This window comes from Megalops cyprinoides, chromosome 10, assembly GCF_013368585.1.
Source record: "Megalops cyprinoides isolate fMegCyp1 chromosome 10, fMegCyp1.pri, whole genome shotgun sequence".
NCBI classification, from domain to species: Eukaryota; Metazoa; Chordata; class Actinopteri; order Elopiformes; family Megalopidae; genus Megalops; species Megalops cyprinoides.
In genome coordinates, this window is record NC_050592.1 from 16,249,631 (window position 1) to 16,537,988 (window position 288,358).

The 288,358-nt window shown below is 40.6% G+C and overlaps 11 protein-coding genes across 16 annotated transcripts in view; 5 read left to right on the forward strand and 6 right to left on the reverse strand.

Moving 5' to 3' along the window:
• Window positions 1-11,916: 11,916 nt before the first annotated feature.
• LOC118785002 (inactive phospholipase C-like protein 2) lies at window positions 11,917-69,806 on the reverse strand. Its single transcript, XM_036539525.1, has 6 exons — window positions 69,397-69,806; window positions 34,048-36,534; window positions 30,743-30,946; window positions 23,686-23,761; window positions 14,196-14,305; window positions 11,917-12,122 (listed from the first exon to the last, which is right to left on the reverse strand). Exons 1-6 carry the CDS (start codon window positions 69,646-69,648, stop codon window positions 11,922-11,924), a joined length of 3,330 nt encoding a protein of 1,109 aa, XP_036395418.1. The 5' UTR covers window positions 69,649-69,806; the 3' UTR covers window positions 11,917-11,921.
• An 8,872-nt stretch (window positions 69,807-78,678) lies between these two features.
• Window positions 78,679-81,468, reverse strand: LOC118785260 (cysteine-rich venom protein pseudecin). Its single transcript, XM_036539870.1, has 6 exons — window positions 81,361-81,468; window positions 80,671-80,761; window positions 80,250-80,392; window positions 79,745-79,833; window positions 79,460-79,542; window positions 78,679-79,213 (listed from the first exon to the last, which is right to left on the reverse strand). The coding sequence occupies exons 1-6, from the start codon at window positions 81,466-81,468 to the stop codon at window positions 79,071-79,073; spliced, it is 657 nt and encodes a 218-aa protein (XP_036395763.1). The 3' UTR covers window positions 78,679-79,070.
• Window positions 81,469-93,240: 11,772 nt separating this feature from the next.
• LOC118783954 (raftlin) lies at window positions 93,241-146,538 on the forward strand. Its single transcript, XM_036537894.1, has 10 exons — window positions 93,241-93,667; window positions 101,334-101,499; window positions 117,155-117,329; window positions 123,554-123,662; window positions 125,322-125,811; window positions 130,676-130,876; window positions 136,144-136,259; window positions 140,489-140,592; window positions 144,253-144,328; window positions 145,163-146,538. The coding sequence occupies exons 2-10, from the start codon at window positions 101,355-101,357 to the stop codon at window positions 145,898-145,900; spliced, it is 2,154 nt and encodes a 717-aa protein (XP_036393787.1). The 5' UTR covers window positions 93,241-93,667; window positions 101,334-101,354; the 3' UTR covers window positions 145,901-146,538.
• A 6,852-nt stretch (window positions 146,539-153,390) lies between these two features.
• LOC118785241 (vitelline membrane outer layer protein 1 homolog) lies at window positions 153,391-154,489 on the reverse strand. The gene is made up of 3 exons (XM_036539845.1): window positions 154,271-154,489; window positions 153,928-154,040; window positions 153,391-153,688 (listed from the first exon to the last, which is right to left on the reverse strand). The coding sequence occupies exons 1-3, from the start codon at window positions 154,487-154,489 to the stop codon at window positions 153,391-153,393; spliced, it is 630 nt and encodes a 209-aa protein (XP_036395738.1).
• A 2,862-nt stretch (window positions 154,490-157,351) lies between these two features.
• Window positions 157,352-160,148, forward strand: malsu1 (mitochondrial assembly of ribosomal large subunit 1). Its single transcript, XM_036539393.1, has 4 exons — window positions 157,352-157,724; window positions 158,087-158,262; window positions 159,019-159,100; window positions 159,311-160,148. Exons 1-4 carry the CDS (start codon window positions 157,403-157,405, stop codon window positions 159,463-159,465), a joined length of 735 nt encoding a protein of 244 aa, XP_036395286.1. The 5' UTR covers window positions 157,352-157,402; the 3' UTR covers window positions 159,466-160,148.
• A 3,280-nt stretch (window positions 160,149-163,428) lies between these two features.
• Window positions 163,429-188,043, reverse strand: LOC118784568 (insulin-like growth factor 2 mRNA-binding protein 3). Of its 3 annotated transcripts, XM_036538866.1 has the most exons (16): window positions 187,393-188,043; window positions 186,248-186,308; window positions 178,248-178,296; window positions 175,334-175,385; window positions 175,170-175,233; window positions 173,107-173,388; window positions 172,476-172,610; window positions 169,532-169,654; window positions 169,308-169,443; window positions 168,882-169,013; window positions 168,643-168,708; window positions 165,728-165,847; window positions 165,532-165,606; window positions 165,119-165,250; window positions 164,391-164,504; window positions 163,429-164,132 (listed from the first exon to the last, which is right to left on the reverse strand). In XM_036538866.1, the coding sequence occupies exons 1-16, from the start codon at window positions 187,565-187,567 to the stop codon at window positions 164,034-164,036; spliced, it is 1,815 nt and encodes a 604-aa protein (XP_036394759.1). In that variant the 5' UTR covers window positions 187,568-188,043; the 3' UTR covers window positions 163,429-164,033. The 3 variants fall into 3 exon arrangements, with proteins under 3 accessions (XP_036394759.1, XP_036394761.1, XP_036394760.1); XM_036538868.1 differs by lacking the exon at window positions 168,643-168,708 and having other exon boundaries at window positions 165,728-165,844; XM_036538867.1 differs by lacking the exon at window positions 168,643-168,708.
• A 7,702-nt stretch (window positions 188,044-195,745) lies between these two features.
• On the forward strand, window positions 195,746-209,593 carry LOC118784487 (serine/threonine-protein kinase 31-like). Its single transcript, XM_036538732.1, has 23 exons — window positions 195,746-195,822; window positions 196,177-196,219; window positions 196,302-196,354; window positions 196,654-196,752; window positions 196,947-197,018; window positions 197,697-197,855; window positions 198,553-198,872; window positions 199,332-199,497; window positions 200,001-200,126; window positions 200,470-200,585; window positions 201,063-201,219; window positions 201,325-201,453; window positions 201,819-201,998; window positions 202,373-202,489; window positions 202,635-202,754; window positions 203,543-203,674; window positions 204,108-204,209; window positions 204,832-204,912; window positions 205,214-205,339; window positions 205,743-205,868; window positions 206,401-206,487; window positions 206,576-206,725; window positions 209,306-209,593. Coding segments are annotated over exons 2-23 (2,907 nt in total). The 5' UTR covers window positions 195,746-195,822; window positions 196,177-196,218.
• Window positions 209,594-221,293: 11,700 nt separating this feature from the next.
• Window positions 221,294-224,842, forward strand: LOC118784547 (pro-neuropeptide Y-like). Its single transcript, XM_036538832.1, has 4 exons — window positions 221,294-221,356; window positions 223,468-223,659; window positions 224,212-224,286; window positions 224,693-224,842. The coding sequence occupies exons 2-4, from the start codon at window positions 223,478-223,480 to the stop codon at window positions 224,715-224,717; spliced, it is 282 nt and encodes a 93-aa protein (XP_036394725.1). The 5' UTR covers window positions 221,294-221,356; window positions 223,468-223,477; the 3' UTR covers window positions 224,718-224,842.
• Window positions 224,843-227,412: 2,570 nt separating this feature from the next.
• On the forward strand, window positions 227,413-255,314 carry mpp6a (membrane protein, palmitoylated 6a (MAGUK p55 subfamily member 6)). Of its 3 annotated transcripts, XM_036539355.1 has the most exons (13): window positions 227,413-227,488; window positions 236,566-236,672; window positions 245,250-245,368; window positions 246,978-247,130; window positions 248,510-248,665; window positions 249,195-249,422; window positions 251,458-251,589; window positions 252,233-252,329; window positions 252,612-252,680; window positions 252,826-252,987; window positions 253,131-253,333; window positions 253,772-253,900; window positions 254,093-255,314. In XM_036539355.1, exons 3-13 carry the CDS (start codon window positions 245,252-245,254, stop codon window positions 254,267-254,269), a joined length of 1,623 nt encoding a protein of 540 aa, XP_036395248.1. In that variant the 5' UTR covers window positions 227,413-227,488; window positions 236,566-236,672; window positions 245,250-245,251; the 3' UTR covers window positions 254,270-255,314. The 3 variants fall into 3 exon arrangements, with proteins under 3 accessions (XP_036395248.1, XP_036395247.1, XP_036395249.1); XM_036539354.1 differs by lacking the exons at window positions 227,413-227,488; window positions 236,566-236,672 and adding an exon at window positions 239,325-239,375; XM_036539356.1 differs by lacking the exons at window positions 227,413-227,488; window positions 236,566-236,672; window positions 245,250-245,368; window positions 246,978-247,130 and adding an exon at window positions 247,878-247,951.
• A 1,068-nt stretch (window positions 255,315-256,382) lies between these two features.
• Window positions 256,383-264,518, reverse strand: gsdmeb (gasdermin Eb). The gene is made up of 10 exons (XM_036539541.1): window positions 264,412-264,518; window positions 262,378-262,588; window positions 261,394-261,586; window positions 260,495-260,669; window positions 259,639-259,759; window positions 259,279-259,419; window positions 258,976-259,103; window positions 258,609-258,813; window positions 257,891-257,964; window positions 256,383-256,897 (listed from the first exon to the last, which is right to left on the reverse strand). Exons 2-10 carry the CDS (start codon window positions 262,586-262,588, stop codon window positions 256,628-256,630), a joined length of 1,518 nt encoding a protein of 505 aa, XP_036395434.1. The 5' UTR covers window positions 264,412-264,518; the 3' UTR covers window positions 256,383-256,627.
• A 1,913-nt stretch (window positions 264,519-266,431) lies between these two features.
• The window catches only part of osbpl3b (oxysterol binding protein-like 3b), a 48,928-nt gene continuing 27,001 nt past the window's right edge, over window positions 266,432-288,358 (reverse strand). Inside the window, exons 3-23 of one of the 2 annotated variants that reach the window (XM_036538459.1) lie at window positions 286,065-286,181; window positions 285,266-285,319; window positions 283,208-283,321; window positions 282,794-282,958; window positions 281,606-281,729; window positions 281,408-281,511; window positions 280,567-280,659; window positions 279,941-280,100; window positions 278,517-278,647; window positions 277,222-277,329; window positions 275,514-275,651; window positions 274,800-274,893; window positions 274,163-274,407; window positions 272,319-272,456; window positions 271,615-271,678; window positions 271,323-271,401; window positions 270,668-270,812; window positions 269,553-269,697; window positions 269,148-269,274; window positions 267,744-267,866; window positions 266,432-267,543 (exon numbers count right to left, since the gene is read on the reverse strand). In XM_036538459.1, the coding sequence (XP_036394352.1) occupies window positions 267,447-267,543; window positions 267,744-267,866; window positions 269,148-269,274; window positions 269,553-269,697; window positions 270,668-270,812; window positions 271,323-271,401; window positions 271,615-271,678; window positions 272,319-272,456; window positions 274,163-274,407; window positions 274,800-274,893; window positions 275,514-275,651; window positions 277,222-277,329; window positions 278,517-278,647; window positions 279,941-280,100; window positions 280,567-280,659; window positions 281,408-281,511; window positions 281,606-281,729; window positions 282,794-282,958; window positions 283,208-283,321; window positions 285,266-285,319; window positions 286,065-286,181 (2,565 nt within the window). In that variant the 3' untranslated portion in view covers window positions 266,432-267,446. The remainder of the gene's footprint in view (window positions 267,544-267,743; window positions 267,867-269,147; window positions 269,275-269,552; window positions 269,698-270,667; window positions 270,813-271,322; window positions 271,402-271,614; window positions 271,679-272,318; window positions 272,457-274,162; window positions 274,408-274,799; window positions 274,894-275,513; window positions 275,652-277,221; window positions 277,330-278,516; window positions 278,648-279,940; window positions 280,101-280,566; window positions 280,660-281,407; window positions 281,512-281,605; window positions 281,730-282,793; window positions 282,959-283,207; window positions 283,322-285,265; window positions 285,320-286,064; window positions 286,182-288,358) is intronic. The other variant, XM_036538460.1, reaches the window with a different exon arrangement.

A 288,358-nucleotide genomic window follows, 5' to 3' on the forward strand; every position in this document is an offset into this window, starting at 1 on the left:
AGTATGTATGCATGTCCAATCTGTTTATTGGTCCTCTGGTACAATTAGGTCTAGTTCATGTAAATCAGTGGCAATGTTCACTCCTCTGTTGTGAAGATTGTCTGATGTGCATTATGCTTTTGAAGTATGAAGCTGAGTAGTGTAAATGTGTTTGCTTTTTATGTACTTAGCATTAACCAAAGTATGTTGAATCCCTCCCTGTATTTATCCCCTTCTGTAATTAACATGGAAAATTGTCATTTTGTTTGCACAAGGACTTTAGTGTAAGTTATGTGGAGTTACTGTAATTACTACACTGGGTGTGAATTGGCCGTCAGAGTCTAACCAGTCTAAATCGGGTCCATCTCCAAGGCTATTTCAGCAGACATGCAGATCATATGATCGATATAGCTCTAAGTGCAATAACCCATAGTAACGTGGAGTGAAATGGTTCCTCGATTGCCACCCTCCGTATGATCCGTCCCGAAGCAGCAGCTGAAATAGAGAGCAGATTAGATGTGACAGAGGCTCCCTGAACCAGGCGGAAGTGTCAAGACGCATCTCCGTCACCCTCACAGCGACAGGCGCTGAGTCACACAACACACTCTCTAGGCTCGTCTGTGTGTGTGTGTGTGCACGCGCGCGTGTGTGTGTGGGTGTTTGTGAGTGTGTGAGACGGTGTGCATACTTATGTATTTTTAAATGTGCATGCATGCATGAGAGTGTGTCTGTAGGTATCCATGTTTGTGCGTGCATGTGTATATGTGAATGCATGTGTACAGGCATGTGCGTTGGTATGTTTCATGCATTGACTCAAACAAGTTACACTAATTGCAACCCTGAACCAGGCCAAGGTGTCTAGAAAAAAACTGTCATGCCATAGGGAGTCATACATCAGTGCATGTCAGCTGTGCTCCCTGTATATAATGGTTCCAAAGGGTCAAAGTGTAAATTGACACATTGGTTCCAAATCATAATATGAAGTCCATTTGAATAAACTTGCTACTCTGTAGTAAGATATGGGCGCACAGGTAGCGTGGTAGCTAGTACTGAATAGTAATGAAGAACATAGTAATGAAGTTACCATGATGCCAAAAATTCTTGACAAATAAAACTCCTCTTGGGTGAGTGTATCTAGTTTCAAAAATTAACATTTCTCTATATCATTTCTATTGCTGATCTGTTCAACTTAGTTGTAGTTAGTTAAATAACTACATGTGTGAGTTTATTGCCAGGTGTTTTTCATACTGTTCTACAGGTATATACATTTGTTCTCTCAGTTTTCAGGATGCAAAGGGGGTTTGTCAAATCATTTTCAATTTTCAGACTGCAGGAATCTGCAGGACTTGCTAATGTAATGAGCAGCTTTGTCCTGTATACTTACAGTGTTATGAGCATTTTCTCTTCTTCTTTACAATTAAACGTGTCTTTACAAAGGAAGTGTTGCCTGTCCACTATTTTAATGTTTCTGCATAGCTTCTAGTTTGGTAAAGCAGAGAAACATACCTTATCTCTGTTATAATTAGCTGTTCAGTAAAAGCAATATGTTTATTTTCAACATAGATAGGTGTAGCTTATGAATTGTCATCAATTGCTAAATTTTAAAAGTGATGTTGATTATAGTTTTACATGTCATTCATAATGTATTTTCATTTACTCTTAGATTGTGGGTTATTGACTAGAAATACTGCACATTTGGTTCCTCGTCTTCTGGTAAACACCATTTAAACCACCCTGTAAACACGCCTGTCTTAATTCATTATTTTCTTCCTCACCATGATCAAGCTTCTCAATTTAATGAAGCAAATAGATATTTCTGCAGTGATTGTGTCTCTCCCTTGCAGTATTAAGAATATTAAATGGACACATCTGTTTTTAATTAGGAGCTGAAGTCACCTCGACGCCGTCTTCCATTTTAATGTACTTTGTGTGCTGATTTTATTACGCCTCCAGTAGACAAACAACACAGCATCACTCTGAAAGGAAAGGCAAACCGAGGAATCGATTAGCCAACTACGGGTGATTGGATGGAGTGCTGACACATTGTTTGGACAGGGCAGCTCCACACTTGTAATCCTTGTATTAGGGCCAACAGCATAGATATGTAAAAAGTATAATGTGTAGATCCCTTTAGTGAAAGTATATATTTTCCTCTATCCAGTTGGAGCATGAGAAAACAGCCGTGTCTGTTAGGAATGAGCATTGTGAAAGGTTACTCTGTGAACTACGGTGTCTGCCTTCAGAGTGGGACAGAGGGTAGGAACAGGGAATGCTGGTGGCTCTTTATTCCTGGGGCATTTGGGGAGCAGGCAGGTGTGAGAGTCCTAGAGGCAGACCTCAGAGCCACATCCCTGTAGACAGAGGCATAATGAGACCGCAGGACTTAACAGAACATAATGGAAGCAGAATGAAACTCACGGAGGCTTTGCTGAACTCCAGCTGCCATCTAGTGGAGCAGGGACGCACTGTGAGCACATCTGTCTTCCATGAGTTCATGTGATTGTGCATGAATCGCTATGTACTCTATGAAAAACAGTTATGATGTCCTGCCTTAGCTTTACCAACTTTAATGCTTATTTTAGGCAAAAGTGAATAAATATTTCAATATTAAACTGAGGGGTGAGCATACATCGACCAATAAAAATGAAGTGTCATAACCATAAGAACCCAGACTGTTATAGTCCAGTGGTGGCTTGAGCACACAGCACAGGAATTTGTATTTGTCATAAAGTCCACTCCCTGATTATACAATATTTCTTAGTTTGCTTTGCTATGCTAGTAAATGGTTCTATGTTCATATCCCAAAGGATTATTCATTTTTGAGCTTTATGACGATTGAGCTTTATCATCTTCTGCAGTCACCACTATATTGTCAAAGGCTCCACCGGTGTTGAGAGAGGCAGTGAGACACTATTATCTGTTGGTCAATTCAGCTGTTACATCAAAAGTTAAAGCAGAGTTTCATTGCACAGGCTGCCAAGGTTAGGTCAAGGTCAACAGTCAGTCAGAAAGGAAAGCATTGTTTAACTTTTTTAGCGAGGTGTACATATTTGCAGTTCTGTCCAGGCTGTCTATGTATTGTTTGTGAACAAAAAAATCAAAGAGTATCTGCATGAACAGAACATCTGCACAAAGGATAATGTTTCAGTGCAACACTGACAACAGTGTGGCATAGAGGGGTGCTGTGTGTGCATTGATGTGCCTTATAATTTTTAGGCATTTGAACAAGGTACATGACCTGAATCACAGTAAATATTCAGCAGTATAAATGGATGGTCAAGTGTAAGCTATAGAAATGGTCCTAGAAGTGGTTTTTATCTTGTTCAGGTTTATTTGAAGACAGTACAATGCTCTTACTGAAAGCAAATGTTGTCATCTTAGTCCATTCATTTGGTCCCCAGGACATTTTTTCCTATCCCTTTTACTAGGAAAGTGATTTCCTTGAATATTATTTTGTATTTCCTGTTGTCTTTGCAATGTGGGTGTCAAAGCAGCACCCCTCACAGTGATGAAGTTCCCAGCAGCCTGCTTTACTCCATGAGGAAGCCGATCGCCCTCGCCATCTATGCTATCTCTTGTAGCATCACAGCTTTGACAGTGCAGGTAAGCGCCCCCTTGCTACTGTACATACTGAGGTACTGCATACATCTGAGAGAGCATCTGTTTAGCTGAGCAGAAGTGTGGACGCTGTGTCTGTGTGTTTATTGTCAGAGTTACAGGACAAATGTAGCACAAGCTGCTATAGAATCAGAGTACAAAGGGGAAATAATTACCAGGATTAATGCAGTTCCAAGGCAGTCAATTCAAACGTAATTTATACTTTTGTGAGATAGTAGTACCAAAGCAGTGACATTGATGTTCCTGGCGAATACAAAATAATAATCCAAAATACTGCTTGAACAGAGGTATCCACAACACATATGTAAATTGGATCTATGTATCTTCTCTACTGTTACATGAGGTGAGCAGAATCAAAATCAGAATGCAAACCTGAATGTATTTAACTTTTATCTGTAACTTTATCCTCCTGTCTGTCAATTGTAGTTCCTGGAGGATAAGGCGTGTTTCATTTTCTTGCCCAGACTGTGACTGACATCCAAGGTAGCCGCTGCCATGGCAACCACAGTGTCAGTGTTTTCAATGATCCAGCTGGCTGACTGTAATCACCATCACGTCTCACTGCCACTTGTAGTATTTCCAAAGTACCGCTAGAGGTCAGCAAAGTACATCATACCATACTGCATGCCATTAATCATGTCTTTACCAAATGCACTTGACATGATCATGTTTCCTGTGGGTGTACGTGTGAGAAAAAGGGGCTTGCTAAGTAGCCTAGTTTAACATCATAATTTCTTTGTCAAAACATTGAATTTCAGATTCCTTTTGATTCTGTTTGGCCACCAGGCTTGAGCAAACTTTTGAGTATTGCTTTAGATAAACTAGACCAATCCCACAAGTCTATAGTCAGACTTTTAAAATATTTATTCTTTATTAGTCCGCATTGTAAACAACAGTTTTGATATTACATTATTAGATAATATTTCAAAGTATGTTGCTAACCCCTAAATTTATGTGTTACATCAGTCATTTTGCGTTGCTCCATGTCTGAATTTTGATCCTGATAATGATCGTTTTGAAGCCCTGTGACCTTTAATCTCTTTAACACTGGAGTCTATACCAGTGAATCATGGCTTTGAACACTGTACCCTGCAACAAGGCACTGTACCTTATTGGCTCCAGTAAAATCTAGCTATAAATGGGTTACTGAACATGTAAGATGTCAACTTTACAGAGTTGTCCCCGATAATGGTGTCTGTCGTATCTTAGCACTGTAGTGACCTCTTTTCTTGACAGTTCATACTGTGCTACTTTGTAAACCTCTGACAGTTTCCCCATCTCCCTCCCTCTGTCATTGGGCCCCGTTTTTTTTTTTCTGCTTCGCCCTCTTTTCCAGCATGGCCTCCAGCGAGTAATTTACCTCTTTCATAGGGAGTCATACCCAAGTCCCTGTAATGAGCTGGAGTCACTGCCCAGGCCCTCACTCAGTCCCCCCACAGAAAACAGGAAACACCATGCTGTCAATCAAATGGTGGAGAGAGAAGAAAAGCACTATAATTACCGTAACAGTGAAATTTTTATAGTTTATGATCAGTGAAGATAGAAAGCATATAGCGCTCATAATTCTGTGTGAGCATCCCTGTTTGCCGTGTATGTATTAACTGTCTCTGCTCCAGTGCAAACTATCCTTTCATTTGTTTGTCCGTCTAACAGGGGGCAGAGGGGGCAGCATTCGTCTTATATCCCAATATCTACATAGTATTTATGACTTTTTGTGCACCCCCCTGTGGATTACAGTTGCACCCCTCCTCATTTTCTCCTGGCACTGAGTCTTCCTTTCCTCGGCCGTGTTTACTGCACAAAACTCTCACTGTCATTGGCTACATTTCTGGTAGGCATGCTAGAGTTGACGCTCCAGTCAAAATAGAGGAGCAGCCCAACAAGCACAATGGAAACAGGTGTAGCTTAAATAAGGGAGCATTGACTTTGCAAATTTTTACTGACTAAGAGAGTCAAAAGAGTTAGCGTGGCAAATGCATGGCCCATTTGTGTACCTTTATGCAGAGTAAGCGTAATGGAAACATAGCCATTGTCCTGCTCCTATGGGCATCTGGAATGGGGTTTGCATGAGCACAAAGCGCAGCCCACGGCACAGTCAGCAAAACTGGGTAGTCCCTGTTTACTGAAAATGTAAATGTATTTTTCAGGTTCGCATCAGTTTCACTATTGCCTCAGTATAATGTAGACCAAATTCATTGTGATGCATTGCCAAAGAAGAAAAACATTCACTGACTACAGCAAGCAATCTGTTTTAATTTTTTTAAAATATTGTGCTGCAACTATTAACAGCTGAAGCAGATGGAAGAACAGATATTACCAATGCACTGAATATCCTGTTCAGTATTATCTAGTATTCAACAGAACCTCTGTCATCAGGTTTGTTTGCCTACTGGAGCTGCTACCAGTGTCACACCTGCCATACCAGGTCAGCATGATGTATTGTGTTTGGGAGTTCATTTATGCTGTGTGATCTGGCACCTGCATTTATGCGTAAAGAACATAACAGGAGATGTCATACCACTGTTCTCCAGCAGCTCTGCTTAGGCATCCCTAAATGGGGGCATGCTGTGGAATCTGCCCTATCAAAACACAGACAGGCCTCTTTGCTATGCCACCCAAATTGATGCTGTATTAAGTGTTTAACCCCACTGCCCGTTGCTATGGAAATGCTGTGATGGGCAGGTGATTAGAATGCAGTTCTGCTCATTAACACCTCCCCAGAGTCTGAACCCTCAGACAAACCTTTGTTAATAAAACCACCCCTCTAATCTCGACAAATGTAGTCCAAGGTCTTCCCTAGTGTTTTCATTTTTTAATCCATTCAGTTGTGTGGATTACTATACACTACCACTGTCATCCAGGAAATGAAACCAAAGGACAAGTGGAATATTTCATCTTCATTTGAGCAATAACATTTTCTGTCAGAAGGCCCCCAGAGACAAATCATTTTTATTGCACGGACTGAAAGGTCAGGTCCAGTTTTATAGGGAAGAAAGTCAAACATATACAGAGACTGAATGAGAACAACGTGGGCAGAGACCAAACAAACGTAGGTTTACATATAACTTAACATCCACCGTGTGTGGGATCAGAGACTCTAATGCCCTTTTACATTTCAGAGCCGTCACTGCCAGGCTAAGGGTAATAGCACAGGCTGTAAACAGCTTTGGCAGAGCGCAGCAGTACTTAGAGCTCTATTGGTATTTTTTGATGCAGTATACCAGGACAATTATAAAGTAGATCCACCAAAATAATAAAAATAATAATTAACCATTGTTAGTAGTGGTAACTTCACATTTGTTTATTTGTATAGATGACAAGAAATCAAGGATGTCTGTCTTGAGGAAATTCAGATATACTGGTGTTACCTCTTTGTCATAAACTGGACTCGAACAGGTAAAAAAAAAAAAAAATCACCCGCATAATCTGGCCTGGAATATATTTGTTTTAGTGGACTATTGAGCAGCATTGCAACGTTACGGCTGCGTAGAGTTTTGGAATGAAACTGAGTTACAGAATGAAAGTGCAGAGGAGGGTGAACTTCCTCTGTGTAGGAACATGTATCCTCTTTTGTCTGTTGCATGTAGCACATATTGAAGTTTCTCTGACAGTGTGTGTGTCAGCATGGGCAGTTCTCTAAGGACATCATGAAGACCACGCAGCTGTGCAGAATACTCAGCCTGAGGGTCGTATGCTTGTGCCCAATTAGACCAGAGATGGTGACTGGAGGAGAGAAAGGGGGCAGAGCAGCTGACCACTGCTCTGTCTGTAGCTTCAGTCTTCAGCTCTGAGCACTAGGTGGCCAGGATATAGCTGACTGGCATTCGGCTTCTTGAATCTTTGAAGAGGTTAAGAGCACTTCACGATACTGTGGATAATTTCACCACATGTTGCTACTTCATAGAGTTTATTCCACCAGCACTTACTGCTGTCACATTTCACTGTTTCTTTGCTGTTCAGTGTCAGCCTTTTCCCAAAGCATAAGCCTTTTTGTTCAAAATGTAAGTTCTGAATAAAAACATAAGCTTATTCCGCTAGCACTCTACTGCTGTCACATTCAGTTTCTTCACTGTTCAATGTCAGCCTCTTGCCAAAACATGAGCCTTTACCGTGCGATAGATTTAAGATGTTAACTGCTCCACTGCTGAGCTGTAAACAATAACAGGTGAATATAAACACATGGCAAAACTCCTATCACTGCTATAGCCTGACTGGTGCTCATTCTACATTAAACATGCCATTCCTCTTCTATGCCCTTGAGAAAAAGCAGGCTTTTTTTGCACAGTTTTATAGCAATGGCCTGAAGACGGCTGTAACATCCCTCGTGCTTACGAGCTACAGGGACTTTTAAGTTTAATGGAGAGAAAAGAACAGCCAGCTTCGCACTGACAATTTAAGCGCTATGGATCTGTGTTTAGACAGTCTCTTCTTCCCAGCGGTTTCTCCAGCCTCCGGCCTAATGTCCTGCTCATGATCCCAGGCAGCAACCTGGACCAAAACATGCCGGCCTAATTTTTCAGACAAAAGATCCCATCAAGCAAGAGAGCCTCTCAGGGAAGTGCAGTTTAGAGACTGACAGAGCATGAAATATTCAGTAGAAAAAACCTAGAGAGAGCTCTGTCCCTATTCCATAACTGTATTCAGGCATTTTTCTGTGGGAGATGTGAATATGGGGCAACACTCAAGGTGTGGGAGTGTATTAATGCAGTGGGGCAGTTGATTGAGCCCACTAGAGGAAATTGTTGGTATAGCCCCATCTCCCTGCAGCATTCTCCCACTGCCTGTCACTGTTACAGGATGGAATTTGTTTACTGAATGAATGTTTGCTGAATAAGTAGGGAAAGTATATTTGAAGTTTGTACGTGAGGATCAGGAAATTCAGATAACTGCAGTGAAGTGATGTGAACAGAGAACAGGGATCAGTAAGTTTCCTGTGTCAGGCATTTTAAATAAATGACTTGAATGCCAGAAAAAAAAAAAGCATTTTAACAGCTTTTTCTATGGGCGGCTCTCACCTGTATTATCCCCTATTCTGAGACATAATTATGACATGTTTAACTTGAAACACAGTCAGAGTATCTCCAGCCGATAGGATTTTACCTCAGAAGGAAGTACCAACACCTATCAGACATGATCAAACATACAGGGAGTTTCAATAATAAAGTGTTTATCTAAGTGATGCCTGTTGACATTTAGGAAAAGTATTTTAGTGAAAGGGGCAGATGACAGAGTGTAGCTGATTTCTGAGTTGTTGTGGTCACCAAAGAGTTGGTTAGTAACAGGTAAGGCAGGGAACAGGTGTGCACTACACAGACAGTCAGATCCCACTGGAACTTTATACTGTAACATAGATTCTCTGTGATTTTGCTGGAGCCAGTGGGTAATAAAAGATAATGTCTTTACTTCGCTCCATGTCTTTAAAGCCATGCCATCACATCATTGAGATGCTCTGCTTCCTGTCAGGAGTGCTTGTGTCCAATGGAAATAGTGGACTCGTAAAACATCTGGGCTCTGCCTTAATCACATTTGCCTCAATATACTGTGCCCTTAAGCCATCCCACCAATCTTGTGAGGTTTCCTTTGTTTTCCTATGCCTCAAATCCATGATAGAATGCACCACTACCTTTGAATTTCCTACTTTTCTTTCATTTTTCAATTGTCTTGACTGAAAGGACTGAAAATAGTCCTTTAATACTTAATAATCCTTTAATATTTCCATGTGCAATTTCTTTTGTTCTTCTGTGGTCAGTATGTGTATATGGAACCCAGTCCATAGTGTCATGTTTAATGTTTCAGTGACTGCATGGATGTGTTTCCAAACAAGTGTATCCAGAGAAACAGATGATATTCACAGTCAGAAAGGTTCTCAGCTTCAAATCCCAGGCTGAGAAAAGCCCCGTGTTGAATAATGGCCCCATTACCTTGATACTATTGCAGTGATGGACTTTTACTGTATGAGCAAGCTGGCCTAAATGGAGATGATGAACACCAATCAGCACCAGAGACAGCTTTTGAGGGCAGTGAGAGATGCAATGGGAAAACCCATATGGCTCTGCTCTCATCTAAAAAAAAAAAAAACAATCAAAATCCATTAAATGAAGTTTAATACAGAAACTCAATGCATGATGGGTAATAGTATTTAAAACAGACTTTTACAATCAGCATAATGTCCTGTCTGTCCTGTGTGTTTGTTGATCCGAGGCCCTGAGTGGGTATTTATTTTCCAGGGATGTTTCCGGAAGCCTTTGACCTGCTCCGGATGATCTCATGATCTCTGTTGTGGCGCTTTTATTACAGTCAGCGCTGCCGGAGAGAAGAGCTGCACTGGATTGTCTGAGTGTGGAGGCGGAAACATGTTGACAGGCAAAACCATGAGCGAGAAGAATGGTGGGAAAGGACAGGGAACATGCTGGAAAGCCAAAGAGAGAGAGAGAGAGAGAGAGAGAGAGAGAGAGAGAGGGAAACGGAGGTGTCTGACGAGCATTATCCAGACTTCCCCCAGGCTTTTATATGCTTGTCGGTGAGCTGTAATCTAATCAATCCTGATAATCTGGCTCCTTTGCAAAAAGCCAGTTAGGAAAGCCTCCTCTTCTTCTGCAGATGACTCGTATCTCCACACTGCTATGCGTATTCACTCAATAATAACAAATTCTGTCCATTCCCGCTGCTGACACACTGAATCATCTTGTCAGATTTGCTCACGAAAGAACAGACTTTCAGTCAAATAGTTTCAACTATATTCATATTATGTCTGGCCACTGGCAGTCATATCAGCCCGAGAGTGTGTGTCATATATATCCTGTTGCCATCATGTAATGTATAGTGTACTAGGGAATTAAATACTGTACTCACTCCAAGCTGTCAAATCTTCTGAGTCACAGGATCAGGGACACTGATAGGGTCAATGGTTCTAGTGCGTTTGTTTAAATATAAACCAGATAGATACAGTTTTGGTATAGGGTGGTATCAGTAAATGAGTTATAGTTAAGGAAAAAGGATGTCTTTCTTCTTCTTCTTCTTCCTTAACTACTATATGATCTACGATTTCTGTATTAAAAATGGTTTTGTCACTGTGCTGTGTTCAAAGAAGCAGAGGATGCGTGATAAACAAGAAAGACCTTTTTTGACAGCATACAGTATGCAGATTTATTTGTTAGTTTATTCTGGAAACAGGATTACAACAAAACTGGGATTTGACGTGATACTGGTGTCACATATTCAGTTGGTATAAATGGTAAACTTCGGTTAGAAATACACACCCACTGGCACTGCACTGAGTTTATAAAGGACGACATTTGTCATGTGGGTTGAGTAAACACACTTTGTGGGTGAAGGAGTCGAAGTTGAAGTAGACACGTCAGAGGAGAGACTAGCTCTGCGCTGCAAACTGGTCCAGAAAAAAAAAATGGATCTGTGGCAAATATGAGCCTGAGGCAACGTGAGAAAACGGCAGGTCGGGCTGTAGAACTCCGAGAAGAATCTTGTCTCCTCCCACCACTGTCTAACTGACAGGTACAGTACATAGTGGCACCACCATGTTTAACTGTATCCATGAACATACAACTAGGCTGTTACCTGGAATGCTTCAGAAGCTATTATTACTCAATAATTTATCAACACACATGGAATAGTCACTACCTCAAATTTGTACAAATCACTCTGCACCCATTTCACACTCCTCTGCCTATGTCATTTTTCCAAAGTAGCTGCTGGTCTTCGCTCATAATTCTCTGCACTCATTGGACCTTCCAGTTGGGTCTGTGCTCCATCTCATCCGTCCATATGATGAAACCCCCAGCAGGGACCCAAGAGTCTGGGGGTCACTGCACAGGCCAAATGCTGTCACGCCTTGCAGCCATCTTAGGTCTGCAAACACACATTAAATAAATCTTTAAGACGAAGTGGTTTGGTTCACTTATCTCAAAAATAAGTAGCCGTATCCATAAAAGGAGAAATCGCAATTATACACTAAGTAAAAATGCAGTAACGGATCTCTGTATATACACATACACATTGGCAGACAGAACATAAATCAGGTTCGCTGCTGTTGGCATCTCTGCCCCTGCTCGCTCTAACAGCTCGCTGCTACATTCACATCAGCCTGTAAATTGTGCTTTGGAAATGGGCAAGAAGAACTGAAAACTGTCTCTTAAGTTCTTTATCTGTTTTTAAGTGCACCATTTCCAAATGCCACTGCCTTTTTTGGCTGTCCAGTGATAATTCTGCTCCTCCCTTCCCTTGCCTGCAGAGAGCCTCTGGGGGTGTTGGGTGAGTTTTAGGATTGACATCGGGGTTTTTTTTTTTTGGGGGGGGGGGGGGGGGGTCTACTGCTCCCTCTCTTGTTTCTCCTCCTCTGCTCCTGCCTTCTCTGGGATGGCCTCCAAGCTACGGCGGGGCTTGCTCTCGGCTCCGCCAGTGGCCCCTGCCCCACCCTTGCACAGGTTACAGGTGAGAGCGGCGTAATGGATCTGCTTAAGGTTCTCCAGAACCTCGTTCTTGGCATGTTTCAGCAGGTCAGCTTGGCCCTGTAAGGAAACATGATACGCATTTGTGGTGGTCAGAACGCTGGGCCTGAGGACTGCACCTTCCAGGACCTAATTTTATGAACTAATTATTAAAAAGCCATCATAGTTGTGTATGAGCTGCTGCTCCTATTTGAAACACTGAGTGTTTACCTGTAGCCTGGAATAGTCTTACTAGGGAGATCAGACCAACTGGTTTAGAGATGAGTGTAATGTCATTTGCTGCTACTGATTATTGATACAGGCTACCAGACAGCAGGTCCTGTGTGTGAGGCTTAGTTGTTACTTCCATACATCTGCACAACCTCAGTATTTTCCTTTAGTATTTCAGTAGAACATAATATTCATTTGCAATACATTGTTACTGCATCAAAACCTGATGAGACAGCAACAACAAAAACATACCACATTGGGGCTACAGTGTTTCACAAGCACTGCTGTGCCCTTTTGCGCAAACAAAAGTAAGTAATGTGCATTGTACTAAATTAAGATGTGTACATCTAACATGCCAAGGTTCAGATGACTGCCCAAGAGCTCAGAGACAAGAAGGTGCATCTCTCACATCAGACACACTTCTGCTCTGAGATACAGACCATCTGCACAGACTCATCAGTGGAAACACTGCATAAGTGTGGTGTGTTTTAGTGTTCAGAAATGGAAGGGCGATGGCACAAATCAGTGCTATACTGTCAGATCATCCTCTCTCAAGCAACAAAACACACATGCACAAATGGATGGGGGACCTACCTTCCACAATCCAAAAGAAAAAATTAGCCTCAAAACATCCTACATTCAGGCATGGATGAGAATGGACAGCTGATGATATGTTTAGAGAGCAAAATTGAATACCACTAAAAGGAACACTGCTTTGACATAATTTTACATTACAAGGCAATCTTGGAGAAGCACATATTTATTGATTCACCCTGGACTTCCTTACATAGTGAGACGCTACAGGTCACATTTGTGCAAGGATTGTCAGAGTTTTCACAGTTGGCCGATCAATAGGGCCATTAATATCATTTATGAGGAGAGGGAACCTTTCACTGTGAAAGAAGAAAATGAACCAAAATAAGCCTGAATAAGTAATAGTCCCTGAGCTGGTTCACTGAATCTCTCAGAAATGAGAAAATGAACTGTAAAACTATTAAACCTAATGTGTACCATGTTACGCAATTGGCCCACTGAATGGAGATCCACTTAGCTGGTTATCCCTACAGCACAACTCATAAATATGTGTATTTTAATAATCTCAGCATTTTAGTCAAACGCTCCCCGGGATAAATTAAATTAACAGAGGACCGAATATGAATCATAGCGTTAACATCGCTCCTGTAGTCATAATTAACATATGAAAATATCATGAATGAGTATGTGGATCTGAAGGTCAAAAGTTATTGATTACATATACTGAACCATACACAAAGATGCAGAATATTTATCAGAGCCAGTGACCAGGAACATTGTTCAATTCAGCTATGATACATCTTGGATTCTAGGCAAAGCATCAGTGAGTTACCGAATGAAAATAACTGAAAACCTATTTACAGTTATACCTACATATATTTGGTATATTTTAAAAATATGTGAACATATATGTATATGCCAAATGAATAAACATATGAACAAATGTACATATGAAAAATGTTTCTAACAAACTACACCAAAAGCTGGTGTTTAGTTGGACTTACTCCAAAATGTCCTAAACTCATTTTCTATGATAGGTTACTAGAACGTGATCAACTTTTCATCATTTTATCAGATAACATGATATTCAAATCAATGAAAGTTACACGCATGCAATCTCTTCCCTTTAACCACACACAATTCCCACTTTGTTGGGTGATGGAGAATGCGTCATGTTGCAGTTTTCCTTGATTACTGCAGCCAAATGTGTAATAAGACTTGAGGAATGTTTTAATTTTACTTGACCATTGCTGGGAATTGCAGGGAAAATGACCATAACTAGATACCATGGTCTCATCCATGACATTTACGGAACCACACATAGAACTATAACTGAGTAGTGTACGGCTCTGATTTGTAGAACAGCGCCCCCTGGTGACAGATCCTCACCTTCAGGATGGTGATGTTCCAGGTAAAGCTCTCCACAGCCTTGTGTTGCTTCCTGCCCTTCAGTCCTTCTTTCACGGCCATGTCATGAAGGTTCTCATGGAACTCCATCGCTGGGTGAGAACAAAGACAATTTCATACTCATTACCAATCAACACCTTTATTTATACTTTTATACTCATATTTCATTGCATAACATTATCGGCTTAGCAGAAGCACTTATCATGGATTACTTACAACACTTTCACTTTTGTTTATAATATTATCCATTAATACAGACAGATCGTAACAAAAGCAATTTAGAGATAAAAAACTACAAATGTAGTTGGCTTACCACTATACCACGGTAACCAGCAACCGTTGTGATGGCATACCAGTTACTGTGTGATTTCACAACTTGCTGAACTACATATTTAGCCTTTCATTACAGCAGCTGAGAAGTTCATTGCTAATTGGTTGAACTGTAATGTTTCCCCCAGTCTGAACTCTGATGCCCTCCAGTGCACCAACGTCTGCTTTAATAAACCTTCCTCACAATTGCTTACACTCATATGACCTCATTTTGCACTAACAATTACCCATGTTTTTCTGTATTGTACTGTTTGTATTGTGTCAGGTCTACTTTTCCCCCAAAAGACAGCACCAAATCAAGCAGATGCTCACCCTCCCTTTATGATCACTGTGCAGCCATTTTACCCGACTTCTGTGCACATACTGTATGCATCTGTCCCTGTGTCTGTGACAGAGTGTGCAAAAAGGATCTTCCTTTTAGGTTTGAGCCATAAGGTTGTGAGAAAGGCCTGTAAGTGGGACTGACAGTGTGAGGAAACAGGTGTCTGAGCATGGTAGGGAAACAGAGTCAGAGTCTCTCTCACAAGGCGAATCGCGTGGGCACGGTGAACGACCACGGGATTCTGCCACTGTGGATTAGTGTCACCCGGGTAGATAAGAGAGAGGATTTGTCTACCAAGGAGTTCTCTGCCTTTTCCCCGAGTCTTATTCTGTGGTATTCAGGAACATTCTTGCACATTGAGAGGTAAGGCTTGAACTAAGAATCTGGCATCCCTATGAGAGGTCTGTGTCAATTATTTTTTTTCCATTTTCAAGATATGGTAATTTAAGCATTCAAAGTACAGCTCCTATAATGTACAACTTCCTACCACAGGAGGAATAATGCTATAAGACAATGACTGGGAGATACAAAACAAATGGCCTGTACCACACAGTGATGTACGACCTTCTGAAGAGACTGAGACAGTTTATGTAGATTGTGAATTCCAAGTTGATTTCACAAGCCAGCATCTTCACAAATGTGGCTATGCATTTCAGATGGCTGTACATAATCAAAACTATTTCTCCTAATTACATCAGATTTTGTTTTAATTAGTTTTTAATCAATTTAATTAAAGGTTCTTTTTATTTTCTCTCTTAACCAAATTTGTAGTAGCTCCTTTTAAATCACTGTAAAAAAGAGGAAAATTCATACTGTTATCATCAAGGATCAAGCTCAATTGGCATAACTGTCCACAAGCTGTTGTGAGAATCATACACAACTATCTCAGTTTTAGCAAAAAGATGGAATGTACAGTATAGGAAATGAGTAACAGCACCAGTGTCGCACCACAGTTATTGCAGTGTTGTTAGTAACACGTTAGCACTGCAGTCCTGGACAGGTGTGCTGCACGTGGTTCTGCCTCCCCTCCTCTCTCAAGGTCTGCTTCACTCCCATTATCCCCGTCTCCATGGAAACAGTACATCCGGATGAACTTTAGGCCTGCCTGTGAATATGCTGCGAGATGTGAGCTGTCTCTTCTATTGTCTCTGAAGACATACATCAGATATTACTACTGTAGCATGTTAGTGAAAAGAATGTAGCTAGGAATGACTTGGGTGGGAGAGTATAAATGATTAAAAAAAAATGCGTCAAGGACACAGCATTGAATGGGTCTGTCTGTTCCATTTCCTTTGCATCTGTGTCTTCCTGTAATGTGCCTTCAAGCTGAAACATGTCTTTGCTTTGCAATTTTCTCTGCTCACAATCCACACATCTCAAACATGCAATTTTTTTTGCTGTAACCACCAAGAAATTAACCAAAGTCAATATTTAACGTGTGACTTCTATTTTATGTTATTGCAGTCCACCGCACTTTCTTCATCAGATTTCACTGAGAACTGTGACAGAACCCAGGCCGTGGAGTACCCAGACTCCTGAAGACGGAAAATATACACAAACATGCACACCTAGGCCTGACTCCTGCTTCATGTCTGGGGTTGCTTAGCAACACGGGGGTTGAGCAAGGTTGCATTCCATCATTCAGTGTGAATGGCCGAACACTCCCACTTCCAAACTCATTCACATGCAGTGACAGAGACAGTATGCATCTAATGGGACCAAGTCTAGTCATGAAAAAAATCCATAATGCCAAGCTACTTGCAGAAATGCCATTTACCTACTGAAATGCATAAATACGCAGGCAGAAAGGGGGCATTGAACTGAGAATTTTTACTTGCTATAACCATCTCAATTCTTCATTTCCTGAAAACTTCAACCGGTTCTTTGGCCAAAGCTGGCAATTCTCCGAAATAGTCATCATAATGAACCAGGCCCACAGACATGAAACAGTAATATATGCAGGATTAAAACAAAACCCCAAACTGCTGAGCAAAAAAATCAGCAGAAACAGTGCAGTGAGATTCCCCTCTTAACTGCTCTCCGTCACTGTCAGAGCAGAGCAAAAGGACACAATTAAGCCGGGAATACAAGGATGGTGAAAGACAAAAGGCAGTGTTTTCAACAAATGATCCTCTTTAAATGGGACAGGAAATTGAAAAACAGTGCTTGAGTGCAAACAGATGAGAACTGGCACATTCTCCCGGAGGCCAGGGATGAAGGCTGGCTATAGTGCTGCACCCACCCTCCATATGCTCATCAGAGGACATGCACAGACTGATCGCATTTTATCCACTGGTATTGTTGACTTGCGTGCAGCACCGCTGGGTTTATGTGAATTTGTGCTAAACATACAGCCCTGCTCTCAGCTCCCACAATGCAACAGCTCCGAATGTCGGGTGGCCCACAAGTATCTTGACGACTGAAACATCTCACTGATGTGATATTTATATTTCACCACTTTCTGACACAAATTCGGATGTGCCTCGTGGAAACAAATTTAATCTAAACAAAATGAATTTCTTAATAGAAGTCCCCAGTTTAATTCGATTCAGGTGAGTCATTCAAGCATAAATAATTTTTAACACTTTTCTGCAATGAAGAAATTTAGTTGCTCCTCTTAACCTGTGGGGTATCATTCTAATGCCGAATTTTGTTTTACAACACCCAGGGGTAAAGTGACTCATAAGTAAACCTGAAGACAGTGTTGTCTGCTCTGTGGAGAGGGAAAACTGCCTGAATGGCCTCTTTGTCTGCAATGTCCTCTGTGTGATTGTCATCAGTTCCTTAGAAGAATCTTTACTACATCCAAGAGGGCACATGCTCAACACCTTAGTCATGGTGTCAGAGCTCTTCATGGCAGGGGTTCCAAACTTCATAATGAACAGGATTACAAAGTATCAGCGTCAACATGCTAACTCCCCCTCTGTAGGTCTGAGATACATTTCTTCACTGTGACTGCACTCCCGATTTCAAGCTGTGTCTGTTTGAGTTTTCCAGCGGGCTCCCCGGGAGACCTCCTCCTGAACCCCAAGGGCTGATGGAGAGTGAGTACTGACCCACTTTCCTCGTCGCTAACACCCCCGACACCGACACCGGGTGCCATCATCACCGCAGGACCCTGTGATGAAGCGCTCGGCGGGAAGCCGGCCTGTAGTTCGGTGAATGCAGCGGTCTCATTAAGTTTAGAATTTGCTTTGTGATATTTTCAGCAAACCACGCACTTACGCCCACACCATCAAATATGTGACGACCGTGGGGTAATGTGATCATGCATTGTTAAATTTCCATTAACCTGCTTTTCTGTTTGTACCATACTGTAAATCTTTTAAGGTTTTAAAATACCAGCGTATTTCATGTCAGAGAGTGGATGAGCACATCCTTCTAAAAATAAATAAATAAGAGCTGGAGTGAGTGCTGTGGGGCCTGCCTGCAGATAAGGTTTGCCGATAGCTACATGGAAGTGGACCGCTCTTGACAGGGAGAAAAATTACAGTAAATCTCATGTCTATACTGGTATGATCCCAGCACATTTCTGCATAAATCCAATAATGTTGAAAGTAAAAACAACTGAGCTGGGCCAGGGAGAGGAGAATATAAGTATGACAGCAGCAGTAGTGTTAGTGAACTGTACTTCTAAAGAGAAGGTTGCGAGTTTGAATACCAAACGAGGCCCTCCTGAGCAAGGTTCTTAAAGATGTAATATAACTCCATAAAGAAATAAAATCTGATCCCGTCATATGAAGTTTACATTACATTTAGCTGCTTAGCAGACACTATCCAGAACCACTTACATAGTTACATTTTTTTATGTTTTCCATGTTACACACTATTCATTTATACACCTGGGGAAATTCTGGATTAAGTACCTTGCCCAAGGGTACAAGAGCAGTACCCCAAAGAGAAATCAAATTGGCAATCTTGTTTGGGTTACGAGCCCTGCTCCTTATCACTACCCCTTTTTTCACGTCCTCCTTCAAAGACAAATGTGTGAGCTAATGTAGTAGAGTATGATAGAGGCCTCAGTTGGTCCTGTTGGAGAGAGTAAGTATAAATGTGGTGAACCAATGCACCACGGAGGCCAATTAAGTGGAAAATACAGAGAGAGAAATCTAAGTATGTGGCTTAGGTGGTTGAGGATGTTACAAAAATGTAAGAAATTAATGAAAAGAACACATATCGCTTTCGTAATTTGTTGTTCCATTAATGTTATGGACAATGTACTGTACAAGTACATTGTAGTGGTTAGACTGAAGCTGACCTTAAGTCATTTATGATAAGGGCCTCTACTGAGTAACTTAAACCTGCCTTATACAAACAAGCCCTGTGGAAAGATCAGTATTTAAAGGGAAACCACTTTCACCAATTTTGCTGTGTTTCCCCCGTCCTCAATACTGCCTATTGTTCTTGTCTTTCCCATAGATTCATGTTTCAGCATAAGAACTAAAGCATTTTCACAAAAAGTCCAAAGGAAATATCCTCCTTTTGTGGTGGTGAGGAAAGGTCATTCTGTAGAGTAGGCCTACATTTTAATTTTCTTAAATGGTGGTTAACATGTTTCACTGGCAGACAGAGCCGATAGCTGGGAAGGAAATTGCTTCACAGAGGTTTTCACTGGCAATATACAGCTTTTTCCCAACAGAAAAGCATTTGGTCTGCCAGGACAAAAGGCTATGAATATATGATGCATCACCCATTTGGAAAGCAATAAAACCAAAGCTTTATTATGGCAGGGTATTTTTTCTCATTTAAAGCTTTATGACTTAAAGAGTTATGGGAAAATGGAGAAAGTAAATGTGACAGATGAAAGACATGCGTTCCAATATGATGATAGGACCACTTTGTTGTCTATGTGTTGCTGATTTATTTATTCATTTATTTAGATAGACAGCACCTGCCAATACCTTCTAATTATAGTGTTTTACTATTCATTTTTGTATGTCAACAGTGTTGATTCCACAGAGCATTTTCACAGCAAGGTTGAATATTTTCCACAGAACAAGGCACACAAAACTGTAAGAGAGAATAAGAATGACGTCTGTAGCACTGGCACTGTACACCACAAAGGCTTGACTATGATAACTATAGCAAACTCTAAACTGCACTGAATATAAAGGCATAGGACACAGGACATACAGGATGACATGCACATTCCACAACCAAGTATGGTCAGTAACTGAGTCATTTAAGCTTCTGCTACTTTTTTATTCTTCTTATATATCACCACCAGCAGAACAGGCACTGAAATAAAAAATAATCTATTTTTTCCATTATTTACACAACATTCTTCATGATTATCAGTGACCAGTGAAATCATGTTGCTTAAATAATTGAAAAAAAGTTGCACTGATGTAGATTTGGAAATTATAGGACAAACCGCAGTGTAGTTCAATTAAATTCCGGCCCTTTACCTGGTTTGTCAATTGCCGGTCGCCACATCACACAGTGCACAGCAGTGTTAAATGCTCTCTCATGTACAACAGAGATTAAGCAGAACAATGGATCAGTGGCGCTGGATCCGGTTCAGACTGGAATGGACCAGCATCACATTTCAGGCTGGTGTGAGGGTTGCAGCACTGTCTTTTGTCTGCCAAGGTCAAGGATAATTACTGCAAGCTTTAGAGCCTTTTTTATTTAAAAAAGACAGAAACATAACCAAAACCACTTACTGTGATGTAAGTTATATTAAAGATCATGTGACTCTTCAATTTCTGAATAACTTTTTCTACTGTTCATATTTGTGTCAAGATCAAATAGAGCTTTTCTCTGCATATTCAGTATTAGAAAGTGTTTCCATCATCAATCTTTCACCTGAACCCAGCAGAGAACCGATGCACAGCCTACCTCCAAGGCAGATGGAGTTCACACTTTAGTAAGGTCCAGCAGAGGCAAAACCAGTAACATGCACTAAGCAATGCTATTCTAAAAAAGAAGTGATGTTATGTGAGGAAACCAATTCCCTAGCTCTTGCATAAAAATCCAAATGCACAAAACTTGCCTCTTTTGCTTTCTTGTTCCTAACTCCAATCTCTATTCTTTTACATTTCAGTCTTTCTTTTCTGTGAGCAACCTGCCAATCATCTCTGCCTTAGACATCCTATTCATGCCTAACATCCAATAACAAAGAAAAGAGAAAACCACCAACTCTAAAATCATATATTATGGTAAAAAGAAAAAAGAGAAAAGCACACTGAAAAAATCCAACAACATGACTAAACAGTTACTATAATAGTACATTTAATATGATATGTGTGCATTGGATTTTTTAAAGGGACTTATAAAGTGGACTACAGCAGCTATTTCATACTAAACTCTATAAACAGGACATAAGGCCACAGGTGGAAATTCAGGGGAGACTTGGCATTTGAACCAAGACTCATACTGAGACTATGAGTTGTTTTTTGTTTAGTTTAGTTAAGTTTGGTTTGATTTTGTTTTTCACAAAGAGCTATCACAGCATAGAATAGCTCACCAGGACTTGTAGTGGAAAGAGAGACCACAAAGAGTTTTCTAAACATATGTATTAAACTGCATCCAATATCATGTGGAGTTACAAATGTATTAAACACATTATCCCAGATTCCATCCAATATCCATCTATAAAACATATTTACCTAGATTCCATCCATTATCTATCTAGTGGAATGAGGCTATTTTCTTAGGGTTTGTGTGTAATGGTGGTGAGCTTTGTTAAGACAAATTTAATTCTCTTCCATCCCAGGATTCTCATAAAAAAGGGAGATGAGGTTTCCTGGTCGAGGGAAGAAAGACAGTGACAGAGTTTATGAGTTTCCCTAGGCTCCGTGGGCCAAAATCCCATCTCCTGGGACCAGTGGGAAATCCTAGGCAGTGTGTTTCATTGAAGAATTTCCAATCGCTGTTCCCCTGCCATTGACAGCACTTGCATGAAGAGAGAATTTATTAACACTGCTGCTGACCGAGTTAAGTCAACACATTCCGGGGGACGACGGGTCGAGCCTCACAGAAGCTTTTCCAAGGAAGTAAATAAATAAAAGGGAAATAAAGTTAAACTGCCAAAGAAACATCGCATGATCATGATCCAAGGCTGGGAGAATTCTGCAAAGAAAAACATTAGCTCTTATCTTTATAAGAGCAGGAATCATCAACTTTTGTGTAGTGTAGACTCAAAGGTAAAGTAGAACAGTGAAATCCAAAAAAAAACCAGAGGTGATGCATTATTTGTGCACAATAACTTATCTTATGTTTTGTGTATGCATTACGTTGAATTGATGAATTCGCTGAATTCTTCCCAATAGTGGAACTCGTTTATCTTCATGCACAGATTTGAATGGGAATTATACCAATTGAGTTTGAAGACTTCAGTTCCTCTAATGGAAATGCAGCCATTTAAGAGATTTAGAACGGTGGCCCAGGTTTGAGGCTGAATTTTATAATTCCGTCCCCTCAAGCAAGACAAGGAAGCTGAGCTTTCAATAAATATCCAGCTGTGAGAAGGGATGACATGTGAAATATAGGCTCTGCAAAGCACCATGGAGAAGGGTACCAGCCAAATAATGAAATCATTAGATAAAGCAATGGAATAATCTATACTACTGTATCTCTACACTACTGAGAATAATGCTGAAATAAGCCTGGTGTTAGATCATGTGAAAATGTGTCAGTAACTTTTCTTTTTCTTTTTGTCCCATGCGTAACACTCAGAAACGTTGTTTAAAACTTTGATCATTTCTCCCCATGGGCTTCACAGCACAGTCCGAGCACCACACTTCTGAAAGATTTATCAGAAGGCACAGGCCTTCTTTTGTGAAACCCTCAAGACGCTCTCTGACACTTGTTTCATGTCTGTTTGATGGGCTTATCTATCAATTACACTTTGACTTTTATATGTAATTGGGACAAAATGCCAATATATGTGTAAACAAAAACCAAGGAAGGTGTTTAATTGGACAATTCAAGAACACATCAAGTTGATAACCTTATAAATGCTTGGTGCATCAAACTGCAACACCTTTCCCTGGGTTTTCATTCACACTGAACCACCCCTCTTGCCATTTCAGAGCCTGTACCTTAATTTGCATTAATGTCACAACACTTCTGACATGCAAGTCAAAACTGTATGACAGGGGATCCTCACAATTAGTGATTTTAGAATGACCCTTTTCACGTACTGTAAGTCTTCACTATTGTATGTAACTTTTCAGTGTCAGTACAGTGCCCAAAATGTTCTCTTATGTAGGGATCTAGCTTGTATTCCCCCGGAATGGATAATCACCTTATGGCTATCCAGGCTAAATACCTCAGGTTAATTAAGTAATCAGACAGATGTACCAAATATAAATTATAAAATATAAATTTAAACTGATATTAACCAAGCACCTAAGTATGAACCTTCAGTCATGATTAAACAAACCTGACATGCACATAGCAACTGTATCTCCTTTCTCTTTATAACTGTAAATAAAAAGGGAACCTTTGACAGCTTTGATGTTTTCGCTCTATTAATTAAAAGCAATAGTCCACAGCTGTTTGCAAGCTACATAAAGGGGCTTGACCAATATTTCACAGTGGGTAACACAAGTAAAATGAGCTTTACTCGCATTTCCATTTCAATCATATAACACCCTGCACGTTGACATTTTTATCCCCCTTTTCCCTTGGTTGTTTCCCTTTTTTCAGTCATTCATGTTTTCTTTGCTGCTCGCCTGAGTAGCATGAGTAATTGCATATGAATGAAAATGTGGAACTGATCAGTATTCCCACACAGACAGCACTTCAGAAAGCACTCCCACTCATTCTTTCCTTCTCTTTCTTGCTCCGCTTTCTCCTCTGTCTCCCCCTCACCTGCTTTCTGGGTCTGAAGCAACCTCTCGTAGACACCATCAGAGTTCTCAATCAGAGCTTTACTTGTCTGCATCATCTGCAAAAAGGGGGGAAAGAAAACATGTATTTTCAGCATGGTGCACTGCACACAAATTATTTCATTAAAAAAATAAACATTACAGCAACCATTTTTGACAGGTTCTAAAAACATTCTCTTTCAGCAGCCAGAATACCACATTCATATTGTATTTGCTCTGCCTGCTTGGAGCCAATTTGCCAAAGGTAAAAAGCACCTGGCTGTGCACTCAAGTGAAAGGGGCCAAGCCCCTGACAGACCTCTGCTCCAGTGATTAACGGTGATTGATGGTTCTAATGTCTGTGGCTAACATTCACAAGCACAGCACCCTTATCTGACTAGGCTGCGTCCACAAGTTTCTTGGTGCGGCAACCAAAAATAGTGCAAATTCCAATGAATTTCCTTTGTATCGAACAGGAAACTTCATGCAAATCTAGATTCTGAGGAAGACGATGCAACACTAACAGTTCAAAAATAGATGTTTCTATCATCCATATGTCAATTCACCAGACCCTTACTAGTAAGAAAAATGCTTTAACAGAACGAATACACAGAGATGTGTAAGGACACAACAAAGCCAGAGTAGAACTCACCAGAGGAGTCCATTTTTTACTTACAAGTGCACTATGCACTTACTGACACTTCCAGAGAGATGAAGTACTTCAGTGAAGTGGAGCACATGATGAAATCAAAGCACCCCTGTTTTACAGGTAGCTGAGAGGTTCTTCTCCGTCCCCATCTGCCCTTGCTTGCTGACAACCCCACTCGAACACCCACAGGAAACCACTTGTGTGCTTCCTGTTAGCAAACATGCACTTCCTGTTCATTACAACACATTCCAACAGTGAGAGGCTGCCTGTGTCCTTTCTGAGTCCCTTAGCAGTAAAAGCATGTAAAAGTGCTCATGGCATGTAATTAGGACTCTTGCTCATTTCCTTGTAATAACATGAAATGGCAATTACAGGTCAAATCCCATACACATTCCGAGGTTTAAAAATCTGTTCAGGAGACTCAGCTTGAGCAGAGACACAGCTGCAGAGCTATCTCTGCGTGCCTGTGACCTTGATATATTTCCCAGGCTGAGAAGTGATTGGCTGACGATCAGAAACAGGAAAAAAAAGACTCCCTAAGCATGTGCATCACATAGTCCATTACCTGATTGTATGTTACGTAACAATCTAGAAATCTGACGCAAATGCATTGTATAAATTAAAACGCAAACCTGCTACTGCACATTGGGGGTAAACAATAGAGACAGATTTCAAACTAGGGATAACTGACAAAGTAAACACAAATAAAATTGATATTAAATATTTAATGCATTGTACATATTAGGCAGTGGTCAGACTCAGGGGTTAACATCATTTGAGAGGTTGCCATACAATCTATGACAGGAACTCCCAGCGGAAACATGAGGCTACGTCCTGCTGCTGCAGGTTTGTGGTCCCTCAGCCAACCTCTTATCAGCACTGAGATGCAAGGATCGACCTTCAGGGCCATCTTCCTCATTCAAGACCTCTCCCTGACCTCTGCATTTTCAGACAGTAAAACTCTCAGGGGGGCTCTTATCACTTCTCCAAAGGCCTTGAAAATCCTTTTACACTTTTCATCCCGGAAACATCAGCCCAAATATGTGCATCTGTGGCCAAAGGGGTGATGAGTCCCACACACATATAAAGACAGGCACATCATATTTACTCTGTCCAGTCCCATGACACCCGGCAGAGGACTGGATATATATATATATATATATATACCTACATGTATATGTGAGGGTGTGTATGTGCACAGTGTAATTAAGACTGCAGCATGGAACAATGAGATGTAACCAAAAAGAACTCTCACTCAAGAAGAATACAGATTACAGATACATTTCCTTAACTACTTGGTTCTAAACCTCCTTTTGTCTCCTATGTGATCCAAGTGGCTAGGGGATGATTCATTATCTAAAAACAAACAGGCCTGTGTAACGTTACCGAAAGAGAAATGATGCTGATGTTCAATTAGAGCTGACCAAACTAGTCTTTATGTACGGCACATTATCTTAATTGGCTCGTACATTCCCCTGGTGCCTTTCCAGTTCATTGCAAAGTCAAGGGATAAAGGCAAACTGCCCTTCTCTTGTGCCAGGGAGGAAAGAATTGGTTTTTTTTTTTGAGACAGCTGTTTGGGTCACCCACAGTGTGCCAGCATTCACATCAAGCAGACTCTGCCAATGTGTCAATGAGATTCACCAGCAAGAGTGTGCTGGTGCTTTCACCAGTCACCGCACTCCCAAAGCATACGGCAAACACTGAGGCCTGGACTAGTCTGGAATGGCCTATCTGCATCTCACAAAATACAGACCAATCACAACTGTATAACATTTTAATAAATAAAAATCAAGCAGTGATCCAGTTTGTGTTTCTCTCTTCTCATTTCCCCCTAGTGCCCCCTTGCGGCCTTACCCCCATGTAGGCATCTAATTACCACATAGGAGGAAGAGAAAATATACCACACCTGTAGTTCCCCAAATAAGCATATGCAATCCAGTTCACCTGTGACTGTCTGCTCCAGATCGCTGCTAAGGCTTCAGCTAAGAAGCAAAGGGTTATTCTATAAGGAAAAGAGTAGTTTATGCTATACTGACATCACCGTGAGCTATTTATAATTTGTGAAGGTCTTAGCCTTTTCAACAGAGTGAGATGAAAATATAGTTCTGTATGGCTGTAACCTTCACATGCATACTTCGTTTATGGGTTAATGGATTATAACAGTATTTACAGCAGAGGTATGCTGCTGTTTTGAGTTTAAATGAGGAATAAAGGAGGGTTTACAAAAGTAAACCAACAGAAAGGCATAATGCTGCCACTAAGCATGAGAGAGGGGGTGTTAGCATGTTGGAAACAGCATACATTCTGCATATTTAACCTTTTATTTCTTCACTGTATAACTCCTTGAATCATAACTGCATAGTGATGAAAGTGTTAGTTTTGTGGTCACGCTGCTGCAAGAACAGCACACTAGTGCAGTTTAATTGTTTATTCGTTCCTTCAGCAGAGTTCATAGGGGAAAATTTTCATCTGAAAACATTAAGCTTAGTTTTGGTTGACAGTTTGTGTTTAGCCTGATGTTTACGCAAAGTACCTTCCTCAAAGGTACACAGCAGTGTCCGACCCAGGACTCAAACTTGAAACATTTACGCTACGAGTCCGGTTCCCTTACCTACACTGACAATCTCACAGAACATGAAAGAGAGCAGGCTCAGTGAAGTGTGTCCATCTCTCCTACGGGACAGGGTGAATCCTCCCAGAGCATCACGCGCTCCAGCTCTCCTTCAGAGGACTCATGCGAGTTGGGAGGTGGGGTTGAGGGAGGGGCTGTGGGTGACAGCCCACAGCTGCAACAACAATGTACACTACTATTACTTCACTGATGAGCAGGGAAATTACAGTCTTCTTGGCAGATAAACTATGACTAAATGCAGATGTATTTATAGTGTACACAAAAGTGTAAGGTGTATTGTCCATGTATAGTGGCAGCTCAGCTCAACTGTCCTTCCCTGCCCACTTAGCAACTACTATGTAGTAACCCCCAGTATGCATTGCGCCTGTTCTGTTAAGCTCAGTGACCTCTTTGCTAACATATTAATATAGAGATCCACGGCACTGGCAGTGTTCTAGAAAACACATCATACACTCCACTAGCACTGAATGGGGTTCAATAGTAATTGATTCAATGGGGTTCAGTGTTTCAAATTCATTATTTATTTGTTCGTTTTTCATTCTTGTTTTCATAAAAGGGCCTTTCATGCTGAGTATAAAACCACCAAAAATATGACAGGGATGTGTCAGGGTATAGACACCTCATTATGCTTATTTATTAGTTATTGTTCAATAATCCTGAAACTGAACACAGATTTGTTTGCTCTTTATATGTCTTCCTGTACATACAGCAACTTAAGCTTCTCTGCTTAGATGTGAGAATTCAAATGAGAATCACAATCATTCATCTGGGTGTAGATGGGTCACTCTTCTTGCATTCTGTATTGTAATGTGCAACAAATTTCTTCAGCTGTGCATTATTTAAACACCAAAAAGTCTCTGGCAGCCTTCTTGCCAGTATCTCCCTGTCCATCTGTTTTGTCTTTTTCTCTCTTCCCTTAAAGCTCAGAAACAGTCCTTACCCCCTCCAAGCTCAGAACACATGCTCTCCTTGATTCCTTCATTAACAGTAATGAGAGGGACGAGAACGCTTCCAAAGCATGCTTAACGCCGTGTTTATATCTTTTTAATGACTTTATTGAACTTTTTCCCAACTCAACAGTCTGCTGACCTTCACCGCAGCAGCCAAGGGATGAAATTACTGCCATCCTCTTTCCCTGTCTCCTTGCTGCTCTCCAAACCCTCCCCGCTGCCAAGGCCGGCATGCCGGGGGTCCATCCTTCGAGTGTAACCTCTGTGATTTACAGCGTTTGGCACAGAGGCCGCTGTTTAAGTGGAGGAGAACAGGGGGTCACTGGACTAGACAGGCCTGGTCTCCACTCCTCATCAGGAGCATATTTCTGTGACTGCGGCAGTCACCCACTTGTGTTGTCAAAAGCATTCCCAGCTCAAGGACAAACAACACTGCCTGCCAGAACCCCTGAAATACAATGGCATGGCAATCCAGTCCGTATTTTTCCCCACCAAAAGCGTCACTGTCTAAGTGGATCTCATGAAGAGGAAGCCACATTCAAAATTAATCTGGGAACGCAGACATTATACATATTTCATGATCTACAGTTTTGAAAATATTGCCGCTAAAGTTAAAATTACAATACTAACACAGCATTAAATACAATACAATTCAATATCAAACAACATTTTATGATTGGTAAGCTCTACATAATTGACTTCCAGCTTCTTCTTGCACAATCCCCTGGCATAGACATATGCTACCCTGGTCCTGGAGTGCTGGACATGCAACAGATGTTTGTCCCGTTGGCAACCTGAATGGAATCAGATCATTTGTTGGGATAAATTAAGGCAGAGTTTTGTCAACATTTCAGTGTTCTGAGAGACCTAGAAAAGCTACGGAAAAGACTGTGGCACTCAAGGAAAAGGGTAGCATGCCCTTGCTCTATAGGATTAGAGTTGTGTCCCTATTGTCAAATCAGAATGCATTCATTGGTCAGGCCAAGGTGTCTGTTCCAAACCTCCCACAAAGTCTGTCAATGCTGAGGGAATATAATTTTAGAGTCTGGTGACAGAGAGTTTCTAAATTCATTTAAAATTAATGAGATTCAAAGCTATGCAAATTGAATGCAGCTTCAGGGGTGTTGCCCTCTGTGTTCAGTTTAACAACCACAAGTGCAAACCAATTTGCCAGTGGAATGTATTCCTCAATGAAAACTGGGTCTTTCTTTAATGCTAAAAAAGCATCCATGCCCAGTTAAACCAAACATGGTTTATTGCTTTGGAATAAAGAATTTAGATGCATATTTTTTCTTGCTTCAGTTGTTTTCCCCACAATCTAATTAACCTTATTCCTAATATGTCTTATTCTTTCTTTGCAGTGAATACAGCGTATGCACGAGAAGTCATTCTTAATGGGCTGCAGTGAGGACTCTTAGACAAAGCCCTCATCCCCTGAGCAGTGGCATATAGTTATATTCTAACCCAACTGGCTGTTTCCATCTTGTATATTTTGTATAAAGTTAACTATTTACGTTCCCCATCCGTATCATTCACCAGTACTGTATTTGGGTTTTTGACTATTTGATACGGATAACATTAATAATTATATGAATTTCAATTTGATCTCATGCCCTCGTGTCAAGGAGACAGTAATTCTCCACTGACCAACTAAAGTTCAACAGCACAAATATCTACTCACCTGGCAACTATCACTCATAAGCCATGCTCGTTTCAGGCAACTGCATCTGAAATTATGGCTCTTGCACGTTCACTTGCCTAACTGAACTACAAGTGCAATGAAGACATGCATGTTCCCTGTTTTTAAGCAGCAAAATGTACAGATAACATTCGACAGCCAACTTCTATGCCACTAAAAGGTCATAATAAAATAAATTTCTTCATATATTAGTCAGTTATATACAAGGTCAGTACCAATAATACAATAGAGATTCATTTCAGATCCATAAATAACATAATAATTGTGGATCATGACACTGTCTATAAATGTCAAGGATGACTCTTTGTCAGCTTCTCAAATCACCACAAGACTGAAAGTGTTCCAGCTGCATGAGGTCACACATGGTTTGTATTGGGTACACAATGTAATGCTTATATAATATGGTTATGTAACTTTAATCCATTGTCTGAAATTACTGTCCCACTACTTAACAAACTCACATTACGTTCCAATTGATAAACAGTGTTGAGGACCAGTGTTGAAGTATGCAGTACGCGTCACCATATTCTTATGAAAACAAACAGTTGTCCCACATTGGCATTCTTGCAATCTGTAATAGCCCTCATTAGCAGTCTGTATAGTGCTGCTTGGTATGCAAATTAAAAGCTTGCATTTTACCACAGATCATGCAACAATGTGAGAATGTACTGGTTGCTGCGTGTTGTAAGAGCACAGTAGGATTTGAAATCACAAGTCATTTTGTGAGTTTACCCTCATGACAAATGGAGTCACAAAGAGTTTTGCACCCTAGACAGTGGATGCTTAGAAAGGGCCTTCTAGTACACACTGCTTAGCTGACAGTGCAGAGTACTTTGTATGTAATGCCAGGGATGCAGGTTTGAAACCCAGGTGGCACACTGTGGCTGTACCCTTGATTCAAGTACATAATCTGAAGTGCTTCATTAAACATCCGGCTGTTCAAACAGATAGGTAAAAATGTAAGACACTTAAGCTGACGATAATTATTTGCTAAATAAATACACTTACATAATGTGCCTTTATTGTGGCTTCCGAATGCTGTTATTGTAATTCTCTTAAATTAAACACTGTGACCACATGTATAAAGAGCGCGGTGTTAGCAGAGAGGCTATCATCCAGTGAGCTCACCACATCATAGGTCGTGACAACCTTCTTCAGCACCTCAGGCAGCACACCCTGAGGCTGCATGGTGGGGTACTGGTCCTTCAGGTTGAACATCACGAGGGGGGTGTTGTCAGGCCCAGTCAGGCGGGAGGAGAGGGCCAGAATGCACTGCATGAGGTTCGCCACCGCTGAAAGACCACACAGTTCCTTAAATGGCACTATGGCATTCTGCAGAGGGGACAGGGGGCAACGAGGGTAAAGGAAAAGAGAACGACATGAGGCACTGCTCTAGCAAATGAGATTTTCAAGAGCATAATTTGAATGTATGTGTTGCAAGGATACATTTTTTTTTGGATTTATAGAGACTTGCCGGGGTTCATATTTTCCCACCAGTTTTAACAGATAAAACCAGAATTTATTTTCAGCGCATATCTTTAATCAATAACAGCAGCATTTAATCAGGTCCGTTCCGAAAATGGACGACAAACACTGAACTATGCAATTTTTCTTGATGCAAAAAAGAAACTACAGAGCAACCACCAATAATAAGAAATTAGAGGAGCGCACAATCATTTTACACATGCATATCTAATCAAACAAACATCAACCACCTTCAACACTGGGTTGTCCCGCAGTGCCCGCAGTACCACAACAGACATGGTTCGCATAGACTCAGCTTCACTTTGATTGTGAAATGCCAACATCTTCTTGACAAAATAAAAGGTTGCACACAGCAGTATTCCAGCACAGCCTTTCTTTTCTGATGCTTTGTTTTAATGCATGTCTGTTTTGGTAGCTACTGTATGCCAGCAAAACAAGCACAAAAATGTCAGTGTCATTGAGTGGCTGTCTAATTCATGTTAGTTCCGTACACTCCTTATGATACACAGACAAAAGAAAGACAGAGAGAAAGGCAGAACTTCAAAATGTTTCATGGGTCAGTAGAGCTAGGCTGTATTATCAATGACAGTTTTTTATTAAATCAATCTGGATAAATGACATTGAAGTTCCCATGGGGGTCAGGACAGCAGAATCACTGGTTGTCTTCTGACGGAGACTGAAGACCCACCTCTTCAGACTGAATCTTGGTTCCACCTCAATCTCAACCCCCTACCACATTATGTGCAATACCGCGAAGTGTTTTAGATTCTGTGATCTAGTGACTGATGTTTGGCAGTGTACTTGGCTTCCCTTGTCTAGTCAGGTTGCACAAGTTAACTTGTGGTAGGGCCTGAAAAGTGTTATGCTCACAGTCACTGGTCTGGTAGTGACACTGTTGCTCATTCAACTTGAATGGTGCTGGAAATCGGTCTGGATAAGACCGTCTGCTAGATTAATGTAATGTAATGTAATGTCACTCCATGGACAATTCCCAGTACGTATCTAATCCTGGCACGTGTATTCACAAATGACAGGCAATACCATGTAAACAGAATTACATAACACAACCAACACAAATATATTTTCAAATAATTGTCCATTAAACTATGTTTGTGATATAACGAAAGAATGTCCCTGTAAGTTGCTAAACATGGAAATCCATTGGTTTAATGTAGGTCTGTCTTGGTCTTCAGAATAAAGTAGCAAACAGATACACTATGTAGACCTACATTACACTCCATAGCTCAAATATTCATAACGAGAGTATTATATATACTCTACACAGCAGCTACTGTGCATGTAGTATTGCACTGTGCATCATGCCACAAAAGCATGCTTGTTACCATTTTGCAATTTTTTCCATTTGGAGTGAGCACTGTCATAACAATACACCAGACACAAATATTAATGTTTCAATAGGTAATTGTCAGACAACCAGGCTATTTTCACAAAACACAGATTTGAAATATCTGAAATATGGACTATTTTGAAATAAAAAGGTTCTAATGTCTGAGTACAACACCTGCTCCCCGATGAATTTCAAACAGACAGATTCACCAGGCAAACTGGGTTCTGGAACACCACCGGCAAAATTAATCAGCATGCATGACCTCAATGAGTAATTTAAAAATGTAGAATCTGTCAAAAAGGCAGCTTGGATGTTAATAGCCTAATCAGTTTGTGGTTTAAAATTAATGCTTATTCTTTTCCAGCATCCAACTCCATCAGCCACATGCAGTATGATAAGGTTAACTTTGATTTTAAGAGCAAAGTTTAAGAAAAAAGAAGGAAGATTGAAAGATCAATGTTGGACAGAAATATGGAGAGAAACTGTCAAGTTCATAAACAATGCATAGAAGAAAAAAAATGACAAGTTTCCAAAATGAGTTTCTGGGCTGGTGGTGTGTTACCATGGAAAAAAACTTGATGTGTTCAACTCCACACAAACAAAAGACATAAAGTGGGTCATTGAAGACCTTGAATATATTGCCATACCACACTTAAGAGAGATAAAACCAGGGTGATCACTTTGTGGAAGAGAATGAGGCAATTACACCAGTAGAGAATTGTCACCAAAAAAAATATTCCTGCCAATCATTTACGATGGGGTTTCCTGAGACACATCATTGTGAAATCAGGGGCCACCTCTATCACTGTTCAATAATTCGAGAGGCAGGTTATTATGACTGCATTTTTCTGCTGAATGAATGACACTTCGGTCTGCTTTTCCGGTGTCATAAAACTTATCCTCCATCCCTCAGGCAGCATAATCTGCTTTTAGGCTTATTACTGCCATAAGCCAAAAGACACATCAAACCTTACAATAGAACATGTTTTCCATTTAGAATATTAAAAGAGGTATGACGATAAGCTTCTACCTGCATGTAAAAATATACACATTGTCTGGATGGTTGGATTCTCAGTGCTCAACTACTGATCCTAAGACTCTGTCAGAAAGCTTTGAAGTCATCAGGAATTTGCCTATAATCTTACACAACACTACCAAACAGTTTTGGGATTAAAGAACATCCCTAACCTTGATATATCTTTGAAAACCAACTCAAAGTTTTGACCACATTTGTATCTTTTAGTCATCCCCAGATAAAACATGTACTTTCCCAAAAACAGAAAATGAGGAATGAGAGGAATGAACAGGTTCTTTTTGAAATGGAAATTAATTAAAGGCAGCAGGTGCATACCGCAAGGCTTTCTGATGATGTGCCTGTCGATGGTTGCCAATAGCAGTGCATAGCAACAGAAAGCTTGAAGTGTGTGTATGTAGGAAAAGGTCTCTGAACTTTTGTTCTGATGGTCAGACGTTAAATTTTAAAGGGAATCTGCAGTCCGTCAAACAAATGCAAAACACTAAAACAACAGATGCATGAAAACAAACAAAGGTGTGTTATTTAGGAATTTGGAAAAAGGACAGCTGGCATACACATCTTTACCTGCATGTTCTCTCGAAGATCCGTCGCTTCCCTCAGTGGCTGCACAGCAGCCTTGAAAACCTCGTCCACAGCCTTGATGAGCAGCACCCGCATGGTCGCGTACTCCCGGCTCCGCTTGCCTTTGCGCACAGAGAGCCCGCGCTTGTGGGGCTTGCCCCCTCCCCGTCGGTTGGTTATGGCGACATGGGCAAACAGCCAGGCGTGAGGCAGGACCTCCCCTGTCAGTGACTGTAGCGGAATGTGCCGGTAGCCGGGCTGGAGGCACTCAAAGGGGATAGTGTATTGCCCGATAAACTCATCCCCAATGTAGTCATCATCCAGCACAACAAAGCGCACCATGGCCAGTTCTGGCAGGTTGATCTGAAACTCAAAGCTCTCATCGAAAATGGGGTTGTCTCCATTCTGATTGACAGTTTTAGTTCTTTGCTCAGCACAATCGGCTGGAATGCCGTGAATCTCCACGTAGACGTATGGGTCGACAACATCACCCTTGGCACTTGAACCCTTGGGCTTGGGGAAGTTCTGTCCGCTGATGATCTTAATGTGCAATAGCTGCGGGGATACACCTGGGACGGTGTCTTTGGTGTTGGCACTGAAATATGAAACTTCTTCCCTCATGATAGCCGGACGCAGAACATAACCACAGTTCCCATTCTGACGAAACCAACCGATGTTGAGGTCCATCATTAGGCCTGGGGTCTGGAAATTCATAGCCACAATCTGGCAGCCACACTTCCAAAAGTCCTGAGGGTTCATGTTGCTAGAGTCGATTCGCATGGGGCTCGGGTAAACCCGGGCCAGAAACTTCTTATTAAAGTTGACAAAGTCACCTGGGTACTCCGTGGCACACCGGCTGGCAAACACCTCATTGAAGGAACAGAACTCCCAGTACTTCTGGCTTTGAAATGCTGCCTGGAAGTCCTTGAATCCAATGGATTTACACAGTGTCACTAGATCAGAGAGATCCTTAGACAGTTGAAACCTTTTGGGCGGGGCAGTATTTGGCGGCTCCCCAGGTTCACTGTTCATCCTCTGAGACATCTCGGCCCCCTCATCCTCGTCCGTCACATCACCTTCTGCACCTGTGCAGCTGGGACTCAGCTTCTTACCCTTCAGCAGGATCTTTCCCTTCAGCTCAGAAGGGGAGGGGAGGTAGCTCTCGTCCATTTTGGGGGGATCAGTGTGAAGTTTATCCCCCAGGATCTTTTTCAGGTGTTGGAACATGACCGTCTGCTGCTTTAACGAACAGTGGTTTTCCAAACAAAGGATGAGTGGAAACTCGGATGCAACAAAAGCAAATTTGTTGATAATGTCAATGACACTGCGGAAGACGATCTGTGATGTCATTGTGTGACCTGTGTAGATGACTGGCTCATTGTCTGGCCCATCCCACACATCCAGCTCCACGCTCCTGCAGCCCATCTTGAGAGCACGGATATACCCTGTGATGTCAGATGGTCCCCGGAACTGATCCTCAATCAGGTAAGTGTTGTGGGAGGCATTTATATAATAGTGGGACAAGGGCTGGTTCATGTCCTGACATACTGCCTTCTGTTCAGGGTCAAATATGTGGCACTCAGGTGACATGAGATAATTAGTGAATCCATCAAGGGAGAGCCAGCCCTTGAGCTGTCCTTCTTTGGAAGGCTCATATTTCCGGATGACCTCTAGACTGGTTTCTTCACTTACCTGGGCCATGCCTTGCTCTGCCTCCAGGAACATCATGAGGTCCTTGGTGTCCAAAAACTCCTTGTTGCTGGAGAACTGGACCAACAGGAAGTAAATTTCTGGTCTGGTGCAAAGATCATGAAAAACTTCAATAAATTCCTCTTTAGTTACTTCACTACCTGCCTTACCTTTACTTTTGTGAAATTCTTTGAATTTTAGCTCTATTTTTACATTTTTTAGACCAGGATTTAAGTCTTTAATTAGCTGCACAGCAGTGCACAAACTTAGCTTGCTGTTGCCTTTGGCTTCAGCCACAGCGAAGAGCTCTGACAGCCAGGAAGTCCGAAGGTTGTCCTGGCTGCTCTGAATCATGTTCAGAGTGTGTTTCCCATATGATATCAGGTATCTGAGCCCTGTTACCCAAATGTTTGCCACATCTGCAGAGTTTGTTACCAAATCCAGGGACTCATAGTTGTCCCCATATATAATCGAGAATGCGCAATCCTCTGATATTTGATCATAAATTCCATTTGTTCGGAAAATGTCAGTATTCTTTCCCGTCCGCACCTCCTTAATCGACTTGACGTCGATCTTCGCTTTGTCAGACTCCTTCTTAGAGGGCTCCCACCGCAGTGACTGCATGTCGGCATCCAGCAGGAAGTAGCGGTGGTAGATGCGAGAGTTGGAGCGGACCTTCCGCAGCTCTGAGCCCTCCACCATGGTGTTGATGCAGTCACTAGCACTGCTGATTTTCTTCTCTGTGGGCATGCTGCTGAAGGAGACTGTCTTCTTCCTTTCTCTGCGCTGCCTCGACCCATCCTAAAGGAAAAAAGGAGAGGAAGAACCAAAATAAGAACTTGAGCCAATCAACTGCTATGTTTTGGCTATCATTGCAATTATTAGTGTTACACATTATGTGCATCTGATATGTGATGTATTACTGTGTTCTCACATTTACAGTAGTATTAAATATAAATTACAGTATGTCTCATCCCTTATTAATTAATTTAATTTTGTCTAATTTAATTTAATTTATTAATTAATTTAATTAATTTAATTTTGTCTGGCTGCACCTGATTGTTCCAAAAACTGAAATTGCACATTTCTTTTCCTTTCCTTAAATCAGACATGCATAGCGTTCCATACTACAGTATGTGATCATCACATTTGTGATTTTTTTTACCTCAATTTCAATGAAGAAGCAAAATCTGAAGTGGTGGTTGAAGTAATCACAAAGTCAAGAGCAGCTGTCTTTGGAGGCTAATAAGTTTATTTCCTCTATCAATTACTATAAGGTGCTAAAAGTCTGTTTAGAAGGGGGGTGAGATTTAGATGTATAATCACAATGTGATTACACATTCTAAAGAATAAAAACGTCCATGAAATAATAACCATACAGTGAGGAGGGGCATTCAATCAGGACAAACTATGTACCTGCATTGGGCCATTTCAGCTTTAACTTTAAGTGAGTCTCTTGACAGATCTCCCCTGTGCATAAAAGACTCATAATTACTTCAAAAAAGGTGAACATGAACTCATGGAGTGGACAGAATTGAGAGGATGAAAGGGCTGATCTCTAAAAGAAAGTAATTTTTACCTTTTGTAAGCTTCCCTCTGAAGACAATTGAAATATGATTGATTACATACTGATCTAATTAATCAGATTAATTCAAGTGACAAAACAGCAAAAGGTAATCTGATGAGAGCCTTTGCAACAAACTCTGAATACAAATTAAAAATAAGCTTCTTACCATAAAAGAAAAGAAATTGTACAGACGCACAGCAGAGAGCTTGGAGCACAACGATCAAAAAATGACAAAATATAAAGCAAGACTTTAAGCCTCACAAATTGAAACTCTACAGATCAAGCTATGTTGCTGCTGCTGGGGAATCTGCACAGATTGCCCAAGGCAGAAATTGAGGTTTCCTTTCCGTTTTTTGTGACTCTGAGCCCAAAAAGAATGGAAATCAAACTAAATTGTCTCAATTAGGAAAACAATTAAGCTGTTTCCATGAAGTGGCTGCAGTTGAGCACTTGACTTGAGTGTGGGTGGGGGTGGGGAGTAGGGCCCTGGGCAATGTCACCCTCAGATCAATGACAGGAAGCACGCATAGGAAGTGCAATAATTAGTGCTGGGCAGTGTGGAGTGGAGGTAAAGCCGTAGGACTTGGAATCAGAGGGCTGCAGATTTTAGGGGGGTGACCCACTTCTACATCATATATATATTAAAAAATCTCATGCATTTATCCATTTCAACCATGTTTGATACATTCTGAAGTGCTTTTTCATGATTTACAAATCAGTGAAGTTAGCTGAACATCTGACATAAGTCCCACAATACACTACAAATTATATTTTATGACAAAAATAAAAATGCTCTCAGTGAACATGAAAAAGGAAATATAAGTGCGTGCGCGCACTAATATGACAGTGATACTGTACTGAGTCTGCGTCCTGTGTTTTGTGAAATTTAACCTCCCTTTTCAGTCTGCAGTTTACCAAAGCCACAGAAGCAAGGCAAATTTTGGAAAGTAACTCAGTCAAGCTAAACATTGGGTAAAACTGAGTGAATGTAACTCGCCACAGAAACATTTGTTTTACCCGCAATATTCAATGAGACCCACTGTTCATAGTATGCTCTCTTGAATGGAAGCAAGACAATACACTGATAATGACATGAAAAAAACAAGATTCAATGTGTATAATGTTTTTCACGTTGCCATTCAATATTTCAATGTTCTCATGTTGTCATATTCTACAAGAGGGGACATGATGTACAAAAACAATCATGAACACCACCTTTCTTAACTTGTTAGAAATTATTAAAACTAGATGAGCATCTACATTAAAATTGCTAAATCTGGAACTAGGAGCATCTTACAATCTCAAATATTCTCACAATAAAAATAATGGGAATCTTATAGTTTCCCAAATAACCTAGAGACAAACAACCACGCCATTCCAGATTTTCTGTAAGATCATCCACCATAGAATTAGGGGTGCAATGAATAATCGACGTAGTTGACTAAAATCGATGACCAAATGAATTACCAACAAATTTAATTGTCGATTAGTTGGTGATGTCATCACGTGTTTTTCGTGCTGACTCGGAATGCTCAGACATGTAGCCTAAGCCACGTTGCTTTACTTGAGTGAACAATAGAGATGGCAACACCTTCATGACCAAAGACCTCAAGTGTGGCAGCATTTCACTCTTAACCCTTTTGCATGTAACTTATTTTTATGCTATGTAGCGTGTGTGTTGCATTACATGGTTCGTTATGTTTTCATTAGCGTTATTAAGCTTCTCATAGCTTTCAGTTAGCATTTTCATATGTTAAATCGCTGTTTCCTCAAAGCTAAACTTAGCTAAAATTTTTCCAATCTAGTTTTGTAATCGCACCGGTTTTAGCATACACACTAAATCACACCGGTGTGACTGTACGCGCGAAAGGGTTTACTCTTCCAAGAAGGCTGTGAACTGCAACATTTGCAAACCTGACCTTGCCTGGCATGGGAGCACATCAGTTATGCTCGAGCATCTGAAGAAGTGGCACGTTGGCTCTCTGGATGATGAAGACTCGTCTCGTAAGTGTGCAAGTTTAGAGAATATCGGAGAATTTGATACTTTCTAAATTGTGAAAGATTTCTACAACTCGTGTCTGTGCTTGCGTCCCCAATGTGGGTTGCGTTTGAATTAATTCGAACGAGTTATGGGTTTGTTGGATCTCGTAATGCTGCCATGGATGGCTTTCTTCAAAGGAAGCAGACTTGTACTCCCTAGCAAGCAACTGCCCTCACTGAGTTAGTCGTAGTAACCATTCGTTAAAAGACGGATTTTTGAATGAAGTTCTCATCTTTATTGTCTTTGTTGTTAGCATTTGCCTAAAACAACCTCAAGCTAAATTTAAAAGCCGATAGATAAATAAGAGCCATTAAGTAACTTTGCGATTCATAATCCAAATAGTCGATTATTTGTTTCAATAATCGATAGATTATTCAACTATCAAAATAGTCATTAGGCGCAGCACTACATAGAATATTCATGGCATGGGGCTATTACTCAAGTCAGAGTCAGAATATACACAGTGTTATATCACCTCATACAGATATGCATATGAAACCAAAGTTTTTAATTCTTGCCAATTAGCAGTGTTAACACTAGGCTTATCTTATTCCAGCTCTGATCTCAATGAGTGAATGATAATACCTTCTTTCTGATTTGCATTGTAAACAAAGTGTGTAGACATAGCATCACCACATTTACAAGGACTTGCGTTTGCAAACCATCTACAGAAAATACGTTTTTCTACAGGAAAAAGCCAATATAAGCATCCCACATTCCACAGGCAAGTTCAGAGACAAAACATTGACACTGGCAAAATCTACAGAGACTAAATAACAACAAACGTTGTTACGTATACTCTGCCTATTAAAATGTTCAAGAGGATAATATCGATAATATCTGACAATACACATGCCAAACACAAGTCATAAGCAAATATTTTAAAAAAGCTCTAATTAATAATAATTAAGATCTAATGTTAATTATTGTCATGTAGTAAGACATTAAATGGAAGGGTGGTGCATTATTCGATTATTCCAATTCCATATTTGCAAGTTTAATAATATAGTTTTTTGTGCAGATGGGCTATAATAACTTAATCTTATACATACGACTGAAGCACAGAGACTTGAGACTTGAGACGGGGGGTGGAACTGATGGAAGGGTCTGATAAGCAAGCTGTGTGAAACACTCAAATGCTCCTTTAACCAGTGTCGCTCTTGCCTCTGGTTTTTCACTCCCCTTTTCACTCCCAAAAACAGAAAATTATTCGCAGGAACTGTATGCGAACACCAACTCAGCAACTGATTGCTGTGCTTGAATAAAGCTGTCTGTCACAGCGCAGTATGGCTAAACCCTTGTGAAACAGCCCTCCGGTACGTGGGCCTATTGCTACACATGTCTGCTCATCTCTGCAGGCCACGTTTGTGACATTTATTGTACATCCCTGTTCCTTCAATCTTGCACCTGATTATACTCATCATTTTCACTCCAGCAGGGGGGTATCACCCTTGACACAAACTCCATGTCTGCTTCTATCACCACAAAGCCAATCACCTTCAATCCCCTGCCAGACAACCAATTACCTGCTACTCTCAGACCTGCCATGTGACACAGGCCTGTGTGTCCTGCATTGAAAATATTAAGTGTTGAGAAATTCTATGTATTTTTGGTCCACTATAGGCAAAGACCATGCAAAATTCCATTTTAACTGAATCTGACTCGTCTGTAAGAGTTTTGGAGACCATATTACCTTATTTGGTTATTTGTTAACAATAAAAGTCCAGCTCATTATCTCAGAGATAATATATACTGTAGCAAATATTATGACAATGTACTTCAATAACATCTTGACATTTAAAAATGTTGCAGTTTTGTTAGCTAACCATGGAAAAACCAACTATGGAAAAAAGGAAGAAAAGAGAAATTAGGCTTTATTGCTCAAAGGCATTTGTATTGCCTTGTCTCAACTGGTGAAAGTTCCTGTTAGCCTGGACTACATCATGACTCACTATATAAATAAAAAAAAGAATAGCTCAGAGGTAACTTCTGCTTTCTTTGAGCAGGTCAAAATTACATGCCTCCCCATATCTACCCTGTGCAGGTTCCCTGTAAAAACAAGTGGAACTGAACCCCTTGAAAATGATAATACCAAATAACCAATGACCCATCAGTTCAGACAAGGTAATTAATTTGATTTAAGTGAACTAAATAGTCTCTAATGGGAGGGATGAGAGGACCTTCTGACTGTCAGTTCATATAGATTTTAGCTTGTGAAGCCTGGAAAGCATTTGACATATTTTTATATTATATTAAATAATTGCATTTCATCAAAAGGGTTTTCGTTCAATAATGTCAAACAAGTATATGATCCCCAGTACCTGACCTTGATTATGGCGAAACTCTTCTGTGTTGCTGGCACACATGCAAAATTATAGTTATGTCTTCTTGAATGGTAACTTCTTAGAGCATACACTTTATGCAGTCAATGTGAAAAGAGCAGGCTAAAAATTTGTTGTTTTAATTGCAACAGTGTTACTGCATTATGTGGAAATGTGGAACGTGGTTTACACAGATGTGGAAACATGAACGGAGCAGTTAGCTTCTGCAAGCCCTGAGAGAGCAAACAGGGCTGTGGTCAAAACATGGAACATCATAGCTAATCTTGCCTGTCCACAACTTTCAAAAACAGGAAAAAAATAGTCAAGGAAACTCTTTCCTTTTCACAAAGCACTAACGGCGCCAGAGTAAAAAAACCCAGTCTTTTGTGCGGGCTCTCAGAATAAAAAGGAGTTCCTGTAGGAAATAGCAAGGACAATAGGCCACACTAAAGCCTGCATGGCTCCATGGGACCAGAGCACCTTGGCCTTGGATTCATCCTCTGCTATTACGTATAAAAGAACTCAAAAATGCACAGGCAACCACACATCCAGTAGAGAAGGATGACAGGAAATGGCCAACCATGTTTTCTTAACATTAATGGCTACCACTCTGAACAGCTGGAATTTCTGTGGATTATATCACACCACATCAATTTCAATCTTTTGAACAAGATCTTTGACCACAACACTGAGCTTACTTCAGCCAAATCCATTTCCTGTCATCATTGCCACAGATCTGCACATGAGGAAGTCGAGCCTTCCTTTGTTTACAGAAAAACGGTTGTTAAGCTTAAATATCCCAGCGCTCTCCCACATAACAGTCTAGACAGACAGGGCAAAACAGTTTAGAGGTGGGACATGTGGAAATGTTAAAAAAAAAAAACTTCAGAGAGAAAAAAAACAACTAATAAATGATTGACTACTCTGTGAGAAAGCAGGAGGTTCTGTTTTACTACTCTGCTCAACCTGAAGTTGTTCCTGCTTGATGTTGTAATTGTTCCCAAGAAAAAATAAAGCAATTTATCATTGCAGACAACAAAGCATCTGTGCTATCATACAAATTAGCCACACATACTTGTGCAATTCAGTTCTAAGATTTTCATAATGGCTATATAATTAACAGACACTACATACTAGCATTTCATTTAGGCAATCACAACAGAATTTTAGATATTTCTGTAAAGTAAAGATCTATGTATAGAAATATGTAATAGATGATAATACAATTGCATTTAAGAGCATAAAACTGCTTGATTACATTATAATATTTGACTATCCACAGTATGCGTTTTGAAAATGGCCTTATCCAGGATGAATTTCCAAAAGCGACATCCTACACTGCATACTCTGTAAAAAAAGAATCATAGGGCTGGGTGCATATTTTTTTGGAACAATGCAAAAATGTTTAAAGAGCCTTCCTTATCTTTTTGCGAAGATTCATTAAATGGTCGTGTAGAATTTCCTTGCAAAGCACATTTTTCCAAAAAAGACTGTTCTAAAAAGCCAATATTTTGTGCACCATATGTTCCACATATACGATTTGGCCAAAGCTAATGTATGTTATATAATGGTGTAGTTTATACAGTCAGGTAAGTGGACCGCAAACTGTCTTCTCACTACAGATGGCATGTTGCACAGCTAGCTATGTGACATATCAAAAAATATTGTCTTTTGATTTTATGGGCCAGTTTCCATTCAACCACACTCCGGGGCACCTGTAAGTGTCATTGTTTGTAAGGCTTTCTCGTATGGCAAGTTGTAGGTGAGGTTGAGCTGAAAGCAGTTAGCTGCAGGTGTAGTTGGCTACCTTGAGGTGGCCGAGGCACAGTTACACTACATGGTTATGGAACCAACGAAGAAGGAAGAGTCCTGGCACAAGGAAAAGTACATAGTCCATCTCTTGCAAAAAATTATTAAGCACACCTCAAACATGTCCAGCCAGACAGAGATCATTTTCTATCTGGTAGAAGGAGACAGAAATTTAGTTTTAATTTAATTCACATATGTGTCTTTTTGCATGCTTACTAGATGGCTAGGAAGCTAGCTGCAAGTGAGTTAAAACTGCTAAACACAGGAAAATAAAACCTCTATACAATGTTATAGACTAAATGATGGACAAATATGAAAATCTGTAATGAAGCTGAAGGTGGCAAACTGGGAAAAGGCATATTTTTCCTGTTCACTATGTATGTTTCTCACTTTTCAAGATAACATATGGTATGAGACAGAGAATACAAAGCAAAATTAGAGCAGTGTATGTGCTGCTGAGGTCCCATTTGAATATCTATTAATGTACTCTAAGGGGATTAATATCAATGTATGCAAGATGAATAATTTACTATTCTGCACATGGAGGTTAAAGCCAAAATTCATATATGTGGGCAAATAAATGATTTATACAAACCCTTAAAAAATAACAGCCATGAGATAAAGTACTTCCTACTATAAGTGATACAAGGCTGGAATATTGAGGGTGCACTTCAAAAGGGCTTATGAGTAACACCATCTTGTTTAAATGTCACTTGGGTTTATAAACTTTCAGATATCCACAATACCTCTTGTGACCTAGGGGCTCTGTGCATGTGCATGTGCATATGGCCTTAACGTCCCCACTTAAGAGGAAAGAAAATTATGGCATGCTGCCAGAGAAAAAAAAAATCCAAAAAGAATGACATACCAAAGCCTGTAATAGGAAAACTTGCATCATTTAAAAGGCACCTACTATAAGGTGGTTCCAAGAAAGAACACAATGCACTGTTTACCTGAACCAAGCATTTATAAATCGCCTTAATAAGGGACACTGACATGGTATAGTTGCATGTCCAACTAAACTAAACTGGGGTTTATTCTCAAGTACAAAATATGTCTGCTATTAAGTTATGAATGAAGACCCATTATCCTTGAATTAAAACACGTCACCTTCTAACTCAATCATATCCAGCTAGATCATAAAAATATGTATAAATAATAAATAATAATACAGTTACATATCACAATTTAGGTCATGTGCTTTTGGAGACAGGATGCATTGCCTATACCGCCACCCACACCCAACCCTTCCCACCAGTCCCTTTTCTCTTAAAGGGATCGGCTTAATCTTCGCCTCCTGCTCATTCTTTTATTTTCTCTTTCCTGAAAGTTCATCCCCTGCATTAAATGCCAACCACGTGGGTCTATGTGTAGAACACTTTGGTTTGCCGCAAAATTCTCAGCATTAAATCATTAAGTCAGGAATGACTTAATGAAAACAAGACAGCTGTAGGGAGCTGAAAGCTACCACTGAGTTTTACTGAATATATGGGTTAATGCACGATCATTTGCTTTCATTCAGTCCAAACTCATTCTAATCTCTAGCTGATATACTTTTTCTCAGCCTACGAAATAAAGTGAGGTGACATGAGGAGACATTAGGTTAGCACAATGTCTATACAATATTCCAATTTACATGTGCTTTTGTGTGTTGTTATTTATTAAATTACTTAACATCCCCTAACATCGCACCTTGACCAGAAATATCCATGTTTGATTGAATTGTTTTAATATTTGAAAAAAATAACCTTTGTGAGGCTTTTATGGTGAAGCAGTGAAATAACTTTGAAGTTCTCTTTTTGTAAATTCATCTTAATTTAGAACATTGACATGTCTTCTTTGCCATGAGCTGCCCTAAAGCCAAACCATGAATGTACTATATATAGTTCAGTTTGGAAAATACAAATGTTCAAGTTTTTGGTGCATTGCTTACAATTTGCAATGGACATACACAGGCAAAACCCGTGAGCTTGATTTAGCTGGTAATATTTATATTATATTATTGGCATTTAGCGAATGCTCTTATCCATAGGTTAATTTTTTTACATGTCACCAATTATACAGGGGGATATTTACTGAGGCCATTCTGGGTTAAGTACCTTGACCAAACGTACAACAGCAGTACTCCAGCAAGGAATGAAACCGGCAACCTTTCAGTTATGAGTCCTGCTCCTTACCACTTATGCTAAGGCCCAAGCAAACTGTTTCTGCAAATATTCAGCATGGCTACAGGCTGGATTTTAAATAGGGAAATACAGGATGAAGATTTTTTAAACAACATGTTAGTCTGTGAAGTTTGTTTATATGTACTGTGCATAGTGAATGCAAGTGGAGTCAATAAAAGCAAATATTAATAAAGCACATCTGAGCAAAGTAAATATTGAGTGCAATATCTTAAACTATTTTGTTTGATTTTTTTCAGAACCTAATCCACAATCCTTTGATATCCTGTCCAGTACTCTAACCGGTACAAAACACCACAAGCCGTGACACACAATACCCAACACTGAGATACTCCGCTGCTCCTGTATGGATAAAACCTTGCTCTTGAGCTGTTCGATTGTATGAGCTCATGCCCGTCAAGCCAGGGAAAACCTCAAATGACAGCTGCGCGTGTACCCCAAGCAGCTGCGCGAGCTGTGAAAATATTTGACCTTGATCAGGTTGTTCATCTCCTCGCTCTTCCCCCTCTCAGGGTGTTCCTGCAGCATCCCTCCCATACGCAGCCCAGGACCTGAGCACTATAAATCACACTGACAGGAGCGGAATCACCCATTCCTCATAGCGCCTCTCCTGTGTCACACAATGTCTAAAAGGGCCTCTCTTGCATTAAAGACCAGCAGAATATACTGCTGCCAGACCTCAGGTCCACTCACAGTCAAAAGAGAGCGATCTCAGCACCCTGTTGCAGACGGACAGCTCAACAGATTACCAACCCATTAAGTTAAATACTGCAAAAACAGAAGTACTGTTGAGTCCGTGGCTCAAAGCTAAGGACAAAGCACACTGCAGTTAGATTGAATCTGGGCATGAATCCAGCAACATACCCCTAGAGGCAGTGGTACTACTAATCTGCAAGTCACTCAAATCAACAAACAGGATGTATTCAGTCATCAAATATGTGTCTCTAAATGGATTACAGACAATAATATGTTAGTCCTGTATTGAATAACCCCAACAGTGGGAAAAACTCCGGCATTATTTAGCACAAATGTGCTTGTTTAGCACCGCGTTCCCCAACCTTGTTCCCAGGGTAAAACTGAGCTGTTTTTCGGAACTACTGAGCGCTTAATTAATTGGGTTCGATTGAGCCGTTTACAACATCCAGATTCGGGTTTTACCTCACTTGACAGGTATTGGCTGTTGATCCCTTGTGAAAGAGAAGGCTTGTCCAATAGGTGTCTATGCTAACAGGGAGGTATTAAATCCTCTTGTTTCTGTTCTTTGTGTAAACTATACAAATTAGTAACCAAACACCATTACTTAGCTGATCACATAACTGTTTCAGAGTCTAATTCAGCTGTATTGAAACAGCTTCTGCAAATGTAAGGTCACTTAATAAGCGCTGTTTACATGCATTGTTTTAATTTCTATAAATATGCAGTCCCAAACACTCATTTCTTTCACTCAGGATTTACGTGAGATTAACGGTCAAAATATGTTAAATACAGATCAGTACTGAACTAAGCAAAATTAAACTGCTAATTAAAAGCCCCTTCCATGCCCCCACCGTGCCTGCCAAAAATAAATAAATAAACTGTCACAAACCTCACAGTGCATCGTAGGAAGACAGTGGCTAAGCAGACAAGGTCACAAACATCACTTCATTTGATGTAGTATGAATTTACAGCTGGAGATGTTCTTGAACAGTTCTGGTCAAGCACCAGTGTCTAAACAGACTGTCTAACTGGCTAGCCTACATGGAAGATTCTAGTTCCTTACATCACTCTGCACCGCACCCTGTAAACGCAAGGGCACAATGACCTACCCATGCTGTTAGAACAGATAAACGCCAGTCTGACCTTCTGTTGAAGCCTACAAATCACGAGAAAGCGGAAAGACCAGCCCTTTGTCCCCCATGAGTGACCACTGATTGTGATGGGGAAATGTTGCTCTGTGGTTATTCGACACCAAGAGAAGGGTTTCACTGGCTGGATGATTTCTCCATCCCCCTCCGAGGGCTACAGTCATTATTCATCTAGTCCTCTGGCCGACGGAGAACAGAGAGAAGAAACGGTGCACTTCAGCCTGAGGTGGTGAAACAGCCAGCCACAAAACTACAGACAGACTTATGATGATCGCCATTACAAACAGTCAGGTTGACAGAGCAGTGGGCTGCAAGTTGAACACAGCAAATAGTTTGAACGCACATATTAAAGGATATGCATTCATCCAATTAGCACTGACCCCAAAGATCCATTCAGTGACCTCTGTAGCATCAAACTTCTGCTCTAGTGTGTCTATTAGGATCCTAACTGTTGCACAAATACATTCCTAACATAGCCAAAACGTTCAGTGAATCAGAGAAGAAAATGTTAATCCATACAAAATAAACAACACCTGCCAGTAACTCCAGCCTTGGTGACCTAGGAGAAGATCAAAGGAAGCTCATGCTACTTCTGTTATATCTCCAGGACAGAACTGTCATTTGCTCCTCTTATTTTTTAGAATTTCAAGATGATTGACAAGAAATAAACAGACGAATGAAGGATCTGATCTTCCCTCAAGCACTCTGGCAACTGCTTCAGTGCAGTGTGAAGAGACACACTGGAGACAACACACAAATATAACGCAATATGTGTGTTATACCCTTCAGTCCATAGGAGCCTAACAAAAAACAAACACAAGGTATTTTCTGTCAAAATATATACATATTTCCAAAAATATTCTTTCTGAAGAATCTTTTCCTGAAGCCAGATCCTGTATCCTGTCATGCCCGTCATGGATATATGGACCATGCTGAGGCCTGGCCCACACCCAGCCAACATCCCATGCACTGAACTGAGTGATTTACTGAAATACTCACGTCATCACCCTGGAGCATTCTATGTTATCTGGGTGTGCAGGAGACTGATACATTACCAGGTATAAACTCACACCTCACTTTCCACCCGTAACAGAAACAAACCAGTCTCTCACCCAGCTCCACATACATTACTCCAAAGTAGAATATGCTTCTTGAACAATTTATTAACACACCAGACAATTGATAACCATAATAATCTTACGTCACCAAGCAAAATAAGGAGTCTTTCAAAGAAATTGCTAAAGCCTTTGCTAAATCCCAAATGCATGACTGGGGATAATCCTCATTATCTGGAGAAAACTGCCGTGTGTCTGAGGGCGAGACATGGCCTTGGTTCTTGTCCTTAGTTGACACCTTTGGGGATGTTCTGGGGGGGGCGCAATCCCTCTCCCCTTTTGTGGTGCTTCTTGATAGGAGGACCTCTTTACCTCTTCAGGCAAGGGAGGGGTGTTGTACATCTGAACAGGGCTCTATCATTTCCCAAACAAACTGTTCTTCATCACTCTTCTTAATGCCACATCTGTTTTGACAGCCCAATTTTGAATGGATATGGGCATGAACATATTTTTTTTCTGCTGCTGCTGCCAATGATTAGATAAAGGTGTAACGACCATGAAGAGAAAAAGCTCAGTCAGCCAGTGATTTTTGTTCATGTCAAATCTGAAACCTGTTTCTGAGAGTTGCTAGATAATTAATGCAGTATTTCTTCTCAAACTAAAGTATAGTGAAACATCAATTTCCATGCATGTGGTCAGGGCATGAGATCACAGTATGTTGCAAACACACAGGTCATAAGGAGACCTATACTACTACTACTACTAACACTGACATTTTGCCATCTCCTTAAAACAGAGAAATTATGAGCTATTTGGATGGCTTTCCAATGTTCTGGTTAACCATAAGCAAATGGACCACCTCCTCTCTGACATTCCTCTATCTGTATCTTGTATTAACTTTGTCATAATATGAAACTGACAGGATGGAAGGAAAACAACAATACATTCAATGAAACAAGGGATCATGAGAACATTCTTACATCTTTGACAGTGATGGAGCTCGTTTGTGTAGCGTACTCTTCAGCCTCTTCTTCGTCTCATCTACAGATTGAGATACTCAAGTTTCAGTATAGAATTTTACAGGCCTAATAACTAATAATCCCACATAAGACTACATAAAGAGGGGGGAAAATGCTATTGACCATTGTCATGATTAGAAATCACAACAAGCCAGGTGCATGGTTAAAAATTGGAAAATAAATTTGAGCATGAAAGCATTCAGTTGTGTTTTTCCCCTGATGAGACTGAAAACGGCAGAAATAGCCACAGCAGGGTGCAGCAGTGTCTTTAGGCTGTCTTACCCCATTGTGTAGTGAGAGGTTTTAAATTGTTGTGGAGCATCACAGGATAAATTGATCATCAACTCCTTCTATTTTGGGCCTGCTGACTGATCCAAATCCAGCCCTTGTTGCGCTGGGTTACAGCAGACCATCTAGTTTAAAACCCCTCCTATTTTCCATTACATCATTTAGGCCTATTTGTTTAGCAGATGCACCAACCCTCATCTCTGCTTATAAGTTTATCACTGATATGGTCTCTGACCCATTTCTGCAGCTGGATTTTTACTGAAATAATAAAGGTAAAGTGCTCTGGTGTACAGCAGCTGTGTCCTTCCCCAGGATTCAAACCCGTGACACTCAGCACTCTAGCTACTACTCCTAACTGCTGCTGTGCTTATGCTTAATGTGATTAACATAAAAAGCTGTCTTGGCTACTGCTGAAGATAAAGGTTTCCTGATTACCCATGTGTTCATCAGAAATTGAAAGTCTTCACTGACATTACAGGAATCCAGCAGCAACCATAATGTGTAGCAAAAATTCTAACTGCAGCAGATGGCAGCAAATAGGTGGGGGAAACATTTTTCTTTACAGCATTCACTGACTTTACACAGATATACTGCACATGTTTCCAGGAAGGGACAAAAAGAAGGCACACATCTTACAGGCAGAATTCAAACTAAAATGAATTAATATGATATTAAAAGAGAGCGCTATTACATGATCACAATGGTTGCCTCACACTTATGAACTCGTACTGTTTGTTGAATACAACGAAAATGGATTGTGTATATTACATATAAAGCCTAGGTAGCATGTGGTCTCATTCAGGAATTTATTCTCACAATAGATAGAAGATCATCAGTTCTATTGCCTACACTATTACATTGACTAAACTATTACATACTTTTATAATTTAAGCACTAACAGAACTCATCTGAATGCAACTATCATTTTCATTTATTCACACTGGGTCTTACACAGATACTAAGTAGTTAGCTTACTAGTTAGCTACAAATACATTAAAAAGACACAGGAAGAACAAACCACTGATAATCTACAAACTACGTAATGTAGGAAGATATGACACACAAGGTGTGTGGTATCTCACAAGGTGTTTTCCTGTGTGGGTTCTCCTGAAATGTATATGGGGGTTTTGGGGAGGGGGTTGTGCCTAAAATCCATAATGAGTTCTTGTGTTTTAGATGTGTTGAGCTGGAGTTTGTTATCAAGGCACCAGGTGACTGCTTGGGCTACCTGCTTACAGTATCGGTCGTTGTTGTTGTTGGTTATAAGTCCAATTATAGTTGTGTCTGCATATTTTAGAATGGTGACTGAGCTGTGGTGGGATATCAAGTGGTTTGTAAAGGGAAAAGAGCCAGGGAAAGAGGACACAACCCTGGGGGTGCCTGTGCTGAGGGTCAGAGGTCAAGATAAAAGGCTATTCATCTTAACCCTCTGTTGTCTTCTCCACAGGAAGCTCCAAAGCCAGTAGCATACGCAGGGGTCAGTGTTCATGTCCAACAGTTTATGGAAGATTGACCGGGTTTATTGTATTGAAAGCCAAGCTAAAGTCGATGAATAGGATGCGGGCGTAGGTGCTGGGTGACTCTAGGTGTTGTAGTGTGTGGTAGAGGGCTAAATTAACAGCATCCTCAACAGACCTGTTGGGCCGATAAGCAAACTGGTAAGTACTGGTGTTGGATTTCAGATAGGAGAGGATGATGTGCGCAAATGACTTCATGACCACAGATGTAACTGCAATTGGTCTGAAATTGCTGAGGCAGGAGATCTTGGTTGATTTTGGCACAGGGATTATGGTTGAGTCCTTGAAGCACTGTGGAACTGTACACTGGCGGAGGGAGGTGTTGAAAATGTTAGTAAACATTGGGGCCAGTTGAGCTGCACAGTGGTTGAGTGCAGCTGGACTGATCCTGTCCAGGCCTGCTGCTTTCCTCTTGCTCATTTTCCTGAACGTGGCCCTCACCTCCTCCTCCTGAATGTACAATAGAGGGGGTGGAGGGGGGATGGGGGGAGAGTAAGGTGGAACTGGAGACTGTTCAAACCTCCCGTAGACCTATTTGAGTTTGTCTAGGAGGTCAGTATGGACATCAGGTGCTGGGGAGGGACTTTCTTTGTAAACCGCAGCTCTTTCAGTTCAGTTCATTACTAGAGTTGAGATTGGCAGCACTGGGAACAAGACACAACCGTGACAGCACCCAGGGGTATCAGCTGCCTCTTTCCATTGCTTGACGAACGATGAAAGTCAGTCCAGAGTCAGCCAAGTGTTGTGTTGTCAACACCACAGGCAAGTCACGCCAGTCTTGTGCAGTTTATCTGTTTTTTACTCATTTGTAACACCTGGAACAGCAGCTGTACTTGCAGTCTTCATGTCTGTCTAACCATTTTCAAATCAGATGCCTGAGAATAAAAGTGAAACATAAAGCAAAAGACCTCCTGGCCGTTTAACTTCAAAGTCTAATCTAGGAAATGCATCCACCAACACTGACTTCAAACTGTGTCTTAGGAAATCCCAATCATCTCCCCCTTGGATTCTCCCTTAACATGTAATCTAGACATGACACCCTCTAATACAAAGAACCACTGCATCTGTAAAACATGCACAGCATAAGGTATACCAAGCACCAGTGTAAAACACTGCACAAGGACAAAACAGTATAATGACTTTTACTTCTGTTTTGCATTACAAAGAGGTGTAATGTGCAAAAGTCTTCAGTTTAACCACTTGCAACATTACTGTACTTGCTCCAACATTGCCAAACCTTGATGAGGAAAGAGAGCTCTCAGGTTGGCACTGGTCAATCCCCCAAAAATACATACAACAATGCAGAGCGTATGTCTAATCACCTCTAGACCCCCGTTAAGAACCCAGCGATGAGCGAAAACTCTGTCGGGTACAGCTGCTGCAGCACTGCGCACACCACAACATCTGCTGTTCTGTCTGTTTACAGAAAGCTCAACCTCTCACTTTCACCCTCTCACTTACACGCCCTCTTAACCTCTCTCTTTCTCAGTTTAATGAATGTCAGGGCTGTTGTGCATACAGGTACATCTGCAGATCATTATGGATCATAATGTATGTATTTTACAATTCCATTTGCCACAGCATATGTACAGCATATGCTGTAAGCAAGGCTCATGCCTGTGCAGCACAATTAACCAGAAAATGGGTACTAGCAAGACACTACAACACCTGCACAGTAACTGACATGGTCAGCAAGTTACTATTATACCAACATGACTGCAGACAGCCACAAATAGGAGTGTGAGGTGCAGAGCTGTCAATACAAAAGAATCGGCAAAATTCGTATTTCTGTCAGAATCGAAACATTTTTGCACATCATCTTTTGTAACGTTTGATTGCAAATAAGTTTGCATTGTCCTTACAAAATGTACTGACACCAGCAACCATAGACATCATTGGCACGATTTAGTATCAGCACCAAGAATGCTGCCAAAAATGGCAAACACAAGGCTTGCAAACATTTTTGGAGTGAAAGTGCTTGATGCAACAGACAGAATTAAATAGTCACCAACGCTGGTCGATTCACCTCGCTCAAAGCAGCAGGGCGAATGCACACCACAGGGGTCCTTTTTGTCACGACACGGCATGCAACAGAACATCTGACAAAAGCCAAAGATCTTCCGATACACGCAACATGGCGCTTGATGCGTGTCCTGTCCTGAGCTCCCCTCTGCTTCACCAATGTCCACGTTCTAGGACACCCGATTTTCCATGGCATCCAAGAACAGCTTGGTTCTTTTGCAGGATGTCACAGAAGGATGCCTGAAAATAAGCATTCAGAGGTCATTTAAAGCCCATACATAAAAGTAAGCCTGATTTTAGTACAGATGCATTGCAGCTTAGCCCCTGGATAAAGGGCGATTTATGTATAATCTCCAGCTCTTTGCGTATAATAAAGTACAGCGTTGTGTACACTGTGTGACCCACCTGGTTTTTATCAGAATTCACCCTGGACTGAAACATAAATCCACACAAAAAAACACATAAGCAGTACAGTTTTTGAGCTATTTGGATTTTGCATTTAAGCAGAAGGAAATTTCCATTGGGAATTTGGAGGATATATTAAGATTTAACTTATTTTTCATATTGGATACCTTTGATTGTTTTTTTTTTCCAACTACCTGTTAAGCCAGTATTAGAATGTTGAAGCAGATGATGTCATTGAACTGAGAACCAAAAGATATTCATGAATCCTACAAACTCCTAGTCTAAGTGCAGACTTTTTTGATTTGCTTGCTGATGCATATGTGCCAGCTTTCCAGGTTCCCTAACAGCAGAGCAATGGTATCTTCTCGACAAATGCTGGCTCCACATTTGCTGCAGGTTCCTGTTTAGTAAAAATCACACAACATCTGATGTGGTGCCAGGCGATCTTGTGCGAGTTAAAATCCTGTTGTGAAATCACTACGGGATAACACACTTCACAATTTTGTCCACACGGAGCAAATGTTTACTTAGCACTGAGGGATCTTTTCAAAGAGACACATGTGCGCACCAGGTAGGACTAATCTTCAAGCACCTCTGACACACACCGGTGACCAATTCACACACCTCCTGGACATGCCCAAGACTGGTCTAGATTCCAGCCGTCAAACGTCATCTTTCATTCATCTGCCATTTTCTCCAATCCACAGTGGGCACATTTCATGGAGCTGCTTTTCCTGGTTCCACTCCATTACTTGTACCATGACTGATTCTGTAGCAAGTGAATAATAAACCAGTAAAGGAAATACAGAGTAGAACAGGCAAGAGAAACATCTCACAACAACCAGAAAGCCAGCCATATTCAAAGCCAAAAGGCTCAAAGGTCCTTTGTCTACTCTGTACAAACTGTTGTTTAACTGATGTTAATTACTGTAATGCACAGACATAAGCACATAGAAGCGCGGCAAAGACTTGCTTTCTTTTTCAAACTTCACCACATACTCGTAGGCCCAGATTATAGAACCAAATGCAATCTATAAGCCTATGAATGGCTTGTGATCACTTTCTATTTAATCTCCATTTTCTTTACCAGTTTGTTTCTCTGTGTATGGAACAGAAGGATGAATGTGGAAAGGAGTACCTGCAGTGGCAATTACCTCCAAGTACCTTTTCTGATTTTTATTGCTGTCTGTACACAGCTGTTAATTTCAAATGTTCCACAGCAATCCATAATGACATTCTGAGAACAGTTACACAACAGAGACACTCACAGCCTCCCAAGTGCCATCTTAACAATATAAAAAATATATAAAGATAAAAAGAACCTTGGGGTGGGTCACACAGAAGAAGTAAATCTAGTTTACAATACTCAGAAACAGATACATCTTAAAGGTAAAATAAGAGCATCCTTCAACTGGCACAACTGAGCTCTACAAATAGACACATAAAAGCATAGCTTGACCAACAACATTTTCAGTGACAACTGTATACAACTACTACATATTTTTCTTACATATTATTTGAAATAATGCCCAAACAACCTTCACTTTGACTGTAAAAATGCTTCCTTAAGCAGTGCAATATAAAGTGATTTTCAAAACACGCACATGCAATGTTGTGTACGTCATCTCACTCGATGCAACAGACTCAGGCATCAAACCAGGCATCCTTCAGGTGGTTATACTGGCTGTGCTGCCACAGTCTCAGAGGAACATGAGAAAGTGTAATGACAACTACAGGCCATTCAGCCCATATTAGTCTGTCACTATCCCTATCCTTCAGAGTGAATCTATTACTGTGTCAATTTGGTCTCTGACTCCCTTAAAAACCCCCGCTAGATATCATTTCTACCAGTGATGATTAAATGTGAAAACTTTTGTATTTTAAATATCTTAAATGTAGAACATCAAAAATGCAAACTGACGCTTCGACCTACATTTCAATTAGAACATATTTCAATTAGAAACAGTAAGTCAAAATAATAAAAAAGGATTCTGATAGACCTATGGCAAAGAGCACAACGCTGATATGCACATACGCGCTAAAATTGTCAGACACACACACACAAATCTAAAAGCACCCTGTAAAGCAGCCAAAAACAAATCACAATATGGATTGATTTTCTCCCTCTCAATCTTGGATGTGTCCTCCGGTCAGGAACAGACTGCGATGGAGTCATGACGGGAACACAATGACCTCTACATATCACCAGATGACCGGCAATCAATGTCAAAATTACAGACACTGTGACGGCTGTGTGCCTCTCCACATCTTTCATTTCGTTTCAGTATCAAGAAGAAGGCAGATCTAGTCTAAAATGGAAATTAATGATAAACTGACAGGTTTGGAACAGAACAGAACAGAATGGAACAGAACCAGTAAAAGCACACCTAACTCATCGTGTACCCAAGTTAAGGTTTATTGACTTGCAGCTAATATAGTAATGAAAAATCTGCTTTCTGTCATTGAAGCCTAATTATGTAACATGGAAGCAGATGGGTGACAGAATGATAGCATTTTTTATGATGTATCTGGGTGCTTTGGTCTTCGAGAGGTGCTTCAAGGGAGAGAGCAGGATGACACCGACGGCATCTGACTTCACTGGAGAGACGGATGAGGAGAGAGAGGGAGAGCGCTGGAACCACACACTTCTCAGCGTGGTGTTACCGTGTGCTCTTCTCCCAGAAGGTGCTGTTGTTGCTCCCTCCAGAAAACCCCTCCAGAACAATCCGTGACTCGGAAATCTTTAACACAATTTAACACACTGTAACTTGCACCTGGCACAACAGTGACACCTGGCCAGACAAATTACATGACCACCAACACTGACCTATAAGTCTACCACCGTGGATGAATTATTTAGGGGGACACCGAGAGAATGTCAAACTGGCAAAGCAGGCACTTCTGACATTTCATTTAAGCCTGTTTTCAGCATTTCACAGCTTGAGCTCCATTTCCTGACTGCGGAGTTACTTCAGAGAGAAAGTAAGAGGGTGTATTTAGCAATGACTATACCAATCTAAGGCCTTTCTCCCACCCCAGCTGCCTGTATTTGCCCCTGTGTTCCAGTCACACAAAGTGCAAAATTCCAGGGCTCATTTTGGGAGTGGTAAGGCCATGCAGGCACAGCAACAATAGCATCTTTCAGAGTTTCTGGAAGAGTCATCAATAATTCACCTCCGTCATGGCGGCCAAACCCTTTTCCTCGCTCACCCGCTGATGACAAAATCTGTCAGTCAGCAGGGGAGAGATATGAGGAGCCCTCGGCTGTAGTGCCCAGACTGAGTAATTCAGTCATATGTAACGCAGAGGCTTACCACTTTCACTGGAGCATTGCATGCATCTGCGGTGTTACACATTTGTGGTTTTGTTTTACACTGAACACTGCAGCACATACAGGAAGGGCACTGAGTAAAGCTCCTTGAGCAAAAAGGCTGAGGTCTGATACAAAAAAAAAAAAACCTACACTAGGTACTGTACAATGGCAATGGAGTGGCACAGTGCTTAGCAGGCTGGGCTTGCAGGTCTTATGCCCAGGTGTGGCACTGTCACTTCTTGCACTGAGCAAGATATTCACCTTGTGTTGCTTCGGTAAATATCTTGCATGGATAATATGTAAAAATGTAAGCCAGGTGTATGACCTACCCTGGGAAAAGGGTGTCTGCTAAGCAAATAAGCTGCGTAATTAGACTGGGGGAAAACCAAACAGTTGATTATTCAACTATTCAGCCGTGAAGACTTTAATTTATTGTTCAATCTGATATTCAATTGCTTGTTCATTTATAATATTGCCTGTCCTGCTAATTCACCCTGTAGCACAACAATACTGACCTTATTGCCATGGCTAATGGAGACAGCATGGGAGTGCTTCCAAAGTTAAAGGCATCCTTGGGGCTTCAGTGTCTCAGTGGGCAAGGGCCTTATCTCAAGTGAAGGCTGAGCCCAATGGCCTGGGTTCAGTCTCTGCAATCTCAGCCAACAAAGACCGCGAGCCCACATTGGTGGAACAAACTGGCCTCATTCCTTCAGAGCATCCCCACAAAAAAAACATGCAGAGTTGAAATATGAAATCCATAAAACCCTGAAATGAGAAATCTAAAATAAGTTTCATTAACTGATTAATTGATCACCAATGGACTTTAAAAATGAATGCATTATAAAACAATTAGTCATGTTATAGTATCCCAGTATTCAACAGACATGGAAACATTATATGAAGGACATTCATTCCTAACAGAGGCATTATTCAGAATTCAGCTTGGAGGGACCAACAAATCACTGTAACATCTAAAATAGATATTGTCCAAGAAAGAAAGACCACTGCTGTTCAGCTTCTGAATCATTTTGAATCTAACAGGCTTCATAGCCTTGTATTATGGCTCGCATTATGGTGATGTTAGGGCTGACATGGGGAACTTTAGTAAACCATGCAGCCCTCACAAACAGAAAGTCAGTATCAATGTTGTTTTTATGAACACTGTGTTTAAGAACACTGTTTGATCAATGAACAATGACAGTTTGTCAAACAGCTGATTCTAGGACTTACGGTATGAACTCCAGAACAGGGGAATGCTGGTTCAAATCAGTTTCCAGCACCCCCCAACAGCATACCACACCCACAACAACTCCAACACCTCACCTCTGTCACCTCCGTCTCCACCCGAGTGACTGGATGAACAAATATTAGTGAGAGTTCTGTCTGAAGTGCATTGTGTTGTCTGGACCGGAGCCTAGCTCGGTGAGTGATTTGAGACGGCAGTGAGCCCAGTACTGTGACAGAAGATCTTTAATCACTGACACTGTCGTTAACGATCGGCTGTTGGCTGATGCTGCTGTGGCCTGGCCGTGGACCAGCGGTTTTAGGCAATTAGGCCACATTTGAGCTGTAAGCACACAAGATAACCCGATAATGTAATAAGTGCTACCTGGCCTGCTGCACAGTGCATGGATATTCTCTGCCAGGTCTGCCACAAGCCTGAGCTGCCATCCATCTGCAGACTCGCAGGCAGGCATGCAAGTACACTGGCCATATCCAGCTAGAGGCACACATGTACGCTGGCTATATCTAAACACAGGCACGAATGTACACTGAATATATGTAGCCATCCACACGCATGTACTCTGGTTACATCAAGCATTCACACTGGTTATATGTAGCTACACAAAAGCATTTACACTAGCTACACCTAGCCACAGGCACATGTATACAGTGGCAAAACCTAGCTGCAGACATGCCCACAGGTCCATGCGCACCAGACATATCCTATCCTATCATGTCACAGACACAGATGCAGACTGGATTTATGCAGTCATACATATTCAATCACAGGCACATTGGATATATCTAGCTACAGGCATGCATGTACACTGGTAGTAACTTGCACACAAGCAATTACATCAGGCTGGAAGACTGGCAAGATCTATACAGAGCACTAAATCATCGATATTTGGTTAGAACAGTTGCTTCCCAATATTTTCTAATGTTGTCATTCCAACCAGCCAAACTCCTTACTGTTAAGTGCAATATATCTAGCTAGCTGGCAAGTTATGAAAATGCTTCATAAAAGAAAATTCTGCTTGTCCATTGTGTCCGTTTGCTAGCTAGCCATTTAACAGATATTTTTATCCAAAAATCTTTTGCCAGGATTTATGATCTAACACATTATTTACACACGGTAGGCTATTGTAATCAAAACATAACATTTTTGGTGCTACATTCACATTGATTGCTGGACAGGAATCATACAAGTGGCAACTCTTCCAAATCCCAAATGGCAAATCCTGATCACATTATTTTGATCATGGGCTCAATAGAGTAATTTCAACTACTCCCACTTGCTTGCAAAATCATCTTTCTAAAGCTGCACCGCTATGCTAGTTAATCAGAAATCAAGGAATCATTTGGCACACAATGCTTTTCGGAATATATTGTTCATGTTTGAATGGTGCATGGAATGAGAGGGTTTAATATATGTTCCCTTCATTGCCTAATATAAAAGTCAATTAAGCTGATTAATTTTTACTTTCAAAAGTTGATTACAAAGCCTTCTACTTCCTTTAATTTCTCATTCTCTAAACCTGGTTTTGGGTGAATTATATATTGCGCCATTATGGACAATGGTGAGATTAAAAGGTATTTTAATTTTTCTTCATATTGCTCATAAGGACATAATGAAAATGAGAGTTATGAAATAGGCTATTAATATAATTATATAATTTAAATACACTTAATTTGTATTAAAATATTTGTTTCATATATTTTCTGCAGTCATGTATGTACTGTAACTTCTCCCATGTTCTCACTCCCTCTCCCTGTGGGAGAATGTGCAGAGCCAGGAAGTCAAACAGTACACTTCTGTATCTAGATGGTCTCTCTTCCTTTCATTTGGGGGAATGGAGCTATTTTTGCATTACAAACTGTAAAACACTGAAAAACATGTTTACTTCCCTTACAGACTGTAAGTCCAATTCCACCTGTCCATCTAACCCTCACTCCTTTAGTCGCTGATTCCCCCTCATTGTCCCAGCCACTAACTGTAGGCCGCGTATAAGCAGGCCAAAGTTTCCACGTCGGCATACGTTTAGTTCCAATTCAAGAACATCGCTTCATTGTCATGACCACATCCTCTCACAACTGCATGAAAACAGGCCACTACCAGCAGAGCAGAGCAGAAAGTACAATAAAACAGACAACTCATGTCATGTATGCCATTTAACCTTTGACTCGGTTAGTTTCGACCAGGCTTACCCAAACACAGTTAACCCATACAATAGTTACAAGTGGAGAATGTAAATATTACAGGTCAACATTATGAATGCTGCAAAATCACAGAAAATTACAGTGTTGTATTACATATACACACACACACACACACACACACACCAATGAGCCAAAACATTATGACCACTCACAGATGAACCAAATAATGTTGATCATCTCCAAACAAGGGCACATGTCAAGCTCTGGGTAGATTAGATGGTAAGCGAGCAATCAGTTCTCGTAGTCAACGTGTTGGATGCAGGAGAAATGGGCAAGACCTGAGCAACTTTGACAAGGGCCAAATTGTTATGGCCAGACAACTGTGTCAGAGCATCTCCGAAATGGCAAGGCTTGTGGGGTGCTCCCAGTCAGCAGGAGGGAGAAACCACAAACCGGCGACAGGGTATTGGGCACCCAAGGCTCATCGATGCACGAGAGCAACGAAGGCTATTCCGTCTGGTCCAAACCGACAGAAGGTCTACTGTGGCACAAGTCACAGAAAACTTTAATGATGGTTACGGGAGGAATGTGTCACAACACACAGTGCATCGCAACCTGCTGCTTATGAGGCTGCGTTGCCGCAGACTGATCAGAGTGCCCATGATGACCCTTGTCCACCGTCGAAACCGCCTACAATGGGCACACGAGCATCGGTACTGGACCTTGGAGCACTGGAAGATGTTCGCCTGGTCCGATGAGTCCCATTTTCTTTTAGATCACGTGGATGGCCGTGTACATGTGCGCCGTTTACCTGGGGATCTGATGGCACCAAGATTCACTGTGGGAAGACGACAAGCCGGTGGAGGAAGTGTGATGCTCTGGACAATGTTCTACTGGGAAACCCTGGGTCTGGCCATTCATGTGGACGTCAATTTGACACGTGCCAAATACCTAAACATTGTTGCAGACCAGGTAGACCCCTTCATGGCAATGGTATTCCCTGATGGCAGTGGCCTCTTTCAGCAGGATAATGAGCCCTGCCACACTGCACACATTGTTCGGGAATGATTTGAGCACCATCATGAAGTGTTCAAGATGTTGCCCTGGCCTCCAAATTCTCCAGATCTCAATCCGATTGAGCATCTGTGGGATGTGCTGGACTGACAAGTCCGATCCACGGCGGCTCCACCTCGCAACTTACAGGACTTGAAGGATCTGCTGCTAATGTTTTGGTGCCAGATACCATAGGATACCTTCAGGGGTCTTGCAGAGTCCATGCCTTGGCGGGTCGGCGCTCTTTTGGTGGCACACGGAGGACCAACAGCATATTAGGCAGGTGGTCATAATGTTATATAAAATTGATGTGCAGGAGATGATGATTTTTTAACTTACTGTAAGGACAAGCCACTGAGGTTACAACAGAAGACAGCTTTAAGAAAGAAAAAAGGAGTTCTTTGTGTCTCTCCTCCCAGTCTTCACTATATATCCAACACTTTCAATGAAATTTGAAATTTTCAATGAAATTAATATTTAAAGATTTTTTATAAAACCTTTCATTATCTTTAAATATATGCCCAGTGTTTACAACATTGTTTTTGTGATTATGCTGCTGCATAATTTTTATATAAAACATAAAAATTGTTACTAATACAGGTGAAAATTAATAGATAGAAGACAAGCTAAGCTACTACTGACAGGAATTATGTGGCCTTACCAAAGCTGGAAGATTTGAAAAGCCTCCCACTCAGATGCTGCCCAGCAAAAAACCTCTCTCAACCAACACATCACTAATATTGATAACAGGCCATTTAATGTAGTATCTAATCAACAGCTCCAGTAGAAGTAACAGACCAAAACCAAAGAGGAGGAAAATACATATAGTTTTCCTGGCTAGAAACTACAATTTTCTAGGATTTCAGCATCACTGATACAAGGAAATAAATTGTGTCTGTCTATTCATTGATTCAGGCATGTCCCTAATGTTTTCATTGTCCTTCTCAAATACTCAACTTAGCAAATCCTATGAAAAAGTCTGCACAGAACCCTGTTTACAGTCAGAGGGAAAGTGGTCGTACAGGGAATCAAGTGATCTGAAGGACACAGGGAAGCTAACAATCTATCAAACAAGACATCAGAGCCTGATAAATGCCTGCGACGTTAATGGGATAAGCTTTTGACTCAAGCTCGAACTGACCTTTAAATAGCCACTACACTCCACAAAGCTAAGCATGAAAATGCAGAAAAATTACACCTTCAGATTCAGAACCATAGGTAATGGCCCAGGGAGTGGTTACTGCTGGCTCTGCCTATGGGCCATATATGGAGTTCATAGTCTTCTTTCCTTATACCTGACAATCAGTTCTAATACCTGGTGGTAGGGATTCAACACTTCCATTAGCATAAATTTTCACCCGTCACAATGATGAAAATGTTGAAAAATTTCTGTCATTTTGAAATTACATGTCATCGTTTTCATAAGTCAGGGAATCATCACTTCATTGGTATCAAATAAAGTGTCACCAGAAAGACAGCATGAAGCAGATATAATGTTTTGAATTCCACCAGAAGATAGCATGCACTCAATTAGTTCAATTCTTTAACGTAAAAAATTTATTTTAACATCAATTACTGAATGTTAATGGCACATTTAAAAAGAAATTTCAACTGATAACAGTCACCTTAAATGTTCTCTGCAATGCAACAGTATTGTATTGAATCCATCACCAGCGCTCTGACATAGTATCACACAAGGCTGCTGTAAACTGATAAAGTCATTGTCCTCCATACCTCGGCACAGTTTTAATAATAACTCATCAGTCCATGTTGCAGAGTGTTCGTAGAAGGCTAATGATAGGCACTGTTAACTGGAAATACATGATCTTTGGTTTTGGACCGACTTCGAAGCATTCCTGGTAGTGCTGTTCTTTGCCTGTAAATGGCTGCTATGACATAATAAGCAAAATGGTGAACTTGACCAGCGGACCATTATGAAACCTTTTACGGGGCAGAGCAATGCAAATAAGATTTTCTGTAACTCCTGTATGAATGTTTACTGGGGGGTTGTCCCAAAATGACAGACGGGATTAAAAAAATTTTTGTCAAAGCTTCCAAAATTCAATAAATGACAAGCAATTGTTGGTTAATGGAAACCTTGGGGATGTTACCATATAACCAGTTAACCAGATGACTTAAGAATTCAGGGGCTGGTTCAGATTTGAGGTATATGCCTACACACTGCTTTGAAAGTTGCGTGCCTCTGTTACCACTATGCACATTCAGACATGGGCTGCTAAGCTCCTATGTGGGCGATGCGTGTTTGGGGCGGAGTTTGGCCACAATGAGGTCATGCTGCTTGAAATGAGCAAGTGTGTCAGTATTCTGACTTGACGCTCATGTCTGTTTTCTCTCCAGAAGACTTACACACAGGAAAAGGTCAAATAAGTTGTGTTCTACAGTGGCAATTGTGTGTAACAACAGCCTTGTTGGCAATTACACTGAAAATAAACCCAGAAAACCCAGTTTCTATTTGACATATTGAATTTTACATTTGAATAAATTCACCCCATTTGACAACCCTGCACAATTAGTCTATCAATGAAATGTTAAACATTTATTTTCTTTAAACGTGGCATGATATTGTCTGTGATCTGGAACTTGGGAGGAACAGACTCCATGACGCATTCAGTAACGAGCGTTCAACTTAATCAGTGTGTTAAGTTTAAATTTCACTATACTACCGTGCTCACTGGTCATATGTGTACATACACATGTACATAAATACCTGTCAATCATGTCCCCTGTCATATGAAGTTCTTGTGCTGGAAGTCGCTCTGCACAACAGCATCTGCTACACAAATGTAATGTGTAAGAACAAATAGCAGTGTGCCCTGTTGATACTACACATTCCTGAGGTTAGTGAATTGTCAGTGAATAAAGACTGTAAATTGTGGCTGGGGCAATACTTTTCCCTCATTCTTTTGCCTCTGCTTTTAATCCCCACAACAAATTTTCTGGTTATTGCTTGGTTGACTGACTTCATGTCACTTGCCATATAAAACCACGTGTTGGAGAGCCATTATTTTGAACAGTCACATTTGGCCTACATTCATACAGCACAAAACCAAACCAAAGCAACACAAACAAATTACTGACCCATACTCACGCCAGTTTAAAACCAAGGAGAACAATCATAATGCAATTCTTATCTACTCACTAGACTGGAACTCCCCTTTCCTTCTCAACCTCTCTGCTCTACTTACAGAGTAGTCACCATCATCTGTACTTCCCCTGTCCTAACTGTCAATAAATATGCCTCCTTCCTCTGTAAAACTGTTGGCAATCAGTCTTCATCCTGTTATCCACTGAGCTACTCTCCATTTTGGTCTGCTTTCTTCAGCAAACCTTTTCTCTAATCTCCAACCTCTGACATATGCTCTCTCCATCAATCACAAATACCCACCACATGTTGTGGATTCTGTTCTGTTAACCTCCTCCGAGCTACAACCCTCATTATCCTCCCCACCATCTTCACCCCTCATTTACTCTCTTTGCTGGTTGCTTTCCCCACGCCACAAAAAATCCTACGTCATCTGTCTTGATTGAAACCACAAAGATTGCCTCGGTATGCCTCCCCAAAACACCTCTGGTGATGCTGTGTTTCACTGAAGTCTTTAAATAACTGCTTTATAGGCAAATAAGAAGGTCACATTTCAGTACATTACCCACAAACTGTAACAGTTATCTTTATAGCATACAAACAGAAACACTACTTTTTTACATCTGTAGGTACACCAACCATTTTTGGCACAAAAATGCACACCTAAAGCATACCATAATGACATCTTTGATTTTTGGGAAATGAAGCTTTAAGAAATTAAATGAAAATTTAGATACAGCTACTGATTTGTGCTACGCAGCAAGACTGGTGAGTGTACTTTTATGTTAAACAAGAAAATGTAATTTTTGGTGAATAACATGTCAAGAAATTAGTTTAATTGATTTTGTATTCCAAGATACATTTGTTAGTTTATACATTTCACTACATAATGTCAGCTTATGTCAACTTTCTGTCTTAGTTTATTTATTATATCTGTCATGCTTGCAGTGAGGAAGTTCACTGGCTAACTAATTAAATATGTATCTGCAAAGCAATAAATACTTCAGGATTTGGCTAATACCAGGACAGAAGGAGAAAAGACAAGCACTGCTCATATAAATGTGATCTATATAAAAATGGCCGACCAGCATTCATATTGGTCAAACTAATCATTGACAAAAAACCTGGGTCTTCACCCAAGCATGTACCTAGGTTTCTTACAATACTGAGGTTTTTGTGGTGTGTTAAATACCTTTCACATGGCAGCATTCATACCCTCTGGTATACAGTAAGTGTGAAGATCTGAACGTAATGTACAATGTGGTCTTATCCAGTCAGCCTGACTTCTAAATACAATGCTATCTAATGTCATAACTCCCTACTTTTGATTGAAATTACCACAACGATTTCAGAACTGCAGTGAATGGACAGACTGTTACCTGATTCACAGGAACCATGGTAACATTACTCAGTCTGTCCCATTTTGTAAAAAAAAACTCAAACTCATAGCATTGTAAAGTAAAAGCACACAGCTCTTGACAAGCAGTCACATCCTTCAGAATTACGCATGTTACAAAGCATTCCTGTGCCAGAGGGCATGGTGATGAAATAAATGCAGTGTTAGAAACCCAATGTCCAGATGCTTTAACCTCAAAGTAGTGGTTGACAAGTACAATTTTAATTATGTGATGGGTGTTACTATAGCACAATACTAAGGAGCAGGGCTTGTAACTGAAAGGTTGCTAGTTTGATTCCCCACTGGGGCACTGCTGCTGTACTCTTGGGCAAGAAACTTAACCCAGAAGTGCCTTAGTACATATCTAGCTGTATAAATATTTAACATGTAAAAATTGTAACCTATGTGAGACACTCTTGATAACAGCATCTGATAAGTGACAGTAATGTAATGTAAATTTTTAACAGTGTGAATTACATTTTAAAAAATCAAGACCTGCTTACATTGTTCGCTAATGAGCCAGCAGACAGCAACCTAGCTAGTTATCGAGTTATACATCAAGACAGTGACAAAAAACCAACTAGGTAAAGTAAGCTAAGAAAAAAAAACAAGTAAAATGAGAATGTTTTGTTATCTGAAAAATTAATACAAAATGGGAATTATTACCAGTTCCAAATGTCCAATGTCACTCCCGCTTCTCAATGGTATGAGGACAATTTAAAACATTTTTAGAAAACATAAAAGAAAAAGGCTATTCTAAAACCTTGACTATTTCACAGCTTCACAGTAATTTAAAATGTCTGGCATTCTTCTGCTGATAAAGACAGAGCTACAAAGCAGAAATTACTATCAATATTCTACAGTTCATCATCAAAAAAAAGTTGATGCCTAATCTCTGACCCCTGTTCATATGTTATTACATGAATGAATACAGCCTTGAGGATATTGCACACGTAATGTGGATTACACAAGCACAGTTTGTTTTCATGTTTCCAGTGCTATGTCCAGAAAGAATAGCAGAAATATCATGCTTTTAAACCTTGCCTGAGTATGCTTTCTACAGACCCCAGCACAAATTCTGCAATGACAGATACAGAACTGGCCACTACAACTGGCATTTCAAAACACCTTAGAGTAGCATCTTAGCATCTTAGAGTGGAATACAGAATGTACAGTGCAGGGACATATTTTAACAAGACTAATGCAAACAGGAATTTCTGCACTGATAACTTTGGGTTTAATTAACACAAAACACACCCAAAGCAATCAAATATATGAAGAAACTTTGACTCTGAATCATTATGAGTGATTACCTGTATGTTTTGAAATACAAAAAAATGTTTTGCTATTAATGTTGCCCTCAAGGTTTTTCAGACTGTGTGGATACATAAACAGCCAGTCAAAGGACACAGTGTGCAAATTTCCACACTTCCAAACAAACCTAAATTGAAAATGTAATAAACCTACACTGTACATGTTTTCATCTAAATAGTTTAAAAGAATGTAAATTAAGCATATTAAAAATTATTTTGCCTGAAATGTACTTTCCCTCATACAACTCCCTTAGAATGTTACTTCCTTCCCTACCTTTTCACTACAGGAAATACTTGTACGCCTGCCTTTATACAACTGGCCCAGAGAGCAATTGCTACCTGCTACAAACTACATATCTATCTTTTGATTGTTGAGAAACAAAAAGAAAACCTAAAGTGCTAAAATTGTGACTACTTGGAAACTCTGTGGTATAAGGTATGATGCTATTCTGTATCTCCAGGACAATAATGCCACTAGTTAATATGCACTATATTCTTGAGAGTTTTACCTCTTGTTTTATTATTATTGGTAGTGAAACTACTGCTGCACACAACCACTAGAGTGTTAACTGCAGTAAAGCACTAGCAAAACAGTCGATGGGTATTCTCTGCAGCTTCTCTGGCTCAGTGGCCCCTCTCCCTGCCCTGTAGTAACTGAAACACCTCTTTATTGGCAGATCAATATCCAGCACCCAGGGGAAGGCTCTTAATATGTGGCTCCTTCACACTTCATTTATGTGACTTTTTCAGAGAGCAGACTGAGTGCTACTCAATCATTCAAATAATTCACAGCAAGGGCCAGACATGTGTAGCGAGGACTTCATCTGACTAATGAAACAGCCTGTTATTTCTAAGATAAAACACAACACACATTTGACGTTGTCATTGACATGTGCATGTTTTAGTCTTCTGAAAGGGCTTGTCGTTAAAGGAAAATGAAAGACTAGAAAAGATCTTGTTTTAAGGTATAATGTAACCATACCAATCAATACAAGTCAAAATGCACCAGCACGAATCACACTGTATGTTTAATCTGTAATCTTATATTTACTTGCGCAGAACCAGACTACATGTGGCAGATCTCGGGTGATTTTCATATTGAAGAGGAAATTGTTATTCTGTACATCATAAGACACTGACACAATAAAAATAGTGAAACTGCAAAAACTGCAAATTGCAATTTTGAATCAAATATGTTCCTTGTGTATTCAAGTGCACCGATTTTATTTGAAGCAGTAAAAAAAACAATGTGTCTGACGGGCAAAATTAAGGTTCCCAGTTTCTTCGAAAGATGGTCCATCCAGAAAACACAGGAACAGCTGGTGAAAGGAAATCTGTCCAAGGCTGACTAATAGCTATGTTATTTTCTCTTCTGCAACATATTCATCCAGAACCGTTGGGTATTTAGGGTAGGGAAAAGCTTTTAAGTTTTCCTACACATTGTACCATACTTCAGCAACTGCAACATTTTACAGCCACAACATTCAACACAATTCTGAGTGTTTATGCCCTGCTGTTGTGTCAAAATTACACTACACAACTGTAATCAACTATTTTAGAAGGTCTCAGGGTAAGTAACTACTTGGATTAAGCTGTCAGACAAATCACTATGATACAATCAATGCATCTGTTTGATGCATGTAAGAACAAAACATTACTCTTATTCGGATTTACACATTAAGTAACTGTGCACCACAATCAAAGATTAGTAAACAAGCCAGACAACCAACAGAGGGTGTCGATTAATTTTCCATAATGCCTAAATATAAAAGAAATATTCCAGAATTTGGAAGCTGCTCTCCTTTAATCGATTAAAGGCTCCAGTAAAAGCTATTTCTAGTTAAGTTCCATGCACAAAAAAACTATTAATATAATCTACGCTCCGTTTGCCACAAAACCTGTGGCTTTCTGGCTACAGACAGCTAGTTTATCTGCAACATAATGCCAGGCGAGGATACTAACAAAACAAAACTGAAGCAGAAGGATGCAGCTAGCTATGGATTTACTTTGACATCTTAACTGAACGTTACCTTTATAATACTGGTCCTCCGAGGTATTCCCGATTTCGTATCCACTCCGACAGAGGTGCTGTTGGCCGTTTCCAACCCAGGGATGTCAGGATTTGTCGGGGACTCAGAGCCAACCATGGCTGGTACCCCACAGTCCCCGTTAGACACCGATTCTTTGCACTGCGTCTCTTCGTCTGTCTCATCCCCGGGCACGGCCAGTTTCTCTCCTGTAGTCGGTGAAGTCACTCCGCCGCTTTCTCCTAACTCCGCCATAAGAACGATAAACGCACAGATCTTGGTCGAACCGCCTTGTGTATATCGATTTTACTGGATTTGTTCTTCTTGGGATAATCACTGGAAGTGTCAATTTAGTGTCTTGCCAGACTAGAGCAGAATAACGTTAGCCAGATAGTAGGAGACAGACTTCGAATCAGGCTTCACACTAGCAGGCTACCTAGCCATACTATCTACCTATATAACAAGCTAGCTAGCTGGCTGCTTCCTAACAGTAAACTTTGAGACAGCTAGCCAGCTAGCCCCCATGCTAACGTTAATTCCATTTGATTGCATTTAATCTATCTAATCTATCGAAATTGATATTTACACTACTAGCAAGATAGCTGTCAAATTCAACTTCTCAACTTCTAAATTTGTGAGTATTACTGTGAGACTTTCTTTGACATCTAGCTGGCTAACAAACAATTAAGAAAAAACACAATCTAATTAAACTGATTCTTACAGAACAGACCAGGTTGAGCCAGTCTAGCTATTTTAGCTATCTAGTTAGTCAGCTAGCTAGCTAGCTAACATTGCACCTTTATCACATCAGTCACTTTTGAAAATTATGCAGTGCTTTCAGTGTTAGGTAGCAAGCTAGCTAGCTGTCAACCATCAATGTAGCCCAGTATCGTTAACCCAAAAGTCTACGGGAGAGCGCTGGTTTAGCTAACGTCTGCGAGCTAAGTTGATATCAGACCCCTGCTTGGTCTGTTCTGCTCAAAATCTGCAACGACAGTTGGCTAGCCACTTCAATAATGTGAGCTACCTGGCTGTCTAACGAAATAAAATATTGTAACTGTTAGCTAGCTAACAAGAAAATGTCATCTATCATGCTGGTAAAGTGCTGACAATCGGATGCCGATAACCTATGTTTGATTATTGGTGAATCAAACGGATGAAATAATCGCTTTGCTTGCAACAAAACGCCAAATGCAAACGGTAACACCTAACGATAGACAGCGAGGAAGAAAATGTTTTTACAGTGCGATGACTCGTCTAACGTTAGTTCACTGACTAGCTAGCTAGTCTCTGTAATTAGGTCGTTAATAACGTTATATATTTTGCGAACATAAATTTAATACATTTATAAGCAGTTGGCTAGCGAGCATATGAAGAGGCACGAATCATACTGTCTAGCCAAGTTATCTAGTTAAACCTAGCTAACGTTACTAATTAGCTAACCAGTTTCCACTATTGTGGATTTAATTATTATATATTAGCAATCGTTACATTAAAACCTCGTGGTTAGTATCTATTCAGAGAAGTCCATGTGCGATGCCCGTTTGGTCGACATTGCTCCTGCCTTTAATATTTCATACTGACACGATAACAGTTCAGAATACGAATTAAGGTTAGCTACACTACACTAGCTTCCTTAAACCGACCCTCGCCCGCCGTTTGCCCACCGCTGTCAACCAACCGAAACAAATTTGCCGTCAGTCAAATACCAGCACTAAACCATTTGATGATTGTCCATGAAACTCCGCCTTCGGAGGTCGTAGAACACTCCCTTTATTTATCATTACAGATTGCAAAACCCCACCTACAATAGTAAATGAAATGTGAGTAAAACACAACATTTAGCAAATGAATTGTTGAGATTACGACCTACACACACCCGCGCGGAGTCGTAGGTTTTCGAAGGTTTTCGTGGATGCACTTTCGATTTAGGTAGTGGTAGCTACCTACAGCGAAGATTTGACATGTCTGCAGAACGATTCAGACAGGTTGTGGCTGATGGTCTGAAAACAGTACTTGTACATCATCTAGCAAAATATATCAATAATATTTTAATTACTTGGGAGCATATGTAAGGTTACAACGTCACAATCTCGAAATATCTGTAGTTCTACTTGTAAAAAAACAAGCTTATTTCCGGAATTTACTGTTAATGTATTACCCACGATGTTAACTGTAGCCTAATAATTAACGGTATTTCTTTACTATAAAATCATTCAGCAGCATGTCTTTTTACTTTCAAGTCAAATATCAAGGTAGAAGCTAAAAAAATGTTTACTTGCTGAGAGTAACTGATTGACATTCCAGGTCCAGGATGCCTTTCCTCAAAGATCTGGATTGACTTCTTTCTTTCCGTTTAGTGCTGTAGACAGGTGATTAGAAGTATTAAAATGAAAAGAGTCTCGATTCCAATCTTTAGATCTTACTTTCATTACTCACAGTTATGAGCAAGAGTTCACATGAAGTGCACAGGCAGTGAAGGACAGGTGAGAGGCTGGAGAATTAGATTCACTCTGAGGGACAGAATTAATGATACTAGTGTTAGCAGAAGAAATATTAATGCACAGAGTTAGGATTCCACTGTAAGGGATTCCCTGAAAAGTCAAGATTGTTGGTTTAATAACTGTTGCCATGCCAGAAGGCTCTTGGGGACCATGACTCACGTATCTTCTGCATTTCTGTAAAATCAGGATTATGACATTAATAAAATATACCCAACTTTTTTGGGCAAATGTGTTTTGTGTTTTTAAATATAAATGTCCATAGATAATAATAATATGATATAACATTTGAGAATATCCAAATCCACATAAGCACAAGCAAATAAATTTTAATTAATGTGTGATGAAATGCTGTCAGCAGGTAAAGCATGTATTATACCTTCATTTGTTTCCCAGTGGCCTCATCCACATACTTTAAAATGCATTGACAGATACAAGTACAGATAACAGATCAAAGTGCAATTTGACTTCAGATACAAGCACTGTACAAGTATATAATCACAAGTGAAACAAACTGTTTAAACACTATTTACTAACTATATTATATTTATATAATTCATCCTTTTCAGTACAATTTACTAAATAATAGTAGTAATACACAAAAAAACATAAAATATAGAAAACATATAGGGTAAGTTGTAGGTATATACTGTAGGTGTGGTTTGGATGAGGGCACTGTTTACTCATACCAGAGCACAGAAAAAGATACAGGCTGTAGCCTGTATCTGGTAGAGGGAGAATGCATTGGAAGCCATTGGGGTAGGTGAGAATGGATTAGACTATTAAAGGCATAGAGTTATGGAAGGCCTGGTGGGGTTGGATAGCAGTGTCATGGAGACCTGCCTGGAAGGAGTTGGGATGATGGACGGGATGAATCAGCAGGAGAAAATCAGTGCGAGAGTGCTTTTCTCACATAACCATGGCAGCATACCCCTCAAGTACTATTCACTCTACTACTATTATTTAAAACCAGGTCTACAGGAGTGTGCCCCTGAGATCCAGAGTTTGACCCATTTACTAATGAGAATGGAAACTATCAGCACATATAAAAGTGGTGTTCCTGATAAAGTTCATCCAAACAATGTTATTCTTTGCTTTAGAAGGTACAAATTTTACACAGATGAACTCTGAGAAAGAACTCTGACTTTAATCATTACGTGAAGCCAGTTATAATTGCATCAATACAATCCCCTGACCGCACTAAATGTGAGGAATCCAGTCTAAACAGCTCTCAACATTCTGCCTTCCCAACATTTGTATCTTATTAATAAAATATTTACTGAACACTTACCTGAACTGAACATCTGCTCAGATGGTTACTAATAAAACCCATATATCCATTTCAGCATGTCAACATCTGGTCCTTTGTACACAAGTGTGTTTTTAATAATGTTTTACAATGCTTTCTCTGTGGACTTTATGTCTTATTCTCTGTTCTATAATACAGTATTTCTCAAAGTATGGGTCTCAACAGATGATTAAAAGAATGAATTAATAGATGCAAAGAAGCCATAAAAGATGTAAATACTTGCCTTACAGTTGAGCCTGAATGGATATTACTGTTTGAAGTATGATGATTGTTTACTGATGGTTGTTTATTGACTGATCTGGATTTCAAGATGTATTTTCCTAAAAACCAAATAACATGTTCATAAAGATTTGTTTTGGTCCTCAAGTTTGAAGGGAAAGTCTTAAAACCATTGGATTAAGGCGTGAACACATGCACACACATATGTGAGCACTCATACCAGTAGAGTACAACAGGCTAGCTCACTGTTTTAACAGGATTGTGATCTAACATTCCGTAACAAAGGCTTAGATATTACAAACAGCTTCGTGAAATCCCCACAAAGCCGACTGAGTCTCAGCTCTCAGCTTTCTGTCGGTACAAAGTGCTCCTTGCATGCGGACTCAGATAGAGTTAACAAGGTTTATGGCAGCCAAACACTGAAGGGGTACCTGTTGCCTCATACAAGGGAAATATGGGACAAAACGACACATTTTGTAAAACTGTAAATTCATTGTTCATAGTGCAAGAACAAGTACATGGTAGCCTTACAGTTTAAAGACAGGGACATGGGGTTCAAGCAGAAAACTGTAGTCTTCTGCAGTTCATGAATCATTAATTCCTTTTGAATGAATGATTTCAGTTAACAGTTGTGTACAATTCACCATCCCACCTCTATTAAGTCTTTTGATCCGCTCAGTATCAAAAACTCAAAAAAATTAAACGGTTGCTTTGAACCAAGCCATGTGTGCAAGTGAGTGGAATAGTGCATTTACATATTCATTTCACTGTTATTCCTGTGAGTCACATTGGAATCAGTTGTGTAGTCAAGTTCAGACACAAGTTTTTCAACCTCACATTAGTATAACCGTAGCTAAAGGGTTTTCACCAAGGAAGAATCACATGTGTGTGTCAGATGTGATTGTGTAATTGCTACAATTCAGCTATTTACCACTGTGGTATAAAATTACCAGTCTTCAGTGCTTCTATCTGCTCCACATGATGTTTCTTTAAAAATATACACATAGGTGGATAATCTGTTCTCTGTTCTATTAACATATGAATAGTTTCAATACAGCAATAGCTTCTAATACTAAGTTAGATTTTATTATTCAGAGAACATTCCAGCAAATCCCACAATTTCCTGTTAAGAAATAAAACTGCCTCTTTAAAATCCTTGCTGAATTGTGTTACATAGCTGTTAGTAGTATGTGAATCATGCATTCATGAAGGAATGTCAAATCTGAAGGACGTTACTGGTTAAATTTGTACTGTTTATTTCTCACAAAGACTATACTGGATATGCAGATGCACTGATCCTTCTCTGATTTAGACAGGCTGAGAGCAGAATAGTGCATCAGATGAGCCAGCCATATCAATTAATGATCATTGAATCAGCAAGGTCTTATTTGCTGGTGACAGACAAATTGTGGATATTTTACAGTTATAGATGAACAGATTCAGTTAAAGGTGCGAAAAATGGTGTGGCTAAATACAACTATTTGGAAAAGAAATAATATATCAAATCAGAAATTTTCAGTGGAGTTTAATTGTAGGTCAGCATGACTTTTAATGTCAGACAGTTTTTATGACTTTCTCTGTATCCTAATAAGCACTCTCACAACTGTGCAATAGGGACATCTGTTGGATAAAATACATAACTGCAGCTGTTATCCAGTACAGAATGTTCTTACAAACAGCCAGTTAAACTAGGATTGTAGCATTCCTGCTAATAATCTTATAACAATTTACTGATGAACAGAACTGACTGAGCCAAGCCAACCTGATTAGGAATCATGTTGCGTAATTCACAATTCACTTGATATCTTCAGTTTCTCAGGACTGAAAAAAGCCAATCTGTGTAACCTTGGGGCAGATTCATTTCTAATATCTGATATGGTGTTAACATTTTATGAAATTAATAATAAATTAAAATAACATGTCACTAGGATACACTGTAAAATGCCATGCAGTAATTCAAATAGCTCAGTATAGAGGGCTATGTATTTGTACTGTGTAAGAGACATAAAGCTGAACTATATTTATCTCACACTGACATGTCTGAACCCACTGTTCATGTGTTACTTCTGGCTGCAAACGTCATCACTGCTTCATTATCCAGACTGGCTTACAGTACTTGATTAATATGATACGTTATATTAAATACACATTACAACGAGGGCAATAATACAGGTACAGATAGAATTGAAGAAAATAGGCATCAAGATGAAAACTGCCTAAAATGATCTTTAACAGAAATATATTGTCATTGCAAACAATAATGATGCGCAATAGCAACTCCAATCATGCTACCATACTCATGTAGTGACTAACAATGATCTGTAAGAGTTATATTTCATATAACCGAATTCACTTAATGATGGTGTGAGCAGATGCAGGATGCTGTGAGTAGAACAACTCCAAATTCTGGGAACCAAGATGAAGCCAGAAGAGGTGTGTATTCTCCTGTGGTAATAATAGAGAGGCCAGAGGAAAAGAGGGAGTGGGGAACTGAAGTCAATACAAACTCCATTCAGCAGGCCAAAATGAAGTCATTTTATCAAATATCTGATATCAAACAATGTTCAGTTTTCATTGCATTCTAACATAAATGTGATGTGGCCACATTAGAAATTTAGGAATATATGAATATGATAAAAAAAGAAAATTACATTCAAACTAACTAAAGCCAGCAAATATAATACAGTATCATCTCACTGCTTATCCAGCTGGCTAGCTGGGTAATATCAAGTATGATATCACAGCTGCAACCTATCAGCGGAGCTGGTGGATTAGTTGCTCTTAAACCAGCTATGGATATGTTTTTATGTTTTCATGATTAGACAATTGTATTAATGAGGATGCAACTGGCAATACATGTACAACATCTGCAGCTGAACATTTAGAAGATTAATATCCATCTCATTTATGCTATGCACACCATCTTTATTTACACTGGAGTAGTGTGTGACCACTGTTTTCACCACTAATTAAACATAAACAAATGAGATCTCAAACTATCATCTGGAGGAAAAAAGCTGATCTAAGACAAGAGCAAAAGAAACACATAGCATTAAATCAGTCCTCACTAAAATAAATGCAGGAAAACATGAGAAAGGAAGAGAAGCACATTATTAAGAGACAATGAAAGATAGCATGAAACTTTGCGGCTGTGGTGTCATTTTGCAAATGTTCTTATCAAGAGCGACTTAAAAAGTGCATCTAATGAAATGGCATGAAAAGTTGTACAAAGAGGACACCACATATGAATAAGCATCAGTGCCAGATCCCAGTGCTGGGATCACAAATGTGGGCCTAAATCAACCTGTACTGTGTGTATACTATAGACACAACAGATGGACTATAACATTTTAGACACAATGCAAAAACATTCCCTGAAATAAACGTCTGTGTTTATAATTGTGCATAACCCTGTGTGATTATGTGTATTATAGATTGTAAGTAATCATTACATATAAGAAACCTACCATACAATGAGAGCTGACATGCAAATGTACCACACCATGTGTGCCGTGGCACCCTGACCATGCATATGTACTCATATTCTGCCCACATACACGCTCATACAAATAAATCCATAAATGCATGCATGTGCCTATTCTCCAATCCAGTACCCTTCACTGCTACACACATACACACATCCATCCATCAAACTGATCTGGTGAGGTGTGTGAGGACTGTGCTGTGCTGTGAGTATTATGCTGTAATCAAGAGAGAAAACCAGCAGGTTTACAGATGCCCATGACAGTGGCCTTTCATGCTAACAATAATTTATTTATAAGTGACACACCAGGGGAGGGTAGCCACTGTGCTCTGTCAGGGTGAATGGGATTACTCTGCTTGCCCTGTTGGTCATACCATGGACCTTTGAGTGCAGTGTCTGATCTCAGAATCCAAAGTCCCCTTCAGATCCCTGCAGTACAGGGAATCTGAGCTCTGGACCTATTTTCCTTTAGTCATCACTCCAGACCACTGACAGGAACAGCTGAAGACCACTACACTCCCTTAAAGCTCCACTTGGGCCAAAAGCTGTCACCTGGTGCATTTGACAATATATATGAAAAAAGACCTTGGATTACTGAGAAAAAAAAAAATCCTGAAATACAGTCACAGTGAGCGAAGTGAGAAAAGTCAGTGGGTGCATCTGTCTGAGTCATCAAGCAAATGTTTCTTGTATATTAAACATTTACATTTAAAATTAAATATTCAAATGATCCAAAAGAAGATTACACATGTATTAGTGTCAGCATGTTCAGTCCACTCTAGCATTCTAATTGTTCAGTGTTTTTTAGAGTACTTCAGAACATCTGGATTTCACTTATCAAGTCCCTTCTTGAGTGAGTCAGCCTACACACACTTTTGATGACTAAATGAATCAATTTGGCAAATGTCAGGTTTTGTATGCAGGATCTATGGAGCAATTTAGCATCTAAGGAAATTCTGTCAGCTGTTAATAGTCTAAATCGTACAAGACATGTAAAGGATCAACAAACTGAAATGCTGCAGTTTTATACCAATTAAAAGTTTAACATCAAAAATGTCCCCATATTTCCCCCATATCATGCCTTGTGTGGGGGGTTCATAATATACTGATTAATTGTCCTCCTTTATTAAAGGGGCAGCAGTGTGATGTAGTGGTGAGGAGCAGGGCTCATGGCCTTAGGTTTGACAATTTGATTCCCTGGCCAAGTTATGCTGTTGTAAACTTGGAAAAGGTCCTTAACCTGTATTATCTTACCGAATATCCAACTGCTTAAATAGATATTATGTAAAAATGTAAGCTATTGAAGCTGCAGTCAAAGTGTCTGCTACACAAATGTAATGTTGCTAATTTCTGCAGAAGAACAGCACTTCTCCCATGGCAGCGAGCAAGTAGCTGAAAACCGCAGAACATGCACATCTGATGATCTGGTGCTGGCCAGAAGAAAAGATTTTAGCAACCAGGTAACGGAAATTATGTTTGATGCCTTCTGACTTTGATGACTTCTGACTTCAATGGTTGGAGACAATGTTGAATTGTGATAGCTTTAAAGATGAGAAACCCCAGCTCAGTGTTTCATAATGACTCTGGACATTTCAAATGCTGACTGAACACTGAATATATGGAATTTCAGATGTAATGAAAGAACACAAGTCAAGCAGGACCTGTGCCTTTGTTTATCAAAAAATAAAATAACCCACACAGAGAGGGATTCACTTTATTTCAATTTGCTTAATATTATTCACTATTCTCACAGGAGTGTAAAACATACACAGAACAAGATGCACCTAATACAGAGGGAATGGCACCAATGTTATAGAAAAAACTGCCTGGTAGTAAGTAAGCTGACTGGCAAGAGTGGTACTGATTGACTTTACAGTGTCAAGGATAAATTCCAAGAAGATAAGACAAGTCCCACAACCTCCTCCATTCCCCTATACAGTAGATTTCGTTTTTAATGTCAGAAATCTTGGAATTTAGAAGGTGGCTTTAGCCATCTTACAGATGCTGCGAAAGGATGATTCTAGTTAGCAAATACCTGAAAGACCAAACACGAAATAATTTACCTGGGGTTTTCACACCACTATTTCATCAACTCAGGTAAAACCACAGATATAAACTTTATGTGTGGGAGTAATTCCATAGTGCTCTGCCATGTAGTTGTCGGTCACTTCTTTCCCACAGGGATGATTTTTCCATTGCACTGACAGAGCGCTGGGCACCAGGCACTAACATATGAGTTATCACAACCTGCCTCCGCCTTCAAGGAAGGGCAGTTGATGAACTTGTCAATGTATGGGCATGGGTTGGCTAATGGACAAGAAAAAAAAATCAATAAATAAAAAGCATTTATAAAAATGAACACTCAGTATTTGGTGTCACTCTCCATATCAGAGTTTAATTAATCTGGAATAAATACTGCTTGTTCTGTACATCAACCACAAATCAAGCCACTTTAATGATACAGTTAAAACTTGCTCAACATGCTAATGAGAATTAAGCTTGCTGCCTTGATTGCTTGATTGGTGAATTTGAAAGAAAGTATCTGACACTCACTACATAGCTTGTCCTCACAAGCATCTGGACAGGCTGAGCAGGAGGGGCCAGCTGTATATGGGGGTACTCCTTTGAAGTTCCCACTGTAAATAGTAAAGCACAGCTTTTAGCTTGGTATCAGTCAGAATATACCAGATGTGCATATGTAGTTAGGTAGCTGTATGACTGCAGCTCTATAATGTAGTCACAATGTCCTTTACTTTAAGATATCAAGTGATATCAGTGAAAGCACAGAGATCAGTGCTGCGTATCAGTGTAGACTGGGGGCAGGCAGGGTATACGTACGCTCTGTAGTAATGGCAGCCATAGAAATACAGTGAGTTGTTACAGGAGGCCACAGCACACCCCACCTCATAAGAGCTGTACCACACCACCTACAAAAAATGAAGCATACCTGTCAGTATCATCATTGCCTCATCAAGACCTGTCAATATCCCCCATAGCTGCTGAAAATAACTGAAACACATCAGCCACTATTACCTACTGCATACTTGAAACAAACCTGTTGGAATAATGTGAACCTCAAATATACCTGTCAGCATCATCTGTATCTGAAAAATACCTGTCAGTATTACCTGTATTTGAAACATGCCTATTATTTGACTATTAAACTATTATTTGAAGTTCAGCATGAGATCCATTATACACGTCAGATATTATCTAGCAGCAAACTTATGAGACAGTTCATCCACGATTAAACTAGTTGATTTTACCTCACATTTTCATGCAACGGTGTAGTTATCCTAAAAAGATAATACATAAGAATATATATTCAAATTAATGTTGTCACCTGGGTGTAGTGAAAAATTGTGCCACCATTTGCAGATCCATTGGGATACTGGTAATTTTTAACCTCGCTGTGCCAGGCCTGAATGACTTCACTCCAGGGGAGAGGTGTGGAGGACTTAAACAGGTTCTCTCCACATTCATATGCTGTTTATAGAAGAAAACCATGTCAAAAATATGGCAAAATTAATGTTCCTTCTGTCTAAGTCTGTAAAATTTAAAAAAGAAATTGAAAAATGGTGAGTTCTTAATTTATTACTTGTGAAGTGCTATTACTAAAACCGTAGTGTTTATCTAATCTTAGTACTGTGAACTATGTGAACAGAGTCAGTAATCTCCTGTGTCCTGTAACCTTTTTCTTTAGTGCATTCCCATGTATGTGGTGGGAATATGTGCAGAGATTAAGACCAGCGGACGAGCCATACTTCCAATCATGCGGGTACTGGGTGGACCGTGACTCATGGAACACCCATTGACCCATGCCTGGACACTCTTTGTTGCCTCTGTGCTCCAACTCTACCAATGGGAATATACAGGTGAGACCAGACAGGTATACATACATGTGAGGTATCCATACATGTGTTGGAACAAGACAAAACTGAAACACACCTGTCACTACCAGCTCTACTAATATACCTGTCAGCATTACCCATACCTGAAACACATGTATCTGTATCACATTTCCCCCGAAGCATACCTGGCGAATTTCACTTGTATCTGAAATGCACCTGTCAGAATATAATCTTCATCTGAAACACACCTATGCATATCACATGTATCGAAAACACAACTCTCATTATTACCTGTGCCTGAAATATATCACTTGTGAGAGTGGGATCAGACATATTTGTATCAAATGGATCAGGACCCAGAAGAGAAAAGGTAAGCGATCAACATGTGAGAATAATCGTGAATGAAATATAGATGAAAAATATTAGTTAGTTCTGTAATGGAAAAAGAGCTGGATTGCAGACCTTTAGGATGCATCAGCCCCATACATTTTTATCCTGCATACGAGTTACAGTGGAATGAAGATCAGCAGGTGCTGCTGTCTTCAAGGACTAGAGAAGCCAAAGGTAAAGTATAGGTAAAACCATAAACACAGGAAAATTTACCATCTTCAGCATGTTACTGGCAGTAGGCTCCACGTTTCTCCTGAAGGCATTGTGCACATTTAGAATTTCATCCTGAACAGTGAGATTGTCTGTGGAGATTCCTGTCATCACACATACACACATGAATGAACAAAGACATAAACATGTGCACACCCGTAGCCGCGCATTTATCCACAGGCACGTACACTCATGCACATATACGCAAACAAACACATACACGGAGATAGGGTGTTTCTTTAGTCTGGGGGGAGGAACACATTGGTAAATGCTGGTCAATATGAACAGCATAATCAAGTTATCAGAGACACTTACCTACCTGAGTACAGCAGGAGGGGGAAGAAAAGAAGGAAACAGTAATTAGCTCATTGATAATAAGTCACTAATATTAAATTGTTAATGAGTCACAATGTATTTATCTATTTTTGTGCTGTTTATCTTTTGTCTACAAATTAGCATGCCTTGTTTTATGCAAATATTGCCATATAAAAAGAAACTAGCACAAATCCAATCCATTTGTTCAGAAATAAAATGTTTTGTTAACTGAAAATTTGTATGACTCTGGGTTTCAAGATAACATTTTGAAGAGGTGTAAAATGGAAAACTCATTGATGCCTATATCCTATATCTTTATTATAAGTGCATTTTAGCATGAATTACAGCAGTTTGCATTGTGATACCCACCAGATCACCAGAGCTGAAGCACAGCTGTAGCAGAGTCAGAAAACATATAATGACCACACACATTGTGTTACAGGTCCTGTAGAAAGTTACACAGAAAGGCAAATTATAAATGTATCCTGGAATGCTTGGGCAACACTAGAGCCCTGTACTGAGGACCTGAGGTTTGTGACATTCAATTCTGAATGAGATGCTGTTGTTAACTCGCTTTAAGGACTTGGGGCCCTAATTAGACAAACTTACACTTAGCCACTAGGCATAAGCAGGAACAAAATAATTTGGGACAGGGAATGTAAAATATGATGATTTCATAAATTTTGGTATGCGTTATCCCAGTGTAAAGCTATTATTACTAAATGTGTTTGGTCACATTAAATGATTAGTGGTGGGTGAGGTAAGGGCTAGACATCATGTTGATCAATTCTCTGTCTATTCTTTTACTATTTTCCCCTTTTCTGTTTTCAGCATGGAGGAGGCACTGAATTTGCCAAGTTTGATTCACAGTGGAGGTGCTCATTCAGAGAGGTGCAGGCAGGGCACAAAGACTACGTTTACATGAATGCATGCAGTATTTTGGCCATTGGTCATTACTCTGGTTGTGGTAAACTGTTTACTGCCAATATTCCTCTGTGGTAAACATGGTAAACGGAGTGTCCCACGTAAGTCTGGTAAAGGAGTGTTTGTGGACTGGTGCCTGTCCATGGAAAATATGCTGGACGGTCACTCAGCACCCCCTTCTAAGCATGTATCTAACCTTATTTAGCAAACCTTAGCTAGGTGTATGGTAATTTTAATGGTTAATATATACAAATGTGACCTGAAGTTATGTTTAATAAGCAGGCTCACAGACAGTGGTGTCCTGGTTGTCATGGCAATGAAAGCTTGTTCTTTAGTCTATATGGGAGACAATCCTCAGTGAAATCAGAATACATGATGTTTAACAGGTAGATTACCAGTCCGGTATGCAGTGTAACCTACATTATTTGTGTTGTGTTACCACAATAGAAAAATTATTATATTTTTTTACCAGCGGATTTAGGATAAATCTGCCTCTTTTTTTGATATATTTAAACTGAATCTCAGTATTTTTACACTCCGTTTCAAACGTACACTCAGTTTTAAACAATATGTTAGGGTGTATATCTAATGTACATATATAATCTGAGATTTGAAAAACAAAAGATTTAAGATAAAATATTTAAAATTAAAAACATATTTTTCTCCTCAAATGTGGGTTTCAAAAATGAATATTTATCACAACATAAATATTTGTTGAAATATGAAATATTGTATTTCAAAGTAAATGTTTAATTAAATTGTAAATCTCAGTTTTAAACCTTCTGAAAGACAACAAAAGACACTTTTGAAAAAGAGTTTAGGACTTCATAAAAGAGAAAACACTGAAGTGTCACTATGAATATATCATCAATCATACATCAAATAGGGCCACTCAACTGCCATATGTACTGTATTAAACCACTTTAAATAATGATGGTTTGAGATTATCACACATGCTTCTTTGTCTTAACCAAACAAAGCTGAAGGAGAAGCTGGTGGGTAAGGGCGTGAGCTCCCAGTAAGCATACAGCATTGCTGAAAAGCAAGCCTCACTGTGTTAGCTGGTGATGTTCATGAAATATTCAGCTTTTAATTAACCATAATAGTAATGTCATTATTAGAACTGTATTTCCATTCAATATTTGGCATACGTAGTTATATAAAAAACAACTTGATACATTGGGGGGGGGGGGTTGTCATAAATGTGCCCAATTGCGCTCCCTTGTGCTGGCACAAAATTACGACCCTTTTTCTCAATAGCTTCTATAACAAACAAGTCAATAAAATGGTATAAAACAATAACATGATTGTCATGGTAAGGATAATACTGTGGTAATATTGCCTAGGCTACCAAATGTATATACTTTGCTTCATGTCCAACCACTAACATCTTCCTGATTGTCACAAAAACAAACTGTTCAAACATACATGCATTTAGTACTCATATTTTTTATGGCATTTATAATCAAGCTATATGCCTCCAAGCCTACACACCTATATAACATATAAAACCTCTTGCAGTTTACCAGCAAATGTTTTGTTCCAAACAAAGTTCTACAGCTAGCTAAACAACATTATCTGGCACTGTACAGCAATGAGGTACAAATTATGGTAATTACTATAATATGACCTACCTACCTTGCTGCTATGCCCTTTCTTGACAGTGGCATGAAACTTGTTCTGCTTAATGGTTTTATCTCGCTGAGTTTCCAGTGCTGTATGCTGAGAAACAAATAGGCATTCTGTTATCTTTCTGTTGGCACCTACTGAAAACATTACATAAATTAACCTTAACCATTAACCTTACCAAGGTGTTATTGACACTTGCTGAAGGACATCACATAAAAGATGCATAAATATGCATTTAAATATCTTAGATTCCATTTATAATTATTTCCTGATACAATAAACAAAATTAAAGCTTAACATTTACAAGCTAATAATGAAAGTCAGTATTAAAATATTTACTTGCTCACCTAAGCTGGAAAGCTGTTTTGAGCGCTCTTAAGTCCTGTGAACAGGAGCAAGGTTTTACCGTCCTTTTATAGACACAGTGGCAGGATCTATATTGTTCACTTGTAATTGTATGTTTATCAGAGGTAAATCTGTGGTGACATTTATAATATTTATACAATATTATTGTGGAACAAAAGCATGAATATAGAATTATTGACTATAGTTTATAATCACTATTAAGGGAGTGTAGTTTCTGTTGAATGCAAAACATACTTCAACACGGCACAGAATGAAGGAGGTCCCTTACAGTTTGTGTAAACAGCAGAACAATGAGAGATATCTTAGGGCACATATGGATATATTAAACACAAAAGTTCAAGTCAGTGCATTACACCACCCTTTCATCTATCCCCAGTGGGAAAAAAATCATTACTAAAAAGGATATGCAGAGATAATGCTGCAAAGATCAGTCTACATGAAACTTGCTTTATTTTGGAGGGATTAACTGACAACAGGACATTAAACCTTGTCCTTGTTCCTGGAAAGCCCTGTGAGTAACGCTCCAGTGAAAGAACATAAATACTTTTTCATTCTTTGTTTGATAGAATTGTTACATAAAATGAAGTGTATATCCAAAGACTGAAAGGAGGTCGTAAGATACCGTGGCAGACAGAAATGTAATCACTCTTAGGATTAACTCCGCAAAATATTGAGATGACATCTTTCCAAATCTTCCTAGCTGAGTCACATGTTTCAAACACACGCAGATATTGCCAATGTGATATTTACAGTAGGTTTTTCTGCTTTATCTAGCAGTGTTTACCTTTGTGTAAATGTAATTGTGACAACATTTTCAGTTCAAAGGTTGTTTTGTAGACTGTCAGCATGTGAAGAAAGTGCATTTTAATGTAAAGGCTACATATATGTGTATATGATAGATATAGATCTAAAGATATATATTTATATATTTATATTTAAATATATTTTTAAATATATATATATTAAATATATATGTTTAAATATATATTTCCAGAGAAGGTCAATGTTTTTGTGAGGGAACCATTTATGATTAAATGTAAGGAATGACATAAATATAAAATATTGAAATAAAGTATATTTACATTTGCATGCTTCTCCCAAGTAGTGTGTTTTCTTATTTGGAAACATTTGTCCTTCCTTAGCTTAATACTCAAATAATCAAAAGAATAATAGTTTTATGGATGTTTGGACTCAAGTAGAAGTTATGGCCAGCTTGTGTGAACAAAAGCAATCCTAAGAGTAAATAAAAACCTTTGGTATGTTGTGTTACATTTATAGCTTCAATGCTTCATACATCAGGTTTACATTAAAAGAGTCACATAAACAAATAAAACATAATTAACATGTTGGTAAGGTATTAAATAATTTCCCGCATGCTACCAATGCTACCAAACATGGATTTGATTTCAATTAAATATTGTTGTCCCAGAAAATATTTTTGTATTGAAAACAATGTTTTGTCTGTAGATAATATGGACATGTGCATAGCTTCTCAAATATGCTATGTGTTGAGTATTAGAGCCCTGTCTCCTCTATGGTGAATATATCCTGGACCTCTACAGACTTGCCCACCTTGGGTCAATATGGCTATAAACTCACAGCCAACAGAAAGTATTGCTAGCAGAAGTTCTAGATTTTATCATTGCTGAATTCAGGTTAATTTATTTATACTTACTGCCCATGTGTTTATTTTCCAATTCTCATTTTTATCCATAAATAATCATGTTTTTTATCATATGAACCCATGCTGAGTAATGACCTAATCAAATCCAGGCTGTACATGAAAGTAATAGGATTGTTGGAAGATTATGAAAATGAATGGGAATATGAAGTATCAGATCCATCTCACACAACAGCAAATGTATTACAGTTGCTGACTTTAATGTTGTATGCAAATAGCCAGCTGACTAGGTAGTGTGTTTTCTAGACAACTGCTTGGTGTATTTGCAAAACATTCACATTTCCCTATCGTATAATACATGAATGTATTTGAAATTTTGAAGAATTTAAGTATGAAAAAAATTACATGAAAAAATTACAGATAAACTGTGCATAAAAATATTGTAAACACTGTTAAAAACATTATCCACTAACAACAAATCAATACTGATAAAAGGCTTATTGGGCTGAATGAAACTCCCCTATTCTCCACCCTCCATCCAGGATATACATGAGGGTCATTTTGAATGCAGTGTATGCTGTGCACTCCCACTGTTAGTCATAGGGTCTGCCACAGTTACTTTTGTATTTTTGATATTGAAAAATGAACTGATGCTGGGCAAAGGAGCAGGGTGAGGTTTATAAGGCAGACTGTTCTCTATTCTATGAATCATATGTACTTTATTTATTTGGAATGGCATAGGTCCCTTAAAGTGAAATGGCGAGCCTTTTTAAAATCAGAAGATCTTCAGATCTGGACTGAAGCAGGGCCGTGATGTAGGAGAGGAAGTTCACATGAGTGCATGCTTGTGTGTGTGTGTGCATGACTCTGGGGTGTTGTCATGCCTGCCTGATGAGATTAATTCCTAGTTCAACAGCTTCCCTCAGTGTCCATACAGCTGCTTAGTACATAGCATATTGCCTTGATACGTGTTTTACGTGAGTTTTAATATAAGGTATTCCAAGGGATTCTCCCAGCCCACTGGTTTATCAGGGCCATTGTATAAGCTCGATTTTTAATTTTGTCCCCTACTCGTACTCCCTAAACCCCCCAGGACAGTCATGGAAGGAACTGGTCTTGTACTCAGACATTTACGGGTCAAACTCTTAGGCCAGGCACTGCTGTTGAGCCCTTAGGCAATTTGCTCTGATTTGTCTGAGTATCTCATAAAGGGCATAGTCTTTAAATGCCTTCTAGGGGTGCTTGACACTGCAAAAGTGCAGTCGACAAAAAGTAAGATATACAGCACATACAGCAGAGTATGTCCATGATGTCATAAACTACATCTAATTTAGACTATTGGAAATTCCCAAAAAACCAGGCTGGTCTGATTTTGTCAGAATGAAATTCACTCTGGCCTCTGGCTATTAACAATTCTGACAAAACTTTCACAGGCTGTCTCCTCTGAATGACTGGTTGGCCAGCTGGTGTGCATCTCACCAAATGCAATTCATAGAGAAGATGAATTTTTGCAGAGGCATGGCTCTGCAGATGAAGTGGACTCCTAGAGGGTTTCTTATGATTTATCTAATAAAATAGCCAACAATATAAAACAATGTCATTATACACCACCAGCAAGGCTGACGTCCTGGTGCACATTGCTCTCTGCAAGCCGCTATGATCCCCTGACCTGGTTTATCTTGGTGAATTCAGTTCATCATATTGCAACTGCCTCATACCTGCTCCTCTTGTGCTTTACTGATTTCATCAAATCAAGCAGTAGATGCAGACCGAGCCTTTATTGTGTGAAATTTGACATTCACAATGACAGAGAAAGCATTCCTTTTAGAAGTACTTTTCAATTGGTACATGATTCAATTTTTGTTGAAAATGTAACAGAAGCCAGTCCTTCTGGAGAACTACTAAGCTGCAAGTCTTTTACCTGCCAGTACATGATACTTAGGAAATACAAAAAAGCTACCTCTTTCTCAAGGTCATCTTACATTTCTAGCCTTACCAAAGTGAACAAAGACAATACTGAATTCCTCTTTGACAGCTGCTGTCTCACAATAAATCTCAGATCCATCCTTGGATCTACTCATTGTACTGAGCAAAGACATACTTTAGAATTAGTACTTTTGATTGATCAGTCTGAAATAACCACAAAACCATATCCTTTGTATGTTAGCTGGGATCATATGCCCAAAAAGATTGCAAAGGATCTGCTGCTTGCTCTGTACTAACTTATTGTAAAACGTCTTTCAGAATAGGTACAATACAGTTCTCCCCTAGAAGCCCAGCCATTCACTTCTAACCTTCCTTTTTTTCACAAATCATAGACTGGTGGTATAATTACACAAAATGCTGAAGAAAGGTTGAAAAGGTTATGAGCAGTATGTTTGTGTCCTCTGACTGGTGCAACAGTTAACCATTACATTATGATAAAAATCAGTAAAGTCTATTTAGTGTAGCAGGGGAAGCACGCTGGTAGATCAGAACATACCTATAAGACAGATTTCAAGTTTGTAGTGATCTGGGGTTTACTGTGTCTACAGTGAAATATGAAGTCCATCACCACAACACATTACTTTTGTTACTATGACAAAACTTATTGGCACTAGGTGGGTCTATGATAAAATCACATGGTTTGTCATAAATTTGAATGGATGTCCTTAACTAGAAAACTATCCACTATGTAGTTTGCATTGTTTTAAACATACAGTAGCTTTACTGCCGTATATTAGCTGCTGCTGATGTTCTATCATGTCTCCTTGGTGTATGCTGAATTATGATACTACCATAAAGCACAGCCATACAATCAGCCATTTCTTCCACCTGCCTCCAGGGTTAAAATTATACATTCACTTCAACAGCTACTTTATACATAGCAATATATAATGCTGTGATGTATATGCATGTGTTACAGTGTAGCTCCTTTATAGGTCACTTTGATATCTCTGATCTACAGAACAGGCAAAGTGAATTTGCTTTTATAGTTTACCTGTACACCAGCACAGTTTCAAGACATCTGCTACTAATACTAGCAGACTATGTGATTTCCTCTCTGCTGGAAAAGTGCAATTGTTCTGTTTCCACCCACCGCATTATATTTGCTTTATCTCCCACTGTTTCTTTACAGTGTGCTGACTTTGAGAAGTCCTCTCTGAAATAAAATTTGATTGATTGAAATATTTGTATCAATGTACAGAAGTATGACGTGTGAAAATGTAATTTTGTAAGTAGCCCAGGAGAATCTCATCTGATAAGCAATGGATAATGATAATTACCTACCACATAATTAAATAATAGTTTTAAAAATTCTTCAGGACTCAATGTGTACAAGATAAACACATTATGAACCCACTACACATACATGCTAAACATTTACACACTCAGTTCTCATTACATCTGTCACATTCATACATTACATCTATCACACTAAATGTCATAGCCCGTGATCGCTTACATAGAGTCTGAATGAATGGCTTGTAATGTACAGGTGTGTTGTACCAATGTGGCAGTCCTAACTTCCCCTTATGACAATATGCCTGTCCATACTGGTCAGACAAACAGAAGACACAATTAAGTAACAAAACAGAATCTCTCATTGTAATAATTACATTACTGTATATAGATATAGTATAACAAATATTTTAACTGCTGTAAGGTACTATTGATCTGTTGACTGCTGTATCCATTTAGTCTATTTTTCTTTGAGTACTGAACACTAGGGGGCAGTCATGTGTAACATTTACTCATTTGGCTGGTGCTGTTAACCAGGGCGACAATACATTACATGCATTTAGCAAACATTTTTATCCAGAGCAACTTCCAGCACAAATTATAATGTAAGGTACAGTAATTCATACAAAATGGCTACATGCAGTGCAGATCCAGCAAACATCAGTAACACATTAAAGTATACAGTGTATAACAGTAATACAATGACCATTATGCTATACCAAAAAGACTTACAGGGCTGCCCTGATTGAACACCTCAATAATCTAACAATAAAAGCTTAAAAACAGTGCTACTCTCAGAGCTATATAGAAAAGTCTTAAAACAATGTGCTGTAATCCACTATGAAATCACTGCATTAGTTCTAATGAAGTCTGGACAATGGAGATACAAGACGCAATTTGGAGGGGTCTTCAGTCTACTCTGAAAATGGGCAAAAGCTCTCTTTCACAGCTCTGTTTTGAGAAAATCATTCCACCATATTGGGGCCACAATAAGCATGAGACAAGACTGGGATGTGAAAATCCTGCAGGGGTGGAACTGCCAGGCATGCCGAGGCTGTGGAGCAAAGTGGTTTGGTCAGTATGTATGGGTGATTGCTGTTAGATACAGAGGAGCCAGGCACAAAGCCCCAGGGAACTCCACTTGAAAGGTTGTTAGAAGCTGATAGAGAGCCTCTCCAGTTCACCTGGTAAGAGCATTCAGATAACAATGTGTATAGAGGCAGGATGTATCCCAGCTGACTGCAGTGCCCAAGATACCTATCTCTGCCACATTTGGCCCCTGTTTTCCTAAATAAAAGTCAATGTTCTCACAAACACACACACACACGCACACACACACACACACACACAGACACACACACACACATACACTCAACTCCAAAAGTAAAATGCATAATACATTCTCACATTTATTGGATCTTGAAAGAGGAAACTGCCTGGATTATTATGAGCATAGGCAAATGTCCAGGTAACAACTCATTCAGATTGGTGGACTATGGACTGTGTTGTAATGAAAGCTAGAATATACTGGCACTGTATCTGACAAGTTACATTGACTGACCTTTGTGATTTACAAGCAATACTGTATTGTTGTGAAAGCACTATTTTAAGGGTGGTCTTCAGTAATCACTAGAAGAATGCAGTTATATGTTGAATTTTTCATATGTAAATTTCATTTGTGCCTCAAACATTTAAATTGTCTTTTCCTTGTGGTTTTATCTAATTTATAATAAGATGTTTCCAAAGGTAAAGGATTATGGATGAAGTAATATGACAGTAACAAATACTGTAGTCAAGAATAGGGACCCTGTGGCATTTGAGGTAACAATCACACAGCTGCATCTATATGGATCTTCAGAACTCCCCATCAGAGTAGACCTTGGGGGCCAGACAGACACACAAGGTGATAAAAGCAATTAGCAGCACAGAACAATTCATATGATTCATTATTGTATTTCTTTCATATTTTATGTTTACATTATCAAAGGGAATGTTTGTTTATAACAGAGCAATCCTTATAATTTAAATACACTGTATAATTAGTCATTTAATAATTTAGTCATTTTGGTTTCAATCAAAGGCTCCCACAAACTCGCAGTTGCGAGCAGTACAGTTCTGCAGCATTTCCTGCCATCTATTGGATGAGACATAAACTGAAGCCTGACTCAGTTTGGTCATTAAAGATCTGATTGTTTCCCTAATCACTGAGAGTAGGAATTTTCTGTGATAACATGGTCCGATACCCCTACAGTTAAATTGGCTAAACAAATCACTGTCTCTCCATCTCTAAAATGTGTGGTGAAAATTTTAGAACAAAAAATGTCTGCCTTGCACTAGCCAGATGCATGCTACTGTGCATATTTGGCTGGGGGTGTATCCCTGCTGTTCCTCCCCTCTACCACAGTAAATCACTTGCACAACCTTTAAAGTTACTGTATAAATGAATCATTGAATCATTTCCAACCACAGCTTTGGAAGTTCTGATTTTCTGCTGCTGTCTGCATCACTTCATGAGGAAGCAGTGAGATATGAGTAAGAAGCCACTTAAGGCTGAGCCATTAGCCATATATGATTATGGACAGAGAGGATATCAACATATATCACACTGGTCATGTAAGCTGGCCTGATTTGTTTACTGGTATCATGGAACTAACATTAACTTTTTTAAATCAGTGTTCTCAGATACCGTGGTCAAACATAGCATGAAAAGCTTGATTTACTAGCTTTTAATGTCTGCTTATGAGAGTCATGCATTAGCTTGCTCATGTAGGAGTAACATTTACAGAAAACCTTAACTCTGTCTTCACTATGCAAAAACATTTGAACGTATGCAGATCAGTCATTGGTCCTCTGCCTCACATGGCATGGTTTATGTAAATTCAAACATGTTTACATAAGCATTTTGACTTACTTCTTCATCCTTGTTTTCCAGGTGGTGATGGAAGTGTTGAAATAGCAGCTGCCTGTTTTACATACTGTAGTTACTGTAGCGGTGGTTAAATGAAGTAAGAAATGCATGATTGCATCTGCTGCCTTATTAACATGAAAAATGTAAAATCATGTTTTTAAGGCCACAGGGGAATTTAGTTTCCCATAAACATGTCTGTTTCTCCGCTTTTCTTGATTAAGGAGTGGCACTGGCTGTGAAAATCATGGTAGTCCCTACCTACTAATTTAAGAGGGTAACCTGCTTCCGTGTCAGGAGCCTGTCCCCAGATTAGTCTGCCCTCTCGCAGTTTGCTCTGAATAATGAAAACCCAGCTATAGGGGACCCCATCTGAAGCTTATAAAATATACATTTCACTACAGAGGAGTGCAGACAGACCTCTTCAGCCCCTAAATAGCCCCTCTCTCACACACACAGACAGACTTGCACACTCACAAAACAGGGGTGTCCCAGCCATGCCATGTCTCCTGTTATCCTACTTTTCCATTTCTGCCTTCTCTGCCTCCCTGGCCTTTCACTCTCTAAATCTCTTTCCCCCTGTCTCTGCCTCTCTCTCTGCCCCTCTCTCTCCCTCCTTCTTTTTTACCTCCCTTCTCCCTCCCCCCTCCCTCCCTCTCCAATGGTTTCCTCAGTCAGTCGAATGGAACCATAGCGGCTGCTGGAGGAGTCTTGAGTGAGTGAGGGGCTGAACTGAACTGTGACGAGGTCAGACTGGTCTTTTGTTTACAGACAGTCAGGGGAGAGGAGTGAGACAGAAAGCTGTGTGTGTAGAGCAGGAGAGGGAGAGAGAGCGAGAGCGAGTGAGAGAGAGAGAGCAAGAGAGCGAGAGCAAGAGCGAGAGAGAGAGAGGAGGTAGAGATGTCAGAGGATGTGGTTTTCCTGAGCTTGCAGAACATCGTTGAGGCATACTTTGAGCATGACTTAAACAAGAGGAGGCAAAGTGTATTCTCTGCTCGCTGTGCTCCTGTCGCTGGTCTGCTGGTGCCGCTCCTAAAGGGAGACACTCATCTCTTTAGTGGTTTAAGACTCACAAACACAGGACTGTTTCTGTTTTGTCTCCCCCCCCCCCAACCCACCCCCTTTTTGAACTGAAAAGCTCTCATTCTGTTTTGGATCTGTGTGACATCAGAGGGAAGCTGCAAAGGATTTGATCGGAGACTGGAGCTGAGTGCTGGCTCTAACTGACATGATTCCGTCTGCTTCTGGAGCTTGTCCAGCCATCCGCACCTGAGCCCTGGGGCAAACCTTTAGGATCTGGTCGCCAACAGCCTCTGAGCAGGTCATTGGTAAGCCTTGCTTTCTCCACTTGAACAAAATGCTTGTACTGAATTCATATTTGTTTCATGTGAGGTGAAAGAAAATGTTTGCTGTTTTGTGTAAGTAACAAGTCTTTTATGAACTTGTGCACTATTGCTTCACTGCCAATAGTGAGAAGATAATCTGTCTTGTGTATGATATTTTTAAAGGCAAATAATTTTGATGGATATAGCAATCAGTCAAGATAAGCCCTAAAGGGCATAGCAAGGAGTCTGAAGTTTGCTGGTTAACAATGCCTGACACAAAATCCACAATCTATACACTCCTTTACAAAAGTGTATTGATGCAGTTCAGTGATCCCGCCAAGTGTGTAACGCCTAGACGAGTAGCACAGCGTGGTACTAAGCAGAGGAAGAATGCAAAATAGAAAAAAAATCTCCACCTGGCGCCGTCGCACTAAACTCTGACAGCGTTTCAAACGAGATGTGCATGACATATTAAATCGTATCCGCCGCAGCCGGTGAGACAGAGAGGAGGAACCAGAGAGAGAGAGAGAGCCGCGAGTGAGACCACTGCTCGAGCGGGCTGCCGTTAATCAGTTCCAGCCGGCGAGCTACAAGCTTTAACTGTTTCTGTTCGACTCGTGGACAGCGAGCTCATGGACAGAAGCGCTAAGGAAGTGGTGCAGCAGATCTTTGACAGTACTTGTGTCTCCGACCGCTCAACGAGCAGAATGTGGCCTTGGCTACATGTGATATGCTCGGTAATTACAAACAATATATTATATACAAACACGATCGATATTTCCCCTGTGCTATGTGCCTTACGTTTGCATTAGTAAGGTTGCCTGCAATAAAGAAGGAGTAATATCTTTATTCAGAGTTAATCTGGAACTGGTTAAAGAAATATGATTTTAGTCACGTATTTGTACCAGTACATTTAAACCTGAACATATTCATCCCGAGGACTGTAGGACTGAACTATGATTAATTTACACTAGGTGCAAATCCTTGCAAAAACCTGGGATGTATTTATTTTTTATAATTTTAAGCAGTCTGAACCTTGTTGGTGCAAGACTTTGAAGCTTATCCAGCTCCTCCTCTTACACTAAATGGATCAAGTATCAATTAGTATTGATTTAAATAACTGCATAAAAACAATGGCTGACAAAACGCAAGTGTGTTGTGTAGAGTTGTTAAACCAAGTGGCCTGTTGTACCTAGAAGGATCATTCCAGACTTGTAGTGTGCTTGTGTGTGAACTAGTTAATGGTCAAAGACCACAATAAAAAAAAGTAACTTTGAGTGTTGCAAATGAAGTAAGTGTTTTGCAGCCATTTACATAGCTTTTTTTTTCACCAAAACTATGGCGGATGTACTTCAGATATTATCAAAGTTGTAAGTCTTGGTTGAACTTGCATTGCATTTTATTCAGGATTCCTGAAATGAATGGTAGTTTGACCAGATTACACTGTAAGGTATTCATTAGCTTTTTGTTATTTGAAATGGTCAATTACAAGATTTGTACAAAGATTATTTTCTTAGTTTTTACTGAGTTTTTTTTTTTTTTTTTTTTTGGCGATACCATGCAATTTCAACCGTAGACATTTGTATGCCTTAGAACAAGACTGAAAAATAAAATATCCTTGACTCCAAAGAAAATATTGATTTTGTTCCATTTCAGCAATTTTGCAGTGACTAAACCCACTATTTAAAAAAAAAAAACCCTTCCCTCTCAACTCAATTTCACGGAGGTAAATTTAGCATGTCTGTCTCCTTGTAATGGTCGATAAAGAAAATAAGTAGAAGTATTGATCTAGCCATGTTCTATGGGAATATGTCAATATTCTTCCCTGAAAAGCTATGGATCTTATCCTTCAGTGCACATTAATAAAAAATGTCTTGCTCAAAGCAAGTGTGTGGAAAACAGTAGTTCATATACACTGTAGGAATCTCTACATGCACTTTAATAAGGCCAAAATAGCAGAATTGAAACCAAATCTACAGCAGCTCTTAACCGTTACATTTTGTGAGTGATTCATGGCACGACTAGAATGTTCACATTTTACCTCTTCATAATTTTTCTACTTAGGCAACAACATTAACTTTCTCATTAAAATGCTTACGCCAGACATGTCATAATTCAAAATAACATTGTATGTGCCTTTTCTGTGAGGCCAGGATGGAAACGATTGGGCTGGAACAGCAGTGTAATAACGAACATGGTCACGCTGACTCTACAAGATGATTAGGTAGAGAGGGAGAGCAAGGCAGAGAGAAGGTGTGAGAAATGGGCGTCCTTTATTCTCCTAAGTATGGAGTGCTCCTCAAGAAGCCGGTTCCCATGGCAATGCCTGACTGCGTCTCTGTGTTCATTTCCCTGGCACGAGCTGCTCTTGGTCCTTGAGACGATAAAGGGAAGGGCTGTGGGTGCACGGCCGACGTGAGTCCATCCCGACGGCACTCTTCAAACAAGGGCAGCAGGGCTCACAGATGCACTGCAGACACATTGACATTCTCACCTTTTCAGAAGTTTTGTTTTGACGCTGTGTATTGGGCAGTCAGGCCTCACCCACCTGTTTCATTTCAGTGTTGTCATAAGCGTCGTGTAAGAATAATGCTTGCATTTTCTGTCATTTTTTTTTCTGCAAAACTAAAGTCTTTGGTTTTAACATACAACAACAAAGCTAGGCTTTTTGCCATACATAGAAAATTACATTCATTAAAGTTCCACACTGTAAATGAAGATGAAGCTAAAATTTTAAATATTTCAGCTTACTGCCTTCATCAGTGAATGGTATTTTTCTGAAGGCAGCCTTTATGTACTTAGCTAAAATGTCACCACGGGTGTACTAGTTAATTAGAAAGGAATTGGCAATCAGCACCTCTATTTTCAGTAAAGCTATTAATATGTCCCTAACCTGTGGTATTCAGTTTAAACGGACTGCCTTCTTATTTCAGCCAATAAGTAAAATACAGCCTGTAAGTATAAAAATCTATGTTAAGAGGACACACTTGTGTCCAAAGATTTTTTTAAGCACTGCAAAAAATAGCCCTTCAAAAATAAGAAATAAAATAATTAATACAAGGTGTTTTTTGCTAGTAATAAGTGAAAAAATCTGCCAATGGAACTAGTGGAAATACACTTGTTAAGATTTCTTGAAATAAGGTGTTATAGGTAAGCATTTTTAAGATAAGGGATCTTAAAATTAGGTGGAAAAAAAAATAATTTTGATCTATTTTTAACTGGTATTAGGAAGTGTTTTTGTGTCATGCAGTTTAAAAACCCTCTGACTTGTCAAAAAGGCTTGCTTAATTTGACATACCACTCAAAGTAAGATGTTTTCAAGACAGTTTCACCAAACAAGATATTCAAGATGCACCGTCTAAAAACAAGTCCTTGTTGCTGAAGGAAATTTTGCTTGTTTGGTGACTGTTTCTTATATTAAGTGTAAAGAGATATTTTAACTTGAAAAGAGACAAATATGCTTGGTGAGATTTGGATTTTTTGCAGTGAGATCATGATACCTCAGTTTTTAATTGCTAAGCTTAAATAAATCTGCTACCCAAATCCTTTGAGAACATATCAAATACCAGAGGGTCATAACAACACGATAAGTTCCTACTGATCAACAGATGCTTGATCAAAGAAAAAAATACATCCTGCCTGTGTTTCATTTACATGGACATTTCTACCCTCAAACAGAAGAGACTATGTTTCTTCTGTGGAGCCCCCCCCCCCCCCCACCCCCCGCCCATAGTCTATGTGTCTCCCAGACTTCCCACTCTTCCATCCCTGCTCCCCTCTTGCCTGATGCTGACTCTTCCTCTTAACCCCATCTGTGGCCCCACGCTCTTGTCCATCTCTGGTGCTCCTCCTCCTCCCCAATGATGCTGAACAGGAGGAAGTTGTGGAGCCAGGGAGAAAAGGAAGGAAGAAGGGAGTCCAAACATGAGATTCCCCTGCTCAGCCATCCAATTTTCCTGTTGAACTGACAGCAGGCCATAGGACAGCAGTACTTTAGCCTTGTCACTGTTGATAAGAGCCTCTGCCATTTAAATAAATAATATTGAAGCTGAGAGCAATTAAAATATATGTTGGGCAGTGTCCAAGGGTTTGTATTTCCACAGTTTTCCACTGTTAGTCTGGTGGTAATGAGCCAGCACTGTGTGAAAACAGGGAGAAATAAAATAAAGGCCCCTTTGAAGGTGATATTGTGCTATATTTTGTTATAAAAAACATCAAGGACCCAAATTTGTTTTGCAAAAATGTTGAATATCAGAGCTAGGATTGTTAAATGGCATGATTTTAAAAAGCTTTCTCATTAAGTAAGACAAATGTTCCCATCTTAATAGTATTACAAGATGTTTTTTAAGGCACAGAGCCAGTCTAACATTATTTAAGAGCTGTGACAATGGAATAATGGACATAATAACTAGCAAGCCACTTCAGGGACTCCATGACTATAACTCTCTGTGAAGACATCTTCCTGCCCACCATCTGATTAGTGACCACACTAGCTGTCTAACTCAACTCATAAGACCAAAGTCTGCAGTTGGCTGCTCCTAGTAGTCCTAGTGTCAGCAGTTAATTTCATGTCAAGCAGCTTAGCTGCAAAAGCAGATTATAAAAATGGTCAATCTGAAAAACCACCATGTTTGTCTTAAATAAAAAGTTTACGCCTAGTGGGTGCATTTAAGGGATTGGCTGGTGTACACAACCAAAGAGTAGGCTGGAGCATTCTAGTTGTATCATACCATCATAGTTTGACCTTTCCTCTGACACCAGTTCATATTATACAGTAAAATCCTCAATTTCTGGCACTTAGTCTCTGGTGCAATTTTATTTTACATGATGTTGTGAGACAGACGAACCTTGAAAGATGAAAGATCTCTGAACCAGGCCTTGCAGCCCAGATATATCTTTAGGTACTTTATGTTGATTTTCCAGTAAAATCACAGGTCTAGATGATGCTTCAGCACAATCAGCTCGAATTAAAAATGACGAAGTCAATGTCAGAGTTTTGTAAAATTGCGGGGTTATGTCCAGAGAGATGAATTTGAACCCTAATGGCTGAACATGTCGATTATCAGATTCTTCTTCAGTTGTAGTTCCCCTTCTTCTTTTCCTCCCTCCCTCCCTCCCCTGCCCCTCTCTCTCTATCTCTCTCTCTCTCTCTATCTCTGTCTCTCAAGTGGGAGGAGAGATGTAGGTGGTTGACCACGGCAGAGAGGACTAGAAAGACAGCAAAGAGAACTCTGGGAAAAAACAGTCACAGTGCAATCATAAACATCTCTCACTTCCTCAGTCTGATCTAAAAATACCCCTCACAACATCTCACTACCCTGCTGTCTCCACACACTATGCAAATAAGACCCCTCCACAGAGTTTTATTTTTTTTCTTTCCTTTTCCCCATCTTGCCTTTGTTCCAACTTCTTTCACCCCTGTAGATTACCCAGTAAACCTCCCTTTGGATTCACAGAGAGAAACCGTGTTTGAGTTCAGAGGAGTTTTACTTTTAAATGTTATTTTGTGCTGCTTCAATGACTGCCTCTGATATCTATGTAGGTTTTCATATGTTTTTGGGACTTTGAAGGCAAAGTACTTTTAGTGTTATACAGGATATGAGAGCAATTTTAATATGTACTCTTCAGGGGCAGTTTAAAGGAAATGGATGTTTATGAAAATGGTCTTTTGTTTTCTGTTTTGGGTCCAGCTTTCATTGCAATATATTTGCCCCTTGTTTCTGCGGCTGGAACTTTGTCCCCCATGTAAAGAAGTGCAGGATAGATGAAGGAGTAAACAGATAATGCTGTTTTCTCCATTTTTAATATCACATCAATGCTCACAAGTGCAATTTCATTAAGAAGTCGTTTGATTAATATTTTGTTCACAGGAGAGGAGATATGTCTCCATGGATACAATTTGTCATTATTTTCAGATATTAAAAAACGCAACCACTCCAAAAGAACACAATTATTTAATTGTGTATTACTGGAGATCCTGGTTCTCATGACAGCATTTGTAAATGCATGATGCTGATAACCCCCTCTCTTCCCGCCATTCCAAGTCACCTCATTAAAGTTGCCCCTCTTTGTGATGCATTGCCTCCATTCCTAATTACCCATTTCATGGCAGAATTTTGTGATTGATTTTCACCTTTTCATTCTTCCTCGGTCACCTCATTAATGGCAAATACGCTCTCATACTCTCCACAACGGCCTTCCAGATTGGTCAATTGCAGGGACTGGCACGATGTAATTAGATGAGAACATAATAAAGTGCGTTCTTCGTCAGACCCCCCCCCCAGTTTAATCACTGGCACACAATAGGATATTACCTGCTGCTGCCGATGCCCATCCAACGGCAAGCCACTGTCACAACTAATTTGGGTGAATACAGCCCCATGGCTCTTTAGGGGCCCCATCACTGGGGCACTCCATGGCTGTCGCTGCTAATTCCATCCCTGCAGGGACAGGCCTGGGCACCCATGAAATATAAAGCTCATTTGTTATTTATTTATTTTATTTTTTTTTTAGAGGCGCTTATCCAATATGTTCCTCTTTATTGGTTTTTCCCTGAAACTCCCTGAGGGAGGAGATATGGGATAGAAAACCACTTGTTCCGCCCCCTCTCTCATACTTGTCCAACGCAATGGTGACCAAGCCTGTAGGTGACACAGACAGCAGGAACTCTCTCCTCTCACTCTCTTCCCTCAGTGTCACCTTTCTCCACTCTTTCCTCTCTTCCTTCACTCTCTCCATTTTCTTCTCCTACTGGCTGCCCACCTTCTATCATGTAACTCATTCTCCTCTTACCTCACTGTCTCTTATTAAGCATTCGAGGATTCAAACTTTAATAGCATGACAGGAGTTATGTAGTGTTACCAAAGCATTTAAAAGATATATATATATATAACATATAGAACATATAACACTGACACGCTATCCCTCCCTTTGAGTTTTTAAGAAAAAAGCTGCAAAAATGGAAAACATTTTATTTATTCACCACGATCAATTACTATATGATTTTACTATATAATAATATATATTTTGAAATGTCATAAAATATTCAACTCTCAGTATGTATTAACAGCAGTTAATGCACAATGGTTGTTGACAATGAAAAATATTTATTTTTATGGAGGGTTTGTGGCATGCAGTTGCATACTGTGTGTCCAGCCCTGCTATTTTGCCCTTGTCTCTTGACAGGAGTTTTTGTGGTCTGGCAGCAGTCAGAATTGTGTCCCCTGACTGGAGAATTTGGGGAGGTATATGTCCCTTATCCAGCCATATTTAGAACAGGATAGCAGGAAATGTCCCCCTGTTTCAACTTCTCTTAACTCACAGGGGCTGTACAGCCTATTTTGTCTTGTTCGCCAGCTCTCTTCATGGCAGCCTGTTTCAACAACTGTGTTTTCAGCGGCTGTGGTCACAGGCTGCACTACGTTTAGGTCTGTGTTTGTCTGAGATCCTTCACTCTGATGAGATGCTGTGTGGAGTGTAATCCCTGTTCAGGACCCAAAACATTCCAATATATTGGTTTGATTTATTTTGTTGAGCCAATGACAGATGCATTTTGTTTTGTTATACTAGTCAATTCTTTTTCAATTTAGAGCTTGTTACTCCAGCCTATCACTCTGTACCCTTACTCTGTCCTTTCTCCCCCGACTTCCTCCTGTCACTCTCTCCTCAGGTGAGTACAAACAGAGCTGAGATGGGCTGTGGATTGCCGAAACTGAAACGCTCAGAGGACAATAGTCCTGGGAAAATCTACTCCACCCTAAAGCGGCCACAGGTGGAGACCAAGGTGGGAGTGGCCTACACCTACCGCTTCCTGGACTTTATTCTGGGGAAGGAAGGTGAGTCATCAACATCTCTAAATTATCTGTCAGTTCTTGCAATAACTGCTATTGCTATTAAATAGCTGGATGATGTTGGGTACTGCATTACTGGGCATAAACTGAAAGGATAGAAATAGCAGGAGGGGAGGAGACCTGTGCATTAAAAACTTGTGTGTAGGGAATTTGTAGAGGCATCCTGATAGATGTCATAGTCACATTTGATATATATTGGCATGTCAAAGACACCTCTGCTGTCCAAAGCCACTGGTTATTTTTTATGATGTATATTTTAAAAAAATCAGAGAAGACATAGATCTGTAGTTTTGGGCCAATAAAGGGTCCAAGGTTTGTTTTTTATTCAGTGGGTGGGCTGGTGCCTGTTTGAAGGCTGTGGGAACATATCAAGAGGTCCTGGAGGACTTCATCAAGGAGAAGATAAATCAGGAGAGATCAGGTGCACAAGGCTAAATTAGAAGAGGGGTGATGGGGTCCATTGGACAGGTGGGTAGCCTACAAGCTGTTAAGCACTGTAAGAGGTCAGTATAGGAAATAGCTGAAAATAGCTGCACAGGTAAGCAGGTAAGTTTTCAGTGGAACCAGTTGCAGTGTGCCTGGAGAATGTGTCAGATTTTGAGGGAATTGGTTGATGTCTGTTACTGTATTCTTGAAGTTGGATGTGGAGAGGTCAGCGAGGAGAAATAGGTATAGAATAGCTTCCAAGGTTTATTAAAAGCTGCCTGAATTTTTATTTGAGTGTTTTTATAAGAAAGCCTTAGCAGACAAGACTTTAGAGGAAAAATTAAGGATAACAAATTAAAGGAGGTTATATTAATGTTAACAATGCCTTTGTCAGTTCACATTGTGGGCACTGTCCAGTACTGGGTACTACATTGTAAGAAGTTTAAAAGGGATTACTACAGAGGACTACAGAGCTCTTTCAAGAAGAGTTCTGTCAGCAGAACAGGACATAGATGGAAATTACCTAAAGGGAAATTTCACACTAGGAAGCTTTTTTTTTTTGCAGAGTTATAAATGCATGGAACATCTTACTAGGATTCTTAGTGGAGGTAGAGGCCCTGAAAGTGTTCAAGAACAGGCTTGAGTGTTAGATCTGTAGACACTCTAGGCGGAATGTTAGCGAGTTGGTCTGAATGACCTGTTCTCGTCATTAAACATCTTATGTTCCTCCTGTCTGTCATTCACAGCTATTTGTTTGCTGCCATGATGTCTACTCAGATGACACATGAAAGCGTATTGTGTTGTGGGCAGATTTTTTATTGGCATCATATGGCAAGAGCAACAAGATCCCATCAAAAAAGCTACCGACATTAAGCAGCATTTTTGTTGGCATGTTACAGTATTAAAGACACCCAGGGTGAACACATTAAAAAATGCCTCAAGGGCATCATTACGAGTAATGCTTCTGTAATTTTGAAATCGTGAGATCGGAGCACTGAGCTTTGCCTCCATGTGACGCTTCCCTCCCTTCTGCCACACCTTCACCCTCCTCACAAAGGTGCTGAAGATGGGATTCGAGGTGTTTATGAGATGCAAAGGCTGGTGTTGTTGCTTTTTTTTTAACCCCTCAGAGTCAGTCTGTGATATGACATGTGCAGATGGGAATTCTGGGGAAGGCTGCCTCTAAATATAGAAACTGAGTTGTTTTTCACAAAGCAGATTGAGACCACCCCTTCAGTGGAGCTGTAGGATGTTTTTTTTTTTTTTATCCCAGCACGCTCTGTGACATTTCTGTCTTGTTGAGATTAATCCTGTGTGGAGCTTTCTCTGCACTCACCCCAGTCTTTATAGCCCTTTCTCGAGCCAGATCAATTATTCTGACTCTGTCCATGGGACTCTAATTTCTCAACCAGTAATTGCTATTGGTTGAACAGAAGTCCAAACTAGATTCTACAGAATTCTTAACAACATTTTCCCTACATCCTTATTGTCTAAAAATATGACATTTGAAGTAATATGTGTGAGTAAGGTGATTAAAAGTGCAAGTGAAAACTGTGCACTTAAGACAAAGTGCATCATGTGCTAGATTTTGTGGTAAAACTGTATTATAGAATGAATGGGACTGCACAACAACTCCAACTCCATGCGACACAGTAAACATTCACGGAAATGTAATCTCTGTCAATCATACGGGTAGGGTCAGTTAATTGTCAATTAATTTGATGGTCAATAAAAATTGCTTGAGGCAGGACTTTATCTTTTAAAGGGATCTAATGCATAAAACTAGGTCGCCTTTGACCCCATAAAATAAAACACTGTGTAGTCCTTAAGAGAAGATGTATGATCATTGAAAATTAATATTGTGCAATTTTTTGCATATCACACATTATGACCAGTTTTTTGATGGGAACCATTCATTAGATGAGTGTCATTAGAGGTGTGAAAATGCATGCCCAGCTGTACAGTAACTCATTTCACACTCTAAAATGAATCATGTGGCAATGAATTAATAGCAGTGGTGAGATCAATAGGCCACAATAAATGAAATGTGAACTGCGTACACAATACTGACTCTGTATGTGTAAAGGTATAAATGTGCTGTAGTAGTTAATGCACTGGGCTTGAAATGAAGATGCTGTCTTGCTACTGGGGCATGGCACTTGTTCCCTGGAAACCACTGCAAAGGTAAAGTGAAATTTACAAACAGGATGCATACATTAAAAATTCCAGACCTGGGTTAATCCAGGATTTACAAGTTTCAAAAATTTGCATGACTCTTTTGATAACTTGCACATTCCTCTTTATGTAACTAAAAGTAAAAAATATCTAAATCACAGCTAAAAAGGTGTCTACATGTTTCATATTAATGTCAATACTAATTACCAATATGTTTCTGCTTTAAAATCAACTATTTAATATCTGAGATATTAAAGCAGCATGAGAAATCTAACAGATTTTGAAAGAGTTCAAACAGTTGGCACCCAAAATGCAGGTGAACCAGTCACAGAAACAGCAAACTTATTTAATGTGTAAGGGTGTTGAATGGTTTATGGTAGGACTGCCATTCAGAAACCACTTGTAACCAAGGCCAATATGCAACAATGCATAACCTGCTGTAATGAGTACAAAACCTGGACTTCAGCGCAGCGGGAGATGGTCTGATAAGTCATATTTTTACTCTTTTTCTTACATTTGGACAGCTTTATGTTTGGAGCAAGTCAAAGGAAGTTATCAACCTAAATGTTAAAACCTTTGGGTCCGATTATTACTCTGAATGGTAGCATTACGGCCAAGGAATACAAAGCCATTTTCAGTGACCAGGTGCACTCATGCATTATTTCCTCAAGATGTTCTCATATTTCAAGACAATAATTCCCCCATGTACACTATTAAACAGATTCAAGTGTGGTTTCATGAACATCGGGAAGAATAGTCCAATATTCCACTAGAAACAGTTCAAAACTTGCATAACAGCATTCCAAGAAGCACTGAAGCTGCCCAACTTATATTCATAGGTGTTCAAATTATATGTAACTGCTCCCATATATGAGTTTATAGTTTAAAGGTTGGTCATTTGATCAGAGGGTTACAAATTTCCAATTTGTCACTGCTGTTTACCTATGAGCAAGGTGTTCACGCTGACCTGTATGGATAAATATACACACAGATTTTATTTATAATGTGTAAACTATAAGCAAGTATATGCATCATGGCCTGGACAAGGCTGTCTCACAAGTAAATAAATAAAAAAAATGTAAAAATAGGGAGAATGTCAAAACACGGAGTCCTGTGAGTCACCTTTTCTGTCAGAGAGAACTGAAGCCGATAAGTCCCACAGCTGAAGTCAGAACAACAGAACACATATGGTAGTTTCAGATTATTGTTGACCCAGACACATCATTTATATGTTAAATTCTTATCTCTTCAAAAACTCATGCATTTATATGTTGAAGAATGTTTATTGAAGTTGTATTGACTGCAGCGGTAAAATGTCATAGCTGTGTGCACTTTATTGCTGCTTCACGTGATAACACAATCCACTCTGATGATGGGTCACAACTGGGTGCACAGGACTCCTGAATGCAAAATATTTTGTGAATATATATTGAGGGCAGAGTTTATTCCAGTTTCTCATCAGGAGTGTTTCTCAATAGTGTTTTTTTTCTGATTTCACTAGGCACTCTAGCAAGCTTTACTCTTTTCACACTCTGAATGCATTGTTTTTGCTTATCATGTGCCATTCATTTGATTGTATTGTTTTACACGTTTCGGTGAATTTATAAGAATCTTATGAGCAATCTTATTCTTGAATCTTATGAGCAGAATATTTAAACACAGTATAGATTCTGTGCTAGAGTTTTTAATCATTATATGCAGTTGTACAGGTACTTTTTATGAATGTATGACTCTGCAGAGCACTATCTGATCCTATTAGCATGTCCCCCTTCATCAGTGTGAAACCAGGAAAGTCACCCTATTAATTAGTCTGTGGTAAAGGTGTCCTATTTTGACAAAAACTTGGAAATATGTTCTGTGTGTGTGTGTGTGTATGTTGGCAAGTGGTGTAAGATCACTAGCTACTTGAAGTATTTGTATCCAAAAAACTATTCTGTTGCAACAATAGAAAGTTGTGCCAACACTTTCCAATGATCTTGGTGAAGTGGGTATGATTTCATGGAAAAAACACCCATCTGGCAGCACTGTTGGGCTTTTTCATTCCCAATGCAGTACTTGAAAGAATGCAATGTAAACAAAGCAAGTTCATCTCATGGGTCTTAAAACTGAAATAAAACATCTACAGACCACGTTTTCATCAACAGGAAGCTCAGATCTCAGTGCAGTTCCTTCCTCTGCTCATATATCTGCTCCCATGTCAGAATATAGCCCCTCACAATGTGTTTGAGATTAAACCTGCTCATGCTACAGGAAACGCATCTTATGCTTGTCAGTCAGCGTTTCCTGTATCTGAGCCCTTTCAGTGTGTGGCCAGCTCAATTCATTCTGTAGTGACTGTGAAGTGTGAACTGTGTGTATTGCTCAGAAAATGTGGTTTTTGTTGTTACTGTTGTTTTTGGGGTGTTTTTTTTGCATTTTACAATAGCTGAAGCAAATAGTCCCTTCAGAATTTGAGCGGTGCAGCAGACCTGTGATGCGTTAGATCGTTTTCAGGCGGGCATCATTGCCTCTGATTCTGCATATCATTACTAGCTTCTGTATTACATCCCAACATCTGTCGATGCCCACCAGAGTAATGCACAATCTCCCTGGCCACTCCCATGATGCTTTGCTCTGTGTTATTGTCCTCCTGCTCTGATTCAATATGGCAGTATTGATTCTGCTCTAATGCAATCTGGAGATCTGTGGCAGAGGAGTAAACAACCTGAATTTAACAAAATAAAGCCAAGCTTCTTTGTCTTCCTTTCTTTCTTTCTCCCTCTTTCTTTCACAGACATATTGTTATTGAAGATATCACAAACAAAGGAAAGAATTTTTGGCTTTCACTGAAGAAGTACACTTTGGATTATCATGCTGCCCTTGTTTAAGTAATCCATGCTATTGCAGCCGGGTAGATAATGAACATACTGAAAAATGATGACCTCATCCTTGACCTCACTTCTTCCTGGCAATATTTTCTGCCTGGGTGTATCATTCTGTGTTATTTTCTTTTTCATAAATGATATTATCCTATTGTTGTTTAACCCTTGCATTAACTGTTAGTTAAAGGTAGTCCCAGGCTCTGTTACTTGTCTGAGAGCTTCAGGGAGCGACAGACCACTCCTGCAGTATCTGCAGGAACTCCCTAGACTCGGACAGCTCCCTGGGCCGCTCCATGCTGGGACACAGTTTGGGCTGGCCCTACAGGTGCAGCATGGCATAAAAAAAATGTTAGTTGCATTTTAAACTCTGAGTCACATTGAAATGATTGAGATTTAGCCATACTACAGCCTCACATTTTTATGCATAGAGAAATGTCAATTTATTAATCTTTTTTCAGGAATTAGTCTCACTAGATGATGGGACACATAAAACATTAATAAGTATTCCTTGCTGTTGAGTGTTTCAGACAGCCATAGAACTAGCTTTAGAAGGACTACTCAAAGATAGTATGTACATTAAAGTCAGTAGTAATTTTAAATTTGAATGAGGTATGTCAGGTTATATCCTACTCCGCTCTCCAGCTGTCAGACATTGCACAAGTCCTCTAGATCCTTAGTTACATGCCTTTCACACCAAGGGATGATTTTTTGCTGGGTTTTGAAAAAAGCTGTATCCCATTATTATCTATGGTGTCATCAATACTCTGTTGGTGCCACATGACTGTCACCCTCCTTTGCAATCACCCAGCTTGCCTTGACTTCTGCCCTGTCGCTTGGAGATAGGATGCTGTTGACAGACAAAGGCCAAATAACTCAAGGAAATCTTGTATTTATGTTTTTTTTAATTAGTCATTTTTTTAAAATAACATGCACACAATTGTAAAACATAACCAACATCATCTTTCAAGATTTGTGAATTTGAATTTAAAGCATACTTCTCCCAGTTTCCATGGAATCATCGTAAGACTCTATGTTGGTTGGTTTCCATGACAATTCCCACCTGTGGCTCTATGTCACCTCCACATACAGAGCACCCGCATGGTGTGAGGGGAGGTGTGAGGATTGTGTATAATGTGGCTGAATTCACTTCAATCAGGCATGGAATATTTATAGTTTACATGTGAGGAATGTGCACAGCATCAGGTGTGTTAATTCATTGCAAGTGTTGTGGATTATTCATTATTCATTAAGGCTTATTTCTGCCTTGCAACATTACCACAGTTGCCAAAGGGTCTAAATAAGAAGGGTATTCTGCCTTGCTGGTACTCTTTGGCACTACAGCCTCCCCCAAATTTCTTAGAATCACAAGATATTATCACTTCCTCTTGCCTTTCCTATATGCATATAGCTGCCACTTCTCTCCTGGTCTGTCCTTTCAGCTAAGCTCAAAGGGCAGCGTATTTCCAGCCTTCCACTACTGCAGATCAAGTGTTTGTGAGGTAGTAGGGACAACAAATTCCAAGCAGGACAAGGGGGCTGATACACATGAACCTGGTTAATATAACTGTGTGCTCACTGTCCCAGTCCCTTTAATGATGGCTTTGTTTTTTTGTTTTTTTTTTTTTCAAATTCACTTGCCACTCACAATTACCTTAAATATTAAATTAGCTTTTTTAATAAACCAAGGAAACTATTATTCTTCTTGCACCATTATATAATACTGAAAGCCTGATAATACCAGACCTTGCTGGTGCTCCTGAGTGGCTCAGTCAGCTAAAGCGCTTGTACTGTGTGCAGGCTAAGCAACTGTACAGCCCATGTTTGAGGCCTGAAGTCTCAAGAGCCAACAATGCCCAGAGGCCAGACCGGCTTTGCTCCTCTAGGCGTAGGATAGCGCTTGCCTTGCATTATCCTCCTGCATGTGCATGGGGAGTGTGCAAAAATATGAGACTAGTCTACAGCTAGCGATTTCCACACTGGGTGATACAGGGGAAAGGAATAAGGAAAATATATAACAAATCACACCCTGTTTAAAATCACATACAATGTAATGTAATGTAAGGCATGGTAGAGGGATTTTCAGTGGATTACACCGTACATAGCATCAAAGGACTGCATAACACCTTCACACTGCATAAACACTATATTAAGTCGTCGTCTGTCAAATTTGGCTTTACCACAGTATCATTTTAGTGTCATTCATGATATGAATGGTGACAGAGAACATTCTGTGACTGTCTAAATTTATTGGCATATGTGTTGAATGTTTATTGTGTGCCTATCACTGTAATTCTTTTGATTGTTATACCTTGTGTTGAGGCAAGGGCTCTGTGATCTGACTGTTAACAGCTCAAATCCTGGATACTCTGCAATTCAGAATAGGATATCTTTTTCTGAATTACTTCAGTAGATTTTGTTCTTAAACCAATTGCTGTCAAATTCCTAAAGTGTCTTCCTAGTTGCAGTTAAACTGTGAATATGTAAAGAGTATTTTGTCAGTGTATTATGAAAAAAACCTGCAGCTGTTTATATTATTGCAGCAAAGTGTTGACTCATTTCCCCATGTTTACTCTGGTACATACTAACAAGGCAGTAAAGGCTTGTTAAGGGATGTTTGAAGGAATGATCCCAGCAGGATGTGTGTGTCTTAAGGATCTTCAAGATCTCCCCCTACCAAGGGTCACTTCTCACCCCCCCACAAACCCGCTTCAGGGCATGTGGAATCTGCGGAATAATTCTTGAGCAGGGAAGCTGCTATTATTTATTTGCAATGAGAACCACCTGTAGAATGCACTTCAGGGCAAATGTGTTCATTTTTTCTCATAGAAAGCACCATGACTCTGGTATATAAAAGCTGTGACTCTGCGGCGTGCAGGAAGCATTTTTGAAACACTATTGCTGAGAAACCATACACATAATTTCGTAAACCCTCTGAAGCAATAGAACACCATGTATTTTGTGAAATGCTATGCTCGCTATGGGTCTCATGCCTATTATAGTCATGTGGTGACGTGTTTGGAAGGACCTTGGAAACAGCACACTACTAGTATTTTAAATGTAATCACACATTTGCTCCTGCAAAAAGAAGGTTATGAACTTGGTCAACTAATGCAGTCTTTGACAGTGTTGACCTACTGAACAGTTTATTGAAAACTGTCCACACTACAGTCACTCTTATGTTTGTTGTGTGCTCTTATACTAACATCATAGGACATTTCTGTTGTGTTATTGTTCTGCACTGTATGCTCCAGTACATAAGCAGTATGTAAGATCTTGAGAAATTACAAAATAAATTACTTTGTGCATATAATTGGAATGAAAGAATGATTTTTTTTCCTTTCATTTTCTTAATTATAACAATGAAATCACCGCTCAGGATGTCTGCTCAGCATGTACATGCTTGGTGTGCCTAAATGAATTGGATCATTGGGTCTGCCTTTGAATACAATAATTTGAGCAGCATTCAGCTTTCAACTCATGGATTTATTCACACAGAGCCAGAAGCGCCTATATTGTGAAAAACTATGATTACATTTTTAGCTGCTGACTGCTCTGTTCAAAGGCACACCTGATAATGCATTCTTTTCAGACTTGCCCACTTCTCCTATTTCCTATCTGTAGGATTTGAATTTCCAACATAAATTTTGTCTTTATTTTTTCTCTAAATGAAGCATGGTAAAAACCCAAATGGATTTTAATCAGGTTATGTTTCCTGATATTTATTACACAATATTTTTTATTTTATTACATTATAATTTAATTCCCTTGCACAAGCCCAGGGCAATTTATGCTTTGTATCTCGCATTATAAACCATATCCTTTTATACAGCTATATATTCACTGAAGTAATTCAAATCATGTCCCTTGCTCAAGAGAACAACAGCAGTGCCCCACCTGGGGTTCCATCCCTACAGACTGGACCCTGTTTACTAAGCCCTGCACTAGGTGAACTATAACAGGCTGTAGTGCCTCTGTGTGCTTCTGAGCTGGTTCAGCTGTGCATGATGAACATCTTCCTTGCACTACGGCACATAGTCCAGAAGCACCGTCTCCAAGCAACACTGCTGTCAGGAGATGAGAACAACATCTGCATCTGAGAATTCCTGTCAATCACATCTGAAATTTGGAGACTGAGAGATTGTGAGTGCAGGCTCTATTAATAGGCCATTTTACGGACAGACTGAACCATTGGCAGATTTTTTTCCCTTTTATACAAATTGCTTAATCAGTCTTAAAACTACCACATCCTAGCACTTCAGTAGGTCATTTACGTCCATGCTTCTGTGAGTTTTGCTGTTTAGAAAAAAAAATAAATGTCACATTTTACATCGACTAATTCATTTTTTTTCCTGCAGTAGTGCTTTATTAACTGATGGGTAGTTACTGAGAGATGCAGAGTTTCAGAAAGTGTGTGATTTTTTTATTGAACCAGACTGGCAGAGCTTAAGACCCACTGTGTTGAACAGCCTGCACTGACAGTGTTGAGGGCTGGTTCTTAGAGGGATAAGATGTGTGGCTATGAGGATATGGTATTGAATCACTGTGTCACAGAAACTCATGCATAGTTTACAGGATAATCTTCTCACCCATAAACTGGGAAGGCACTGTTGATGAATGCACAATGTGTATGTGAAGCTTCCAGTGCCTGTCTTCCCAAATTCTCATGTTTTCCTGTCCCCCGTGGAGCGCAACCACATACCTCAGCCCAAGATTTCTCCCACGCTACATCTGGTAACCTGGGAAAATGAGCGCTGCTTTCTGTCCTGACATACCGTCTGATTTCACACCCTCGCACAGAGAGACACTCCAGTCATGAAGTGTGAGAATGTGCAGGGAGGCGAGTGTAAAAGCACCAGGCAGATTTTCTTTCTCACAATAAGTCATTAGACTGGTAATGAAGCCGTTTTATAACTGGACCCTGAGGCCAATTTCTGAGCCATGGGGAATAATGATAACAGATGATGCTGGGGCAGGACAGAACCAGTGATCTGACCCAGCGTTAGGTGCAGCACTCCTTCATAGCAGCCTAATAAATTTAACTGCAGGGTCAAATCAGTGTAATTTTCTCCGGATAAAAATTATATTGTGGTATTTTTTTTCCATTCAATGACATTTACACATTCCTCAATATTTTATTTGGAGCCAGTCAGAACACACTCCTCCTGTTTTTGTCATTGCAATGAAATAATATAATAATGCTTACACAGAAGTGAATTCAAATGCAGTTCTTTCCCTGTGTGTTTATTGTTCCAATGTAGACTCTGAGTTTTCCTCTTTACACTGTAAATTGTGTTATCAGTGTCATACAAAGAGCTGGTTTTAATTGCTAACATGGAAAAAACAGTTAGGAACAACAGATTGTGGATGAGCTTATTAGTAGCACCTCTCCTGGTATCATGGAGCTAATTTATTCCGATGTGTGTTTTTTTCTCTCTGAAGGTTCATGCAAATCGGATTGAACCATGTCCCCCAGCCACACGGCGCTACGAGCCTGCAGTCCTCCTCTCTCATATCACTCAGCTTATTAATTCATATTTACTCATTTATTTTTAAATGCATTGAGTCAGGGAAACAGCCACACGACAGTGTTGAAGCTATGGGGGTTACTTTATTGGAGCAAACTGCTTCCATACTGTACACATTTGTGTATAAAATTTAAACCTAAAGCTTAGGAGATGTGAAGAGAGGGTAAAATATTAGAAGGAATTGAAAAGAGGGTATCCAATTAAAAATCTTCAAATCTTAGGTTACACTTTATATATTGATTTTGGTGTATTCTAAGAGAGAATCACTGAGCCGAAATATTTGATGTCTTTGATGTCTGACAAACATTACAAAAGTGAAGCTTTACAAAACATAAATATGTACCACAGTAATCTGGTTTCCCTGTTTTGTGGTGGAATTGAGGTGTGGGGCATTAGCAGAAATGGGTTCCAGCCAGGGGCGGAGCCGATGGCTCATTGCAGAGGAGGCGAGGACCTGTAGTCGGCCCTTATACAGCCTATTATAGGCTGAGAGATGCAAGACAGATCCAAGGGGAAATTTACGGAGACGGAAGGGCGGAATGGAGAGAAATGCGGATTACAATAAGGTGTGCACACCTCATTGCGTGAGACCATTAAATACTGCGGCTCCATCAGCAGTGACGGAGATGGGAAATAAAACAAGACAGCTGGCAATTGCCTAGTTCCTATACTTTTGGACTTGAACAGAGGGCATAATTTTTCACAAGGATACTGGACAGAGAATAAAGTTTTTTGTAACTCTATTGTGTCTCTGCTCATTCAAAATAAATATCACGGCGAGAAACTTAGCTAGGGGTCAGTCGAAACCATTACACCGTCAGTCTGCCTTTTTATTTTTTTTGCCCGTAATCAAGACACACAAACTTTATTCAAAATATTCAACCAAACAACAAAAATGCATGTTCAGTCAGGCAGATTGCGCCCAAGGTGGACCCCTTTGTAACTGGAAGAACCGTGGGCCCAGGGTAGCCGCACCCTCTGTCCCCCCGCTTGCTCCACTACAGGTTCCAGCGCACAAACATCTTTCCTGTTGTGGTCAGAACAGAGACACTGGCCATCTTCTATTGCGTACTAAAGACCCACCTCTTCTGCCTACACTTCAACCTACCCTACCTAAGCATGATCTGTCATTTCCATTATGTGTAACCATATATGTGGAGGGTTACTACAGAGTATGTGTTAGCATTGCATTTGGAATGGTATAGTCCCTCTGTCATGTGAATTGCATTGCACTTACATGTTGATCTAGACATGCACTTACAATTTCAACTCTATGTTTGGCTTTGACACTTGTTCATATGTAATTAGTGGTGTTCTGTTTGTACTGTTCTGTTTTGATGCCCTTATACTTAATACACTTTGTAAGTCACTCTAGAAAAGAGCAAAATGACAATGTAATCTAATGCATCAAGAAATAGTATTTTGAAAAATACAAAGCCTGAGAGTCTGACAGACTCCACTCTTGCAGAGTCATACGATCTAGCAGGAAGTGTACATGCTGACACAGCACAGGAAGTAATTCTCTGAGCCTGTGCCATTTTTATCCCCACATTTAATTTTTTCCATTGAATATACTTTCAGAACAATAAAACATCAATCTTTTAACCAAAATCCATAGGAAAATTCAGTTTTTAGAATAATATACTCTAAGGAAGAGTTTTTACTTTACCCTACATTTACTTCATAACTTTTGAGCATTTGCATTCTGAGTTCTTTGAGAACAAAGTACTTCTTAAATTGTTCATTTTCACCACCAATTTTACTTTAATTGAGCCAGAAAATCTCATTCTCTCATCGTGTCAAGGCTCAGGCAAGGACTCAGGCGCGGACCACGGGAGCTTCAGGTTCCAAGCATCTTTATTGAAATCGTCAGGCAGAATAGTGAGTCAAAACAGGCAGGGTCGAAACCGGTATAGCAGTCCGTGGACAAAACCAGGGCCAGGAACAGGCAGGGTCAGAAACCAGGCAGGCAGGCAATCAGGCAATCGGGTCAAGGCGGCAGGCAAGAACAAGGTCTGGATGCGGGCAGGGTCAAGAACACAAAAACCACGCAGACAGACCCAACAGCAGGGGTGTAACAGGTGCTACACACTGTGACAAACTAGCAACAGGACAGAGACACGCAGGGAAGATATAGGGCTGGGGTGACGAGGAGATGGGATGCAGGTGGGCAGGCAGGCAGGTGGAGGTGATCAGGCAATCAGGTGGGCGGGGACAGGGCGGAGAGCGGGGCAGAGCTAGAACACAAGGGAAAACGAAAGCACATGGACCGGGGAAAACAAAAACACCACAGCTAGGGAGCCGGAGTACTGACACATCGACTGTTGAAAATGATAGGAATTAAGAGCAAGCAATTTGTCCTACACAAACAACGTAATACTTTTATTTTTCTCTTTGTAAAATCACATGAGGCAAATTATCTAAACTTTTGACTGATCAGTCAGGAGATAAATAAAAATCTGTGAAAATCAATTAGCCTAATTAACAGCTCTATAATGATACAAACTGCATATTCTACAACCTTACTAGGATGCAAATTTGTGGTTATATTTGGCAATAAAAAGATGCTCCCGGCCTCCTCACAAATCTGTTGGGGTCAGGTTATAGTGCAGTGAAAGTTTCCAGTATGAGCGGAGTTAAATTCATAAATGCTCTGTGGCTATTTACCCTTCAGGATGCCATGGAGGCGACTCCTTATTTATCCAACACAGTGTTAGAGTTCAGACAGTAGGCATGAGATTCCGGTCATGTTAATATCTACAGCTCTAAGAAGAGCAAACACCGCTCTCCGCCTCCGGGGAAGAAGGAAGTGATTGCACAATAAAATTGAAATGAAAATGCAAAGACACCAGGATTAATATGAGATAAAAAGACAGCCCAGCAGTGTTTGCATTCTCTGCACTTTAGCAGCGGATGAGATGTTATTTCAGTCTGTCGTTCGTTAAATATGAAATTCTTTGGTGTGGTGTCTGGGTACAGAGTGCAATTGAGAAAGCTGGAATATGTGTAGCTGTCTGTCCTTGGCCAGAATTTAAGTCCAATTTCAGTGATTTCACAACCCGTATTTCAGGCCCAGTCCTCCCAGAATGAGCTTTTGTTCATATCAGTCCATGGTTGCCAGACCCTTAGCAGGGGGGTTCAGCCAGCATTGCTTTCTTTATACAGCATTTATGGTACCTGCATTCAGCAGAAATAGTTGTCTGTGATTGTGTCAAATTGCGGCAGAGATTAGATATATAATTGCAACTGTCACATCTAAAAGTTGAAGGGGCATTTATACATAGTGTTGTTTGGTCATGCTTCACCCCTGAGTTACAAGCCATTCCACTCTCTCCGGGGTGATGACAGCTGGATCTTGATTTATCCCGTCTCCGAATAACACATTGCACCTGCCTCACTCTCCTCAGAGAACCTAATGACACCCTGGCCCAAACTGGTACTTTCTAACATTGGTGGGTAAGTAGGGTGACCAGATGCAAACAGACCAAATGTGGAACGAACAGTAAGTTTGTGTGGGACAATGTGGGACATGTTACCAATGCTGTTTCCTCAAAGCTAGAATTAGCTAGAATTTTTCCAATCTCGTGTTCTGATAGCACCGGTTTTAGCATACGCGCTAAACAGCTAATCACACTGGTGTAACCATACACGCAAAAGGGTTAAATAGAGTAGAAACTATGTCGCAATGGCATAAGCGGCTCATGTGCCGGGTGGGTAAAAGTACACAGAATGTGTTCTTATTTCTGACAATTAAAAATCAAATGACCAATGAAAATGCGGGACATTACCTCAATATGCAGGATGCGGGACAAAGGGTCAAAATGCTGTGCAGTAAAACGCAAAGCGGGACACACACAATGAACCCAGACCTACTTACAGTGGAAGTTACAGTCATTCAGTTGCACTGTCTGGAGTTTGACTCTAACTACTGGCAATACCCTTTCAGCATCTTGTTCACATGTGGCGAATCACAGGGACTGCTGGTCAGTCGTGCCTCACGCCATCCCTTTGTTTGTCTTGGCTTCCATGTGAAGCAGCTGTTTGGAGCTGTTTGAATGCTGGTCTGGACTGATCTCTTGGAGCAGGGTTGTCAAACGGTGGGCCAAGCACTCTGTGTGTCACTCATTAGCATAATGCTGTCTTTGATTCCTGCCTTGGACAGGATCCGTGCTTGTTGTTGCACAGTTGGCTGATTTTGATGAGAGGTCAACAACACTCTCTGTGCTGTTGTGCACGTCCTGTTTCTGTGTAGAATATGCTGACATTGTGAGTTTTAACTCCCCTTCAAACATCTGGTCAGCCATCAGCCTCATTAACAGTAGGCCCTGAACTCCTATTAAAGATATCAAAGCTTTCTGAAATGGCTGAATTTCACAAGAAAAACAGCACCGTAAAAGGCTTAAAATTAGCCATAAAAGGCATAAAATTAAAACACTCAGCCTTTCACTAAAATTTATCTTGCATCATTCAGAGAATAATATCTACTTTATACTAACTGAATAATGATTAAAATTACTACAATGACCTGCTTACCAATGCACCCTGTATCTGTGTATTTGTGCATCACATTGAATTGTGTACCTTTCTCACCTCGCCTGTCTCTGTCCCTTTCTGTCCTGTTTTACCCGGCTGAACCCCCCGCTGCCCCATCAGGGACTTCTGGACTCTGCCTCTCCTCACTGAGGGAGCTGCCGGCCCAGCTTCAGGATCTGTACCAGCAGGGCTTTGTCTTGGCTGCCGTGCACCCCTTCATCCATCCATGTGGGCCAGAGCCTGCCAGCATCCAGCGCCAGCTCTACCGGGCCGTGCTGATCAAACTCTCTGACAGGTAAGAGAGACATGTGCCTGGCTGACCTCATCACTTTCCCTGGCCTCTCCTATAGCCAGAACATATGGAGCAAACACAATAATAGATACCATTGTGATACATCATCTGTATTCAATGACTTGAAGTTGTGAATAATCCACTATCAGTAATGGGATCTCAGGGCTTCATCTGGGTTGTAGTACTAGTCTCTGCTTCTGGCCCGCTTATTCATGGTCTTGGTCCTGGTCTCAGTGTTGAAAAATCCAGTTCCTTTTGTGGTTATAAACAATGCTGTGGTTTTGTTTATGGGCCATTGTTTTCGCCAGCTGCTGTTTGATGTTTCTGTTGGTCTGTTGATAATTTTAGCATGCCATATCTGACTTATTACCTGCAATTTTCATGGACAAAAATGTCCTGCCTATGTTCATTCAGCCAAAACAACCTGACGCTGTAGTATTCCATCATTGCTTTACTCGTGTTGGATGTGTTTTTGATACAGGCAGCACTGGTTGATTGTTGAAGATATGTGTTTGGACCTGTGAGGGGCACTATCCATAAACACTGTGATTTAAGAAGCATAATAGGGGTTCCATATCTATTTTCAGTTTAAGTGCAGTAGTATTTCAGTGACATGGAGAATGGGTCACAGTGACTGTTATTGAAGCTCTTGGCATTACTGACTTAGTGAGTCTCACGCTGGGTCGTCTGATGTAGCTAGCTGGAAGAGCAATTTTCCCTTCAAGTGACTCAAAGTCACATCTGTGCACCCCACTCGACCCCCCACACACCTAAAAAGAAATCCTCTCCCAAGCCCTCAGTGAGTGTCACCTTCAGTCAGGCTACAGTTTAGCTTTGGAAAAATACTGTGTGTGTGTGTGTGTGTGTGTGTGTGTGTGTGTGTGTGTGTGTCTTTTTGAATTCCTGGCAAGTAAAATGTTATTTTAAAGGGTGTGATTTTTCAAGTGTGTGGTGAAGCCTAGGCACAGGACCATTTCTGAACCTCTCAGACTGTATACAGAGACATACCCCCTCACTCCCAAAGTGAACACCTCTTGAACCTCTCAAGAGTCCCACTTAACTTTGTTTTGCATTCACTTTTAAATGAGTGTTTGATTTCAGCGAAAGTTGACCAGGAGCAGTGTCTGTTCCTCCCACTGTCTAAGACTCCCAGAGTGTTATGGGCTGTGGGCTCGGACACAGCTTCCAGACTCTGCAAATCCCCCAAATCTCCATAGCTTAATGTGCAGTCTATGAATTCATTAAACATTCCTCCCAAATGAATCCGTAATTCAAAACATCAATGCATTATTTGCTCAAATTCCTCTGAAGATTACAGATTATTTTCCTGTTGTGGCTGTCTACTCTCCCCTTCATTTTTTCCCCTCACATTTCTTCTGATCCATCTTATGCAATGCATCAGGTGTACTGGAGGAAAGACACTGCCTGAGAACTGAAACAGATCACAGAAATGAGAGGGTGCTAAGGATGGAAATGAAACTGTCCAGATATAGAGTGGTCATGAGTCCAAAAGTTAAAGTCCAAAATAGTGGGGAGTACAGTTTCTGCACAGAAAACCATAGGGGGAAACAGCCATGTGAGCTACTGCAGCCTAGGTAACGTGATGATGGGCACAAATCATCACATAAACACAGGCAGTGAAAGGCATTGGCTGTATCAGTTAAACCTCTTGACTCTTGAACAGTGTGTCTGTCTTTCACCGCAACAAAGACAGACTATTGAAATTAGTGAATCCTTTGCTCTGTTCCTTTCATTCAAAAGACATGGGTCCCTACTGCTCCCCACTCCCCGAAGCCATATGAAGCACATGGGTGTTTTAAACACAGGAGCCCAATTAATATGATCCTAATCATACAACAATGGGGAGGGGTGGAAGCAGACAGTGGGAACATTTATGCAGAGATTTTCAGGGGTCATGGGAGAGGATGAAGAAGGAGTGTTAGTCCTTTAGAGAAAAGCTGCCTTTCACTTTGAGGAGATGTATGTGTATATGTGTGTGTGTGTGTGTGTGTGTGTGTGTGTGCGTGTGTGTGTGAGGGGGAGGAACAGCAGGACTGTGGATCACGGTTGGGGTGAGGAGAGAGAGAAAGAGTGGAAAGGGGCTGCTGATCCTTTGATGGCTCCTGCCAAACCATCCTGCTTTATCTTGCCGTCTGTCACCGTGGAGACAGCAGTCCACATCAGCACCAGCCCAGGGGGATAAACCAAAAAAAAAAATCAAACAGACACCAACTCCTCTCCTCTTCCCCTCTCCTGACGGACTGACAAAAACGAGAAAAAAAGAGGGGGAAAACTGCAGATGAAAGCAAATCACTGGATATCCATTCATCACTCTGAAAACAAAACAGATCCAAAAATGTCCATGCCCCATCTGGGAGACAGGAAAAGCAGGCGGAATATGTCTGTGTCTGGATGTGTTGTGTTTAGTATTCATATTTGCCCCTGGATGAAATCCCAGCTATTCTCCATAGTCTTATCATATATTCTAAGCCCCTGCATGTGGGGCAGTAGCAGTAAGCTAGAATGACATTGCTACAGTATTCCCTAAAAAGCACATTTATCCAAGAACTAAACATGGCCCTCTGCTGACGTGTGCCCTCTGTAAATGTTAACATCATTACTTTCAAGTGCTGTTTGGTTAAGTGGCCAAGACTGCAATAGCCCATCTTTGAAATGGGGTTAGTCTGGCTTTAAAGTCAACCTTCCTGAATTTAAGATTTATATAGCAATTATCCCATTTTAACCCTCAAATGTCAACTGTCAAAAATCCTACATCCATACATTTGATTTTGTGGCAGTGAACAATAGAGGTGCACCAGGTACAAGGCATAAAAAGCAGCGTTCATTTCGGATTGCTACTTTTCTGCGAAAAGGTTTCTCTCATTCATACTGAAACAATATTGGTAGTTCTAACCTGACTTTCAAAAAGCTTACTTATCCAATTAAAAACTGGGTCAGTCTGCAGAGACTGTCTTGCGTAGCAAGCGAGTTGAACAATTACCAATTAAGTTGGAAGGCACTTCTGCAGTACCTGTGAAAAAGTTTGCATGCTAGGTCATTATTGTAGATCACAAACACGCTGATGTGGACAAAACATTTTGCATATTCAACAGTCCATCACTGAAGTCTGACTTAAAAGCATAGAGCGTACATTTGATCCCGGTCATGTCATCAACCAACAATGACCAAGAGCACTCAGCAGCAGAAATATTTAGCCTCATTTGACCCCTTCGTCTTGCTGCTTTTACACACTGTGTGATTTATCGGGTGCCCCTGACTTGCTCAGCTGATCAGGGAGACTCTGATCAACATTTGCTTCTTGGTCTACACTGGGAATTGTAGTGTGGAAAATAGCCATCGGCTACATGCAAATGTGTCAGACAATTGTATTCATTGTGCTTCCAAGCTCTTGCACCTGCGCAGTGATTACCACTGAAATTATTTATTGCAAGCTATTTAACCATGCTGGCAGTAGTGCCATTTTTATGTTAAAAGATTTTTCTTATATTTATCAGACATGGCTCAAAGCAGGAAACAACAAAGCCCCAGTAAGTAAAACTCATTCTCAGTGTCATAATTTAATAGTATGACACAAAAAGAAAGGCTTCTTAATTAAGTGTCAATAAGTGATATTGATTATGTCAATTTTTTTACACCTTATGGTCCTGTCTCACCAATTGGCTAATTTACTTTCTTTGTGTCTGAATGTTTTATTTTCTTTTCAACATTATGACTGTTATGTTTATATAGTACTCTTAGCATTTTCTTTCAATAGGTTTCAACAGAACTGTGCATTGAGCTGACCAAATGATTGCATAAAGACAAAGATTTTGCTAACACTTGACCATTATAAATATTGAATATATTGTACAAAAATTATATTTTAAGACCAAAGAATCATAAATAAAGTATTTAACATCGCTTATACTGTTAGGTACATATTTCATACAGTAAATATTGAACAAATATTCCACATGTGTTTTTTTACATGTAAAGATGAAAAAGTTTAAAATGTTCAGTAAACGTGAGGTTCATGGAAATTAGCTCCAACTACCCAACATTAATTACAGACCAGCACAGAGAAATAGGGAGGACCCACAATTGGGTGTATGTCCATTGTTCTGGTCACTCTACAACTTCAACACCCAGAGGAAAGCACAGTGTAGCCTGTTTCCAACAGTCACATTGATCTGCAGGTCAATGGCCCCAGCAGACACATGCCTCTATGCAAAGTAAACTGTTTCCTACATTACATGGGGCTGCAGATGGTAACAGAAGGGCATTAGACATATAACCCTATTCTATCCTGTTTCCTACTTGATGGTTTATAGCTAGCAACCAGAATGACTTCTGTCTGGCTGAAAATGAGCTCCCTGTGGTTACTATTAGATAATCTGCAATTCCCCTTTGTCATGTTTTACCATTTTCATTTACTAGTAGCAAGCAAGTAAGCCTCTAGAAAATACCCTAGTGTGAATATAATGAAAACAAAGGTTCTCCTTCACTCTACCACAAAGCAAACAACATCTCCATCTAGGTGGACATATTCAATGTTAAAGTTCAATATTTACTTTGAAATGATGTATTTGCGGGAGATCCCGTGATTTACTTGTCATTATGCCAGATAACTTCCTCCTTCATCAGTTCCGTAAACACATCTACTTCTATCAAACACAGTGCAACCACATCCTGTATTCAGCTATACCTGAGTGACCCACTTTTACTCACCCTTACCTACAACTGGCTGTAAATATTATTGGCTTTTCAATGATTGCTAAGTCCCCTACCGGAATTTCTTGGGTGAAGTGATTCATGGCTGAATAAAAACTGAAACGAAGAAGAAAGATGCATGCATTATTGATGGTAGAACTCTACTGATGATGTGAGACAGCAATACATAGATTGGATAGTTCAAAGCTGAGTTGTTGTTGACAGAGATGTACCACAATGCATTTTACTTTAAGTAACCCCAATGGAATCCTGGACCTACAGTTCTGTTTTTTACCACTAGAGATACTATACACGCTGTGTTACTATTTAAATTTTAACAAAGGTGCTGCATTGATGGAACTTTCAGCTTGACAAAACAGGGATGGAACTTTTGATGTAAAGTACAGACAATCAAAATGGTCACACTGAAGTGCACTTACAGGTGAAGAATGTTATATTTGAACAACAGTACTTTTATGGTTGCTGAACCTTTGTGGTGTTCATTATCTGACCACAGAACTGAATCTTTAGGCCTCTCTGGGCAACAGAGCTTTCCTCATGTCAGCCGAAAATGGGTTGAAATGCATTCCTTCAAAGCTCCATAGAAAAGCCCCTTACCACTACGGATTGTTACAAACCTCAGTGATTCTAGTTTCTGGTAATCCGAGACCCTGGCTTAGTGAGTTTGCAAGTTTGCAGTGAAATGTGTTGTGGCTATAATGCTGTTGTTGGTTTATGACAAGAGATGACTAAGGACCTCTCTTTGCCGTGAATTTACAAATAGGTGGGTTGTGGTAATTGCTGTAAAACCTTATACATTCTTTTCATGGACTGAGTGTGAAAACATTCAGTTCCCATCCCCTCACAGGCATTTCTTTGAACACCCTACGAGGTGGGAAGGTCCCAAACCGTCATGTCAACAGGATGGGAGAGCGGATAGTGGGGAGCAAAGGGGCATCTGCCTCACAGGAGCTGTGCTGGGATTTCCTACTTAGAAAATAGTTCTTTTCTCTATAAATAGACACTTGGGCTTGGGATATTTTTGTAAGATGAATGAAAAGCAAGCTGAGATATCTTCTCTTGGGTATTGTATCCTATTGTGTTTTGAAAGCTTTTAGTAAATAGTATTCCTTTAGTTCAAGTTAGTTGATTTTTTATTTTATTTTATTCAGACATGCAGTGTGTGTTTGAAAAGAACACCAACAAGAAACTCTCAAAACACATTAAAGTATAAAAGCACATATTAACATGACAAAGACATGATCTCCTGACTGATACCAACCAATCCAACCTTAATTGTAATCACATAAAATACTTGCACAGGATGTATTTACAGTTGCACACCACTCCCATGTGTAAAACATGACACAGACAAAAGGGTCTCTTTATTTAATGTGTAACTGCTATATAAAAATAGAGTTCAGATTTATTGACACTTAGCGGCATGTTTTAATCACATTAGGGTAAGCTGTGTATCTTTTCTAACTGACAGTATCTTTGTCCTCCCTCTCCTCTAGCTTGGAGAAGACCCAGTCAAACTGTGAGTCCAGCTGTCTAGAGATGGACTTATGTCTGTCGGCTGACCAGCTCCCCAGCACAGGTCTCATACAGGGCTATGTGAAAAAGGTGAGACCATCATAAACAGCAAAGTTAGGCTGTGAGTTTTTGTTATTCACCACTAAACTCAAACTGTGAGGAATAAGAGAATTAAGATTATCAAAATCCAAATTGTGATGCCTCGTCAGTCTAACTCTTAACATGAGAATGTAAAATGTGATGCACTATAATTTAAAATACTGTTGTACCTAAGAAAATAATAACACCCACTTATGATTTTAATGTTTTGCATATTTTTTTATTTTTAAATGAAATGTGTTTTTTATACCTTTGCTGTTAAATTGATCATACTATGCATACTGTTTGACATTCAGAGAATGTTTTTAAAAATACTAATGTTCACAGTCATTATTAAAACACAATAGAAGATAACATGTTTTCCATCTTAACTCCATATAAATGAAACAGTAGCTTTCGAGCTGATTTTTTCCCGTATGCTTCTGAGAGAGATAATGATTTAATGCCTTTAGCAGGATTTTATTAAAGTCAAATAATGAAAAAATGGCTTCATTAACATTCCTTGACAGTTAACATTTCAATTTCATTTGGTGCAGGCTACCAATATTGACTTCAAAATGCCAGCTGACAATAAATTGGAAAAAGCATGGCTATTTGAGGATGCAATGAGGTACAAATACATGGCAGACATTACAGTTGTCTCCTGTTTAATTTGAACATCTGACAGGAGTGATTTGTTTGTCTCCTCTGATTCCCCCTGAAAATCAGAAGTGCAAATTATTGTACTTGTCTGTTATTTGTCAGTGGAAAAAAATGAATCAATCAACCATACACACAACACAACACAACAGACCATTAGTTTGTTTAAAACTGAAAAAAAAAAATGAAATGGGTTTGTTTGGAAAGAGATATGAATATTTGTTTGGTAAAGCAAATATTTATCAGGGTTTTTAAGATAAACTGCTTGTATCTGCTGTGTTTCTGCCCATATAGGGCATTGTTTACCTGATTTCTAAGGTTTGTTTTGGTAGATGGATATTTCTGCTTATGCATTGTGAAATTTCTAAAAATGTGCAATTTAACTGGCGTTTGTGACGCATGTTGTTATATACTGCAAATCAGACATGTTTACACAGAGAATGCGAAAGATTATGCATACTCATACTTCATGCCAATAGGCCCAACAGTTCATATAGATACAGTTTTCAAGCAACGTTAAAAACATCTGCAACACCATGTAACAAAATTGTGAGTTTGAAATGTCTGCTGATAATGAGAAGAAATGTGCAGTAAGTTTCAAGTGTGCACTATTTTCGCAGTGGAGACATTTTACGCACATTTGGGAGTCATTGCCATGTGTGCTACTGTGTCCTCTGTGTCTTATAGCAATGGTATCAGATGTAAAGAGGAAGTAACTTTGAAGCAACTATAGACAATACATTTATTAAAGTTCTTGTTATCTGTGTAATTACAGACACTTATTTTTTCCTCATTACAGAATAATCATTTGCCTTTCCTTAACTTTCCAAAATATATTAGCAAGACAAGGACATATCAGATAGCAACAGAATTTAAAAATTGATTTTGAACTGGCGTGACAGTATGTTATAAAAGTCAAATTCTAAAATTGTCCAACAACGATATTAGCACATACCAAGATAGCCATGTCTGTCTGTGCTGGGTGAGTGATGGTTCTCTCTGCTTCTTCAGATCCAAGATGCTGCAGAGCAGGGCGTCTCGTTCGTGGGGTTCGTACAGCAGCCAGGCATGACAGCCACAGTCACCGGACAGGGTGCCCTAGAGGACACTTCGCTGTCCCTTCACTCCAGTCCCAGCTCTATCCTGGCAAAGGAGATAGAACCAAATGAGAGCCCAAAGCCCCAGAGTGGATCGGAACATCAGGACTGTGGCGCGGAGACCAGTACTGAGGGCAGGAGCCCAGCCTGTGAGGGAGAAGAGGTCACGCCGAGGGAAAGGGGGACTACAATTTCAAACACCGGGAATGGTGGGAGCACTGATAGCACGAGTGTAACAGCCCGCCAGGATGATGGGGCCCCTCTTCCTGACTCCCCCTCACCGGCCAGCCAACCAGACCAACACCCGGAGACCATGGAGAACAACACCCTAACACATAACAACAACAAACCAAAGAGCCCTGAGGGGACCGAAAGCAAAACAGGCCTCTCTACATCCAAAGGTGGTGAGTATGTTCTACTCTAAACTAGCCTCAACAGTGAATCTCCATTAGGTCATATGTTATAAAGAGTTCACTCAATGTCCACTTTACAAAAGCTTGCTAAAATGGGAGCTAATGGCAAAAATATGATGAGACAATCAGTATGGAGAAACATCTAAGGTGACATTGAGTGCACTGTCAGCAGAGGTGGTTTCAGCTTCATAACAGTATTTAAGTTGATAGGTGGTGTTGAAAAACCCCATTCCAACTTGGCTGTGTGCAGTCTGTGATAATGCATAGAGCCTCACTTAATGTGAAAATCCACAGAGCCTCAATTTCTGCACTAATGTGAAGGGCCTTGGATTCTGTGCACAGAGCCTCCCTTTCTTTGTTTGCCTTCTCCACAGACTACATCACCACCCAAAGGCATTCGTTTATATTGAGAAAATGCAGGGGTAGGCATGGTTTATTCCTTTATCCTATATATATACATTTAGTGTGGCGAGTGGAGGTTTCTGTGGTTGTTATCAGCTTAACTGCTGGATCTAGGAATTGAACTCCAGCCTCTCACTCCACAGCATGGTGACATTAGCATAATGATAAAGGACCGGGTGTCACAGTAAGATGAAAATGCCTTTGCCATAAAGCTCTTACTAGTGACATCACTCCACCTGACGGGTGTGATTGCTCCATTATTATATGCACTTTTATGTTTTGCTTATTAGCTACATGCCAAACTAGCCTACTCCATTTGCCCTGCAGTCAATTCTGTAGTGAGACTGAATACCATGCTGAGAACCACTGTGTCAGGGAATGCTAAGTGGATCTGTCAGGGGATACAGCAATCTTTCATATAAAATTGCTTTGAGTCAGTACTTGTCTAATGAAGGAGTCCTGATTTAATCACTCGATTCTAATTCCCTACACAAGGTTATGCATCGGCAAGTCTAATCCTTGAGGGTCGCTAGGCCTGTTGTTTTTATTCTGTGCGTCTCTTAGTTGTGTAACTCAGTCATCACTTGTATAGGAAATAAACTCAGCAGGTCTTCCAGGTGTCAGTTGAAAATTTTGACAGTGATGCACAATTCCACCATTGCGTGGTCCTCCATCCCACCCTGTGGCCACCACGTTTGGCTTCAACCCACCACTACCCTCTGCTTCATTATGGGGTCCAGTTTAAGAGGGGGTGTAGCAGAATATTCAACGGCTATGGGAGGGTGCCGCACACATTATTAAATATATTGTTAAAATAAAGTCAAATGACTGGCTAGCTGTGTACCTGGAGTTAAACTACAGAAATCTAGAGCCACATATTTTCACAGATTCTGTTATCCACATGTTATCAACCACATTTAAAACATTTAACACTGAAAGGAACACATTGTGAATATTAATTACCTCAAGCATGTAACAGTTCATGATCTCGCCACTATGTAATTGAAACGTTGTCCAACAATGTTCTGAGGAGCCTCAATGTGACACATTTGATCATACGTAGATGTTTTACCTGACATCAGAACACCCCGCTGCAGTGGGCAGGAGGTTTGGAGTGGATGGCCTGGGTGAAATGGATTCTTGGATACACTAGATTACTACTGCATGGGTGTTAGAGCCATAGCGAAACAGTTGTTCGATACATCAATACAAGCAGAAGGCCACATGTTCAGACTGGGTGGGGCACAGCTGTTGCCTTAACGTGCAGGGTAGTTCAAAAAGATTTCACCTTCTTACATGACTAAAACATCAATTACATTAATCCGCCTGGATTAGACAATCTGTTAAACACATAATCTAAAACCATACATTCGTTTATGAAAAAAATAACAACCACTGCAAACTCTTAAAGAAACACAGCATTTATTATTCATAACCAAAAAGTAGGTTAATGTTAGAGTGTAATCAGTTGAAAGGCTGAAGATTATAGAAATATAAAATGAAGGAAGTAAATGCCATGTCTGGAAGCAATTCTTTAGGTCAGAAAATCATAGAATGTATCAGAGGGAATATACTGCCCTTGCCACAGGGTTTAGTCAGGTTCAGACATGGCCTTGAAGGGCAAGCGTCTTTAATTGCCTGCATGTGCTTGTTTGCTTGTTTACAGCAAATGCCGAAACGCTTAATTGGCACAGACAAGCTAAGGCTTCAGATTACAGGTTTGCTGTCTGATTTCTCTCATGTGACACTGGAATGACAAACTGCAACACATCTTGACATCTGACTGCTAAATTTGTATGAACTCTTCCCTCCAAAAAACACTTCCCTGAAATCATGGAAATATGCAGGAAGTGCAATTAGCATGAGAACATTTTAGCACGATGACCTCGCCTCATATTTCTGCATTAATATTTCATGAAACGATGGTAGATGTTCGCCGTTTCGGGTGTGACACATACATCCGCTCTTCTCGAGAGGGACTGGCGGTAAATTTGTGTGAATTTAGTGACTGGGTGTCACATCAGTTAAAGCATGCCAAAAATAAACCAGCTGTTAAATGATTCATCCTTTCTTAGACCCCGATTGATTGAGGACCGGAGGCAAATGAGCCCTGGCCGTTTATGATTCACGCAATGTGTGGCTGAACAGCCTTTCCAGCGAGAGCGTACGTGCAAAAGGCGCAGTAGTCCAAGTTATTTCTATTAAATTAGCACAAACCAGCTCAAAGACTCTGTAAACAGTCATGCCCTCAACAAGAGTATATTGACATGGCTTATTATTAATGAATGAATTAGAATCATCCTCAGACTATAGAGGTAGGCTGGGGCAGTCAAGGAAAGGGATACATAGCTTGCTAATTCTCTGTTTGCTAACAGAACAACATGTTAAGCACTGTAGAGCTCTGCCATTTTCAATTAATGATGCTCAAATTGACATGAAAGAGCTCTATAGAGCAGTTCTGGCTAAGCCTGGTAACCCCTGGGGTCCCATGCCAAAATCAAATTTTGTTCAGAGCTGTACAGCAATCTCATTTGCCATTTAAATACCCATACTTGTGTATTGTAATCAACAGCAATTTATTATGTCTAAATGAATAACTGTACTTGTAATTGTCAATTAACTTTCTGTGAACCTATTCAAATAAGCAAAATTTTATAATTGTCTTTAAAAATAGCTGAATACTTGAAATACATGCATATGTCATTCTAAATTCTAGCATACTGAATTGTGACTTTCTAAGTACAGTGATGGTTTCTTTGACATTGAAATCACACAACAGCAAGGATTAATTGCTGGAATTTTTACAATGTCATATTTGTCAAGGCAAGCAAGTCCAAAGATCCCAAGGCAGTCAGTTTTCGACTCCAGACAAAATAGAGTGGTTGGAAATCCACAGATTTCATGTATTTAATTTATCCTTTTTGTTGTCATATTGTTACGATTACATCTGTATTCCAAAGCCCCTTTCAGCTTCTGTAATCCAAGAAGCATATATGCATACTTGTGTCTTGTCCTATTTTATGATTGATTTTATTGTAATCCTCAACACAAACACAACATTACTACCAAGCCCAAGGACATCTCTTGCACTGAAACAAATGTTGACACCTCAGGCTTTGTTAAACTGGCCTTTGTCTTTATATATATTCCAGTTTCTTTCAGAAAGTTTTACAGAAGTGAAATACTTACAGTGGCTTTATAGCCATTCCTGAAGGCATTTTATCAGAACACTTCTCACAGGTGGTACATAAGATAATTTATTGTGTAATAAAGAACCAACATCTGTGACTCTGCAGTCTCGGGGCTCTTCTGGTGAGTTTAGACAACACAAATATCTGACATTGGCAGCACATCTAATGCATGCAAGCTATTAAATAAAACAATGTGCATTTTAAGACCTATTTCTTAATCTTGGATCAGGAGCAGACAAAATAATTTTGACTATAATGTAATAATGTAATTCTTTTTTGTGAAATGTTGTGCAGTTGACCTGTTGTCCCAAGCGTGCATGTGTGTGTGTGTGTGTGGGCTTGAGAGATATTGTGGGAATCAGTCTGGAGAATACAAAAGAATTAAGGACAGGAAAGTTGTGGGTTCCAGTGTTGAGTAGTCCTCTGAAGTACTCTTAAGCTAATTTATTTATCAGACTTGCTGCCTCAAAAATCCACCTGTGCATTATAAATATGTCATACATAAGCTGTATAAATCACAGTGACTGCATTTACACGCACACAGTAATACAATCACTGTCAATACTGCGATTAAGACAATGCTTTGATTAAGCTGTCTACAGTGTCTCTGCAAAAAGAGGCATTTCACAAATACTCCTGTTTACATGTAAATAATGAACAATTTCACAGAGGCTTTTGCCAAAGGGTATCCTTGTAAACTCCATAGCTACTGTTCCCTGTCCTGTCCTACCACTTTCATTCAGGTGAAGTTGCAATAGCTGCAAAGGCTATTCATTCTTACACGTTTGTCTTTGATGCAGGTGTATCTCTTTTGCAAAACAAGTCCCTCCAGGTTGTCCTCCTGACCAGCATTTTGGAAATCAGTAGATGACAGCTCAAGTGGATTCAGAGGTCTTCATCAGCTAGCTAGCGTCAGCATCAGCACCATCAGTTACATCATTAAGGAGGAAAATGTATTTTCTCTTTCCTCAGACAGATATAGTACACACTGTGAAGTACAAGTAAAGTGTTTGCATGATCCAGTAGTCCTATTTTAAAGCAAGTAAGATCAGAGTGCTCTACATATCTTACTGAGATTATGTCAGCTTAATTGCATTAAAATAAACATAATAAGGTGTTTACATTAATTCTGCCTAGCTTGGAGTACTGTCGTAGTCACATTAATTGCATTCTTAGCATGCATGTAGCCACTGAATGAGGGCATCTGGTAGACTGGTGAATGATAATTAAACATCATGACATTGTTCTGTCCATATTCACAGGGATGGAAGTGTTCGCCCTGTTTAACCATCCAGGGGTGCAACAGGGTCTGCTGAAGTACTACACCGTCAAGGTCCCCCTACGCGTCCACCTCCGTGACCAGGGGGTCAGCGGTGTGGAGGCGAACTGGCTCGATCACATGACCCACCACTTCAACAGCGGCGCCTCGCTCGTCGATGGGTACTTCCACCTGAATGAAAACGGTACATCTCCTGAGATAACGAACACAGAGAAAACACACGCAACCACACACCACTCTTTCTCAAAAGGCACAGACTCACAGAACAGGGGTTCCCAAAGTTCAGAGATTTATTACAGGGCATTATTAATTCAAAACCATGCCTCAGAACCAGGCTACAATCTTCCAGTCAAAAAAATGTCTTTTCTTCAAAAGTGCCTTTTTTTCTTTCCCCCTTATGTATGAAAACCTTTTCTTTTCCCCTTTTATATTACAGTATTATCCTAGAATGCTTCCCCTATGACCAGCGTCAGACTGTAGGGTGTTGGACCAAAGAGGCTTTAGACCCTAGTTTGTGCACCCCTGCTCCAGAGCATTGTAAGACACCTTGGGTGGTTATAGGAAATATAATGGTTTGCATGAACCAAGCATTTACACATCTGCTTTGGGGGTGCCATTGACCTATTTTGTGGTTTGATGCAGAATGTCAAATATACCCTTTACCTGGGGTGTTTTCAAATATTTACACACTTTTTTACAGAAAACTTGTTTCTTTGTAACTGGAATGTAAACTACTGATACACCCTTAGGTGTCCCTAGAAAAATGTGATCTTGATGGACAAAAAAATATGTGGTCGGTAGTGTGGAGCAGTGATAAGGTGTACACAGTATAGCTGTACCCTACAGTGAAGTCATTTATCAGTGATTCATGATAAATTCTCCAGTATACAATTGTTCAAAAAAACTGTCATAATTAATTAACCGCTTTAAATGAATGCATCAGCAGCCCTGAAACTCAGATAATTAAGCTGTTATCAAATTAGCACATCTTTGCATACAGTACATTAGGTTTTGGAGATTGTGAAATGAAGCTTGTTATAATTCATTGAAGCCATTTTTATGGTCTTTCATTGGTCCACAGCGCTGCCCTGAAATGAATAACTAACCTTAGAGAAAATATTGATGGTTGCATATTGGGTTTCTCAGCTTTTTGTCCCACATATTGCTAAAAGGGCTTTGCTTCACCTCATTTCCTACAGACTTCCCCAGGGACTTTTCTCTCTAATGTAGATATAACAGGCCCACAACCGTTGGCCATTTCAGTTCCTGAAACCAGTGTTATTTAGCCATTTTTGGTCTAGTGTCTACAACTGTCTACTTGGCTGCTGCCCAGTTAGCAATGTGGTAGGCCCTGTGTTCTTAAGCTGTATTTCACTAAGTGGCAGCTTGGAGTGGGAGACTTGTATACCTAGCCTCACAAAGATTCAGTAGTACAAAGACATGAGTCTATCTGTGGGAGTACACTGAGGAAGGACAGAGAGGACATATGCACAGTGTGCCAATATCCTATACTAGTTCTCACCTCTGATCGGAAAGCCAGATGCTTTCGTCGCTGCAGCTACACCTATCATGGCTCTCCTCCCAACTTGACATGCCCATGATACTCCCCCAGCCCTGCACTGACAGACAACAAACTCTCAGTTTGCTACTCAAAAAAAAAACTAATTTTCATCTTGCCATATGCGTTTCATTTATCACTGCAATCTCTCCCCCTCACTGAGACCTGGATACCACCTGATAACACTGCCACAGTGGCTGCACTGTCTGTTACATACTCCTCTCCCCATACACTCCAGCCCTCTGGGAGGGGTGAGGGTGTTGGCATACTCATTTCAAACGTGTAGCAATATTCCATCCTTCTTGGGATTTCAATGTTCATTTACATAACCTGTAGTCAGATAGCTTCTTACCACTACTTCATTCATTTAGCTTCAAGCTGGAAGTCCTTCCCTACACACAAGGCTAGCGACCGTCTTGACCTTCTATTCAATAGAAGTTGCACCACAAACTGCCTCGAAATGACCTCATTTCAACTTTCTGACCGTGACCATACTTTTTCACTCCCCCTTTCAAGAGGGCCTGTCACATTGGCTCCCACACCAGTGGTCACATTCCAAAGAACTTTACAAAACCTCTCATAAGCAACCTACTCGGAAAGACTGATTTCATCCTTCAGTGGAGGTATTTTCACAACCACCAACAGGTACCCTGACATCATCATTACTATCAACACTGTGTTCCACTCTTGACAGTCTATGTTCACTTACATCCGGGTGTTCAAAGACTTCCTCCTCTAACCCTTGTTTGACTGAGATACTGCCTGAGGACTGGACTATGCTGCAGTCTTCTGATTGGAAATGGAAAAGACTTTGATTTAAACCTAAAAGATAAAAGCCTAGTGGCACCTCAAACTTTTGCATCTTTTGCAGTTGTATATGTGTTGTGACAGTACAAACCCGTGTTGTTTAAGGTTCCATGGTTTAAGCTTGTTTAAGCTTAAGCATGTTGTACAGTAGTAGTTTAACGTTGTATGTCCATTGACAACGCTTAATCCTGTTGTGAAAATATTTCTCACAATGGCACTCCATTTCATGGGTGGTACTACTGTTTTAGTGGCTGAGCAGATGATTGCCTAACCCTATTGGATGCACTTTTGTAAGCTGCTCTGGCTAAGAGTGTCTGCCAAATGACTAAATATAAATGTAAGCATAAAATCACCTTTAGTGAGGACCAGTGATCGAATGTGTCAGATTTACTCAGATTTCACAGCATTTACATACTGATCACAAATGGAAGCACAATTGATTATTGTGGGTATGTGTGAAAAAGGCATTCACACAGGAAACTACCTCATTTCTAAAGGATGATTCAGTTCTGCACAGGAAATGGAAATGTAACATCTATGCAATTGTGCAGAATATGCCTCCTTAGCAGCAAACGTGTAAATAGCCTGTTATCCAATAGGTGCATACAGGCGAACATTTTAAGCAGAATTCCCATGAGTTTTTCTGCTGTATGATATCAAAGCATAACTTTCCTACAGACTTTTCTTTATAGATCACTAATTACTCCAAAAGCAGGAACACGTTTAACAAGCTTGAGAGAACCCATGGTCAGACATGGTCCAAATTTAGCTTCTCCCTGAAAACATTTTCTGAATTCATTATGAGATTCAATGCTCAAACAGCCTCTGCCCTATAAATATCCAGGGTATGCCTTAGTGTGATACACTACAATAAAATCTCTCAGGATGAAAATTTGCCATCCTTCCAAACCCAATTTGCGATTATAATGACAGCACTCTAATAGCGATTTTGTGTCATATCTTGTGGCCGTGTGTTAGCGGAGATGGCGGGGGTCATTATAGGGAAATACCCAGAGCCAACGTCCCCGTGCTCGTCTCCATGGTGAAAGGAAAGGAGGAAAAAAAAAAACACTTCCCCTGCTCCCAAAGGAGCAGAGTAGGCGGCATGGGTTCATCACCGGGGTCCTCCACTGCACAGAGGGCAGGAAATTAGAATGTTACTGAATCTGCAGGTTCTCTGCCCTCCTTTCACACGCACAGCAATGGGCATCATAAGAGCATTATTAAAGATTCATAGATGGCGGGTCGCACAGCTCCACGCTGCAGGGAGCAGTGTTCCACCTCGAGTCTGCCGGGCCATGGATATAGCATGTTCATTGGATGGGAGACACTGAGCGAATAGTTCCTTTTGTTGCACGCTGCCAAAGCTGTCTCCCCTTTCATAAGGGATTTGTATCCACGGCTATGAAACATTCATATGCATAACTGTGTGCATATTGCTTTGTATATTTGGATAATGCTTAGGGTGAGATCTACAATGCGAAGTATGAAATTCCAGACAGATTTATTTCAGTGTGAAGAGAAACCGCTCATTTTCCCGGTACGTGGGCCACTGGTTTGGGAAAAAAGACATACATAAATTTGCCTCAGTGTAATGCTACTATTTGGTCTCAGTATTATTGTGCATGTGTATGCATAAGTGATAGTAAGAGCTGTACTAGCACTTCTGCCAAGATTTGCCTAGTAACAACAGGCATATGGCTTGAACTCTGTGACCTTTGGCACCAGGTGAAGTTGTCATGTTTAATCCACATACATTAGCAGCTCCACTTTTCCCTGGTACCTCTGCCTGTCCCACTTAAAAATACATTAGCTGTCACAGCAGTGTCTAGAGGTGCTCTGCAACTGTTACAGGCAGACATGTCTAAATCACGTTATCCACCAGGACTCTGGACAGGTTCATTTAGAACATGCCCTTCTCTGTCAGCAGGACACTGGCCAGACTGTCACTGTCATCCTTGCTATACTCCTAGACCACGGCCTCACTTCAGACCGTTGTCAAGTCCATCTTGGTGAAGAGAAGCATTCCCCCAACTGCCGGAGGCAAGAGACAGATGCCCACATGCTTCTCACCTGAACAACCTCTCCACAAAGAGCTCTTTGTGGCCCCTGCACATTTTTATAGCTGACACTCTGAAAGAATCGCTCCAGGTTGTTTCGGTCTCTGCACATCCGTTTCAATGTTTGAATGGTCCGGCAAGGCTATCAGAGAAAGGGCTCGATTTCCAATTACAAATTGAACAAGGGCATCAGATGACTGAAAGGGGGGAACAATATCTCGGAGTGCAAGGGCAGAGAGATGTCTTTCACAGAGCGAGCGCAGGGCCTAAATGGATTTCAGAGAAAAGAAAGGAGTCTTGACATGTCTTCTCCTGAATCCCCCCTCCTGCCCCCAAGTCCTGATCCTCATTATACAGGGTAATAATGAAATCTGGAGTGTCTCAGACAAGAGACATGACCAGCACAAACAGTATTAGTGTGCAAACGTGGAAGAGATAATAAGAATGCGCTCTGACTAGGAGAGGATTGTCTGTGGAATAATAAGAGGCATAGAATGGTAGAGGAATTCTCTCCCTTCAATGCCCAGTTGGAGTTGTTATCCTTCCTTATGTTCTTCAAACCAAGCTGACCACTACAAAGAGAAAAGATGGCCAGAGGCCTTGCCTATCTGTCTGTATTTTGAGAGACATAAATATATTTATCTACACAAACAAATTTATATTTACATATATTTATCTAACTGGCAGATGCTCTTATCTGGAGGAAATTACATGCCCACCATAACAAAATGCATTAAAGGCGTGTGGCATGATAAGAAAAACATGCTCATGCGAATAAAGTAGAGTGGATACTGAACAATTATACGTAGTCATAAACCTGTAAAAACAGTATTGAAATGTAAGCATGCAGCAGGGATTGTTTTAGTGTGTATGGTGCCTAACCTGCAATGTGTCATACCTACATCATGCTAATGTGCACACAGAGCCTAACCTTATAGAGTTCACATGGTGCAAAGCTATGACCCATGCAAACAAATATTACTCCTGAGGCAGAGAGCTGCATGAATCCCTGTCTGTTTTCCACAGATGTGATGCCCAAGTCAGTGGAGAGCGTGTTTATCTTCCAGGAAGGGCTGGAGGGAGACTCCACGACAGCCACGCCATACGACGCCATCGTTGTGGAGCAGTGGACTGTCATTAATGTGAGTGAATTGTTCATTGTTCCTGGTGTGTCGCCATAATACATCTCTTGCCATACCTTTGCTTCTGTAGAGAACCAGCAGAACGCATAACTGTCTAGATTAAATCTAGACTTTAGCCCACAGGTCAACCACAAATTATTTCTGATAACATCTGCGCTGTGGTGTCAAACCACCTGTCCTTTGATCAGTGAACAAGCACCTATTAGTACTGTGATGGGTCTGAGTTCTGATTTGTTTGTGAATGAAGTCTGTCATGAGTCCTCTTACTTCCTATACTCATTTGTGTGTACTGGACTTCACTGGTATGGGTACCAGCATGTATTCTGACAGTATCGCTGTAATTGAGTTTGGTCTTTACACCCCCTGGGCACTATAACTGACAAAAGAGCAGTTTGTTCCCCTCTGTGTTCTCTTAGTACCCTGTCGAATCCTGCCTACCACCCCCCCCAAGCTGAGCAAGGTGCCTTTCTGCAGCACAGATATCTTCGTCTAACACAATTAGAGTTTGACTGGTTCCCCTTGTGGTTTGTGTTGCTGCTTGTTCATTTCATCTATGCCTCAGTCAGATGTTATGAAGTCCATCATGCTAAAGAAATGTCTGTTTACAGTCAGTCCAGGCAGTAAAATTTTCTTCTTGCCCTGACATAAGATATATGCATCATTAGCCTTACAATGTAAGTGTAAAAGCATTTATCCAGAATTTTAGACCATTATTCATGTTAGTATCCATCACTAATTATCCACAATACCTTACACTGCACACATTTACATATGCTCAATATATACAGCTTGATATGCTAAGAAACTAATACAAATTCAGGATAAGTACATTGCTCACAGGACCCACCCAGGATTTGGACCTGTAACCTTCTAGTAATAAGTCAAGTTCCAACTACTACAGCACTACATGGAATATACTTTTCTGATCAGTTTTTTTAGTTCACATTTGAACCCATTTTGATTGTGCAAAGGCCATTATGACTCAGTCCTATGATTATAGGCAGAAAAAACATAGGGATTTCCAGTGATTAAAGCAGTGAAACACAGAGTTTCTAGTTATGAGGTGATTACTCCTGTAATGGTCATTTCCATTTTGTTTCTGAGAGGGTGAGCTAGGCCATTACGTGCCATTCTCATTTTAGTTCTGAGAAGTCAGTATAACGTATATATCGTTGCATGGTAAAGTGGAATTCATGCTTCATGGGCACATGTTTGGTTTGTAGAACCCCAGGCATGTAATTAAGCTGAATATATGATTTTTGTAAATAATTCTGCCAGTTACACTGACAGTTATCTAAAAGACCACTACCTTGTGCACAGCCTTACAACAGCATGTCTTTATCCAGCTGGCAGACTTAATTTTTACTGTGACTGACTTTTATGTTTTTGTGAACCTGACTTTGTGACAGCCTCAGCAAAAATTCCTCTATTAAAATTCAAACATAAGCAGCTGCTGCATGTCCTTTGTTATTGCAATTGGCTGCCAGTGTCATGCTTTGAATCCCCAGTTAGATGTTACATTTATCAAAATAGACATTTTGTGGAAAGTGGAAAACAATTACATTTTACTATTTGTAGGCAGACACCATAATTGGGACAAGATCTGTTTGCAGCATCCCACACATACGTCCAGTACATTGTCTTAAACACACTGAACTGTTGTGATTTTAAAATGATTGGCATACCGGGAACAAGAGGTGAAATACTGAAATCCTGAAAATACTGCACTGTGAGCACCTATTTTGGGAATTCTACATGTGAACAAAAACAAGACATGCTTTCTGAAATTTTCAAACGAGGCTGTTTGGAGCATTGCTCCCTGTCAGTGTGGTTATAGGATATTATTTATGGTGGAAAAATCAGTCCGCTTCTTCTGACAACTTTTCTGCTCAAGAAAAATTTTATTAGCCTTCTACAAGATGAATTATGTAAAAAAAAAAAGTCTTTTATGTGGTTGAAACAGGACCTCATGGAAGCTACAGTAACTTGCTGCTTTTTCAGAAGTCATTTGATCTGGCAATGCTAATGTCCCACCGTCTTTTATTCAAGTCATCAGTTCTCTTGTATATTCATGTTGGAAAAGTTCATCTCGAAACTCACTGTCCTACCATTTACCACTGTTACCTTTCCAAAGCAATTTTTTGGCCATTTTAAAAGTCGTCCTAAATGTGTTTCAGATGTGTTTCTGGATGGGGATGCACACTGTGGTTAAATGCTAACTTGCTGAAATTTGTAATGTACAGTATGTCTTTGATTCAGATGAACTGATCTGTTTTCTATTTCAATGAAAGAACAGCCTTGTCTGTCTTCATCGGTTCCACGAGATGAGCATGTTTATCATCATTGCTAGCTGCTGTGTTTGTCCCCCTTCTGAGCATTGAAAAAAAAAAGAAAAAACTTATTTGAGGGTCTGGACATTCTTCTTTCTAATTAAGCAAACGTTTTCCCTCATGTGAACGGAATGCAACCAAATAGGTCTCTAGACATTGAATACAAAGAGTCTGTGCAATGCAGGAATCAGAAGAACCACGGCACACTGAAAGCAGCATTGCAAGAGATCAGCTAACAGCATTGGCATTGCTTCCCATCAGTAGCTATAAAAAGGATTCAGCTGTGGAAGGGCGCGAGAGCAAGCCAGATTACAGTCACCAGAAACTGAATTATGCCAAAATGAGATTAGAACTAACAGCCAAGCATCAGCTCTCCAATAGAGAATCTTTGAAGAGAGACTTCAAATACAGCAGAGAAATGCTTCTTTTTGTTACGCGTTTGTCACCAGACCAAAACTTCCTAATGTTCGTGAGAGGAATCGGCATCAGCACTTTTGCTTTAGAATGACGGAGCAAGGCAGAGAATGCATTTGAATGTCGATGCCGATGCTGTCATCCAGTCAGTCCGTTGGAATCTGTTGAAAACAAAACAGTGCCTTTTGATGATCACACTTTTGTCCCCCGCTCAGATTGTGTAAAACAAATAGAATTGTCATTGCTTTCATCATCAATTAAATGCCTGAACTGACAGGCCTAGTGTTCATCTTTTGAAAAATGCACAGGCCATGACATTTATAAGAAATGCACAGGTTTCTTTTGTCTTTCCAAGCAGTGGGTCTATTCTTCACCTATTTTCTACCTCCTACTATTACACTTCTGTTCATATTAAGCAAAGTGTGATAAGCATGTGAAACCTGAGACATTGCTTTATGTAGGCCTACTGTTTCCTCTCCTCCCTGACTGTAGCAAGGGGGGAAGGGGGTGAGGGGGGTGAACTCAAAGAACCCACTGAACCCACAAAAAATACTCAGGACTAAAAAAGCATCAAACAAGAATAATTTCCTATAAAAATCATTCTCGTATACAGAATGAGTTTTAAAAATGTACAGTCTGGGACCAGTTCCAAGCAAAAAGCCTCCCACACTTTTCTCTATCGCCCCCAGTATGCTGGAAAGACAGAAGCCAATGTCAATACGACAGAACCCCTTTTCCAATGATATAACTACACTGAGCCAAGATACGCTGGAACTGAGCTGGGCTTGGCTGACAAGGCTTGTTTGGACTTCTATTGTAGTGCCAAAACTTTGATATGTCAGACAGCTTCAAACTGAAAGAGAGATGTCATGCCGTCATACACACAAACTCAGGAGAAAAAGAATTATGTTGCTATAATTCCTAACCTTTTGTTTTGCCTAATGAAAAGGGAATAATAGCTATATATATATATATATATATATATATATTTTTTTTTTTTTTTTCTTTTGAAGTTAGGCACTGGTTCTGGTACAGCACCGTTGTCAGTATGTTTAAACTGACTCTGCTACAGCACCATTCAGAGTGTTTTTAAACTGACTTTGGTACAGCATGATTCTAGTGGGTTTGGCTCTAGGGAGATGTTCGCATGGCTGACACGCGACAAGTTTCACTGTGGCAGGTGCAAAAACTACGTGCAAAATCACAAACCGCAGCCATTTCCTGTTCTATCTCCCGCTGTTTGTATGTCTGTCTGTCTTGCACGCAATCTGCAGTACTAGCAGATGTATGTATATGTGTGAACCTGTCTGTACCTCAGGTCTGGTACTACTGCAGATTGGGTGCAAGACAGGTGTGTGTGTGTGTACATATATAGTTTTGTAAAGGTAGACCAGTTTCTTTCTAAAAAAATAAAAAGTTTGGATGCATCCAATGGTTTCAATGTGTTTACTAAGATGTGTGTGTGTGTTGATGTGCTTTCTGCAGGGTATGGAGGTAAAGACAGACTATATCCCCCTGCTTCAGTCCCTGGCTATGTATGGGTGGAAGCTCACCTGTGTGCTGCCCACTCCAATCGTCAAGACAAACAGGTACAACACTTACAGTTTAAGCCTATTCTAATCTCTCTATACTGTAAAGCATCTTGATGTCCACATGTTCCTCTTCAGAGTACCTCCACCCATTAACTGTTTAACAGGGAGACTGTGGGCCTCACTATTAAAGTTTTTTCCCTTTTCTCCAATTCCACGAATTCTGGAATGTCCAATTAGTCATCATCGATGTTTGGTCCCATTACACAACCCCCACTGTCCATCCGGGAGGCCCTCCTCCGAGACACATGATGTCAGCCGCTGCTTCTTTTTGCACTGCGGTCCACAAGTTAAGTTAGCAGAGAGATGAGTCGGAGGAAGACATTTTGTATGCAGCTTTGGCACGTGGACCACAGGCGCCCGATCAACCAGCAGGGGTCGCTGTTGCTAATGGGACCGAAGCCCCTGCTGACGTACCCACCCCTATCCCCAGCGGAACGAAGCCAATGTGTTCCGCCTGTGGGTTCCCGGTCACTGTCGGCTAGTGACACAGTCGGGTCCGAACCCGGGCCATATCGCTCAGTCTACACTCAGAACGAGTGCTTTTACCGACTGAGCAACTCAGGAGCCCCACTGTTAAAGGATTTTAACTAAGATTCTTGGCATATAACTCACAACCATGTGGTGTCAGGGAAGACATTTTAATGGCACGGCACTCAAGCAGTCATTTTGGAGAAGAGGTTCTATAACAGTGCTGTACTCCTTTAATGTGTTAAAATGCATTCACGTAGTACCCCACCAATGTTTTTGGTAGAAGCCAGTGGTAGAGACTGTAACCCCTTAAATGTATGATCCTCATTGATGCAGGAAGAGAAAACCCCAACCCCTAGTAGTCCATGAGATCAACATCTCGCTTGTATGGTTCTCTCTTTCTGATTGTGTTTACGGGGCCCTTGTGTCTCCTGTCTCTTGTCTCCAGCATTCGTGACCGTTTCAGAGCTTTGCTGATTAATTACAGCTCTATTTTAATCTTTCATATTCCTCACAGAGGATGCTGCTACAGAACACTGGGAATATGGCTAATTAATCAAAGCGATGTCCTAGATAGAACAGTTTTCCCTTGTTTTCCCTTCACAATGTTCTCATTCATTTGTCTGTTCATTTTTTTTTTTTTTTTGCAGTTTCCACATACAGGGACCAATTCCAGTATAACGTTTCATTAAACATAACCCAAAAATTGCTCTCAACTTCCTATTATATCTCCTCACTTGCATATTGGTAGTTACACTCAATTGTGTTTTGTGTATTTACCATAAAGGCCTCAGGGGCAAACATTGGGGGAGACTCAAGTCATCATTTTTCCACATAGGGGCTTATATCATCCCATTAGAGCATTTTTCTATTCATAATCTGGATCAGGATTTCTTATTGTTACACTGTATATGTGTTTTGCACTCTAATAGCTGCTAATTAGTTATAGTAGCCTGTGGGGTGTGAGGGGGGGTCTGCCGGAGGAACTAGGATGCAGTTTTAGAATTAATAAATTAAATTCTCCTTCTCAATGTATCTGTGCGGACCCCTGTCAGCATAACAAGCGTGTTGCATTTTTATATGACTGGCTTGTTCCAGCCATCTGTCTGACAAAGCACTGGGACTGAATCAGACATTAATACCCAGACAGATACAGTCATTTATGGTCATTCCCTATAATCTTAGGGTGCACATTTAAATATCACATACAGCATATCACAAGTTCGCACCCCTATAAAACTTCATTGTCATTCATTAGCATTCCTTCATGGTACAATTGTCAGAATTCATTGTACTGGCAAAGTCAATGGCAGCCAGGGTGTCAAGTAAGCTCACAGATTCTAAGGTTTCGTTAGTTGTTGTTACCTACCTGCTAATTTACCATGGAGAATAGAGCTGATATTGTCACAATAATCATTTGAATCACTGCTTTGAGGTACCATTGAGCAGTTCGGCACAGTGGTAAGGAGCAGGACTCATAGCCTTAGGGTTGTCACTTTGATTCCCCAGTGGATCACTGGTCCTTTACCTTGGGTGATCGACACCTTAAAGTAAATATTCTTCTTCTTCTTTATAAGTCATTCTGGGTAATAGCATTTGCTAAGATATTGTAATGTAACAGATTTTGAGAGACCAGAGCAGCTACCACCAGCCTTGATAAATCACCAAGATAATATCTAACACAGGCTGGTGAAAATTATAATGCAGAAAGAATAGTGGAATTATGGAAACATAAACAGTAAATCATTATTTTAGGTAGCCATTCTAGCTGTTTGAAACATGGCCAAGGCTTTTGGAAGGTAAGAGGCACAACTTTTGTTAGCAGAGACATTTATTGACATTCTACAAACAGCACATCATCTCCAGTGTGCGGAAGATCCACAGTAGTGAAAATGAGCATGCTACAGTTGCTGTGAATGTGTCCCTGTGTAGGGATCAGGGAGACGGAGGGAGAGAGAGCTAATGTGTTGCTAACAGACGTTGCACTCCCTTTAGAGAATTAATCCTTCGTTGGAAGTAGCGGCCTGCAGATTAGGGGCTTTTGAACACAAAGTTTGACATGAATGATTCTGTAATTCTGACGCACCCAAGTTGCACTCTCATCTGGAGAATCCGGCTGGAATGTGAGTCGGCTGCGGTGCAGTGAGCGTCCTGAGAACACGCTGCTGCTTTGTGTGCAAGCTCACAGTTTATCTGTGATTAATTCCCTCCCAACAGCCAGTTTGCCAGAAGAGAGGGGAAGGAGCACAGAAGAGGGAGAGATGCAATTGTTGTCTAAAACTCGTGCCTAAACCTCACAGCGGGAGATGTTTGTTTGGTATCTTAGCCTTAAACCCCACAGCATGTCTCTCCTCTTTCCTTTTTTTTCTTTTACTTGAGGTGTGCCAAGTGTTTCATCCCTAGATTGTGAGAGAACAGCAGAATTCAAAAATAGGCATAGGAAGTAGTGAGAATGAATGATGTTTTTGAGCAGGAAAAAAAGCAAGTGAGATGTAGTGTTTGCGAGCCATAATTTTAGGAAGGGTCTAAGGGACTCTTGCAACCTTTGTTTAAGAGAGTTACATAGGCGACACAACAGCAGCATAGCTACAGTCGATGGATACAGTAGTTGGGTCTATTGTGACCGATAAGATTTCCAGACAGACAGACAAGAATACAAAGTACTCTCTCAACTGGAGAGTAAAGACTTAACCCTATACTCTAAGTGCAGTGTCCTTTGTCCTAAGCCTTAACAACTTTTAGCAGGTGTTACTCTTATTTGATTATGACTGAACATTCTCATTCCTTGCATATTCCTTCCTCACAGCAACTGGCAAAGATGTGATGTTGTGCAAAGATAGTTAGGCTATCTTAAGTTTATCACTCAAAGTTAAGGACAACACCCATTACAATTTGATTGAATCAAAGCCATGCATAGCATAAAAGCCCTGAGATGTGTGTGTGTGTGTGTGTGTGTGTGGGGGGGGGGGGGGGGTCCTCCTTCAAAAGCGAGTTTGGGTGCTTGTTTAAGATAAAGATAAAACAGCAATGACAAAAAGTATTTTTTAAGTTTTAAGATCATGGCCAGAGTTGGCAAGTGTCCGATATGAAGATTTTCAGAGAGGCCGTAAATGATTGTAAGGGAAAGTCATTTGTGCTGATGGGAAACAAGAAGCTAAATATGTGTGTGACAAATCTTCTGTCCCACAGCGATGGAAGTCTGGCTACCAAGCAGATTGTTTTCCTCCAGAGACCCTCTCTGCCACGCAAGAAGAGGGAGTCCAAGGTACTGTATTCCTGCACTTCTTTCTTTCGCACCGCCGAGAGCACTGCTCTCTGACACTTCACACTGCTTGTTATTGTGTGGAGAAAGATAAACATGCTAAGTTCTAGCGTTCTGGTTCTGTGTTAAAACAGTGAGGCATGCTGGGAAGGACCACAGTGGTGTTGGTCTCTCCTGCCTGAACCTGAGTCCACATAGTGCTGATAACCTCCAGATCTGACCCCTAACCTCTGTGCTGTAAATCTTCACCCATGTGTTCAGTTCCTTCTGCCCAGGCCTGGATTTAAATTATGACGCATTGCCATCGGCAACCAAACACCAAACTAATCTGCTCCGGCCTCCAGCACTCCAGAACGGAATGCCAGGAATGTGACGTTTCTGCACTCTGCACAACTGACAAATAGCAAAAGAGAAAAGCAAATAAACTCCTAGGGGCATGCTTACTTTTTATTGAATTGCAATTACATGTTGTCTTTCAAAACGCTGTTTGTTGTGTTTCCCAGGCTGTGAGACTGTTGTGTTTACATAATTTCTCACAGTACAGTACACTAAGAATACAGTGTGCCCCAGTGGAAACTTATATTAGCCCTAGAAATTATCTCCATTCTCTCACTCACTTGATTGTAAAAAAAGTTGTGCGGTCATCTTATGACCACTTAATTAGTATTTCAAGTATTTCAAGTATTTCAAGACAGTAGAGCAGACCAAAGAAGCAACTCAATGAAAGGTTTGTTGCAAAAACAATCAATGTTATTTATCAAAAATGTCCAAAAGAGAACTGGCGAAATGGAGCCTTATATAAACATCTACTTCAACTCATTTTGACTTGCCTTTCAGAAACTGGGCTTCAAAACACGGAGCAAATCCAACAAGAATTCTATTAAAGATGTGCCAAAAAACAAGAGAAAGAAAAATGCTCCTCCAATGGCAGAGAAAGAGACGGAGGAACAGAAGATGTGTGAGGATGAGGAGAAAACATGCAAAGGAGAGAGCGAGAAAGTGGTGAGGAAAAACAGTGAAAACAGCGAGAATGAGAGACAAAGCCTGAAGACGGACCGCAAAGAAGAAAAAGAAGGAGAGACAGATTTTAAGGGTGGAGGAGGTGGGACAATGGTAGAAACCGAGGAGGAGAGAGAAATGGGAATAGAGACAATGACTGAGGAGAAGCAAGAGGACAGGGCAAAGACTGAGGAGGAGAGAAAGCATGGGGCAGGGGAAAAGACTGAAGAGAAAGATGGTGGGCCAAAGGCTGTGAAGGAGAAGGAGAAAGAGGGCAGGGATGAGGCAGTGACTAGTGAGGAAGTTGCTCTACGAGAAGAGAAACAGGAGGAACAAGAGAGTAGGGCCACTGATACGAGTGAGGGAAAAGCCACAGAGCCACAAGATGGAGGGGCAGAAGATGGACAGGGAATATCAGCCAGTGAGAACAGTGGAGAGGGACAAATGGAGGATAGAGCAGACTGTGAAAGTGCAGTGCAGGTGAATGAAGTGTCAGATATCACTCCGGAGGCTATGAGCTCCAACGCCGCTCCAGACTCCAGCAGCACTGATGACCCTCCCACCAGCATTGATTGAGGTGGGGCCAAACTCAGAAACACTTTTTCCCCCATCACTGCCTGTGGAGACTGGGAAGGGTGGCGCTCCAGCCATGGAGCCATATGGGAGTTCCGTCTGGTTATCAGACCTCTGAAACATCTGAGTTCACTGAATTTCCCCTTCAGCCCATCATTGGTGAATGTGATAAATTTTGTTTTATAATTTTAGTCTGGACTGGCATCTATGTAAATATATTGATTCAATATCAAGAAGGGGAAATGAAGATCAATTCTGAAAAGATCCATAGCTGTTAAAGGACCTACTCTTGGGACCTGAGTCTGATTCAACTGTGTGCGGAGTTCTGGGCTGGACACACATACCTGGGTTACACACTGCAACCTCTATTGTTCCTGTAGAGAACTGACGAAAACTGCTGTTAGGGCACTGCCAACAGAGAGAGGAGCACGCTCCCTGTAAAACATTATCACAACCTTGGATATATTTCTGGTTTGCTATTGTTTATGCTTCAATTTCTTGTATTCTTGTAAGAGAGGAAGCAACTTAATCTTTTTTTTTACTGTCAGTTGGATACTTCTTAATGCTGCAAAGAAAAGTAAATGTGCCCCACATTTAAAGATGTGAGCAATTAAGCCACCTAAATTGCTCTGTTATTTCTAAAAATTATTTGGACAGTTAGAGAAAATGATGTCTTAATAGAGTGTCCAGGTGACAGCACTTTGGTATACACAGGAATGCTTTCTCAGCTCAAGATGAGAGTTCTATGAAGGTCCTGAAAAGATTTTAAACCAGAGCCAAGGCTGAAATGGACAGGTGGCCCAAGGTCCATCATACATTGACCATCTTAAATGTTGTCCCTAGTGAGAGAGCTGAGATTCAGTTCACTCCATCACTACTTAAAATACATCACGTGCATAATTGGAGTAGACTGAACACAGCCCCTGATCAATGATGCTGAAGCCTTGTCAGCTAAAGATCCATTTGTGTTAGAGGTGTTGACGAGATAGCACTCCAAGTTCAATTTAAAGCCATGGGCCAGGGGTTGTCAGACTTAGATTTAAGATAAATACTTAAGACTTTCAGAGAATCAGAAATGGCTTTGCTGTAGAATTTAACAACAAATACAAAATAATAACCCCTTCCAATTGTGACAAAACTGTCATGCTACTCCCCATTTTGGGGTAGAAGTTTTATTTCAAGAGAACATTTATTATATTAAAAACAGGAAAGGGCAAAATGTCCACACATTGTCTGCAAGGTCAAGCTGTATATATAATCAATCAATAAAATGATCAAATCAAAAGACGATAATTGATATATAGATGAGCTTACACAAATTCCAGAATCCATATCTTAAAAAACAACTCAATTTACATCCTCCATAACTTCACCAACAGTTAGCTCTGTGATTCATAGTAGCATTCCCATACTTAAAGTATAGTTTGTGGAAGAGAGATATTATCGCCATGGCAATATGTAGTGCCTTTCTGTCTACAGATGTGAGGGAGTTAATAAATCGTGTTGATATGAAAACTGTGTCATTAGCCAACGGGTCATGTTGAAGGTATTTTATGGAATTTCCCCTATCCTCCACAGAGAGATGTGATTTCCAAAGTATGCATGCTGTAGTCTCCCAAAGCCATGTCAAGTTACTTTTTAATAGTATCACAGGATGTTTTATCCCCTAATCTCCTACCTGGAAATGGATTGATCCCCTTTCTATTTATGTACTGTTGCAGTACTACTTTGGTAGAGCCACACCTAATTATGACTTTACGTTTTAATAATTTGTTTTATTAGTGACATTATTTTTTGACAAAAAATACATTTCAATCACATTCTTCCATCAGTTCATCTTATATTTTTTCAGAGTTGAAATTTGGGGTAGATTTACTAAATTAAGTATGGGGTATGGCCTGGGAATTATGCCTTGTAAAATGACCAGTCATTAAGTGTTCAACAAATGCCTTGTGTGTTATGACTAAAGGGATAAAAAGTTACAAATCGGGTAAACAGGTAGTCCTTTAGATAGACTGTTTTTTCTTTAATTGTAGCAAAATTCAATTTCATCTTTTGTCCTTTCATGCCTTTGTGTGGGAGAAAACAAATAATGCCTTTTTCTGCTCATCCTAGTTAAAGGAAAACCTGTAACCTTTTGTCTTTTTTCATGAAATATATTGTTGACAACAATAATGAATTTGTGTGATGTTCAGCCATTGTCAGTGGTGTCTGTTCCTTGACAGTTTGACACAGACTGAATACTATATGAGTTGAGCAGATTAGAGGTTAGAGACCAAGGAGCTCATGTAATGATTTTCATTTAAGTTTCTCCCATAGAGTGTGGGTATGTTATGATAAAAGCTGACTCCTGGTTTATTATGATATGAGCGGATTTCTCACTACGCGGGTGACAGATACTGTATATTGTGACATGAGATTATTCTTGATTATACAGGTAACAGATTCATTATGATATGTACTTATTCCTGATTGACAATTTATTTATGATTTGAGCTGATTCCTTACTACACGGGTGACAGATACTGTATATTGTAATATGAGATCATTCCTGATCACACCAGACACAGACAAATTGCGATATGAGTTTGCCAGTGTGGGCTTTACATGCTTTTTTCCTGAAATAAACAATACAAGCCTCCATGAGTAAGAAAAGAGGAGGATGTAGAAGACCAGGAAGTGGCACTTCACCTCATGCATGAGCTTGAACTGTTTTCTGGTGCTACTCTGACAACAGAGGAAACTCTGACTAACACAGGTTTCAACTGTGCTTTTGAGGGTAAGGACTTCATAACCACTCGTGTATAAAAAAAAAAGCATGTATACCATTTCCTGTCTTATGTAACCTACAGTGTCACAAAGGCTTCAACCACAGCAGTTCAATTGTCATTGTAACATGAAGAAAATACTTACGACTTACGATGCCCATATATACAGATGTTTGTGAAACGGGCATATGTGGACTCAATAGTTTAAAGAAAAGTAGTCGACTTTAGATCAAGAGAAGATACTGTCTGGGGTGAACTTCTCTTGTTTATGGCACTTTTTAGAATTCGATAATGTTTTTCGTATTTCAGACTGAAATGTTGTCATCACCACTTTTAAAGAGTCACCATCATGCATTCCATAGTCTTCATGAATATTACATCTTGATGTTTGGAAAGCATCACATGCTTGCCATATCTGTAAAAATGTGTATATTACAAATCTGCTTTATATTTGACTTTCATTTGCCTTTTTAACATGAATATATGTTTTACTAAATGATAAATTATGTCACCATGTATTTGGCTCAATAAATGGAAGTAAATTGTACCAATACAATTGCAAGGAAGGTTTTCATTTTGTTGAGTGGTTAACCAATGAAATGTGTTCAATTTTGGCAAGGCAAGTTGGTGCATGCGTATCTGCTGGGCTGTGTTGTCAGCTCTCAGTGGAAGACTCGTCCATGTCACATGCAGCCAAGTGAAGGCATGTAAGCGAGGAAAAATTACTTTAGCCTCCACAAGCGCATTCCATTGCAGGGTCAGTCTGTTTCTCCAAGCAGTAGGGTGGGGGTCTTAAGGGGGACTGGATGGTTAGTTATACTGATAAGATGAATACTATGAGTTTCTATCCGAGGCATGAAATCCTGAGACAGACTTGTTACGGTCATGACTCTCTTGTAACAACCACAAGGGCAATCTTGAGCACATTATTGAAGGTATTAACTGCTCTTTAATTAGCAAGTGAGTTGGGCGCAGTGAAAAATGTTTACATTTACATTTTTTTTAACTCCAAGTTTTTTTTAACTCCAGTTTTTTTTTTTAACTTGGTGTGAGCTTGGTAATGTTGTATGATATTTGAAGTAGTGCTGATATGTTGCTCTTTTGCTTTCAGTTCTGTTTTGTAATTTTGTGTTATGTCCAACACTTTGTCCAACAAATCTGATCACAAAAAATATGGGGTGCAGAACAAAGGCTACTGTTAAAAATTTTACATGGAAACACCATTATTTTTTTCTAAACCCTTCATCAAGCTAAACAGTAGTCTGGCTTTATGTTATGTAACATGTTATCACAGTTATCATGAGTTCTGGAGTGCAGGTAATGTTCTACATACCAAACACACTACACGGAAAACTATCTGTAGTTCTGCAACAAAATAGCAAACTACTGACTTTATCCTGTCCCTGCCACTAATTGTTCCATTACAAACAACACAGCTCCTCAACAGCTTTAACAACCAGAACTCCAGCCAAACCAAAATTCTTCCAAGTAATTCATCATCTCTCTGTATCAACCAGCCTCTTACTCCACTAAGATCTCTTCTTCATTAAAACCTTTACCATCTCATATCATAGTGCACATTGCCATCTACTGGCTGTTATTTGTTCAACACTCAGAGTGTAACCATTTAAACCACTGCATAGGGTTTAAATCAACATATGCACAGATATTTTGTCTGCAATGGAAGTGAAGAATTTTCTGGTGTATCTGAATACCTATATAACTTAATGACTGTCAGAAGTAGTCAAAAAATTTGAATCATAATGCAAATGCAAATACTTAACATTTATTTTGAGATAAACTTCTGGAAAATGAATCCCTTCATTATATATATATAATATACATTATATATATACAATGATTCCAAAAAGTCTTTCATATATGGGAGTATTGGATACAGTTTGTCATAGCATAACAAGTTATACTTTTTGTCTGAATTTTTGCTTTTTCTATGTGTAAATTTAATCTTAAAACTTTACACACTTTATACACGGTGATGATTATTCACTTTGAGATCTTATGAAAAGTGTGATATTAAAGTAATATATTCTTACTGTTGATGCTATTGTTAGGTTCAAGTCCATTTTTAATGATATAGGAAAACACTACAGTCTCATGTCATTTAAAAACATTTAACAAAGTCTATAAATATGCATATGCAGAGGGTGACATAGTCTTTCAGTGGTATTAAAGTAATGCATGTTGCCAGTATTTCACACACAAATATGTGGTTTTAGAAGCTGTGAACAGCAAGCCGACCATATCCCCTTTTATGCGTCTTTTTTGCCATTTGCCTTTTAAAACCCTTTAATTAGACATCAGTTTCCATTTAAATACTTAAACTGTCAATCAGATGGTAAGTAAGGCCCCTCAAAAGGTCTCTTGTTAATCAGCTAATTACCCATCAGTGAAACCAGATTTATTATCCTAAATAGGAATCTGCAAGTCTGTTAATATGTCCAAGCCGAAGAAATTAGTCAGGGCCCAGAGAAGAGATCTGTTTCTTTTTGTTGTATGTAAACAGCATAAGCAGCTTATCCACTCCAATTAATTAACATTTACCTTGGTGCTTCTCCAGTCTTTATCTGCATCTTTCAGGCCCCAACCTGCACAATTACTGTTCCATCTTATAATTTCTTCTTCAGCTTTTTTTGTTGGATACAGTGAAATATACATGTGCAAGCCTTCCAGTTATGTGTTCATTGTTGTTTTGATGATGCAGTAAATCTGTGATTCCACAATGTGATACAATAAAAACCCAACAGCAGATGATAGGTCAATTATATTCAAAGGCATTCCAGGCTTTTACACGCTGGGTACAGACGCTCACTGTCAGATCACAGATACGGTCACACCAGCAATTTGTTCAGCTAGTTTGCCATCTCCTGCTGTCAATGGCATCCTGCATTTTCAGCCTGAGGTAGAAAATTCCGCTGTGGCACGGTCACGCTGAGCAGCTGTCGAGATGACCTTGCCACTGCATCTCAGTGGTGGGTCATTGCTCATCCTCAACCGCAAATCGCTTCGTCACACAATCTCCTTGACGTTCACTGGAAATACATTTTTAAGGACTTGGCCACGAGGGTAGTGATGCCCTGATGTACATCAGGGACATTATGTTATACATCTCTGTCGTGCACCACATGGGATCTGTCTGTAACGGGAAGCTGTGCTGGTTAGAGGTGCAGAGTCCACAGGGTCATGTCAAGGATAAATATATCTTCCTTAATGTCATATTGTGCAACAGACTTGAGAGTACCCAGGAACTAGCCATTTTTTGTATAAGTGAATGAACATAGAGAAGTAGTGTTGTAAGCACATTTAAAGAGCTGAATAGTTGTTAATCATCTGCTACTCTTGCAGGCTAACAGTATATTAGTGCACTCACGCTAAACTAATATTCACACTGTGATTTTTGGTCTCTTCAGTTTTTTATGTCTGCTTATTATTCTACCACAGAAACTGGCTACATGCAATAGATTTATTCATTTATTTTATTGTATTGATAATGATCCCAACAGTTGATCTCCAAATGTGTGTTCTGACTCCAGTTCTGATTTAGTGTCTCCCTCTGCTGGTGGCCATGAAAATGACACTTAATTCAAAGAAGGTGGGCTCTCCTGTCAGTGGCTGCAGAATGATACACAGCACAGTTGGGTCGGCAACAGCAAAAAAAAAAAACAAGAAGAAACAAAAAAAAAGCATTCGAGTGGACTTTTGAAGTGGACAGAAGTTTAGGTTTGGCCACTGTTTTCATATTTGTTTACAGATTTTTAGATCAAAATTTCATGAGCTTGTCTGGCATGGCACAGGTAGAATGCAGTGTATTTCATTCATTTTTCTTATACAACTACAGCCATGCGTCGCTTAACGTCCACGATACGTTCTGTGAAATAGGACGGAATATGATTTGGACGTTGTGCGAACACCATACTATATACAGTATGTGGTATACTATGCACTGTACCATTATACGCCTGGCTGCGCAATCGCATTATTTCCATGACACATGAGATACACGTGTTGCGTGCGGGAAGCGTTGCCTTCACTACCTCCGGTTACCTCCGCTACATCCCGTTCTGCGATCGGGATTTTTAAACTTTATTATAATTTATAACCTTATGATACTACGGACGTATATGCGAACGGGCGTTGTCCGAATGGACGTTAAGCGGCGCATGACTGTATCTGAAGCAATATCATACTCATTAATGCAGCATCACTCAGTGTTGGGTAACCTTAACACAAATGCTTATTGTCTGCATAAAGTGTATCTACACACACTGTAAGAAGATGGTGCAAGGTTAGAGCATTTTTTTGCAGACAATTAAATGAAGACAGCAGTCATGGTGAGGGTGCAGAGGCAATTCTAGTTTTCCATTCCTTTGTATTTTCTCTGGTCTTGTCTTGTTACAATGCCCACATACATTGCATTGCAATTCCTTCTCCAGAACTGAAATTGACCATTAGATTTTTGAAAACAACTCCATACCAAGGCTGTTAGTTATTTTGGTCATTTATCAAGTAATCAAGTAAAAAGGGTATCAGCTGAAAATGGGCAATCCTTTTTGGAAATGCTTATTGGAAAATAACCAGAAACATTTTCAGGACACACTGAGTATTAAACTGACTTTTCATTTTAAATGTAAGTTTTTTCTCTTCCAATTATATGTTTAGGACTCGTATGAAGTAAGAGGCCCTCACCACAAGAACATCACACCACCGCTAGGCACAGCAGTGGAAGAGTACATCATTGAGCGATGAGTCATCCAGCCCATACTGGTAAGTTTCCATCTTGGTCTCGATGCCACAGATGCCTGTGTTGGAGCACTCCTGGCTCCAGTGCCCATATTCACCCCAGTCCAGGCCAGGACCCTCCAGAGTGGGGTTGCTGCTGCAGCGGAATTTGATGTTGTTGGCTGCTGTGTCATCACCGAAAATGCCCTGGTGGGGCTCAACACGCAGCTGGAAGGAAGTCAGGACACCGGTGGGACACCACTGGGGGTCGGACCAGTCTCCAAAACTGGAACAGGGACAACAGTGTCATATCTTCAGGCAATTTTGCCGTGCGTATTTTTGTCTGAAACAGATAAGCATCTATCATAGATTTCAGGGTTAGTTTTTCCAAAATCTGCTGCATTCTGTTTGACAAATAATTCATAACATTTTTCTGGATCTCGAAAACGTGCAAAAATCTCAACAACAGATGGATCTTGGAACAGGAGACCAGAGTTCAATAACTCTGATATAGGCAGGACTTACTATCCAGTGTGAGACTCGATAGTGTACAGGAAGCTCCTGTCTCCAGGTTGGGAGCAGTACAGACGGATTCCATTGAGTGCAGTGTCATCCAAACCATACTGATTAGGCTCTACCTGACAGAGACAAAAAGTGTGTACAATGTTAGATGAGTGTAAATATGTCCACAGAGTAGCGCAGTTGTGCGTACCAGTGTATAGCTACAGGCACGGGAGTTTATGTTGTGTAGAGGAGTGTGTAGAAATGTCAAGGTGAGTATAGACATGTGTAAATTTGTGTGCAAATATGTACATGTGTGCAGATGTTTGGAGATGAGTGTAGAGGAGATTGTATGAGTATATTTTACCCTCAGACTGAAGCCCACAGCGTAGAATCCTTCAGGACACATCTCTGGCCATGTCCAGTTTCCAAACTGTTCCCCATTTTGCACAGTGAGGACACTGGAATAGTTTCGCCCAATGAAACTGGTACCAGCACGAATCACAAAGGGGTTCGTCTCTGAGTCACATGACCCAGGGGCAAGAGCGGATAGCACAGAGACTGCAGCAAAAAGAATCCACGCCATGTTCACACAATGTGCACACACATGAACACACACTGTGTGGGACAGTTAGCCGACACATTGCATTTTTATAATTGTAATACAATGCCAAAATAGGGAATAAACAAGTCCCTAACCTGTTATCAGCATTAATAATTTACAGGACTGAGAACTGCCATGGGAAGGAACAGCTGCCATGGTATCACATTAAAAAACTTCAAAGAATTGCAAGAAAAAGTACAGTCATGTCACCAAATTGTACATTTCAAATGTACCTGCTCAAAGTGTTTCCTTTTTGGCATTTTCTTAACAATAGTTTGGTCCTTTTTTTCTGTATTGAAAAGAAGTTCATTTTTCATGCTGCACAAATATTCACATTTAAAGCACCAGAAATATATACTTGGCTATACACCATCTGGGTACTGCCATTTACATCGACTGTTTAATTTTGGGATTATAATCATGTCCAGAAAGTTAGGAAATACACAGCTCTTCAACAAACTATCCTCTTCAGACTAACACTTTTTCTTTTAATTCATTTACATTTTTTGTTTCCACTTATGCATTTCTGTAGGACTTATCCAAATAATGGATATTTTAACAAGTAATCTATGTGCGTATTTGCACCGAAAAGGTATAATTATTATTTATCTGTACTTTTTGAGGTAAAATGCAGAGAATGTGAGTTTCTGAAATGTTAAAGGGTTTCACAACTTTTTACAATTACAAACTACACTACCAAACAGAGTTATCTTCAATCAAGGCCTTTTGTGAAATCAGAATCTATTGCTTGGAGATAAATGCATCATGCTGTTTTTCCATGCAGCTGTTAAGACTCACAGCCTCTCAAGGCTAATTCTGTACGTTATTAAATTAATAAAAGGCTTCTTGTGTCAAATGAACATTAGAGAAAGTCTGAAATAGCAATGACACTCCCTCAGAGAAAGTAAGATGCTTCCTTAGTTTTGCAATGTCACTGCATCCCAGATAGGTAGCCTACAGAGCAAATGACCACAAACTGAAATAACTATTAAACATTTTGTGGGGCAGTTTGTTGTGGGCTGAAAATGGGGTTTGGCCTGACATTTTATAATAACATTACAATAACTATTTAACCAAGCAACATTAAACCACCTGTGAATACTTTGATATGTCACCTATGTACTGTATTAATGTTGGTGCTTTTATACAGGTTTATGCTAACACCTCAGCTCTGCCTAACACCTAATACAACCTAATATAATGGAAGCAATGTTATGTGTTTACTACACTGGCAGTCCTGATCCCTGTGGTACTTGAGTATGACATGGAACAGTTGTGCTGGTCGCTTTGGTGTGCTGGCATTCATGGCATAGTGAGCCTTGGATGGGACACTGAGCAGCTGTGCTAGTGGCTTGGGAGTCACATTCCCTAGTAGAAGTTGCAAGATTGTTCATTCCACTTGGAGGGAAAGCTCAAGTATCCAACTGCACTCGAAAAGGATTGTGGATTTTCATGAGGGAGGCTCTGCTGCTGGCTTCTGTCACCAAGCAGTTTGTCATTTCAGCATGCTGTCCTCTCCATCTGAAGGATGATCATAGCCAGTTCCCAGAAGGGTGGATTTTGAGTACCTGCCCCTTGCAGCAGACTGGATCTGACAATAACGTTAGTAAACATTTGTGACAAGTAAAGACTGCAGCCTCAATTGATCTGGCTGACAATGGCAGACAGAGGGTGCCATTCCCCTCACTCAACTCTTAGGGAAGTGCCTCTTGTGCTGAAGGCATCTGCAACAGCTTAACAGTCAACAATGTGTTCAAACTGTCATCCTCCTCACAGAGGGCCTTAAGAATGCAGGGAGATGTAAGTCACAGAGAAATCTAGATCAGCTGGCAGAGCTCCCAGCTTCTCCTTCAAAGTGCCTTCCTGGGCAAGGAGAGAGCAAGGTAACTGGCAATCTCAGTCAACCCCCAGCTATTTAGCTATGCTGCCATATGAATATGAGCCTCATAGGACTCCCCAGTCTGCTCACCATTGCAAGATGAGGCCTTTATAATAATACACAGAATCGAATTAGCTGGCTAGCTACCCAGCATGGAAAAAACTGGCTGACACTAATCACAAAAATGAGCAGAAAGAGCAAAGGTTTTTTAAAACAAAAAAACTTATATTGAAACAACAAACAAAACAAACCGTTGTAAGCACACAACCAGCAAAAATTTTTAAAAAGCCCCCCACCTGTATTTAATAGCCCTTTAATTAGACAGGTATAGTTTATTACCAAATAGGCTGGTTCACACAGACAAAGACAATTATCACTTCCCAATTATACACTTAACATGTATGGAATGAAAGGGATGAATGAGTTCAGTGATTTACAAGGTTGAGACTGGAAGACAACAATCCTTAGACCCTCAACAAGTGACAGTTTGGGGGAAAGATGTAGGTTCTCCTTCACACCCAGACATACCCAGCAATGACAGCATGACAAACTGCTGTGATTTGTTCATTTCGTTGTTAAATCGATGTTAATCTTGTGGGTATCTCCAATTATCCTCTCTTTGGAATAATGGGTTCTTGCTTTTATTTTGAACTTTTTACCACAAATGGTCACCGGAAGTATCTTTCTTAGATTCCGATCTAAGGACCCATATAAAATATCAAAAAAAGCTTAACGTCCAAAATTGTAAATATATGATTACTACATATTATAATTTATAAATATGGTGATACTATAGGGCAATTCATTAAATTGTATTGGCTGAAGTTTTTATTGTCGTAGTAAAGCCTGCAAATTAGTACTTGTATTTTGACATACATTGCAAACGTATCACCCGGAAGTTGTTCTTGTTGTTGTCGTTTGACGTGCTGTCGTCAAGCTAGGGTGAACTGACAAAGTAACCTAGTTCGCAGAGAAGTCTCACGTGTGGTTGAACGGTGGTAACTAAGAGCCAAAAGATGATTTATACACACGTGTTTAGTTGCTCAAAAAGAATTCTCATGAAAATATGTCGTCAACATATTACCAACGCGAATCTCCGATTTCTTAAAAGTCCACATGCAAATTTAGGTAAACACGGGGTTATTAGTTCGTGGCGATATTATGCCTCGGGAAGCCATCAGTTCCACCCTTGCCATAGTGCTCGACATATAGGCCAGACTTCAACGTTCTGTACGTACATACACAATAATAATGGTGATTTAACGAAGCATAGCATGGGTACAGTGGAAGAACAAACATACGATACGGACTCAGGGGCTGAAAAACGTCAAAGACAACGTGAGTAACCACTAACCTAGCACTGAGCGAGTTGTTTGTCTACCTATACATAGCATACCGCCAGCTCAGGCTGAAATTCAATCAGCTGTTTCTGGTAGTTAACTGTCTTGTTGAGAGTTCTGCTTTTGACAGCATTTTGTGGTGGCTAGTTCAGATTAGCAAAAACCTGTTTAGTTAAAAGAGCTAGTAGGCTTGGTAACTATAGTTACTCAGTAAATCGCCTTGCTAACGTACAGTAGCTAGCGAGGCATCTTATTTCAGCAACTGGAAGTTCGTAAGGGAAACGTGGTGTGCTGAACTAATGTTACTCTCTGCGTTGGTGCCACTGTTGATGTCACTTTCTTCCCCCACCACCACCACAGGTACCGGGCAGGTTTTTAACATCGACGTCCTGGTGTCACTTCTCCGCCAGGAGAACGCGGCAGACATCTGCGTTATCAAAATACCTAAAGAGATGAGATACACCGACTACTTTGTCGTCGTCAGTGGATCCTCGACAAGACATCTCCGAGCAATGGCTCAATATGCCGTCAAAGTGGTAATTGTCTGATATTCTTTTCATCTCATCAGTGGCATTTATGATCTAAACATAACTATAGATGAATGAGGAAACTACAGCTAGCTTGTCCACCTGAAGTCGGAGAGAAAGCATTAGGAGACGAATTTAGAAGTTTGACCATAGTTCTAGCTAGCTACACTGAAAGAAACACATGAAATTTGTTTAGAGAATGAAACTGACATTTCTGTCTCAGAAAATCCTCATTTGCAGAACACAACATTATTTTAAGAAACATTGTTTTGCTAAAAAGTATAATCTACAAACACCCTATAGACTAGCATACTGTGCTGTTCTTGTGCCACAAAGCTGGCCAGGCTGGTTATCCAGTGTTTGCATAAGTGAATTTCTTTGCCTTTATTGTTTTCTAATAACACTGTCCTTTACTACCAAATGCCTACTAAGTACTGAAATATGGCAGAAAGCCACAATCACAGTCAGTGGCACTTCTTTCTTACAATTGACTTCTAAAATTGTACTCTACACCTGAAAAATCAAAACAATTACAAAAATAATGTTAGTATTATATCTATGAATACTCAAACCTGTCTATGAATACTCAAACCTGTCATATCTATGAATACTCAAACCTGTAGACTTGTCGTCACATGTGGTGTTTTGTTGTAAATGTCCCTGTGCATGCAAGTGCAGCAGTATTTAGTATGTTAAGTATTAGATGCATAATATGGGTGTAGATTCTTTTCAGTAGAATATGACCATCTGACTCTTGTCTCGCAGTACAAATACCTCAAGGAAGAAAGTGACCCACACATCCAAATCGAGGGCAAGGATGCAGAGGACTGGATGTGTATCGATTTTGGTAAATGAAGTCACCTTATATTAGTTTGTTTTAAAGAATTCATGTAACTATTTGGCTAAAATACTTTTAGGTGAATAATTACCTTTCAAATTCAAGGAGGAGGAGATACCCTGTCTTGTTTATCTCCATGTTAGGATGCAGTTTGGGCTCAGGTGAGGTGAGTCAGCATGTGACAGACGATGCTGTGTGCTTCTGTCTTCCCCTCTCTAGGTGACATAGTGGTTCATTTCATGCTGCCTGAAACCAGGGAGCTCTATGAGCTGGAGAAACTGTGGACGCTGCGCTCATTTGATGAACAGCTAAGTAGCATCCCACCAGAGACACTCCCCATGGACTTCATCTATGAAGCTGAACTCACAAAGTGATGCAGCAGCAGGAGCAACATGTACATGTGGGACATGGGACAGCTCTGCGGGACAGCCAACGGCAGCGAAGGCCAGAATGGTGCTGCTGTGTGACGTCAGACGAGCGTCACCTTAAACTTCAAAGTCTCGTAGAGCATGTGTGCAACATGTTGATAGCACATCCAGGCCAGAGGTAAAGGGTATAGTGCTTAGCAGATTTGACTGTGTGTATTAATAACAAAGAAATTTGAATGTCAGATTGCACTTATCATATTTTCAACTGGCGCATTGTGAAGATAATGCAGTCAGCAAAACGGATCCAATAGAATGGCTGTGGCAGAGGAAAATGCTTTACTTCGGCTGCGAGGATTGCATTTGGAGAACTTGCCAACTGTTCAGGTGACTTGGTTATGTTCTTATGCTATGTAGCAAATTAACCAGCTACTGATATTTTACAAATGTAAGAGCATAATATTCACTAGCAGGCTGCGTTCTGGGTGACATTTATTTCCCGGATCATGTACGGCAGCTTATGTAGGCCATTTGAAAAGACAAGTTCTCAAAGTTCTCAAATGCATTATATTGCAGTCTGCTGCAGTCTGTTGCAGTCTGCTGATTCCAATGTGCCAGAACAGTATGTGATAGCACACATTTTATAGTGTTCTGCAAAGTGTATTAATCTATGTTTTAATTATGATCATAAAGAGGACTGACTAAAATGGTTTTGCAGTTGGCTGGATGGTGTCATTGATGATGTTTGTACACCTCTTGATTTTTTGTCGTTAGCATCAAGTGAGACTTTAAAGTCCCTCATTGGAGGTCAGTGAAACTACATCTGATTTTGTGTCTATCTAAATGCCCAGCTTGTGGATACAGCTGGTGCATAAAGAATTCTAAAGCAGAAATAGTTTTGTACTGAATGCCAGTTTAAAATAACGCTTCCAGTGTGGTATGGAGTTTTTCGTGTGCTGTTTTAGTATGGAACAGAGAAAATCCATACAGTAATGCAAGCTACATGACTACTATTACTGTACAGGATAACGCATGAGCTTCAGTTTAATTTGAAACATGATACGACTGTAATCATAGGCTATGAAAATAGCAAAACAACAAACATGACCTTAAATGTCCTGTTGCAGTGAAATAAGTAGAGCAGCGGCACTGCCAATGCCATCTGGCGTTTCTTTTGCCAAATTTTCGTCCAGATCCTCCGTCAGTGGCAGCTAGGACTAAGATGGCCGACATGATAGGAAACCCAAATTCATCATCTCAATGTGCCCACAACCCTGAAAAGATGATCTCCCAAAGAGTGGTGCAAAAAGCTGTGAGCAGTTTTCTGTGAACCACTTGTTAATGAGCAAAAATGCTCAAAACGGTCATAAATACTGCAGATACTTAATGTCACTCAGCACCGTATGGTTTAGATGAACTTCTTTCCTGTCTCTGCATGTGGGAAAACAGATTGATTTTTGGGTCCATGGTCATGTTTTCAGTGTAATACATGGACTGAGAATTATTTTTAGTTCATCAAGATATTAATTATTCTTGTACTTTAATATATTTGTGGTTTTGAAGTATTTAAAGTATCGTTTTAAACATTCCTGTCATAGAGAGTGGGGTCATCAGACTTTGGCTGTTCTGGATTCAAATTGTACAATAAAAATTAAGGAATAATTTATGACTAAAGTTATATACATCTGTAATGTATACTTTCACAGTAGTGTAAACAAAGTCCATTATGCAGTTATTGCCTATATACATTTCTGGACTGTATAGTGTGAAGCTTGACATTACAAGGGTTCCTGGACAATATTAGCAGGTCAGACAGACTGATCAAATTCCTCTTAAAATGCACACACCATGCACTTTCAGACAAAAACTGCATGCTCAAGAACATATGGTCAGTGTCTGATGTTCACCTAGTGAAAAATACTGTTCAGGGTCCAGTTCCCTCTGATCAGAAAGTTATGTAGTTCATTGTCATTTGTGTTGCTTTCTGACAAGAATCATACTTTTCACTGTAGAGCTAAAGATGTGCATATTTAACAATGGTCCCCGATTCGTTTCCTATCCTTCCCTTTTTAATAGATCAGTTGAGGCCATTGCATGCTTACATAACTTTAATTTCTAATCTTCATTTCTACACCTAGAGATTTTAATGAAGGATTTCACATTACCTAAGGGTATGAAAGCAGTGATCCATTTGTGAAATGAACCTTCAACCTTTGGGCTACAAGCCATGCTCTTTAAGCACAATGCAATGTTGTCACTGTCATTTGCTCAGATTGCCCCTAGACAACTGGCAACTTACATTTGGTAAGTGGAAAGGAGACATCTGGAGAAAATGGAGGACACCAAATGATAGGAAGAGGACGACTGGAGGACATATGTTTTTATTCTGAGGCATTTGACAAGTGGAGATGCATTAAGGGCATGAGTAGTTCAAAGGAATGATTCATGCTTTAACAGGATCATGAACATCATTGCCTCCTAACCCTTCAAAAAAATCTAGTTAATTATTTACCACACCTTACAGCCGAGTTATGTGAACAGAACATATTTCAATTAAGAGAAATGCAGCAACCCAAAATCAAAAGATAGAAATTTAAAGCAGGAAAAAGGCAGACCTCTGACTGTTCCATCCACACACTTCAAAATTAAACATTTGACCTTTTATTTGTCGAAGTACAAGTCTACCCTTATACGAGGAAGCCTGGGCCAGTAAGAACATACTAAACTACATTTAAAAATCAAGTTACTAAATGAATTAAGCTTCAGATCATCGTTACTGTCCTTTCGGTTCTCATCTGTAAAACAAGACTCCTTTGGAAAGTTCTCCTAAAGGTCAAGAAGAAGTAGGCCTCTAAATAAACATGTATCCTAGAGGTAGATCAAAAAGAACACGTGTGCCCCTCCTGTCAGTGCAACATGATGCCTGCTTTCTCATGCAGAGGTATCGCTGGGGAGCGAGAGGCGCTACCACCATATCAACCACTGTGTCTCTACAGTTGAGGTAGATTGACTTCTGCCATCTTAAATGGAAAAAAAGGCATGGATGCGCAAGAATGTTAAATCAAATCCTTCTGCATGAGATGTGGTAAGTGTGACAAAGGTTCATCGAAGTTTTATTGTTGACTTTTGGTTAATGGAAATATGAAATGCTCAAATGACTTACGGAATCCACTTGTTTGCAAGCATCCCATGACATGGCTGACCCTGAGGAAACTGACCCTGACTTTGCCAAACCTGTGAGGGGAAAGCTTGCATGCCTGATGCAACAGCTGGGTGTGTCAATGTATATCATGCAGTATAAAAACCTTAAGATTGCAATATTTTAGTGTGATTGAAAGAGAAAAAAAATCTGACCTCCCAAACACAGCGAGTGAAACTGAAGCTGAAACTTCAAAACTGTTGTTTTTAATTCACATGCTCAGGCAGACGGACTGCAGTATTCTCTCCATTAAACTCATAGAATTCTCCATTAAAGAAAGCCCAGAGGTTCACCAGCACGCAACAAACCAGTCTAAACCCTCACCTCTCCCCATCACTACCTATCTCCTTTGTCTTGAAAACAAGTACATTTTTTAACCAATATCGGAATTCCTAAGCACACCCCAAAAATGCCATGCAATGCAATGTTGGCATATATTTTGACTTGTTTAAGTGTTGCAGTATGTCTTGTCCAGAAGATGGTGCTTAAGAACCATAGGAACATGGAAGCAATTGAACGCACTGCTCTCAATGGTGCTACAACTTTTCATCCCTACCAAATATCTCATGTACACATATACTTTTATATACATGCTCTTTACATGTACATATGTAAAATAAGAGTTTAGCTGATCAAATTTATAATTTTCTTATAAAAATAAAACGCTCAAGAAATATTAGCTTTATAAAGTATATAAAAATACCACAACACAAAAGAAAGCAAACATTTCTCATATACACATAATTTTCTTGTTCTGAGGTACTAAAGCCTGAGGTAGTTTAGTAAAAAGCATATTAAAATGTATTCCCTGGCCAACACCATTCAACATGCCCCTCTAGGTAACTCTGACAGTGGTCTTATGCACATTAAAAAAAATTCCACTTGAATTTATAAAATTCCACTATCAATACCATGACAAGATCCTTTCCATTTCTGTAACCTCTTGTGTACTCTAGGTCCCCTGCCCCTCACCCCCTTTCCTGGAACCCCTTTCCCCACCCTGACACACGGAGCTATGAGAGAAATGCTTTTTTTCCACAGTCCACGGATATTAAGAAGAAATTAACTTATCAAACACCATTCAGAGGGGAAAAAAAAATTGTTGGGAAAGTGAAGTGGCAATTAAATAACAGCAGCAGGGCAGTGAAGGTGTCTTGGATTCCTTTACCCCCCAGGTCCTGAAGTAAAGTGTGGCTTGCCAGGATGAGTCCAAGCTAGCTGGGGGTAAGCACCCACCACTAGAGGGCAGTACACCACAGGTGGAGAGGGGGTGTGGGAGCTCCACTGTCATCATCACAGCAATTGAAAAGCCGCCTTTACTTCCTCTTTGGTCTGCTGTCAATGTGCACAATGTGCCTAGGTAGTGTCCTAAATCCAGCTATTTCCTCCTCTGGGGGGGCTGACCCCCAGGTGTGGGTTTTTGCTGCTGTTGCCTCTGTACCTGGGACAATATTTCCTGAATTTTCCGCTGAGCAAGCTAAAAAGAGGGAGAAGAAAGTTTGAATATTATATGTTCAACACCATCAAGGTTACATTACTATCAGCCTCACCACTGACACGATAATAGCTTCCACTTAAGTGAATGCTGGGTAGTAACCATACAGTACATTTTATCATGAGGTCATTAACCAAATTGCATTTGGCATGTAAATGTATGCAAGTCCAAAGGACCCACTTAATTTACACAGGGACAATTTTTTTACTTGCTGCATTATGCTGTAAAAATAGCACCTACCTGGCTTGCATAGAAGTGGCCAGTGATTTTGACGATGACTTGGTCATTCTCATCAGGTGTCTGGTCTCTGGGGACGACCACCTCTGCACTGGACAGGTTCTGCAGTTCATTCACCTGTTGGGGGGAAGAGAGAGAAGAACAGGTTAACACGGCTGTCAGAGTAGTTTCAGTTTTTAACTTCATATATTAGCAGAATGTAAAAAGGAGGAGCACAGCATAGTCAGAGTGTTTTTAGGGAACTTTATTTCTCTGCCCCACAAGTGTTACAAATGGATTTCTTTGAAGCACTCAGCCATTAAGAAAAAGGTGAGTTACCCCCTTCTTTACAGTGACTTCTGCATGCGTTTCAACCCGACTGGGCTTCCTCAGGTAAACCTCTTTGAAAAATAATACAACTAAGTGCAAATTTATAAAGAAGTGGGTAATTTTCTATTTATGTTGTTTTGACTTGTTTACCCTCATGAGGTAGTGTGCTGAAGTGTTCAATATCACCATGTTCACTTCCACAAAGGAGATGTATTCTTGAGTAGTCTTGAATATTCTCCTATTGTACGTGCCTGTACTGGGCAGCCTCAGAACATTCACAATGGACTTGTTCTTCCAACTTGAATCAACAAGAATAGAAGAGAAGCTCCTCAAGGTCTGAACCTGAGACGTGCAACCGTTTCACACAGTGAAGGAGCTTTAGCCACTCCAGTCCTGTGCTGTTGTGTGGCACACAGACTTACCGTTTTCCCACCTTTGCCTATCACCCTGCCTGCAGCAGAAGACGGGACTTTTATATGGGCTTCCAGCTTCACTTCCTCCTTAGGTCCAAAAAAGTTCTCTTCTTTCAGCTTCCCAAATATCCTTCCCTGAGCCTGTGGAGTTGGAAAAATGCCTTGAAACTTTGAACTGCATTACCAAAATAGCATCACAACACCATCAAGTGAACTCTGTCACAGTGTAACGCTGGTCTTTCAGATCATTGTTAGTCATCAATAGCATGCCTGCTCTTCGAGATCATCTTTTAGCCCCATACACACACTGTGGGTTAAGGTAATGTTGCTTTTATCGATCATTGTTAGGTTCAACACCAGCTGCCAATTGTAAAACAGAGAGAATGTCTCTATAAAAGGGATCATTAGGTCACCTGACATACCTTGAACTGGGCCTCAGCCGGGCCTGTAATGATCACCATTCTCTGATTGGTGTCAGGTCCATCAGCAGGAGCAATCTGGAACCATACAATTTATCAACAGACCATAACATGTTCTAAAAGAGCCTTTTACATTTTCTTAAGTATGTAACACTGACAAGTCCCTGCCCAAATTAAAATCTACCCCTGACAGCAGTACCTTGATTGACGCCCCGGTAAACCGCGACAGCTGCTTGATGTGCTGGCCCTGTTTGCCAATGATGGCTCCAACAGCCAGTGCCGGGATGAACAAATGGACCGTCTCTGACTCTGGTGGCTGCTGAGAGACAAGGAGAGATGAGCTGCTTTTAGACGGCTGTGAACAAAGAACCAAAGCCATTCTTCTTCAATGGCATGGCATCGGTCTCTCCCTTTTCACAGACAGCTCTGCCCTGCATTCTACATCTGTCAGAGCTCTGGTGACGGCAGGTGCTTCGGAAGATTCAGCCACGGCGAGGGGTTTGGATTCTAATCACGACGGATGCGTGCAGAACCCCTGTAGCTGCTATTTATTAAGAATCAATATACAGCACAGTCCAAGGCATGCCTGTTCATGAATATTCATCCTTACCTGCAGAGACAAAGAGGAGCGCTGTACTCACACAGCTATGTTGTGACAAACTGTCTAATCAGAATTAAAACACAGGAAGAAAAAAAAAAAAAAAAAACAGTGTTTCCCAGTCCTGGTCTTGAGGAACCACTCAGTGCGCTGCTTTTAATTCCAACTGGGCACAATTAAGCAGGTTTGATTGAACTTATATTTAATTTGGATTTGATAACACTTACTGTTATATTAGCTGTAATTGAACAGCAAAAGAAATGTGTTCTAGCTAAAAAAGCTTTACTTTTTGCAGCTCAAGTAAATTTAGGACAGCATTGAATACACAATTAAAGTCAGTCACCATGAATGCAATTGTATTGCTAATCAAAGAGGCAGATATGAACAAAAACCAGTTGCAAAGTGCCCCTTTTCTTACTTCTCCAACTACAAATTTCTTTCACACATTAATTACAATTCTGATAAGCAAGAGCTAAAGTAAACTGAGGCCATCTGAAACTAAAACAAGCATTCACTGTCTTAAACTGTCTTAAAACATTTTTTAAAAACAAAAGCTCCCGAGTAGTTCAGTGGTTAAGGTCCTCGCTTTTCTTCGACCCGCGTTTGATTCTATCCGTGTCATCTGCCGACAATAACAGAGTCCACAGCAGCAGAACAAACTGGCGTCATTCTACCAGGGATGGGGGTGGGCAGGTCGGCCATGGCATGCTCAACTAGCCATGTTCAGGCACGCCGCATTTCGCCAGGCACCTATGAACTGCTCAGACGTCAGTGGAATAGAACCTCTCCTCCAATGAGTGCAGTGCGCTACGTGACTTGTAGAGCGATAAAGAGCTGCTCACTATACACCAGTGTGTCGGAGGACTGCGTTTGTCCTGCCTCAGGGCTTCAGTGAGAGTTCAGAGGTTGTCGAGTTGAGATGACACTAATATATAATTCACGATTCCAAAGGGGGAAAAAAAAACACATGCAAACAGCTGAAATGAATACCTTTCACAATATATTCAATCTAGGAGGTTTGATTTCTGCATGTGTGTCTACACTACTATTCTCAAACTTAGACATTAATTAAAGAATGACAAACCACAAGACTGTAGTCCAGGTTATATTATAAGCCTTCCATTTTGCATGAAATAGCTCTGCTTAGTTGGCAGAATTATTGATTGGATGGTGCACTGCAGACTGCTGCAGATCAGAATTGCATACGTGTATGTTAAACATAGATTCTTGCCACCTCTGTGACCCATTCAGAAACCAAGCAATGCCAGCACAAGCAAGCTGCACACCTATAGCAATGCACATAAATAAGGACAGCCAGAGCTACAAAAGGAGAGGCCTTCTAGAGACAAGGGTACAGTATACATGACCGCAATCCCATCCCCACCTGACAAGTCTCTGCATGCCAGTTCCTCATTGTCCATTTTTTTTTTACACTGGTGCTGTTTAGAGTCAACTCAAGCCAAAACTATGCATTTGACAAGAGGCTGCAAAGGTCGTTGCATTCAGCCAAACTGGCCAGAATTATTAAACCCATCCAGTACCAAGGACAAGCAGAGAGATGAGGTGCTAGCTTTTGAGTGAGGCTTTTATGCAACCGCTTCTTATTGCACAGGGTAAAACCTGTAGAATATATCAACCTTTCAGGAGAAAAATGCCTACAAAAGACCTGCAAATTCCTTAAAGGTGCAGCGTCTCAGGAGCAAATTAAAAGCAAATCAAGGACCACACCTTCACTCCTCCCTGCTTTCTGCAATACTTTTCAGACTGTTAGTCATATTTCTTGTAATAATTGTTGCCCAGAGGCACAATGCGTAGGTGTGGTCCATGCCTCATAAAATACTCATAAAGCAAAGAAGGCTGAAAGCAACAAGTGAAATCATAGCCTGAAGAACCTCTGAAAAAATAAAACATCACTGCACCCCTTTAATTTGGGTAGACACAAACACAGTACTCTCATGGCAATGCTAAAAACTGGTCAAATTCAGTGAGCTGATCCTACAATGAAGAAAACACAGAATACAATAATCGCTAGGATTTAGCACTGTTTTACAAGTGAAAAACCATTTCTTCCTTCTGAAAATGTTTTTTCTTTTTTGCATGGCTACAGAGAAACAATAGCGTGAATGAAAAATTACCACAGAATATATTGTTTACCAAGCTGTGAATATTCTGCAAGCCTATCACGGACCCAAAAGAATACAAAATTTATGCCAGTAACTTATAAAGATTAAATTACACTTTATCTGCACCCTGCATCTGGGAAATGCAGTACATGTTCAGATCAGAGGTGGACATTGCAGTTTACATGCGTTATTCACATGATTTGAGACAAATGCAGAGTAGCAAAGTGCTATACTGGAGTAATTACATTCTTGATGTAACTAGTTTTCCTAAGCGCACGGCCATTTGAGACACGAGATACGATGAGAGCTTCAATGATCAGTGCAACCCTATAATCCAACAGCAGTGAGCAGCCAGGCGGAGCCATGCAAAGCGCACTGGGAAGGGTCACTTACACCAGGGGGCTGGCCGCCCACCGACACTGCTGATGCCCAAAACGCATCGATCCCAAACGGGCCACTCTACAGGAAAAAGGTACACATTACACTCCCTACATAACCTCACAGCACTAAAGAAAGGAGGGAGGTACATACTACACCCCCCCCCCTTCCCAGACGGCCCATACAGATTCACTATACAGGTATAGGCCAGGTATACGCCCGAGCAGAGGACGGTCAGGAGATGAGCCGCTCACCGTGAATGCTGAGTGTACGGGTTGTCCTCCTACAGCGGGGGCTGCCATCATGGAGGGAGCCATGACTGGGGATGAGGAGGGGAACAGACCCAGCGCATTCAGGTTCAGCCCTGGGATCAGGTCTGACTGGAGCTGTAGAGGAGAAGGAAATAACCAATAAGAACATGCCACCTCAGGGAAAGAAACACCAGTAGAAAAGAAAGAAAAACTTTTTGTGGCAAACTGTCGTGTTCAGCCAAGCTAAAACTGTCCCGAATTTCCTTCCCAGGTCTTACTGCCTAAACTGTAGCTACTGATGGGATGGGGAAATCACATTCCCTCCTGTTCCAGGTGTCAGCTGGTCTGAAGGCATTTATAAAATCCTTCAGGACTGCGGATCTGTAGGACCAAGTTGTAGACAACACCATTTCACACCAACAGACGTACGTTCAGTGCTGCCATGTCATTCTCGTAAGACTCTCTGATCTTCTTCATGACTTCCCTCTCAGCCTTGGCACATGCCTCGATGGACCCCATCACAGTGATGGTTCTCTCAGGGTTGTACAGGGAGAGGTCCTGCAGACTGAGAGGAGACAAGAGAAAAGATGCTCATTCTGGGTCCAGCAAGCACGCAGACATCAGGGGAGGGCAAGGGGTGGAGTGAAACGCACGGGGAAATGGTGATCTTCGTGTCCGTGTCCTGCTCGATCTTCTTCAGGTTCTTTCCTTCTTTGCCGATCAACCGGCCAACGAAGTTGTTGTGCGCGAGAATCTTCAGGGGAATGTCTTCCGTACTGAAACAAATTAGGACACACTTTAAGGGTCTCTTGTTTCCATGGTTAGAGCTTACTAACTTAGACAAAACATCAACTTACAAAAGATGACAAAATGCCTGCTTCTAAAACATTATAGAAAGCTTAACTTTCTACAAATAGAAAGGAACTTTACGAATTACTTAAAACCATCCATGAATTTCGGCATAAATCAACCAGTGAGCTATATGCAGAATTTAAACTATACAATCTGCCATAGTTAGATTTCCTCAATACCATCTAACTCATTTCTTTCCATCTGTCTCTTGCAAAATGTGGATCAGGATTTACATAATGAACTTGTATGTTCTCTTGTAAGTGTTTCTCTGTGCAAAAATGAAAGCCTTAGATTCTGTTGGTCATAATTTAAATTCAAAATAATTATAAACAACTCCAACCATTCTGGTGTAGAGAAATAAAACTCAGAAGGCAGTAACCATCTGCCCCAAAACTTTATCTTTGACTTTGCTTTCCAATATTTAACAGCGCTTCAGATAACCACACAACACTTTTCAGTAAATCAAGTACTTTTCCCACAAATTATTGTATCGCAACCTATCTGCCTTCTTATTGGTCACATTTTTCCTCATATAGCTTTTCAAAACAGAGACATATATAGCCCGGCAGCAAACAAATTAAGAGGGGGAGGCAGAGCAGCTGTAGGAATGTTTTTTCACTGTCATCTTCATTTTCTCTTATCAATCTTTATTAGTATCTACACAGGTGTCAGTGTTATTTTTGTTGTGAGAACTGCGCTAGAACATTACTTTTCACACAGAAACAGACAAGCATACAACCCAGTATTTTCTTTCCATATCAATATAAAGGTTAGCAATAGGATGAGAATGCCAGCAGACACACATGTGGACTGCAATATTCTATACATTATACTTGACTAAATTATACCTGCAAAAAGGTTACCTGTCCCTACACTACTCTGTATTTCTCACATTCCCCACCTCACATCTTGAGATTTTGGGAACGTACTCTCTGAACAACTGTACTACCGACGCGTCAAAAAGCCCATTATCAAATCATGGTGGATAGGAGCACCTGTTCTATGATATGCAGGGGCATGAACTGGCTGACTGTAATGCTTACATTTTCCCTCCTCTGAGAATGCAATTATTTAAAGTCATGTTGTGTTAGCGTTTACTTGTGTTAGGCTTTACTGCCTGCTTGCTGGGGTATGAAAGAGTCCACTTCGCTGGTAATGTTCTTTGACTCCATTATCCAGTAGAACAGCTGGACCGCGGGCAAATGCTGAGACAACAGCGGTGGGTACTGCTACTGTTAGACTAGTGATGTCCATGCTGCTGGAGTGGAGATGGTCTAGCTGGATCTAGCGCTATGGAAAAAAATGAAGATACTTTCCCAGGAGCGTAACAAAGGAATTTAGAAAGAAATGTAAAAGTACCATACAGATAATGGGCATTTTAGCAGAACTGGAGGTGAAAGTAGCTCTACATTTCATTCAGTGCTGTGTTAAGAACATGCCGCTGTTTAAATAGGAAAGGTGTGCAAGGACGTTATCCAGGTGAGCAAACCATTCATTTTTTTCTTTAGAGAGTTGTGCACATATTTATCTTCTACCAAACTAAAGAAATACAGTGCATGCAAACTCGTTAAAGCAACCGTTTTTTTCCCCCAACTGTTTGGGAATTGCTATGTTCAACTAAGCCACTTCTTGGGAATGCAAGTGGTGAGAATGTCCTTCACAGTGTTTTGTTCGAAACTTCCATTTCTTAAGTATTTCTACAAGGATCATTCTCAAAACATGCTTCTGATATCTATTCCACTGACTGGAAATCAAGCAGGGAAAAAAAGCCTTACAGCTACACTACTTTAAATTATTGGCATTTAGCAGACACTCTTATCCAGAAGGGTTACATCAGTTACAGCTACTGTTAACAGTTACTGTTAACAAGTTTGAGAACTGTTAAGTTTAAGTTTACTCCCTCTTGTGGAAACAAAAAAAAAAAAAAAAAAAAAAAAAAGAACTGGAGAGTTCGTGCGCTCCTACTTGAATTTTTAGGCACCACCCAAACATGCAACAAAAAACAGAACCCTCCTTATAGATGTATTTGCCAGCAATTGTTCTTTAAACCTGTCTACCATGTCTCTCTGGTTCTGTCTGTCTCTCTCCCTATGAACTTCCACCCAGCAATTTGGTAACCATGCACTTTATCCACTTATCTAAATAAACAAACTATCATTCTGTGGATAGGTACAAGTGCAATACAGGCCTAGTACTGAAGCACATTACTACTGTATTACAGCCGATCAAATAATGACATATTTATTTCTTTAACAGGATATGAACACTTTCCCTTCATTTATCTTTGCTGTGATCCAAAATATAGCTGAGGAGGTCATTGTACGAAGGACATGACATTCGCTTGCTGGTCATCGAACTAGCTGTCAAATACTGTGTGTTTTAATCCAGCTGAACTTTGTCTCCCTATGAACTAAGGCAGCCTGCATGAGCTTGCGTTGCCATAACAATCAACATAATACTGTCTGTGAGGGTTTTTCTTAAACAAATTGACATTATGGTATATATTAGCCGTAAAATTACCCTACAGCCAGTTAGCGTAACATTTTTGATCGCAAGGAACATGCCAGGAAAGGGGTGCTCAAGGAATAGTCAGCATCATGTCCAGTCCGTGGACTGGGGGTATAAAAACATGGTTCTGTTCAACTATGATGGCCACTGATTAATTGATAAATCAGTCTGGGGGAGAGATGGCTGTTCAAATAGCCATATTTTGTTACGAGGGGTTGTGAATTAATGTGAACTCACTAGTTGGTGTCTTGTGCCTCCTTCTGGATGATTTCCATGATGGTCTTACAGGCAGCCGAGCAGCCTTCTGGCGTGGAGTGCACAGTGATGGGCTTCTCGGATGCACCTGCATTTTCCTTCCGGTGAATATCAATTCTGGTACAGGATTAATGTATGTTAATGTACTGTTAATGTATTTTACACCTGCACATACAGATTTAAATATAGCTTTGCAACCATAAAATAAATTTTGTTACCATATATTAACTTTGGAATTCTTTAAGTAAATCCTGGATAGCAAAACATATGTAATTACTAAAAAAATGTAACAGCAGCAAAATTATACTACACAGCAGACTAGGTAAGTTTAACACGAATCAGTGTACCACCATGTTAAGTAAATCCTGTAAACCCGGCAAAATATATTTTTTCAGGGAAAATAATTCTGCTTTTATCATCTCAACAGTGAAAACATTTTTAAGATGCAGAACCATCAAACCTACACCATCATGTAGATATTAAATGCTTAAATATAAATAAGTAATTAAACTTTTTGAAGGGCACTGAAACCAGAGGGAAGTTTGAATAGAATCAAGTCTGGAAAACGTTTTTTGCAGTGTTTTAGGAATGTATCCAACTGGAGTGTACATACTTAGACTGTGTCTGTTTGGTGATGTTGCGGATGGTGGCCCCCTCCTTGCCGATGATCGCTCCCACAAACTGGGAGGGGACCAGCATCCGTAGCGGAACATCCGGCTGCAGCTTGGGGCGTGCACCAGACGCCGCACCTGGGGAGCCGAGCCGGGGAGACCCACGGGCCGGACCCCCTCGCCGCCCGGTGTGGGGAGCGTCCTGCTGGGCAGTCTCATCCGGGATGTAGGTCACCTTCAGGGTGTAGTCCTCCATCTGGTGCCCGTTCAGTTTCTCCATTGCCCTGCGTGAGTAAGTGCAGGTTGTGCTCATGTTGGATACCAACTGTCAGACTGCACATTTCCTCATACCATATGAAATCCTGAATGCATCCAAATACACAAAACCTGACAGATTTGTGTTTGCAAATGTCACTGGCTAGATTCCTTCTGTTTCAACCTGGCAAAAAACATCTCTCTCAAGCACAAACTAGCCAAAACTCTTGATTTACAAAACTGTTGTAGGTGACATGGTGTGGCAGCCAAACTGGTTTTACAGAATAAAGTTATGGACAACCATGTCTGTGAGCATGTCAAGGCAAACGTGCATGAATTATTTACTTAGTTAAGCAGCAGTGTGGTGAGAAACTTGAGGGCTTGTATCCCAAAGGTTGCTGGTTGGCCACTGCTGTTGTACCCTTGGGCAAGGTACTTAACCCAGAATGACATCAGTAAATATGTCGCTGTATAAATGGATGACAGAAAAATTATGAGCTATACAAGTTGCTCTGGATGAGACTGTCTCCTAAGAAAATGTAATGTAAAATAATGGATTGCCTTGATGTTGACAATCCTGCCACTGGTTGCCAGTTCATGCCTTTAAATTGAATTTTAATATAAACTGGAATATATCTGACATAAATTTCAATTTTTTTTTTTGAATAAAACTATGATGCACAATATTGTTGCAGGGGGCATTGTCATGATATTATTGCAAGATGACAACATTTCATTTTAAATTATCACTAAATTGATACATTATTAGCATTAATGCTAGCCTAATCTGACAAAACAAACAATGAATCTTACAAATAAAACTTTAATTAACCATAAGGCGTGGATCTGGCCCACACATCTGCATTACCGATGAAGCATCTTTCACTGTTGTACCCAACCCCATTTGTGTGAACTGAGCAGGATGGTGAACTTACAAACAAGAATGAAGATTTGCCATATTCACTCATTTATCTTTCCTTATTGGTAATTTGTTTAATGACAGTTGACTCTCCTCTTTCTTTACGTTTGAGCCTAAGAAATTTCCAAATGGCTACAGGTTTAACATGGTTAACCATTCTTGTTAATGTCAAAGAATGTCCTTTTTACTAATAGTTCAGCTTTGTCTCACAATAAATGTACAAGTTGACTGTAGACCACTGTTAAATATATACACATACTTAAATTAAACGTTTTTAATGCTAAGATTATGAAAATCATAACAGCAATATCTTCAAATATCCCAATGTCTGATATTATCGGCTATCAGCCAAACCCTAATGTACATACCTATAGTAATCAGTATCTACATGAAAAGTCATATTTGATGCAAAAAAGATATCCTTTTCAGACAGAACTGCCTCACATTAAAACCACAACAGCCTGAGAGATCTAAATCAGACCTCTTATATGCTTACAGTCCCATCGCATGCAAGCAAGCACCATGTTTTTACAGCAGTCAACTTCTTTGCATGGTCACACAATTGCATACAACTGAAATAAACTATATTTTCCAGTCTTCCTACATTTCCTGACAAACTGATAGACTGTACATATAGTAGAGAGCAATGGTGTCAGTATTAGTTATTGGTTAGATTTGCCTGAGAATTTATCACCAATTAAAATACACAAAATCAATCTGCAGGTCACCGGGCTGGATCAAGACTGGTATGTCTGAATAAGACAGATAGGATTCAACTGTACACTTTTTACAAAAGTGTACAACAGATAGCCTGTAAGATTGCCTGTCGCAGCTCAGTCTTGAGTAAATAAGAGTGTGCGCAAGTGTGTGTTTTTTGAGGTGCACACTCACTGTCGGGCCTGCTCCTTTGTGGCATATTTAACATTGACAACCGCCGTCTCTGTCTCAGTGTTCACTGTAAGCAAAGAAATCAATGAATGTTGACACACATCCAACAAAACCAGGTCCGTTTCAGATAGCAGAGGGCTATTAACATGCACTGTAACTGAACACACCTTGTTCACAGTTCTCTACAGTGCCGTACTGAGCCAGCAAGCCATCCAATACCTGAAAGGACAGGGAGGGAGGGAGAGAGACAGAAGGTAAACAAAGTTACATCATTACACTGGCTGTGCAGGACAATTACACTGTCATCGAAATGCACCCCAAACTTCACTAGTCCATACAGATTGCCGTCAGGGACATCAAAAAGAAAATAAAAAAAATAAAACTGCATCTATACTGATATTGTCTTTTAGCCTACTAAACAAGGCAGATGGAGTAGCTTGACAATATGTACTCTCCTGGTTCAAATAAGTTTTATTTGTACAGCAGTTTTTACAGAGGGAATTTGTCCCAGAGCAGCCTTAGAGACCTCTACCATGATTCTTTGACTGACTGGTTTATTCCTTGGTTCACATCCTCTTTGTGCTGATCCGAATATAAGTTTGGTGGTATTTGCTAGTGCCAATACCATGAATGATTCATATTTCAGTTTATTTACCAATGTTTAACAATAAAGGTTTAACTTGTCCCATTGCCACTCTGTCCAGTCCAATCAAAGTCACAATTTTTTTCCTAACAGGGAAACAACAAGAAAAATGAAGTCATGCCAAGTGCATCCACAAATGAACTGTTCCCCAATTTACTGCTCCCAACTGGACACGACCGATGAATCCGACTTTCTCTTGCTGGACTCACAAAGTCCACGATATGGACTATGGTCATTTACAAAGTACAAAATCAGGTTTGGAAAACTGGGATTTGCCTCAACTGAAAGTGTAGTTTAACATACATAAAAGATACAGACCCTAAATTTCAAGAGCACTGAGACTTGATGTATAATGAAGAAAGCAATTACTTTTGTTTGTGGTTACAAATATTAATGCTTAAATATTGCACAATTGCTAAGGTGGTGTCGTAGCAAACGTATTAAGAAACTGTACTTTAACCATAATTAAAAGGCTGATCTAGGGCTAATACTTATGGGTTTGCAATACTTTCACCACATGATCCTAGAGAGAAGTACTCATTACTTCTGAAAAGAAAATCACTCAGGTTACAGAAATGCTTCAGGTAGCTAGCCTACAAACATACAACATACAAAAAACATACAAGTTATTACTTTGCAAGCTAGCTAACTGTGTGAGCAGAATTTGGAGGCACAATATCATGTTTTCAATAAGAGAAATACTGAACCTACTTTCAATGACCACAGCAAAAGCTGGTCCCCACACAATCACAGTCTTGGCTCTTCCTAAAATTTATCACTATGCCATTGGTTTTCTTCACATGCATTCATCAATACTTTTGTCTGCAACATTTGGTGACCCCTATAATGTCATGTGAAAACCTCAAGAGGACCATTTCAATTTCAGTTATTGCAGAGGCATCAGCATACAACAAACTGGTTTCACAGGTCTACATGACTATGCAATATGATGAAGAAAAGAAAACACACTGGAGCTTTACACACTGTGTACTAAATAGATGAGATGGTGCAATCAAGTTTGACCCACCCCATAAACACCCATTTATGGTGAATTTGAATAACTTCAGAAATCACTTTGAAATTATTACTTTTTTGCCAATTAACATGTTAAGAACTGCATATATTTAATTTGTCACTACCAAGAGAAACCATTTTAATTCTATTGTAAATAAATTCTTTAATAAACTTGCAGAATTTTCAGACTGTATATTTTTCAATAAACAAAGAAGCTGTAGAAATAAAACATGCTTTTATTGAAAGAGTGAAGATTTGTATAGGTCTATATATTGTTTATGTCAACATCAGCAAACTTCCACAGATGTATACTATATTATTTACATTCTGAATCGTCTGATTTGTCTCACAGTGATCGTTAATCTTGGCTAGCCTGATAAGATTCCTACTGTGGGATGGTTATCTAGATATGCCTTGCAAACCTATCTAGATAGAGAGGACAACCTTATTATTCAAGATATCTGAAGTATGGATTATTTATTTCAATTTGTAATTGTAATTACTGTAATTATAACTTAAATAATTACACATAACTTAAATAATTACTGCCACCACATCCAACCCCTTCAGAGCTACCTGGAGAACCAGGTATACTAACATAGATCAAAAAATGAGCGAATTTCTAATCAGCCCCTATTTTCAAGCATTCCACATTGTTCTAGAATTTGAGGGGAATTTTGGGTTTGCATCAGAACCAAGAAACCTATCAGAGAAGTAAAAGGTCAATATCAAATGACTCATGGTGTGTTCACAATATATTAACAACAAAATCTATAACATGCACAAATCCTACCCAAATATCCTCACAAGCTGTTTTTATACATGAGTCCTGGTATCTTTAACTGACTAGAGCAATCTCTTAAGTGATCATTCTTTGTTAACCCTAATGAAAACCTCTAGTGCTGTCAGCTTGTGCCATCACACAGAGGAGCTGGTAAAGGTCTAGGCTAACAAGATGCATCTAATATGCATTTATCTATTAGATATCATAGAACATCTCAATTTAACTTTGGAGTGGAGTTTTATACCTCAAAACACCCCATAGAGCTGTCCTGAAAAATGTCTTGATTACATTACAATAATCATTTAACATGGCTGTATGTGTACCTGGAGTTTAAAATTCATCTGAAAAGCTTTCTGGTAGAAGTTAATAGGGACTGCCACAAAGTGGAGACACAGGCGATCCAAGACTTTTCCTGAATTTCACGGTCTGGTACGCTAGTGGAAAAGGGGTATTTGTGTCAACCTTCAGCTTCCAAAACATCATAACCTGGAACTTATGAGGAATGAGAGGGGAAAACGGTCTCTCCTAACCTTTACATAGAAGACTGCATGCTGAAAACATTGGCTTTCCTGCTATGGAATTTGAGTGTAATACTAATAAAGTGCTCCCCAAAGAAAGAACAAAAACGGTCTGAACTTACCTCCCACGGCAAGTGAGGGGGGACATTCCGGATCTGCAGCTTGCTGTTCCTGAGAAGCAACAGCCTATGTTAGATACTATGCTACATATACAGTGTACTTAATAACAGTGTGTGTATACAGCAGTCTCTAGGCACATTTATTAATAACCTAAAACATTTTTAAGATATATACACTTCAGGTGAGCTGGAGGTATTTCAGCAGTAGATTTAACCAGTTCAACAGGATACTGGCTAGCCTTAGATATGATAGTAGGTTTGTCCCAAGCCCAGGCAAGTCACTTAGACGTTAGCATGTTTATACTGTGTAAAAATGCCACAGGCGGAAAATCTGCTTCGATGCACACACCTAGCTAATTTGTACAGTATCAGACTCTAAAGCAATACATGGAAAACCTCATGAATTGTTCTTATGTGCTACATGGTATGTAGAACCAATTACCTCCAACTCCACATTCCATTCAGTTCTGCCTGTTCATACTTTGTTCTTTTTTTTTTTTACAACTTCATGACAAAGTTTGAATGCTAAGTTCACTTAATGTGTCATTTTTCATTACTCCAAAAAATTTTTTTCCTGATAAACGAGTTTACAAATCCTTGACATGCACGAAAATAAACACCAACAACATACAAGTAAAAGCCCTAAATTCAATCTCTCCACGTGACTGATGTTTCACACCTATGGAAACAAAAAAAAAAAAACCCACTTTCTCCCAAGCTATATGCCTGCTCTATATATATTCAGCATCATTCACAGCAACATTTTTGTTGTGGTCTTACCAAAACAAGGAAAATCACAGAATTCTTCCTTCATCATAAGCTGGTAAGCAGCCATAAAATATTTGAGAACATTTCATACACAAATGAAACCTAAAAGTCAGGAGGACTTTCAAGATGTTCCAGGGTCAGCAGCTTCAGTAGAAATACACCCTGCCATATTTGAAGAGCTAAGGTGGGTCAGGATACCAGGCTGAGTGTCATTTTCCTAGTCTTCACGCAACTCCTATCTGCCAAACACTAAACAGCAAGACAAAAGGTGGGCTATGTCAAGTGCAAGATCAGGGGGCATTCATAAATAAAAGGAAAAACAACATTAGTAAGTTTCAGTGTAACATGGGCCTGCCCTCTAGTGTAACAGAGGCAGAATTGCAGAAGGGCATTTCAAAATGGAATCAAATAGTTTGCACTTCTGTAAAATGTACTGCATGGCAACTAGCATATTATGGGAGCACTGTTAAAGAAGCAGCACTGTTTAATTGTTTTACATAAAACTATAAAAGGAAGGGGTGTATATACTGATTGAATTAGGGGGTCACCCTTCCATCAATTTTGCCCCCGAAAATAATAAAAAAGGATAGCCTGACAACAGTAAGAAGCAGCAAGGCAGACATAAGCAATGGTCCATGCATCTTACCATAAATGAAGTTTGTACCAAGGAAAGGGTGATTATATTACATGTCCATTATAAACAGAGCAGTCTGTTAGTTTTGACTTTTAACATAACATAAGATATTAGATTAGATTAGACTCAACTTTGTCATTGTGCAGAGTACAGGTACAAAGCCAATGAAATGCAGTGTACAAAGCCAATAAAGATGACTGTTTCAACTTATACATTTGCATTTTTTACAAGAAGTGTGTCTGAATATTTTCCAGTTGTTACATTTTAATGCACTCTTAATTTCTGTGAATGTGCAAAAGGGGTAAAGAAAAGGAAACAGGAACTGAAGAAGAAAAAAAAAAAAAAAAAAAAAAATCGGCCTACATTTTGCACAGCAATCAAACAAATTTCAACTTTCAAACAGAACTTACGGTTTCCATTCTAAGATTTGTGGTTAGAGTTTTGGAAAAACACTCAGAAACAGTAAGTTTAATTCTACAATTTGATTATCTATAGGCTATTTCTAGATACACATTTCTGGACTTTAATGGTCTGTAATACTTCAACTGTTTCTACAAAAGTGCTACTAATAATGGTTATGTATAATGTACGTTTACTTTATGGCATCGGTACCAAATAGCAATTAAGAGATTATTCTCATTCTTTAAAATGTCCACCATGGTCAACAACCCAGCCAAACAGCAAAAGCTGACATTTGTGTCAGTGAGTTTTAAAGGCTGAAGTCCTTAGTATGTAACCCGTAATCTGTGAACCCTTGACATGCATAAAAATGTGCCATTTTATGTGACATGTAGGTTGTTTTCCTCACTAAGAGCACTACTATGCAGACAAGTTAGGCATTATTTTTTCAAACAGATATGTACCCAGTATTACCACCTGAAGGAAGGCAGTCATGTTTCAACGATGGCTTGGGTATTTTAAATTAATTTGTTCATTTGCCTGCTTCAAACAAGGAGAAACATTTCTAGATTAACTGCCTTGTCAATATTTTAGCAGATTTACACTTATTTTTTAGAGAAATTCTATGAGTATTCAAACAAATGTAAATGCATATTTTTAAATACATATTTTTACATAAAAAAGAGTGGTTTCTAACTTTAGCTAAATGATGACCATACAATGTTGTCAGATAAAATTTAAGCCCTGTCACTAGGACAGATAAACCTGGATTCATCCTGGGTTACTCCATTTTTTGCAAATACTAATAATATAAATACATTGTTCTTCACCGATATATTAACCTGTATGTCATTTCCTCTATTTCAGAATTGACACACACAGAGAAAAAAACAGAATGACTAATTCACCAATGATCTAATTGGTATAATCTTCCATTTTAATTTTTTTTTGCCAATTTGCTATTTGGGTTAACTGTTCATTTCTGCCCTCTAACCTGACAGAGGCCAAAGTGGTTGAAAATATTGTCTTTATATCAGCTCACTAATAAATCACCTCCTATCCACACTAACACACAGATACCATTCTTTACTACTTTTTACACTATGTTGAATGTAGTCACACAATCTAACTTTTCTACACTGCATTAGGTCCTGCACCTAAAGACACTGTATCAAAGGAACCCGGAAAGAAAAAAACTGAACTTGTCTGCCAAGATTAACCTATAGAACAAAGAGCTTAAATCATCCCTCCAGGAAATCCTGCATTCCTGACATTTCAGCCCCCTCCCCCTCTTCCCTCCACAAGCAACCTCAGAGAGAGCCCCCAAGTCCGGCAGGGGGGACAATGACGTTTTCCCGGGTTCTGCAGTCTGAATTCCCCTGGCTTTGGGGAGGAAGGTGCCCCATGGAATGAGAACTTTCTCTGCCCTGCGGGAGTGGGGGAAGGGGTCTGGTTACTGCAGTCAAGGCAGCTTGTCCCCCAGTGACAGACAGATCACAGAAAAGGATGGGGGCCCTCCCGAAAAAAAAAGGCACACACATATGCAGAGCCCAAGACACAAAACCTGCAACAAGCTACATTATCAGCATACGAGCAGTAGAACCACAGTAACACACCTCTGAGAATTTTTTTTTTTTTTGTAAAAATGTATGAGATTTTTATGTAAAAATCTTAAGAAACAATTCAAAACAGTATAAATGCACTTGCTTTTTGGAAAAAAGAAGGTTTTTTGTTTACATTACACAAAGCCAGACAATAATTAGGTTTACAACTCTCACTTTTAAATAAATGGCCCATCTCGCTTTCCCCTTCATTTTTCCAAACAAATGGCAGTGATTAGGCAACTATGCCATCCAAACAGACATCTAATGTCAAAGCAAGTGGCTGTCCTGGGTAAAAGATGAAATCAATCTACTTGTCCAGCTACTAAAATACAGACCTTAAGGTGGGGAGAATCAGGAGAAATAAAAAGTGAAGCGATGCATTTGTTCAGGCTAGTACAGGCAACATCAAAACCATGTGAAATCAAGACGAAAGTGTAGACTTCAGTGCAGCATGCGAGTGACATTCATTTGTTGGACCCAAGGTAGCAGGAATCACAGCACTATCTACAATTAAACTGTGGGTGTTACTGCATTACAATACATTCATTTACCACATCTTAAGTAAGGTATGTATGTTTGTTGAATAAATTGGAATTTTGTGTTTCAAATGCCTTTGATATTAAGGCATTTTCGCCACTGCGACCAAGCTGTCAGCCATTTGCAAAATAAGGGTCAAGCACACACATCTGTACGTGGCAATTCGCTACACCTGTAACAAAAATTAACACATTTACGATACAGTGTGAATATTTGCTTCAACTGCAACAAAAGTATAGACTCTTGCAATTACTCTTCCCAAACTCACAATATGATGTAAAAGGCAATGCAGGATTGTGTCATTTTTGTTTCATTGAAAGGTTGTGACCTTTCTGTACTGCAATAATTGAATTTATTAGCAAAACATGTGTAGATACACATATGTGAACGGCGAAAATGTTGATTTGATTTTTGCAAGTTATAGAGTCAAAAGTAGATTTCCTTTGTTCTATCAAAAATTACTCTATGAATAATCACAAATTACCCTAAACATGCAGAGAATCTGCGATTCTCACTGAACCTCCTTTAAGAATGATGACCTAAAGTAAATAAATTAGAGTCATGAAGAATGGTTAATTCATCCTAAAACGTTCCAGAAACAAATACAAGAAAAACCTTTAGAACAGTTTACACAGGCCTCCGAGGCCTGATCAGACAGAGCAGCACTGACACACACAGCCTGACCCGCTCCAGACTTCCCCCATGTCTCTCAAAAATAAGGGGAATCACACTTTACATCGCTAAATTAGCTCACTCCTTCAAAAGGCTCAACATTACGATTCAAAACCAAAAACATTTATACTTTATACACTGACAATGTACATTTGCAATCATTTGCAATATGTATTCTGTCACTAGTATTTTTTTGTGTTTTTACTGCATTTTATATTTATTTATGTATTGAATTTCTGCAATTCATATTTTCACAACCACACATTTTAGTATTCCTGTATTTTAGTATATTATACGTGTGTTTTTATACAAGATTCTGTCCGCATGCCAAACTGCCCACTGGGACAATAAAGAATTGAATGAATGAATAATAAATTAAATAGAATTGAATCACTTTCGTCTGTTTAGACACCATAATATTTATATTTCCACAACAGACAGCAAAAATGAACACAAGTTCAGGCCATGTGAATAGGGGGGAAAACTAAGGCACACATGACTAGAAAACCCTCCTTCAGGGACGTCTTTACACTGCTGTGAATATCTGTATCCAGCTGGAGGTCTCTGACATGCCAGGCATGGGGGTGCGAGCGAGCTTCTTTTTTTTTTAAGCAACACACATTTGTTTCTTCTTTTAAGTATCTTTAGCTTATTTACACCTTTAAAAGTCCGAATGGCAATCTGGAAAACACTTATGAACTGCAACCCAAACTGTCCTAAAAACGTAACGTAAACACAACCGCTTTCAGTCTGACAGAACGAGGCAACGCCCCTACGAGTGTCTGTCCGCACGGGTACAGAGGCATCCTGTCATGGCCACGTGGGTCCACAGGTCATCAGGAAGTCATCTGGCTCCCCCAAAACGGAGCAGAGACAGGGGCCGCAGGATTTTTCCTCAGATCCTACGGATTCACAGAGAGCAACATACAGCACTCTGACACCGCCAACCCCCTCCAACACTCACCCTCCCCCCTGTTAATATGTTACACAAAGCCTTCTTATGACTTAGTGAATCTGACCGAAAAACACAGAAATTGTGGGCTGCTTGGCATGTATTAGGTACATTTAAAACATTTTTAACTCTGTATTTATATGACAATATGGACTGCAGGAGTCTGTTTACCCAGCAGGATGTGGGAAGAGAATAATCTTCCATTCGCAATGACTTTCCAAGGAACACACGACTCCCAAGGAAATATTTCAGGAATGAAGTCAGATATAGATGTAGTGAATCATACGCTATGTTTAAGAGACTCCCTATGGAACACCAGCAGTAACCCTGCTCCTATGGCTACTCGGGGAGGGGGGGGAGAGAGAGAGAGAAAAACGTTGGTGATGTATGCATCACCCCTCCTCCTTCAACAGTACCCACACCCTCTTTTGCACAGCAGATTATGAAGAGGCCCAACCCACTACAAATTCCTGTTCCACTGCATGGCTGAAACATGGCTGCAGAGCTCCAACCTCGCTACCTTCATTTCCCCAGTGGGTCAAAGGTTGAGCTGAGCTGGATGGGAGGAGCCTCAGCTGACTGACACCACTAATCCCTATAGGCAGCAAAATGACTGAACCACAACAGGCCTGAAATGGCGAGGCCGAAGAATTCCATTTGCTGTAATACAGTGAGAGCGCCCTACTCCCATCAGCTCCTGGGAGCCACGGCTCTGACATTATGCCATCAGTTACTAACCTTTTCCCTTGTGTTAAAAGGGTAAGGGCAGCAAATGGGGAGCACCTCCCAACCCCCCGCCCCCAGTCAGAGCAACGCAGGGACGACATTTCCACAAATCAAGCGTACTTTCAATGGGGTGTGTTTTACATTTCTATCTTTCTGTGAACTCATTTAACAGAAATACCACCCACCTAAATGCACCCTTGAAGGTAGGAGCTACACAGAGGTTTCAAGGATCAGCAATGCACAAGTCGTATTCAGGCCCGTTGCCTGTGTGAACAAATCTACCACATGACACTACCAATGTATGCATGGGGTTTGGACAGATTTTCTTTTAAAATCTTAACATGAAAAGTGATTGTGTTAATTATTTAAAAACCATGAAACTGACCAACTTGTTTTCAGTGTAGATACATTATTATGTAAATTTGGAAACCTGTATTTGCATACATTGTGAACATTCTTGAATACAGAGGTATGTGACTTTTTTATTATTCTTCAAACAGGAACACATAAAATGTAGAGCAACCTTCTCATTCAAACATTTAGCTGTACCAAATATTTTAAATGTATCTTAATGAATGTTGCATCATTTAATAAATACAAGGTTTTGCTTTTCATTTTTTCTTGCATAAATACTTATACTCTAAATAAGAGTTCTTCAAATAAGTTATGAGTCCCTCTATAGAATTTAAACTTAAGATACACTGAGGAGTGTAAAAATATTTTTAAACATATTCTGACACCACTGTACAAGATAATCTACAAATCTGTCTAACTACTGACTCAATAATTTGTTTAAGACAAACAGAAAAATAGTACCTTTAAAACCTCAGAATATCAGCTGTGAAAATTCAAATTTTTTCATGACACCACTATTTACTACATGCCCCTGGGTTTGCGCATAACTAACAACCAATGACTGCAAACTGTTGCCATTTTGCTCATTGCATGTTATTCTGAGGCCATTTTGCTTCAAGAAAAAAAAAAACTCAGTGTTAAGGGTTTGCATAAAATTCTGGATGTTGGTTCGTTCAGAAGACTGATGGGGACAACACCAAAAATAATCTTGCTAACCCACTCCACTACAGAACTGCAAAGGCCTCCACTAGATATTCAGACTAGGCCCAAACACAAACTAGAGTCCATTTCGTTGCATTACAATGAATCACAATGAATACAAATTAATTCACACTGTGCGGGATGGACACACAATACCGTAAAAGGAAACTACAATCTAATCCACTGCCGTTTTACGCATAAATGTAGGTAGCATACGGTATTACTTAAAAAAAAATGCATACACTGGGTTTTTTGCCTATCACAATGTAGCTGCGCACCCCGAATACTTATATAGCAAATGAAATGAGTGTAAATTACTAATAGGCATTCTATTGAAGTCCATGTTCCATTTCGAACCACAACACCAACACATTTAGATACGCCAAACAGGCAAGCCATTTTATTTTATGCCGTCCACGTGCTCAACACCAAACTGGCTCCTTCTTTTCCCGCTTAGGCACAAGGCCTCGATTTATAACCTCTGCGTTAAACTATTGCAATGTGGGGGGAAAAAACAGACAGTGTCAGGGTGCGTATGAATGGATAAATAGCTTTTTTTTTTTTACATTGGGCCCTTGTCTTTCGCGCTGTAAAACACAGCTGCACATTACCAAAATCAGACCTAAAATTTGATTAAAATAAAAGATTTTTTTACCTTTGTCTTTTCGGTACTGAATATTCCACTTCTATGAGTTTTCCATGGAGTTCTACTTTACCTGAGGGCGAAAAAAAAATAATGAAAATACTGTGGGTCAGTGTTTATGTTTTTGTGACAGTGTCTTTGAGCGTAGATTATATATAAAGAAAAACTGATCTCTCTATAAAGTTTAGGTTAACATGGTGTCCTTAAAACCAAAGGTATGCAAGATTTGTAATTACATACTGGTAGAACGACTAATAACAATATGTATACCAATCACATTTATCATCTCTCATTTAGATACAAATCTCAAATAGAAACACAGGCCTAGCTCTTGTACCAATTGTCCCGCGCAAAATTCCTACTAACCAAGAAAGAGTATTTTTCATATAGCGACATATGGCGTGACATTTCTTCCTTTACAATTTATTTGTTCAGTTATTTACTAATTACTGAATATCCATCTTTTTAAGAGATTGTTTTTTCAAATATTTTTGTAAGCTATGCATCTATCATTTGGTGAATCTTCAATACACAAATGAAAAAATCACTCATTTAATAGACCACGTTTCTAGCAATTACGGCGATAGTGAAAATAAAGTGAAAACACTAAATGTCTCATGCCTGTATTGCAAATCTTTCACGGAAAATATAACCTCGAAAAAAATCATGCTTTCTTCATCCTTTGCTATAGATTTGAATGTGCCATACACTGGACAAGAACTCAACAGACAAAACGTAACAAGCTACCAAAGCATTTGTACAATTATTTAAATCACACTTTACACAGTCACATCGATAGATGCAGCGTTCACTGGCCTTGCATCTCCATGCGCAGTGGAAATGGAAATGGAGTCGACACAGCATATTGCTTCTTAAAAAGTAATGTTTACGTCTTGCACGACCAAATTCGTTTTTAAGTTATCTTGAAAATAACTTCTTACTTGACAGCACAACAGACAGCGTCCGAGTGAAGTCAAGTGGCCATACGCGAAGGGAGAAAAAAAGCTTAGCTAGTTACACCACGCCACTATAACCCCCGATCATGTGCTGATTTATAGACGAGGGTATACTGGCATATTACGATACGAAATAACCTAAGTGAAGTCGATACATCATTTAAATCCAAATTCTACTCTAGTTTCCTTAATATGTCTTACCTGAGAGAGCATCAATGGCCTTCATAGCCCACTTTTCATCTGGACAATCTACAAACGCATAACCAGTTTTAACAAGAAATGGGCCATTGATAGGGATCTTCCACTCTTCGAAGATACTTTCCAACTCCACCGAGCTCGCTTCCTCGCTCAAGTTGCCAATATAAAGCTTATTCATGGCGCTTTGCACAGAAAAAATGCCAGTCTTGCAGAAAGAATTTTGTTTCAGATGTCCGGTCTTTTAGTGAAACGCACTTCCACGGTACACAGGCTAGTAGCCTGCACTGTTTTGTTTATATTTATAGGCTCGGTGTACAGCCTACTCGGAAGGTCTGTCGCGCTAAAAAATAGCAACTTGACTAGATGATTTTACAGCCTTTTTTCTTTTAGGATGGCGGACTTGGCGAAAAGGGAGGAGAGAAAATAGTTTTTTGTCTTCCCCAGAACCCGTTTGGCAGATAGGCAGTGAAAATGTCACACACGTTAATGCTGGCGCCGCCTCCGAATAAAATAGAGAGGGAAAAAAACACTCGGGTGTTCCTGTTTTATGAATAAGCCAAGGTTCAAACTACGAATTCAGCTATCACGTGTGGATTCCCAGTTCCTCGGTTCAATAATGGAATTTAACACTGGTTTGGGAAAATGGCATGGGAACAAGAGTAGCGACCGAGTGAAGGGGGAGGGGTGTTGGGGAAACCTATGTACGCTAAAGGGATTTTGTGTCATCCTCCGTGATCAAATTGGAGTGTCTTTCTTTGTGTCTCGCTTTTCAATTGGCTGTTGGCTAGTATAGTAAAACGGCATTGTATACTCGCAATCAGGGGTCAAGTGTAGCTTTGCGCAAATTATGCAAGAATGGTAAATGTTGACTTAAATCTGTGTTCCGTATGATATGTATCGTACTACTGTTATGGTTGTATTAAGCGGCCTGCTATATCAATTTACAAATCACTGGAAATGTTATTAAAATCATACATTATAATGCAACAAAATCGCCCATGGTGTAGACGGAACGTTGAGTCGGAAAGGTTTCATTGTAGTCGTTTCCTTTGAACACCAGTGACATTTCCTTCATCTCTAAGGAAGATGTATTTGTGTAATGGAGGATTGGTTCCTGTGCAATACATGACCTGTGGATGTGTGTGATGGTGACAAACCAATGCCATTTGTAAATATTTGATGGGTTACGTAAATCTGTTATTAAGCACTCCCCTCTACAAAATAAGGATAATGAATACAAAAAGTCACAATAAATTAATTTTATTGAATGTAATTGATAACAGCACATAGATTTTTTTTATTTAATTGAAAACGAGACTGTCGCTTTTTATGCATTAGGTCAATACTGTTCAAAAGTTGTTTTCTTTAGGTTCGTAAGTTTTACAGTGGTTGCACAACATTTCCAAAGGAACGAAAACACGTTTTTATTCGTACATAAATGTCCCGCAATCACTGCTCATACTGCATATAAACAAGATACGGCCCAACCAAATAAGATGCACTGTACCCAAATGATGAAACCAATCATGGAAAGTTTAAAAACATCTATTAATTGTCATTTTTCAGTGTGGTTTCAGAGGAAAATGAGAAAATGACTCAAAATGGTAAACGAAAAAATGCTACGCACCAAAGCAAGTTTTCAAGAAATAAATATTGTAACGACTACAACTGTTTTTTTTTTTTGCATTGCATAGATGCACCAGGTTCTGTCTGTCATCTGTCTCTCGAAAGTGGAAAGTTCCCTTTGTTGCATTAAAGCTAACATATCACCTTAAGAGACATTCCCGTTGTTACATAGCTCTTATATTGTTACAAAGACGCCATGACACTGGGATGTGTTCGAGTGCAGGAACAAGGAGGTGCTTGGGCACAACTTTCTGCTGCTACCAGGCACCGCCCAGAGGTCAGGGGTCAGGTGGCCTATTTGTAGCAACCGTCAATACATTATGGGTTGGAGGGGCATAGCCTGGTCTTTGCTCACACAGCACCGACATTTAGGTCCTTCGTTGGGTCAGATACGTTGAACTTGTCAAGGTAGGCAAGATTATTAAATGTAAAATTTATGTAGGATAACTGAGCAGGAAATGAACTCGTCAACACCATGGTTTTACCGAACACCGTTTAATTAGAAAATCAATGACCTTTGTCATGGCTTAGTTATGGAATACCAACATTTAATCACATGCACGAAAACAACGTACAGTATATATATTGGACCAATGAGGTTTCTAGACGTTTATACGCCTGTGAGCCTTCTTGCTTGGAATTGTTCTGATAGCGTTACTTTTACGTAACGTTCATAATGCTGTGTGCCAAAGTGGCAGTAACACAAAACAGTAATCGTGTATTTTAGTTCTAAATAACTACGCATTAAAAATCACAACGAGTTTCCATGTACTTAAACATGAGATTCAACTCATCCAGCTACCTGTTCTCGTTTCACCAACGCTTTACACTCCAGCTCGGCTCTCTGTGCTATCCTTGTTGTTCTGACCCACCTGATTGGTGGAAATGATGTTCCAATCAGAGAGCAGCAGCTCGCTCACTACTTGTTTTGCCGGCTGGGTCTAAGTCCTTTCATTCATTGGTGCTCCTCCCTTTGTGAATCAGGAGGCAACAAGGTACTTTATCTGTTTATTTAAAAATGTTCGTTGCGATCTAAGAGTAGTAAATTTTTGTTTCTAATTTTTGTTCGTTCAGCTACTGCATTTAGTCATTTAAATGCGTGATGCTCCGCTTGTGCAAGAAATTATTTAGCGATCTGTAGCTATGTAGCCTATACAATTAGACTAAAACATCTTGTTACAGAACATACTATGAATAGTTTATAATTCAACTGTCCATTGTCCTCATAATTTGTGTGAAAGTTTTCTGTCGCTTAACATGTTGTCACGAGACGTATTCTGTTATTCAATAAACTGTAACGATAGGTCTCTAAGGTTGTAAACCACCTTATCCATACCAGAGGTCCCACGTTGTTAGCTTTTCGCTGTTCTTTCGTATATTAAAAACAGTAGGATAACGGGGTTAGTTTGGTTTTCGTTTTTCTCCACAATAGCCCGAACATCTTCGTCTTTTCAGGATGAAATGAAACAAAAAAGTAACAATTAACGACAAATACAAAGTTGCTACAGTTAATTCGTTTGATATTTTTCATACGTTTTGCAATGTCTAAACGCCTTTCCAAATCTCCGTAACTTTTTCTAACGTAATCCATTTTCAGTCCAAATAAAGTACCTTGATTTTTTTACTTGTTAAACCACGCATAGGCTGTATAGCCTATGTATATCGATTTGCTCGTAACGCAAGCATTCACTGCAAATATTAACGAAATAAATGTTGCAGTTCAGACTGTTCGTTGTTGAAGGCGAAATTTGGTAGATTCTTGCTACAATCCGATCGAGGTAAGAACATCCATACGTTTTGGGCAGGCCTGGCTTGTAGCGTATAAGGGGTAGAGAGCATGCAAGCCGTTAGCTACACCCCCTCGACATTACATAACGTGGTCAAATGTATTATGGAGTACTTAACCAAAGGAAAACTGAAGAGAACAATGCAACTGACCTTTACATTAAAATAATGTCGTAAATAATAGTTTCTCCGATGTTCAAAACGTAAAGAAACATTTTATTGACTGAACTGAAAGCAAGCGGGACAATGGAGCTGCATAAGGAACGATGGAGATTCGTCGATATGACAGCTAAACTAGCCCTTGCAGGATTTCTGTGTAAGTCTGAAAACGTGTTTGGTACATTTTTTGTTGATGTAATGTTGAATGTCAGCGAGTAGGAGAAAATGCCGTATCAAAGGCACTTAAAAGCCACCACATAATGCTGTGTTCAGTTTTAATGATTTTTATTCAGCGATGGTGAAGTAATTTTAGATTCGAAGGTAACTTTTATCACTCAAGGGACAGATAAACTTTCTTTAGCGTTCTTTGAACTGTAGTTTGCATCACTGAGAGACTTTATTAGACTATGTGTATTGCTTTGATTGTCGAAATTAGTGAGAGACATCTCATGCCATATCAGATTTTGTATCTTTGTGGTTTGCTGAAGGGAAAACATTTATTTATAAAGTTTTTATGATGATGAGTTTTTGATTAGAAGTTGTAAGTGAAGTTCCAGGATATATACTGAGTCTCCGTTCTGGCTTCAACAACTATAATGGCTGCTGTTACATATTGAATAAAATTTTAAAATACTTAAAGTGTTTGTTTCTTTTGATTGTACATAATTGATTAATGAACTTTTTAAAGAAATGGGACCTATGTTTTGTGAAAAATGTTGTTATAGTTAAAATATTTCAAATTTAGGATATCATTTTGTAATAATGTATGGGTCTGGCAAATAAATCTGGGCAAAATAAATTGTAAAAGAGAAAATATTGTGTTTTGTGTTTAAACCTCTCTGCTTTGTTTTAGTGTTTGCTTTGTTGTAATTTGAAATCAGTATCATGAAACATTGACTCATCTAAACCATACTTTACAACTTCTGTTGAAGTTTAATGTTAATTTGTGAGCATTTATAGCATAAAAAACTTTCTTATAAACTGTTAGAGTTACTTTCTCAAATAACAACCATACCAAACTGAAGATTATTAACTATTAAGAAATATGTGATAGTAGTGAAGAGGCATCACCTTTATTTCTCTTTGTAGTGAAGGAGGGATACATTTTGTAAAATGTAACCAGAATACCGTAAAGCTTTGTGTATTATAATACCAAAATTAACATACAATCACACAATAATGAGTTTCTACTTAAATGAAAATTGTAGCTGAATTATATTCAACCATATCACTATTTGAACAAATATTTGTTGCACTTTTGATGTTCCATTTTTCAGAAGAAACAAAAGATTATTGGTTCACACCAGAATACATAATTATGGTGAGGGTAATCAGTCTAACTACCTTTCTGCATCGTACTATATGTACTTATGAATCTACGTGTCTACAAATCAAAATGAATACAGATCACAGTGGATGAAGCCCATCCATTGATGGGTCTCATTCTATTGTTGAGTGAGGCTCATAAATATGAAGCAATCCCTGTAATCACTCTACTTTTGAAACTTTGTTGTATGTATTTGTGAGTGTATATATATACATGTGTAAAGAATTCTTTCAGTGGGTATGAAGTTAATTGATTGAAGGACATAAATAGGAAGCAAACTCTGTGTAAACAAACAATTTTTTTTAATGCAGAAGGGGCTACACATCAAAGAACATCTGTTTTTCTGCTTCAGTGCATGTGAACATCACTACCTGATAGTTTCAACTTTGTTTTATGCTTCCTTTGTGCTTTTATACAAACAAATGCGTTTATATCAAAATAAACTTGAGTTTCTGACATTTCTGTGACAACACGTAATGCTCAATGTGTTACGGCAGTCCTCTAGTTCAGAGAGAAGGCAGCAGAAACAGCAAGGCACACCTGTCCCTGTTCCTAGGCCCCACTTAAGAAATGTAACCATAATGCTATTTTATTCCAGAAAAGGGACAAGAGACTAGAAGTGATGGACATGACAAAGTGATGCACCCTGGTGCATTTAAAACATTTAAATAAAAGACAGATTAACTATTTTCACCATGTACACATACAAATATTTTTCATACAAATTGATTGAATTTGATAGGACTAATTAATGTACAGTTCCAACTTGTTAGCAAAGACCTTTAGAACCTTTTAAACAACAGAAAAATGTTTAAAAATCCTTCTGTTGAGACTGCATGTATTACATTTTTCTGATGTAACTGATAGAGACTGAAAAAATATAAGTGATGTTTATATTTTTTAGACAAAATTTAAAGTTTGTATTGTATGGACATAAGATCTAATTAAATGTCTGCATCTTATCTGATGATGAGCTGTTGCCTGTAAATTGTTTTTCATCAGTCCTACAGGCAAATTAATTATTCACCTGTATTATTGTGTCATCTTTCACTGGTGGTGATTATTAAACTGAAACGACTCCTTCATATTACAGATAACTATCATCAGAAATGCCAAACAGATTTTTGTTGATTAGTTTTGTGTTTCGTGTTTTTAACCGCCAGAATTGTGGTCAGTTGCACACATAGACCTCCCTGTGCTTCTCCCTATTCATCACCAAGAAGACCAGTTTGGGTCCCTTACCAATCTTATTTGTAATAAGGTTAGGGGCCAAATCCTCTAAACAGCAAAAGTGAGACAAGGATACAATAACAACATCAAAAGGGCAATGGGTGTTTCATTTCGATTCAAACTGAAAAGGAAACTACAACAAGAATTTGGTGGATACAGTTTATCCAAATATTTAGTTTAATTGGATCAACTTAGTACTGTCCAGGTAGGAGCAATTAATTCATAAGGGTTGGTTATCTCAGGCTAATCCTTTTGATTTGGAGTAGATAGTAAAGCAGAACCTTCTTTTACTTTCTCAGAGATGACAGAGGCCAGAAAAACTCCCTTCTTATAGTGTCAGATTGAGATGATAATTATTTTATGTTTGCCAATCTGTGGCTCATGAGGTTAACACCAATATGGGCTTTGTGTTTGTAATTTTCTTTTGAAAGATGACAAATCAGATTATGATTAAATGTGACAAAAGAGCTGTGTGATAGTGTTTACGGATTTTTAAATTTATTTAAGTTAGTATAACTTTTTAATGTATATTATTAGAATGTTTCTTGAACATAGGTGGTCTGAGGAAATCATGCAGAAGAGAGATTTCATCATCAAAATGTCACTGTTAACATGTTTGTTTTGTTTGTTTGTCAGTCCAGTGTACTCTTCTATAAAAAGTAACAAAGGAACGTGCATGGAGCTTTGGTCATGTCCATCTAGTTTTCATCTGCATCAGCTAATTATGTGGGCTCAATGACCACAATGAGATGCCAGACTTGACCATATGTATGCTGGTTTTTACACCAACACATATTCTTATTTATTCAGTATCACTAATCAGTATGGTAGTTTAATACATGTGACATTCTGAACACTTTTTAAAATGATAAATCACAGATGAAGGCTGAATGTTCACCATATCAGACAATAGTTTGTAATACTTTGTTTTCTGAAATTAGTATAGATAAATTTAAACAGCTAATTAACAATTTGAACAGATTAAATTTTGGGCATTACCTGGAATTAAAATTAGTATTCACAACACCTCAGAATTGTTTTTAGCACCGCTGCCTTAAACATGGCACACTGTAGAATGTACCAAGTAATAAATAGATTTATCCTGTAGATGGCAGCAGTGTCATGCCAGTTTCCGCAAGGGTACATTATCAGAGTACACTCCTGTTGTTCTTCATTAGCAATTGTGAAACCATTTGTTGGAGTCCGTTCACCATTGGGGAGACCATGCACTCTGTGTTCGGGTCCAGCAACCAAGCTCCTTTGGTTCCTGCATTAAGAATTAACAGGTGGAAAAAGCAGTAGTGGACTTCTAGTGCTAAGGAGTTTCAGTGATGGCAGGAAGCTAATTTATAAAGCTAAGAAGATACACTTTTTTCAACACAGGGAATATTTACTTGCACAGTGCTTACTGTTCCATTGCTTTATAATGGACATTGCAGACCACGTAACTTACTTCTGTAGAGATCATGCAACAGCGTTATGAAATGTCCTGTGCCAAAATGAAATAAGAATTAAAAAGTACATTTTTCTCCTCAGCAGTAACGTCTATTGCCTGAGAATACAAATGCATAATTCTTTCAACACCCAAAGTGGAATTGAGTCGGCCTGGCCTATCTAACTAATCTCACCACTGAAAGAACTTTGAAGGCCTTATATTGTATTTGGTAACCCCATGGTTTGAACAATGCTGCTGATCATATGCAGCTAATTGAGATGCAGATATGACAAAACATGCTTCAGATGTCTATGCTGTCTTTAACAATTAACTTCAATCAATGGCTATAAATCTTTTTTTGGGGGATGGAATACTTTGGTGGAAAATTTTCTGTGGACCACGTAAGCATCCACCAAACTCTGGGAAATACACAATAAATACTTTATTATTTCGTAGTACAATACTGGCAAACTGTACTCTCTACTACTCTCTGACCACTCTAAGGAAATAGATACGCTCTAACATTATGCGGCCCTGAATACAAAAAAAAATCCCAAGCCGAGTGCACGTTAATGATAAAAAACGACGTAAAAGAAAATAATAGAAGTCAACATTGCGTATTTTTATTGCACAATGTAGTTAGCTTTATTAAGTATTGCATCTACACATAAATATATTAATCCAGATTTTTTTTTAAAAAAATCTGAATTGGCTGACAACCCCCCACTGACCCGCGGACTACATTTTGACAGTGTTTCTGAGTCGAAAGGTCTTGTAGGACTGCGGATAGACACGTGATTTCTAAACTGCTGACGGATTTTTAGAATTAATCGAACTGTTGAGGGTTGGAGGAGTATAATCGTCTCAGACGGTATGCTTGGTGGCTATTAGCAGGCTCGTTAACTTGCTAACTAGTTATCCAGTGATGAATTCTGAGTCCGAAACCACTTTACAAGTTTGAAATTCAGGGCTCAGTTCTACCCTTTGAGGTAGTTAGCAAGCAAGCTTACTAGCGTAGGCCTAGTTTGCATACAGAGCTTAATATTTTCAGCATATCATGAGCTGTAGCTAGTTACTTTATTCTTACCAAGTGTATATGCTTTATGAAAACGGTCGTACACAGGTCATACGATAACCTTGCTAGTTTTTTTTTTCCGTTGAGTGCTTGGTTAGCTGCTGTAAGCTGTCCCACTTTCTAACACTGAGCATTTTGCATTCCTTGTAGCTTTAAAATTAATGGGAAAAATCAAAGCCTGAACCTGAATAAAGTAAGTTACTTTAACATATCTACTGGAGTGTAGTTGAAATTTTAATTTTAATTGAAATGATCAGACTTAATCTGCTTTTCAGTGGAACTGGTTGGTGTAACTCATGTAGTGGACGCCATCACGTTCTGGGCGCAGGTAATGTACCATTGACAGTACTTTGCTGGCCGTCTGGCATCACCCAGACCCAAGAACAACTAGCTACTCGCTGCAAATGCATACCTGGCTAGCGGGAATTGTAATAACACCAAGTAACTAGTTTAGGTTTTCGCTGAATAAATTCATAGCATTGAGGATAACGTGCGTATAAATGTTACGGAAAACGTGAAATTTATACCATTCGTTGTAGCTTCGAGAATACAGTGTATAACTTTTTTGTCTGACAGTTTTCTTTTGCTGAGATAGCTTAGCCAAACATTTTCTCTTGGGTTTAATAGAAAGTGAGTGAGGACCAGGCAGTAGAGAAGATGGCTAAAACGCTGTCAGAAAGGTGCAATGTCGCGCAGAGGGTGATGGGTAACACCAGTCGGGAGAAGGTAATGAAGCATTACCAGAGGGGCTGCACCAAGACCAGCAGGTTCAAAAGTTGGACCTGTTTTTTTTTTCCTCTGGCCATACAATACTCTGAGGCAGCCATGTCATATGTAACACGCATTGTAAATGCTTCCCACTGATCCAAAAAACAGGCTCTATAGTACATGTTAAGTTTCACGCAGTTCTTCTCGCTCAGATATACGGAGCACTCTTCTCAGAAGATGGTTGCTGGTACAGGTGTAAAGTGCTGGAGCAGATGGAGAACAAGGTGTGTATGATGGGCCCCTTCACAGTCAAGGTTACATGCCTACAAAGTTACTGAGAGCGTTATGTGTTCAACAAGTTATAGCTCAAACCACCTGCCAGAGCTCACTGAATTGTAGAATTCAGCCACTCTTGTTAATTAACTGGGGTGTAGGTGAGTGTTGATATTAAGGGGCTGTGATTACAGTAAGAGTTTAGTGTTTAGAATTTAATTCAGCCACTTAACTTGTTTATGTATTACCCTGATGTTATTCATTGTAATTGTATCCTAATGGCAAGAATGTTGTGGTTTTGTAGCTGGAGAGTCTCATCTGGAAGTTCATAAATTAATTGCAATTAGTATTAGTCAAGGGGTAAAACATGAATGTTTACAATAATACTAGATAAGGGTTTTGTGGCCAGTGGCTTGGTTCATTATCACTGGGAGGGCTGTGTTTTTAAAGCCTGGTCACAACAGCATGATGCAATTAAGAGCCAAAAAGCATGATATAAATTCTGCAGTGTCCACCTCTTCATGTTACATTCATAGCACAGACATGGCTTGGGTGTGTTGGTACATGAATCATTGTTCACATATTTGCAGAGTATTAGCGTAAAGAAGTATTCCAGACACAAGGTCTGAGATGAAGCAGCCTGCATGTTAACACCCTTCCTCTGCATGATGTTGTCCTTGTGTGACCAGTTCCTTGTGTCATACCTTGATTATGGGAACATGGAGGCTGTCAGCCGATCAGCCCTTGTGGAGCTCCCAGAGGAACTACAGACTGACAGTTTGGCTAAGAAGTACAAGTTCTGGGGTTTTCATGTGTCCAGTGATGAAGATTCACCCCACTATCTGCAGGTAACAAAGGACCCTGCTGTTGAACGTGGTCTGCCTTTCAAACTTCTTGTTTGTTCATCCCATTCGAACCCACCCCTACACCCAACTGCCCAAACCAAAATATTTGTACTTGAAACATTGGTGAATGTACAGGTCTAGATAATAAAATGGAAATGGATGTTCTTTTTTAAGTTAATTACATAAAACTACAACGATATTATATCATTCATGCTGCAAAATTAGTCATTGTATGAAAGTTGATTTCAAATGTGTTTTAGCTGAAATGCTCTTGTGTTAATAGTACCCTTCATACCACAGTACTGAAAATAATTGGACATTTATATTTTTAATGTGGAGAGCTAAAGAAAATGCTTGTTTTTAAACCACAGGCATACATTGTGGAATGTTATGTGAAGCTGTCAGCTGAAATGTTTTTGGAGATCACTTATCACAGCCCTAGCGATTTTCACCCTGGCTATTACACTAATCACATGTAGTCATCACTTCATGGAGGGTTTTGCAATGCAAGTCTGATAAATAAATATGCACATATGGTAGACATGTTATCTGTACTGATTACATGTTGAAATTCTGGGGACCCCTGAAAGGTCAGATGTTTAGCGCTTCCAATGTATAGTAATTATTTTACTCTTTACCCTTTTTAAATTTGTTTTACCTTTGTGTTTCTTACCCCCTCATGTCTGGATCACACATATAGGGAAAGACCTTCCTGCACAATTTGATTTATGGAAAGAAGTTGCGCATCCAGAAGAAGTCTGTCTGCTTTGACGGCACTGTCCTGGTCCAGGCATTTCAGGGGGATTTGGACATTGGGGAAGAGGTCCTGAAAATGAAGTTTGCCAAAGTGAATCTCCCTGGCAAGAGAGACTGCTCACACCCCAGCCAGATGCTGCAGGGCCCTTCCACACTGTGGCCTCACTGGGTTATGGAGAGAGGTGATACAGAAGTGGCCATGCCCCCAGGAGGTGTGCACAAACTACGCCCAGTCAACCCAGAGCGCAGACCTCAAGCTCTGAGGTAAGACATCTGCGGAGGAGAGGTCATATTGTCACCTAGGACTGGGGTCAAGAGATAACAACTACTTTTTAGTACACAAATCTTCACTGAAAACAACAGAGATCGGGGGAGCCACCCCTGAGTCTGGACTACCAAAAATGCCCCGCGTTTTTGTTCCATACAAACAATTGATTACACTGTTAATAAGATCATTTATTAATTGCTGAATATAATGTCCTCAGGTTCCTTAGAGATTTACTATTTAGGAAGAGAGAGCATCTGCTGGAAGGTCTTTTGACCTGGTGTTTGCACAGTATATTCATTTTCTGACTTGAATCAGAAAGTATATACACATGTAGCACACAGTTTGTTTTTAACTACTAGTTAGATGTATATGCTAAATGTTTACATACATAGAGACAAAGAGAGGAGGAGTGATAAATCTGAGAAGTCTCTGTTTTATGCGATTTGTGCCCACAGGGAGAAGGGCACTGTTACAACTCTCCAGCCTGCAAACCTCCTAAAAAAGAAGATGGACCAAGAGCTGGTGGAGGAGAACAAGAGGCTGAAGGCAGAGTGTAGCACCCAGCAGCAGAGTGTTGTTCTGCTGGAGAACGAGCTGAGAGAGACACAGACTGAGCTAGAGGTATAGAGGTGCACCCAGGTCCTGGGGACCCTCACAGTATTCACCAGCTTTTGTAACAGTTGAGCTGAATTTTTGTGTGTAATTTGCCTGAGCTGTCAGCTGAGTCTTGGTCTTGATTTGTCTGATGACATCTTCTTATGTTTGCTTTGTGACTCTGCTTGCACAAGCATTTTTTTTAAATAATTAATTTGTACCTCTTGAACACAGTAGTTTAAATTGTCTGCGTAACTGGGTATGGTTTTAGGTAAGATTCCAGAGAAATATTGTAGTCTAGTATTGTGCAAAGATTCCTGACCTCTGCAGTCTTAGTTACAGGGAAGCAAGAAAAAAGAACCACACACATGAAATAGTCTATGCGTTAATTTTGCATTGTATCAATGCAAATATATTATTAATGTGTTAAATGTGCGCGTTGCTACCAGCTGAGATGTGAGGTTGTTATGGTTTACATAGCAGTTCCCTGTGTGGCCTCCCAACACTTTGACCTGGTTGTGTTTGTGCAGAAGATGCAGGAGGAATCACTGAAGCAAGAGAAAGGGGTAGAGAAGATGAAGGAGGAGAATAATGCCCTCCAGCAGAACATAGACAACCTTCAGAATGAGCTGAGAGGGACCAGGCTGGAGCTGAAGGTGAAGGGGAGGGTTAGCAGCCTGTGACACATCTGAGTGTCTGGTACCTGTAGTTTCACATGTAAACGCTTGATGGGCTTGACTTGGTAGCCATGTTACTGCTGCTAAGAAATTCAGCCACTTTTATGGCTACCATTAATAAAGAATCAAGTTTCCTTCAATAGCAATATGGCTTTACCTCTGTACCCTAAAGCTGTGTTACAAACAGCAAAAGAAGGCTTTGTGGCTCAAGGTAATGCCAGATGGCCCAAAATGATATTCTGCCTCGCATCAGCAACATCAACATCAGCAAATTGGTCAGACAAGGTGTGATTGCTGGTCCTTGCTTTCACATTTTCATCAGACAGTGCAGCAAGAGATCCAAAAGAAGGCAGAAGAGGTGGAGAGGTGTTTTGAGACAGCAGTAGGAGACAAACTGGGCAAACTGGCAGAGAGGGTGTTGTCGCTGAGAAGAGTGAGGTACGTTTGTCACAGCCTCTGCTCTCCACAGAGGTGTTATTTGGAGAAATCTTATTGTGTTATTGTGCTACCTAGAGTCCAAGCCTTTAATGGATATTTAGATTCTGTAGGGAAAATCAGAATTTTATATACCTGTCAGGATGTATTCAATGAGTATTTACAAATGAGCCACAGGTAAATGGTGCCTCCAGCACTTATACACTCCCTGGTTTTTATATTCCTCTACAACCTCCATTACTGCCTTTTAAATTAGTCTTCCTTTTTCCTGCTTTTTGTCTTGTATTGTATGCTTGAACCATAGCTTACTTAGTAAGCAGAGTGCAGTGTCACATCCTCAATGTGCTCATAAATATAGATACACAATTTGGGAATGCTCAGAAAAAATGGTAGTATGGAGTGTGGCACAGCTAGACATGCAGTCTGGAATGGTTGTAGTTTTATGAAATTGTTTTGATGTGACCCCTTAATATTGGACAGAGAGGGAAGTCCAAGCATCACTGCATGGGACAGTCTCTTCCGAGCCATCTCCATTATCACGAACAACGGCATCTCCCCTCCGGTTACCATGGAGAAGGTGGAGGAGGCATGGAAAGAGTACAGGCACATGCAGGAGATGCTGAATGCGTGTTCTTCGGTGGGTTTTCCTACATGTTTTGTCCCCAGTGCCTTTGACCTTCCGCATAGTGATTTCAGCTTTCTCCATGATATGTGCAGCCGAATCTCCGGTTCTCTGTTCCAGCAGAGTGAGGAAGTGGGGGATCTGATTGATCATAGGAACAGTGTGCGGAATGCACTGGCGGCTGCTGTGGAGGAGTACATACAGGAAGTCGATGGACTGCTGATTAGCGAGCGCATGGAGACACTTGAGGTGCAAGAGGGCGAGGCTCCCGTGGTCTGCTTCCTGTGAATTCCTGCAACCATGACTCTTACAGTATAGAAGAAACTCATTCGGATGTAAAGCCATGTGTGATGCTTGTGGCAACTCATGAGGAATTTTGTGCAGTTCTGATTTTGACATTTCCAAATTGATCTGCCTTTAGTCACTAGGGTGGAATACCTGTTTTGATGTGGTACAACAGACAATCGTAACATGTGTTTCCACTTGTTAACACCGCTAAATGTTTGTCTTATGTAAAGCGTCAAAGTAGAATGGTTTCTGCGTAAATATATGACTGACATTCCTTATGGTTGTTTGATCTTTTCTTTGTGTGTGTGTGTGTGTGTTTCCTGCAGGATGTGAGTGCATCTCTCACAGCCCTGTTTGGTTCTTTCTCCATGGAGTGTGTTGGAGAGCAGGCATTTGAGCAGTTTTCTGAGTGGAAGAACCAGAAGCAGCAAGAGATTAAGAGCATGAGAGAGAAAACAGACAAGACTCTTATGTCTCTGTGTTTGTTGTTCAGTAACATGGGCAAGGTATGTCACGGAAACTGGGCACTTTGGTTAAGGTCCATCAGTGACAGGGCAGAAATGCATAGGTTCATTCTTAAGGATGTTAGAGATCATGGATAACTCAGGAGAGCTGTACAGGCTGTGTTCCTTTCTGGTTCATCGAAGAGATACAGTTGTGTCTCAGAATTTCAAGTATAATAATAATTTGCTAAAATCAAAATCACTGGTACTTTACATGACCGTAAATCTTTGGTTGTTTCAATCAAATAAAATGGTCTGGATGTAGGTATCTGCTATATGTACAATATATCTGTGTGTGTGTGTGTGTGTGTGTGTGTGTGTGTAGATGTAATGTACAGATTTCGGTTTGAAACTGTCTGTTGCTGTTTTGTGCTCAGTTTTTCTGTTTGTCAAGCACAACATCAGTGTCCTTGACAGACGTCACAGATGGAGTGGACACCCTCCTGAAGAACGCGGAGCAGTATGTGTGTAAAGAGCTGGAAGTGTCCCACGCTGTGAGTGTATTCAGCAGGGCTCAGACTCCTGCCATCCACTGCTTAACACCTGATCACCTGTCACATGCTGTTGGAAAATGAAAGAATTCATTCACCGATTATTCACTGTTGTGATTTTATGTTGCGTTTTAATCTGTTTCTGTAGGAGCAAAAGGATCGTGATGTGGAGATTGTGAGCAGCGCTTTCAACAAAGTGATGCAGCAGATTCAGAAGGAGCAGAACTTGATCTGCGGCATTCGAGAGAAATACCTGCTGAACACACAGGTGAGCGACGCACGGGCTTCTCATATGGCTGAACAGACACCCTATACATCTGGAATACCTGCTGAGCACACACGATTAAAACAGAAGGTCAGCACATTTAGAGGTCAAAGAGATGCCGTTCATGTGCTACATGATGTAACATTGACAACTGGGCAAAATGGGTAAAACGTGGTGACAAAGACAGTCTTTTTAATGTATTGCTGTGGGGCTTGAAGAACTTTTTGAATATGGGGCTAAACATCAGTGTTTGCCGTGATCTTTGCAAGCCAGCTGACGTGCAACAGCGGCACCAGCTTTATGTTGCAGCATATAAAATGCAAGTGAAAACCCACTCCCAAGACTCCAAAGTCTTGAGGTGTGACTGCTTAATAATATCAGACAGTAGGCATATTTTAGCTGTACCTAGTTGTTGTTTATGGATTCTGCCCATAGCATTGTTGAATATAGCTTGCATAATGTGACTATGTAAAACCATCTTGTTATGATTTAATATTGTTTGTGTGCGCTGGGGTGTGATGATATTGGTAGTGGCTAGAGAATGATTTATGTGCGTTGGCACACTAAAAGGATAAGCTGAGAATACTGTTTGGAGTATTTAAAGTTGTATTTGTGTGAACTGAAACTTGATACTTTTGAAAGTCATAGTAAGTATAATTATTTTTCTTCATTGGATAGGATGAAAAACATTTTAATAACAAGCTAATAACAAACCAGTTTTTTTCTGAGTGAAGTAACTAATGTATATCAGTGTCTGATGCGTCCTCTCCCCGGGTATGTGTCACCTGCAGTTTAAGGAGGAGGTTCTCCAGTGGCAGCACAACACCCCAAATGCAGACAAACTCTTCTCCATCAAGAGGCAGATCAAGAGCTTGCGGTCACAGCTACGCTGGAGGCTGGTGGAGGAGGCTGCTGTGGAGGAGGTGAGACCCAGGAAGAGGGTGGAAGTGTGGATGAGGTGGGAAGGGGAGGTTAGACACGAAGCTTGATTTCTTGGAAGGAACACAGTGATAATCACCTAGAAGAACAGGGACTTTTCAGACTGGTATAGACATTTCTGTAGCATACAACCAACATTTCATTGCAGCACAGAGTGGCTGTTTTTTTTCCATGTTTTGACATTTTTGAAAAATAGAGCCACTGTCACTGCTTAATTAATGCAGTTGGTGCTAATGTCAAACATGTCCCATATTCCCCGAAATCACTTTTGCTTTCAAGCTGTGTTTATAGCTTGTGGGGGCCGGGGCGCCCTCAGTTTATTATGTATGGTTTTTTAGGTGTGAGTGAGTGGTCCAGGTTTGAATGTAATCTCCTGGGTCCGTATTTTAGCTTTATTCACTCTGTGCCGTCACCCAGGCTGAAGAGCAAGACCTAACTCAGATTGAGAAGAAGAAGGAGGAAATTGCAGAGACGAGGACCGCCCTTTTCCAGGAGATCAGTCGAGAGAGGGAGGAATATGTAAGCTCTACCAAAGCATTTTTCGCCCGGTCTGAGTTCACTAGGCAAAGCATTTCATATCACTGTTGGGAGATTAAGTGCTGAGCTAGAGGTTGTGAAACATGTCTGAACCAACTCTGGATTTCTTTTCCTGATAACCCAATAGTTAAATGCTATTCAATGTTTTGCCTGTTGAATGAACTCAGAGTTTAACATAGAACTGAGTCCATTTCTGATTGGCTTCTTGACTGAGCAAAACTAAATGAAATTGTTGTAACTGTCATACAGTTTAATCAGTTGTAAGAATTAAGCACACTTAGATACTGTATTCCCAGTGCATTTGCAACCATGAATGAAACAGTTTTTTTTGTCATCATCTTGATTGTATGTAAAGATGAATTCTACCAAAAATAACTTAATACCGATTCTAGTGCCAGTTAACTGTGCTGTATAACCATTTGCTTAGCTAATTGTAATACCAAACAACTCTGTTTCTGTTTATGTCTTGGGCTTCATGAGAAATTCATGTATGAACGGAAATGTTTGCTGACATTCTTAAAAATGTGGTGTAAAAGAATGATATAGGAAGGTACAGCTCATGTAACTAAGTGTTGCTGTCTGTTTCATCTGTGTTCCTGTGTAGAAGAAGCTGAGTGCTCTGGCACAGGAGGGTTTCCCTGAACTCCCTTTGCTCTACCCGGAGGCAGACATCCTCAGCTACAAGGTGAGCGCCCCCGCTGTTCAGGAGGTGGTGCTTTCAGTCTACTGCTCTTCACTGCAAAATGTGTCAGTTTGTATTACATGTTGTTAATGCGTACTCATTGCACCCTGTGCTACACAAATGTACCATCACATTTCTGTAAATAGCAAAAGATCTCACCGGCAAAAGTTGGCAGTGCAGTGTTCCTTACTTGCCTGTTCAAATGTAACAAAGTATCGTAGTGTTAGTAATTTGCAGTGGTAGGCTGTAGCCCTGTGACTCAGAAGAGTGGACGGTTGTCTGCTGTGTGGTAATGTAATCACAGAGGTCTGAGGGTCTGCTGATGATGAGTCTGGACCGGGAAGTGTTTGACGCCGAACCCTTGAAAGACCTAAGCAGTCGGAGGCCACTAGTGTGCACCGAGTTCCAGGGCCAGAGGGTCATCCTGAAGGTAAGTCACTCCATGTTCTCTGTACAAGGAACATTCTAGACTGGCCTTAAACTGTCAAGTATTGTTGCACAGCAAGGTGGAAAAGTGGTTCATATGGGTAATGTTTTGATGGATTTTGATCTTGTGGGAAAGATGGTGATGATGAAAAAAAAGATAACAGGAGTTCTTTAAAGTGTTGGTCATTTGGAGTCAAAAGACATGGCTATAAAGGAGGATAGACATTAATTATATTGGGGATATCCTGTAAAAAGATGTTGATTTTTGAGAATGATTTGAGTGAAAGATGTCCATCATGTTGTGTTCTTAAGGGGAAAGATGTGGATGATTTTAGGTTGCAGAGGAATGCTGTGGATGATTTTGAGGCATCCAGGATCATAGATGTTAATGATGTGGCAATATGCAGGGATACTCTGTTGATGAGGAAGCAGAGGCAAGGATGTTGGAGCGTGCAACTGAGTACCACCGAGCTACAAAGTCCAGCGAGAACTCAGCTGGTCTTCTCCCCTTGATGGCACTTTTCTTTGGCAAGGTAGCACTCTTGTCCTACTCTTGTACTCTTGTCCTGGCTTCGTCCTTTGTCTCCCAGGCAGACATGTGACACAACTGTCTAGAGGAAGCACACATGAATAAGTTAATCGTGAAAAATGGCGCCTCTCTTCCAAATGGCTTGATAAATATCTATATCTAGTATGTGGATCCTAAGTATCTATTCTGAGATGACCAGTAGGAAACAGATCTGCGTTTATAGTAAAAACAGAAAATGCACATTTTCGGGTCTGTCCATATAGAAATCTTTCCAAATACAAGTTTTGATCTAATCTTGCATTTCTGGCAGCTTAGTTTTCTGTTCTGTTGAGCTTTTTTGTTTTTCCTGATGGGAATTTCATCCTATGAAGTCTGCAGTGTTTATTGTAAATTAGTAAAATTAGGTTTGAAACCGTTTGAAAACATGCATGTGTAGGATTCAGCAGTTTCTTAAGATTCACTTAATATCGTGGTGTATCCATGTACACATGTTCCACATCTGTTGTTAAAGCTTTCCAAACCCCTCTCTTTCCCAGTCTGACCCACTGGCATATGTGATGGTCCCATATTTCGCTGGTGGAAGCCTGAGAGCTGTGCAGAAGTCCAGCCCACTGACTATCCCTGTGAGTTTGGACATCGTTCCCTCTTATTTAATGTTTAATTTTCGCGTTTTGGGAGCAGGCGTGTAACCTTCTTTATCTCCCCTGTCAGGAAATCGCCGTGGTGATGAGGGGCGTGGCTCTGGGACTGCAGACTCTGCATGGATTTGGCATTACCCACGGGTCTCTGCACCTTAACAATGTGTTCATCCTCAATCGAGAACAGGGCATAGTGGGTGACTATGACTTCACCAAGACGCCTGTGAGCACCCCTCAATCACCCTGACTTTACATTCATCCAGTAGCCCAGTGCACCTCTCCTGCACTTTCCTTATAATCACTAATCACAATCTGCATTACTTTGTAGGCATTGTGGAACAAAGTATTCCAGCGCTATCCTAGAACACTTGTTAAAACCAGTTAAATCTAGACTCAGGTTTGAAATCCTCAGTGCATTTTGTTGCTATGCACAAGGGTCCAGAGTAATACAACTCCTTAAGGGTGCAACACACCCGACTTCAAAGTTCCATTCTTCTGGTTATAGGTCAGGGTCCTTAACCATGCCAGTTAAAGTATATTTTAAGAAGACCTTGAGTGCTGTGTATATTGACTGTGCATGTAGTTGAATACCTAGTTGGGGCCATGATCTACTGAGGTCTCTCTCTTCACTCATATTTCAGCCCTTGCAGGTTCAGCTGTACTTGTTTCCCTAACATATCCATAGGGATGGCCTTACTTCTTCAACAGAATCTAAATTACACAAGAAAGAACCTGTAACCTGATATGCCTATGATCACTAAGGCATCATAATTTTCATATCTTAGTACCCCTCCACCAGTAGGTGGAGCAGAGGTTACGTGATCACCTCTGTTTCTCTGTCTGTGAACAAGATTTTGGCATGGACTGAATTTGATCAGACATGATCACATAAATGCTTTAACACAAAAGAGAAAAAATTAAAAAAATGTTTACAGCTGCCAATTCTTGCAAACAGCTAATCTTCTTCGACTGATTTCAGTGTTATTGTTTACTTGATTATCTGCTGAAATGTCGTTACCTCTTGTACCACTAGGTGGAGTAGTGGTTATATGCTGGCTTGTGTTTGTCTGACTGAACAAGATTGAAAAAGTTGTGGGTACATTTTAATATCTGGTGTGGGGATTTTTGTCATTGGGTTATGAGTTATGACATTTTAGTGTTGCTATATATTATGGATGTGCTACATAAAATCAGGAGGCATGCATTATGCACTGCTGAGTTCCATTGTTCTTATTGGTAGACTTTTTACAACTATTTAAGTGCAGTATTGTGCTTATGGAAGTGGCTTATAAGAAAGTACTGGCAAGCCAGTTAATAAAGAATGTACCAGCAGTATAATTACAAAATATTAATTTCATGTACAATGGCCACTGCAACTGTACTTCTATGTTCATGATTGAAAACAATATTGAATTATCAGTGTTTTAACAATGTTAAAATAATGTTTCCAACACATAGCAGTTGCCTCATTAGTTTTCTTACAGGCTGTGTCTACTGCTCAGCAGCCTTTTATTGTAGGTTTTATTGTATTATTAATTTGCTTAGCAGATGCCTTTGTCCAGGGCATCTTGCATAGCTTACAGTTCTACATATCCCATGCTGAAGCAAATCAGCATCTGTACTCAAGGGTACAACAGCTGTGACTTTCCCAAGGACCATACTATCGTTTGATGACTCGTCATGTTCCTTAACCTCAGCATTTCATATTGTACCAAGCAAGAAGATTCTCAGCAAACTATGTCTCTGCCTCTGTTTGCTTGCTTGTTTGGTTGGTTGGCTTTTTTAAACCTACGGGAGCTGGCTATTTTTATTCAATGAGCGTGGCTTAAATTGCTTTGCAGAATACATTTCCTGTTTTTGTAATGAGTCATCAGGGCTTTGTTGAAGTTGCAGTGATTACTTACTTTCTTACTTTGGATACAAGTTCCAAAGACACCCCATAGATTGGTATCCCCACAACAAGACAAGACTTGTTATATGAAGCCCATTTTACCAACAGTGTGGTTTGATTGTTAAACATATATCCAGAACTTACTGCAAGAAGTGATTTGATCATGTTACTTCTCTGCCGGAGTAATGATTGATTTGTTGGCGGTTGTGATATCTCATTATTTCATTTGTGACTTCCTCCCCTCATACACATGGTTATCTGTTCTGCTAAATTCATGGATGTAAAAACTGCATCATGCATCTTGGAACTCTGGTTTCTCCACGAGATATGGTGCCAGCTAAAATCTGCACTAATGAAGGCAACATTAAGTCCAATCACTATGCTACTTTGTGCTGAACTTTGTACAAAACATTTAAGAAAGTATTACATTTTAATTATTGCGTGCTGTTTTTAATTTCAGTGGCTACCAGACATGTGATGTGTGCACCATAATTCATTCACAACAGAACACCAGTGCAATTGGATTAAGAGCTCTCCTAAATTTGATTAAAAATGTGGCTCAGAAGGCTGAAAAGAAGCATACAGGCCCTAGCCAGTATGTTTTGGAGTGTGCTGATTGTATCGTTGCCTGCCTTATCAGTGTAGTTTGGAAGCCTTCTGTCAATTCCAGCAAACAACTTTTCAATCAGAAGAAAGAGGGTGGTAAAGGATTCATTCAGAATAAAACTTGTCGTGAGTGCATTTTTCCCTTATCATTTATTGTACATGGAAAACCAAGCAAGGCAAACGTGTTTTGGTGCTAAGCCTTCATCAGGGCAGCAGTATCGCAAAGAGAGTTTAAATGCACACAGATTGAATAACCATCAGGTTTCAGCCTGGCCGGGTTCCCCACTTTGGGATTTGTCGTTTCAGGAGCAGCGGGCGGTCGACAGCGGAATGGTCGCGGGGACCCTCAGCCTGGTGGCCCCGGAGGTCCGCCAGGGCCACCTCCCCTCTCAGACCTGTGATATGTACGCCTTTGGCTGCCTAATGCTCTGGGTGAGACCTAGTTTACATTTTATATCTACATTTAGTCATTTAGCAGACACTTTTATCCAAAGTGACTTGCAAGGCCATTATGGCAAGCGACATCAAATGCAGTTACCGCAGCATAACATAATTGAGATTCATTGCTATGCTAATATTCAGCTATTAGCTTAGCATCAAACATTTATCTTAGCACTAAGTTAAATGATCCTTTCTGCTCATGCTGTGACACTGTACAACTTATATTTGCCTTCATGGGCAACATTTGCATGATTGCTTCATTGACCATGCTGATGACACAAAAGACACATCATTACTCATAGTTTTGTGCTGACTGTGTGCAGCATTTGAAACTGTATCTTTACTCTAATATGTTTCATTTCAAGTGAGTAGGTAAATCATGTGGTTTCTTTTTCCAAGGGACAAATTATAAATGCAATAATAACAATAAACTTAGACTAATAATTGTAATATAATTGTCAGTTTCATTTTAATGTTCTCAAGTTTTTCGCTGTGTGTCTGGATTTATTCCTGGATTTTTCCCATCACTGAACATAAAATGAATTAGTATTCAAAAAGCTGTGTGCACCAGCTTTGCATGGTGAGTGTTAATTTTTGCTACGCTTTGACCAATTTATGTATTTTAATTGTATTTCTGTACTTAAAATGAACTATTTCTCACAGCTGTGTGCTGTATTGTAGTTCTTCGCTGTGGGATGTATGTAAAAAACAATGTGGTCTGGCACTTTGTCTGAAGATAAAGTTACAACATCCTGATTGGTCAGTGTACAGACACACCTTTGTCACACCCACTCTTCCTTAAAGAGGTAGTCCCAGCCCCTGTGCACTTTCCACGTGCGCAATTAAAATAGTGGAACTGATTCAGACACACCCTTTTGATAGCAGTTTAGATATGGTGCTTAGTGTGAAATGCACTGTGTCATCGTCTAAAGTGCAGATATTCAGGCTTCAGTAGCTGTTTTCAGGAAATTATCTCGTTTAATAGAACATAATGGTAAAAATGTCTGCGTTGTAGCTGCACTTCCCAGAATTCAAGTTTACACTGAAGCCTGATGGACTTACACCAGACACAAGTGAACTGAAACTGGTGAGTGTCACACAAAATTTGCGTGTGTATCAAATATCATACACTTACACACAGATATCAAAACTTGCATATCAGAATGTAATGTTTTGAATGTTTTACTGTACATAAATAATCAAACTTAACATAATTTACAGGATCCCAAGCTTGATGCTCTGCTAGCAAAGCTGCTTGTATGTTCTGGAAGATTAACTGCATCTGAAGTTCTGTCTGATGACTACTTTGGGGTGGGCTTTTGAGTATTGGACTCCAAAGGCTAATTAAAGAATAGAACAATAAAGGATTGTTCAAATGTTTCTGTTCTATTGTAAGCTTAAGTCAATATTTTTTATCTTTCCTGCTGCTCAAAATTATTTTTATTTGCTGTTGCTAAAAGTTTTGTTTAAATGTTAAAGATTTACTGAAAAGCTGCAGGAGGCCTTTGTTTATTCCATGTTCAGTTCTGTTGAAATGAACAAATAAAGAGCCTTATGGAGAAAATCTAAGGATACCTTCAAAACCTTGTCCTCCGTCTGTGCTGTCCAGTTCCATACTGATTTTAATTAAATGATGAATGGTCCAAACATACCAGTTGAATGAAGAGAGAGCCCATCACCAACCCCATTGAAACCCTTAGGATGAGGTTAACCAGACCTGGTTAATCACAGATTAATACCCAGAAAGTACAGGTGACCAAGCACTCACAGCAGCTATGTGAAAGGACCATAGTAAACACCACTGTTAATTAATGACTGATGTTAATGAAGACCATCTTGTGTTCTTTTAAGAGGAAACCAGTGTTTTACTTTTTAGTTCATACCAGAAAGGTGCATTTAAGTAAAAACTTTTCACACCTGCCCAACATGAGTTATATGCTTGGAAAATAAGGATGTTTTTTTTTTCACTCTGCTTTAGTGGTAGTGTAGTGTGTTAGATTTCCATTCCTACTGGATCCCACAAATTCAAGCATAATTCCTTAATGTTATTTCTCACTAGCAGTGTGACTCCAGAAAACCACACATTTATGGGAAGATCTGACCTGCACTCTAACCAGAATCCAAGAGTCTTGCTTCTGGTCTGAATCGATGTGCAGAAAACGGCCCTCTTGCGATCAGTTACTAAGAGATATCTGGGTGTACAGTACAGGCATATTTATCATGTTCAGTTGCAGGGTAAAATGATGTTCATTCTGTTCCTTCTGAATGTAGCTGCTGACAGGGGGGAAAAATTACCTGCTCCTGTCTCTTGTCACGTCTCTTTAAGTTTCTCACAAAAAATGCTCTTCACAGAAGATTGTAACCATTAGGCATCACAGATTTTCAGTACGTGAAAGATCTGGTGTCTTTTTAAATATATGTGCAAGTTGAACTGCTTTCTGTCTCCAAAGTCTTTGGTCTTCTGGAGAAGGAAGTCTTTTAGCCTGTAGTCAAGGCTCAAAAAGTGATTGTATGAATCATGTTAATTTTATCCTTTTTTTAACTGGGGAACACAGTGGGGCTCAATCCATAAGAAGTGTACCAGTCAACCAGCACGTGACCAGTGCTCAGCAGAAAATGGTTACAAACTGAGCATGGATTTGCTAAAGAGTTATCTGTGACCATCTACTAGATAGTCAATGCACTTGACTATGAGTAACTGATTGACAGGGTGTAGTGTTAACTTACAAACCTCCCTATAGTATATCCATTGTTTCCACTTACAAAAAATTATATTTTTACAATTCACATTCGTCATTTCTAGTTCTGTAAATGGTAGAGGAAGTCTTTGTAATCTACATTTTAAACAGAGTATCTCATTCTCACTGGCTACGTTCATTTAACAGTTCCTGATCATTCAAGGCGGCTAAGAAATCTTTCCTAACAAGTGTACACCCACAAGCACACACATTTTTTTTTAAGATTCATGTTATCCACCTGTTCTTGAAACAAGCTCTGTCTAGAGCTGGTAGTTGGTGGTGTGGCAGGGAATGTGGTCTGAAACATATTCAGATGAAAACCCAAAGGCTGACTCACCTGTGTTTTGTTAGCCACATTAACTATAATTAACAGCAATTGGAGCACAATTAAGCATATGTATGCATGGCTGTTTAACTACTGAGTTGGCTAAACACTGAGCTGTGGTGACAGAATGCCTCTTCACATTCCAGGCAACAGGTATGGAAAGCTAGCAATGAGCAAACTACCAATCAAATTTAGGTGAAACTAAAGACATCAGAATGTGAGGTCACAGGGATTAGCTTTTAATTTTTAACAATTTGCCGATTGCTGGTTTCTGGGGGCTTTGGATCTATAATGAAGTGCCTGCCCCCAAAACTGTTGACTTAAAACAAGGCGATGAAGATGACTGATGAAACAATTAAAGGTTACATTAATCTTCCTTACAGTTTTCGTCACTCTGCCGCCTGTCTCTTCTGAATAACTTCCACTCAAATTTCAGTTATTTCTGTCAGAAGGTGACATCCCTGTGTGCACCTGAATGCCTCTGTCTCGGGTAACGGTGTGGCAATTCATCAGAAGGGATCAGATCTGATAGGTGACAATTCAGTTTAGTGCGTCTGTGATGAGAGGAGAGGGGCTTGCAGGAAGAGTCTGCATTAACAGGGTTGATGGCAGAGGTTGTAGGAAAAGTGCACTGATCCAAGGATCCATAAACTTGAGAAATGTTAAGAATTACAGGGGGTAAATAAGTCAAGATGCTGCATTAGGTATCTGTAATGTACCAGATGGTCATTGGTCTCCAGTCCCTGTTCAAGAAGTACTTATGTCAATTTCCAGCCATTTAAAAACATTAATTTAGCTTGCACCCTTATCCAGGGTTACGTGCAGAGTATTAGAAGGTGAACATAATTACAGAGTGAAAGAGATTGACCTATATAAGACTAAACAACTTTACATGCAGTGTAATAAGCAACTCCAAATTATGGCTGTTTTCTTGAAAATTCTTTGTTTCTAGTACAACTATCATTAAAAATGTTTTTTTTTTTTTTTTTTTTGCTTGAAATTATTTGAATATGCCCTTAAGGAAGATTTAAAAATAATAAGCATGTCCAGCCAGACACTTTCCCTGGGTTTTATTTTCTCACAAAACAGCCCTCAGTTGTCTTTTAAACCCCCCCCCCCCCCCCCCCTTTGGTCATGAAACAACTCCCGCTAGCTCCCCTAAGACACCAGTATTTCCACCACACCAGTCTTCCTGTTGCTTGACCTTTAGTGCACACTTTTGTTCAAGACTTTTAAACTTTGCATTCTCTAACGTGGAATCCTGGCTCATGTCTGTGGTAACTGCTTGGTATCAGCGTTGATTTGGGTTGAGGATTAACCCACTTCTTCTGTTGTTGCATCACATAAGTGTGCTGATTGAACAATTCAACACCATAGGTTTAAAAACACAAATGTAATGATGAGTAAATTAAGCCTTAATTGGGAAATAAATCTGCCTGAGAACATTCAGCATCACTGAGGGAAAAAATGAACAAATTGTAAAAGCAGGAGACACATCGGCCAAACACTGTGTTATTTGTGAAGGATAGAGGGTGACTAATCTTGATGTATACCCTAAACCTCACATGCTGGCCATCTCAAGAATGTCCGATCCAGGCACAGTCATTGTATTAGCTTCAATATTTTGTGAAGAATGGTATTTAAGATTTTTTTTATGTTTCTTAAATATGATATCATTAATCTATGATTATTAATTACTTAGTGAGATAACAGCCCAAGACCCTAGTTATAAAACAATAAGTACTTTTAATAGTAGCCGATGAGCTATAAATGATATGTTAACAATGACCTGGTAGAGAAGGAATGCCATTTTGGATCCTCTTGTCCAAATAACCACTACAGTCATACAAGCAGGAGCAGCACTGTTACCCAAATCTTATGGAGTCCAGATAGAGATATCACTGGGCATTATAGGGAAAGTGGAGTAATAGAGTTTGGGATAGGGAATAGTGCAAAGCAGGTGTTGTTCAAGGGCTGTGACTACACTAGTGGATTCCAGTATTTATTCATTTTGCCATCCGGTGATAAAAGGAAGATATTGTTGTTACCTTAGGGGAGTCACTGACTCACTTAGAGACTGAATGAGGGACACTGTTGTATGTGACTGTCTAGTCTCTGCTTAAATAGCATCTAATGTCCACAACCAGGGAGCAGATTCAGATTCAGACCAGACCCAAGCCTTGAATGTTGAAAATGCCAGCCCACTGCGTACCCAATACTTTCGGGTCCTTCAAAATTTCCTTTCTGATTGTTTCTGCAATTGTTGCTGACATTATAGAGGCTGTGAAGGACAGGAAGTATGGAAATGGCACAGACAATGCAGACGTGATGTCTCTGCCCTTATGTTGTGAAGACAGGGGAATGCCTTTGATTATCCTGTTCAAATACAACAAGATGGTGCAGGGGGGCTGTTTTATGATCACCGAAACACCACAAATCTATCCGGACACTTCAAGAAGAATCTAAATTTCTGTCTCATTGAAGCATGCTGTGGCAAGGGCATCGCATCAGTGACTGTTTCATTCTTATTTACTGAAAGAATCGCAGCATGCTGCCTGGTAGTGGAGTATTCATTTCAACATCTTGTGTACATGGCGAGTAAAGGCAGATTTAGGACGAGAACAGGGAGACTGCCACATCAGAACCATCTGCCCTGCTCAAAATGTCACCGACACATTCCATTTAAATTTTTATGAGGCTTGCTGCATGCAATTTACAAGAGATGGCTTTTTTCAACAGGCAACTCAAACCCCGTGCAACTTCCTTTCATTTCCATTGCATTGCACAGAATTAGCCTGTGAAACGCAATGATTCGATTGTATTTGTTCCATTCAACCCCTCCCAACGTGTCAATTTTGTCTTCTTTGTTCGCTTAAATGAGGATGAAGGAACAACTTACTTTTCATTGCCATAGTTTTATTTTGATAGTAGTAAACCCTCTGATTACCTCAAAGGTTTTAATGACACAAATGGGCTGTGATTGGAGGGACAGTAATTGCAAAAGGACTTTAAATTTAGCCACATTAGCGGTGGAAAGGGGGCTGCACGCTCCTCTGACTTCAGCACAGAGATTACAGGGGGGCGTTAGAGAAAAAGAGAGAATGAGTGATAAGGGGCTGAAAGGACCAGAGCACAGACAGCAGGAACAGACAGCCTAGTTGCAGGAAGGAAGCAGCGGATTAGACTTCTGTTGATTCTCTGCTATCTCTGCGTGCTCACTTGTAAGTTGCAATGCCTTTCCTGTTTCAGATTTCATTGATTCGCTATAATAGAAAACTCCCAGAGCCCTCAAAAGGACACAACAAGGTGACAATGAAGAGCTAGTAGAGTGGGAAAACAGGGTCTCAACCACTCCTGGGCAATGCAACAGTGTAACAGTCATGTTAAGGGACATAGGGTAAACATTTCAAGGCTGTTCGTATGATATTATGTTAAATATATTCAGGTTACTACGATTTTTATTATAAGACGGCACTATACGCACAGTGTTTCACTTATTTTGCTTTGGTGGCAGATACACTGATCATTTGATTATGTGGATAGGCAGAGAACGCAAAGCCCTTAGTGTTCAGTTTTCCAGTTTGTGTTGAAACTTGTCAGCTGTGTAAAAGCATGTTCTGAGTCTTTCATCTATACATTTGTCTGTGGTTTTCAGGAGTGTAGCCTGACCATAATAAAGACTCATCTCAAGCAGCTAAATAGGAAAAAGTCTACTATTCTTGACATTTTCTATGCTTATAAATTAATACTGTGAAACCCTAGCTTCCATTTTAAACATTTTTTTACTTGCCTTTCCTATCACAAATGACCCTCACTCCACACAGAAATATCATTCTCTTCATCTTGCAAGGTGGCCCCAGTATTTGTGAGGCTAGTGACACAGACATGTAGCATTGCTGTGTTTGTGTCCTCTCCTGGTTTTCCTCCTGAGAACAGGACTGCATTGGTGCCCCACAACCCTGTGTCCAGACACGTTTTCATTAGCAGAGCCAAGAAAGCACTTCCAGAATTAGCAAAGCTCAATACATCCGTCTGAAAGACTGGATTGCATTTTCATTGCTGTGTGTTGAATAAGCGGATAGGAGTAATCTCAAACACTGAGTGATTGACTTCTGACACCACTGCCCTTTTTAGCTCTTTATCAATATGTTATCCAGAATCACGTTATGCTTAGTTGTTGGCTTTTAGGTAACTAATAATTCACTTTTGAAGCTTTACAAAAACTAGAGTACATCATGTTGAATGCATACAAACCATATGGAGAGCAATACCATATTGTATACAGAATGAATGTACATGGAATGTGACCACACTGTGTTTCTGCCATTGTCAAACATGCTATATAAAACCAAGAGTAAAGATTCTACGGTGTACATTGAAAGATCTCCACTGCATAGCTGAGCCAAAAAGTTCTGTTACCAGAACTTCTCAATTCACCCAAAGACTTGAAATAATGAAAACTACTATGTCCTCTGGTTTAGCTAAAGATCCTGGGTGATAGTAGTTCAATATGAATGATCATTAGCAGATTGGTTTCAAAACGTTTGTTACAAAATCCTAGAATGTAAATTTCTTCATCTCTCTGAATAACATTATGTCAAAATAAAGAACTGAGCTGGGTTTTCCATTTTTTGCAGATTCATCTTTTTTCCACACCCTATAGTGAATATTCATTATGTGCAGAGATTCAGAACTCTCAAGTTTAAAAATTTCAACATAAGGAAGTAGTCTTCTGGCTTAACATTTTGCAGGGTGACTGGAGTCAAGTAACAGAGTGTGCTGTTTCCCTTGTCATAAAAATGCATGAAATGTTGCAACAGTTGACAATATGATAATGAGTTCATAAGGCAAGTAATATTCAGCATCACAAGTAGATTTGTGGTATTAATCAGAGGTTATCATGGTCAGATGTCTGTATGGTGAAACAGAAAACCTCAACACTTGTGTATTTCACAGCTTCTGGGATGTGCTATTTCATAGAATCTTGCTAGTGCTAAGAATTCAAAACTGGAAAAAGGGTTGCACAGAGAGTGAGCAACAGACCTTCTGCCATAAAAAAGAATCGTTATATACAGGGCCAAACCCTTTCCACTGGTGCACCAATGTCAGACGAAAAGTTGACCCTACCCTGTCTACAATACAAACCTTAAACCTTGAAGTCTACTTCAAGGTAATTGCTCCTGCAATTTGAACAATGTTCAAGTAATCTTTTATGAACCAAAATATTGTCCAGCACATGTTTTGAGTTAAAAAAGTACTCAATTTACTGAAGAGGAATATTTTTGGAGTGGACAGTGCAATTGGACAACATGAAAATATTTTGATTGTGCACTATCCTCACTTTAAAAGAAAAATACTTATCTGCTTATTTTTTAAAAGCAAGGGAATATTTCCCATCAGGAGGTGCATTAAATTGATAAGAACAGTCGTATGTATGGACAAAACTTGTTATTTCATAAAGCAGGTTACATTTGTATACCAAAATCTGCACATTTTGTGATACTTTTCTTATGCATGAATGATTTAATTGTGATAGGAAGCTGTTTAGAAACACTCTTTATGTACTGTAACCCCTTTTCTTTATAAAACATCTGCAATGTTTTTCCAGATTAAACATACAGGAAGAAACCATTTTGGCATTAAACAAATTTGATGCCAAAGTGTGGGTTTTAATATTTAATTTGCAATGCTAATATTTGTATATATTCACATTCCATTGGTTAACAAACATACTACCATTTTTATTCAAATAGGAGTTGTGTGAGAGGACTGTGGGGTTGGAAAGTTGATCTTGTGATGATGACACCACTTGAAGGAATTGATGGTGGTCAGAAATGTGGATCTGTGGATCTGTTCATGCCAGTTGAACTGCCCTGAGCCTGAGTGAATTCTAATGTGGAGAGAGTGCATCGGAATGGAAAATCTTGTTTATAACCTCAGCTGGGGTCTTGGCCATCAACCCAAGTGTTTAAGACACAGACCTCCATCGATTTTCATAGACATGTGAAGCGCAGTCATAGTGGTGATTCTGATTCCGCATTTTGTCTGGAGATGCAGGACAGATGTCAGGTTGCGTCTATGTGTGTTACAAATGATTTCTGAAATGGTGTGTCAAACGATCTATCTACCATGCCATAAACCGCATTGCAAAGATGACTCATGAAACTGTAACCTTACAGTATGGTTATCTGTAGAATGCAGTTTTGAACAAAAGTAACTGCTGGGTATTTTGGTTGCATACATGGCTCATTTATTATTTTCAGGTCTCAGATTTTTAAAAGTAACAACCACTAACACCAGCCCCTCTCCAAGTTCAGCCTTTCCACTTCTATTCTGTCTCTGTTTGTCTGCAGGTATTGACACAGACATGTACAGTAGATGAGTTTTGAAACAATTTTTACACTGAAGCCTAAACAAAAACTCTGTCTCTATATACACCTTTTCTCTTTAATGGTGCTGCACCCTCAGATCATGATAAACTTCCTCAGAAATTCCTTTGAATTCCTAAGAAGTGAGTATCCATTTGGCCGTTAACTTCATGGTCAATGTCAATTACTGGAACACTGGGGGTTTTAGCTGAGAGCCCGTACTGTTCAGTTTCCCGCTCCTTAGATAAAGAAACTGATAGACACAAGGTAATGGACAGTCAGCAGTCAAACTTTTAAGAAGAAAAGGGTGTCATGTTCATAGCTTTGTCTGGAGAAGGGTCCAGCTCTGGAGTTCAAATGAGCATATTTTGACTTGCTATCCTAGAAAATTGACGAGGCTTCAGCAGTAAAAGGTTAATCCTGCACGTTTTATAGCTGACCATGGTCAGGCCATTTGTTTGTGAATTCCCTGTCACATAAGAAACGTCTGAGATGCTTCATATGAACAATGACTGTCATCCAGACAAGAGCCTGTAATACCCCTCCTGTTGTTTTAATTCATATAAGATGCATTTTGTTTTCCCGATTTGCTTCTTGTTAGGTTTATGTTAATGTTGTTATTCTCAGCTTGCGAGCTACTTGGAAATGGTGACAGGTCTGACTTAAAAGAGAGTATGCATATTGCTGCAAGACAAATTACTGCTATCAAATTCAACACATAAGGATATTGTTTTGTAGATATCTGAAACAGCTCACATGGGCTGAATTTCACACTTTCGCAAAGTTTCACTGACAGTAAGTGAGGAAACCTAGACACAATCTAGCATTTGAGCCATGCAGCGTGAGTCACTGAAATTTACAAAGCAACTCAAAATGTCAAAACATTTGTCACAGGCAACCGGGATCTGAGGAATGGATTTAGGAATTTGGGGTCTTGAATGTGGAAATGCTGTCAAAGGTTTATCTGTGACAGAGAATTGGAGTCAAAGACCATGATCTGACATTCAGACTGTTCTTTAATGTCTGACATCAGAACGCAACATGGTACCTCTTGTGCCTTTTTGTAATTGACCATTTTAACATATTTTTTCCTTCTGGGGGGCTCAAACCTTTCCTTTTCACATAGAAATGGATTTCATTTTTTCTGTTTATTCCTCAGATGAACTGACAGTCTTCTGTAAAAAGATGTTCATAATTTTACTAAGCCACTGGGAATAAATGTGCTTTTTATGTCCTTTTATACACTGCCTGTCAGCTGATACCAAATTGAAAATGTAGGTAAGGTAAGGTAAGATTGTTCTCATTTCTGCTGAAACTCTCATCTCAGGACAGGGATGCCTTTGGTTTGACGAAAGGTAGGTATGTCAAGTATGACTCAACTAAAGCGTCTCTGATGGCTGCGTTTGAGAAAATGGTGGAAGGTAAGAACATGATGAGATCTGGGAGAAAAACTGGTGTGCTCCCTTTAGATCTGCATGAATATGGCTTGCTGCCTTTTAGTTGTTCACCTGTTGTGAGTTTGGGTTCTGTAGTCAGTAGTAGTGACTCACTGTAGAGCCCTATTTATTGCCTGTTTGACTTAATCCTCTTAGCAATTTCACTCTTTCTTCAGTGGAAAAGGGGATTATGTTTTCTCAGCATTGTGGACTCAGAAATAGCGTATATTAATTTTGCAGCTGCAAAACCATTTTCATGAAAATATAATGAGGTTAATCACACATACATCCACAGAGCCTTCTTCACCCTTGCTGTCTCAGAATAAGCATATCCCTCCAAAGTCTGACTCTGACAGCCTTGTATGCCATTAGCACACCCTCCTGAAGACATACATAAACTACCCATTGAAAGGTACAGGTTATTTCGTAGTGATGGACACTAATCTTAACTAACCCACTTGATTCTCTTAATTTAAAACATTTCATTAGTATATTTAGCAAGAGACAAGAATTTCTCTGATCGATTTGTTTACGCTGCTAAATAACAGTATAATTAAGGATAATCAACAAGCTTTTAAATAACTGAAAATAGCAGCAACATGTAGTACTTTGTAAATCGAATTGTCTAATATCCAAGGTTTTCTAAACGGGTTGAACTGAAATAACCTGACCGAATTCACACCAATCTCTAAGGATCACTTTAGGATACCCCTTCTGAAATGTTTACTTTTATTCCCTTGTAGTTTCTCAAGAGAAGTTGTTAGGGTTTAGAAAGATTTCCTGTCTGCGTCCGACTAAAGCAATCACGCTTATCGTAAAGGTGTTTTTTTAAACGGTGACAGGTAATTGCGTGACGCGCCGATTTGGCAGGGCTGCAGATAAGAGAAGTGCGTTCGCCTGTGGGGCTGGGGCGCCCTCCCCTTTGCGCACCCCGCGCACGACGCAATATAAAACCCACAGCATGACAGAAACTTATGAGAGCTCAGGGCAGCTTTAACTGCGGACCACCGACGAACGGGCCGATATAACTTCAGTCTTCGCTACTGAAAGTGAGTAATATACCTTTTAAGACAAATATCCAATAAGTCGTTGGCGCTTGCGTCTTTTCAATACTATTAAAACACTAAAATTATCCATAGCGGAACGTTGTGATATAATTACAAATGTTTTGTCTTATCCCACGGAAGTGCTCATATGTTTTTAACATTAAAATGAAAAGTGAAAAACAAGGAGAAATTACATAAAATGTTTTGGGGTTAGTAATTTGGCTTAATCTGCATGCTGGTATCCTAGAATCCTACAGCTAGGGTGTCAAACAGCTGGAAAAATAGTATTCCTTGAGCATTACTCGATTCAGTTCATGTTGATTTTTGAAGGAATCTCAGCTGTTCATTCATCCCTATATGGCTTACCTCTGGTCATTTGTGCACTTCATGAAAGTGAAAAGATCCTTGATCATTACACAGCAAGGGAGTTGTTTCAAATACAGCCCTCAAAGGTCTTACCCAAAAAGACCTTTTTTATGAATAACATTTTTGTTCATTCATAAAAGTTATTACAAGTTATTAATATGTTTGAGGCAAACCCACAAATCTGACAATGCAGTATCAAAAAAAAAAAATGTGAGCAATAATTGCAACAACAGTCAACAATAAAGACATCACAGGAGTAGTACAGAATCAAATGCAAAGGGAATCTAAGCATTTTCCTCCCTTTCTTCCTGGTATCAGTGCTGATTGCGTGCCTTGGTGCTGGCAAGTGGCTGTATCTGTTATACAGTTGTTCTGCAGCTCTTTGCTACAGAGTGGTATCATCACCTCAATATTAGTCAGGTCTATAAAATGTGTGTGGAGTCATTTGATTCTGAGAAAATGATTCCCTTATATGACTGTACTTTTCACCTTTTATTTGTTTTAAAGAATTAACAGTTTTAAATACCCGTAGTTTAGCAAATAGAATATTTTCATAGTTCTCATAAATTTAAAGCATATTTGTCTTTGTGCTGTATACCTTTGTCTGACTTCTGCCACCACCCTCTGGGATGTGTTTTCCGTTTTTATCACAAGGCATTTCATGTGTAACCTGTATGTGTTTGACGCTACTATGGATGTAAAGATCTATTCTCTATTTACATGCGACAGTTTGGTGAATACGTTTTCCATGTTGTGATGCATTTTGCACAGATTTCTCAAAAGAATTTTCAGCTGTAGCTATGAAATGCAGAATGGAGTTGACAGTGTGAGCACAGCCTGTCCTCTGGGCAGCCAGATCTCCCTGTGTGCACAAGTCTCAGTATGCAGGCTGTGCTGTCTGAGCTGGTGATTTGTCAAAGTCTTACTGAACCTTTGGTGTTCGGGGATTTGGTGTTTCTGGACCATGAGTCACGTTTCCCATATAGAAATGCAATATATTACAATATATTGATAAATGTCTTGTTCAGACAAATAACATATAGTATAATGAAATATACCAAAGTATAATGAAATATATAACAATGAAATATACCAAACCGGTAATAATTTACATATTTTACATATATTTCTTGAGCGAAAAATATATTCTGTTGTATTCTCAATGTATATATTTTCTCGTATGGGTTAACAAATTCTTCCAATGTTTGAGCCAAGGGATGATACAGTCACATCCCAATATGACTATTAATTACAATGCTCTATGCCATGATTTTCCTTTGACTTGTAATATTGTTTGAATCAAAAAGGACCGATATGTTGTTACATACCAGCAGAATGACTACACTTGATTGTCGCCATCACAAATTTGTTATTGTGATCTGCATCTTGCTGGAAGGTGTGCTGTAGGTACTCTCAGCCCTTAACAACTCATGTAAAATTATCTTAACCACACACAATTCCAGTCCTAACCAGTTAATGTAAAATTTTGATCTGTAATCATTTGCTAAGGGTAAAAATTACCTTCACCTGGAAAAATGCAGTCTCTGTCAGCTACTTCAGAACTCATATTAATTGATGTCACCTTTCAGTGACAGTGGTGCCAGATATCATCTTTACAGCATTACTCTGGAAATTTCTGCTCGTGCTCTGCCATGTTCCCATTATAAAAGCCAAAGCCATAAGGAAGGTAGCTTTTTAAGTACTCTCCCTTCTTTGCTCTTTTCCCTCTTGCTGTCGGTTCTCCTTAGCTTGTGGAAGATGCGTCCGACCTTGGGAACATGGCTGGCCATTGCAGCCTTCTGTACGCTGATATGCATCTGCACAATGGCAGACGCATACCCATCCAAACCAGACAACCCTGGAGATGATGCTCCCGCTGAGGACCTTGCCAAATATTACTCTGCCCTAAGACACTATATCAACCTCATCACACGACAGAGGTGAGTCGTGGAGACCGACACCTTACTGGAAACTATTGAAAATATATAGGGGTGTTGTCAAGGGGTTATTTTTAACTTTAACTATTTATTTAATTTATGGTAGTTAATGGAAGACAGGAACATTTAAAATGAATAATGGAAAAAGGGGGTCTCACAGTTTAGATTGTAGACATCCAAAAATGGGGGATTTTAAGAAACCAATCTAGCATCTGGCAATACTGATGAGAGCGTCTTAGTGATGATGCTCATCATAAAATCACATTAAATTCCATCATGTTTCCAACTCTGTATAAAAAGAGAATTATAATTTATAAAGTAATGTAGTGGGACTTTGCAGTGGTGAAAAAAGACTGTTCATAAACTTTTTCATAAATATCATGATCGACTTCCACTCCATTCAAATAATATCCATGCTTCAATGTGAAGCTGTGCCTCGTTTTAGAACACAGTTTTTGACACGTTTTCAACACCATAGAGCTGTGTTATTTAACTGTGCTATGAAACAGGAAATGATTCTTTTTGTCACTATCTGCTACCCTAATGTTCACACAGGTATGGGAAGAGATCAGGGCCCGACACTCTGATCTCAGACCTGCTGCTGAGCACCGAGAGCATCCCACGGTCAAGGTATGAGTTGATCAGGGTATGGGGGAAGGTGTGTTGGTGGCAGGGAGGGTAGTTATAATAACTCAGTGCAAGAGGCTACACACACTGTGTAATAATGTGCCGATAAATGTTTGGTTTCGAGAACACTTTGAGGTGTTCTAAAATAAGACACGCTAAACCTCAAAGAGAGCCGTTTGAAAGTTATTTGGCATGAACCATGACACCATAAAAACAGAAAGCAATCAATCAGAGAACGACTGCAATGACTGCATTATAATGCAGAGATCATGATGAAGTACTGTGGTGCTTCAAGATGATAAAACTTTGACTGTAATTGTGCCTCTCAGTCTACTCAGCAAGAGCTCATTTGGATTTTAGGGAGAACATTGGTGCTACAATAATCTGTCTGTTTTTCTTTGCTCTTTAGATATGAGCAGCCACCTGTGTGGTGATGTCAGTAAATTTGTCTGCATTGCACCTCCCCAACATGAATGTTTCAGCATCACTCCAACGCTATCGGATCTCCAGCTCACCAGCTGCATGCAATCACCACTCCGACATCCACAAGGAAACTACTTCCCACACCTACACTAATACTGTATATACATTATTTGTGCATTGGTCCTGTAAAGACAACATAAAAGTTTGATTTGTAAAGTGAACCTGTGCCATTAAAATTCATTATTTTAAAATGAATGGCTCTTTTGTTGTCTGTTGTACCCTGTCATTGTTTTGTGTAGCATATGAAATCTATATCTGACCAGAAGCATCTGAGGTTAGGCTGTACCCAAGATGTACAAAGTACACAAAGTGGAATGAGGTGCTGCCCTACTATGTTGTGAGATGAAGGGAGCAAGGCCACATAATAAGCTTAGGGCTAGCTCTGTGTCATGGTTAGAAACCAGTGTAATGAGTAAGATGTGACTAAAACACATTGGTGTGTCTTTAATCAGTGAAAGTGTAGCTCACTAATTATTTAATGCCACAAATCACTCAGTGGTTAGATGATCTATTACAAATCAAGTAAAAGGATTCAAATTAACATATAACTTTACATAAATTAAGTATATTAACAAGTATATTTTTGAATTCACATTCATGAATACTTTATTAGGTTTCTTATGTTTTTGTGAGGTGCCTATTCCTCTATGCTCGTCAACTGAGGAGCTTCTCAGACCTGTCCTCATTAATGCCTGTCCTTCTTAGACAAGGTTAATGATAATTGAGCTGAAAAACACAATCTCATTAAAGTAGGAGCTGCCTGGATTCTCTAGGACTCATCTCTTCTGTTCTTCAGTCTCGAGGAGATGAGAAACAATGGCATTAATCTCCTGTACACAGTTGGCTGAATCACACAGTCAAACACTGAGGTTACTGCTGTGGTGAGGTAATGTTTGATAATTGGGAAATGTTGTGGATGGTAGATGTGTTAACTTACCTCTGTTCTCATCTATCAGATAATCATTCTCTACGTTCACATGCCTGTAATGTAATTTAGCTAAAAAAAAATTGCTGCGGCATGAGACAATGTTTCCCTGCTTAGACCTTCTGAAAATGAGACCCTTCCCCCAAGACCCAACAAGGATTTAAAGTGGTCTTGGCACTGGAAAGTGTTTCATAACACAGGGAACTGGACTCTTAACTTTGTTTTTATGTTATTATTATTATTATTATTATTATTATTATTTACATTTTAATATGTGTACTGTACCTTAATTTCTCAGTCTTTAAACACCATTATAGTTGTTTCTGGTAATTAAAATCAAACTATAGAAATCTTACATAGCCTTCTTTACACACTGTGCCTTTTTAAGGAATAAATATATACAGTGAAGTACAGGGCAGTTTTAAGGCTTATGATGCTTATCAATGGCTCAATGCTGACCTCCTGTGGTCAGGCACACCTCTGTTTCCTGTTAACTCCAGCTGTTCCCCCCAAAAAAGCAGGGTTTATAATAGACACTGTGGTTACATTTTATGATATTATTAAAGGCCAATTGCTGTAAAACATGACATGTTATCACACTATATAGATATATTATTATAGTCTGCATAATGACTCTATTATTACTTATAACAGATCCCACTATCATATTTATAAAGCCTGAACATATGATGACATGCAAAAAATGTTTTAATCCTTAAATGTCCTTGGAAGCACTGTCATGTCATGACCAGTGACTGGTACAGATGTGGCCATATCAACTATATTACAATTTAGTATATGTCTCTGACAGGTCCTGAGACAGGACAACTGCATATATACACACTGGACACAAAGTCAGCATGCTCTTTTGTTCTAAAACCTTTCATTTATTTCATAAATAATGGAACGTGGGGTTGTACATCTTAAAATACAACGTTAAAGGGACAGAATGCTCCTCTACTTATTTGTCTTTGTACATGTGTGTCCCAGGAAGGGGACATGCACACAAGCTTTCCTGCAGGCATCAGTGATGTGGTGAAATCACCCAGGCACCCCAGGCATAACAATGGCTTACTGTGCTTCCTATTTTCCCTTTTTATATAGGAAATTAGTGTGCGTAGCACTACAGTGAATCTTAGTAAGTGTGAAGTCAAACCACACGCTTATTGATTTGATCACTTTTTGTTTTTCATGACAAAAAATAGCAACATACCCTGACACATACAAACCCCAACCTGAATATATTTGGAATATTAAATGGAACAAATATGTACATAAAATCATTTCCAGTCCAGCAATGGCCTTCCATCCACTAATCTGCAATGCTGTTTTGTAGTTTTACTTTTATTCTTTATATGCTGTATAAGCCAAGACAGTCATGACGGATGTTCCCCATTGATTCCCTATGGGAGATTTTGTATTTCTGAAGGGCCACAAATCAGAATGAATTTTTAAAAAACAATTCTGTTTATATACAGTAAAGTATTATAAGCTCACAACACTGCATGGCTGTATGAAAAAGTCTATTGCACATGGATATGTATTGGACAATATCCCATGTAAAACAAATGACTTTCAGCAATGGCCGTTACAACGACTGCATGTACCCTGCAATTGTACCATAAGGGGGGAGGCTACAACTAATCCTAACACACAAACGTCACCGAGAGGGCAAGGCTCGACGGCTTGATTGACATACAGTGCGTGGATAGTTGTTGCGCGTCCTCTAGCGTGGAAGACAACTGTCGGGGTTTGAAATTCTGACCGGGACAGTACAGTAGCTATAGAGAATATCGGGTAAGTCATTCTTTTCCAACGTATTTGAGTAGCTTTGATCAGTCTGTGTCTGTTAATCAGCAAGTGAGCGATCGGCTTTTTACCGGACAGTGCTATTGGATACCTATTTGAATTTATAGCTCGCTAACTAGCTTAGCTAGCTAACGTAGTTATAATAGGCTTTGCCCTAGTAATGTGTCTAGCTAGCTAGCAATCTATAATAAGTATGAGCAAGCAAGCAAATTTGCCATCCAGCTATCTGGCTAATTCAGCATCTTGGGCTCTTTTTGAAAAGTGTTGGGTAATTCTGTGACTTTAGTCTTACAACTAAAATAGAAACTGTATTCTTGTTGGGAACCTAGTGAGCTAATGTTAGCAACAATAACAAAAGGAAATCTTAATCCAGCTTCTCACCCATGTGAGTATCTACCTAAGATAGCTAGCTGCACTGTTAGCTAGCTATGTCGTTAGGTTGAATGGAGGAAACAAAAATGGCCGCACGTGTAGCGAACGGCACAGTAATAAAAGTCTGGTTATAGCTACTTGTGAGTTTCGTATGTTTTCGCCAGCTAATTGTGTTGACAGCATTATGGGTTTTTAAACGGGACATAAGTCTATTCGGAACAGGGGTCAGTTCATGACTGTGTACACGCCTGGCGAAAAGGACGTGTGTGTGTGCGAGTCACTATTCATAGGTAGCTAGCTCGCTTAGACAAATGAGCAAGCTGCATGCTGCTGTGCTGAACGTTAGATGAAAAGGCAAAGTTTAGCTATATTCTGACGGAGCACGTCCAGGCGTATCAGTGGAAAAACATCAACTCCAGAAGTTTAGCCAGCTATAGCCTATAGGTATCACCATCACTGGGTATCGCCAGATCTCCTGTTGCTGTTTAGCTAGCTAAGATTAGCTTACGTTACTGCCAATTTGAAAGGCAGCGCCAGGGAAATTAATTCGCCAAATTAGAAGCTGACTATTAAGTCCTTATTTCTTAGTCCATAGTCCAGCCAGCTAGCTAATTCAATTTGGCTCGATGCATACATGCAGCTTTTGTATAAAAGGATGGTCAGCTAGCCAGCATGCTCCGGTGAGCTGTAATGCTACGGAACATGCGGTCAGCATGTGAGTTTGCCTTGCCGATCGACTTTTAAGTTTCTGAAAATACCCTGATTTGCATTTGCAAGGAATTTGGCCCACATATTCTGTTGCTACTTTTCAAAGCCCCCTCTGTTTGAAATGAACAGTAAATAGACCTGTTATGGGACACGTTGTGAAAGTTAAAACCCGTATCTTAAATGCACGCTCCTGTTAATGTTGATTCTGGTGTACAATATGCTTCGCCACCGGTCATACAAGAAAATCCGCTTCCACGGGATATTGGGTTAGTGAGGTCAGGGTTGGGGGCTGCGAGCACAACTCTGATACCACCGTTAAACGGCCATCTGTCACTAGTCGGCATTACATGTGGGAAATGCATAACGTAAGCTAGAATCTGTTGGGGTTCCTGCTAACTGCTCACTTTCCGGCCACTTGTGTGGACAAATCTCTCTCAGCCTAGTGTCCATAAAGATTAACCCGTTGGTGTATTCAGCGTGTATACAGCTGGACAGTAGCCAGCAGCATACCGTGCTGCTGTAGTGGAACCGTGAATTCTGGCCAAGTGGATTTTGACATTACACCTGTGCTGTGGTCTTTGAGCAATCTAACGTAGCCATCCTTAAGCGCATATCACACACCCCTTAAGTGTTTCCAGCCCATACCCATTTATGTATTAATCGCAGAGGAAATATACAACGTGGACTGATACGCTGAGACTCAGTTTCAGTGGGTAAAACATATTACGCAAGCGTTAAAAAAACCCAATAAAAGTGTGGAAGCTTGTTTACTTATAATGCTACCTCGTCACCGTAATACATTATATTGCCTGATTATTTCACCTCAGATCGTGTCATTGTTTAATTAATGCAGATAATGTAAAAAAAAAAAATATATATATATAATATAATATAATTTTATTTTCTTTATTTTTTGTGTACAGGGAATTGGATGTCACGATGTCTAGAGCAATAAAAAAAATCAATGTTCTCCCCTCCTCTCCTCCAAGATAAAGAATGACTCAAGCTGGAAATATCCCGCTGATTAAATTATGGACCTAAAGCTCTTATCTTCGTAGCTGGTAACCTTTTACAGGACGAGTCTGTCTTTGCTCCAAATTATAACATGCAATATTTGAATCCTCCACTGTGTGAGGAAATTTAATTAAAAATACATATTCTTGATGCTGTATAATGTATGTAAGATAACCCCTTGTTAAGTGTTACCAGAAATGCTGTGCTCCTCCCTTCATGTCAGCCATGTGGATTTTTTGTTTATTCAATTTTTGAAAAATACGTCAACTTCAAAGCTTTATCTGCTAGCCAACCTTCCAAATACTTCTCTGCACATTTGAATTGCACACACTGTGATATATTTTCACAAGCTGGACTGTTACTTTCCTTGTTGTGGCCATACATCTGTAGTGTGACTTTTGCATGCTTCAGTGATTAACATGAGTAGAGCATGTGTCATCTGCTGTACCCATCAGCTGTAGTTTGAAGCTTTTGGTGGTTATAACATAACCCACCAAACCAGAGCTGGGGTGTAGTTCAGCTGATTTTTTTTTCCATATGGAGCTGCTGTGTGTATACTCAAAAAAGGGATTTTGCATTTACATTACATTTTACATCCAAATACTGGCTAACCAAGACTAATGATCAAGATGCTAATAGGAATAATTGTAAAGGTGTTAACCAGAGCTTAACTGTGAAGGATTTTGGGAGAGGCATTAGCGATCGCTAGGTTTACTCTAAGTACTCAAGTTGAACATGTCTCACTACAGTGTTTTTACAGCATAGGGATTTTTTTAAGTTGGCTGTAATGGTGAAATGGCTCCTGAGTGGTTCAAGCAGTAAAAGTGTTTCCTGTTGCAAGCTCAAGGTTGAGTTGTCCAGTTCCTTTTAAAACGTGAATAAAAAAATATGCCTTTGTCTGACTATGGGACACTAATTGTTGTACCTTTATGATGTGTCTGTGTTTAACTCAGCCAAAAGATGTAAGCTTTGACCTGGACAGAAAAGCATTTTTAGTCTTACAAGGATTCAAGCTAGTTTGTGGCTGTACATGTGATGCATGTCTGTTTCAAAACAGGCCTGTCCTCTCTTCATGCTACAGTTACTTGAAATAGGTTCACATCTACAGCTTCTGCAAAGATTTGGAACCCTTGTAGTGGTCAGGACATGACATGGATTTGATGACATGTGCATGTTTGAAGTGTGTGCATGTTAAGCTTATGCCAAATTCTGCTCTTGAACTTGTCTAGGTCTTATCCTCTGTCACACGTGTCTTTAGCAAGCTTTAGTTTGGTGTTGTTTTGAAGTTGATGGCCCGCTGGGACTCACTGCTTTGGCCCGTGTAATTTGTTCAAGAATAGATCAGGAAACGCACATCGCTTTGTGGCCAGTAACATTTTTCCAAGGCGTATCGCTCATTTCCAGTCATGGCTGAGTCTGTGATTGCAATCTGTATTGCATAATGGTGGAGGATATGAATCCTCTCTGCCATGATGGACCGGATACAGCGAGATTCATTATGAGCAGACAATAGGGATGGAGGGGAGGGAGCGCAAAGTTTGACCAGCAAAGGTGTGAACTGTGTGAAGGAAGCACACATCCTGCTCTCTGCATTCATGACTTGGTGTGTGTCACTCAGAGTGCATAGTCAAATGAAAGGTTATGGGTAACCACGAGACTTTCCATCTGAAAGACTGGTGACTTACAGGACTGCATCCAAAGGTGATGTTTGAAGACTGAGCCAAATTTACACAAAGCGATCAAATTTACACAAAAATCTGAAGAAAAGTAACTTGTGCATGACTATATTAACAATATTTAGTCGTTGTTGGGCAGATACTGGGATCTACACTTTTATGGCTTTTTTCACCCTAACTTTGGAATCAACATACAGCCAGTGGCTATTTTTCAAACCTTAGCTTTTACAGTGCACCACAGTGGAGCAGACAGGATAGGTGCATCTCCACTGGCATTATCTGAGTAATGCACAGGTGCCTGGCATGTCAGTAGAAGGTGCTAATGTTAATCTTAATGCTAATGTGCAGCAGGTACCCCTCTGTGGTCAGAGACTTAGGAAAGACATGGCTTATGCCCATCCAAAATCCATGCCTGATAAACATGTCAAATGTTATGATGTTTGAGTTAATGCTTTCAGTAGTAACCAATATTTGTGAAAAGGTTTTTAATGTACCTCTGCAGACTATGTCCTAGAAGTATGCAACATTCATGCAAAGTTGTGCATGCTGTCAAGAGTAACAATGGGAAGAAGTAGAAAGTGGACCAAAACAATGGACATTCAGTCTCTCTAAGTTGAAAGCTCAATTACAACTTTTGATCTTTAAATCTATTCATCCAAAGTTTTGTCACCCTTGCAGTTGATAATGTTCTGCCAGCGGCCAAATTGAAGTCTTATAATCTACACTACCATATCTCAAACAGGACCTGGAGAGAGAGTGGAAGTCAGATACATCAGACAGAATGCTCCCGTGAGTTAATGTACCTGTAGGACCTACAGGCAGCACAGATAATGAGAATTATATCATACGATTTGATCTGTGTATTGGCTTATAAGGCAATGTAATAAAATACCAGTTACCAGTTACACCAAAGTAGAGAAAGTTTTGGGAATTTTGGATCACCTTCAGTAATAGTATCATAAACCTTAATGTGAAACCAGTTCTTTTCAGCCAGTGGTACAAGTTTGCCCCCAGGCAACTGTAGTGTAGGTCATGTCTCAGGGGGTATTGGATTTAGTATACACATTTCTGTTAAGGATATTCATTTGTCTACTTGTGATGTAGAATACAGGTAGCTGGTTTTGATATCTTTAAACCATTAAAGGAATATGCATAAATATTGTTGTTATTATGGTTATTATTGTCATAGATAAGTGACGTGTGGGTGGATGTTAATTTTTGGAAACATACAGAGCGTGCTTTGCACTGTAAGTGGAATAGATTGTCGAACAAAAATAGAAGAAGAAAACCATGGTGAACGGTCAGTGATATTGATAGTGAAAATGATAAGGAAAACAGGTTGTTGTGTTTGCTCACATTAGGAAGTTTTTTTGTCAGCTACAAACTAGGTTATTAAAGTTAATGGAAGTAAACAAAAAGAAGCTGAAAGCCAGTTTTATTGAAGGGTGAGAATATTGGCAGAAAATCCATGAACTGGCTTTGTTTTGGGTTTCATGTACAGTCTGAATCTGCTTGAAGGAACACAGTACTCCTGGTAAGCCTATATGTTAGCCTTGGGTCAGGCTAGTTAGCCTTGACTTTCACCTCAAGCAGATGCGTGTGTGTTTTCAGCTCTTGGGTCACATATGTAAGGTTGAAGTGGTATGGTATGGAAAACCAAGCTGCTGAACAGGGCTAGTGCACAGCTCTCTCTTTGCATTAGCATAGCTCCAGCCTCGTGTGAGCACAGCTCCGGCAGAGTGTTAGCACAACTCGGGCCTAGCATTAGCACAACTCTCATGGTCTCCAGAAACTAGCAAGTTCAGTTCTGTGTGCACACAGGTAACCATCTCATTCCTGTCACACCTGTACATGTCAACAAGACTCACAGCAACATTACACATGAACAGCACCTTTGTCCCTTATTTTAGTCTGTTCCAAGTCACACTGCCACCACACTACTGCCTGTACACACAGTATGTTCAGCAAAGCATTGGTGGAGGGAGAGATGACGCATTTTGCTGGTTTACTGTCCTGCACTTAGCCTGATGGACTGTTGCTTACCGCCACCCATGCCCAAACATTTCAGTGGAGTCCTTCAGAATTGTGTGAGAGCATAAATACCACTGTCCTGCAGCATCTGTTGGGAAGCTGTAATTTACAGCACACTAATTGGAATGGAGTGGGGAGAAGGTGAAGGGTGAAGACAATGTGAGTGTTGGAGAAGAAGAGAAATAAGGAAAAAATGCAGCCTGTTGGTTTGTGGGTTGCTGATAAGGGTTCTGTAATGTCTGGGATTAAATTACGGCCTGGGGGAGTGTGTTGAGACTCACCTGATCTAATTTAGGCGGCGGTGGTTTTTAGGAAGGCGTCCTACATTTACGTAACATTTTGTCATTTTATCATTTAGCAGACGCTCTTATCCAGAGTGACATGCACAGGAGGAGCTGGAAGTGCATCTAATAGTCACATGGGAGATGGTATATACAGGACACAACTGACTACATCCAAATATGTGCAAGCCCCTTGCACTGCTGAGATAAATTGTGATAAATAGTGTCTCAATAAATTCACAAGTGCACTTTGGCAATACAGCATAACCTGCCATAAGACTACACAAAGGAATGGCTGAGCTATGCTTGGGCAGTCTGTATAGGTGGGTCTTTAGTCCTCTTCTCCAGGGCCTTTTTGTGTGGTCCAGTTTGCAGGGCTGTGGCCTAATGGGTGATGTTCTTTTGTGATTTTGTTCAGTAGGTGTATGTGTGTATGTCTTAATGAAATAAGGTTTGCTTTGAAATCTATTTTTTTGTCCTGGGAATTCAAAAACAGGGGGCCAGTTCATTAAAGTTATTAATTTCATTTGCAAATCACTTTGATGGATAATTCCCCCAGCGTACATTAGGAGTCACATGCTTCATTCTTTGACAGAAAAAAATCTGTGTATTTGGTCTAAACGGGGAGGTTTGGCTTTGGTTTACATTGGTAAAAAGTACCATTATCACTTCTGCCTCCCCAAAATGTCTGTATGTATTAGTGTGTGTTGTACTACTTTTGGCTTTTAACGAATTGTTCAGGGAACAACTCACTGCTATAGTATCAATCATTGCTCAGTTTCACAGGCGTTTTAAGAAAACCTTCCCCAGGGTTTACACAGCACAGCGGCAATATGTTGATTACTTGGATCAGTACATGAATCAGTGTATGAATGCTTATTTCAGAGTGTTTTTTTCTCATCAATAATTTATGAATGGGATCCTAAAAACACAGAAAGTAACACCTGTGATCTGCATTCATTGGTAGCTGACGTCAAACACATTGAATCATTGATAGGAACAATCAGAAGAGAGTGAGAATGAGCCTCACCCCCACATGGAAAACAAGTTTGGCAGCAAAAGGAAATATACCTAAACATTTGTTAAAAGGAGGGTGTCTGCACACAGGGGTATCGTGTTTTGACTAGCTAGCACCAGCCCATTGCCAATTTGAATTCTCAGAATGAATTGTCAGTTTTGGTTTAAGAGTTGTGTAATCCATGTTGAATAGTGCATGTGTGCATGCATGTACATAGGTGTGTGCACATGCCAAGGATGGTTCCAGATCTCAGTTCAATCATTGTGAAGACATTTCATCAATTTGGAAACATGAAATTTAATAAAGTCCTCCTGAGATAACAGACTTTGCCTAAGAGTCAGTATTTTCTGTAACTGCATGCCTCTGAGGCAGCACTCATGACATAAACCCCCTTTTAGCCGTAAAATGCAAATGTCTGAAAAAACAGCCAACTGAAAGTTTCACATGTGTAACTGTTATGTTACCTAAAGCTGTAGTCATGTAAGTGCAGTATTTTCAGGGATCATTATATATTTGTTCATAGTAGTTCACCTATGCAGTCAAGCTGCCTTAATTGATAATTTTCTGTGAGTGAATACAGCCATACATCAAGAAAGTGTCAGGTTCAGAAAATTACTAGTATGTTTTAAGGCATTAATGTTCCAGGAGTTGAACAGTTTAACTAGGACAAGTTAAAATCCCAGGTGGAATTAAACTGAATCACTGCAGTTTATGTAGCAGTATAAATGGATGATATGTAAACCTGTAAGCTGTGAGGGACTACCTATGTATATATGGTTCCCAAATTTGCCAATCTTCTGTAAATTGCTCTGTTCCCTGCTTGGGTATTTTAACTGATTTAGTCTGCCTCAGCTCATCAGTGAACAGTATGCTGCTTATCAGACATCTTAACTGATGGTGGTTCATTTGTATAATTGGCTTTTCTTGTTTTTTTTTTCTGTCTCAGGGTTTCCTCTGCTCTGTCTGATTCCCTGTACTTAACTGTGCCACTCAGGGCTGTAAGACTGTGTGCTTTGCAAGTATTCAGTGCTACGTCCAGGGAGAGCATTGTGGTGAGGCCCAAGGTAGAGGCTGAGGGAGTGCTAGCCAGGGCAAACTGAGAGCCCCATATAAGAAAGGCAGAGAGTGAGAGTGCAGCGCTGCTCACAGAAAGCTCCATTCATCCCCATTCCCTGCTTATTATATCCTGCTGTTTTTAATTTGGCTGAAGGAGAATCCTGGGAATTCAGAGCTGCGGGCACGTGGGCGACAGCTACAGTGAGTGGCACGCCCTGTCTGCAGGCAGCACTCTGGGGGCAGAGTGTCAGTGCGCTGTGTGTGGGTACCTGTGTGTCTAAAGGCCTCACATGCTGCATTTTTCATACAATTATGTACAAATGAGATGTATTCAACTGCCTTTAGGTTTGAACTTTACCAGAACTACCCATGACCCTTTTTAATGATTTGAGCAGCCTGAGTCAAGCCTGGCCGCGGGTGGAATTTGACTGGTCAGTGTTTTGCATTCTGGAATATATTTGATTCAGCAGGATTCCCAGCTCTGACAGTCTGACATCCAGGTTGGGCTTTTCAGTTTAAATTTCTGGGAAACCAGTTCATCCTCTGAACCACCAGTTGATACCCGAGTATTAGAACTGTACCGTCAGCATCTTTCTGTCTATCCCTGGGGCACATGTGACCAGTTCAAAGACCAGAGACTGGGTCAAACACATGATTTAATGTGGTTCAGAGGAGAAACAATGCACTGCACTGTGGTGAATGCAGTACAGTAACCGGCCCCCATCCCACACAGTAGGGCTGAGAAATGTGAGAGAAATGAGAGGACAAGCTTTACCACCCATTCCCAAACCAACACACACACACACACACACACACAGGAAAGACTACTCATCTGTTCTGAGACGGTTTCTGCACCTGACAGTGTTCATCCATTCCCTCTCCTCTTATTGAACAGTCCTCTCTCTGCAGGTTCTGTCGTTTCCTGGGGTGACAGATGAGAGGGGCGTAGCTGGAGGACGCTGGGACACAGGAGCTGGAGGTTGGATCGGGGTGAAGCATCAGATCCAATCCCACAGGTGAGAGTGGGTGGGGCTCCTTTCAAAGTGTGAGTCAGAGAGTGGGACAAATATACCCCCCTAACCTTTACTGACCACCACTTCCTACACATGAACATAAAGCCAAGTCAGTCCTCTTAAATGTTAATGTGCAGTAGCCAATAATGTTGTTAAGAAGGCAGTAATGGCATTGGTACCCAGCAGCTCTCCACTGTTTGTACACCGTGTTGATATTGGATGTCTGTCCTGTGGTGCTTGTGTGGAATACAGTTAGTTATTTTAATAACGTCTCCGAAACAAGTCCTTTCTTTCTTTCACTCTCCGACTCTGGGCACAGATGCAGACAGGAATGTCTGAGCATATTGCTGTCTCTCACTGGTCAGAGCTCCCTTCATCTTCCTGGCCTCTGTGCGGCGCACAGGATGTCTTCACAGTGTGAAAAGTTGCACAGGATCTGGTCTGTTTGTTTGCACCCTGACGCTGGCCACGCATTCTGTATTGTCCAGAATATGAGGCGGTCCCGATTACACACATTACACATTGGCTTAGCATCCTGAGTGACTTGCATAGCTTGCATATCATAGATGTCTTCAAATCAACCACATCGAGGTCCATGAAGAGAATTTCCTTGGATAGTTTGCATTGAAACTCTGTTCCTCTTGCCCACACCGTGTTATTTTAGCAGTGTTTTTTGGCAGTTGCTGGACGCTTCTGCTTCATTAGCAACCATGATCTCAAAATTAGCATCATAACTCCTCCTCAGTCTCTTGGGTATTTGCCCAGCGTTTGATTCCCTTTTTTTGACATGGTTCCTGCAGGTAGGCTTATTCATTTTCTTATGCTCAGATAACAATACTGTCTATTGGCAACGCTTTGGTTAATGTCACTGTTTGTCACTTAGCGTTAACATTAACAACATTGACTTGTCTGCAAATGTGGAACGAATTGCATTTTGCTCCTCATGTCCAGCTTATCCTGTTTTCTGCTTCACAAGGTAGCAGTCATGTGATTATCACACAAAGCCTTGGAGCAGTGCTCTGTCTTCCATTAGCTAGGCTGGTTATTATGCCTTCTCTCCTTTATGCAGCCCTGTTTCTTTTTTGGAATCGCCAGCTGTACATTAGGCTTCTCTTATTGCAACATCCTCTGCACTCATGCAGGGGCATTGCAGTGAGGCAAATGCTGTCCTCCAATACACTTGCACACAGCCAATGGCTATTTTCCACACTACAAGTAACAGCACACCACAGTGAAGTGGGCGGTCATTGGAGGATAGGTGTTGCTCCGTTAATGTCATCCTAGCTGAGACAAGCATTCCCTGCTGACATACCCACGTCTGTCCCTTATTCAGTTTCTGCTACCTGCGGCTCCAGGTCATTTTTGGCAGATGCTGTGGCTGTTTTCAAGCCGGGCCGTAATGCTCAGCCTGCAGTCAAGATGTGCACCTTGCTGACTGGGCCATTCAGAAGATACTTCACAGTTACACTCTTAAAGCTGTGTGTAACATTTTGTCGTTGCCGTATGAAATGCACTATTGCCATGTGGCCTACATGTGCTGTCATTTTTGTGACATCACTTTGTCCTGTTACTCTTGGGTGTGTTAAGGTTTAGGCAGGATTGCATGATATGGGATATGTCTTCAAGCCAGCTGGACAGAGAAGGAGAACTTATGAACATGGGTTGCGTTCAGTATTCACTGTTTTGATGAGTTGAGAACATTTGCTCATGAAGAATTCTTTCATGTGAAACTGTTTGCAACTTTAATCAAAACCCTGCAGAGACATTCTTCATTAGTTTCATGGGCGTGGTGATGATGTTTGACCCGGTGTATTTGTCATGGTAGATTAATTAGGCATCAGAAATGCTGTGCAGCTGTAGCAGCTGCTCTACATAATTTGTAGCAGTTGAGGAAGCATATTTATACGTAGCCAGTGTTAGCGTTGTATTAACAACTAAATTATCACTATATAGTGGTTTGGTAGCATCTGTATTACCGATGTTTTGCTTCTCATGTATAATACATTTCTCAGAAACAGTTGGCTTTATTATTTCATGAAGCAGCATACGTGAATACAACTGCACTTTGTGTATTGAATGCACCCCACAGTACAGATGGATGAAGCTTATGTTATTGGAGATGCTCTTTAGAGGGTGGCGTTTGTGAAGTCAGTGGGGTTTATGAAACCAGGGCAAAACATAAACCATTGTTAATGAAGACGTGTACAGATGGGCAGGTTTATGCAAAATCCAAGGTTGTGTTAGTGCTGTAATTATGGGTAAAACATTAAGGTATGGAATGTCTTGCAATAACAACATTTCCGTAGTACTGCAACATCAATTTTTGTTTTTTCACACCTTGATTAAAATAAAGCGCAATACCGACTTTTATAACATTGTTCGAATAAAGGGGGAAATATCAAAACCACATTTAAGTGGCAGCTAATTAAAGTTAATTATCAAATGACAAGACTGCAGTCATTAGATAAATGGGGCACGTCAATCACACGTGTATAGAAAGCTGTGGCATGTATTCACTGGGTTTTAAATGTGGGACATGTCACTGATGTGGGATTTTTGCCTCTCCCCGCTCTGCAGGCCCCCCTTGTTCTCAGGGAGGTTGAAGGAACACAGAGACGTGCCTTTGGTTGTTTGAGTCTCTGAGCTCTTGAGGTTGTCCTGTGTGGTAGGGAAAAATGACGGTGGCCAATGCCAAGTCTGCCACAGGTAAGCTCCCCAAGTGAAGGGTCTCCCTTGTGTGAAAATCATCAATACATAAATACAATACATTCCATAATTTAGCACGGGGATGTCAATGTGAATGTAAGCCATCCACTCACTGTATGCGCTGTAAAAATTTGATCTGCCCTCATGATCACATGTTGTAGGATTGACAGTAACTGATAGATGGGAGGGGCAAATGTGCTGATTGACAGCAAGGGTGTCACTGCCAGCTTAAATGTGTTGACCAGTGACCAGAAACCACTTCTAACAGGATGGGCCATCGCCGTCCGGATATAGCTTGCTTACTGTAACCGAAAATTTTTGGATGTTGGGAGAAGATTTTTGTCATGTGGCCATGTGCAGCTGCTGACTCGCTAACTGAGGCTTGTGGCTTCCTTGGCCTCCCATCTGAAAAGTGCTGTCTTCCAATGGCTTCTGGCTTGCTGGATCTCCCGACTAGGAAGAGCGTGATTCCTGGGGGCCCTGGATGGGGCTTTATTTATGAGGATTGCTGGCTGTGTTAGGAAACCAACCCCTGGGGCTTGAAGCCTCTGGCTAAATACATGGATGGAGCTCTCTGCTGGACTGGGTACAAGAAGCATTAAGCTGTATGCTGGCCCATCCTCTCTGCATTAAGGCCCGTCTGCTATTGCTCCCAGGGTGGGGGAGGGATAGGTTAGGATTCAATGAGATGTGGTGTTGTTTATTCTGATTTTGTAACTCAGACAGCCTGCGTCCGTGGATTTATGGCGTGTGGGGCGGCATCGGGTTTATTTGATGAATGTGTTAATGAAGGCCCATAATGTTCTGTTGAGGCTGTGTGTGGGTGGTGCTTGTGTATTTGTGTCTGTATGTGTCACAGGAATCAAAAAAGCAGAATACTTGAAAATGGAAGATTGTCAGATTAAGCAAGGATAGGTAGGGCCTTTAAAGATATGGCTTACCTTGTGCATTTGTGCACAGGACTTTAAAGTAGGCATTCTGTCTTACTCAGTAGTGTATGAAATTATAAATGAAAGTTCTTATTTTAACCTTGATCCACTCTGTGGACATCAGATAGTTATTTACATAGAGGAGGGTGGTGGGGGAGCCTCATGCTGTTCTGCAGAGGGAGGGAGGTGTAATTGCTGACAGCTGAGGTAGCACAGCCTGTTAACCCTCTGTTTGTTTCCTGAGACTATCAGCAAAACGGCCTGTTCCGCAGTTGAATGCTGGCTATTTATTTTGCAGTTTTGGAAGGTGAGGCAGACTTCAGGATGGATGTAATGCATCTAAGATGTCAAGTGAGTTTTTAATGTGCAGGTAATCTATGGAACATACAGTACAAGTTTGCTCTTCTGGGTTTAATGCTCTCCGAGCACAGTATTGAGGAGATGCTTTCCAAAAATGTAAAGTTCAGCTGGTGGCTCCCACTAGTCGGATGGAAACTGCACCGTAGAGGAATGTCACCACTGGGGTTGTGGTAGTTTACTGAACTCTGACTGGAATGAGCAAATATGTATCCTCTCTCCAAATATTGACAGGACCATGTGCTTATCATCTCCAAGGTCAGATTGCGGGTCACTCTTCACTGGAGCTTTGATGCTTCTCTCATGCATTAACTTGGCTGTTTTTGATGGCAGGGCTTGTCTCTGTCTCAGCCATCTCACTCAGCGCTGGAGCCACAGCAGGTGCTACAGCACAGCCACAGCCACAACAGGTGGATAAATGCTTACAGCTTGTATAACGTGCATATTCCTGATTTTATCAGTCATGCATATGAAATATATATGCACACCTACATGCAACGTCCTTGATAAATCCCCAATTTCTTTTGTACATGAATTATTTTTTAATTTTCCATAACACCCTACCAACTTACAATATATGACATAATTGTATAATTGTATGCCTTTTAAGAATAAAATCCCCTGATGTCTGGGAGTCAACCTAGTTGAGCAACAAAGAAATGGATAGATGAATAGTTGAGTGGTGAATTAGCGGATCACCGTTCCCCCGGACTTAATTTTCTTAACACTTGCATCAGTGTGTGTCTCCCCTTGTGAAGGAACACACCCCTCACAGCCACACAGTCTCTTCACAGGGATGTGTGCATGACTTTATGCCCTCACTGTGCAGATGTGTGGAACCTGCACATGCTCTGGGCCTTTTCTGCAAGATGCAAGAGCGTTTTTGCTCAATAAAAAAAATCCCATTTCACTGTCCCCAGTGTCTCTATATGAACTTTTCCCTTTAGCTTCATCACCTTGAACTGTGCCTTGAATTGTTGTGTTGCTCAGGGATTTCTACTATACTACGTTAGAAATCCGTCAGTAGTTGTGTAAACCAACCCGCAGTCCCGCCCAAAAAATCCCTTGCACCGTGTGATTTTGGTATGGAAAGAATGCGATAATGGCAGCTTTCATAAATGAGTTGTCGTGGGCGAGCTTTGGTTTTGGAGTGGAGTTTGTTGTGCCGGGGCCACTCACGCTTTACACCCCCCACCCTTTTCATCCAGCATCACATGTGCACTTTGTCCCCAAAAGGGAGAGATGGAGGACTTATGCAAGTATCCCTCTGTGTTAGGTTCACGCCTGTGTGTTTGTGTCCTCCTTGCTTTCTTACCCTTTTGGCTTGTGTGTTTTCTTCTGAACAAGTCCTGAGGGCACAGAGAATCCTGAAAGTCTTGTGAAAGATTTCCCATGGTGTCGGCATTCTTGTGTAGTACACACAGAGCATTTGTAAGGTGGTGCTTTCATTCTTTGTTCTTGTTGGGCAAACACATCCCCTTGTAGTTCAAAAGTGAATTTTCTTGTGAGCAAGGGCTAACCAGGTCATTAATTGAAAAGGGTATGTTGATGTTTTCCCTGTCGTCCCTTTTAATTATTTGCCTCAAGCTTTATTTCAAAGAGACAGAAAGAGCACAGCAGCCATGTTGCACCAGGGATTTTAAACTCTGTTAAGTGCTGCTAAGTGTGACTCATTACAGGATCAGACAGACTTTGGAGTGAGGGATGATTCAGGTCAAGTGCAGGGGAAATACGTTGAAATCTTAGATCCATTACATGTGTACAATAAGTAACCATTTAATACTTTTACATGTTACGTGTGCCAGTTTAGGTTTGACATCAAATGTGAATCTCTCTCTTCTCAGAGTTTACCTGCTTTAAGTCATGGCTAAAGTGTGTTCTTATGAAAGCGTGTGAGAACTGTATCTGTGAACAGGGATGCAATGATATATCGGCCGAACATCGGTATCAGCTGATATTCGCCTTGTTGACTGCCATCGGCCTGTGGGCAAATAAGATGACATTCACAGATGGCAGTGGCCGATGTTTATCTGTTGTGTCGCTTCAGTTTTGCAAGGGCTAAATGTTGTGTTGGTTATTTGTGGTCTGACTCGGACAACAATAGCCTACCCAGCCGCAGATTTGGAGAAGATCCAATAGGTGGTACTATAATTAGCCTTATTCACATGACGGCCATTTTGCTCTTACGTCACGCTCTGGGTAGGAGGACGGTAACTCTTCAGTCTGCATCTATGGCAAAGTGGACCAAAAGTTTGGCGTGTGTCTGTATCTACCTTTTGAAGAAATAAAACAAAACAGTAGCTGGTTTTAAGGTTATATCCACTAAGTTATAGTTCATTTTAACATTCGTACTGCAAGCTAAGGTATTGACTTCTGATGTTAAGTACCGTTTGCTAGCTAGCTAACAACTTAACGTTAGTTAGCTAACTAGCTGGTTTCCCTGGCACAAAAGGGGGAATAAATAACAACAAAATAAACAAACAAAAAACATCGGTATCGGCATTGGCTATTGGTCAAATTGTTAGTTTAAACATCGGTATCGGTATCAGTCCAGAATTTCACAATCGGTGCATCCCTATCTGTGAATGAATAGTTTGAACTGCAATATATTCGCTAAGTAGGGAGATAAGATTACAGTGATTGCCTTTCTGAAGCTGTGAATGGGAGAGAAGACAGCTTTCTCCAGCATTGCAGCTAAGAAGGCAGAAATAACCACCTTATTACCTACCAACTGAAACCAAATTGGCTGGAAACAGCTATTGATTCATGAATTGTCAGTGGACTGGCAGTGGGTAGCAATGCAGTATGTAGGCCCCGGTGATTTCATATCCTGTGAGTTTAATATTACATTTTCCCATGTTGCCTGAGTTTATCTTGTCTTGTCTTGCCCTTGCCTGGTGTCCTGCAGGTCAAGAGTATACAAGTAGAATTAAATATAACTCTTAAAAGACTGTCATCAATGCTCCACACAGGCCAATGCTGCAAAAATGTAAGCAGGGAAATTTCACTACAAAATGAGCGAGTCTAGTTTCTATTTTTATGGAAATTGCACAAGTAAACTGCACTTACAGCTAATGGACCACATTCATCCCTGAACTGAAAGCTAATGGGCTACAATCAAGTCTGCAAGGTGCGGGATTCAGCAACACTAAGAGCAACAGTTGTAATCAAAACTGCTCTACATTAGTGGTGTACAATTTACTGGCTGCTTCTTCCTGTTTGTTCATGATGGTTACTGCTAATGTGTCATCTTTGTTTGCTTTCTCTGTAGAAGGTGCTGCAGCAGTGTATATCAGTATATCTGTAGTATACTGTATCAGTAATGTTTTATGTAGTGTTGAAAGGTGTTTAATGGCAGATATTTGGGTGGGCAGGGGAAGGAGGGAGGAGGCTCACAGAGGCTGAACCCATGGACCGTGCAAGAGGGGGAGTCTTCCATATGTTACAGTCTAGTCCTTTTGACAGTTTCAGCTGTCAGCATGTGGCACTGTAGTTATATTTACAAGACATTTTATTTGACATGAATATTTAAAGACCCCAAAACGTAGGTTGAAAATAGATGCATACATCCATTTGAAAAAGTGGTCAGTGAACCCGCTGATGCCCAGTTATTTGATGACTCACCTGATTCAATGTGAATATTAGCTGTGTTTATGAAGGTGTTCTCGAAAAAGTGTGCGAGATCAGTCACAAGTGTTAGGTCGCTTCTCCTCTTTTGAAATCGAGGTCCATGCTCTGACAGTGCCTGTTCTGCTGAGCGACACTGTACAGATATGTCAAACAAGAGGAAGCTAAATACGTGATCAGTAAGGTTAAAGGTTGGGTGGACAAGAGCTGTTAGCCCAGGGAGGTGGGTCCATCGTGCCTGTCAAAAATAGAAAATGCTTGCCCATTTCAGCAACACAGTGGACAGATGTGTCAGCATGTGATGGACCTAAAGCCCTGTGTAGTTTGCACGTATATTTATACAAGAATCCTATTTTTGTCTGACCACCACTCTTGCCCAGTGTACTTTGCCCTTTTGTGATTGCTCTTCATTACAAGAAATGCCAGCTCCAATGGCTACATTTTATTGAATTGTATGACATGTAAAGAGCTTGCTTTGAGTTTTGTTGCGGTTGCAATACTATTAGTATCCTAAGTTTCCTGTACTGTATGTACTGCGGCTTCTAAAGATCTAAAATTTCTCTGTAGGAAGTGACCTCACAGAGTTCAGTGAAGTGTTCATTTTTTGTCTCCATCCCGCTGATCGTGTGAGCAAGTGAAATTAGTCACATTGGATCATCGGCAATGCCACATGAGAAACACATGAGCAAGCCAACTTCACCTGGCTGCCGTACCGTACCAGTCCAGTTTTCCTCCTTAATTGTCCTCTGACCCACTTGTGTGAAAATAATCACGTCTGTGTGCACTTGATATAACCAGAGTGTGTGTCTGGCATGGTGTTGAAGGTCAGACCGTCATTGAGACCTGTAATTGGGTTATCATTAGGAGAATATAAGAATGTGTAAAGACTGTCTTCGAGCTGCAGTCCAGATGGAGTGTGTGTCAGTATTAGAGTAACGGGGGGGTGTCTTCTCTCCCACAGCCATGCAGCAGGTCCTGGACAACCTGAGCGACCTGCCCACCTCCACAGGGGCCAAGGACATTGATCTCATCTTTCTCCGAGGCATAATGGAGAGCCCCATTGTTCGCTCGCTGGCCAAGGTATCCCAGAATTCCCCTGCCACCATAGCCTTAATCGTATTATTAAAATTGTTAAATTGTATTGTACTGTTAAAATTCAGAGTTTCCAGCAGAATAGCTGTGGGCTGCTCACGTTCTGTCGCAGGAAGTCAGCTCACCTGGAGGTCCCCTCTCTCCCCTCAGTTACTAATTATGGGGTAAACATCTCTCGCACTGGAACCACCCAGCTCTGAATATGCAGAAAGTTATGTAACTTTGAAATCAGCACTAAGCTTATATTCTGAACTGTGTGTTTCAGCTTAGTGTTCACTTCTAAAATAACATTGCCTTGTTTGTTTGAGGTTTGGATGTTTAGCCAAAAAGCTTGGAACATAAACTGCTTAAGACTGGCTTAAGCAGGAAGATGGTTGCATTTAGCACCAATATGCCCCAAATAGCTCCTTCCCACATCAAATGCAATAGTTAAAATAAGTGGCTTTCTCTAAAATTGGCATCGCATCCCTAATTCAGTACAGCTGATATTATTGACTCAAGCGCATTTGTTTCAGTATGAAACCTACTGTAATATTGGTAAGCATCATGAGTTTTTGGTAATCTTGTAATGTAATGCTGATTGAAAGCTTGATAAGCCTTCATTAAGAGAGCATCATATGTTTACTGAAACTGTCCCAGCTGTCTGCGGTGGACAGTGGTATTCTGCAGGATTTTTTTTAAAGAGGCTAAGTGCCAAGGTGTGCAACACCCTTTTGTTTTGTTCTTCATAAAAACACAGATGCCACAAATGATCTAAATTTTCGGCACATTTTCTAAATTTTCTACTTAAAAATATTGAAATACTACAGTACACTACACTTTACTCTGCTCTGGTATACTGTACTATACTGTACTTCTGTCAGCATTTGCAAATGTTAGCAATATGAAAAAGAGCACCTGTTATTTAGATTCAGAACAGGCCCCCTACTCGGATAGTGTTCTGAATTTGTACACAACAACAAAATTAACTTGGACAATACAAGCAATTTTGCTTTTCAGAAAAACACTTTGGATGTTTTCTTCTTATAAAGCATTGCTGAGATTGACATGAAACTTTTGGGTGATGTGCAGTGAGGTCTTGCTCCTGCTTGGCTCCTCCTTGATTATTGTTCCTTGCAACTGTAATTATGTTTTCAAATTAATTGTGCTGAACTACTGTTTTGTCATCTGTTTTCTGGGATGACTAGTCACTCAGTGCCCAAAAATGTCTCACTCACTTATTTGTTGATGGAAGGGGAATTTCACAGGCCTTGATGGGCTCTAATCTAGGACTCTTGACATGCGCGATACATTAAGTGCATATCCTAATGCAACATAAACATGTGCATTGGTGTAGAGTGAATAGTAACACATCAGTGATAAAGCAGCATCCTAAAACGGTATTAACACACAAGCATGCAACACCAGCTTACTGCCTGTAGGGTACATACAGTGTTTGTCAATGATCTATAAGAGAAACATTTATAGGAATAGATCAGGGTGCAAACAAAATGCACAAACCCCCAGTTCAGGTCTTTTTTGAAGAGGTCGTGTTTAGAATAGTTTTATCAGGTGAAAGTGTTCAATTAAAGACCCCGTGACCCTTGACCTCTGGCAGGCTCACGAGCGATTGGAAGATGTGAAGCTGGAGGCGGTGAGGGACAACAACGTGGAGCTGGTGTCGGAGATTTTGGAAGACATCAGTGGGCTGAGCAGCCAGGACGCCAATGCTGCGGAGCTGGCGAGGATTCTGAAAGAGCCACACTTCCAGGTACGCTCAGACAGAGGGAAGAGGTGGAGGGAGAGAGAAAGATGGAGGCAGAGGGGTGCTCTACTTTCAGTTTGCTTTTTCCGCCGTGGCAGCCTCTTGTTCTTCTGGTTGGTGCAGCAGGATACTGGAGGCTATTCTTTCTTGCTCACAGTCACAGCATAGTTATTCTTCTGTTAACAAAGGCCCACATGTCAGATGTAGTCCAGTGTTAGTGACAAGTAAGGGAGATATTTTCTGTGTATTTTGTGGTAGTACAACCCTTACAAAAATGTGAAAGACGGGTCTTTGGTCCAAATCTCTGAAATGCAATACTTTTCAAGTGTTTATTCATAAGTGGAGAAAACCCTGTACCAGTGATCAGTGAACTTTTAAAATGAACCATGTTCCTTTATCTTATTTCCCAGGCCCCTACCACTTAAAAAAATATAACGAGAACAAGATGCTAGTTTACAACTTTACTTGACCATGCAAACTACAGAAAAGCCGTTGACAAATATGCTTTTTTTAAAATTCACCAAAGCTCTCTCTTCTTACAAAGATCCTCAAGATCTGAGGACTTTGATTGGAACAAATATATCATGGAACATTTCACTGTCTGCCATAAGGACTGCCCATAATAAGAACTCCTCCCCCACTCCTGTCTAGACCAATCAAAGCTGTGCCCTGTGGGTTTTGTCCTTGTTCCAATCAGACGCCGCTCTGTGTTGTTTAGCTGGGGATAATGCCCCACTGACCCTCTGCCAGTCTGTTAGCTCTCAACATGACGGGTGCATGTGTGCTTTGTTTGTGCTGAACGCAAATCCCACACAATGGCAGCAGTGGTGAGAACAATGGATATTTCCTCTTTTCCTCTGAGTGCCAGTACATTTTCCTGTATCAGTCAACAGATTCTGATGTAGTGTTCTTATTTTATCAGAATTGTCAATTGTTTTTAGTGATTGGGTTGTCTTCCTTTTAGTAGAATTGCTGTAAGGATTGTGGTGTAAATACGGAATACAGAGACTTGAAGGGAACTTTGTGACTGAATTGTTCATGTTTTTGAGAAGCCTTCAGAAAATGTTTAGAATTCAGATTTTGTTTGCGGTTTGTCAGGGTTTTGTCTTGAGGTCTTTTTTGGTTGTCTCACAGATAAATGTAATCCCTTTTCTCCATCCTGTAATGCGGTCTGTACTCTCTCTCTCTCTCTCTCTCTCTCTCTCTGCTGTCTCTCTCTCTCTCTCTCTCTCTCTCTCTGCTGTCTCTCTCTCTCTCTCTCTCTCTCTGCTGTCTCTCTCTCTCTCTCTCTCTCTGCTGTCTCTCTCTCTCTCTCTCTCTCTCTCTCCCTCTCTCTCTCTCTCTGCTGTTCTCCTCTGGGTTTCCTCTGCTGTCTCTCACCTCAGTCCCTGCTGGAGGCTCATGACATGGTGGCCTCCAAGTGCTACGAGGCAAAGCCCTCCAGCTCTGAGGTCAGCAACGATGTCTCAGCGAGCAACGCCCTGATGCCATCCGACTCCGTACGGATGATAGGCATCAGGAAGAAGACGGGAGAACCTCTGGTGAGAGACACGCAAAGCGCCACTGAGAGCTGGAGAATGTGCTCTGGAGGTGTTAGTTACGGATCATAGAGATTTAACCCCATGTACATTGCATATCCTCAGTTGGGTGCCAACTGATGAGTTCTGCATCAGCTATTTTGGGGCTTAATTTTTTACATAAACACACTGAAGTGTAATACTGTACTTCAGTAATGAAAGGAGGGTCCCTTGGATTGTCCTTTGGCAGATTGTCAGTGGTTTCTGTTATAATGATCATTTGACATATATTACTCATTGGTGCTTAGAATTCTTAGTTTTCTAAAATAGAGAAAGAGTCAGGTTTTGAAATGAACCTTGAAGAAAGCTTTGCCTTCCCATTAGTACTAACCCCTCTTAACTGTGCTACAGGCTGGGGGATCTAAGGATCTGTGCATGTGTCAGACCCATGTGACAGTGCTCTGTGTGATGCTGCTGTGTGCCTCACACGGTGGAGAGCCCTGAGCCGGTGGTGCGCGTTTACGAGGTGTAAGAATGCGATCGTTTCTTACAGGGCGTGACGTTCCGCGTGGAGAAGGGCGACCTGGTGATCGCTCGGATCCTGCACGGCGGGATGATCGACAGGCAGGGCCTGCTGCACGTGGGCGATGTCATCAAGGAGGTGAACGGCCATGACGTGGGCAGCAACCCCAGAGAGCTGCAGGAGATGCTGAAAGACTGCAGCGAAGGCATCACTCTCAAGATCCTGCCCAGCTACAGGGAAGCAGCAGCACCAGCACAGGTCAGAGACAAGAGGCTGCTGTACACACACCCCCACATGCAAGTCAGGGAGAAGAGCCCTCTCTACACACACTCACATGCAGGTCTGAGAGAGAAGACCATTATACACACACACAGGTCAGAGGAGAGACCACTATACACACACACAAGTCAGAGATGAATCCATGCATACATCTGTGCCTACATACATGTGCCTGTACACACACAACCCAGAGACACACAGTCACATTCCTACACGTTTCTATACGTACACCATACTGTCTTATGTGTACATATTCCTGAGTGTAACTGCATCAGCTCAAATGCAGGATATGTGGTTTTGTTCATTGCATTCTCTGCTCATTAGAGTCTGTATCATTCTGAGTCTGAGTCATATCATATCAAAAGCAGGTGACTAACGCCTGGATTCATGTGTCACTGAAGTTCCTGTTCACTTAGTGGCTTCAGTTAAGCGATGAAGTAGAATGTTAGTTTGAATGAGGATACCCTGTTGCCCGCTATAGCTGATCAAAAGAGTCCCGGGCCGCCATCCATTGCCACTGCAGAGCGGATCAGCACTTATGTTAACACGTCTTACACCCTGGCAGCTGTCTGATAGCCTTGTGTGGCGACGCTCTGAAAAGCTGTCTTCAGGGTGTCTCTGTGCAGTGTGAGAAAACCGTAGATATAGAAGTACTAGCATGAACATTGCCCTGGAAGCAATGGCTGATTGCACACTGGCTGTGGTATTGTAGGAGAATGCATGATGAGAGCCTCTTAAATCTAGAACGTTGTGTGTGTGTGTGTAAGTATTATCAATAGATACATGCTATATTTTTATAGTGCTTAGAAGCGCCCATCAGAATTGACAGTGTTGCCCATCTAATAATTGTATATCTATGGAGCAGGCGCTGTCCTTTGGGTGCACTCCTTACTTGGAGATGCCAAAGTGTGCAGCTGGTGGAGTCCTGTAAGTCTGTAAGAGGATAAGAGAGACCGGCGCGGGTGATGGCCTGGAATGACAGGGGCCTGAAACCGAACCCAGGGAGTCCTCTAAATACCTCGCAGCGTGCTATCTTGGGCTCAGTGGAGGAGATTCACAGTGATGCCCGGAGGAGTGGAAAGACCCCTTCCCCCTCTTCACCCCACCCCCCACAAGCCCCTCCCCCTCACACATCGCACTCAGACAATGGAAACACTCAGGCATGCTCGCGCACACCGGCTGATGAGATTAATGGATGACAGCAACGCGCAGCCCATCTGCTTTGAACAGCGTATCTGCTCAGGGGAAGTCACAGAGGAGGGGTGATCAGAAAGTGGCGTCTGCACCGCGAAAACTGACCATCGGGTATTACTGGCGTTACTTTGATCGGTCTGTGCTTTCATGTGCCAGGATAATGGAGCAATCAGCATCCACAGGTTGGGAAACGGCGTTCATGAAAGCCATCTTCTAAGACGCTAATTAGAGGGTATTGGTTTATTGAGCTGAAGAGCACAGAGGGCAATTCCTGAGACAGGACTACGGGCCCCCCGATAATTGGACGTGACCAACCCCCCCTGCGTCCCAGAATAGCATCAGCAACCATGTCAGGTTACTGAGACATTTTCTACATATCACGCCCTCCTGCACTTGGTCTCCGGGACACCTAGTGCATGCTAAGCACCTCACCCAGGCTGGCCCCAGGAATGCCAGGCTAGGGTAATCACACACATGGGTTCTGGAAGAAAGTTTAGCAAAGAACTGGCTGAGAGAATACATTTGCTTCCAGTATACCCAACTATTTTTTTTAATCATTGTCACCATTACATCATATGAAGTATCTTAATAACGATACTAATAGTAATAAAGATAATATTAATACCAATTTAAAGTACAGAATTTGTGTAACACTTTTCTAACACCCAGAACTTTACCCTATTATATTAGAAGTTCTAGTAATGTTATCAAGATTTCTGTTGTCAGGTTTATGTTTGCATAAACCGAAGAGACAAAATGTTTCTCATTTTCTGCAAATGGAAGAATAGAACCATAGACAAAGCGGATTTCTTGCCCGTAGGTTTATTTGAAGCCGCACTTCAACTACAATCCAGCAACGGACAATCTGATCCCCTGCAAGGAAGCAGGATTGCCTTTTTCCAAGGGGGACATCCTTCGGATTGTCAATAAGGAGGATCCCAACTGGTGGCAGGTAGGTGGAGCGTGTTCACACAGTGGGAGGAGTAACAGGAAGCATCAGTCACCTCCTAAAACATGGGTTCCCCAACCTTGTACTAAATGCTTAGGTTGTCAGATGTAGTCTATTCAGTCTGAAGGATAAAACTAAGAAATTTCAGTTCCATTTTTTCCAGTAATTTTAGCAGACAGCCGTATCCAGGGCAACGTGCACAGTTTACACTTTCACATAGTACCCATTTATACAGCTGCATATTTAGTGAAGCAATTAGGATGAAGTACCTCGCTCAAGGGTACAGTAGCAGTACCACAAAGAAGCAGAAGAGCATCTTTTATATTTACAAGAAAGCTTATAGCCTTCTATTCACCAGAGGTACACTGTAATTTTTCAAACACACAAAAAACACTCAGGGAAAAAGGCATTAGAGTGAATACAGGTATGGATTTTTTCTAGCGTATGCACTGAAAATGTCTTTCCACCTCCTTGTTTTAGAGCTGTTATAACCCCATCTCCTTAGCCAGCACTCCACACTGCCACAGGTTCTTTTCTACTTGACATGCAGGGGTACGAGGGCAGGAAGTTGTCTTTTTTACCAGTGCTTTATAGATTCATGGAATGCCATGTGGCACTGGTCTTTCAATCTCCATATTTCCCTCAGGCATGCCATGTAGTGGGTGGAAAAACGGGACTGATACCAAGCCAGTTTCTGGAAGAGAAAAGGAAAGCCTTTGTCCGGAGGGACTGGGATGGGTCAGGTATACTGTAAATCCCCACACCTCTTCCTTCCCCGATTGCCCAGTAAAATTGCCCTCTCCTTTAACCTAAAAAAATTCTCACACCCCTCACCTCTGAACTGAACTGTCATAGGCTCACAGCCCTTCTCCGCTGCGTCACTATTCCCCTGCCCTCCTTAGATGTCTGACTCTGAATTGTAAACTCTTCTGGCTTAATTTGTGTGCTTTTGACCGATGTGCTGTGTGCTGAGTCTGCCATCTGCTGGCCATCCAGAGTAGTTACACCTCTCCTGTCGTCCTCAGGAATGTTGTGTGGGACAATCAGTGGGAAGAAGAAGAAGAAAATGATGTACCTGACAGCCAAGAATGCAGGTGCATACAGAACAGGCTAAGTTTCTGTGGTGCTGCCTATGCTTGCAGACTGTTAACTGTGATTTTGCTGGCTACATAGTTTCCCTGCTTGGATAAGGACACCCAGTGTGCTTGACTGTTGAATATGCTGTGTGACTGTGATCAGAGTTTGACCGCCACGAGCTGCAGATTTACGAGGAGGTGGCGAAGATGCCCCCGTTCCAGAGGAAGACCCTGGTTCTGATCGGAGCGCAGGGAGTGGGCCGCCGCAGCCTAAAGAACCGACTGATTGTGCTCAACCCGACGCTGTTCGGCACCACCGTCCCATGTGAGTTCAGATGGCCCGCTTGAAAAGAAGCGAGCCCCCTTACCCAGACAAAGGAACTGCCTCTACAGAACACCAGGAAAAGTGGGACTGAGGACAGCTAATGTGACCGTCTCACGCCTCTGCCTTGTCCCTGTCCACCTCAGTCACCTCCAGGAGCCCTCGCGAGGAGGAGAGGGACGGCCAGTCCTACTGCTTCGTCACGCGGACGGAGATGGAGGGCGACATCAAAGCCGGCCGCTACCTGGAGCACGGCGAGTATGACGGCAACCTTTACGGCACCAAAATCGACTCCATCCACGAGGTGGTGAACACTGGCCGGACCTGCATATTGGACGTCAACCCGCAGGTCAGAACCAGAACTGGGCCCCAGAAAAACGGGACAGAATTGTGTTGTTCGCTTCTGCCGTTTTGAATATGCAGTGTGTGACATCTTTGGTAGCCGACGAGCTGATGTGGCACATGTTACTCTAAGTAAGCGCCAGGTAAAAGTAAATGTTCAATTAGTCAGTAATAGAGCTCCTGGACTTCAGGAGCTGGTGGTGAACTGATTGGAATACTGGACCTGAACCTTAATTCCCTCCCACTTGGGAAGTTAAGCAGCCATGTCTGAATCCATGTATTGGTGATGGAGCTGCACAGTGCTTCTAGGAAGCACTTAAATAGTGTTTACTCAAGCTTATCTTGAGTTTGTTTTGGCCCCCAAGTGCGTAACTTTATGTAGTATTTTTTTTTTTTTGAAAAGGCTTGATTGAGTTCCATGGCTAATAATTCCATTGATCTGCAGGCCCTGAAGGTGCTGAAGACATCTGAGTTCATGCCATATGTGGTGTTCATCGCGGCTCCAGAACTGGACACCTTGCGGGCAATGCACAAGGCCGTCGTCGATGCAGGAATCACCACCAAACTGCTCACGGTCAGTCTCCTCTCGGCTTTCAGCTTCTCAGCACTGTTCAGCTAGGACTTTGTTTCTGGATCATCGGGGCTTGGCTCCCCCCAGGCAGATTACAGGGTTTCTCCGCTTTGTTTGAGGCCCTTGCCCGCAGTGCCGCTCCTGTGCAGCTGAAGAAAGTACAGAGGCCTGCTCTCACCCCCTCTCCTCTCCCAGGACACGGATCTGAAGAAGACTGTAGACGAGAGCGCGAGGATCCAGAGGGCCTACAGCCACTACTTCGACCTCACCATCGTGAACAACAACCTAGACAAGGCCTTCGAGGAGCTGCAGGCCGCCGTGAACCGGCTCTGCACAGAGCCGCAGTGGGTCCCGGTCAGCTGGGTGTACTGAGCACCGGCGCCGCCATCGGACCAACTCCCGACCGGACCCGGTCGCAGCAGGCACGCGAGTGTCACTGGGCCCCACGGACCTCACCTGGCACGACGCCCAGACCACGCCCAGCTGAACTAACTGCGCCCCATCCCAGAACCCTCTGCACACAACGCTACTTTTTCTACGCAAAACTGAAGGGAAGTGTACTTACTTATTTAAATTTTTATAACTTTTTACGGAACAACTTTTTATTCATATCTACTTGGAGATGAAACAATATCAAGCAGAAATGGAGAGCACATTTAGTTTGATTTGCTTTTTTTGTATTTGCAGTTGTACCAAACAGATGCTGTATTTTGATCTTAATACAAGAGAAAGACTACTCAAAACTATTTATTTGATAAAGGAAAAGAGTGCGTGGCTTTTCTAAGCACTACAGCATTTTAGAGTTCATGGGGCTTTGTCTCTAACGAGAACTGTTTACAATACATGGGTAACTACAATGCTGCAGTCTCTAATCCCTGGCGTGTGTATCCTGTTAATTGTTCTTCATCTTTGTTTCATCCTCATCCTCTTGAAAGAATCTCACTAAATTCATGTGGTCCCACTCCATCCCTGGCTGTAACTTACACCTCTCATTTAGAATGTACATTAAACAAAAAAGTAAACGGCAGACAGACTGACAGAAGAGCAACCGAAGTTCAGGAACATGTTCATAATTAGTCCCGATTTTGTCAGAAAGTTTGTCTTTTAAATTTGTTTTTGGGCAGGACTGATATCTTTCTTTGTGGCATAACTAAATGAAAGGGCTTTGCTTGGATCATACTCTGGCATTTGTGGTCTTTGTTGATGCTCCTTCTCAAAAGGTCCTTGTCTCCGCTGTGCTCTGCAGTCGTTTGTATATCTTCCGTCTGTTTTTCTGTTCTTCGTAGTGTTGTATCCTGTTTCCGTTTGTGTAGCAGAGGCATGAAGTCACCCACAATCCTCTGGGGTGCCGAGTCAGAGGAGCCCCGCTCCTTGTTGTTGTCATCCCGTTAAATGTGTCATTACTAAATGTTTTTACCTGGACATGCTAATGCTACAGTATATATTTTAAAATGGAGAGACTTGTATTTTAAGACATGCTCAGTAACAGTGAAATAAAGTAACTGGAGGTTACAGAGAGAAGTGTGCATTTTCCGTTTTGAGCTTATGTTAACAGATTCAAGCGCTTCAAAAAGTTTTTAAAATGCCTGCTACCATAGAGTAAACTGAAATATTTTGTTTTTAAGGTGTTTGGTTGGTACACTTAAGCAAGTCTGAATAATTGAATCAGGGAATAAGTCATATATTCATATCATTAATAATGTATTAATATTTGTATATTTAAATATATTTAAACATGAAATACACTATAAATACCCTATGTTGTGACATTGTGACACATGTCCCAGGGACATTTGGAAATAACAACATGGAGAACGGCAAGATGCAAATCAGTCTTTGGACAGGTGTTTATTTAGATACCGAGGCGCACACACTGGAAGGACAAAATAAATCATGACCTCTCCCTCATGAGCACACAGAATGAGGACAACCTGAGACCGCACAGCAAACTGAAACTTTATCAAACTTTTGTCTGTTACTTTGATAATGAAGGTTTCCTCACCCCTGCCCCAAAAGCCTTTTTGTTGAAAATTAGGATTGTTTTGTTGTAAAACAAAAGGTGTTTTATAGGTTATATATATACTCAGATCATCATACATCAGGCTGTTCTGAAACAGGGACTGTTTTCCATGTGTACCACACTGCTTTTTACCAGTCATTTGTAAACATGCTAATTATTCAAATTACATTTCGGCTAATATCACCACTCCCTCATTCCTTAAAATTCCTGAACAACTCTTGTCGATATTTGTCATAAATATCTCACTGTTCTGGTGAATTGGCAGTGTCTCCCAAAATTTTGTCAAAAAACTTGTCACAACCAAGTGTGGACGTATCAAAAGTAGTAAAAAAACATTTCACAGATCTGTCAAATGTCATAAAACTAATATTGCTTAAAGCTGTTTTAAATTACCTTGTATATAATCTAGTGTATGATAATTAATCTAATCTAATGTTCTCTTCACAACAACACAGCACTAACACTGGTGTTGTTCATGAGAAAGCTTATTAAAAGGCATTACAAAAATTACGTTTAACACTGACATGCACTGCAGTGTCAGTATTGGTCCAGCAGCATTCTACATGCTCTCTGAGGGTGGAGACCCCCTGTTAAAAAGTAATAAAATCCCACAGACAAGGGAATGTCTGCACATACACATAACTCAGACAGACACACTATACTACTCACACACACTTTCAGTCAGACATAGAAATCCACATACGTTCTCACTATTCTAATGCACTCTCCCCCTCAACACACACACTCAAAACATCAGGTTTTCCCAGGGAGGCAAGGCCTTGGATGGTGACAGACATGACGAAAGGGAGGAGCCCTGGTTGGTCCCCCATCTCCACCCGCAGTGTGCCCGCCTCCTTACGGAGGATGACACCGGAGCCGTAGAAGAGTTGCTGCGCCCTCTTATACCCCTCCTCCTCCAGCAGGGGGGACAAGGCAGGGTCCTGCAGGTTCAACTCCTCCTCTGCAGCCAGACAGTGGACCTGCAAAACCAGGGGATATGCAGCAGTAAGCCTGAGACTGCTGTGAAATGCCAGCAGTGAGGTTTATACGCTGTTCAAGCACGATGGCCGTGTCACTGCAACTTCCTCATGACTTTCTCATGATGACAGACCTTATAGTCCTCACACTCAGGGTGACCAGTGAGCTGAAGTCAGCTGGCCAACTAGTTTGCTTACTAATAAACCAAATAATTTCAGTACATGGCTACCTTCAATCAAACTATAAGTAAGCAATCTATGCTGTAGCCACTGTCTGCTCGTATGCGTGGCAGTGAAGTTTACTCAATGGAATGAGCATGTTGGTTCTTGTTATCAGCAAACTAGTCAAGCAAGACACTGCAAAGAATCAATTTTACCCCTACTTTATAATCCAGTATCAAATAACACTATCTGGGTATTCCACAAGGAGTGTGGTTATATCATGTTAGCCACCAGGATACTGCTGTCATATTAATAAGTTTATTGACATTACTATCCTGTAATACAAGACCGCACAGTTTCGGATTAAGTACTAAACACAACATACTAACGGTGCCGTCGCAATGATGCCTAAAAAAATGACAAACTTTTTCAGGTCTCTTAAAATTGTATTCCTTCTCACTGCTGTGGCGGCATTTAAATGAATAGTCAACACTTTTGCTTTGATGAAACTGATATGCTTGTTGTTAAGGCAATTAATAGGAAGTGCTGGATGATGGAAGTTACAAATTGCAGCGGTGTCTATGTGAAATCCACCCTTTAAAAACATGAAAATGTTTCTCAACATGTTTCCCTGGGACACAGAGCCACCTGTCTACTTAACTGTACTGTAGTTCCTGTATGGAACAATGGCATTTGGTTCTGGTTTTTATTCAAAATTAAGTAACGGTTGTTCTTTGTATTTACCTGAACCACCTGCATGGAAAACCACTGAACCATACAATATCTCAGTGTGAAGCCCCCCGAGACCTTGGCATGCTGTCAGTGAGCACTCACCAGCTGTTGCAGAGCCTGCAGGAACTGTGGACTGCAGCAGTGAGTCAGTGCAGTAAGTGCAGCATCGTTCATCTCTGAAAGAGAGAGGAGACAGGGATGCATTCAGTACACTGGGCGCTTTCAACTGCGCTGAAAGGTGAGCTACGTACAGACCCAGGAACGAAGGTGTTCAGCCTACGCATCAGCAGTCGCTTTGCAACTCATTTTCTAGTTTATTCTACTCACATGGCATTTTAACTTCATACCTCAAAAACCAATGCCTTAGATCCCTCTACCGTTTTCCTCAAAAGCACACTATCCAGCAACACTCAGGGGACTAGTTGCGTCTTTTCTGCTTCTACTCTACTAGCTTTTGACTCCAGCTTCCATCAGCACCTCTGGGAAACCTTGTGTAGCGCTTTGCTTCTTGAGCGCGCTTGATGTGCACACAGGAGACATGCTGCTGTGATGCTTAAGGAAATAATGTACATCTAAAGACATGCAGTCCAGCCACGTTTGCATGAGATGATGTCACAGGTGTTAGTAAAGATTCTCTATTGGGAAAAACTCTTAAGTACAAGGTGGTATAGGTTACACTGAAAATACTAAAAGGAATGCAGCCTGATTAAAAAGCTTTAGAGAGGTGCAGTGAGCATGGTACCGTAGTGTCCCAGGTGTACAGTGTGCTGCAGGGATGTACAGGAAGTGATGTCATGAGTGCTCAGACACGCTCACGCACCAGCCATGGCACTGACGAGAACATGAGCAGCATAGAGGAGCTGGGAGGAGGGGTGTGGGTCGGCAGACGCTCCATCAGTCCGGCTCTGATCTGCCCTGCTGGACTGAAGCACCAGGTCCAGGAGGGTTTGGGCCTTCTGCTTTAGAGAGGGCGACTCCTCCAGCTCGCTGAGGTCAGCCGTCTCGTTGTGACACAGCTGAACCAGCTGACGCCAAGAAAATCAGAGCCGGAAGGGTAAAAAACGTAATCCAAACAGGGTTTGACATTATCATATACGTTATTATCAATGGTAACTACCGTGCCACTTAATTCCGGTTCTCAGATGGTGATGAAGAGAGCATTTATGCCGTGTCAAGGGGTCACTCACCCCACTCTCCAAAGCGGAAACTGCTTCTCTGTCCATCATGACTGTCTTCAAGAGCTGGAGCAGCGTGGACCGGGTCGGTGCTGGGAGATCTTTCAGCTGCTGGAAATGAGCCTGCAGACTATCCAGCTCTGTCCGAGAAGAGGAAACCAAATGTTCCTAACTCTGATTAAACAAAGACTGCACTGCTGTCATGCTGAGTCACCAGAGGGTCTTCTCATTGTAACCCGGAGCCCTACAGCTCCACAGCACCACAGGATAAATGTACTTGTGAGGGGTGCAGCCCTCTCTGCAATGCAATGGTACCTTTCTTCAGGGACAGCGTCTCCGCAGATATCACTGGGGCCTCTTCCGAGTGCTGTCCGACATGCCCGTCCACCTCAGTGAAGGTTCTTATAGAGCTGTCCACTTCAAATCCCCCGTGGGTGTCTGGCTGCAGACACAACTCTGAGCAGAAAGTTAAGAGTACGGTCAACAAAACAAGTACAGCACAAGCAGACACACAGCCCAGAATCAGCACAGTCAACACAATAAGACACACAGCCCACAGTCAGAGCACAGTCAACACAATCAGAGCTCAGCATCCCTTTGACCCTGTGCACAATGCTAAAGCAGCGTGCCTAAATCACAGTGCCTCAGTCAACAAGGGCACCCTGCCTCTCTCACCATACTGGCCACTGTGTTTGACCACCAGCTCGATGAGGCTGTAGGCGATGACCGTCTGCGGAGGGATCTCCAGGGAAATGTTACTGTCCTGCTGCATGTTTCCGTTCTCATTCACGGACACCTGCAAGGTAAAAAAAACACGCTCTGCCTCAGCATGGGGTTCACCCAGGGAATGCAGGCGTATCCATGCGCCCAGCTCCTGGGGAAGATCACATGACACAAGCTAAAGGACCGACTGTCTCATGACACACGCTTCACTGCTTTTCTCTGGCAGACATTCAGAGCATTTCATTTGCAATGCAATGTGCCACTGCAGCGAGGAGTTTCAAACCTTTCCACTGCTACTGTGCTGGAAAGACATCCCTGCCAAAGTATGTCCATTTCAGTAAGTCAAATATCTTATGGCATGGGAGGTCAGGTGTACGAATAAACACAGATTCAACACTAGATGAATTTACTTATAGTAATTTATTGATATGGTTATGTGTCTCATGTGCTAATTTTATCCCTAGTCAATTCATGTAAAATGCATACGAAATTGTTCACAAAAAATATTTCAGCTAAACCAACCCAGCATTTTCTCCCCAAACAATGTATGAAAATCCAGTTTTATGTTGCTAAATACTGACTCTGCAAAGAGATCTGACCTCACACACACATTTAGGTAAGACAAATTCATATAAGTGAATTATTATACACAGGGTTCAAGAACTGAATGTTAAACTCTGGACTTTGTCCTCACGCTTTTGTTAATCAACAAACGTCTAAATTCTAACTCAAGTGACTTGTGAGCTCGGGGTTAACACTTCAATGCCCTCCCGCTCTGTACCGTGCTCCAGTGCATGGCTCCTCCTACCGTAATCCTCCTGTTGCTGAGGAAGCCCAGCACGCCCCCGCAGTCGCCCTGCTCCTGCACCTCCTCGGTGACGGAGCACTGCTGGGTCGTCACGATCCTCTCCTTCAGGATCCCGAACACCTCGTTCCGCTTCTCGCGGGTCTGCTGGATCAGACAGTGCTCCAGGTTCAGAACTCTGCAGGGCACAGAACCAGCGAGACATCTCACAGAGCCACACTTACACACCAGGGCTCTTTTTCCCTTCTTTTCCCCTCTTTTCACCATTATTTTATTACATATTTATATACATAAATAAAAAATTATATATTGCATATTTTACATACATAAATATTACATGTTTATTATGTTTCTTCTATTAAATAATTGATTGCTGTTTTTCCTCTACCGTTTAGTTATTATTCATGAATTTCTTTTCTCTTTCTGGGTTGTCAAAAGTTGTGGGCAGGTAAATATACAGAGTTCTAGGGGTTTGCTCTATGCCATTTGCACAATTCATGCTTTGGAACAAAAAAAAATAAAAACAGAGATACTGGTATTTTCAGTGGTTCAGAATGTTATATTCCTGAGGTGCTATTGCACTTTAAATGTGTTTGGTCTTTAGAATTCCTTTGGTCATTTCTGGTGACAGATCGATGAAAGTTCTGCCTTCTGAGGGTTAAAAATACAAAACGCAGTATTTAACAGTGTGCTGATGCGGTACACGCAGACAGCCAGTCACAAGACGGGCACTCCAGCTTTCACTTCCTGTCATGTGCATGCTCCTCTTCCTCTTCCACAGCGGTGAAGGTGTATTAGCAGGCAAAGTGTGGGCACTAAGTGTCTGCACAGACCGTCTCTCCACCCCCACCTGTAATGCAGTACATGCCGTGCAGATCCAGTACCTGTGCGATCAAGCCTACCTGTCCTTGGAGTCCTGCAGCAGCTTCTGCACGTCCACCTCCTGCTTCCTCAGGCTGCCGAAGGAGGACTGCAGCTTGAACGAGCCCTTCCCCTCCACGCTGACGTTCGTCTTCCCCAGCTCGGCGTCCACCTTTCCCGACACGGTGTCCCCAAATGTCCCTGCGTACTTCAGAAAGTCTGTCTCCACGACAACTGGAACAGAGCCAGGCATCAGATCACCATGTGCTGTGTGTCTGTGTTATTATCTATCGGTAGACCAGACGCCCCTATCCAGAGCATTGAAAATGAAGTGCCGAGTACACGGTGTAAAAAGTGACCAATACACCCAGCCATCTGAAAGGCAACACAGAGCCATCTGTAGAATTAAAACACAAATTACTGAGAGTAACACCTCGTAAATAAGTTGTCACTAATAGCAATTTTACAGCTAAAAAGCAGCAGTCAAATGTGCTTCAGATTTCAGTTTATCCAGCATAACAGGATAGAGCTGAATCAGATGAGGATGAGAGTCGACAGAAGAAATCAATAGGGAATACGATGAGTGATTGTACTGACCAGGGTGGGGACACTTCTATTAACACAGACAAACTTCTAACATCTCTGTTCAGGAACAGTGCTCAGCACTGAAAGACAGGTCTGCATATATTATCTATTATGTAACATCTATCTCTTCCTGAGCATGGCACCTCCTCCACTGTATAAACAATGCAAAAAGCACTAAGCCAGCTTCAGTGTTGAGCCATCCCAGTACTAAATGAACCTACTCAGAAAGCTCTCTCACAACAGGGTACATCAGTGGACATAATTAGTACGTGAAATGGGTGGACATCTACAGTATAACAATCTATCTGGGTTAAACGGGTGTGTTTAGGTGTGTATACCTGTCCGCATAGGAGTGTGTACCTATTTCAGAGGTTAACCAGATACATTAAGGTGTGTTGCCACTTTTTTGTGTGTGTGTGTGTGTGCTCAGGTGCGTATACCTGGGTTGATGGGTTTGCTTCCGAGCAGCACATCGCTCAGAGTGAAGTCCGACGGCAGGTACTTATGTCGCTGCCAGAACCAGAATCGCTTGCGCTTCACGACCAGCGACAGCGGGACCAGCTTATCGGAGTCGTTCAGACGGGACACCGGGATCAGGCACCCATCTGGATCGATCTGCTTGACGAAGTTGCTAGTGGCCTTGGCAAACATCTGTGGAAGGCAAAAAGAACTTCAGGATGAAGTTGCTAGGGCACAAAACTGTGGATATGTGGAGATGATTTTGAACATTAGGACATTTTAACACTTGACTGTGCTCACTGAAGTCAGGCCAACCACAGACACAGTGAGGAAGAGATTCTGAGACAATACAATTACTCAACAGTGTATTTAATTAATCATTCTATTCAATTATTTGCCTCTAAAGTGTTTCTTACACACCTAATTAATACAAAATGAAAACATGAAGACCCAAGTCTGTAAGGGGAATAGATTTCCTTGGTTTCCTATTACCAAAAACCACACTGCAGAGTACTAAAGATTTTTCAACTGACACCTACTCTACTATTTTCCATCCCTAATCCTGGGGGCAGCCAGTGTATGCTAGCTTTCATTACAAGTAAGATCTAAATTAGTTTTTTCATTGATTTCTAAACTGGGTTTGACATCAACCAGAAAATATTGCTTAGTCCTTGTTAAAGAAATGGAAATACTGGCAGGGTGTTGGTCTGCTACCTGAAAGATATAAGCAAAATGTTTTTTTTTCAACATGTTTCTGTTTATCTATAAAATGGATATTAAATAGAAACGAGTGTTTTGTTAATAGCTCAACCAAACATTAAGCTCAAGGCAACGCCATATGCTCAACCATCATATGGACTGGCAAAATTCCGTACAAACTGGGACAATAACCCATATGCTTAAGAATCTTGATTAAATCATTTTAAAAAGCAGAAAAGCGCAGCTGTTTTTTGGCCCGTTGTGATTTGGGTGTGGTATTTTCTCCTATTCCTACTCAAAGCTGGTACTCGAGAGAGACAGAAAGAGAAACACACTCTGAACGAAACCCTAACGTGCCATGAAAATACTTCTCTGCAAACTCAGCGTGTTTCCTGCAGAACTTCAGTAAACAGTGACCGCAAACACCAACCACTGCGGAAGCATGACATTTGGAAACAAATACCCCCACAGATTGGCAGACAAAATTGGTGATTGCTATGCTACGTGATTTACAGCCTAGTTAGCATCATTAGGCAGCGCCACATTCCACAGAAACTGATGCGGAGTCTAGAGGTGGTGTGGTGTCGCTGTCCAACTCCCCAGTTTCCTAACTGATGTGATATGTCAGTGCTATTCTTCAGTTATTTAGTAGCAATGTATCACACTAGAAATGTCTCAGGATCACTGGCAATTACCCGATTGGAATTAACTCAAAATGTGCGCAAGGATTCAGTTGCACTGGATGGAGTCTGCCAAGTAAAATGTTTACAACCTACAGTCATGATTAAACACTTGTGTCATTTTATAACATGCACTGTTTGAAATAGGAGTAACGTTATAAAGTGTGGAATGGCGCTGCATATGCAAGGTGTGTGGAGGTGATTAAAATATAGCGAGTGATTTTACCACTGCGGGGAAGTAGCTGTCCGACGCAGTAACGTTACTTTTGACTTCCCCCCACAGCCAGCAAGTTAACTAGCCTGACAGCTACTGCACAGACAGGACTGAGTGTTTCTCCAATGGTAATTTCTCCGAAGAAAACTGAAGAATTGCTGACTAAATCTGTGAGCACACAACTGTGGCAATCTTGTAAAACAGATACTTAGGCAAGTTTATGTAATTAATTTTCGATAACAAGCTAACAAACTGAAACAACTGAACAGCCATGCTACTAACCCGTTACACTTTACATTGATTGTTTAAAGTTACCAGACACGTTTTGATTAGCTAGCTAGCTTGTTCGTGAAGACATATAGAAAGAAAAAGCAGTTTCTCCATGCTTTGTTAGTGCTTAATTGTATTAGACATTTGCTTACCTTACTTGATTTGAGATCGTAGTTACCTAGATAGTTAACTAGCTAACTACTGTATCTAAGAAGAGGTAGTTGATATTCGCTTCAACAGCTTTATTGAGGATACCCGGCGGTGGCACTGTGGTTATGTTTTCTACTAAACACGCATTCTTGTCTTCGTTCTGTGATTGGTGCATTCTCGGAAATTGACGCTTTTCACAGGATTAACGCCATGTCGATCAAAAAGAGGCGGGCGCAACCTACTATGACGGAAACAAAGAACTTCTCACTGCTTGGCCCCACCCCTCACGCAGAGAACACCAAGACGAGCGACTCACTCACTTTGCGAGCACATGACGCTCATACGGAATTCATCCCGTTTTGCTTAATCTAATTGTGTTCATACAGATATTTTTCCAATGGTGCAGAGGCAGGGAAGATGCATGAAGTACTGTATAATCGCTGTGTAACTTATCAATCACTAACTAACTTTGAAGAGTCTCTGAAGAGACTGAAATTAAATGGCTGGTTTTCTTTTTTGTCTGCTTTTGTTATTCTGCCTCCACACTGGTATGCGTTTTAAGTACAAGATGGTTTTTAGTATTTAATACTGTTCGCGGGTAGTCCAGGGTGTAGTATGGAGGCATGGTGAATCATGAAACAGTGACGGTCATGCAAGCGTCTTTGAAAACTGACCCAGGTCATCTCCAGATGATGAAGTCAAGTTGGCAGTAATGTCAACGAAATGAGAGAATCACTTCGCCCGATGTGCAGTGACCCATTTCGTGATGAAAGACGAAAGCATCTGCCAAGAGGGACAACCAAACACAGCTCAACAGTACAACCGGGGTGTGCCTGTTACCCGAGATGCCTTCACTACAAGCCTGAGTGCTCGTTTATATAACCACCAATTATGCTTAACATCACACATTAAGGTGTGCACAGTTTAGCCAGCAGCCATTTAACACTGTAGCCATTGCTCATTAAATGCTTGAAGCTCAGTGGGACAGGGCTTAGAAAGCAGGCATATCAAACTCTGTTAAGTTTAATTAGATGTTCAATTGTCGTAGACCTTTTTCAATGAAAAAAAAATACAATACTGATAAATCAAATACAACCTCATATTAATACTTATTTAGAGACATATCTGAGAAAAACTGAGTTGAAAAAACACCTTTACATTTCTCTATCTCCAACAATGAAATGCTTTCACAAGGACTTCAGACTGATAACTGTCAAATCAGATCTAATTACTTGTGCCCAGTTGCAGTGAACACCAGCATGAATGATTGGTCACCGTGACTGGCATACACTGCTGCTGCAGGGGGTGCTCTCTGTGAACAGGAAACTGATAGTGCTAACTCCCAAAGAAGAGAGAAACAGTTCTTATGAAATTACGGTCTACCAGGGAAGCTACCAGGGTAACGCTAGCTGTGGTTTATCAGGAGAAGTGGCTCAGAGCACATCACTTCCAAGACGCATGTCACTTGCGTCACTTGATACTGATACAGGACATTATTACACCTGTGGTGTACAGTGACACACCCTCAGTCTCTCTCACACACCACACATCCAGTCACATGAAACTAGTTCTGAGGAAGCTACACTACTCTGAAAATGAGGCAAGCTACAGCTACACACTACAACTCCCAACCAGTAGCAGGCAATGAGCTGTTCTATAAAGTACACTCTAAAGTGTAAAGAGTACTCGAAAACATATAGTATACTGAAACCTTCAATGCTTCTTTACTGACTTCCAGAATGCAGTAGTTGATGACAATGTGATGTAGGGGGTTGAGACACCAGATAACCAGATAACAACAGATTGCAGGTTCATTTCCCACTTGTGAAGTTCCCAAATATCCAGGTCTATAAACATGTCCACTCCGCCAAACAGCTGAATTTGTGTTGGGAGTATTATTTTGATATAGCATTTATGTACTACTATACGTATGCAACACGAAGAGGACAATATCACTTGAAACTCAAAGTCAATATTAGAATAAAAGTTTATTAGATACCTAGAGTGTGTGGTAAACTGGCCACACCCCCATGGGGAAGGGTCACTTTTCAAATTGCTGCTCTGTCACCCCTTACATTGTTATACCTCGTAGGTCATTTATGTTATCTATATTGTACACCGTATCAGCCAGAACTGTTGCTGAAACAGGATGGCTGTCATTATTTAGATAACATCATACACAGAATATAGGTCAAATGTGTAGAGCACTCTCACACACAAACACACATACAGACAAACATAAAGGTGAGGGATATATCTGCAAAACTTCCAAGTCCATTTTTGATGTTTGCAGAAAACTGGATTTTGGAATTGGAACTGGAATGATACAAGACTTTTAGAAGATGTAAGATATAAATGCTCCTCAAAAGTTTTCAATGACGTTCCTCCCTCTGTTCCATGTTCTGTAAATGAATTCAAATATTTTACATATAACATTTAACATATATTACATTTCTAATAAGAGTCATTAAGCATTGTTTTAACCAGGTTTAAACATGGTTTAAAAAACATGATATATTTAACTGGTAAGGCAACATACATGTGCTGAATCTTTGCAATGTAGTACATACGCTATTTCAGTGTTACCATCGTTTCTATGCCATTTCACTTCAGAGGTAGAAAATCTAAGAAGTTAAGACAGAATTATACAGTATACAGTTTGACTTGTGAAGACAAGCAGGTTTGATGTGGAACAGCAGTTCACCAATGAGGGGCTGTCTCTCCCTCAGTACCAACATGGCATTTCGGTCCATTTCTTTCTATGTGCTACGTTCAGTGCACAGTGATGTCAAGCAGAGCCCGGTTTGCATATTCTCTTGACACATGTTTGCATACAAATGCTACACAGTTCCATAAGCACTCTGCATTAAGGCTTTAAACAGGATGAGCTGCAATGAAACAGGCTACTATGGAAAGCAATGGAGAATTCAGCAGCAAAGGGCAAGGGTGTCAGTGGATGGGTCCGCCAGGGAATGGAACAGCAGATATCTTCAGAACCAGCCCCAATCACTGCAGGAGCATGGGGTCAGCACACTGGTCACCATAGTACAGGGCAGTCCAAGTTGGCGAAGCCTGGGTCCATCTTCAAGTCCCAGTAAGTGTTGTTGCTTACCCAGGTGTCGTCCTTTGATTTCCTGTAAAAAGAGGAAAGGCGCATTGGATTACTCAAAACCCAAACCAAGAATCACAGAGAGAAAAAAAAGACCAAATTCCAGAATCTCACAGAAGCTCACAGACTGACTTTCCTTGTTCCACAGAACATCACAATTCAGTTACTTTGGGAAATGTCTGTGATGTGTTTATCTATAGCACGACGGTGAAAGACATGCAGTACTTGAAAAACCGGGGTTGGTGGGCCATGTTGTTCTCCTCAAGGACTCTCCTCCTCTCTCTCTGGAGCTGCTCGATCCTCTGCTTCTGCACCTCGGCTGCCTCCACGTTGCCTTCCTCCAGTAACCTGAGACAGGAGGAGAGAGGAGCAGAGAGAGGGACTTACAGCAGCATGCTGTAATGAGTGCATCTTCATGTAACACCCGTCGTTTCACTGATGTCATCCTTTCGGGACAGGAGGCCAGGTCTGACCTCACTGGCTACCCTGGCCAAGTGACATCATGTATACTGAGCTTTGAGCCTTCTGACTCATCTGAGAGTGCAGACACACTAATTAATCCATGAACAAATGTGTAAATACACCATTTATTGCATTATTTATATCATCCACATTACTTAGATAAACAAGATAACTCTACTCCTTTGGTGCACATTTCCGTCCTCTACAGATATTGTTCTTACAGACAAAAAATGGTCTGCTGGTTGCAGAGAAAGGTCATGCCATTTGGTTAAAGAGATGACAGGCGGTGAGCTGTGTATGAATGTGTATGTGTGTGTGTGTGTGTGTGTGCACATCTGTGCATGCCTGTGTGAAAACACAATTTCTAAGTTGACAGTTTTTTTATGAATTTTACTGCTAATACTCATATACTGTACAAGACAGGACATGTGCCATACAGGTACATATGGAAACAAATTGCATACAGGCATGGTGTGGCGTTAAATGTTCAGAAGCCTTATGAGATACAAAATAATCCGTCTATAAAAGGAGCAGGTGCCTTGTAACATGGACATGTGAAGACTCGTTTGGTGAGGGGATGTATGGTGGAGGGCCTTATCTGATAATGCAGAGGATCTGACATGGCTTTGGGCAGCTACTCAGCACAATGGGGCTGTGCACAATAACTGGATGTTCCAGCTTCGCTGAACCCATATTAATTTTCACAACTACACTCTGCAGACTAGGTATGATTACTCCAGGGCTCTGAGTGATTTGCTGGGACCTACGATCTATAACTCAGAGCGTGTATGTGTGCACATATGTAAGTGATTGATCTGTGTATGTGTGTGTCAGAGAGAGGCTACTGCCATACTAATGATAATAGTGGAGGGTATATAGTAGTATGCTTGTATACTATAGTACATACTATACATACTATTCCATACTGCATACAATATTATACTATATCACAGTATACAACACTAGTACAGCTGCTAAAAATAATTTATGGTAGCGAAGAGTAAAACAAAAAGCCAAGTGACACAAAGCCAAGCCAGTAGACAACCAGTCAGTGTATTGAGATAAGGGACTCTTCTTAAATTCAGTGACACCTCAAGGTGTGTCCCCATGGATTACCCTGAGGCTGTTCTAAATGTACTGCTGCTGTTCCCTGACCCACACCCTCACCTCTGGTCCAGTCGCAGCCGGGTGTCAGTAGGGGGCAGCAGCGGCTTCTCTGCAGGGTCTAGTTCGTTCAGCTCAATGGCAAACTTTGTAAAACCATAGTACTGCTCGTGGTCTGCAGGCATTGCATCTGAACACACACACACACACGGGTTACCATATACGTATATAACGTATCACACACACAGTGGCATAATACAATATTTCACTCTACCATGTCTGCCTGTCAACTGCACATAAAATTAACACGCCCAATATAGAAGCTTTAGCAACAGAATCTGAAAAATTGAACATACTTGATAAAGTATGTAACCAGTGATGATGGTCTTGGGACACACAGAAGCTAGAGTTACTACATTGTGTGGGTGTGTCTGGCAGGTATGATTGACATCCTCAGAGGCCACTCACTTGCTCTCCAGATGCAGGAGGCAGAGGGCGGGTCCCCGCAGTACATGCCCTCATGCCACTTCCCAAACAACGTGTGGATGACCTTCCCCTTTTGGTCAGTGATCACGCCTTCCACCTCATTCACACTCGAGTTCCAATACTTTGCCTGAGACACACAAACACAACATAGATATCGTTACACAGATATATTGACAATATCTCTCCATATTCTTTCAGAGGTTTAATCTATAAACCCAAATGTTTAAGGCTGCGTATGACAGGAAGTGTAACAATATGGCAAAAACAAAGTGACACTTAAAATTGCATTGTCACACTCCTTGTCCCTTTATTGTTTCTCCTGTTTTTGTGTGTAACACTGATATTATATTTCTTAAACTTTAGTTTTGAATATGACAAGCACAGCTTTCATTTGAGCTAATTCACATTTTCATCTTTACTTCTGATCATATTCTTTTACCATGTTGTGCATATCCATGCACCATAATTTTAAACTTTTCAGCAGTAAAAAAAAAAAAAACTCATTTCATTACCCTACTGTCCACTAGATGACACTGTTGTGGCAGCAAATCGCAGACTCATTACGATCATGAGTAATATCAACACAGTCACACATACATAATAATTAGCTCCTGCAACTCTCAGCCTGGCATCTTGCAAAGCCGCAGGAAGTCCTTGAATATGTCAGACATTTAAGGCACTACAACCACTTAAAGCACTAATTATGTGAGTCGAAACCATTAGAGTAAAGCAGAACATTTCACCGAGGAAAATAACGGAGATATAATATGTGCCCTTGAAAAGAGCAAGATCCCATCTCCCTTGTACGGACCAATGACAGCAGGAAAGCTACTCCCACATTATGTTACACAAAATTCACAGAGGAACACACACTTAGACTGACTACACTATTCCGCACTCAAGTGCTGCACTGTGACTCTTACATTCATTTAGCAGATGCTCTTATCCAGAGCGACTTCTATCCAGCACAATAGAACATAATTGTATCTTGTATATCTGTAAGTGTATCTTTGTATCTCTGAATGCTAGCAATACTTCACATTTTCCAGTCTTTCATATCATTCTGATTTCAAATCAGAAGGTTGGTCTCTGCTCACCTTGACGAAGGTGACCTTGCACTGGCAGATGTCGCTGCTGCTGTTCTTTATGGAGATCTCGCCATAGTGCTCGATCCAGCGCTGGCCACTCAAAATGTTGTGGATGCAGGAGGTGACCTTGTTCCACTCATAGTGATCCCCAAACCTGAGGGAGGCGGGGTCAAGAAGAAGGAGATTTAGTGTCAGGGCTAGGAATAGTGCAGAGAGAAGGCAGTCTCTGCGAGGAAGAGTCTGTTAGGGAGAGGAAGAAGCACCCAGCATCCTGGAGAGAAACCCAGTCCCCTCAGAGGTACAGGACACACCCAACACATGCCCACTGTCTGACTTGTTTAATGTTGTCCTGGTTAGCAGAGGGAACTAAACACAGGCAGAGGCAGAGTTGAATACTGTATCATTCTGACTTTTCACTGATACTGAGCCATGTTAGAGCAAGTAGAAGGAGCAATGCTTTTACATAAACACCAGCCTGTTGTGGGAAGTTTCTGACTCATGAGGGCCTGATACAGAAACAGGCCCCTTCTTTAACCAGCACTCCAGTAAACAAGTCCACGGGTTCAGTCCTGGGCTGTGGGTGGGATAGTGTGTTTATGGGGTTAGAATCTCCCACTCTGCAGCCCTCTGAAGACAGGGAGGCGTGGAGACAGCAAAGACTCACCCTGGCAGACGCACATGCGTGGTGCCCACAGGGACGATCTCCATCGACTTGCCCCAGAACTTATTCTTCCACCGCATGTCTGAAAGCACCAGAAGACAAAACAACAGTGTGCTGAGAACGTGCAGCCGACACCCTGCCTTAGCGGAGCCCGCTTCGGATGGCTTGTGACCTGCCACCAGAGGTGGAGTGATGTCACATGGCACGCTAGGGATATGACCCCATTCTCAAAGAAATGATCGCACTGGGTGTTTCCTGGCTAAAACAGGATTTTCCAGATGTTACCGTATCTCACCTTGCCAGAAGATGAAGTTTTTGGACTCTGCGTGACATGCCGAAATAGGGGGGTGATGGCTGACCTGCAAGCAAGAGAAAAACACAATAAGCATGCCTTATTACAGTAAAATACTCACAAATTCAATCTGACATCTTCTACATGTGATGAGAATATTACACAATTAGAGCCCTGACATCATTCTACAGTGGAATATTGATTTAGCCACAGTGCAGTACCGATGGACATTCATTAGCAAGGTGACAATCTAGAGTGAAAACACGCCATGCGGCATTCCTGTTACTGTAAGCACCACTCTAGTTACACATGTTTCCATGGTGACCCTACACTTCAATTACATAATAAATGAGTGGAACGGAAAGGTCAATGCCAAAAGATCGAGGACCTTGAGACTCTTCATTACTTGTGCACAGTGGAAACGAAGTGCTTGCCAATCCATGAAATGTACAAAAAAAGAAACTTTGGCTTTTGAAAAACATATCTTGCGTTTGTTTACACTGTGAACATTCACTCTTGGGCTTTGTTTAATCATACACAACCGGGCAGGTCATCCTGTCGTTCTTTTGTAGTTCTGTAGTTCACCTGTTCCTCCCAGACATAAACCAAGAACAATATACATAACTCCTAAAGAACTTTGTGTGGAATCCCTTACATAGGATGAACTGTACTGTTTAGATCATCTGTTTGGGAGGACGGATCCAAACCTGTTCTGCAATGAAGCGGAATCCCTTGTCCTTGCAGTCACACTCGTACGTCTCTCCCAGGACCGGGTTGAAGGGCTTTCCGCCAGCTCTGTAGTAGCTGGATGCATACCCCGAGACTGCAAACGTAGCGATGTATGCCTGCAGACAGATCAGCATCACAGTCATTACAATCCTAGTCCAAACTTTCATTTCACAGGCACATTGGGCTATTCTCTGGAAAAAAAAAAACCAGTCAGTGATTTTTCCTACTTAATGATTGTATATATCTAACAACAGTTGGGAATTAAATTAACAAAAATTTGTTAATTTGTCCTTTTTAAACAATGAAAGAGTATCTGAAAATAAACCCCAGGGAACATTGCAAATAGCAATTACATATATAGCCAAGGGCCCTAATAAGGCTGATTAGTAAATGCTTTAAAAGTTAAACCAAACACTTTCCCTGGACTTACATTGCTCAGCAAACACAGAAAACAACCCCAGGAGCTTTTAAACTTGATAGTAACTTGCCTTTTATGTCTGTATTGATTGAAAACCCTCATCTAATAAGAGGCTCAAGCGGCCTCATACATTAATACAAGAGATCTAAACACTAAAAATGCTGGCTTATCTGATTGGGGTCATTAGATGGACTTGGATAGATTAAGCAGAAATGAGACACCGGGTACCTGAGGTTCTGTAAGCCTAGAGTCAGTGCTGAGTTTCCACGTATCTCTGGTTCGATACAAACAAATCGCCGGTGACCCAGCTAAAATGGCCGAGTAATCTGATTACATGCAGGAAACATCGCTGAATATTCCATTCCTTCCAACGATTTCCTTTACTTTAGCTTTTATTCCTCTCTGCTTCAGCCATTAACCACTAAAACCATCAACAATTGAGTAATGCTGGATATTAGAGTGCCTGTGCTTTGGGTGCAAATCACACTACATACAGTGCAAATGCTCATCTAGGTAGACAAATTCACAGAAGAGAGATGTCTGCTGTCCTTCATGTTTTAATGGACCTCGTTTACCCGTCTTTTTAATGATTTTGGCATACAGTAACAACTTGCAGAGGCTAAAGAACGAATACGTCTTGACTAATCATATCGTCCAGGCCCTTGCATTTGAACAAACAGACCGTCTGCGTTTACAGAACACGGATGACACTGAAAACATGGTGTCACACCATCCTTCCTGTGAGGGGAACATCTGTGAAGGCAGAGACTGGTGTCAGAGTGGGAGAGCTCACATCAGAGCGGGATGGCAGCATTGATTGATTGATTGATTGATGACACTGTGTTATTGATGCACTGTAACACAGGCACAATCGCCTATTAAATGAAAAAAAAACTGCCTTTCATCCATTTATTCATTTTGCATAGATATAAATGACCTTCCCCATTATTTGGTTATCTAAGCACCCTGTAACCAGCATTGTCTGTTCATTCTGTTCATGGTCCTATATAATCCCATACACAGACAGTTTGTACCATGAAAAGGAATGCTCTGATTGGTCCAGGTGTTAAAGACATGGTCCATGTGATTGGAAAATGTATCCCTGAAATCATGGTCAAGACAACATTATACTGTATATCAAATAGAAGAACTGACTCCTATTGATCCAATTCCAAAGCCACACACACTTGGTTAAGCCACTCTCCATGCACTTAAAGGAGTATTGCATGTGATTGCATGTGACTGATAACTGAAAGGTTGCTGGTTCGATTCCCTGCTGGGACACCCAGAATTGCTTCATAACATTGTAAAAAAAACTGTAACCCATGTAAGTTGCTCTGTAACATATGTAAGTTGCTGGATAAGAACAATAATGCAATTTAATGCGTGTGTGTGTGCACTCACCATCCTCTCGAAGGGGTCCTGCGTGTTTGCGGCCCGGTCCAGCAGCTCGCTGTACTCCAGCTCCTCACACAGTCTCTGCAGGGTGTTGAGGGGCTCGTTCAGCTGCACGGGCATGGCCACTTTGGACAGGTCCTTCCCGATGTTGTTCCTCAGGATGTTCCACAGGCTGATGCTGCTGGTGCTGGGGCTTGGGGCAGGCAGACAGGACCTGCGCTGCCTCTGGAGGGCACCATTCTCCACATAGACTGCACAGAGAAACATTAGAACAGGCACGTCAGATGCGAACATTGAACGGAGAAGAATCAGGCCATTTAGCAAACGCTCTCATCCAGAGCGACTTACATATGTCACAATTTTTTACGTTATCCATTTATACACCTGGGTAATTACTGAAGCGATTCTAAGTACCTTGCTCAAGGATACAACAGCAGTGCCCCAGCAAGGAATTGAGGCATCAACCTTCTGTTCTGCTCCTTACCACTGTGCTACACTGCTGCCCCACTAACACTAAACACATTTTATTCTGTCACATCAAGTGAAAGTACGAATCGTGGGCATGTTCAATTATGTACTGCAGAAGTGAGAGATAAACTGCTGGTGATTTAGCGTATCGCTTCGGCCCTGATGTGCACTGCACCTGAGTGGGATCTGTCACACTCCGCCTCATTGCTGAAGTTGTCCATGGAGATATTGTCGCTGATGTCGCTGATGTATGAGTCATCATCAGAGGCCTGGAACACAACAGAGAGTGATTACAGGTGTTTCAGCCTCCTGACAGGTAAAGTACACCTTCAGCACCGCCCACCCCCAAACCAGGGGAACATGGGCACTGACGAATCTCCTTTGCCTGCCCGTCAGCACAGTGGGAGCCGGAGGAAGTGGGGGAGGAGCCCGAGCCCCTTGGGTCTCTGTGGAGGGGCTGTCAAATTTACACCTCAGCTCCTAAGAGTATTTTTAGATGACGGCAATTAACTCAATTTTCACATTTCGTCTGCTGGAACTGATTTGAACAATTGGTGGGGGACATTTGTACAGCAGGAGTAATGCTTTTTGCTGAAAGACAGAATGTTAGTTTCACTTGTGGGAATACTTTTAAAGCACTTTAAGTGCAGTTATGGTTATGATGTCTGCAGCCTTTGGGTTACACCATCTCCATTGTTGCTGAAGTCTTACATCCAGAAAATTGTCAGTAATCTGGGCCATTGCACAAAAAATGCGTACAAGGATGTTAAAAAGACAAAACAAGATAAAGACCTACGCTCTGCAGTTTTCAAAACTGTGATACTGTCTTCAAGGACAAGACAGACAGAGAGACAAGACTTGACTACATCACAGTAGCAGGCAGCCTTACCTCGTTCTCTGAGGAACTGGCAGACAGTAGGACTTCCTGTGCATCAAAGAACTCTGACAATGATTCTGTGATGGAAGCTCTACTTTCATTGGATGCCTGGTGGACAAGTGGGCGGGAACCATCTGTAGAATCCTGCTTCTAAACAGGAAGGAAACACATGTTGAACACAGTCAATCTTGCATGTCAGTACCAGATAAATATGAAAATAGTCATAATAAACATCGATCTGACAATGATGGAAGAGATTAACACAAGGGAAATCATTTTCAGAAGATGTTTTCAAATGTAATCTACACAAATTGAAATGAAAAGGACGACGGGTGGTGGAAAAGGATGAGAGAATGCAAAAATAAAACCACAGGATGTGGTGATCGCAATTCAAATGAATCGAGGCATTCACAAAGTGCAAACGAGGAAAACCGTCACAGCATGCTGCTAAAATCTTTATTGTCTGTTTCTGAGGACAGAAAAGAGGAAATATTGAGATGAATTACAAGCTTCAGTAAAGGCTTGTAACATACCTTAATATTTTCTCCCAAAGGTTGACCTTCATAGCCAATACATGAGAACCACCCAAATATTTAACATGTAACAGAAATCAAAGCAAATTCCCAGACAACAACCATGGAACTTTCAGGATAATGCAGGTGCGGTTTCTCTGAGACTCTACAATATGCTTGAGCAGTAACATAACCCTGGTGGAAATAATAAATAGTAATGAACCTGAATAAAGGGCTCACCAACAAATGGTGTTGTTAGTTATGAGCTCGATGTGCACTTACTCTACGAGGATGTCTATGCCATTACATAAACAAGCATAAGGAAAGCTGGTAAGTAATCTATCTGTCTGCATGTTTAAGAACTCTACAGTCTCTACATGCAAACTAATGATAGCACAGGGAGACACTGGGGAAACTGACTTGAGTAAAAAGTGAACAATATCACTTTTCAGTCCACAGAAATTCCCAAACCATGGTCAAAGTGACCTGAACAGCATTTTCAACAAGGTGCCAATTGTGAGAGCTGTTATTCAGCAAAATTGAGGTGAATTCAGAAAGTAATTTGGCATTCAGATAATTCAACAAAAACTGAGTCCTGATGACTTCTATCTATGAAACTGTTGGGCAGCAGAGCAAGAAAACACTATTCCTTTAGTGTTATTAAGCAATAATTTGGCTAACATCCTTATACAGTACAATTTTCAGAATTTACGCTTTCAAAAATGACACATATTTCACCCATTTATATAATAACATTGTTAACAGAGTGATTGAGGTACAGAACCTTACTGAACAATACAGTCTAAGATTAGAACTTTGACCCTCTGACTAAAAGTCCACTCAACTAGAAAACAGCTAGAAAAGAGAGGAAGGACAACTCTCTTAAACTAACACTTCAAACTGACTCCACAGGACAGAGCTCTGCTCTGGCTCTCTGTAAGACTGCTTTTCTCTTTCTCAATCTAGCAAGGAGTAGCCAAACATGATGAAACCGTGCAGTGTACTGTAGCTGCTCTTACACTGAGAGGATGGGAAAAGTGCAGATCCTCAGCTGGTGGAGAATGAAGATACTAAATCAGAGAAATGTCTGAACTGGGCAATTCGAAAATTCTTTTCGTTCAAAGTGAAGGGTTTCTGCGTAACGGGGTAGTGGTGCACGGACTGCCGTTAATGAGGGGGAAACGTGCACACGTGACTCCCACACCAACCTGCAGGGGGGCAGTGCTGAGGTTAATAACGACAGCGGGTTCTACGATGCGCGACTCAGCGTGAATCTTGCAAAGACGCTCCCTCAGCTCAGAGTTTTGGGCTATGGCCTGAAAGAGTAATGAGGGTTCAAGACAAATCTGTTGCATGCGAGACAGAATCACCACAGCTGCAAGACTACTCCACTAGGGGGTGTATTTTCCTTTAGGTCTTTGAAAAGCCCAAGCCAGTAAAATTTCAAAATGGCGTAATATTTTCAAGTTCTTTTGATGTAGTACATTGAAAAAACTGAAGATCATCCAAGTAAAAAAGTACTAACTAATCAAAAGCCAGATTTCAAATAACTTAAAGTCAGATGTTCTGCTCCAACCCGGATGCCTTTGTGTAAAATACACCCAACCTAGCTACAGCTATTGCTATTGATCTGCAACGTGCATGCAGGATCCTGTTTTTGTGTAATGACACAGTCATTTAACATGCAATTTTTTTTAAAATATGTTAAATTAGGCCACATTGACAGCTCTAAACCATTTGCTTTAATTTAACAAGTATTTATGTACGTAGGTGTTTTCACAGCCTACAAATACAGGAAATGTAGGCAGTCTTGTTGTCTAAAAGAAGAAGGTTATAGCTGAGGACGTGACGTCCTCTGTTTGGTCATGAGGAAACTCCCGTGGAGAAGAGAGAGAGAGCTGCCTGCAGGCCTCCTCTGATGGTGGTCCCCTACAGGGCGTGTCACTAGGACCGGAGGTGACAGCAGCAGCGTGAGATATCCACTTTACCATCACATCCTCATCCCCTGCAGCGGCCAGAGGTCTAATTCATTTCAGTATCAACATTTCAGTGCAAATATTTGAAGAAATCATTTGTCAGAGGACAGCAGAGGCGTCCTCATCAGAGGGACCAGAAGACGCGCAAAAGAAACAGGGCTTTGAAAGAACGGAGCTCTTAATTATGAATGAAGCCCTGGCTTACGCAAGCGAGGCAGTCAGACCTCTAACACAGACTCACGCATTACATTACATTACATTACATGCATTTAGCAGACACTCTTATCCGGAGCGACTTCACACAGCACAGAAACAAACTGAACAGTGACTTTTCTTCAAAATACCACAAGACTCCAGTCCTCCGCAAATGGTATTGTACATCTCTGTCTTAGAGTGTCCCATCCTGGAGAGCCTGGCCATTGCCACACACACACCGGAGGGCCTGGCTATTGCATCACACACACACTCTTGTACATCATCTTGATTCAGCTCAAGATGAGGCGCAGGTGAAACCAATCAGAACTTACCGAGGTCAGAGCATTTTTCAGCCCCATCATCTGAGTGGAGGGGGGTTGACACATCTCATGGTCCAGCACCTGTTTCAACCTTTCCCTCTCTGAGGACAAAGAGCTGAAGGCTGACTTCAGAGTGGCATGCACTGAGAGGGAAAAGAAGAGATCTGTGTATACAGCAGCAAGATCTGGCGTGACACCTGTACAACTCTGTCTTCATTGTCTGCATGGAACATACTCAGTAACGTAACAAAACAGACAGCAAAGACTGCAACACATGGAAAAGACTGCTCAGCTCCAGGTAATCCAGGTGGTCTCTGACACCATCAGCCATGCATTCAGCTGAAACTGCTGGAATGTGGGATAATTCCTAGGGAATTGCTCCATGTCATTATCCTATTTTTAATTGCAGTATAATTTGAAAATTAATTGCTACCCATTTAATGTTGTTACGGGTATTTCAGTCATTTTCTTATCACTTTGCAATCATATTTGTTCTTATAACCAGTATTCATTTTGGTCTCCTTTTGTAATAATTTTGTTACCAATTCCAAATCATTTGCCTGAGATGTGCTCTCTAAAGTGGTCCTCCTGCAAATGAATTGCAAAGGACATTATAATGGATGACATCATTTCATAGAACGGCACTCTCAATTTCAGACAGATCACATCAATTTCCCATCCAGAAATGGATGCATTTCTGTACCTTCCTTGACAGTATGATGACCTTGACCTGTTACAGTGAAATTTAGCTGTGTGGATAGATTCATGTATAACACTTTCGACTACCACACATGTCACATTTTGAAATAGCACATACATGACACCATAAAGCATGTGGGAGCACCTGGTTCGCAGGTGGCAGAACACGAATGGAAATTGCATTGCATACAGTATGTTAACTGTGTGTAGCGGGGATGCTTTAAGAAAGACGAACAGGCACATTGCGGGAACATTGCCAATTCTTCTTCCTTGTTAAATGAAATCGTCACACTTGGCAACACTGCCAGGAATAGCTTAAGAAGGAATTCAAATGAAGAGAGCAGAAAGCCAGTGACAACTTCAAATTCATAATAAACAGCTGTCAGACCCTCTCGAGATATACGTAGCAGTTTTATTTAAATTAATCACTACCCTAACTGCTCAATTTGAATTGCAAATGAGACATGAGAAAAACTGAACAGAGGGTTCAGTGGAGTGAAATAAAGAATGATTTCTATTTAGAGATCTCCCACTCTTTAACACAGTAGCGTCGGTGTCACCTGCACTGTGGGTTGACAATACTACCGCACGCCATCATCACATCTGTTATTTCAGATTTCTGAATTTCTGTCATCCACATGGCAGGGAACGGTCAGACTTACATGATGCAAAATACAAACTTATGTCCAAAAACATGTTGGCTTTAAATAGTGTTCTGTATGGACCCCAGGACTCACATTCATTAGCTACCCGACAGAAGTCCTCCTGCAGTTTGGATACGTCTGTTGGTGAGTCTGGGACCTCTGGGTAGTTCTTGTCATTGCCCAGCTCGGCAGTGGAGAGATTTGGGTTTGAGGCATGGAGTCGGATTGACCCAGAGGAAATGCAGCTTGGAACCTTGCAGGAGAATCATGTAGAAAATAAGGGAGAGGATTAACATAATGATGCAGTCATGACAGAAAGAATAGAGAAAGCAGACTAGCACACAGACAGTGACAAAAACAGTCCCACAGCCAGCTTAACAGACAATCATAATGACAGTGAGAGAGAGAATCGTACAGACCAGACAGTAAGAGACTATCACACAGACAGTAAGAGTCAATATCACGAAAAGTGCAGTAAAAGAGACAATCACACAGACAGTAAGAGACTACCTAACAAAAAGTATGCTAAAAGAGACAATCACACAGACAGTACAGTCACAGAGACTAACACAGACAGAAAGAGACAATTACAGACTATCCCAAAGACAAAATTCAAATGTAGACAGTATAAAACAGCAGGAAAGATTTTGTGAAATTACTTTTCCATACAGCCACAGGGCTGAAGTTAGCCCTGGAAGTCTGTTTCTGACCTTTCTTACCTGGAGGGTTGTTTTTGTATCTTTCCCATAGTTCTTGGAACGCCATTTCCTGGGTGGCCTCTTTTCCTTTTTGGGACTGTCAAATGTGGATGCCTACGGCAAAGAAAGAGAAGAGAGACAGAAAGGTCTGAACTTTGAACTGACAGTCAGAGATAATGTCAGTTTTACTGGTCTGTGTTAAAAATAGCTAGAGCTACTTCTCACAAAAATACAGTATTTCTGAGAAAATAGCAGAGATGCATTGTGTTACTTTTAGTGACAAACAATAAAAGTTCCTGTCAAGATCTGTTTGAAACTAACAAGACAATATATTGCTAAAAATATCCAATCAATGTCACAGCGGGACAGTGCACATCTATTAAAGCACGCAGCCACTGAGCTTGTCTTTGTTCCACTAATATCAGCTGCTGGGTATTCTTTGAGGTTACTGAAGTGTGAAAAAATAAGGCCCCGCATCCTTGATCTGCTACCGCCACTATCCTGGATAATAATTCAAAAGAAAGCTTAATTTGTGTCTTCAAACTTAAAGAATATTGTATCATCTATAAAAAACTGACATCTTGTTACAATATATTATTGTTATTTAGCAGATGCTCTTATCCAGAGCAATTTACACAGAGTAGATTACAATTTTATCCATTTATGCAGCTGGATATTTACTAGCCACATTGCTGCACCACCACTACACCACCCTGCTGCCCCTTTGAATGCTACAAAAGTCCAGAGAGTTTAGCAGAGAAAATGATGTGATTGTCCCATTCAGGCAAATTTGTTCTGTGCAGCATGGCTTTGAGGACAGCGTGTTGTCCCTGTGGTTGCCAGAGCTGAGAGGCACCCCCACCTGCAGGGCGTTGATGGCCGGGGCGGAGTAGGTACGATGCAGCACCTCCATACTCCTCAGCAGGTGGTTCAGTTCCAGCAGGTAGGATTCGCACATTGAGAGCTCTGTGGAGAGGGTGCAAAGGGCGATATGAGCACTGCTGCCCCAGTCTCATGGAGGGGACCGGCGGGTCTGCGGTCAGGGAGGCTGAACAAGTACCTTTGGAACACTTGTCCATGTCGTCAGAGGACTGCAGCCAAGCAGCGACCTTGGACTGACTGTTGAAGGTCATAGGGAAGGCTGCTGAGTTGTGGATAGAGGCCTGCTTTGTCAGGGTGGAGCGCTGCAGCAAATGAACAAGAATCTGGCCTTACACCCCTTATAACATTCAAGAAACCCTCACACAATACTTGAAGTGTCCATGCATGAGGCACCAAACAGGTGCTTTACATAAGTCAATTATTAATACCACAAAATTAAGGGACAATAGTAACTAATTAGAAACACACTTCTTTATAGGAGGCAGTTAGTATGTACAGGTAAATAGGTAAATAACACAACTTGTGCTATGTATGACTCAGCTGTCAGTAATTAAACATGTACTAGGCACAAAGAGTGCACAGTTTGTAACTTGTGTGTGAGTGTTCTCAGTGAGTGTAGACTATTAGTCACCGAGCGGTTTCTTTTGCCTCAACTCAACTGAAATCTTGTTTACACTTCTTGAGGTAATTAAGAAAATTACGTCAAGTAACAGGAAAATCTGTCTCCCCTATCATAAAATTATTCTTTTTTTGCATATTATGAACTAATTGTGGACTGATTAGTCACTTAAGTCAAAACATTATAGCAAAAAGGTTTGACCCAACCTGATGGTTGAAAACACAGTGTTGCTATTAGAAGATATCTTAATTATGCTCTTAATTAGTGTCAAGAAAAATTTTGTACTTTTGTAAATTTCTCACATGGGAGACAGTACAGCCTCTAATACAATGATAACACATTTAAGAGGTATACTTTCAAGGCTCCGCAACATACTACTGGCTTTAATTGGAGGATGCAGTCCTAAAAACAGTAGTTTCACCTTCTAGCAAACTGACTATTACTCCTAAAGTAATATCATTTTACCACTAGTGTGTGAAAAAGCCAGAAAAGAAGGCAAGCTCCTATTAAGATTTACATTCATTTGAATCCCATTTGTGCCACTAATATTGACATGTATTAGGATATAATGTATATTATATATATATATATATTGTAATACATGTATATAGATATATTAAATGTCTGTGCTGGGATATAACATGCTTTTGGCTTATTTGGGATATGATGTGTTCTTGCGTGCACGATGTACAGGCCTTGGCTGTACTGTGTGAATTCTGTGCAGATGACTTCAGTTCGGGACTATACCTTCCTCATGGAGGCACTCTCGGACAGGCTGGGAGACACGGCAGGGGGGAAGTGGGAGTAGAAGAGGGGCTTCTCGTGAGGGTACATGGCGATCTCATTCTGGCGGTACAGTCGATGGTGCCGCAGCTTAGAAACCCATTCATCAAACATCTCCTGGGAATTGACCTGTGACAAAGAGTGCAAGGACTGGGTACAAGGCTCTCCACTGGGAGAGGAGGGCCAGACTGAGGTCACTGCAAGCCAGATCTTTTTGTTTTTTGCTTCTCCTTGACTATTCCCAGCTCAAACCCATTCTATTCAGTTCCAGCTCCTCCTACACGCATTCAGTTGCAGCAAACCAATCTGCAAAATCTACAGTCAGATTCCATCTTTTGACCTCAGCCTAGGAGGAATGGTGTGTGCCACAGAACATACCTTTAGGTGGTAGATGTTTTCCTCAGTGTCCAGATCGATGCACTTTGCCTTCTTCTTAATGGCCATGACGGACAGACCCACGTCAATGCAGCCATGAAGCTTTCCCTTCTCAATCTGCGGAAAAACAAATAAAAGCTCAATAGCACACCATCGATTATTAGCATCTTGTCATGTGCAAGCAATGCATTTGTATGGGACCACAGCCCAGGGATCCTTAAAAAGAGTGAAGTTCTGTTCCCTCATTCAGCAATATTCCCCATAGACGCAAGACTCGTGTCTGTGAAAATAAGCTCTGAAACGAGCTCCTGAGCTTCACTTCTTCGCACTTAAGTGCAGAGAGGAGGAGAGGGCTCTGAATTTGACAAATGTGCATAGCTACCCACATTCTGACAAAATGGGCAAGCGGTCCTCGTTCGCCCTGAGGTCAGTGAGGGATGCAATGTACAAGCGCTTGGCCGAGTCATCGCACTACCCGTGCCCTGGCCACCCAGGCAGGAGTGATTGTGGGTGATTAAAAAATAATGATTCACATCACTGAGACACAGACGAAGTGCTTCTCAGGCCATCACTCCATCTGTGGAGAGAGGAGAGCTGCTAATGAGGGCTTTCTGTGTAAACACAGTCATGCGGAGGGCCTGGTGCCGTATAGGGGCATTCCATTCCGCATTCCATCGGCCGCTTATAGTGAACAAGAAATAAAGGAGAATGAACTTTTACTTTTAAACCGATAAGTCCTGAATCTGCTCTTGTTTTAATGATTAACAAAGCTGCCAATTTAAGGAAGGATCACCCCCTCGGCAGCTGGCTGCTTTTGCCTGGAGATGGACACCATTTAAAAGTGTACATTGGAATCTAACACACTATTTGGGTGGCAGAGGTACATCCAGGAAAACGCACCACAGGCTTATTACTCTCTTATTTGGTGAAAATCTATAAAAATTTAATTAAACACATGGACTTCAGAAGACAGTTAAAATAACATTTCAAAGAAACATGAAGTCACAATTTTTATAACATTTTCTTATCCTTTAAGACACACAGTTGTTAATTTATGTTGAATATACTCTGGACAAAATGCCATCTTGCTGCTATTGATAAATACAATTAATTGTAGATAAATAACCACATTTCTTAAATAATCAAGTACTATGCGCACGCTTGTGCTGGCTAAGGATTGATCCAGTAGAAAACTAAAAACAACAGTTATCAGCCTGGATTAAAGATAATTTTGGAAATGAGCTTTTTTGATGTCTAATTCAAATGAAAGAAAATCTTTGTCCATTTCTCCTCACAGGTTCTCCACACAGAATAACAGAAGAACAAAGCAAATTAAAGAAACCAGAGTAAAATAATGAAAAATCAGAGCTTTGGTGTCTGCCTGTCTGTGCCTGCCACTTGTTCTCTCCCTCTCTTTCCTTTTTGCTCCTGTCTCTGGAGTCGCTCTTGGTTGCCATGACATCCCTAGTAACATGAGCTGATCAGAAAACGCCCTTATTACCACCTTAACTAATGAATATTTAAAAGTCTGACAGACACCTTTACTCTGATGTCATAGACTTTGGAGGATAACATTTTCAGATGGAAACATTTTTTGTAATTATTTAATGCTCTAATTTATCTGTAATAACCTGTCTATTGCTTCAAAATAAATTAAGCTCAACGTTTAAAAAAAAAAAGCACAGGATAAATTATGCACAGAGGCAACGTGACCACAGATGTGATCAAGCAAACAGAAATCAGCTGCTACCGGATGATGCTTATTTATACTGGCATGCGTGTCAATCACGCAGAACAATCGAAAACAGATTCAGGATAATTATCTAATAAAGGTTAAGATCTCGTTTTAGCCCACTGGCCACTGCGCTGCTGTGCCGACAGAGCTCCGCCGCTGTCAGGAGGACGGAGGGGACACTCCCAGTGATTTATGTCACATTTTCTTGAGTGAAGGGTTTGTTGATGTGTGACACGGGAGGGCACACAGTAAAAAGGATGAATCATTACTCCATGCACGGCAGCGGGAGGGCCTGAGGTGCTGGGACGAGCCCCCCGCGTACTCACGTCAGGGCCGCTCTTTGCATATTTCAGGATGCCCTTGTCCAGGAAGAAGTATCTCTGCGGAGAGAGGAATGAGGAGGAATCCATCACTCTCTGAGAACCCCAATGAACACATCCCGGGCTGTTGTTAATGTGATTTTTAAGTCTCTGTTCTGTCATCTCCTCTCTGCTCTCAAACCTCTGTCCATGCGCAGCAATAGGGCTGCAACTGGCTTTACTCCAGTCTCTCTCGAAGAAAGGATGCAATTAATAATCATATTTCCAATAGTTCAGACCCGGTCAGCGCTCTGAAATGCTAAATGTACAGACAGTCTCCAACTAACTGTGCATTTCTTTTCCCAGTTTAGACAGTGAGAAGGCTATCAGCTAATGGATTTCAGACAAACATGCCGAACGTCATCTCATCAAGGCGTGAGCCTTTCAGAGAAGAAATGGGCTTCAGGGGCACACAGCTACTGTATGGCCATGCAATTCATCAACTCGTTCAATTATCTAAAAACAAAAAGCTGCATCAGTCATCTTGACAAGACAGGACAGGTCAGCAGTGAATATGAAGTCAGCACTAGATGCTGAAGTTGGCTCTGGAATCAGTACAGTCTGTTCCAAAATGAGAAAGAAACTAGTTCTTCAAGGAAAGTACATTGTCTATTATAAATTCAGAGTTCAGAGCCCGTTACTATTCTTCCAGGTGGGCCACACACCTGCCTCACTTTTTCAAATCTTATTAATTGCGAGAAAGACATGAATGCCGGCCCTGTAGGGGTCATTGTGATCACGTGCATGTGGGTAGACAGATGCCCACCTTGTGCCAGCCCTTCATGGGCCATTTCCTCTTCTTCAGCAGAAACCCCTCATGCTTCTGAGGCTCCTGCACATTAGTGAGTCCCCCCCGCAGACCCTCCACGATCTCCCAGCTGTCCTGTAGAGAGACACACACAGGGGTCACAAACGCACACACTATTACACGACTGTCCTACATGCACCCTACACAGAGCTGTTGCCATTTGAAACACACAACATCCCAACCGCAACCTCCACTGTTTATACATCACAGATGGAGAGTGACATGATATTACACAAACACACATATATCTCTAACACACGCAGTGGATAAGCTTCTTAGCTCTAACACACTGACAGCCCACGTGGAGCACAGTTTGCAATTATGTTATGAGCATGTTCCCTTTCCCAGAGCAGGGAATGTAGTCACTAAGAGTGGAAACATGACCTTTGAAGCGAGTGTAATCACTGATAATCAATAACCAGACACTGGCAAGGAGTTAGGGGGCTGTGCAATCGGGCTACTGGGATTACCAGTAATTTGGACAATCAGCCCTCAATCCCATCATCCCTCACTCTCTAATCCTGATTTTCCAAGCAATGTGGGGGGGGGGTGTCTGTGCAAGGATGCGAGTTCTGACCCCCATGTGTCCTGGTCTATACCGACACTACCATACCGCAGTGCCTTCCCACATCTCCATAGTCTCCATCTGCTGCATTAGGAAGAGCACATAACATACTGTATATGTCACATGTGCATATTCCTATGGCAGCTAGACATAAACAACTGCATACATACTGTACTCACCTTGTACTTTCTCTAGCAGAGTGTGTTAATTGGTATTGTTTATCTGCAGTATTCCAAAATGACATCATTTGCAGTGGTAAGCAGATGTGAATAAGCAATAAAATATTTATTGGAGTGAGTGCATGAGAGAGTTTAGACCAGCGTCACAGCACTGCTCAGAAATGATGAAACAGAACACTGCCTAAAGACAAACTCTGTCAAAATGTGTCCACTGTTGTACATGCAAATACAGCCAATTGTATTGTTTTTTCCTCATTTCTTTCTATTGTTGAGTGCCCATGTCAGGGCTTTGTTCAGCTCTTCCTATGTATGCTCACATACTGAACATGTGACTTCTCCAAACCTTTAATAATATATACTGCAATGCCCGAATTCAGAACAATGAGAAGAATGGCACCGATCACGATAATAACAATGACGATGATGACGATGACGACGGAGATCTGTACACAACAAACACTCATCCCTCCATGTCCAGAACAACAACCAGGCCCAAGCCTAGCCGTCATCTTGCAGTTTCTTTGTGTCTTCATTGAGGAACTGGGACAGTGAGGCAGACAGCTGGAGGTGCAAAGTGGAGTGGAGGGGAGGGGGCTGTTCCAAAATAAGCCTCCATACCTGGAGGGTTTGTGTGAAGGGAGAGAGTGAGGTATGTAGGTCTCTCTCTCCCTCTCTCTCCTCTCTCTCTCCTCTCTCTCTCTCTTTCTCTCTCTCTCCCTCTCTCCCTCTCGTCTGGGCACTTCCCACAGCTCTTACATGTACAAAATCATTCCCGATTCAAGGACAGCGTCTGGTGCAGAAGTTTTTACCTCAAGGACAGAACTAATTCATACTGAAGAACTTGAGGGGGAAAGAGGTTACACAACCATGACACAACTTGTTTCAAGTTTGACCCTCACGTTGAGATAAGCAAACATGACACAATCTCTCAAAAGCTGACCATTACCACAATACACATGACAACACCATCCTTACTGTGATTTTAATATTGCAACCCAAAGACTTCAGTCCCCTTCAGTTCTGTGTCAATAACCACATCACCAGAGATAAAGGCATTTTATGTGTTACTATATGGCTGCATTGGTGAGACAAAGGCAGTGGCCATCTTGAGACATCGATCCAGACAATACTGCCTGTTAGACCACATGGGAATCACTTTCCTTGTCTGTGTAATCAGCTTTGTGGCACAGCCCAATGATGGGATTAGAGCTTTATAGTCTCATATCCAGGTCACTGTGCTCACCTCAGAGAAGGTCGCTCTATCTCCTGAGTCTTCATCACACCTTGCCCCAGTGTGCTGCACCCCTGTCACCTCCTCACATTGCGTAATGCACAGTGAGACGTTCATGGCCAGTCACGCAGAATAATTTACTAAACCATCGTTCTCTGCGGGTCTGACAATTTCACCAGGTCTAAACCAATCAATGTCGGGGGTTGAAGTACCTACATACCTTCCTATCTACTTTCTGACCTTTGCTCTTGATATTTTTGCTATTTTTAAAGCACTG

What these genes read in the sequence shown, in the direction of transcription:
- LOC118785002 (XM_036539525.1), bottom strand. Translation starts at nt 69,648, where the DNA reads ATGGCGGAGTTAGGAGAAAGCGGCGGAGTGACTTCACCGACTACAGGA. An exon ending in GGAGGACCAGTATTATAAAG is followed by an intron (nt 36,535 to 69,396) that starts GTAACGTTCAGT and finishes TTTTTCCTTTAG; the next exon opens with GATGGGTCGAGGCAGCGCAG. An exon ending in GCTTCAGACCCAGAAAGCAG is followed by an intron (nt 14,306 to 23,685) that starts GTGAGGGGGAGA and finishes GTTCTCACCCAG; the next exon opens with CGATGGAGTTCCATGAGAAC.
- LOC118785260 (XM_036539870.1), bottom strand. Translation starts at nt 81,468, where the DNA reads ATGACAGGAATCTCCACAGACAATCTCACTGTTCAGGATGAAATTCTA. An exon ending in CAGTACCCGCATGATTGGAA is followed by an intron (nt 80,393 to 80,670) that starts GTATGGCTCGTC and finishes TTCTATAAACAG; the next exon opens with CATATGAATGTGGAGAGAAC. An exon ending in TTGTGAGGACAAGCTATGTA is followed by an intron (nt 79,214 to 79,459) that starts GTGAGTGTCAGA and finishes CTTGTCCATTAG; the next exon opens with CCAACCCATGCCCATACATT.
- LOC118783954 (XM_036537894.1), top strand. Translation starts at nt 101,355, where the DNA reads ATGGGCTGTGGATTGCCGAAACTGAAACGCTCAGAGGACAATAGTCCT. An exon ending in AGCAGTGGACTGTCATTAAT is followed by an intron (nt 136,260 to 140,488) that starts GTGAGTGAATTG and finishes TGCTTTCTGCAG; the next exon opens with GGTATGGAGGTAAAGACAGA. An exon ending in CCAATCGTCAAGACAAACAG is followed by an intron (nt 140,593 to 144,252) that starts GTACAACACTTA and finishes TCTGTCCCACAG; the next exon opens with CGATGGAAGTCTGGCTACCA.
- LOC118785241 (XM_036539845.1), bottom strand. Translation starts at nt 154,489, where the DNA reads ATGGCGTGGATTCTTTTTGCTGCAGTCTCTGTGCTATCCGCTCTTGCC. An exon ending in CTGTGGGCTTCAGTCTGAGG is followed by an intron (nt 154,041 to 154,270) that starts GTAAAATATACT and finishes TGTCTCTGTCAG; the next exon opens with GTAGAGCCTAATCAGTATGG. An exon ending in ATCGAGTCTCACACTGGATA is followed by an intron (nt 153,689 to 153,927) that starts GTAAGTCCTGCC and finishes TCCCTGTTCCAG; the next exon opens with TTTTGGAGACTGGTCCGACC.
- malsu1 (XM_036539393.1), top strand. Translation starts at nt 157,403, where the DNA reads ATGATTTATACACACGTGTTTAGTTGCTCAAAAAGAATTCTCATGAAA. An exon ending in TGAAAAACGTCAAAGACAAC is followed by an intron (nt 157,725 to 158,086) that starts GTGAGTAACCAC and finishes CCACCACCACAG; the next exon opens with GTACCGGGCAGGTTTTTAAC. An exon ending in CTGGATGTGTATCGATTTTG is followed by an intron (nt 159,101 to 159,310) that starts GTAAATGAAGTC and finishes TCCCCTCTCTAG; the next exon opens with GTGACATAGTGGTTCATTTC.
- LOC118784568 (XM_036538866.1), bottom strand. Translation starts at nt 187,567, where the DNA reads ATGAATAAGCTTTATATTGGCAACTTGAGCGAGGAAGCGAGCTCGGTG. An exon ending in ACGAAGATCACCATTTCCCC is followed by an intron (nt 169,444 to 169,531) that starts GTGCGTTTCACT and finishes GTCTCCTCTCAG; the next exon opens with TCTGCAGGACCTCTCCCTGT. An exon ending in CCGTACACTCAGCATTCACG is followed by an intron (nt 168,709 to 168,881) that starts GTGAGCGGCTCA and finishes TTTTTCCTGTAG; the next exon opens with AGTGGCCCGTTTGGGATCGA.
- LOC118784487 (XM_036538732.1), top strand. An exon ending in AATACCTGCTGAACACACAG is followed by an intron (nt 202,755 to 203,542) that starts GTGAGCGACGCA and finishes TGTCACCTGCAG; the next exon opens with TTTAAGGAGGAGGTTCTCCA. An exon ending in CAGACATCCTCAGCTACAAG is followed by an intron (nt 204,913 to 205,213) that starts GTGAGCGCCCCC and finishes ATGTAATCACAG; the next exon opens with AGGTCTGAGGGTCTGCTGAT.
- LOC118784547 (XM_036538832.1), top strand. Translation starts at nt 223,478, where the DNA reads ATGCGTCCGACCTTGGGAACATGGCTGGCCATTGCAGCCTTCTGTACG. An exon ending in AACCTCATCACACGACAGAG is followed by an intron (nt 223,660 to 224,211) that starts GTGAGTCGTGGA and finishes ATGTTCACACAG; the next exon opens with GTATGGGAAGAGATCAGGGC. An exon ending in GAGAGCATCCCACGGTCAAG is followed by an intron (nt 224,287 to 224,692) that starts GTATGAGTTGAT and finishes TTTGCTCTTTAG; the next exon opens with ATATGAGCAGCCACCTGTGT.
- mpp6a (XM_036539354.1), top strand. Translation starts at nt 239,345, where the DNA reads ATGACGGTGGCCAATGCCAAGTCTGCCACAG. An exon ending in TATTGGACGTCAACCCGCAG is followed by an intron (nt 253,334 to 253,771) that starts GTCAGAACCAGA and finishes ATTGATCTGCAG; the next exon opens with GCCCTGAAGGTGCTGAAGAC. An exon ending in TCACCACCAAACTGCTCACG is followed by an intron (nt 253,901 to 254,092) that starts GTCAGTCTCCTC and finishes CTCCTCTCCCAG; the next exon opens with GACACGGATCTGAAGAAGAC.
- gsdmeb (XM_036539541.1), bottom strand. Translation starts at nt 262,588, where the DNA reads ATGTTTGCCAAGGCCACTAGCAACTTCGTCAAGCAGATCGATCCAGAT. An exon ending in GACGCTGTCCCTGAAGAAAG is followed by an intron (nt 259,104 to 259,278) that starts GTACCATTGCAT and finishes CTTCTCGGACAG; the next exon opens with AGCTGGATAGTCTGCAGGCT. An exon ending in TCTCGTCAGTGCCATGGCTG is followed by an intron (nt 257,965 to 258,608) that starts GTGCGTGAGCGT and finishes TCTCTCTTTCAG; the next exon opens with AGATGAACGATGCTGCACTT.